The 278,373-nt window shown below is 40.1% G+C and overlaps 10 protein-coding genes and 1 long non-coding RNA gene across 45 annotated transcripts; 6 read left to right on the forward strand and 5 right to left on the reverse strand.

Moving 5' to 3' along the window:
• Nucleotides 1-56,468: 56,468 nt before the first annotated feature.
• Nucleotides 56,469-61,736, forward strand: LOC143347855 (uncharacterized). Its single transcript, XR_013080674.1, has 3 exons — nt 56,469-56,717; nt 60,970-61,053; nt 61,120-61,736. It is a non-coding gene; the product is annotated as an uncharacterized LOC143347855 (long non-coding RNA).
• Nucleotides 61,737-64,233: 2,497 nt separating this feature from the next.
• Nucleotides 64,234-87,464, reverse strand: Ino80 (chromatin-remodeling ATPase INO80). 2 transcript variants are annotated; one of them, XM_076777157.1, is made up of 28 exons: nt 87,002-87,464; nt 86,647-86,859; nt 86,244-86,403; nt 86,062-86,141; nt 85,775-85,986; nt 85,527-85,700; nt 85,166-85,462; nt 84,933-85,091; nt 84,693-84,862; nt 84,391-84,607; nt 84,223-84,310; nt 83,766-84,057; nt 83,495-83,697; nt 82,784-82,924; nt 82,590-82,711; nt 82,209-82,504; nt 81,859-82,138; nt 81,595-81,738; nt 81,269-81,521; nt 81,059-81,186; nt 80,897-80,991; nt 79,171-79,243; nt 77,728-77,886; nt 77,193-77,295; nt 74,787-74,899; nt 74,456-74,638; nt 73,911-74,268; nt 64,234-66,355 (listed from the first exon to the last, which is right to left on the reverse strand). In XM_076777157.1, exons 3-28 carry the CDS (start codon nt 86,375-86,377, stop codon nt 65,946-65,948), a joined length of 4,884 nt encoding a protein of 1,627 aa, XP_076633272.1. In that variant the 5' UTR covers nt 86,378-86,403; nt 86,647-86,859; nt 87,002-87,464; the 3' UTR covers nt 64,234-65,945. The 2 variants fall into 2 exon arrangements, with proteins under 2 accessions (XP_076633272.1, XP_076633273.1); XM_076777158.1 differs by lacking the exon at nt 86,647-86,859.
• A 566-nt stretch (nt 87,465-88,030) lies between these two features.
• B52 (serine and arginine rich splicing factor B52) lies at nt 88,031-104,164 on the forward strand. 21 transcript variants are annotated; one of them, XM_076778919.1, is made up of 12 exons: nt 88,031-88,170; nt 91,954-92,080; nt 92,899-92,969; nt 96,010-96,105; nt 96,858-96,881; nt 97,032-97,088; nt 97,315-97,384; nt 101,513-101,586; nt 101,737-101,925; nt 102,784-102,909; nt 103,301-103,363; nt 103,427-104,164. In XM_076778919.1, exons 2-12 carry the CDS (start codon nt 91,955-91,957, stop codon nt 103,578-103,580), a joined length of 1,050 nt encoding a protein of 349 aa, XP_076635034.1. In that variant the 5' UTR covers nt 88,031-88,170; nt 91,954; the 3' UTR covers nt 103,581-104,164. The 21 variants fall into 21 exon arrangements, with proteins under 21 accessions (XP_076635034.1, XP_076635020.1, XP_076635014.1 ...); XM_076778905.1 differs by lacking the exon at nt 96,010-96,105 and adding an exon at nt 95,900-95,980 and having other exon boundaries at nt 101,737-101,955; nt 103,241-103,363; nt 103,427-103,585; XM_076778899.1 differs by having other exon boundaries at nt 101,737-101,955; nt 103,241-103,363; nt 103,427-103,585.
• Nucleotides 104,165-104,310: 146 nt separating this feature from the next.
• LOC143348472 (uncharacterized) lies at nt 104,311-109,809 on the forward strand. The gene is made up of 8 exons (XM_076778699.1): nt 104,311-104,671; nt 104,928-104,932; nt 107,585-107,674; nt 107,811-107,965; nt 108,041-108,215; nt 108,274-108,400; nt 108,525-108,703; nt 109,704-109,809. The coding sequence occupies exons 1-8, from the start codon at nt 104,460-104,462 to the stop codon at nt 109,784-109,786; spliced, it is 1,026 nt and encodes a 341-aa protein (XP_076634814.1). The 5' UTR covers nt 104,311-104,459; the 3' UTR covers nt 109,787-109,809.
• On the reverse strand, nt 108,411-117,007 carry Swi2 (Protein singed wings 2). The gene is made up of 10 exons (XM_076778898.1): nt 116,760-117,007; nt 114,506-114,673; nt 114,269-114,431; nt 112,180-112,336; nt 111,960-112,108; nt 111,647-111,835; nt 111,391-111,549; nt 110,944-111,054; nt 110,789-110,878; nt 108,411-110,376 (listed from the first exon to the last, which is right to left on the reverse strand). The coding sequence occupies exons 1-10, from the start codon at nt 116,777-116,779 to the stop codon at nt 110,191-110,193; spliced, it is 1,392 nt and encodes a 463-aa protein (XP_076635013.1). The 5' UTR covers nt 116,780-117,007; the 3' UTR covers nt 108,411-110,190.
• A 2,309-nt stretch (nt 117,008-119,316) lies between these two features.
• Lwr (ubiquitin conjugating enzyme lesswright) lies at nt 119,317-120,998 on the forward strand. The gene is made up of 5 exons (XM_076776423.1): nt 119,317-119,479; nt 119,569-119,637; nt 119,926-120,009; nt 120,077-120,339; nt 120,417-120,998. Exons 2-5 carry the CDS (start codon nt 119,572-119,574, stop codon nt 120,481-120,483), a joined length of 480 nt encoding a protein of 159 aa, XP_076632538.1. The 5' UTR covers nt 119,317-119,479; nt 119,569-119,571; the 3' UTR covers nt 120,484-120,998.
• Nucleotides 120,999-121,136: 138 nt separating this feature from the next.
• On the forward strand, nt 121,137-123,073 carry Vkor (Vitamin-K epoxide reductase). The gene is made up of 3 exons (XM_076776422.1): nt 121,137-121,581; nt 122,298-122,395; nt 122,626-123,073. The coding sequence occupies exons 1-3, from the start codon at nt 121,400-121,402 to the stop codon at nt 122,859-122,861; spliced, it is 516 nt and encodes a 171-aa protein (XP_076632537.1). The 5' UTR covers nt 121,137-121,399; the 3' UTR covers nt 122,862-123,073.
• Nucleotides 122,332-144,022, reverse strand: Chas (chascon). Of its 7 annotated transcripts, none has more exons than XM_076776421.1 (13): nt 143,599-143,694; nt 138,500-138,861; nt 133,577-133,766; nt 133,228-133,264; nt 132,686-132,855; nt 131,770-131,949; nt 127,735-127,950; nt 127,175-127,418; nt 126,719-127,072; nt 126,395-126,606; nt 126,075-126,321; nt 125,453-125,918; nt 122,332-123,966 (listed from the first exon to the last, which is right to left on the reverse strand). In XM_076776421.1, exons 3-13 carry the CDS (start codon nt 133,643-133,645, stop codon nt 123,783-123,785), a joined length of 2,379 nt encoding a protein of 792 aa, XP_076632536.1. In that variant the 5' UTR covers nt 133,646-133,766; nt 138,500-138,861; nt 143,599-143,694; the 3' UTR covers nt 122,332-123,782. The 7 variants fall into 7 exon arrangements, with proteins under 7 accessions (XP_076632536.1, XP_076632530.1, XP_076632531.1 ...); XM_076776415.1 differs by having other exon boundaries at nt 122,332-124,326; XM_076776416.1 differs by having other exon boundaries at nt 122,332-124,326; nt 138,485-138,861.
• A 1,229-nt stretch (nt 144,023-145,251) lies between these two features.
• Tay (tay bridge kinase) lies at nt 145,252-184,585 on the forward strand. Of its 5 annotated transcripts, none has more exons than XM_076777118.1 (16): nt 145,252-147,258; nt 177,919-178,104; nt 178,180-178,293; nt 178,390-178,425; nt 178,517-178,543; nt 178,620-178,680; nt 178,755-178,957; nt 179,030-179,404; nt 179,871-180,106; nt 180,184-180,294; nt 180,616-180,836; nt 180,956-181,164; nt 181,242-181,406; nt 181,576-181,855; nt 182,145-182,307; nt 182,638-184,585. In XM_076777118.1, exons 1-16 carry the CDS (start codon nt 146,860-146,862, stop codon nt 183,641-183,643), a joined length of 3,792 nt encoding a protein of 1,263 aa, XP_076633233.1. In that variant the 5' UTR covers nt 145,252-146,859; the 3' UTR covers nt 183,644-184,585. The 5 variants fall into 5 exon arrangements, with proteins under 5 accessions (XP_076633233.1, XP_076633231.1, XP_076633230.1 ...); XM_076777116.1 differs by having other exon boundaries at nt 145,254-147,258; nt 180,181-180,294; XM_076777115.1 differs by having other exon boundaries at nt 145,254-147,258; nt 180,938-181,164.
• A 2,014-nt stretch (nt 184,586-186,599) lies between these two features.
• On the reverse strand, nt 186,600-189,779 carry LOC143347705 (uncharacterized). Of its 3 annotated transcripts, none has more exons than XM_076777139.1 (6): nt 189,700-189,779; nt 189,155-189,201; nt 188,935-189,063; nt 187,766-188,068; nt 187,435-187,682; nt 186,600-186,915 (listed from the first exon to the last, which is right to left on the reverse strand). In XM_076777139.1, coding segments are annotated over exons 2-6 (972 nt in total). In that variant the 5' UTR covers nt 189,157-189,201; nt 189,700-189,779; the 3' UTR covers nt 186,600-186,625. The 3 variants fall into 3 exon arrangements, with proteins under 3 accessions (XP_076633254.1, XP_076633253.1, XP_076633252.1); XM_076777138.1 differs by lacking the exon at nt 189,700-189,779 and adding an exon at nt 189,442-189,591; XM_076777137.1 differs by lacking the exon at nt 189,700-189,779 and having other exon boundaries at nt 189,155-189,589.
• A 3,393-nt stretch (nt 189,780-193,172) lies between these two features.
• On the reverse strand, nt 193,173-204,414 carry Zdhhc8 (zinc finger DHHC-type containing 8). Of its 2 annotated transcripts, none has more exons than XM_076777170.1 (9): nt 204,049-204,414; nt 203,793-203,914; nt 203,551-203,708; nt 203,313-203,485; nt 203,042-203,236; nt 202,820-202,964; nt 201,542-201,756; nt 201,283-201,456; nt 193,173-198,292 (listed from the first exon to the last, which is right to left on the reverse strand). In XM_076777170.1, exons 1-9 carry the CDS (start codon nt 204,138-204,140, stop codon nt 197,590-197,592), a joined length of 1,977 nt encoding a protein of 658 aa, XP_076633285.1. In that variant the 5' UTR covers nt 204,141-204,414; the 3' UTR covers nt 193,173-197,589. The 2 variants fall into 2 exon arrangements, with proteins under 2 accessions (XP_076633285.1, XP_076633284.1); XM_076777169.1 differs by having other exon boundaries at nt 201,283-201,477.
• Nucleotides 204,415-278,373: the final 73,959 nt, after the last annotated feature.

The following is a 278,373-nucleotide window of genomic DNA, read 5'->3' on the forward strand; positions in this document are numbered from 1 at the left end:
TATGGCACACAGGTGTTATTTGTACTGCCCCAATGGAAGTTTGAGGAGCTGTTCGAATCCTATTAAAGCTAGTAAGGACAATATCGGACCTGGTCACGCACGAGGACAGGTTGCACGTTAAAGACAAGTTGAGACTAGCGATTGCAAGGTTCAATACCAATTACGTTTGAGTAGGTTCAACGATCCTATCGCTGCTAGCGTAACAGGCAGCTTCAGGAGAAAATTGTGAAATTGCACGCACGCATCTCGCCGCATCACCTGCCCTTCGGGGAAGCTGAGAATCACCACGAATTCAGCGGTATCGAGGGCCCTATTCGTTTCCATTCTTCCGTAAGCAGCCAGCTTCCAGAAGGAGACGGACGAGCTGGACCACTGGCAGGTAGCCGGTGTATGTGCAGCAGGTGAACAGTAGGTCAACTCGCCTCGCGTGTACGTTTATATGCGTGCGTACGTGACGCCCGATGCGGGAGAGTTCTTTGTTTCGACGGGAAGAGACCGTTCGACGGCGGGCCTTCCCCCTTAAATTAGCAAAACACTGCGAATTCGGGGAACCACGTAGCGCTGCTGTCTGCCGCGAGACCCGACCTCGCGTGGAACAAGATTACACGGGGCAACCAGGCCGCTCGCGAGCAATGGCGGACCTGAAAAACTTTGCGGGTTACAAACGGGTTCGATTTACGTTTTCGGACTGGAACGCCATACATATATTCGACTCTGTGAATGAACAGGGAAAAGGTGAATTTGACGTATTACTTTTAAACGACCTTGAAGTAATTGAAAGTTACGGAAATGGAGAAATTGTTGGAACACGCAAGAGTCGTGTTCTTTCCTACCTGACATACTTTACTTACAGAGAATACGCACAAAATTTGTATCTTCTAACAGTGACCTTGGAATAATCTTCGAAATGCCCTTGAGAGGTATTTTTTTTTATCACCATCCTTTACAAAGGAAGCCTCGCAAGTGACCGTCGCCGATTTCAATGAAAGACTGGATGATGAATCTGTATCTAGAATGGCCAATTTTGAGAAATATAGGTACACAGATTTGGAAAAGCCCCGTGGTCAGATAGATATGGTTGGTCAATAAAACCGTTCAGAGACCCCTAATTACAAGCTTCTTCCAAATCAATATACATATTTCTCTCAAAGTTGGTTGATTATCTGCGGCCAAAATTTTATTTATGCTCATTCTAGACAGAGATCCATCAGTCTGCCAAATTTCATTCAAATCGATGAGGTTCACTTTTGAAGCTCCCCTAGAAAGAGTTTTTTCGATTCAAGTGAGACAACACCACGCGCGGAGCTCGACTTAACCTCAAATATTAGTTCCCCAGTTTTCAGATTTATTTATCGCCAAAAGACATACCCCGTGCCCTGCCAAAGGTTGGGTCGTGCAAAATGGTGTCGCAACCCGCTCCCGAGGGTTCGAGGTTGCTCTTACCAGGGTTGGATGAAAAGATAAAGCCGACCAACGCGTTAAAAAGCGGGGAGATGCAGAAGGAAGTGCAGAAGGTAGGTCGCGGGTGCAACGGGTGCATCAGCCGGATCCTCGAGCGGGGTTCTGGTGCTCCCACGCCCAAACGCTTCACGATAATGTAATTCCTTTTAACCCCACTGAACCCCGAAAACCGTGGGACGTTTCTGGTGCCGGTGCAGCCTGGACCCGCGATCCGCAGCCTGCACCTTTCCTTTCTTAACCTCCTACCCCTTCGTTTCTTTTCTTTATTTTTTTTTTTCATTTCGCCACTACTAGAACTTTTGCAACCCGGTGCATACAGCTGACGGTGGCGTTCACGAATCGAAAAGTACGGAACTTGTCTTTTACATTCCTATTTTACAACGAAACCAAATTTTAAATTATTTGTTATTGGTCTAGACGTGTTTCGATTACAAAATCACGGCCATCGGGCAACGGTTACGTTCCCCGCCGTGGAATTTCGCAAACCCCGACCGCGACGATTCCGTGATTCCCCTAATTCGCCGTTCCCGATCGGAATTTCGTATAGAAGCGAAAGTGTAACGATCTCTATCCGCGAAAGCGGCGCTAATTAGAAACAGTGCTACCAGGTTATCGTAATTAGATTAAGATAAATCGACCGCGGCCGTTTACTTGCAAATCCGACGCATTCCAACTGCCCCCACCATTTTACGTCGGAGAAACAAGCTTTCGCGCGACGGAATGGTCGCTAGACGCGCCAAACGTTATGCATATCTGACCTCCGCTTGAAAACTTCACTCTTGGTTACAGTCACGCCATCTATGATTTGGTGACATTTTAATTTACATCGTTTCATCACTCGCGAACCAAACTTTTGTCGTATTCAAAATTTGAGGTTAGTTTCGTCATCACATTCACAATTTTGAGGTTAGTTTTCTCGCCTTTAACATAAATGCTATATCCATGTGGAACGTTTCATAACAATCGACATAAGTTGAGTTATATTCCTTGCCAGAATATTCTCTATATCATATCTGACCTCCGTTTGAAAACTTTACTCTTGGTTACAGTCACGCCATCTATGATTTGGTGACATTTTAATTTACATCGTTTCATCACTCGCGAACCAAACTTTTGTCGTATTCAAAATTTGAGGTTAGTTTCGTCATCACATTCACAATTTTGAGGTTAGTTTTCTCTCCTTGAACATAAATGCTATATCCGTGTGGAACGTTTCATAACAATCGACATAATTTGAGTTGTATTCCTTGTCAGAATATTCTCTCTGCTGAATTTTATATTGCTTGCTACTGAAAACTAGGTTAGTTTCCATTATTTCATTATGCAGTCACAATGTTAGGTTACCCGTTTCATAATTTGGTGACATTTTAATTTAGATCGTTTTATTATTCGCGAACCAAACTTTTGTCGTATTCAAAATTTGAGGTTAGTTTCGCCATCACATTCACAATTTTGAGGTTAGTTTTCTCTCCTTGAACATAAATGATATATCCGTGTGGAACGTTTCATAACAATCGACATAATTTGAGTTATATTCCTTGCCAGAATATTCTCTCTGCTGAATTTGATATTGCTTGCTATCGAAAACTAGGTTAGTTTCCATTATTTCATTATGCAGTCACAATGTTAGGTTACCCGTTTCATAAAAATCGGCATAAGTTGAGTTATATTCCTTGCCATTCAAAACTAATTTACTTTCCGTTATTTCATTACGTAGTCGTAATTTTAGGTTACCCGGATCGATTATCTGAAAAATCGATCGTTGAAACGAATTGGAATGTTCCACCGAATTTCGTTCCGGCCAAACGAATTAAGGATAACCAGGAAGCAAAGGTGACTAAAATGTAAAATATCTTTCTGGGACACCCTAATGAGTATAACGATCGCGATTACGCGATTCGACGCGGTCACGGCAAGTGACACGATACGTCCAACGTGGATAATTGACGTCGCGACGGCGAACGCTAAAAGCGGCCGGTCGATTATGCAAATAAGTGCAACTTTGTTCGATTATCTCTGTTATGATCTGTTCTCGACTCGATCGGAATTCCGTAATAACGCGCAGCTGAATTTCCGCCCGTGGAATATTTTCACGTTATGCCAATTTGTTCGAGCCGACGATGTGTGTATTACATTCCAAGCAACTTCTGTTGTTCGCGGAACGAACGAACGAACGACGAACTGGAGCATGAAGGGAGAGAAGCGAAGCATACGACGACGCAGCGCGTATGGTAGATGTAGCATGCCAGAGAATCATTTTTCGTTCGTGATTGATCAATTTTCGAAAAGTGCTTACCCGATTACGTGACTCTGCCTCGCCATGGAATATCCAACGAATTTAACTCGAAGGTAGGATGTACTTTTCACCTGAAATATACGAACCGAACGAGTTATTTAGACGTACGTGTCGCTTTGTAAATATCCGTTTCGCGAGACGGTGGACACTGGATCGTAAAGAAAGCTCGTCGCGTGACTAACCTATCATCGGTCCGTCGCGTCGTGTCGGCGCAAGGTGGCGTAAAACGCGAAAAAACTGGTCGAAAATATTACATCATTAAAAAAACTAGTCAAAGGAGTTGCACTCATAATTCATTTATTTAATGAGAATGGCATTATTGAATATACAGGGTGTTCGGTCACCCCTGGGAAACATTGTAATAGGGGATTCTAGGGGCCAAAATAAGACGAGAATCAAGAATATCAATTTCTTGACTGAGGCTTCGTTAAAAAGTTATTAACAATTAAATTCAGAAATTTCAAATCGTTCTCGAAAAATTATTTCCGATTGCAAGAGTCGATTATAATCATTTTTTATGAATAGATAGACCCCCGAAATCCTAACCATTTTCGAGAAAAAAATTCGAGGTGTGAAATTTTTCGACAAAATTAAAAAATTTCAAATCGTTCTAAAAAAATTATTTCCGATTGCAAGGGTCGATTATAATCATTTTTTATGAATAGACATACCCTCGAAATCCTAACCATTTTCGAGAAAAAAATTCCTTTACAAAAATATAATGTGAGGTTATGTATGTTGTCCTGAAAGACCATACGTATGTTTCAAACATCATAACTTCTGATCGGATTGAAGGATTTTAATGTTTCGAAAGGCAAACAACGCGTATTTCGACGAAGAATATGTAGAAATTTCAAAACTATTCGTAAAGTTTTTCGAACGACCATAACTCCTACAATAGTGAGTGTATTTCATTGAAATTTATTTCTAAAGTATGGCTCATGGATACCTACAAAAAAGTATTAAACAACATTTCCGTAGAGTGTCAAACCAATTTATTAAAAATAACAAACAAATTTTTAAGAAAAATCGCCAGAGGGTTGGTGCTTAAATTTTTCGGTGAAATTGAAAAGTTTCAAATCGTTCTGGAAAAATTATTTTCGGTTGCGGGGGTCAATTACAATCATTTTTGGTGAATAGACATAATCCCAAATTCCTACCCAGTTTCGAGAAAAAAATTCAGTACGGACGGAACTTTAAACGTTAATAACTTCTTAACGAAGCCTCCATCAACAAATTGGTATTCTTGATTTTCGTCTTATTTTGGCCTCTAGAATCTCCCATTAAAATTTTTCTCATGGGTAGCCGAACACCCTGTATAATGAATATAAGAAACCTATTTGTGTATATTATATTATCAAACCTTTTTAAATATATAAATTATCTTAGTCAAAATCATTCCTAAACAGGTAAAGAACTGTTCCAGACGCACTATACCGCAGTTCCTTCGCGTTTAATCTGCCCTCACCCTTCTCCCTTGACAAAAACGCCCAGCGAGACGAAAGACAACGGGGAATTCTCATTACTTGGCGCGTAACGCTCGAGTTCGCTTAATTGGTATCGTGGAAACGAAAGTTCGACGCCGGGTTCAGGTTATAAGTATCGCGCGCCTTAGAAAGCACAGGCATAGTCGCAGCCCGCCGGGAGGAATCGATTTCTCGATGCGAGCAACGAAGGCAATTCGCGCCTCGCGATTAATTAGCCACGGTGAGTTTCGCCTGAGCAGCTCTTCGTTCGTTGTTTCACCCACACTACCCACCGTGTATACGGGGCGTCCCTGGAAACATTAGGACCGCGTTCAGACATAACCTGCATAACCTAAATACAACTTGGATCCACAGAAACGTTTAGACTTACTTTAAACGTTTTTAAATACATTTACAGGCAACGAATATACGATATAATATATAATGGGAACGTGTTGCAACTCGATTTATTTATATCAAATCCCCTTAAACTCGAAAGCATTTTCCCCTGCTCGTGCGTTGCAGATTCGCGATGCAATTTATATATAAAAAAAAAAATAATTATCGCGTCGCCCGAGCGATAAGGCAGAAAGTTAAACATCCGAAGTCCATAAACCCGCGACGGCAAAGGGCCCAGGTTCCGTAGGGCCCGATAATCTCAACAGAGAATAACTATGTTCCGATACGGGTGCGCGCGCAATCTCTTCGTTTTCTGCACGGTATCTGGCAAAATGTCTGGCGAAGACGGTGTTGCATCACCTGCGCAAACCGTGCCCGATACACGGCTACTGTTACGAAAGTTGTCCGGGCCGCGTACGAGTTTCCTCGTCTTCTCATCCTCGCTGCGTCCCGTCCGATGATACGTGCATGCGCGCGAAAGTATAAACAACTTTCCAATGGCCACGGGAGAAGCAGCTGTGAAAGCAGAAACTTTTTAACTGGCCTCTCGCAGACATAACAAGGGAGGTTGGCGCTTAATGGGTTGCCTCGACGGAGAGAGAAAAGGGGGAGGGGGGGTGTCGTGTTATTCGTGGGGTGGGTTGTTGCTTCATCGAGTCGACTCTATTTTCCTTGCTCGTTATGCATCGAGCGCGCGAATCGATGATGTCACGCGCTCGGAGCATTTGAGGTTAGATTTAGGGAACAGCTGGTAGTATACAGGGTGTTCGGCCACCTTTGGGAAAAATTTTAATGGGTGATTCTAGAGGCCAAAATAAGACGAAAATCAAGAATATCTATTTCTTGACTGAGGCTTCGTTAAAAAGTTATTAACAATTAAATTCAAAAATTTCAAATCGTTCTGGAAAAATTATTTTCGGTTGCGGGGGTCAATTGCAAGCATTTTTGGTGAATAGGCATACCCTCGAAATTGTAACCATTTTCGAGAAAAAAATTCGAGAAGGTACTGAAATTTTTAGACGAAATTAAAAAATTTCAAATCATACTAAAAAAATTAATTTAGTTGCAGGGGTCAATTACAATCATTTTTGGTCATTAGACATACCCTCGAAATCCTACCCACTTTCAAGAAAAAAAATCGAGAAAGTACTGAAATTTCTAGATGAAATTAAAAAATTTCAAATCATACTAAAAAAATTATATTTAGTTGCAGGGGTCAATTACAAGCATTTTTGGTGAATAGACATACCCTCAAAATTGTAACCATTTTCGAGAAAAAAATTCGAGAAGGTACTGAAATTTTTAGACGAAATTAAAAAATTTCAAATCATACTAAAAAAATTATTTTCGGTTGCGGGGGTCAATTGCAAGCATTTTTGGTGAATAGGCATACCCTCGAAATTGTAACCATTTTCGAGAAAAAAATTCGAGAAGGTACTGAAATTTTTAGACGAAATTAAAAAATTTCAAATCATACTAAAAAAATTATTTTCGGTTGCGGGAGTCAATTGCAAGTATTTTTGGTGAATAGGCATACCCTCGAAATTGTAACCATTTTCGAGAAAAAAATTCGAGAAGGTACTGAAATTTTTAGACGAAATTAAAAAATTTCAAATCATACTAAAAAAATTATATTTAGTTGCAGGGGTCAATTACAAGCATTTTTGGTGAATAGGCATACCCTCGAAATTGTAACCATTTTCGAGAAAAAAATTCGAGAAGGTACTGAAATTTTTAGACGAAATTAAAAAATTTCAAATCATACTAAAAAAATTATATTTAGTTGCAGGGGTCAATTACAAGCATTTTTGGTGAATAGGCATACCCTCGAAATTGTAACCACTTTCGAGAAAAAAATTCGAGTAGGAATTGAAAGTTTTGGGTGAAAAAAAAGAATTTTGAATCGTCTTGAAAAAATTATTTTCAGTTGCAGGGGTCAAAAGCAATCATTTTTGGTCATTAGACATACCCTCGAAATCCTACCCATTTTCGAGAAAAAAATTCGAGAAGGTAATCGGCGATAATTAAAATTAAATACTTGTGAAAAGAAGCAAAGATATAATATAAACCCTGCTATAAAATATGAATTTCAAATTTAACTAAAAATGCTAAAACATTATCGAGGGACGAAAGGTATCCACGTAATGTTATCTATTTTTATAGATTTATGGTGCAAAAATGGGATCCAATGTTGGTAACCTAACCTGAAACTCGTACGTGTTGGAAATGTTTAAGTGTCGAATAGCTTGCCCGGCTACAAAGTCACTCGGGGCTAAATGGGGTCCCCTAATTATTTCTGGCAACATTTATAGGTTATGCAAATTGTTTCATAAAAATTCCAACTTTACGGTTCCCAATTGAATTTTTTACGCTGTGAAAAATTGACCGCCATCGAACCCACGTGGCATTGAGAATTCCCAAGTGCCGGCAACCTGTTTTCGCCAGCCGACAGGTATCACGCAACGTAATTGCGCCGGTACGGGGCCAAGACCAAGGTAATTACACATCTACATACTTAACTACGAACGATTATGTTATCTCGTCGAGTAAATACGCTAGACGGTTTCCACAACGGTAAGCGTTATCGATAAATCGTCTCGTACGATTCCATAACTGTAATTACGGACACAAGATAATACGTACCTATGGTATCTGTCCACTTAACCACGTTTGCATTAACCTTATTACTAAATCATCGCGTAACATCGAACTCGCGATAGTTAAATGCTACATCCGCGTCGGACGCGATCGCTTTACGGTTTTTTGTATCACGTTCGCTGTCATTACGTTCCCTTTCCCGTGCTGGAACCTCGAACGTAGATGGCGCTGGTGTACTTCAGGCTGAGAAACGTCAAGATGTTAACACTAGAACCACCGAACTGGTCCAAATCAGCAATCCGTAATTTCTAATAAAAATTGCTGCAAATTTACCGTAGTTTTCTATAAGAGAATGAATAAACATTTATTTTCATTGCATTATACATTCTTTCGAGCATCTATCGTTATACAGAATGTTCGGCCAATCCTGGGAAAAATTTCAATGGGAGATTCTAGAGGTCAAAATAAGACAAAAATCAAAAATATCAATTTCTTGACTGAGCCCTCGTTAAAAAGTTATTAACAATTAAATTCAACAATTTCAAATCGTTCTGGAAAAATTATTTTCGGTCGCGGGGCTCAATTACAATCATTTTTGGTGAATAGACATACCCCCGAAATCCTGCGCATTTTCGAAAAAAAAATTCAGTACGGGTGAAACTTCAAACGTTAATAACTTTTTAACGGAACCTCCATCGACAAATTAGTATTCTTGATTTTCGTCTTATTTTGGCCTCTAGAATCCCCCATTAAGATTTTTCCCAGGGGTGGCCGAGCACCCTGTAATTTCTGTGGTACAAATAAATACACCATAATTATCGGTAGTTCTAGTGTCTGTTTGAGCTAAAAATCTTTTTGATCCACCCTAAGTTGAAAATAATAATTAAAAAAAAAAAGTGATCCAACGGAAGGGACAGAGTATGAAGTCTAGCGTCGAAATGAAACGCGAACAAAGTGCCGGTGCTTTTTTTCCAGGAAAGGAAGACGAATGCGGTCGGGTCGGTCCGCAGAGTGAACGAACGCACGGAAAGGAGGATCGATACTTCCCGATGGAGTCCTCAAAACATCGCGTGTTCTACGAAGAATACGTTCATCAGGTGTGCCGGTGCGAAGTCGGCGTCGTTCCGCGGAAGAGGGGAATCTGCATACTTGGGTTCAACGGCGGGAACGTAATCACAATGGGGCACATACCTGTACCCGGCTACGAAGAATGCAGGCTGGTGTACCACTCCCTCTTCCTCCCCGGTGGCTATCCCTTGTCGCCTTTTCTTCTCGCGACACAACAGTCCGTCCCATTAACAGGCCTCGCGGTCGGCGAAAACTGGCAACGAAAGAAGAACGGGACCGGTCGACGGTATCCGTTGACAAACACCGGAACGGCAACTTTTCACCCTCGCGGGGACGAGCAGCTCTCGCGATTTTTGCTAATAGGGAAAGACAGGCTTGGACGCCAGGGGAAGCGAATTCCTGACGAGCAGAGCCCAACTGGACGTACCATTGTGGCGTCGTCTCCCGTACTAGCCACCAGAGGGCTGCGCTCTTGTCTCTCTCACAAGCGCTCGACCCCTCGAATCCTCGAGCAGCTACCCAACGTCTCAGCGTCTGAGGCACGGGCTGTGAGGAGTCCTTACTGGACGAGTTCTTTCTCGCTTCCTAAACCTAGCGAAGTGCGCCACAGTAATTGCCCAAAAGGTAATTAAACAAAAGGTGTAGATGACCTGTCGTTATGACGAATAAAGATAAACAAGCGACATGATGTTTACTTGTATCGAGGAAGATGTGCATCGTCATATCGAGGTACTACCGTAGAAGTACAGTGGGAATCGGAGAAACAGCTTCTATTGAAATAGCAGCCGGACGACTATCAATTACAATTGCAGACGGCGATTAGTAGTGTCGCCGTTTCCGCGCTCGGGCCCCAGGCCCCAGGTCCCAATTACTCGGGCACATGTCCCGCATCAGCGTCCGTCACCGACAATCGCTTCGGAACGAGGTACCACCCTATCCTGCGCGCAGCAAAAAGTCATCTCGACTCTGGCCGCGACGGCTTACAATTAGCCTCGTGCTCGGCAGAAGGTGGTTGCCAGAAGTCTCGGTGGACGGTACGAGAGAGACCGAGGGACGAAGATGGCGCTAGTGGGCCGTCGGACACGTCGGAGAGAGAGGGAGCGAAGGGTGGCGCAGAAGACGCAGATGGTGGAAATCTCGGGGAATAAAGGCACCAGAGTGAGTGGAGGGGAGGGAGAACACGAAGAAGGTTTTTTCTGAAGACGACGATGGGGAGACACGGAAGGTGGGTAGCACCTGGTGGTCGTCAGGGGCCGGTGGTAGTGATGGTGCCTTCTGGTGGTGCGGCCGGTGGTGGTGGTGGTGGCGGCGATGTCGATGCACGATGCAACAGATGCTCCGTGGAGAGAGAGGGCTTTCTTTCTCTGCATGTGCCATCTTTTGGGATGTTCCTCCTTCTACCGCGTCCCCTCTATGTGGAGCACGTACAGGTTTTTTGCGCGATGCCTCTGTTCGCGTACCCCCGGAAATAATCTCGGAAGATTATCGAACGAACGATGGGGTGCTCTGGATGCTGTGCATCAGGGGGTCACCGTACCCGTTCAACCCCTTCGTAGAGATATCGCGTTGCGTGGAAACTGGGATCAACGTTAACCCTTTCACTGACTAGGTTAGGTCTGGGTACCTGCGTGCACCCTGTGTTTGATCAATTCTGCATCTTCGGTTGGAAATTATTATTTCGTGTTATAAACAAAAATGTCTAATATAAAAGAATCGTTGATACAGTTTCTGAAATAAATACCAATAGTTGGAAATTCGATTCTTTGTTTGGACCAGCGTCCTCTAAGCCTGCCGCCATGACAGTTCTAAATAACGATCGTGGTATTTAGAAAAGAAATCGCGTTTTCAGCCTGAAATATTCAGTTTACAGAAAAACAGTATAGAACTTTTTCGTTTCTTTTGTCAAGCTTTGTAAGTTACATTATTAAACAATTTACTTAGGTTGACAATTGCAGTGTTTCTAATCCAAACCATGCTTTTAATCAGAGAAACGTGTCGGGAGGGAAAGAAATTCCCCCGGTGACTTTCATTAGACGACGAGTCTTATCCCCAGCAGTCTCGTGTCCGATGAATGGAGATCCGTATCAAGAATGACGTGAATCGGAAGTGTGCATGAAAAAAAGACGGGAAAGAAACCGAGAACACGAGGGCTGGCTGGAATAAAAAATTGTTGGAGTCTATCTCTAACGATACAGACAGTACATATACATCCAATAAGGTTACGCTTGAAATGTCATCAACGACCAGGTTTGAGAATATCGTTAGTGTTTTTTTCTTTTGGGAGATTAGAAATTAGAAACCTTATTTATATATCCATGGCTGATGGCAAATTGAGACCAGCGAAACGCTTCTGCAGGTACAGGGAAAACCGATGCTCGTGGAAAATGTCGAATCAGTTTCATAGGTCTCTGGGGGTTAGGTTTTGTATTACCCTAGCTCAAATACGAACCAGTGGGAAGTTTGGAATCTCTAAATAGACCTATTTGCGGACGACCTTCCGCTTTTGATTCCCTGACCGGAAGGCCACGCAGATGCTGCCACTGTGTTCTCGATCTTCTGTGACTTTTAGACTTTTAAGAACCTGGGAAAATCCGAGGAAAACAGCAAACGGCTTATTTTGACTTCAAATTAAAAAAAAAGGTACAACATTTACGACGAAGAGGGTATAAAATATTTAATAATCGAATTTATATTCTATACAGGGGATAGTCTCCTTTTTCAACAAAATTAAAAAATTTCAAATCGTTCTGGAAAAATTATTTTCGGTTGCGGGGGTTAATTACAATCATTTTTGGTGAATAGACATACCCCTGAAATCCTACCCACTTTTTAGAAAAAAATTCGAAAACAAAAAATATAAATTTTTTATGTAGAAAATATGATCATTCAAATATTTAATGCAACATATTTTCTTTAGTAACTTCGTAACGCCTGTGTAAAACAGAATAATTGCTCTCTCGAACTCGGTGGTTTTGCACCAATCCGTTCGATGTTCGATATCGCTTGATTTATATAACTGAAAACGACTCTAACGTTTCCTTAGCTTCTTACGCGAGTCTTTTACTTTATTCGTGCTCGGTTCCAGCCACGGGAACGCTTCCAAAGAATTCACGAGCGGATCGAACTCCTGGAATTGCTCGGCAAATGAATTGCAATCGATGGAACGCGCAGGGCGAGGCTTCTAAAGGGCAACGCCTGAACATCTTGTAATTTTTCAGACAATAAAAACTACCATTTAAATTTTGACAGGGAAAATAAAAGAATCACTGAAACACAGGCAATAATATATCTTCACTATTCTACTGAAAATTCTATTTCCAATTTTATCTACACTTTTTAATTTTTATATTAAACCTAGAGTCAGTTTCAATATTAGAAATATAATTTCCAACAAGAATATACAGGGTGTTCGGCCATCCCTGGGAAAAATTTTAATGGGGGATTCTAGAGGCCAAAATAAGACGAAAATCAAGAATACCAATTTCTTGATGGAGGCTCCGTTAAAAAGTTATTAACGTTTCAAGTTCCGCCCGTTCTGAATTTTTTTCTCGAAAGTGGGTAGGATTTCCGGAGTATGTCTATTCACCAAAAATGATTGTATTTGACCCCCCTAGCTAAATATAATTTTTTTAGAACGATTTGAAAAATTTTATTTTCGCCGAAAAAATTAGGCACATTTTCGAATTTTTTTTACGAAAGTGGGTAGGATTTCGAGGGTATGTCTAATGACCAAAAATGATTGTAATTGACCCCCGCAATCGAAAATAATTTTTCCAGAACGATTTGAAATTTTTCATTTAATTGTTAATAACTTTTTAACGAAGCCTCCATCAACAAATTGGTATTCTTGATTTTCGTCTTATTTTGGCCTCTAGAATCCCCTATTAAAATTTTTCCTAGGGTTGGCCGAATACCCTGTATTTGAACGAATTTATTTATTTAAGTATAAAGGGAATATTAAAAATAATAATTATGGATTATTTGGTTCTGTCGGAATGCTGGTACGCGGCCAAGGATTTGGTCTCTCTTATGGGCGGCGGGGGAAAACGAAAGTGGAAAGGTCGTAAACTATGCGAGAACGGGCGTCTTCCTGAGGAAAGGGTTGCCAGGACCTCCTCCCCTTTCCTGCAACACGCCGTCTGGCACCGAGAATAAGTCTCCGGAGCTTAATAAAGAAGGTCCCGTAGGGTTGTTCAACCCTCCTGCTTCTGGCATGACGTGAGATTTCTGAAGTTTCTTCTTCGTTCGTAGCGTTTTTTTTCCTTTTCTGTATTTTTTTTTACTCCCTTTATTTTATTTTTTTCCCCCCCATTTCCATCGTCTGCCGCATCCTGTGCTCCTTCTGTGGTAGGAGTGGTCGATACGCGAGAAAGAGGCGGGATGAACGTAACCGGCCGTGGCGTTTTTATTTCGCGCGTCTTCACGGCTCCTGGTAATTAATTGCTCGTGCAAAAAGATTGTTTCCCATGTCGCCAGGTTTCGACCATAAAACGAGCAAATTTCATTCGGGAATTCAGGGACACATTGGTCGAGAGGGTAGTAAATTCTGCATTCGTAAGAATTTTTAAATTCTATTTTTTTAATTCTGTATCGTAAGAATTTTGTATTTGTGGTCAGTGGAGAATTCAAAATTTCGAGGATTTGAAAATCCCACCCCTGGAAATAGAATTTTTAAAGTATCTGATTAAGAAAAAAGACAATGCAACGCACGTAAATCTTTCGGTTATTTGTTTCACACTTTTTGGTACGTTTAACGTCTATTTAAACGCACGAAAGATAATATCCTAACCTAAAATATTTTAACGTCTTCGGGGACGTTTAAAATTTCCTAAAAAATGCTCGCGACGCTCGAGGGTCTTTTCGCTGGATTTCGATGGCCTCTGGCCAAAAAACCGGTCGAAAGATTTCGACGAACCCCAGGATTTCCGCGGACCCCGACGTATCTGCGATCTTCCCTCGCGAGGTTATGTAAGACATCGAGCGGAACGGAAGGTGAAAAAAAAAAGATGGAAGAAACGTACGGAACGCCGAGGAAGGATTTGGCAAAGGTTTCCTCGAGAAAGGTTCCGCGGGAGTGCCGGGGGAGGGCGTAAAAGACGACAGATTGCCGGCTTCGATCGTGGCGGTCGAAGGGTTTGCCAGCCGGTCGACTCGTTTCTTTCGGTGCATTTCGTTTACGCCGCCTCACGACTGACTCCTTTTGCCTGCGAGGATTTCACCCTGGCGGGACCTTCTGGGCGAACAGAAGGCCTTCACCTCCCCCTGCTGACTCCCCCGCCCCCGCTGTCCTGCGTTCCGCGCGCGGTGGTTGCGCATCAGACTCCTTTGAATAAATCCGCCGTCAGCGTTTCGGGATACCGCCCCGCCATTCCCCCGTGTTATCATCACGATCGTGATAACATAAATCGATAATGTTTCATAATGGTCCACCAGTCCCCGAAGTTATTTTAATTCGCGAACTAACGTCCCCAGATTTATCATTACGAGTCCAAAAAGCAAACCCTTTTTTAAGTTAGGAAGACCCCACAGGGAAGATAAAGTTTAGAACTAATTGGTCCAGGTTCGAATAAATCTAATTTTACCTGACAGTGTTCTTTACGATAACCAGAATAATACACATTAACTTTGATTGCACACGTGTAGTTCTGAATTTTTTTCTCGATAATGCGTAGGATTTCGGGGGTATGTCTATTCACCAAAAATGATTGTAATTGACCCCCGCAACTGAAAATAATTTTTCCAGGATGATTTGAAATTTTTGAATGTAATTGTTGATAACTTTTTAACGAAGCCTCCATCAACAAATTGGTATTCTTGATTTTCCTCTTATTTTGGCCTCTAGAACCCCCCATTAATATTTTTCCCTAGGGTGTACCTCTTAGAGATCGAGAACGGAATTGGGATCGCTCGTAACCGCGAAATGCACGTAAGAATAAATTATAGGTTATAATTTGGTAAACTTTAACGAGTTGCAACAGATGTCGCGATTACTCCGCAGGTTCCTACATTAACAACGGAAACAAGGATATTATTCTGTCAATATTATAATTTATTATACAACTTCAAGTTCAACTTGAATAATTGATCGTTGATAATACATCAGGCATAGAGAATATACTACTTATTATCGAGCGAACAGTTTGTCCCGATAAGAGTTCCACGCGTCCGTAATTTTCATTTCAGTCGCGTACAATTGTATTTTCTGTCTGTAATACACATTGTGACTCACAGGCGCGATCGCGTGAATTCAGAATCATGACTAATGAAAAGAATTACCGTAGCACGTATCTTCTCTTACTCGTGTTATCGGTACACCCGGTGTCTGACTGTTGTTTACCTTTCTTAACCTCTTCAAGGATATTGGCACATACCAGTGTTGGGCAAAACGCTACTGCAAATGATTTACAATTCGTCACCGATCGCTACTTGATATTGACAATTGGTAATCGATTGTTACCTGATCGACGATTCATCGCCATTTTCTGTTTCTAATAAACAATTAACGATTAATCGTGAATCGCTAATTGGTAATTGCAATTCAAAGTAAAAGTTTTAATACCAAACGATGTGCCCTTTACGAACGTAATTTTAGTATGAGAAGGACGAAGACACGAATTTCTAAGTTGCATTCGTGTCTCTATGTCGATCCAAACGTTGGAAAAGAATCGACGCCAAAGGGTTAGGTTACTCGCGACGAGATGCTCGAAATCACGAAATTTCGTCGTTCCGCACGGTTCGCAGATAAGAAAGAAGAGGAGCTCGAAGGAACAGACGAGCGGTAGTCGAGCCGGGGAGGTAGAGGGCGAGGAACAGCTGCAAGACACCCCAAAAGTACGGAGAGTCTTTTGAATCACTGCCTGGGTCCGTAGGCCCTCTTGTCTTCCCCTGATCTTCTTCTTCGTCACCGACAGAAACGCCAACGGTCGTTTCTAACAGTCTGGGTTAGGTTTGGTCCGAGAAAACGAGACGGTATACTGTTTCGAATCGATTCGCGTTAGAAATAAACTCCGGGACACCGAAACATCCTTTGTTTGACAACGACATTGAGGTTAGGTTTCAATGACTGGATCTCAAATACGCTTCTATGTTCTACTCTGTACCAGTTCTAGCTTTCCCGGATTTTCTTGCATTTGGGAACAACGAACAGATCATTGTTTGCCAACGATGTTGAGGTTAGGTTTTGGCGACTGTATTTTTCATTTATTTCGACTTCCACATATTGATGCAGTACTTATTTCTATTACGTTGCATCATGGATATATCTGGGAATATGTAATTTGATTGTTTAACAATGGTAAATTGAGGTTAGGTTTCAATAACTGGGTCTTGAATGCGACACCTCGTTATACGTTTATCTAGTATAGTTTTATTGGGTTTTCTTGCATTTGGGAACAACGAACCGATCATTGTTTGCCAACGATATTGAGGTTAGGTTTTGGCGACTGTATTTTTCATTTATTACTACTTCTACATATTCATACAGTACTTATTTCTGTTACGTTGCATCAAGGATATATCAGGAAATATCGAATCTGATTGTTTAACAATGACAAATTGAGGTTAGGTTTCAATGACTGGATCTCAAATACGCTTCTATGTTCTACTCTGAACCAGTTTTAGCTTTCTCGAATTTTCTTGCATTTGGCAACAACAAACTGATCATTGTTTGCCAACGATGTTGAGGTTAGGTTTTGGCGACTGTATTTTTCATTTATTACTACTTCTACATATTCATGCAGTACTTATTTCTGTTACGTTGCATCAAGGATATATCAGGAAATATGTAATTTGATTGTTTAACAATGGTAAATTGAGGTTAGGTTTCAATGACTGAATCTCAAATACGCTTCTATGTTCTACTCAGAACCAGTTTTAGCTTTCTCGGATTTTCTTGCATTTGGGAACAACGAACAGATCATTGTTTGCCAACGATGTTGAGGTTAGGTTTTGGCGACTGTATTTTTCATTTATTTCTACTTCTACATATTCATGCAGTACTTATTTCTGTTACGTTGTATCAAGGATATATCAGGGAATATGTAATTTGATTGTTTAACAATGGTAAATTGAGGTTAGGTTTCAATAACTGGGTCTTGAATGCGATACCTCGTTATACGTTTAACTACTTATAGTTTTATTGGGTTTTCTTTCGTTTCTTGCGTTTATTGAGGTTAGGGTTCGACTGTTATCTATTAATTGAATACAATTTTACAACAGGTTAAGATTGTGCTATTTTGAACCATTCGTCAATTTTGCTTTTCTCGAGACTAACGTAAATCTCGACAGCATTCCACAGAGTCAAAGTTGCCTGGTTTTGTCCTCGACACCTGCCCCTACCTGGACTCCGTCGTTCTCTTGACCCAGTCCTTTTTCTATCGAAACGACCGTTGCGATTTCAGCGGATCGTTTGCGTAAGGAAGACGATCCATAGGGGACGATCACGGAAGGGAGCCAGCAATCGCGAGTGAAAGAACTCTGGCTGTTAGGGATGTTTATGCGCACGGAGAATGAAACCTGGAGACACAAAGGACGATGTACGTCAACGCACCGTAGTCCCTGTCGTTTCTCGTAATTAATCGCCTGGCAGGAATCATCAATCGACTTTGCGTCGAAGTTTGTCATAAATCCGTGATGGAGAAAAAATTGCGCGGGAAAGTTCTTCGAACAGTTAATTTGCACAACGTAAGCTGTACATTTGATATTCTTCACCGATGAATTGTGCCCGGAAAAAACCCCTAGTGACTGCAATTCTTTTTCGTCGACGACCATTTGAGTGTTAAAATCAATTATTCAAGAAACGAACGCCTTTCATTGGCTTAAAAGTATCGAATCGTTAAACACGGTTGCGTGACAATCAATCAGCTTTCGAATAGCTGACAATTATTGGTGGGCCGATCGTTCGCCGTTCAGGCCACCCGTTGCAACACTGAATTTAAATAATAATCGTCGGTGAAACTCGGAATTGTACCGTTGGCGGATAATTCACCAGTTTCGGTTTAATTAGCGGTCACGCGCGAACTTCTTGCCGGGGCTCCACGCCCAATATTCCGCGCCACGGGCAGCTGCGACGCCAAATTCGACGCTGCACCAGCGAACTCTCTTGACGAACAACGTAATTGCGACGCCGAGTTTGCGAACTCGCTATTTCGTTGCGCTTCGCGGCTTTCTACGTCGCAATTCTCGCGAATAAGGTTAATTTTACTTCTTTATTCCCTCTGTACTTAAATATTTTACACAAATTTGTTCGAAAAATACTTCAACGGTTCGGTTTTCGAGCATTCTGTCGTAATTTCTGTCTTTTTAGTCGATACTGTCGTCGCGGTTGTTAGGTTAGATGCAGTCTCCTCGGTGTCGCGGTTATATCCTAGTCATCGTTTCAATCGTTTTAGTCATAGTTATCAACGACCAATCGAGGTTATGTTTCAGCAACTGCATCTTAAATACACCTCTACGCTTCTGTAGTTCCGGTTTTGTGTATGTTATCCTGCGTTTGGGACGAACTAAGGAGTAAGAAAACTGTGGATCAAGAACTGATATTGAGGTTAGTGTACACAATCTGTTAGAATTTCCGTCTCCTTAGGTGTTGTCGTCGTCGTCGTTGTTCTGATTGTTGCCATCAAAACTTCATATTTTTATACGTTCGATCGGAATATTTAATTTTAATTAATTTAAATGCATAAAATCATAGCTGCCGAGAGGTTGAGTTCGCAATAAAATGAAAAAAGATATTGGAACAGCCGTAATTTTACTGTTGCGTCCAGTAACAACAAAAAAAATATTGTTAAGAGTAAATTATAATAATAACTTCATTCTTGGGCGGGATAATTGGCATATTTCAGGGACAATTCCGTCGTTTCTTGTCGCGGTCCAAGGGGTTAATAGGCGTGTTAAACGTCAGGTGACGGAAATTTGTTCGGAGTGTCGTGACGACAACGCGTGTTCACCTGCGGCCGAGGACTATCAACCCGTAATTAGGCGGCAATTGGCGTATTATTAAATTGTAATTACCGTCCGTCCGGACAGCAACATTGTATTAAAAACTGATCCATTAAGTTCGTCGCCCGGGGCCAGGCGAGAAAAAAAATGGTACGACTTGCTTTTTCGGTCACGATTATTGGATATTTGCGTAAAAATACGCGCGTCTTGCATGCCTTTATTAATCACTTCCGCGACGAGTGGATTTTCGTCATCGACGATTGCTCAGAAATACGCGTTTTCTTATTTTACTTATCGAACGTTTCGCGTTAATTACGAAAAATACAAGGTGTTCGGCCACCCCTGGGAAAAATTTTAATGGGAAATTCTAGAGGCCAAAATAAGACGAAAATCAAGAATACCAATTCGTTGATGGAGGCTTCCTTAAAAAGTTATTAACAATTAAATTCAACAATTTCAAATCGTTTTGGAAAAATTATTTTCTGTTGCAGGGGCCAATTACAATCATTTTTGGTCATTCCACATACCTTCGAAATCCTATCCACTTTCGAGAAAAAAAATCGTATAGGTGCTGAAATTTTTCGATGAAAAAGAAAATTTTCAAATCATTCTTAAAAAATTATTTTCGGTTGCGGGAGTCAATTACAATCATTTTTGGTGAATAGACATACCCCCGAAATCCTATCCATTTTCTAGAAAAAAAATTGAGAAGATGTGAAATTTTTCGACGATAAAAAAAAATTTCAAATCGTTTTGGAAAAATTATTTTCTGTTGCGAGGGTCAATTGCAATCATTTTTGGTCATTACACATACCTTCGAAATCCTATCCACTTTCGAGAAAAAAAATCGGGTAGGTGTTGAAATTTTTCGATGAAAAAAAAATTTTCAAATCATTCTTAAAAAATTATTTTCGGTTGCGGGGGTCAATTACAATCATTTTTGGTGAATAGACATACCCCCGAAATCCTACCCATTTTCTAGAAAAAAAATCTAGAATGTGTGAAATTTTTCGACGGAAAAAAAAAATTTCAAATCGTTTTGGAAAAATTATTTTCTGTTGCGGGGGTCAATTGCAATCATTTTTGGTCATTACACATACCTTCGAAATCCTATCCACTTTCGAGAAAAAAAATCGTATAGGTGCTGAAATTTTTCGATGAAAAAAAAAATTTTCAAATTATTCTTAAAAAATTATTTTCGGTTGCGGGGGTCAATTACAATCATTTTTTGTCATTATACGTACCCCCGAAATCCTACCCATTTTCTAGAAAAAAAATTGAGAAGATGTGAAATTTTTCGACGATAAAAAAAAATTTCAAATCGTTTTGGAAAAATTATTTTCTGTTGCAGGGGTCAATTGCAATCATTTTTGGTCATTACACATACCTTCGAAATCCTATCCACTTTCGAGAAAAAAAATCGGGTAGGTGTTGAAATTTTTCGATGAAAAAAAAAATTTTCAAATCATTCTTAAAAAATTATTTTCGGTTGCGGGGGTCAATTACAATCATTTTTGGTGAATAGACATACCCCCGAAATTCTACCCATTTTCTAGAAAAAAAATTGAGAAGATGTGAAATTTTTCGACGATAAATAAAAATTTCAAATCGTTTTGGAAAAATTATTTTCTGTTGCGGGGGTCAATTGCAATCATTTTTGGTCATTACACATACCTTCGAATTCCTATCCATTTTAGAGAAAAAAAATCGGGTAGGTGCTGAAATTTTTCGACAAAATTCAAAAATTTCAAATCATTCTTAAAAAATTATTTTCGGTTGCGGGGGTCAATTACAATCATTTTTGGTGAATAGACATACCCCCGAAATCCTACCCATTTTCTAGAAAAAAAATTGAAAAGATGTGAAATTTTTCGACGATAAAAAAAAATTTCAAATCGTTTTGGAAAAATTATTTTCTGTTGCGGGGGTCAATTGCAATCATTTTTGGTCATTACACATACCTTCGAATTCCTATCCATTTTAGAGAAAAAAAATCGGGTAGGTGCTGAAATTTTTCGACAAAATTCAAAAATTTCAAATCATTCTTAAAAAATTATTTTCGGTTGCGGGGGTCAATTACAATCATTTTTGGTGAATAGACATACCCCCGAAATCCTACCCATTTTCTAGAAAAAAAATTGAGAAGATGTGAAATTTTTCAACGATAAAAAAAAATTTCAAATCGTTTTGGAAAAATTATTTTCTGTTGCGGGAGTTAATTGCAATCATTTTTGGTCATTACACATACCTTCGAAATCCTATCCACTTTCGAGAAAAAAATTCAGTACTGTCGGAACTTTAAATATTAATAACTTTTTAACAAAGCCTCCATCAACAAATTGGTATTCTTTATTTTCGTCTTATTTTGGCCTCTAGAATCCTCTATTATGTTATTTACCATTCGTCTCGGTGTAGAATTTATACAAGAAAAAGATCTTACAATTAGGATACGAAAATGAGTCGAAAGTTCGTGGTATAACTTTTTCATACGAGACTTTGTTCTATGGGGGGTTAAAACGACTTTGAGTATTAGTGAACCTTGTTTTATTTGATTTTTTAACGAAATTTTAACTCTTTGGTAAATGGGTACATTTCATTTTGAAGGTTAAGTGTCACGTTTGCCAGAATGCCTAAAGATCGTTGGCAGTTTTCGTAGGTCAGTGTTGAAGGTTCCAGCGTAGGGCGGGCAAGGGCAAAGGAGGGCCACGAGCGGGGAGGAATTGATCGCAACGATCGATCCAGCGATCTGTTAATCGGCTTAAGGCAGGAGGAAGTGTGGCTCGCTCGGATTTTCGCCGCTCGGGAATACCCTAGGGCTCCGGTGAATCGATTTTTTTTCCAAGCTCTCGCTTGGCCTCCCTTCCGTTTTTTCCACGAGAAGCCGATAGCCCCCGGGATCCACTTCCGCGTCGAGGGTGAACAGCTGCCAGAAAAGAGTCTTCGACGAGGGTTTCCTCGCGGCTGCGTAGGAAATGGCAGGAAAAAAGCTTGCGCGGCCGCTAGGGTACCGTCTAGGGGAAAAAACAAGTCGAGAAAAAGAGGAAATCAGGCCACGCTTCTGGCGTTGCGCATTCGCGTACCAAATTGGAGGGCTACTTTCCTAAACGCTCGAGGGGAACAGTGGCGCGCCCAAACGTCGGCGCGAGGAACTAATTTCCTACGTGCATCCATTTCGTAACCATTAGTGTTTTCTTCGAATCGAAAGATAATCTTTTTTCTTGACTATTTACCCAGCCAATTTGAAATTTAAGAATGACATTGTCTGTCGTACATATTTGGCGGAGACCACGAAGCATCGAAAAATTGTTTGCTAATTTAAGTTTCTGTTAATGAATTCCTAGCAAGAATTTGGACAAAGAACGAACAATGGGAATTAACTATACGCGCATTCGAGAGTCGTTACCCCAAGATGACGCTTAATCGTCGATGATAAATTAATCCGCCGGTTCGCGCAGGGGCCTTTTAATTAGGGTCGTTTCTTCGTTTCGTCGCGGCCCGCTTTCTCAGGAGGGTCTGACGGGCGTCCAGCGATCGGGTGGTTTCATTCAAACGCGTACACGCCGCGAGCAAGAAGTCGAGTATGACGGCCAGCGACACTGGACTCGAGCACGTGGCACCTGCCAGCACCGTTATTGGCCTCGTTAATGCGACAGGCTCCCCCTTCCGACCAATCGAGAACATTTTCCAAAACTGGCAGAACCTCGGTCGACTACCTCCTGCGTTTCGATCCCGCGTTTCCTGCTTCGATAACTTATAAACTTTTCACGGATCTGCACGCGATCGTCGTTTCTCGAGGGTTTTTGCGCGCGTGTCGTCATTTAATAGTAACAGTACTTTCACTCGTTTGGTGACTTCCCTTTTGTTGGTACAGGATTGGATATTTCCGATCGTTCACAGTCTTGTTTTTCAGGTTACTACATACTCGATATATTACAAATTGTAATTATATGTATATAAGAACGGAAGGTCTATCGAACGCTTGTGAGAAACCAATCCCTCTGGTGGCAAGTACGGGAAGCGATGACCCTACACGGTTGTTGCACATCTTGTCCTCTCGAGTTGCTGAAATTGTTGTTCTTCAGGCTGTTAAAAGTTTTGCCCCGCGAGTTGTTAATATATATAATTAATCACTGAAGCATGTGTACATAATAAGCGCGGCGATTAAATTTTTATCGCCTCGAAGTATTTTCTCCGTCGTTACGTTCTTCGGCGACTTGCACAATAAAAGGTATTCATTCGATCACAATGGCTGCGTAGCATAGAATTCTCTTCGTCGATGTGTACGATCGTTCGAAGCATGGACGGAGGAATACCAATTAGCGCGAATAACGAGCGTGCAACTCGACGCGCGCAGGTAATTCATTTCCCCGTGATGGCGTTAATAGAGAGGTGTCCATTTTGGCCCCCACAAAAATGCTACTTGGGGAGCCAGATTACGGCTGATCAAGATTATATTCAGTGATGGTGCAATCGTTCCTTAGTTATAGATGTCTTTACGATAGCTTAATGACAGCTCGTTAGGGTCCTCCTATCAACGAGCCTACATCTAGGGACGTAAAAAAAACACACACAACGCTATTATATAAATAGTAATCAACCTTCGAAGTGAAAATTTTGTAGACTATTATGAAACGAGCCATCCCTTACTGACGTGTCGTATTTTATATTTCACAGCTGCTGGAAGTCCCCCACTGTTACTTTAATGATAGTACTCGTCTACTGTAATCATGCTAGTCATTTTTTTCTCCATATTTTTCCCATTTGATCATCGAAGACAGAATCTAATCATCCATTTATCTATCTGTCTTTTTACGAAATTTGTTCGCTACTTATTTTTGTGTTCTACATCGGAATCCCTGATGCACAATCTAATTGTTTAACGATGACAAATTGAGGTTAGGTTTCAATGACTGGATCTCAAATACGCTTCTATATTCTACTCTGAACCAGTTTTAGCTTTCTCGGATTTTCTTGCATTTGAGAGAAACAAACCGATCATTGTTTACCAACGATGTTGAGGTTAGGTTTTGGCGACTGTATTTTTCATTTATTTCTACTTCTACATATTGATGCAGTACTTATTTCTGTTACGTTGCATCAAGGATATATTAGGGAATATGGAATCTGATTGTTTAACAATGACAAATTGAGGTTAAGTTTCAATAATTGGATCTTGAATGCGCTTCTATGTTCTAATCTGACCCAGTTCTAGCTTTCTCGAATTTTCTTGCATTTGGCAACAACAAACTGATCATTGTTTGCCAACGATGTTGAGGTTAGGTTTTGGCGACACTATTTTTCATTTATTTCTACTTCTACATATTGATGCAGTACTTATTTCTGTTACGTTGCATCATGGATATATCAGGGAATATGTAATTTGATTGTTTAACAATGGTAAATTGAGGTTAGGTTTCAATAACTGGGTCTTGAATGTGACACCTCGTTATACGTTTAACTAGTTATAGTTTTATTGGGTTTTCTTGCATTTGGGAACAACGAACAGATCATTGTTTGCCAACGATGTTGAGGTTAGGTTTTGGCGACACTATTTTTCATTTATTTCTACTTCTACATATTGATGCAGTACTTATTTCTGTTACGTTGCATCATGGATATATCAGGGAATATGGAATCTGATTGTTTAACAATGACAAATTGAGGTTAGGTTTCAATGACTGGATCTCAAATACGCTTCTATGTTCTACTCTGACCCAGTTCTAGCTTTCTCGAATTTTCTTACATTTGGCAACAACAAACTGATCATTGTTTGCCAACGATGTTGAGGTTAGGTTTTGGCGACACTATTTTTCATTTATTTCTACTTCTACATATTGATGCAGTACTTATTTCTGTTACGTTGCATCATGGATATATCAGGGAATATGTAATTTGATTGTTTAACAATGGTAAATTGAGGTTAGGTTTCAATAACTGGGTCTTGAATGTGACACCTCGTTATACGTTTAACTAGTTATAGTTTTATTGGGTTTTCTTGCATTTGGGAACAACGAACAGATCATTGTTTGCCAACGATGTTGAGGTTAGGTTTTGGCGACACTATTTTTCATTTATTTCTACTTCTACATATTGATGCAGTACTTATTTCTATTACGTTGCATCAGGGATATATCAGGGAATATGGGATCTGATTGTTTAACAATGACAAATTGAGGTTAGGTTTCAATGACTGGATCTCAAATACGCTTCTATATTCTACTCTGAACCAGTTTTAGCTTTCTCGAATTTTCTTGCATTTGGCAACAACAAACTGATCATTGTTTTGGCGACACTATTTTTCATTTATTTCTACTTCTACATATTGATGCAGTACTTATTTCTGTTACGTTGCATCAAGGATATATTAGGAAATATCGAATCTGATTGTTTAACAATGACAAATTGAGGTTAGGTTTTAATAATTGGTTCTTGAATACGCCACCACGTTCACCGCTACGTTACAATTTCTGTTTACAGTCGATATTGAGGTTAGGTTTTGCTGCTGCTCAATCGTAAGTCTCTATTCAACCAAACGTCATCAACAATGATCGTACCGAGCGAAACTTAACAGAGAGTTAAGTGGATAAAATTGCATGGGTCGTGAAATATCATCGATAGCCAAGAGAACTCGCGAGGGAGGGCAGGTGTAAACGTAGCCAGGTCCCCGGAAGCAGGCGAAAATATCGGCTCGTCCGCGGGATCGTAGGGCTCGCTAATCTCGAGAGACGGTGAAAGCTGCATAAAGCCAACAACGAATCCTCTCTCTCTGTCTCTGTTTCACCATCCCCGGTGTTTCGCCGTTTCTCGCCTTTCTCCTCTGCAGCATTCTGCATCTGGCGTATCGGCAGTCCAAACACGCTTTTGTCGTAAGTACCTATCCCTGCAAATAAATGCCCTATACCTGCCAAAGCCGGCTGCATCGTACGATATTTGTCACAGATACGTAAGGCGATTGGAATCGAGCATTGGCGCAATCAGGAACTGAAGCAGTGAACCTAGAAACCAGATTCTACTATTTTTTAACTGATGGTGGATTTTGTTGCAGTTTGCTGTACGAAGAAATGGTGAGCGAGATAGAAGAAGTTGGGAAAAGGAAGCTAGTGGACTGAGACAGTGGATGGTCTGTCGAGGAAAGTATATATAGGAACAAGAGAGATGACCAAACACTTGTGAGAGACACAAGAGCGTAGCCCTCTGGTGGTGAGTATGGAAGGTGTTGCCACAATTTTAAAGAACATTCCTAATGATTCCAAAAGTTCATGGAAGTTCAAAATAGTTAAATACATAGATGAATTATGTTTTTCTGGGCGTTGATCATTTTCTAATTGGTTGATAAAGTTATTCGAGTAATTCGGTAGTAACTCAATTTGGCGTTGACGGGGTTTCAGAACTATTAGGGAGTCCTGTGGTAGATTTTCCCGCGCGATTTGCGGCAGCTCGATTTCATAGCGGTAATAAAATCTTTCAAGGCAATCGGGGATAGGGAGGCCGCATTAAGGGAGGAACCTCGATCGGAAATCCGTATTCCTCCCTGCTCACCTTCACTTTACATCTGGCACGATCGTGCCCGTGATCAGGAAGACCCTCTTCGTTTAAGGCGTCTCTCTCTCCTACGGATTCCCGATAGAAACTTGCATTCCCTACCCAGAGATTTTTTAACATCTGATTTACCCTTTTATCGCAGGAATTTTTTAAAACATTAATTACTATATTAAAATTATTACTGTCATAACGAGACTCGTAGAATTTTGATGAAATCCTTGTTCCTTCTCTATTGATAATTCTATTCGTTTATATCGTTAATGGATGATCGACGTAAGCGCCTCTATGGGTCGATATCTACAGCTTAGTTGTATTATAGGTTAGTTCTGTTCCGAACAACGATACTGCAAGGCATACGCGTCGCGTTGTTTATACTATACGTATTTCTTTGTATATATTTATATGTATGCCACATGAACTAATGTTCCAAATTTAGAAATTTAAAAGTGGATGTCCTTTTAAATACGACGTTCCGGGATCAAAACAAACGCGTATGGAGATCATCAAATTCTCCTTTCCACGTAACATAACCTAAAGAAGAATCTTTCGGTGAAACTTCCGCTACGGAAACGTTCGGATTCACGATGGTCCACGAGAAGTCCTCCCCTCCTCTTGAGATTTTTCAACTCGGATCATTATGCTTCCTAACAATGGGGTCACGTCGCGCACGACAAGATCGCGACGGATTTCCTCCTTTCCAAATACAAAGGATCATCGAAGAGGAAGAGAAACTCATGGAGGTGGCACGGGCACGTGCCATCTGCGACGATCGAAAATTGAAAGTCGCTCGATGGCTCCGGCGGGACGACGAGAGGAGGGGGGAGGGATGACTGCTGGCACGAGACCGCGGGTATAATGGAAAAAATGCATCTGCGAAGGAGGAAAATGGGAAGAAAGGAAAATCGAAGGAGAATGGTAGAAGCAGGTCTGCCTTTAAGAAGGATCGTGCCGAAGCTTCGTTGAAAGTATGGAACATTCGCTGCCGGAGATTTTCAAGCCGAAATACGGATCGTGCATCTGCCATCTAACGGTGAAGCGGTTGCACCAAACCAGAAGAAATGCGGAACCATCCGGTTTTAAGGGCTTTGGAATATTTTACATTTTTCATTTAATCCCTACGGATACTTCTGAACTTTTTAAATTCACTGGAAAATTTCTGCACTTACTGAATTTTTTTCTCGAAAGCGGTTAGGATTTCGGGGGTATGTATAATGACCAAAAATGATTGTAATTGACCTCTGCAACCAGAAATAATTTTTTTAGAACGATTTGAAATTTTTGAATTTTGTCGAAAAATTTGTCCTTATACTCGAATTTTTTTCTCGAAAGTGCGTAGGAATTCGGGGGTATGTGTAATGACCAAAAATGATTGTAATTGACCCCTGAAACCAGAACTAATTTTTTTAGAACGATTTGAAATTTTTGAATTTTGTCGAAAAATTTGTCCATATACTCGAATTTTTTTCTCGAAAGTGCGTAGGAATTCGAGGGTATGTGTAATGACCAAAAATGATTGTAATTGACCCCTGCAACCGAAAATAATTTTTTAAGAATGATTTGAAAATTTTTTTTTCATCGAAAAATTTCAGCACCTACCCGATTTTTTTTCTCGAAAGTGGATAGGAATTCGGGGGTATGTGTAATGACCAAAAATGATTGTAATTGACCCCTGCAATCAGAAATAATTTTTTTAGAACGATTTGAAATGTTTGAATTTTGTCGAAAAATTTGTCCATATACTCGAATTTTTTTCTCGAAAGTGCGTAGGAATTCGAGGGTATGTGTAATGACCAAAAATGATTGTAATTGACCCCTGCAACCAGAAATAATTTTTTAAGAATGATTTGAAAATTTTTTTTTTCATCGAAAAATTTCAGCACCTATCCGATTTTTTTTCTCGAAAGTGGATAGGAATTCGGGGGTATGTGTAATGACCAAAAATGATTGTAATTGACCCCTGCAACCAGAAATAATTTTTTTAGAACGATTTGAAATTTTTGAATTTTGTCGAAAAATTTGTCCATATACTCGAATTTTTTTCTCGAAAGTGCGTAGGAATTCGGGGGTATGTGTAATGACCAAAAATGATTGTAATTGACCCCTGCAACCGAAAATAATTTTTTAAGAATGATTTGAAAATTTTTTTTTCATCGAAAAATTTCAGCACCTACCCGATTTTTTTTCTCGAAAGTGAATAGGATTTCGAAGGTATGTGTAATGACCAAAAATGATTGTAATTGTCCCCTGCAACCGAAAATAATTTTTCCCAGTACGATTTGAAATTTTTGAATTTAATTTTGAATTTAATAACTTTTTAACGAAGCCTCCATCGACAAATTGGTATTCTTGATTTTCGTCTTATTTTGGCCTCTAGAATCCCCCCTTAAAATTTTTCCCAGGTGTAGCCGAACACCCTGTATAACTGTGGTAAAACGAAGTACAGAAAATTGTCTTGGATGGGGAAGAAAATTGAGACTATCGTCAACGATGATACTTTACTTTAATGACAGCAATCTCGGGGGGAAAAAAAGAAAAATAAAAAAGGTGCAACGGAGTTGGGATGTATGGGGCTTCTGGTGTTCGTGGGCCCGTCCCGAGATCGTGCAGCATCTGTGAAAACGTCGTCCGGGCTACGGGGTGGGAGAACGTGGAAAAGGTGGTGCCGGTTGATCAGGGAAATGAGAAAAAGGGAGAGGCAGGCGCGTGGTGGCGAAGTAGGTGGTTGCTGAAAAAGGTACGAAGGAGGAAACGACGCGTCGGACCGTCTGACTGCCTGTTAGAAGATGGCCTGTTGCCTGCGAGTCGGTGGTTCTCTTGTACTCCTGGGAAGTAGCGGCAGATGTTCGTATACTCGGTTGGCGCGTGCCCGCTGCCACTTGGCTGCGAAGAAGACGCTACCATCTGCCCCCTTCTTCGTCTTCCCGTTCGACCTCACCCCTCCTCCCCCCACCCCCACCCCTCCGCCCGATACAGCACCGTCCCGTTCCGCGCACGCGCCACCACGCGGCTGCACTGATACGAATTATCTGCCGGACCAGATATCGGCGATTCGCTTCTTTTCTTTGCCCCCCCACCTTTAGAGGGCCCGACTGGCAGATAACCGTGAGTCCGTAGAAGACGATAAGGGCACGCATCGGGGAACTCTGACTGTTTGCTCGAGAAAAGAAGCCCCACGAATTGCTTGCACGGAGTTTGCATAGGTGTTTCGATCGCGTTCGCGAAGTGTGTTGCGATAATATTCTAAGAAAATGAGACGGGGTGGTTGGGATATGTGTACTTTGATTGTTAAACGTTGTTTGGATTACGATTTTGATAGACAAGGAACGCCAGATGGGTAGACTCTAGCGATAGGGAACGTATGGGGGAAAAGTGAGGTTAAGATGTCTTCGAGCTGGTCGCGAGAAGTTTCTCGATCGGCTTGTTCGACGAAAAGCCGCAAGTCGGAGATATCGATCGGCGGTAATCGAAAACGCAAATCCGACACCGTCGGGGGTCATTATCGCCCTGTCATTGTAGTCGGTCACGAGCCCCTCGAATTAAGATCAATCGATTCCGTATTATTCCGCGTCTAATTTTACAGCCGCGGTCGTTTGCTTCGAATTTACGCGAATCCGACATCGAACGTCCTCCGTCGTCTCCCGTTCGCTGTATCGGGTTTTGCTGAATGGCGGTCGTCAATGAAGGGGAAAACGATAGCTTGTTGACATTAAACGGAATAGAAACGATCGCGTGGAAATTGGAGATCTTAAACGCCACGGATACTATTTTTAAACGCACTCGATTACAGGCAACGCGATCTGGCGACGCGATTCCGAAGCTACCGGAGCACCGTTCGAGGCGATCGACGATCCTGTATTTATTCACTCTCGTTCGATCGAACTTAACAGGGAGAAAATCTTGTTCCTTAATTTATAAATAAAACAATGCACCAGTTTCTATCTCCCTTCCCCGCTTTCCTACAGAGACGAACATCTTCCGGTGCAATTTACATCCAGCCCCGCGTTACGGGCTCTAGTATCGTCCTGGCAGCGACATAAGGTCTTCACGAGAGACGTCCAGAGAACGGTCCCGTAATTACTTTCGAATTCGGATCGACAGAAGGCGGAGGGAGCGCGCGAGTCGGATGCAAACGGAGCGGAGCAGGTAAGGATTTCCACGGGGGTTACCCGAGACGGCAATGATCCTCGCGGCGCGCAGATGGCGGCCTTTTTTCATCCCTCTTCAACCCCCCCTACCCTCTCCTATCTTCACGGGTCCCTCGAAACCTAGGGAAAGGAAAATCTTTTCACGGAGAAGCAGGAAAGCCGAGACGCGATCCGGCTTAAAGCGTGGTCTCAATATGGTTCGATCGGCTCCGGTAGGAAACGCCGTGGCACGTGCCACGTTTTACAAAGAAAAACGCGAGCCGTGCGGCGCGCAGCATCCGCAAGGTCGGTGCCATCTGTTGCGCGTGGCCGTCTCCCGGCCTGGAAACCGGCCACGTTGGCCCACTTCGGGCAGATACTTTTCCAGTAATCGACAAATGTCTACAATTTTACGATTTTTAAATACGTTATAAAGAACGTTATTTCTAACAACTTTTTCCTTTGAAAAACAAAATTTCAGATCCATTTTAGTCTACGAAATATTCGTGAAAAACGTTTGGCGCCGTCCACACATTAAAATACCGTGATTATCCGTCATATACCCGTCAGGGAATATGGAATCTGATTGTTTAACAATGGTAAATTGAGGTTAGGTTTCAATGACTGGATCTCAAATACGCTTCTATATTCTACTCTAACCCAGTTCTAGCTTTCTCGGATTTTCTTGCATTTGGGAACAACGAACCGATCATTGTTTGCCAACGATATTGAGGTTAGGTTTTGGCGACTGTATTTTTCATTTATTTCTACTTCTACATATTCATGCAGTACTTATTTCTATTACGTTGTATCAAGGATATGTCAGGGAATATGGAATCTGATTGTTTAACAATGGTAAATTGAGGTTAGGTTTCAGTAACTGGGTCTTGAATGCGATACCTCGTTATACGTTTAACTAGTTATAGTTTTATTGGGTTTTCTTGCATTTGGAAACAACGAACCGATCATTGTTTGCCAACGATATTGAGGTTAGGTTTTGGCGACTGTATTTTTCATTTATTTCTACTTCTACATATTCATGCAGTACTTATTTCTATTACGTTGTATCAAGGATATGTCAGGGAATATGGAATCTGATTGTTTAACAATGGTAAATTGAGGTTAGGTTTCAGTAACTGGGTCTTGAATGCGATACCTCGTTATACGTTTAACTAGTTATAGTTTTATTGGGTTTTCTTGCATTTGGAAACAACGAACCGATCATTGTTTGCCAACGATGTTGAGGTTAGGTTTTGGCGACACTATTTTTCAATTATTTCTACTTCTACATATTGATGCAGTACTTATTTTTATTACGTTGTATCAAGGATATGTCAGGGAATATGGAATCTGATTGTTTAACAATGGTAAATTGAGGTTAGGTTTCAGTAACTGGGTCTTGAATGCGATACCTCGTTATACGTTTAACTAGTTATAGTTTTATTGGGTTTTCTTGCATTTGGAAACAACGAACCGATCATTGTTTGCCAACGATATTGAGGTTAGGTTTTGGCGACTGTATTTTTCATTTATTTCTACTTCTACATATTGATGCAGTACTTATTTCTATTACGTTGTATCAAGGATATGTCAGGGAATATGGAATCTGATTGTTTAACAATGGTAAATTGAGGTTAGGTTTCAATGACTGAATCTCAAATACGCTTCTATGTCCTACTCTGACCCAGTTCTAGCTTTCTCGGATTTTCTTGCATTTGGGAACAACGAACCGATTATTGTTTGCCAACGATATTGAGGTTAGATTTTGGCGACTGTATTTTTCATTTATTTCTACTTCTACATATTGATGCAGTAGTTATTTCTATTACGTTGCATCAAGGATATATCAGGAAATATCGAATCCGATTGTTTAACAATGGTAAATTGAGGTTAGATTACTTTTTCAGTAATGGACAAATGTCTAGATTTTTACGATTTTTAAATACGTTATAAAGAACGTTATTTCTAACAACTTTTTCCTTTGAAAAACAAAATTTCAGATCCATTTTAGTCTACGAAATATTCCTGAAAAACGTTTGGCGTCGTCTACACGTTGAAATACCGTGATGGACTTATCGAAAAAGGAATTTTGCTAGTAACTCGGGGACCCTTTGTGTATTGAAAATCGATATTCAATTCCGATTTAAGAATTTGTTCGATCCGGCAAACGCTTGAAATTCTTGCTCGCAAGAGTGGCAATAAGAGGTCAACTTGAGCCAGTCTGTTTCGCAAATGGCAGCCATCTCTTCTTTCTCGTCTCCTCTCGGTATCACTGTCGTCGCGTCTAACATACGGTGGACGCAAAGGGAAAAGCAAAAAATGACAAAATTGCTCGAATTGTTAGGCGGGTAAGACGAGAACGCGGCATTCGAGCAATTTTTCGCGCATGTGCGATTCGCTAATTCGCACCACGCGTGCCATCGTTTACCAGCATGGGCCGGACCGAGAGAGAAGCAACAACCTGGTGGACGACCCGGTGCTGCCAGGTCGAGCGCCTGTCGTGGAAATTCGAGACTATGTGCGAGAACGAAGGAGCGCGTGCTCGCTATGCGACGGAAAATCGAGCTTTTGTGAAACTTAGCCACCGACTGGACCGGGTAAATAGGTTAGGAACCAGAGCTGCAGACGGCTCTTGTGGGTCTTCTCGGAGGCTGCACATGCGTTGAAGCGTCTCTGCTCACGCAATTGCAATTATAACCTCAAACAGGTCTCTTAACATCTCAATTTAAAGGATAGTTTCACTCTCTAAATGTGAATTTTTGCGATCAAAAAGAGTATACGTTCCATTTCATGCTGACGAGAGTCTTAAAGCAGGGCTGTCGAAGTACATGATTTTATTAAAAATAGAGTACGCGGACGACAGTGGGCATAAAGAAGAGGAAGAAGAACAGGAAGAAACTTATTCGGAACACCTGCCTAAAGCAAAGGAATTGTTGTCGCTGCTGCATATGGCTCTCCCTATAAAAGAGCGATTGTTCGAGGTCAAGAACATTTCAAAGTTACCGCTTCGCGTGCAGTTCCTTTTTCGCCGTGGAAATTTTTAATCCGACAAATATATACTATCTCTGATCTCTAATCGTTCGGATACGTTTATCATAACCTCAATAAATAACGATAAAAAAAAGAGTTTCCCAAAAGAAATTAGCCCGTTACGAGCTACTATATTTCTCATTTCGATTGTCAATGAGCATAAATTTTACTATATGGGGATACGGGTGGTGAGGATTGAGACAAATAATCCCTAGTATGGTTTCGAACGCGCCGAGAGAGGGCAATGATTTCGTCGATGAAGCATTGCGAAACTGCGCGAGCTTCTGGGTCCAGCTGGTGGGTCCTCGATGTCCCATCGCGGGGCACAGAATTCGAGCAGTTTCTGGCAAAGGTGGCCTGACAGGTGTAATACGCGCAACAGGCCCCTTTGCGCGTCGTTAAGCGGTGAGGTAACCTCACGAAACTAGAGGTGCCCGGTCCGAATACATATTTGTGTATGATACCTTCGACGGTGTTGAGTTCGAACGAGTTCACTCTGTGGACACGGCTTGACAGCTGCGCCATCTGTGCAGCATCGTTAAGCCGCATCTACGCTATGCGACAAAATGCATCACGAGCCGTCAGAAAATAAAAAAGAGAAGTTTTAGATAACCATACGTCGCACGCTTGCGTCTATAACTAAATAAATATGTACCTTAAACTGATTCATTTGATATAATATGCCACCTACATACAAGAAGGGATGGGTCCCAAAGCTACATAAGCAAAATTAGAAAATAATTCAACGACATATACCATTTTTACAATATAGTATTTATTACTGACACGTACCAGAAGTGAACAATAATTAAGAATTATATCAATAATGTAACTAGCTAACCTAAGACCAAACAATTATATTTATATTTTAGTTGCTCGAACCACCGCTTGTAGGTATTTTTTAAATAATGCTTCGTAAAGTTTCTTGTCGTTTTTCCTAATCTATACTGTGTAACAATGTTTTCTCGCAAGGCGTAAACGCAGCTTTACGCGTCGCTTGAAAATGATGCAGGACTTAAGAAACTGGCTGCAGCCTCCTCGAATGTTTGCGCACGATATCGTCCGAGCGTGGTATAGATTTCGAGTACGTTGGCAGCTGCAAAGTGTTCCAGCGAACGAACACCAACGATGCGCGATAAGGAATTCAGAATATTTTGAGGTTAGACAGGATCACGGATGAATTGTTCTCGCCCAATGAGTTTTGCCGTAGACTTAATTGCATCCGTACGATATAGATGTGAGAATCTCAGAAATGGATTATCGTGCATTTATGAAAGGGAAGTTTAGAAATAAAAGTTTGGAGATTATAGACCAGGGCTGCACGACTGGCGGCCCAGTAGCCTTGGCTATCGCGTTTATTCCACTTCCACCATTCGTAGCATTATAGCTCGTCTGAAGCTATGGTGGGGCAGCCCTATTTAGTTTTCATTGGCAGACATAAAACGGGATATCGCTGTCATAGATTAGATTCTCAAATATAGGTCATATTTGATATTCATAAAAATATTCATAAAAATGTAGATTAAATATCCACTTCGATATAGGTTAGGTCTAAGTCAGTTACTCGAATATAGACAAAGTTTCAAATATTATAATTCATTAAAAATTAGATTGAGATTTTCATTTTGCTTCAACGAAAGAACTTCGAGTGGACGAATTTCGTAAACACACGTGATCGTGTTTGCGTCCATGGTCCAGCGATCGACACTGGATCCCATGATCGCGTGTTCGATTAATTGGACCGTTGCGTCATCGGCGAAATCGCGGCCCGTCGATCGAACAAATCGGAGTCCTGCAATCAGTGCTGACTTTCCTTTCGTGTGAAATCCTGGTCAGGGATATTCCACGGGCAGCGTGCTCGGGGCCCCGAACAGGTGCTCGCCAGGGATGTCGCGGGCAAAGAAGAATTTCAGGCGACCGCCGTGATTGGTTCGTCGTGTGGGCAGCTGTTCGTGGCCTCCAATTAAGTAAGTGTTGTGTCGTAACAGGTGTCGCGTGATTATCAGGCACCGGAGGACGGGCCAATAAATATCGTTTGCAATATTCTAACCGATGCGTCGCGCGTTCTGGATATCTCTGGAACGACGATGATTCCACGGGGGCTAGTGGCGGTTAATTAAAATTTATCAGCGATCGAAAAATAAGTTATGGTCGTTAGAGGATATTTGGGTATCGGGGTCCCCCGTAGCATCGTTGATTATTTGGACTTTCCAGAGAAAATTTATTATGGACAATCGCCTGGTATCGGGCTTGTGGCGAGCTTTGCTAGCGGAGAAAGTAACGAAGATTGTAAAAAGATAAAAAGACGACAGGATATTGGGTAATAGGCCAAAATAAAATCCTTCGATCGGTCCAGAAGTTATGACTTCTTAAACATACGCATGACATTTCAATGCAACGTTTCTAACCTCACATTATATTTTCTATAAAGAATTTTTTTCTCAAAAGCACGTAGGATTTCGGGGGTATGTGTATTCACCAAAAATGATTGCAATTGACCCCTGCAACCAGAAATAATTTTTTTAGAACGTTTTGGAACTTTTCAATTTTACAGAAAAATTTCTGCACTTACTGAATTTTTTTCTCGAAAGTGGTTTGGATTTCGGGGGTATGTGTAATGACCAAAAATGATTGTAATCGACCCCCTCAATTGTAAATAATTTTTTTAGAACGATTTGAAATTTCTTAAATTTGTCCATATACACGATTTTTTTTCTCGAAAGTGCGTAGGATTTCGTGGGTATTCGTAATGACCGAAAATGATTGTTATTGACCCCTGCAACCAGAAATAACTTTTCCAGAACGATTTGAAATTTTTTAATTTAGTTTTTTAATAACTTTTTAACGAAGGCTCAATCAAGAAATTGATATTCTCGATTTTCGTTTTATTTTGGCCTAGCACCCCGTATATAAGAACGAAGGGTTTAGTCAAACGCTTGCGAGAGAGTGACCCCTCTGGTGGCGAGTACGGGAGATGACGCTACAGTCTGAATGCTTCTACGGACATTCCAAGCCACTTAATTACTTTTTTTTCAACGTCATTCGTAAAATAAAAGGAAACATCAATTACGAAGAAAGTAATGAAATTATTTTTCGTTACAATGTAGTAAAAATATTATTCAATGTATATATATTGCGGCATTCGTCCACAAAGGGCGAACACGCGTAACTCGAGACAGTTAATGCGACGGTTAATTACTATTTCTGACGAGTGGAAATAAAAAGATAATCAACGCGTATCTTTCTAATCTCCAATGTATGTAAGCTTAAATTATTTTTCGGGGGTTCGATCATTTTGCAAAAAAAAAAAGGACGAAGAACTTTCGATTACTTTTCGCCGTAAAAGTGCCGTAACCCTTTATATGTTCCCCCTAATAGGGTGGGCAACATTTTGTGTGGCGGCTCGATAATTAAATCCTCAGCGAATCAAAGAGCCCCTTATCCGATCTTGTGCCCTCATCGTCCCGGCTTATTAATTTACTAGAAATCCGCAGGTGCTTCTGCTGAAATTCGGTATACGAGCTCGGCGATCAAAGACTTCAAAGTAACAATTATACATCTTTGTTCCACGAAGATTGTATTAAATAACAAACGAAGCATAGAATTTTCGAGCGCTCGATCGAGTAGCGTGAAATTTGTATTCAGTATTCAGTAATCAACACGTTAAAAAATTTATGGGATGACTCAGTCCAATGAATTAAAAGAAGAAACAACGACAATAACTTCAAAGGAGGAACCAAATCGTACGAATATTAAAATTACTCGATGTACGTATATCCGGACGCCATTGTTAATTGCTTGACCGAGAAAAGAAAAATTTAATGGCACTCGAATCGATAACATTCCATCGACTTTCTTCGCAACAGGCTAACGACGCGAATCGTTAATCAATTAGCAGCGCCGTTACCATCGCGTGCGATGCGCGAAAAGAAAGGAGCGCCCGTTAAAGTCAGTCGGTGTAAAATTGCAGAATCAAAGATCACCTTGAGAGGGAATTAACAGCTCGAAAAGGAAAACTCGCGTCCGCGTCTGCGCCGTGAGAGGAGACACGCATGCATGCGCGAACGTACCTCCTCCCTTCCTCACCTCAGTTGGGAATACCCGGACCACGAGTGCAACTCGTGTTTCAGGCGGTCGGCGTACAACACCTTCCGATCAACCCGCCAACCTGACGACCTTTGCCTTTGAAATCGCAGCACGCGCTCGTGTCGTGTACAGCTCAACCATAACCTTACAATCTAAAAGTACGTTTGCAGTAGAACTTTATAACGAATTAATTTCCAGCCATATCGACGTCCTCCATTCCTCAAATAGTTGCTAGTTACTAGTGACTGAATGCACAGTCGGTTGCAAGTAAAGCTAATGTACAATATTTGAAAGATTTGAAGGATCCCATTTCTCTAGTGTCCATTTAATATTCAAAATCCATGACGAGGCTAGCAGCGTGACGACCCGGTCCGAAAGATATTTTCGACCGCGGTTCACCGTTAGTCCGGGCCTACGAAAGAGCCTGCGCGGCAAATTTGAATGGGGGAATGAAATAAAATCGCGCACGTGCAAGGATCGCCGGAACACGCACGGAAACGCGCCTCTCCCCGGATACCTGGCTTGTATTCAGTCGCGTAGGGCCGGTGTATAACACCTACCTATCTGCCCGTCAACCCACCTAACCTCGGCTCTATCTAAGACGAGCTCATCGTGCAGCACGGTGGTAGCACGTGCTCAAATCCGAGCAGCTGCCTGTTTGCTGCCCCGGCAGGAAGGATATTCGCTTTCGACCCCCCTCCGCCACCACTTCCTTCCCATCGCCGGCGCTCCTCGCACGAGGGGCCCTCCCCTTCTTCTTATTCTTTGCCTCCTTGTCCCTTTTCGGTTTTCACGCCGGTTCTCCCCGCGCGAAACGTCGGGAAAACCAACGATCCTTGCAGGTTCGTTACTCTGATTTCTTTCTGCGTTTGTGGGTAAAAAAATCGACCCCCCTCCCCCCTCTCCCCAACCTCTGCTACTTGGTTGGTCGGTGAAACGCGGGGGAGGCTCGCAGCGGAAATCGGTGCTTCCTCCTCGAGCAATAGAGTCACGTGAGCGTCTCGGATTATACGGGACACTCCCGGATTCGATGTATCCGTTCCACGCGAATAATTGAGGTTAGATTCAGAGTCCACCAGCATCTCCATCGTCTTTCCCTATTAGTTCGGATAATAGAAATTTTGATATTCGGTAGATGGAGAGGCAGTAGTTTTAAACGCGGTTATCCTACCACTTGATCGCGATATTTGCTACCAGCGCCGCGGCGGATTATTTTCGAGTTAAAAGACTCGAATCGTGCGCATTTTCGAGAAAAAAATTTAGTACGGGCGAAACTTTAAACGTTAATAACTTTTTAACGAAGCCTCCATCGACAAATTGGTATTCTTGATTTTCGTCTTATTTTGGTCTCTAGAATCTCTGTATGTTCATGTTGAGTGACTGTAAATATTACTAATAAAATTGTTCATTTTCTACAATAAAGTCGTCTTTTTGACCCAATATTTCGACAGCGTCACTTTGTGTTTGACGACTTTACCCGTATCGCGACACACACTGGTGGGTGCTTTGCAAAAAGATCGCCACAGTTTACTGGTTAAAATTGTCTATTTAAACACATATCCTGTATAGTCGGTGTTTACATCACGAAGACGAAGTTTGATGTGAAATTACATGTATTTAGTATACCACCACGGATCTCGCGTGATAGAACGAACCGTAAAATATCAGTAGCAACGATTAATTTTCATTCTAACAATAATGTGCGTAACATGCTGCATAAATGTTTGTAACCATGAAAAGGAAACAAGATAAATTTACAAGACTTACGTCAAATTATCGACTACGCGTATAATAACCTAACCTCAATTTTCCCTCTAATTGCATACAACACTGAATATCTTAGCGATGATCGTATTCAGCTGAATCGTTTCAATTTAACTTCGGTTAATTATATTACCATGTACTCTTAATTATAATGCAACAGTGAATAATGTTCTGCTTCATATCGAGAACTTGAACTTTACGAAGAAACCTGCTGCTTAGACTCAATCTAGTAGGAATTTCATAACGTGGGAATCGACTGTTTTCAAATCCGTATAACGACGACGAACTAAAAAGGGCGAGTCGAAGATTATGTTATATTGGTAGCTGCCTTGCGTCGAGAAATTATTATTGCTCTTTCGAACCTGGAACGATAATGATCCCGACTATCAAGATCCTTGACGCGCCGTAAAACGAAAAAGTGGAAACGCGATTTTCTACGCATATCAGCTCGTAATAAATGTCTTGTTACCGGCATTGGAGTCTCAATAATGTCCAAAGTACGTAGCCTGATCACTTTCCGTTCATAAATTGCCATTAACCTGTCGTTAGTGATTCCGAATCGTGAAGCAACGTCGCATTAAAAACTGTTGCCCGTAACTTGCGGGGCATTGAGGACTTCTTCCGTAAATTGCACTTTTCACAAATGTTCGTCCATACTGCGGTACAATTTCCGTTCGCTTCGAAATAGTTTCAGCAGTCTTTACGTACCCTTTTCTCCGCGACGCGATACCAAAGTTCGAGTAAGCCAATACTGTCACGCAACGATTGCCCAATCGAGCTTAACCTCTAAAGCTTGATTGGATCGCGATCGAACACTAACTTGCATCGTGGCGTGGCGCTCGCGTCGGCGTGCCCCGACGAATTCTATTTTTATATCTTTTGATCAAATTTCTAAAACTGTTCGACATTTCCGAGAATATCCGTGATTCCTAAAAGCGTCGTAGTTCCCGAAAACAGTGCAACTTGTAAAATATAAAAGTTATAAAAGTCGGAAGATGGAATGAAAATAAGACATCTATCGTCGCAGTTTCTGCTCGGAGCGACTCCCGGTGGCGTTCGAGGCGAACAAAAAGGCTCGAAACGATTCGCTCGGGCGTCGATCGTGTTAAATATCCGGAGACGCGAAAAATTTCACTGGTCGAGCAGGGGGGGGGGGGATGTGACAGTCGTGATACCACCAGTGAACACAAAGTGTCGGCGTTGCAATGGTCGACGAGTGTAGGTACCTGCTCGGCTCTCGAAAAACCGCGTGGAAAAGCAAAGGAGGGCAAAAGACCGACGGAGGTGCAGCAGCTGGCTTCACCGCAACATCTGGCGGCATCCGATACTTATTCGGCAATGCCACGCGCCACTTCCACTTCCCCGCCTCCCTTTTCTGTCTTTCTTCGCCCGTTTCCTTCGCCCATTTTCGCGCTTTTCCGGCCGCGGTGACACGCCTGTCGCTCGAAACCGTGTCGCCGATGCACCGAACTTTCTCGGTTTCCTACACGTTCGCTTCCTGTCCGATTGAGCAATTCAAAACGTCGCTCCTTCTGTTTATTGCTCCCGGATGCTGGTGTTTACACGAAACCATCGAGTTCCTTCGTCTTCGTTCCACGCGACGAGGTAATCGCAGAACGCTATGCTATCGGTAAGTCCATATTCTTTGGACTAGTTATTGACTCGAATCGAGGAAGGACGATATTTTCCTTGTATTTTATTTGATTACGTTCAATGAGTTTGTATGCCACGTTAGAAGAAATAGAAACATTGAATTCTGTAGAATCAGTGAACGGCGTTTTACAACCTAACCTAAATTCAGTCTTAACTCATTGTCTAACTCAATGGCAGGCAGCTAAATGGTAGGTTCGATGGCTGTGAAACTGCAGTATACAGGGTGTCCGGCCACCCCTGGGAAAAATTTTAATGGGGGATTCTAGGGGCCAAAATAAGACGAAAATTAAGAATATCAATTTTGTGACTGAAGCTTCGTTATAAAATTATCGACAATTAAATTAAAAAATTTCAAATCGTTCTGGAAAAATTATTTTTGATTGCAAGGGTCGATTACGATCATTTTTGTTTATTACACATACCTTCGAATTCCTACGCATTTTCGAGAAAAAAAATTCCTTACCGAAAATCTAATAAGGTGCCTTTTCTTGGCGGAAAAAAAAAATTCCGAATCTTTCTAAAAAAATTATTTTTAGGTTCTGGGGTCAAATACAACCATTTTTGGTGAATATACATACCCCCGAAATCCTATCCACTTTCGAGAAAAAAATTAGGTTATGTGTTGAAATTTTTCGAGGAAAAGAAAATTTTCCAAATCGTTCTAAAAAAATTATTTTCGGATGCAAGAGTCGATTGCAATCATTTTTGGTTATTACACATACCCCCGAAATCCTACGCATTTTCGAGAAAAAAATTAGGTTATGTGTTGAAATTTTTCGAGAAAAAGGAAATTTTCCAAATCGTTCTAAAAAAATTATTTTTGGTTGCAAGGGTCGATTACGATCATTTTTGTTTATTACACATACCCCCGAAATCCTACGCATTTTCGAGAAAAAAATTCCTTACCGAAAGTCTAATTAGACGCCTTTTTTCGACGAAAAAAAAAATTTCAAATCGTTCTGGAAAAATTATTTTCGGTTGCAGGGGTCAATTATAAACATTTTTGGTGAATACACATACCTCCGAAATCCTATCCATTTTCGAGAAAAAAATTCAGTACGAACGGAACTTCAAACGTTAATAACTTTTTAACGAAGCCTTCATGAACTAATTACTATTCTTGATTTTCGCCTTAATTTGTAAAATTTTTCCCAGAGGTGGCCGAACACTGTGTATAACATTTATTTGGGCGTTCACCGTTGAATGCAGAATGTATACGATCGAGATATTGGTTAGCTAAAATATGCCCAATCTGATCATGATTTCCCGCGATTTGTTTTCGGACACCTAGCGGCGACTATTGGTAATTGCCATAGGGAATTCGTAAGATCGTACAAAGAAACGTCGAGTAGCTGTTGGGGAATCGTAACACGGTGCAGTGTCGATGGTAATAACAGTGATATAGAAAGAACGAGCGGCGAATGGGTACCCTCGGGAGAGGTAACAATTAACGAGTTTACCATCGGAGACTTCGTGCGACGGATTCGACCGTGAATCATTAATTCCCGTAACGAAGTATAAGGTTAACTGGACGCTCTCGAAACGACCGGTGCGCTCACACACGCCCAGGAAGCAGGAAGGAGAAGAAGAAGGATGCGACGATAAAATCATTCGAGTCGTTGCCCGAAAACGGGCAGTCGAAAGCACCGGGGAGAGTTCTCGTGTGGTGAATTGTGTGCACATGCAGCCGAGCCGGGGAAAGTCATTATACCAGATCGTTAAGTCCGATTCTTATCTCCTTGATTCGCGGAATTGATCATACGAATTCGTATCCCCGCTCGTTTTCGCGACGATGATAAATTCGATCGCTTTTATCTCCTCGTCACGTTCAATCGTAGCGACACTTCGGGGCCAGAAACGAGTTAAGCGTGTTTTAAAAGGTATTTCGAACGACGAACGATCATTAACTTTCATTCTATTCGTAGTTACGAAACGAAGTGTAAACAAAGTTACCTGTCAGCTTCGTTTCAAAGCCCTTCTGTACGAGAGAGGACTGTTTTTGTTTCAGTATCGCGGACGTACGTTACGGAATAATTTATTGACCCGCATGCAGTGATCTTCGAAGGACTCTTGGCCACAGGTACGCTTTACATTATTCTCGGTTTACATTCGATGCATTTGCAGTCTTCTTTCGTGTTACAAAAAGAAAGATAACCTAACCTGGAACAAGTACATCGAATGAGACTTCTTTCGAGACACCCCGTATATTTAGAATGCAGTAACGAACGGACGGTTCTCCTTCAATAATTTTAATTAGAGCTATAATGATGATTGGCACCAAATTTGTGCACGATAATGCGCTTGCCATTTTGGCGTAATGAGACGAATCAATTTTTGTATTAAAATTACTGGGGCAACGTGGATACAATATCGAGGAAACAAGTTCTTCGAAATTTAAAATTGATCGCGATTTATTCAAAGCATCTTTCGAACGGGATATTATCGCGTTCAGTTGACAGTGTTCACAGTAACAACCTAACCTCAACGCTACTTTGTGAACGACTGGAAATGGAATCTGTTATTTTTAATATCACGTCGTCGCGGAGATATGAAATTAGAAAATAATTTCAAGTTAATGTTTCAGTAATATAATCTTTATTTAAATAATGGTTAGCGTTTCTTCGAGTATTTTAATTCTTTCCCTCGCGTGTTTTTCCACTTGAGACATTTCCGACGGGAAACGAGTATTCTCGTTTTTCGACAAATGTGTTTTTCTAGAAATAAAAAAGTTCTATTATAACTTCTGAAAACTTTAATAAACTATATTGATTACAAAAACACTTATCACATTTTTAGTATACACATGTTGAAGGAATTCTACGTTATTAAAATCATCCTGTAGTAAAGTTTTAATAAAAATGCCCCGTCGTTAATGTGTTAAGGAGTTAGGTAACTCTAAAATTTTGAAAAATTCGATATTTTGTTTCTTGGCTTAAATAATAGTTTGAAGCCTTAAAATTATTATGCGAAAGGTCCCAGTGTCGGAACAATGCTTTTGCTGGAAATTTAGAGCCTCAAACAATGACGTATATCTGCTTCTATCAAACTTTAAATGCATTTTCCTCGAAACTATGTTCTACAAGACGGTGTGCAAAATTACTCCAGTTCTAATTAATTAATTGCTTTGAAAATTTACAGTTATCTTTACTATTCTATTTATTAAGCATTGACGATCCGTTTTTTTAAAAATTGTCCAATAATTCTGCAAAATATTAGTAATAAAAACTCGATTTTTGATGAAATTCGATTTAGGTTTCAAATATCTGCCATATTGTTCATTTTCACACAAATTGAAATGTCTCGTCGTCAACGCTAGGGACTTTTATCATAGTTAATGGAATATTTCGACACCCATTTTACCATAATCCTGCACACCAGTTAGGCATCAAAAAATGAAGTGGCTTAATTATAAATATTTTTGCCAAGGGTTTTTTTCAATATTTGTTATACCTAAATACAGTGCAAAGTCTCAGTCAAAAAAATTGCCTTGTTTTCCATACAACTAGAGTTACCTAACCCCTTAATCACGTCCACGCATCTCGGGCTCGTTCACAGTCTCTGTTTCACGTTATTAGTCGTCGTTTAAAATCGACGATTCGAATCGAACGAAAGACGGTATGGTCGATTCGTGCTCTTATAAAACGCAATACAGGGTGCGCGTATTCCCATGACAGGAAGACTGAAATTAGGTTTCCTGCCGAGTGCACGGACCGAAAGATAATTCCTTGCCGAGCCACGAAGTCGTACGAACGAGAAATTATTCTTATCATATTATCCGTTCCTCCTCCCATTCCCCTTTACAAGTTTCGCCGCTATCAAAGGCCAGAGAAAGTTTTCCTTCGAACGTGGCGACCCATTTCCGTCCGTTTCTACTTAATCCAGCCGATCCCGGGATCGGGAACTTGGACGAGCGACGGAATTTTCTACGGTCCCGGGCGAAAGAAAGTTCGTCCATTTGGGTCTCGAGCGGAGAATCCCTCGTAGAGTTCGGCCATTGTTCCGTCGTTGGACGTTACACGGTTCCCTTTCTTCGTTCGCGGAGAAGAAAAGCAAGGACAATAGAAAAAGTTGTCTCGTTTGCTCATTGTCTCGATCTTAGGAATATTATTCCAGAATCGAGAGAGAACCTTGGTCTCTTTCTGCTTGTTTTGCGGGCCGCCAGAAACCTAACCTCGAAATAGCTAACCTAAAAAATTTGTTGCTTAAAATTTGAGGGTAATAATTGTAAAAACTGAAGCATATTTCCAATAAGGAACATTGGTTTTCGAACGTTTTTGATTATACGATAACTATTATTCCTGATTAAAATTGTGTCTTGTTTTTGATCACCGTTACTAACGAGGAAGATTTTTATCGTTCATTGATAATTATCGAGGAGAAATTCGAACAATATTTAAATAAGGAAGCTTTCTAATACTCGACGAAGAAATGATTCAACGAAACTTTCCTCAGTTCGATGTTCCTAAATAGTAACAGTGTCGAAACCTGGATGAACTTTAATAGCTGCTACCAAGGAAGTTCAGCTTCTCATTTATATCGTCCGGATGTACGGTTGAAGCTCACCTTCGTGGCATTCCCCTTCGTTCTATATTCATGCTCGTAGTAAAGTAACGAGTTCATGTTAACGAGCCCGCCATCAAGACGGAAAATCAAGAGGAACCCGGACGTCGATCGGGTCCAAATGGTTTTTCGTTTTCTCGTCTTCCGTCTGGATGGACACCAGAGGTCGTAAATGCAAGTGTAATCAAGGCTCTGGATAGACGATCGATCATGCTGTACGGACAAAAACTGGATAGAAATATAGCCCTCTGGCGTTCAGCGCCTTCTTCTGTCCATCCTTTCTTTTGCTTATCAACATTCGAGTTACCCTTTAGGATTTCGTTCGAAGGCCTTAGAATGGAACTGGAAGAAAAATGGTGCTCGTATAATTTCTTTCTTTCTGTACAGTGCGTGCCAACAGTTCGGTACTCTTGACAATATTACGATACGTAAATTGCAATTGGGAATACTCGACGAAATTTAAATATTATTGAAAATTAATACGAGTACTCGTAAATTTAAATACTCGATAATTTATGGCAATTGCAAATGTGTAACATTTGAATACCGGGAATCGTTTCTGAAGCCCGTCCACTGGGAAACGAAAGTCTGCGCGTCCGTTCGCGTAAGAATTCGATTTCTTTTCGACGAGTCTTTGATGTTCCGGTGATCAAATTCTCAACATTAATTTGAAACATTTACGAACGTCGTAAGATTGCAAAATATATTGCAATAAAGTGGTCGAAACGTTGGAAAATCGTTGTCCCTATTTGTGGATCGTTATTTGTTGATTTCTCGTTGCATAAATTTTGTTGGAGGTCGTAAAAATAAAATTCGCCCCGCATAGGGTTAAATCGATCGAGATCGCGTGGCTAGGAACGAAATAAATATTTCGTAGCTCGTGGCTAGGTCTGAGGACGCGAAGTCGACGTCGGCGGCGGCGGCGGCGAGGCACCGAGCGTGCTTCCTGCCTGCTTGACCGGAAGTCGCGAGTCAGAGGCTCGGCTCTACGTAGGCGTTACGCTTCCTTACGCGTATCTACACCGTCTCGCTACCCAGTTTCTCTTGCGGCTCGGTCTCTGCTACTCCGGGGACGGCCCTTCGACTGCTCCTCGCTCGAGGAACCTTCCGTCAAGGTCATCCCCCGTGCTATCCGGGTCACCCTTCCTTTTACTCTTGCCCTTTCCTGTCGCTAGCTTTTAGATCCCGATATCACCGATCTATCTTCGAAGCCTCGAGTAGACGAACGCGATACCATCGTCCAGACATCGAAAACTCGGCTCTGACGAGCACCGAGGGGATTGACGAACCTTTCGGATGCGTCTGGTCGAATAATTTAACTCCTCGAGGTTCGAAGCATTTTTAATATTTTATTCTACCAGGTCGAATTGCAATTCAATCATTATAGTGGTGACGAAACTCTAATTTACGGGTAATGTCGGTCACCCCTGGGAAAAACTTTAATGGGAGATTCTAGAGGCCGAAATAAGACGAAAATCAAGAATATCAATTTGTTGATGGAGGCTTCGTTAAAAAGTTCCACCCGTTCTGAATTTTTTTCTCAAAAATGCGCAGGATTTCGGGGGGAAAATAATTTTTTCAGAACAATTTGGAATTTTTGAATTTAATTGTTAATAACTTTTTAACGAAGCCTCCATCAACAAATTGGTATTCTTGATTTTCGTCTTATTTTGGCCTCTAGAATCCTCCATTAGAATTTTTCCCAGGGGTGGCCGAACACCCTGTATATTTAATGTAAGTAGATTAATGATATACAAAAATATAGTTTTCACATTGCACGATTATTGTGTACTCGCGAATGTAGAATAATTATATTCAATTTTCCGTTTAAACATCGTTTCTTTCGAAAAGGTTCTCTTTGAAGATTTCTTATTAACCTTGAAACGAAGTTAGCCAAGTTCCTGTTGGTGAATTTTTTCCTGGACGTTGGCAGCCTATGATCTCTGCATAGTAGCCAGCGCCATCTAGCATGAGAACTAACCTAGAACAAGACCAGTCAGCAAACGTAAACAAATCGCCGCTGAATGCGACTCGTAAGTGTCTTTTGGCTGCCAATACCTGCAGCTGCAGCGTCAACGATTGTTTTTCTTCGCTGACTCGTCTCGTTGGCCCGTGTATAAGTGATAACGACCGACTTTGATATATCTGAAACGACTATGGTCTCGTTCTCCCATATTTGTGCTCGCATTACTGTTTAAATTTAGAACCGATACACGTATAGGAGTTTGGAACGGTTATTTTCGGAACCGTTCCAACCACTGGTGCCAAATTACGAACGACAAGCCTTGCGGCTTCAACAACGTCGTTAATTATCCCCCATGCTCGCGAGACAACGGACCCTACGAGTTTCGTTTCCCGAACGTGACCACGTTTAAGTTAAACCTGTTCCACCTTCCGCCGAAGTAAGTGTAACTGTACTCTCTGAACGCTAGGAAAACGTACGCTCGCCACGGCACGAAAGAACGGTCGGCGGATCAAAGGGCAACAATATTCGCAACCATGACGCCGTCGTTAATTTATTTTACGAAATTACAACGTTGGGAATGGCTCTTTGACCCCGGCGAGGTCCTCCAGTCGTATTTTACCCGTCTCTTCGAACGAAGGACTCTTCCACCCCGTGGAACGTATCATTTTTTGTTTGTTTTAAACAGTTAAATTTTATTCGCGGTATTTATTTATCCCGGATTACGCGAGAATCACGGCCCTTACTTTCATCGTGACTTTCTTTTATAAATTATATCTCCATTCTCATTTTATTTGTAACCTCAAATATTTGTCGGTTTATTTTCGATATACAGGGTGTTCGGCCACCCCTGGGAAAAATTTTAATGGGGGATTCTGGAGGCCAAAATAAGACGAAAATCAAGAGTACCAATTTGTTGATGGAGGCTTCGTTAAAACGTTATTAACAATTAAATTCAAAAATTTCAAATCGTTCTGGAAAAATTATTTTCGGTTGAGGGGGTCAGTTATAATCATTTTAGGTCAATAGACATACCCCCGAAATCCTACCCACTTCCTAGAAAAAAATTTGAGAAGGTGTGAAATTTTTCGACAAAATTAACAAATTTCAAATCGTCCTGGAAAAATTATTTTCGGTTGTGGGGGCCAATTTCAATCAATTTTGGTCATTACACATACCACCGAATTCCTACGCACTTTCGAGAAAAAAATTCCTTACCGAAAATCTAATTATGTAGGTGCCTATATTTTTCGACGAAAAAAAAAAATTCAAATCGTTCTGGAAAAATTATTTTCGGTTGTGGGGGCCAATTTCAATCAATTTTGGTCATTACACATACCACCGAATTCCTACGCACTTTCGAGAAAAAAATTCTTTACCGAAAATCTAATTATGTAGGTGCCTACATTTTTCGATGAAAAAAAAAAATTTCAAATCGTTCTAAAAAAATTATTTTCGGTTGCGGGGACCAATTCCAATCAATTTTGGTCATTACACATACCTCCGAAATCCTACCCACTTTCTAGAAAAAAATTCGAGAAGGTGTGAAATTTTTCGACAAAATTAAAATATTTCAAATCGTTCTGGAAAAATTATTTTCGGTTGCGGGAACCAATTCCAATCAATTTTGGTCATTACACATACCTCCGAAATCCTACCCACTTTCTAGAAAAAAATTCGGGAAGGTGTGAAATTTTTCGACGAAATTAAAAAATTTCTAATCGTTCTGGAAAAATTATTTTCGGTTGTGGGGGCCAATTCCAATCAATTTTGGTCGTTACACATACCTCCGAAATCCTACCCACTTTCTAGAAAAAAATTCGAGAAGGTGTGAAATTTTTCGACAAAATTAAAACATTTCAAATCGTTCTGGAAAAATTATTTTCTATTGAGGGGGTCAATTACAATCATTTTTAGTGAATAGACATACCCCTAAAATCCTACCCATTTTCTAGAAAAAAGTTCACTACGTATGAAACTTTAAACGTTAATAACTTTTTATGAAGCCTCCATCAACAAATTAGTATTCTTGATTTTCGTCTTATTTTGACCTCTAGAATCTCCTATTAAAATTTTTCCCAGGGATGGCCGAACACCCTGTAGATTCACCGTAGTCACCAAAAGATGGCGTCCGTCCGGACAATACGATCGTCCCGATGGCATAAATCAACCGTGAAGTACGAAAGCCCTGCGCGTAATAATTTGAAGATAATCGAGAAAATGTCAGTCACGTCGTATATTTTTGCACGCGATTTTTGGTGAGCGTCGATCGCAAAGTGATATCGCCACGGCCACGGTGTATATCGAGCGATACGCTTCCCGGCTTCTTCGACAGTAATTGGCCGGGTTAAAATCTCGCGTATGTCGTATCAGTAATCTCACGCGATAGCGGAGTACTATAATTACCGAGAGATTAATTATAATTGGGGAACGATAATCCTTTTCGTTATTCGTGCCGGAATATATCTTTCCCTCGTTCCGTTGCACCGACTACCCCCTCCCGTTTTGCCGATCGAACGATTTCGTCGGTCACGGTGCCCGCCATTGTTTCACGAGACAAATACTCGATCCATCGATCGTAAAAAATTAGAAACAAAATCAGAGTAACGATATAAACGGATGAGCGTAATATTGGAACATTATAGAATATTTTTCGAAAACGTGATTATTTTCAAACTTTACAATCGGAAGGTTAGGTCGGAGATTCGAGGGGCGATTTCAACAGGATCACCCTGTAGAATGCAAATATCGGCGAAGGCTTCTAAACGCGCTCGGTACGACTTCCTTCCTCGAATCGTTGTGTCCCGCTGGATCCGTCGTTGGGGGGGGGGGGGGGGGGGGCGGTTAGGTGTACCGTTTCACTCGGCTAAGTTCGTGGCGTCGGTTCCGTTTCGTTCGCACGCCGAAATAAAAGCTCCCGATTCCGCCTGGCCCGCGGCTGCGTAATTGCTGGCGGACAACACGCTGGAACACCACGCCCGACTGCCTCCCGATGCGATCGAGGCCACCAAAACAACGCGCAACATTCGCCGCCTAATTATAATCGGGCTCGCCCGATAAATGCACCCTGAATTCTAATGCGTTCGCCATTTTACGCGTTTTTATTATTTCCGAACAGATTGTCACGATACTCGCCATTTACTACCAACTAAATTCTACTGCTGTTCCTTGCCCTCTGGGTACTCGCAACTGTTAGCTTCTGGGGTCCACAGTGCTTCCCGTACTCGCCGCCAGAGGGACCGTTCCTCTCGCAAGCACTTGACCGACCTTCCGTCTACATATATACGATCCTCGACGTTTAAGACAGAGTCTGCTAGAGTGTCTTATTGCGGTGAGAGTTCGCTAGAAGACCAAAGACCCCCAAAAGTTAATTTCAACTTCCTAAATTCAAATAAATTTGCGTACTCTGTTTGTTTAGAATAATGCAATTTTTAGGTAATCGAAATGATATAACTGTTCGTTATTTTTCGTGTGTATCGTATGGATACCGATGAATCGATTATGAAAATAATAATTCTATGTTCGAAGCAACGAAATATGATAGCAACACGATATCTACCCGGTGTTATACGGTACTTAATTATAATTGGATCCCGCCCGATAAGTGCGCCCGCGACGTCTTATATCTGGAATTAATTCGTCACTGGTCGGTTAGCCCGAAGGGGCAGTTTCGGGATAAATATTGAATTCGAACAGCGACAATATATTTTTACAGGGGAAAAAGGCGCTTGCATATTGAACAGTGGTTTCCAAATTTAAAAATTAAAAATTCCGGTTTAATATAAAAATGTTTTATTACAATTATTACTCGATCGAGGAACAAAGTCGCGACCGACCGTAACACTTGTCCCGCAGCATTTTTTCTCAGGCAAGGAGTCGCTTCCACAAATTTATTAGCGACCGCGTTAACGTCGTTCCGTTTAATAACCGTCGCGTCACGCGCCATCTAATTAATTTACTACGCGATTAAGGCACGCTCGTAACATTACTGTCGTCCCGTGCGTTATAAACATTCCGCGTGGCCGTGTGATTAAATGGAGACAGTGCTTGACCAACACGTGCTGATTATGGCATCCCATTAATGAGTTATTGCTCTGACATACAGGTTGTTCGGCCACCCCTGGGATAAATTTCAATGAGAGATTGAGAGGCCAATATAAGACGAAAATCAAGAATATCAATTTCTTGACCGTGGCCTCGTTAAAAAGTTATTAACAATTAAATTCAAAAATTTCAAATCGTTCTGGAAAAATTATTTTCGTTTGTGGGGGTCAATTACAATCATTTTTGGTGAATAGACATACCTTCGAAATCCTATCCACTTTCGAGAAAAAAATTCGAGAATGTGTGAAATTTTTCGACGGAAAAAAAAAATTTCAAATCGTTATGAAAAAATTATTTTCGGTTGCGGGGGTCAATTACAATCACTTTTAGTGAATAGACATACCCCCGAAATCCTGTGCATTTTCGAGAAAAAAATTCAATAAGGGCGGAACTTTAAACGTTAATAACTTTTTAACGAAGCTTCAATCAACAAATTGGTATTCTTGATTTTCGTCTTATTTTGGCCTCTAGAATCCACCCTGTATAAGGCTACCATATTGTACTGAGAAATTTTTAATTTTCTATTCCTTCTTCCGTGTTTCTTTTTGCTTCTATTTTATTTTATACTTTGAATAATAACGATAACGAATATAAATAGTTGGTTCGCATAAATATCGTCGTTAACGGAACGAAACGTCCAGCAATCGAGCTACCCTAATCTCGCCTAATCGTTTGGCTTGATCGAATGCGACTAGTGCGTGCCAAGATTCCGCTGGGCAGAAATGTAATCGGCCGTCGGATCGTTGTCTCTGTAATTGGCTGAATTTCTGTTGGGCACAACTGGGATATTCCAGCTACGAACGACTCACCTGTTGATTCTAGGGGATCGCTTCCTGTCCGTCAGCGAATACGTGACTTTTTTTTAACCGAAATATTCGGCTAGATCGCGAATCCCTTATTCATCGTCCTGCTGGCCCTAATGATATTAAAATTGCCCAGCGTTTCGTTCGTGTTTAATTAACCCGTTGTAACGGACTGGACTGGTTCTATTTCACAATCTAACAGGCAACGAAGACGAAAAAAGAACAATATATATAATACGAAGAGTAGTAATTACCTTGTGCAGAGGCGATAATATCGAAAGGACGTTCAGACGCAGTCAGCGGACCCATAAAACACGGTACGTGAGAAAAATCTGTGTCAAACAGCCGCGTAGTAGAAAGCACTCGGGACAATGTAACGATCTTGTAAATTAACACCGTGACGAATAGAAACTGGTTCATTAATATGTATGAATGTAACGCGGCTGTTTAATAACCTCTGCGGTATTAAAACGCGCGGCAGTCTGGACGTCGTGGCGATAGAACGGTTCCTTTCTTCGCGAATAAAATTATTTAAGGTTCCCACGAACGTTCTGGTCATCGCGATTCGACTCAACTATTGTCAAGTTGCCTCCAGATTAATAAATATCCGTCAGTCGTAATCGTTATACGTCGTCAGAAGTATCAAGAGTGGTCAGCAGAGGCCAGTAGTAACCGTCATACGTTGTCAGAAATATTAGCAGTGGTCAGCAGAGGCCTGTACGGAACGAAAAATTGTTCCATTCAACTTTTCCATATGATTGCCACGTACGTTACGAGAAGGCAAATGCGAGCCTTGCTCTCTCGACTCCCACGAGTCGGTCCGAAATTACTTCGGGCAGCTTCGGGGAAACGAGAAAGAGGGCACGCGTCAGTCTGTCTTCGTCGACTCTCCGAAACTCCACGAGCTCGCGTACGCGTGATCTGTCGTAGTGTGGGAAAGTGGGATGAGGTGTCCCCGGTGCACCCGGGGCTCCGTCTGGCATCTCTGCACGCGACGGGAGGACAGAGAAGCACATCGATTGTCCCAGTACGGGATCCGATGATCGATCGGTCGTCAAAGTGGGAAGCTCAATTAGTCATATAGTACGTGACGGCATTCTTTCAAATTTCTCCGTCGCTTTTGGTTGGTTAATTAACGCACGATCGTCGAGTGACGCGTTGCGACACCTCGACTGACAAGTATATCGCTCGCTGGTGGACTATCTGTCTTTCCTTTCTCGGAACCAACTGGCTAAATACCCGGGACATTTCCAGCTGATCGAACCGAAGATGTTTCCCCGAAAACGGATACAGGCATCACGGTGAAATTAACTTCGATCGAGCTTCGCGATTGATAGGTGTGCTCGACCTAACCTCTTCTACGTTAATCGGCGTCGATTAACCGATCGTTAACCTGTCCCCGACGGACATCGAGTAACAGTTCCCGCTTCTGAATGTTTACACCGCCGACGATAATCTGCCGCGTCGATCAAAATCTCATACGACGACACACGGTAATGCAGCCGAGGTAATAAGATCGATGTGCAACGATTAACGAACGCGTTCTCGTTCGACGTTCCACAAATATCGATTTGTCGTCGAAAATCAGGAATACCAATTTGTTGATTAAAGATCCGCCTGTACTGAATTTTTTTCTCGAAAATGCGAAATATTTCGGGGGTATGTCTATTCACCAAAAATGATTGTAATTGACCCCCGCAACCAAAAATAATTTTTCCAAAACGACTTGAAATTTTTTTTTTCCCTCGAGAAATTTCACATATTCTCAAATTTTTTTCTCGAAAATGCGTAGAATTTCAGGGGTATGTGTAATGACCAAAAATGATTGTAATCGACCCTTGCAACTCAAAATAATTATTCCAGAACGATTTGAAATTTTTTATTTTTGTCGAAAAATTTCACACCTTCTCGAATTTTTTTCTAGAAAGTGGGTAGGATTTCGGAGGTATGTGTAATGACCAAAATTGATTGGAATTGGCCCCCGCAACCGAAAATAATTTTTCCAGAACGGTTTGAAATTTTTTTTTTTCGTCGAAAAATATAGGCACCTACATAATTAGATTTTCGGTAAGGAATTTTTTTCTCGAAAGTGCGTAGGAATTCGGTGGTATGTGTAATGACCAAAATTGATTGGAATTGACCCCCGCAACCGAAAATAATTTTTCCAGAACGATTTGAAATTTTTTTTTTCGTCGAAAAATATAGGCACCTACATAATTAGATTTTCGGTAAGGAATTTTTTTCTCGAAAGTGCGTAGGAATTCGGTGGTATGTGTAATGACCAAAATTGATTGAAATTGGCCCCCACAATCGAAAATAATTTTTCCAGAACGATTTGAAATTTTTTAATTTTGTCGAAAAATTTCACACCTTCTCGAATTTTTTTCTAGGAAGTGGGTAGGATTTCGGGGGTATGTCTATTGACCTAAAATGATTGTAACTGACCCCCGCAACCGAAAATAATTTTTCCAGAACGATTTGAAATTTTTTAATTTTATCGAAAAATTTCACACCTTCTCGAATTTTTTTCTAGAAAGTGGGTAGGATTTCGGAGGTATGTGTAATGGCCAAAATTGATTGGAATTGGCCCCCGCAACCGAAAATAATTTTTCCAGAACGATTTGAAATTTTTTTTTTTCGTCGAAAAATATAGGCACCTGCATAATTAGATTTTCGGTAAGGAATTTTTTTCTCGAAAGTGCGTAGGAATTCGGTGGTATGTGTAATGACCAAAATTGATTGGAATTGGCCCCCGCAACCGAAAATAATTTTTCCAGAACGATTTGAAATTTTTTTTTTTCGTCGAAAAATATAGGCACCTGCATAATTAGATTTTCGGTAAGGAATTTTTTTCTCGAAAATGCGCAGGATTTCGAGGGTATGTCTATTCACCAAAAATGATTCTAATGGACCCCCGCAATTGAAAATAATTTTTCCAGAGTGATTTGAAATTTTTTTTTTTTGGCGTAAGATTTCACACATTCACGAATTTTTTTCTCGAAAGTGGGTAGGATTTCGGGGGTATGTCTATTCACCAAAAATGCTTGCAATTGACCCCTGCAACTAAAAATAATTTTTCCAAGACGATTCGAAGGTCTTTTTTTTCACCGAAAAATTTCATCACCTACTCGAATTTTTTTCTCGAAACTGAGTAAGATTTCGAATATATGTCTATTCACTAAAAATGCTTCTAATTGACCTCCACACCCGAAAATAATTTTTCCAGAACGATTTGAAAATTTGAATTTAATTGTTAATAACTTTTTAACGAAGCCTCCATCAACAAATTGGTATTCTTGATTTTCGTCTTATTTTGGCCTCTAGAATCCCCCATTAAAATTTTTCCCAGGGGTGGCTGAACACCCTGTATATGAATCTTCTCAGTAACTTGCATATTCTTAATTTCAACGAATTTCCATTGATGCCTTCACGATCATTTTTTAGCAGGCACCACTCACTTAAGAACCCATTAATAACCTTACGAACACACAAGAAATTACATCAAAATTTCGTGTATCTTCGTTTGCTTTTATAACCTGAAACCGCTTCAAAACATCAAGGGGTCATTCTAATGTAAAACTCTCATTTTCCCAAACAGTTTCTATATCTCAAGTTCTGGTCGATCGATCGGCGTAAAATTGGAAAGATTTATGCAGAAAAATTCGAGAACCCAGCCCCAGCCCTGGCCATTGACGCAAAACGTGGAATTCTGCGCCCGGCTCGCACGTTTCCCCGCGAATGTACCGAAGTGAGATTGGGGCCCGAGAAGGAAGACAGAGGCGCTGCAGTGCAGGGAGAAAGGAACGAGGAGAAGAGATGCATTGCACGCGCGGATGGAAGGTGCGGACATACACCTGAGAGCAGGTGCGTCGCAAGGTCTCGGTCCTCTCCTCCTCCCTCGACTCTCTTTCTCGTGCCACCGTCGGACACGATCGTCTGATCCGAGGGACATAAAATTGATCGGGTCTGGTCAGTCGACGCCCCCTCCCCTACCCATCCTCATCCTCACTTCGTCCAGTCTGCCGCCCACCCCTTTTTTCTTCGGCTTTTCTCTGGCCAGTCGATCGGAAAATTAAACGTCGTCGGTGGTTGAATGGTCGATGGCTCCTTCCTCGACTTCAATGGACTCTCGTTTCCATTGTCTTCGTTGATGATCGTTAACCGTGGTTCCGTAGCGTGTTATTGGTTTTCGGGACCACCAGAAGTTTCGTATCGCTGTCACTCGTTGGTTCGATCGAATATTCGAGAAAATCCGCGTCAGTATTTTAGGGGAAACACCGTACAGACGTATGGATGTTGTTTGATAGACGAACACGGTAGGCTGCGGTTGTTTACGAGTCTGCTGGACGCGTGGGTTGCCTGTGAATATTCGTCGATACTTTTTCGAACGACCTTCGAGAGTTTACAGTCCGTGTAACTTATGCGGGCACTTAATTATACGTCTTCCTTTAAAAAATCCGTTTTCAACATTAACAATCGTAAGCAACTCGCAATAAGAGTGCTGATACGGCATTGGGAATTCTTGGAAACGCGCCGCGATTTGCATATCGCTCCCCGAGGAATACTTACCTCTGCATCTGCTCGATATTCCAATCAACCAGTTTCGATGCTTCTGGGGAAGAAACTTAAAGTTTTTGGAAATGAGATACAGAACAATCCCATCGCACCTAAACTAACCTAACCCAAACCTATTTATTCTGCACACAATTACACCTGGCTGACTAACAGTCTACACAAAATTTACTACTACCTAATACCTATAATAGTAAAAGAATATACATTCGTACAATTTATCTTCTGTTTCTGATACATATACATATACGTGTCCTGCAATATAGGTTAGAATTAACCTGAAACGATTTGCGTAAGAAAATCCTCGGTTACTACTAACAATTACTAAATGATGGACAATGTAAAAGTGTTAAAATGTCTTCGAATTATTATGTTAATGATTGGTAGCAGTTTAGTGCCTCTTTCTCGATTCACCGAAACTGTCCAAAGTCAGTTTGGACAGTCTCGTAGGAGTCGAGAGAGAAAGGCACACACTTCCCTTCTCGCTTTTGAACAACTAATATCCGACCTCCCGTCAACAGGTCTCCACTAGCTTCTGCTGACCGCTACTGACCACTCCTCTTACTTCTGACAACGTATAACGATTACGACTGGATACTGTTAGCCTCTCCAAGCCTCTGCTGGCCCCTACTGACCACCGCTTATATTTCTGACAACGTATAACGATTACTACTGACTTCTGTCTGCCTCCGCTGGATTCTGCTGACCACTACTGACCACTACTGACCACTCCTGATACTTCAGACAACGTATAACGATTACTACTTGTTACTGCTTGCCTCTGCTGACCACAGCTGACCACCCCTGATGCTTCCGACAACGTGTAACGATTACTACTTGTTACTGCTTGCCCCTGCTGGACTCTACTTGCCTCTGCATGCCTCTGCTGGCCTTCGTTGGCCTCTGCTGACCGCTGCTGACCACTGCTGACCACCGCTTATATTTCTGGCAACGTACAACGATTACTACTGACTACTGCAGGCCTCTGCTCACCTCTGCCAGCATCTCCCGACCTAAGCTGGCCTCTGCCAACATCTCCCGACGTCAGCTGACCATCGCTGACCACTGCTGACCGTTGCTGACAACTTGTGTCATGATGTAATATAATATAATATGTTTATATGTATCAAAGTTTTGTATAATGTAAATCTATGGCAATAAATGCTATAATTTCAAAGAATTCTATGTATTCTCATCATTTTTTACCCCTCTTTCCCTCTCCAAATTTCCCAAATTAGAAATGACGTCATTTCTAAGAATTCCTGAAAATTCTCGGATCCCTGAAACTTACCGGCGTCCCTGAAACTTCTCGGAATCCCTGAAATTTCCAAGAAGTTTCAGGCAGCGTCTAAAATTCCGGCCTGAATTTTTCGGCAAAAATTTAAAGAGCTATTACGTAATATTACGTAATATTACGTAACATTACGTAATAGCCCTTGAAAATTTTTCGCGGCCGGAATTTTTCGGCAAAAATTACGTAATATTACGTAATGTTACGTAATATTACGTATTAGCTCTTCAAAATTTCTCGCGGCCGGAATTTTTTGGCAAAAATTACGTAATGTTACGTAATATTACGTAACGGCTCTTTAAAATTTTTGCCGAAAAATTCAGGCCGGAATTTTTGCCGGTTCCTGAAGCTTCTTGGAAATTTCAGGGATTCCGAGAAGTTTCAGGGACGCCGGTAAGTTCCAGGGATTCGCAAAAATTCCTGGCGGCGGGAAATTTGAAATCTTTCCGGGGAACTTAGAAAATTTTAAAAGATTCGGAGTGTCTTATAACTAAGGGAATGATTTCAATAGGAAAAGAAGGGTAAAAATGATGAGAACACATAGAATTCTTTGAAATTATATCATTTATTGCCATAGATTTACATTATACAACACTTTAAACACTTAAACATATTATATTATATTATATCGCGTCACAATTTGTCAGCAACGGTCAGCAGTGGTCAGCGATGGTCAGCTGACATCGAGAGATGTTGGCAGAGGTCAGCAGAGGGTGGCAGTAGCCAGTAGTAATCGTTGTACGTTGCCAGAAATATAAACGGTGGTCAGCAGAGGCCAGCTTAGGCCAGGGGACGCTGGCAGAAGTTAACAGAGGAAGGCAGGAGTCGTAGTAATCGTTGTACGTTGCCAGAAATATAAGCGGTGGTCAGCAGAGGCAAGCAGAGATCACCAGGAGCGAATAGTAGCAAGTAGTAAGCGTTATATGTTGTCAGAAGCATCAGAGGTGGTCAGCAGCGGTCAGCAGAGACGAGCAGAGGCATGCAGTGGCAAGCAGAGATCAGCAGGGGCGAACAGTAGCATGTAGTAATTGTTATACGATGTCATAAGCATCAGGGGTGGTCAGCAGTATTCAGCAGAAACCTGCAAAGGCAAGCAGAGACTTGTAGGGGCATGCAGTAGTAAGTATTAATCGTTATAGATTATCAGAAATACCTGCAGTGGTCAGTAGCGTTCGGCAGAGGCCAGGAAAGTTCATCAGAGACAAGCACACGCTGACAGAGATCAGCAAAGACCAACGGAGGTTAGCAGAAGTCAGTAGTAATCGTTATAGGTTGACAGAAATATAAGCGGTGGTCAGCAGAGGCCAGCAGAGGCAAGCAGTAATCAGGAGCAGTCTGTAGCAGTCGCTGTATGGTGTGAAAAGTTGTCGGGAGTTCTGTACTTTTGTCAGCACTGGTCATCAGAGGTCATCAGAGGCAAATAGAAACCAGGAGTAATTTGCAGAGTTCAGTAATGAACTCTAGGAAAGGCAAGTAAAAATACCTGGGCAGTCGAGATTCCGAATCGTATGCCGTAGACGGGAGGTCGGATTTCAGTTGTTAAGAGCGAGAAGGCAAATGTGAGCCTTTCTCTCTCGACTCCCACGAGGCGGACGGAAATTACTTCGGGCAGCTTCGGAATAATCGAGAAAGAGGGCATGTGTCAGTTTGCCTTTGTCGACTTTCCGAAACTCCACGAGCTCACGCACGCGTGATCTTGCATGTATGAGTAGGGCACCGGGTGCTGAATCTGGCATCTCTGATCTGGAGTCTCTAAATCGCCTACCGTTTCCTGCGTCGAAGGAACAATTTATTTCCCCAGCTGCCACTATTAGTTCCACTAGACAGCTTTTAGCTTCTCGCGAAAGGTTCCAAAGGGCGTGGACGCGTCGTCAAGACGCAATACAAATGGCGGTTGCAGTTTCTGCATAGAACATAACGCTATCTACTATGTAACAACGTTAATGACAAGTTGTACTACATAGTTGGGGATCCTCGTATAACCAAATGTTTGGTGAAACTATGTACCATATTTGACAGTAAGAGTAGTTAACAAACTTCCAAATAGAACCTAATGCTGCCATGAACTTAATACCATCAAGTTTCTACAATATATTAAATGTAATGGTCTTCATAGTCTTCATAGAGGCTAAATCAAGAAATGAAGTCCTACACATGTTAATGTGGACATATCTGCCCACAACTCAAGCAATGTTAGAGTCTTACTGAACCCTTGATTACTATTTGTAAAATTAGCTAGAAACGCCTGAATAGGATCCCCCATGAACCACCTCCCATAAAGAAGAGATAAGCAAGTAGCCAGCCCAGAGAATAAACAAAAGAAACGTTCCATCGCGGGTAACTGTGTGGTTCACCAGGTGTGACAATAATTCACTACTTATCGGAATTTTTATTTCTATGCAGTGTGACCGACCAGGGCATACAGAGCCGAAAAGGGACGCTAAACCTTTGAATGACCAACGGTACGTGGGCGGCAGGATCTCGAGGGACGAATGGCGGAGCCGATGCTCTGTGTCTCGAACGACCGGGAATGATCGGCATCGAAACCAATCACGCAGATGATGACGCGGCTACTGGCAGCAGCTGCTTGCCAGCGTCGATGATCGTCGCCCTCAGGTTACAGGCGCGCCTCTCTCGTCTTCTGTCGCCGCGTGCTGGAATCTCGATTCTGAAGAATTCCTTGGTTCTTCTCGAGTACGCGCGAATCGGCGATTCTAACGTAACGACGCTTTCGTTTCATAATGGATCCGCACGGGCATTCTGGAACAATGTTTTTCACAACGACGACAACGGTGAAGGGATTTCTGCGCGATGATGTCAGGTGGGAATTAGATAAATGGGTGGCCAGCCGTTGAGAAACGAGATCCTCGTGTCTCGGAGAACTGATGCAGGACGTGTGAATGAAAGACAGAGCTAATTAGTAACGTCAGTCTGACGCATGTTAGAAGTAGAGGTCTGCCTCATGCACATAATGATTTCAATGTAATGTAGTAGGGTCATGTCATCGTTGGAAGGTTAAAGGATTTGGGAATAAGGCGACAGAGGATTTGAAGGATCGAGAATGATTAGAAATTGTGGAATGTGTTGCTGGTGCTTATGTATGCTACTGTTGGCAACTAGTTTTAATGTTCCCATCTTGTATTGGAAGGTTTTCCTTGTTCACTCATCTGGTCCTCTATTTCCAATTGTTTTATTCCGTTAATTTGCATTGCAAGATTATTGTCTAGGTCATGAAGCAACAATACTCGTATTCTTAACTGTTTTGGAGACTGTCAACCACCATCAGGACATTGTCCACATTGCAAATATTAATTAGGTGCTTCCTAGCTTGGTTCCTTATTTGGGCAACTATTTCTACCTTCTTTAGTTATTTAGTAAAGACTTCAGTCGAAATCATTTCCAGTTTAGTGCCTGATGTATAACACAAATAAGCCTTTTTCTTTCATAGCACGAGGTACATTGCTATGGAGTCTAATTATAAATAATAAAGAATAACAAGAAAAAGACGCGAGACGTAATATTTGTGCATATGTCTGTCATGTATCCATCGTGTAAGTATTCGATTATTCGAGCAGAATGGGGCCAATCGATAAAAACGAAGCTTCGATGCGTTGAACACAGTGAAATTTCTGAATCAATGTCATTTCTTCCCAGTGTATCGCTTGATTATCGACGTTCGAGTTAACAGCATGATTTAAGTAGCAATCACGATGGTAGGGAGAACCGATAATTCAGCAATAATAGTTTCTAGCGAATTATGGGCTTACTTTCATCGCGTGCTATTTTCTCGACACGCGTAAAAAAATGGAGAAAGCGGCGAATACAGGGGGAGCATGTAATTTGCACTCTGTGTTTCGGTGCATGGGTAATTTCGATTTAGAACCATTGCAAACAATTCGTGGGGTTTCCCGTCGCCATTTTATCTCGAGTGCGGACGCATTCTCACGTCTGACTTTATCTCGACATCTTCTACTGGCACCGCCGGCAGAAGTTATAATTTATAGGTTAGGATTCTCTTCTTAAACAGATTAGTAACTGTTTAGGAAGAATTCCATTTTTATTACACAATTCTGGCAAAGTATAAATTAAAATACAGGGTGTTCGACCACCCCTGGGAAAAATTTTAATGGGGGATTCTGGAGGCCAAAATAAGACGAAAATCAAGAATACTAATTTGTTGATTGAGGCTTCGTTAAAGTTCCACCCTTATTGAATTTTTTTCTCGAAAATACGCAAGATTTCGGGGGTATGTCTATTCACCAAAAATGATTGTAATTGACCCCCGCAACCGAAAATAATTTTTCCAAAACGATTTGAAATTTTTTTTTTCCGTCGAAAAATTCCATACCTTCTCGAATTTTTTTCTAGAAAGTGGGTAGGATTTCGGGGGTATGTCTATCCACCAAAAATGATTGTAATTGACCCCCGCAATTGAAAATAATTTTTTCAGAACGATTCGAAATTTTTTTTTTCGCCGAAAAATTTCACACCTTTTCGAATTTTTTTCTAGAAAATGGGTAGGATTTCGGGGGTATGTCTATCCACCAAAAATGATTGTAATTGACCCCCGCGACCGAAAATAATTTTTCCAAAACGATTTGAAATTTTTTTTTTCCGTCGAAAAATTCCATACCTTCTCGAATTTTTTTCTAGAAAGTGGGTAGGAATTCGGGGGTATGTCTATTCACCAAAAATGATTGTAATGGATCCCTGCAACCGAAAATAATTTTTTTCCAATGATTTGAAATTTTTTAATATCGACAAAAAATTGGTCCACTTACCGAATTTTTTTCTCGAAAGTGGATAGGAATTCGGGGGTACGTATAATGACAAAAAATGATTGTAATTGACCCCCGCAACTGAAAATAATTTTTCCAGAACGATTTGAAATGTTTGAATTTAATTGTTAATAACTATTTAACGAAGCCTCTATCAACAAATTGGTATTCTTGATTTTCGTCTTATTTTGGCCTCTGGAATCCCAGGGGTGGCCGAACACCCTGTATAATTATGGAATAAAAAGATTTTCTCAAAGTTTCATAGAATTACGAAATATACGAATAATAAAAGGGTCAAAAACGAAGCAAATGGAGGCTGAATACAACCTCGACCTATCAGTTTCTTCATCCTCGTTCAAGGATGGTAATGAGACATAGTTAACAAGGTCGTGAATGGTGAACGCTGATACCTAGGCAGGAAAAACTAGTATTAGGTTGACGCGTCCATTATTCACAGTTGGTTCATTTACTTCATTTACCTCGTTCGCGTTGACGTGTCGAGGTAAAAACTAGCAACTGGACACTGGTGATTCCCGCGCCGTCATGCCAGGAATGCGAGGTGGAATATAAATGCAACGGCGTAGGAACGTCATAGTCGGGAAAATCTTTTCTTTTTTTATACCACGAGCTAACTTGCTGTGGGATCTAATTTTCTTTTTACCTTGTGGAACAAACCTGTGAATTTTATAGGATTATTTTTAAAAATCTGTGCAAAGTCTGTAGATTTTGTAGCATCATCGTTTAATTGTCTTGTATAATATTACGGATCTAGGACAATGGTAGTAAGAATAAAATTTCATACAATTGAACTGTACATTATTGATTGTACAACTAAAAAAAACTACAAATTTCATAACATCATTTTTTTTAGTCGTCTTGCATACTCTTAATAAACCTATAGTAATCGTAGTACGAATAGAATTCCGTGTAAATGAACTATATACCAGTGACTTTACGACAACTGAAGAACAGTGAATTCAATGGCATCGCAATGCAATCGCTCTATAACCTTATTGTATTCGTTTCAGTTTCTTAAATGTACATGGAAATATTCATTGGTACATACTTCTTAGCGGAGTCATAAAATACACTTACACCAATTTTGTATCGTCCTGTACAACGCTCTATATTCAATGCGGTACCAATAACACAACGCGAACGAATTGCAATATTTTTACGCTGGACAAATTTTCGAAGGCGATCGATGAGATTTGAATAGTTTCGGTGGCCATTTGTATCGTTTATTGCTAATATAAATACCATTCTCTTACGAATCGAATCGGCTTGATGACGCGGCTTCTAACGCGCGTAAAAAATAATATCGTCTAACAGAGCCTAATGACGGAACAGTGCTACAGCGACGACGAATCGTAAATACGTCGTGAGACTTAGAGGGGAAACAGTTTAGAGGAGAGATAGATAGTAACGAGAGCGAAATAACGAACGAAGAACGAGATCAGGGGCAGTTCGCTTCTCGCGATGCTTCGTCTCGTCGAACGATCATCGTCCATCCTCGATAAAAGGCGCCTCCGCTGCCCTGGTCTCGTCGAGTTGCCCCGATGATCGTCCGTGCCTCGCCGCGTCGACCGTCGAAGAGTTAACGGAAATAAAACTAGAAGAAATAAAACTATAGAAAGCTATTTTCACGGCGCTCCTCGCCATTTTGTTCGCATTCGTTCCGGAGGTTTTCGCTTCCACGCGGATCGTTCGACGCCCTTCGGGGATCTTTCTTGCCGGCTACCGTTTCCGTTTCCGTCGAATTCCGCTTCCTCTTCCCGATCCGGCGTGCTCGATCTTCTATTAAGTACCTAACAACGAGTGGCGCGATTCATTTGTACAAATTGCCTAGACGACTCCCGGCGGCGATTCCGCGAAATTGTCCTTAATCGATTAATCGCTTAAATACCGACCTTTGTACATATACTTTACACGCGAGAATCGTACGACGAGGTCTCGGGGGACTGCGGGACGAACCTCGAAACATGTTCGTTGCGACCGATCGAACTCATACGTAATTTTCCTAACGCGAGCCAGCCTCGGCGAACGGTCCGAGCCCTTGAAAAAGATCTGCATTGCACTATTTGAGCGTGAAATCGCCGCGCGCGACACCAACTACTACGATGAATCGAGAGTCCAGAAAGTCCTTCGCTCAGAAGAGTGGAAAACCGATCCGCACGCGCTATCGTCGGGGAAAGAAAGCAGAAAGAAAGTCCTTCCGACGAAGATCCTCGAGCCCGAGTCCATCGTCGGGTCCAGGGACGTGACTCCTCGAGCTTGGTCCTGGCAAGATCCAAAAATAATCATCCTCGAACGGATCCTCCCAGGATCTCGTTGTCGCGCCAAGAACGTCTCTTTAAAAGTCGGCCAACAAAAGTCTCGATCTTGTTAAAAATTTCGGAAGGCTCAGGAGTCGCCTTCGAGGATCACCCGAAGGAATTCCCCCTCCGAAAGCTAGGAGGAGCCCCGTGGTTGCTGTTGTTGCTGTTGCGTGTAGAAGCCAAACGGTCTGGACTCGGCAGAGGTGGGGTAAGAGGTGGTCGTGTTCATGGACGAGGACGAGATCGAGGGACCGGACCCCGAGGGACGTTGGGCCGGGGACTTCTGTTGGTTCATGGTCGCGATCGTCTGCTGGGACCTCAGAGGCACCGGAAGCGGTCGCTGGACTTTCCTGCTATGATGATGGCCGGAAGTACGGTACCCTTGATGCCCCGGACCCGAGGGCCTGAGTCTCGGTCGTCCAGGACCTCTTCGAATCGTCGGTGGGCCTCCTCTGCCGGGCAGAGGCCCCAGGCTCCCCACTGGACCCAGAGGACCCACCGTGCTGGGTCCGTCGCCCTCTGCTGGGCCTGACGTTCCTTGACCTGTAACGCGAAGCGTTGGCTCGTCAATCGCTATCGTCAGATGTTTGCCAACTAGAAGACAGAGATGGGGCGACGACAGTTAAAAAATGTCAAGTATCTTATATCGAATACAGTGGAAAATCATTCGCCAAACAGTAACGAGTATAACATTGTGACAATCCGATCGGGGAGAAATCGCGACAACCCGGACAGTAATTACTGTGCTTATCGTTTGTAATTTGGTTGACACAGTTTGCGTCCAAATGCCTCGGGCGGTATCGCCTATATCCCAAGTTGATTGGCTTTCAACCGATGCTTAAACGTTGCTCGAGATAAATGGAAAATTGCCAAAAGGAGCTTAAACGTATTGGACAGGTTACTGCATTTAATTACATATCAATTCCCCCATCGAAAACCCCAGAGACAAGTTTCTCCTGCATGAACTGCGCCGTAGGTTAAGAACAGTTACGTACCACTACTAAAAAAAGCCACGTGCCAACCTAACCTACAACACATTCCCAGCAACGCGACAACTGATATCTCGTGGAACCATAGCGATACGAAGCGCTATTAAAGACTCTTTAAGCATTCTGTTATTAAGGATGATTTGCGTTAGGCGATTCGATCCACGTTTTCGTCTCCTTTTCTCGGTACGCAGCTGCCGTGAGATCTTTTCGCGCATCGTCGGGGCCAATCGCTACCGGCGCAAGAAAGTCGCCGTTGCATCGCGTCGAGGGGACAATCGCGTGTCGTGAGGACACGAATGACGGGACGTGCCCTAGAGCGTCGAATTTCGCGGGAAAGAGGACGACGTCCACGGGCCCCGTGTGCAACTTTTCGCGATTATAATGGCAGATGCAGGATACCGAAGGCCCTCCATTTAGCGGTGGAGTGGTCTGACCAGTTAATCGGTTATTCACCGGTACGCCGCGCGCCGTGGAACGAAGACAAACTCGAGGATCGTGCCACGGCATCTATTCGACTGATCGTAAGCGCAGGAGCCGGCCGCGAGGACGAGAGCCCGACGGCGGGAAGAGAAGGAGGCGAGGGTGTGTGGGGGGTGGGGGGACGATGGAAGGGGGGAAGAAGAATTTAATGAGATAGCGAGGGAGAAAAATTCTGGGCGGAGGTGGAGGTGGAGGTGGAGGAGGGTGAGTGACAGGGTCGGAGGTCAGTAGCCGAGCAAGGATGTACGAGAGAGGACGTTCTATACCCGTCCTCGTTCGGCTAGTCGTTCCTTCCTTCCTTCGTTTCGTTCGTCCTTTTTCCCCCTTTTTCCCCCGTTCCTTGCGTCGTTCCGAGTCGTCGACATTCCTTGGCACGTTCTCGATCCTTTCAGTAGGCGCTCTTCAGCCACCTCTCGCGCAGGGACTCCTCGAGTGGCCACTCCGCGAACAAAGGCGCTGAAGAGGGTGGGAAAAGCTCGTGGAACGAACTTAACGTTTTTCGGGGGGAGGGGAGGGTGAGTCGTTATGAGCTTTCGAAATTCTACGCGCGATTCCGACGCCCGGGATTCACGAGGAGCCGACGAAGGAGATTCTCGAGGCGTGGAAGAGAGCTACCGGAGGGGATGCCGAGAGGGTCCTTGGAGATCGAGTTGCCAGACGATTCAAAGATTGATCGAATTGCCGTGGTCGACCGCCGATGGCGGATAAGCTTGCTGAACGATCTACTCGAGGCGTGCTTTTCACGTTCTAAACAATTAAGTCACTCTTTTTACAAATAGGAAAACATTACGTCAGATCTGGGTTATCTGCTGTATTTAATGAAAGCATAGTACGAGAAATATGAATATTCGATGATTCGAGGATGTAGGGACTGGTTAATATGTTTTTAATTGCGTGTGGAAAATTAAACCTAGAGAGGTCAGGTGGCGCCACCAGCAAAGGCAATGGTTACCATATGGTGATTTATGGAAAATCATTGTTGAAGTTGATTCATCTGCGTAATTGTCATCATTCCTTACAGAAAAGTACTAAGTCACTTATAACAAATCGTACGGAATGCTATTATCGCAAATTATTAAATTATTAATATTCTTAACTAAACGAGGCAAGGGTAGGATCATTTTCACAATCTTCTAATTTTGTCCACCGGTATACGTTTACCTAATTCACAAATAAAATAATTTCTTATATTAACATTTCTGTTCATTGTACGTAAGTTTCTAAACGGATGAACATTTCGAGATTACGCTCATATGATATTATTTTTATAATTTTTCTCGAAGAATACGTTGGCGAATACGTGGTTCGAAAAAATCGTAAAAATGAATTCTGTACCATGCGTCGATAAATCGAAACTCGGGATACCATCGGTTAAATATCGATAATGTCTTGAGAATATAGACCCCTCTCGACTGTTTACACCCGTCGAATGCCGAAAAGCAAAGCTACTCCGGGCCGAATAATACGCGTGGAGCGTGCACAACCTGTTTCAGCAACGGAACCGTAAAGAGGGAGAGGGGGGGAGGGGGACAACGTCGACGAAGGATCGATCCCTAATTGAATTAATATCCATACGAACGAAACGAAGGGTGAAGATGACAGAGAGGAGGGTCGGTACGAGGGGGAAGAAGGGGGATTTGAAATATTTTCTTATCGAGGGGGCACAGTCGCGATTCCCGTGAAAAGCACGCGTGGGTGAGATCCCCGTCGCGAGATACGAGGCCCGCCGGACGCACAAAGAGGGTCCTCTCGAGCAAAGTTTCGAGGTATATACATATACATATATATATATATATATAGCTGGAAGGGGCGAATGGAACGCGAGGATCCGCGGAATGCCGACCGTCCAGCCAGCAATATCCTTGCCCCGTCCTATCTTCCCGCATTATCCTGCCGTATCTCTGGCCGAGCAACAGCCGAACTCTCCTCCCATCCCCCTGCCGCCTCTCCTTCGCCGCTTCGTACCCCCTCCCGCTGCCCCTTGGCTCACCGGACCGCGGTACTTTCGTTCTTTAGCAGCCTAGCGGCAGCTTTCACGGCGCTCCGAGGCGCTCTCCCGCCTGGGGGCACCCTGGAACCCGAGAAAATTATTGCATTCTAAAGAGCGGGACAATGAAATAGTTTCGGTGGCCCCGAAGGGCCCGTCCCCTTCGGGCGCAGCCTCCAACGATCCGCTAGGTCGACCAGAGTAACGAATCGCCTGATTTGTTATCGTAATAACGGGGATTATGGATCGAGAGCCACGGCCAGAAAGCGAGTCGCGAGCCAGATAACGGATGCTTTTATAAATCGTTAATCGTTCGGTGGTCGCGCGGACGACACATTCAGTCGGTCAGTTTATTTACCGTTTAGATGCAATAAAACGAAAATAGAGGCAACAGACGCGACACAGCGCGACATCTGTAATCGGAATGTCGCGACAATGCAACGTTTAAGCGTTCGCAGTGGCACGTGTGTTGTGATCCTCGATGTCACAACACCGAATGTCGCGACCTTTCGTGTCGCACGGAAACGGACCTTTGGGGTCGTCGCGAGCATAACTTTGCCCTCCGACCACTCGAACTGCTCGGAATTACTTTCCGTTTCGCGACACGGAAATATGACGGAAGGGGGTGAGATGACACGGCGCGGTACGATCAGGCACAGCGTGTATCGACGAAATCCAACCGCCCCCTATTAACCGCTACGTTCATTCCGGGATCACGGAGAAATTATGCAAACAATACGAAAATACACCGCACTGTCTCGACAAGGGAACGTCGCGGGGTGGAGGATTCAGGAAATATCGAAACATCGCGTACGAGTAGAACGATTCTCGTTTCTAACGCAAAACTATTTCTTTTATTCGTTACCAGAGAATAAAATTTGAAGATACCCGCAAGAGTAAAAGAGAACTTGAGTTGCGTTCATCTAGATGGCTAAAATGTTGCACGGTGGCGCGATAACGAAGTGATAGTCGTGAGGAGGAGAGGGGGAGGGGCCAAGTGGAGAAGGGTGAGCGAGTTCCAAAAACCTAAGAAGAGCATCATCGATCGCAGCTGTCGCGTTCGCTCCGCACCTGCTATTGTCCGCTTGCCTTCCAGTCGACGACAAGCACGAGAGAGAGGACGACCCCTTTTTCCTTTCCTTTTCCGTATATGTAGCACGGAGAAGAAGATCGTCGCGCCGCGAGGCGCACGTTTGCCCGCGTAAACCGCCCGGTCCACGCGCCGTTGCGTGAGGCCACCTACTTGTTTTCGTGCGCCACGCTCTCGTCCGGGCGTCGCCCGTGTTTTCCTTCTTTTTTTCTCCGCTCTCCCCCTATCTCGTTACGATTCCACCACGCCTCGTCATTATTCGTCGCGCGTCGCATCTCGCCGCGATACAATATTTTGGTAGCATAGTGGGCCACACGAGACCCCAAAAAACTGGTCAACGATCGCACTTATTTTCTTAAATTACGGATACCGAGTTCCAGACACCCGAAAGTATCTATCTCAAACAACATCGAGCAGTATCGGTAGACGCGTAAGTATTAATTGCCGATATCGCCACTAGCGGGGACACCTTCCACGATAAGCTACAGCGCAACGAACGAAGAAAGCGACTGCTCTCGTCTATTTACACGGTCTCGATGCTAACCTAAAATGAAATTTCGCGCGAGATTCGAACGTTGGCGCGAAAGCGTTCCGAGAATTCCGCCGTTCTCGTTAAAATCAACGTTTCGCGACGCGTTTTACGAGCCGAGGGGAAATACTCGCGATTCGTGAAATTTACTTGACTGCATTTCTCGCGCCCGTAACAAATCGTTTCGTTATCGTCTACAAGTGAAATCCATTAATTCGACGGAGTGGTAATATCCAGCGGTGAAATTGATAGCTGTTGCGAACGTACAAGAGGTTAGGAAAGGCATTTATTTTATCGATCGATAATTTTGAATGTTCCAAGACGACGCGGGTCCTGAAGGATAACGGGCGCCCGCGACGCGCCGAACGGTGACTCACGAGACTTGGACGGGGTGGGCGTACCTCGAAGGGTGAATCCCCGTACCCTCTGGAAGCTGGCCAACTGTTCCCCGTTGGCACTTGCGCGCACATGTGCCCGCGAGGGAATTTCGACGGACTCGCTGTCAGCTTGGGGATCCAAGGACCACGAGGGACATTTTTCCTTTTTGCGCGGCGAAATCCCATGAGAACCCGACCAGTCGGCGCTACACTAACAAAATGGCGGTAACGGAAGGGGGGGGGGGCAGTCTATGAAAGAGTCAGTCAGGGATTAACGGGCGTATCGATTCGAGGGTGCGTCACGAAAAGTCATTTTCATCGTCTAGGGGCATTTTGAGTTCGCCACCCCTCCTTCTTAATGCACCGACCCCCCCTCGAGTAAGTTTCGACTAATCCTCCCTGAGCAGCCCCGTTCGTTTCGCGGCGATTCAAGCGAGAATTTCGAGTGAGAATTTTCGACTACGGCGCAGATGGAGTGCTCGAAACGAAAGCATTTGTAAGATAATAAAAGTAAGGGGGGGAGGGGTTAACGAAATCCTCTTTTCACGATTTAATCGCTGATATCGAAGTTTCGCTTAATCGAATTCTGCTATGTTATTTGCTCGTGCACGTTTCTTTGATCGTGATTAGCGTTGGGGGGGATTTTTTGTATACAGGGTGTTCGACCACCCCTGGGAAAAATTTTAATAGGGGATTCTAGAGGCAAAAATAAGACGAAAATCAAGAATAGCAATTTGTTGATGGAAGCTTCGTTAAAAAGTTATAGAAACATTTCCGGCCAAACAGTATATTTTCAATAAAGAATTTTTTTTCTCGTAAGTGGGTAGGATTTCGGGGATATGTGTATCGACCAAAAATGATTGTAATTGACCCCCGCAACTGAAAATAATTTTTCCAGAACGATTTGAAATTCTTTTTTTCCGTCGAAAAATTTCACACCTTCTCGAATTTTTTTCTAGAAAGTGGATAGGATTTCAAGGATATGTGTATTGACCAAAAATGATTGTAATTGACCCCCGCAACTGAAAATAATTTTTCCAGAACGATTTGAAATTTTTTTTTTCCGTCGAAAAATTTCACACCTTCTCGAATTTTTTTCTAGAAAGTGGGTAGGATTTCGAGGGTATGTGTATTCACCAAAAATGATTGTAATTGACCCCCGCAACTGAAAATAATTTTTCCAGAACGATTTGAAATTCTTTTTTTCCGTCGAAAAATTTCAACACCTACCCGATTTTTTTTCTCGAAAGTGGATAGGATTTCGAGGGTATGTGTATCGACCAAAAATGATTGTAATTGACCCCCGCAACCGAAAATAATTTTTTAAGAATGATTTGAAAATTTTTTTTTTCATCGAAAAATTTCAACACCTACCCGATTTTTTTTCTCGAAAGTGGATAGGATTTCGAGGGTATGTGTAGCGACCAAAAATGATTGTAATTGACCCCTTCGACTAAAAATAATTTTTCCAAGACGATTCAAAATTTTATTTTTTCGGTTGAAAAATTTAGGCACCCAATTAGATTTTCAGTAATGAATTTTTTTCTCGAAAATGCGTAGGATTTCGGGGGTATGTCTATTCACCAAAAATGATTGTAATTGCCCCCTGCAATCGAAAATAATTTTTCCAGAACGATTTGAAATTTCTTAATTTAATTGTTAATAATTTTTGAACGAAGCCTCAGTCAAGAAATTGATATTCTTGATTTTCGTATATTCTGGCCTCTAGAATCTCCCATTAAAAGGGGTGGCCGAACACCCTGTATATTACTAAATATTACGAAATTTTCTCGAGAGTTTCTGTTTAAAGCAGACCAGAATTTTTCATCCTTCCATTTTTTTTAACGGGAAAACTGACTCGGCTTGCTGTCGCGCGAATCGACGAAGCGGAACTTGAAAATGTAGGATTGTGGGCGATAATATTTTCCAAGCACCGCGTGCTGAGTATTACGATCACTTGGAACAGTTATGCAGATCTATTACCACAATAACGCGAGCATAAGCTATTGCCTGTAATCTAAATAATCCATAAAAACTGATGCGGTTAATTATTCATGTTAATCGCGGCAACAACGAATAATAAACGAACGCATGAAATATTTATATCCCCGTTTGCGGCCGAACTCTCGAACGTCACGGTACTGGGCGCGTTCCGTGCAAAACGAACATTGAAATATTCATCGAACGAGCGTTCCTCGATTCTGCACGACAGCTATTCGCGATTCTATATCCGATACAATCTGATCAGATGGATATAATTTATTTATCTCATTCTGATCGTCCTTGCTGCGTTACCGTGGAGTGGCGTGTTGTATCGAACCACCCGGTATGTCTATGTATACTACAACCAAAGTCGACAGTGCCCGGACTCTTCAGCTAATTTTCTTAAATAACAAATTGCCAACATTCTCTTTGGATCGAGTTTGAGTTCTGTTTAATGCAACTATCTATCAGACACTGATTGCTGTTGTATCTAGCTTAGAGAACCAAGCCTGATAGCCTCTGATGACACCTTCAGAGTGTTATTAGATTCAGAACGACCAGTCCTCTTTCTCTAGATGGGGTCTACATTATTAGCACAATTTTCTCTGCACCCCAAACAGCAATGAATACTAATTGTCCAGAAGAAATTAATCCAACACTCACCGTGTTGTTGTGTTTGCTCGCTGGCTGCGCTGCTGTTGTTCGGGGACAAAGATGCTGGGGACTGAGGATCGCTTCCAGCCATACTCTTCGATGGCGGATGGAGTAATAGGAGGCCTCTGCCTTTTCCTCCCACGGGACCTCCTCTGCGGGAGCCGCGAGGCCTACCACGCTTGCTGGTACCACGTATCGTGGGCCTCATTCGAACAGTGGTCCCACTGCCGTAAGGGACGTGGTGATCCAGACGACTGATCTTGCAAGGCTCTCCAAACTGGCCCACGCGTAACTGTCGAGCGTCGACGACGGAACCTCCCACTGGGCCATCCACGTCGACGACCAAGCCATCGTTACTGGTCTCGTCCTGAAAGTATAGTTATTAACAAATTAAATTAACGATTTTTGAAATAAGAAACCAACAGTCTGACGTTTTTTGCTTTCCTTCAACGATACATATTCTTTCCTTAACTTTAATAATATAGTATTTGAAACGCCTCACCACCCACGATATTACAATTGCATCAAGTGCCACTTTGAGTACAAATACAAACCTCAGACTTGGCAGGACTGGTTGGTACGCTATAATCGTCCGCTGTGTCGAGGATCTGCTGATGATTGTTCACAAAATGCGACTGAATGCTGCCACCGATTTGATTGCTATCGTTGGAATTGGATTGAACGTCGCCAATTTTGTCGCCATTTGCGTCGGACAGGCAAGGTCTCTTGGCGTCGCCCTGAGGGGAAAGTGAAAATAAATGGTCGGATAAGTTCTACATAATAGAGAAGTGAAAATAAAGCTGTGAGCCAATAACGGAGAATCCAAAGAGTAAGAAGGAACGAGAGAGACGGGACCGATAGCGGCTCTAAGGGCGTCGGGCTCACCTTGACCGGAAGCGCGGTTAACTTCCTCTTCCGGTCCCTCTCCTTGTGATATAGGTTCGACTCGAGCCGTGCATCCTCCGCGTGCTGCTTTCTCTCCTCGCTCCGTTGGCTATCTGAAATATACGAACACGGGGCTTGTACATACGGGGACGTTCGTTGCTTCTCTTATTATTATTCGTTATTAGGGCATTAGCATAACCTAACGAGCATAATGTAATTGCATCCACGCCCTCCCCTCCCCCTTCTTCGACCCCTCATCGCTGCCAAACCCTTTCGTTCTGTCGCGCTAGAGCGCCAAACGTAATCGCGCCACGCCGAGTGAGAATGGCGAGAACGAAGTTACTTTGCATCTCGTCGTTTATGTTTCAAACTCTCCTCGTGGGATTGAAGGATAGACAAAATTAATTTACGATTTCAAAGCTTCAGAGTGGCTAGTATCGAAGTCGGCTGTGGTTAGACATACTTTTATTACTATAACATTAGTAATGTAGAAGACAAAGTTTGTGGGTTTCTTTGCGAGCGATTTCTTTATGAGTGACGCTTTTGGCGGTAACGCGGCCAAGTTTGTAGCGAGATAGTTCACATTCTTGGCGCCAGACAGCGCCATCAACTTTTGTATAATACAGGGTGCTCGGCCAACCCTGCGAAAAATTTTAATGGGGGATTCTAAAGGCCAAAATAAGACGAAAATCAAGAATACCAATTTCTTGATGGAGGCTTCATTTAAAAGTTAATAACAATTAAATTCAAAAATTTCAACTCGTTCTGGAAAAATTATTTTTGGTTACGGGGGTCGATTACAATTATTTTTAGTCATTACACATACCTTCGAAATCCTATTCACTTTCGAGAAAAAAAATCGGATAGGTGCTGAAATTTTTCGATGAAAAAAAAAATTTTCAAATCATTCTTAAAAAATTATTTTTGGTTGCAGGGGTCAATTACAATCATTTTTGGTCATTACACATACCCTCGAATTCCTACGCACTTTCGAGAAAAAAATTCGAGTATATGGACAAATTTTTCGACAAAATTCAAAAATTTCAAATCGTTCTAAAAAAATTATTTCTGGTTGCAGGGGTCAATTACAATCATTTTTGGTCATTACACATATCCTCGAATTCCTACGCACTTTCGAGAAAAAAATTCGAGTATATGGACAAATTTTTCGACAAAATTCAAAAATTTCAAATCGTTCTAAAAAAATTATTGTTGGTTGCAGGGGTCAATTACAATCATTTTTGGTCATTACACATACCCTCGAATTCCTACGCACTTTCGAGAAAAAAATTCGAGTATATGGACAAATTTTTCGACAAAATTCAAAATTTTCAAATCATTCTTAAAAAATTATTTTTGGTTGCAGGGGTCAATTACAATCATTTTTGGTCATTACACATACCCTCGAATTCCTACGCACTTTCGAGAAAAAAATTCGAGTATATGGACAAATTTTTCGACAAAATTCAAAATTTTCAAATCATTCTTAAAAAATTATTTTTGGTTGCAGGGGTCAATTACAATCATTTTTGGTCATTACACATACCCTCGAATTCCTACGCACTTTCGAGAAAAAAATTCGAGTATGTGGACAAATTTTTCGACAAAATTCAAAAATTTCAAATCGTTCTAAAAAAATTATTTCTGGTTGCAGGGGTCAATTACAATCATTTTTGGTCATTACACATACCCCCGAAATCCTACGCATTTTTGAGAAAAAAATTCGAGAAGGTGTGAGATTTCTCAACAGAAAAAAAAAATTTGAAATCGTTTTGGAAAAATTATTTTCGGTTGCAGGGGTCAATTGCAATCATTTTTGGTGAATAGATATACCCCCGAAATCCTATCCACTTTCGAGAAAAAAATTAGGTTATGTGCTGAAATATTTCGACGAAAAGAAAATTTTCCAAATCGTTCTAAAAAAATTATTTTCAGTTGCAAATGTCGATTACAATCATTTTTGGTGAATAGACATACCCTCGAAATCTTGCGCATTTTCGAGAAAAAAATTCAGTACGGGCGAAACTTTAAACGTTAATAACTTTTTAACGAAGCCCCCATCAAGAAATTGGTATTCTTGATTTTCGTCTTATTTTGGCCCCTAGAATCCTACATCAAAATTTTTCCCAAGGGTGGCCGAACACCCTGAATATGTTGAAATAAATTCGCTATTTAATCACAGTAGAACTTTTTCACATTCGATATATGTCGACTCACGATAAATTTCAAACGAACAAATAAACAAAAATGACCACAAAAATATGTTTCACACCTTAACCGTCTGTCATGCTTAACGCGGGAATATATTGGTTATTAATATCGAATAAAAAATTGGCACGTTCGTGATTTCTTTGCAACTCCTACTAATTCCATGCAATTCAGATAAAAATTTAGTCTTGCACTCACATTTTGCTTCAATCTCCTCGTCATCCAGCAAGAGGGAAACAACTTCTTTGGGCTTCAGAGTGTCCGGCTTAAAGTTTCCACCGCTGATCACCATACGTTGTATCTGGAGAAATGGGCGTTCAAATGCGTTAAGGGAAAATCGCGTGTGCAATTCACACGAACCTTAAGTCAATATATTCGAGAAATGAAATAATATCTATTAACCTTGGTCGTGAGTACGAAAACGAGAATAAGGAACAATTTACAACATGGATCATTTAACAAGAAATTCTGCAATTATCACTTGTTCCATAGAAGTTTGATGACCAATCGTAAACCTAGCTAACATTTATCTCACAGAACTATTATTGTTATATTTTTAATAAGCTTCTGTGGAAGATCTTCACTAAAAGCTGATATACCAAACGAACAAATACTCGTTCCTGCATTGCTCTGAAAACCAATAAGGATCGTCTTTACCTTCCTGAACATATTGGCTCAAGATTCATACATTATTACTTCTTAATTTATTTGAACCTAAATAAAAAAAACGGACCTCGCTTTTTTCACGAGCACGTTGCAATATTCTTTCCTCGATGGTACCCTTGCATATTAGTCTATACACCGTCACCTGTTTCGTTTGTCCCAACCTATGAGCGCGATCCATAGCCTGCTGATCCACGGTAGGATTCCAATCGCTATCGTAGAAGATCACCTGCGAACGACAAAGTTTCGAACATTAAATAATGAAAATTAAATTTTCGGTCGTAATGGATCGTGGAAAACTAGGTTTCCAACGAAAATAAAATCGTTTACTTTGCAAGCTGGGGGCAAATCAACATTCGGGGTTTAGATATCTATCGCGTGACGCTGCAAATAAGGACAGTTCTCTTTCCACTCAATATTCGAACGAGGGCATATGCAAATGCATTCAGCGACGCATACCTGCAGCCCACATTCGTGCACAACAGAATGCAGTTTCGGCAATGCAGGGCGAACGACCCTGGCCAAAAAATCTTATCGATTATGTCATTAATTTCTGATCTCATTCTGTCCGTTTCGCTAACACAATTTCTTTCGAACAACAACAGGCTTGCAAAGTAAGAAGTCTGACTATACAGGGTGTTTCCAGTAATTGGGACATTATTTAACATGTTCTATTATACTAGTGTCAAGTTTTCTTTCCACAGATACACCAGTGCAGTTAACAGTAAATTTTTTACCTTCTAATTAGACTGACCTTTTAGGAAACATTTGAAAATTACGATGGATTGACTCGTTCGATTAGTGTCGCATTGCATCATTGTAAATCAGTTCATGTAATTGTTTTGCCAAGTGATTAATATTAGATAGCAACGTGCTCAATGGTCAGTGAGTAGAAATAAAAGTTCAAATGATGTAGTATTATATACTATAAAGTAAACATTATTTTTTAGTTCTTGTTCTTAAGATCAGAGAACTGGTTTCACGTTACTGTTTCTATTCGAACGTAAATGGGCAGAAAGTGCACGTGGATACAGTCTACTCAGTTCCTTTTTTGTCTCCAAAGTATCGTACAAAACGATACTTTATCAGGCACAAGTTCGGGGCTTGTTAAATCGATGACGATATCGAGACAGATAGAATCTTGATTCCTTGCGCCATGTCTTCCCTAAATTCCTCTTCGTCTCTTCTACATTGACCAAACAAATCTGTTATCTAAACTGTAACCCTTTGAATCCGGGAAATATTGGCAGAAACGAATTCACGAATGAACCTTTTCTGGATTCAAGGGATTAATCGCTTTAATCGGTTTCTTTATTAATCGGCAAACGTTGAAGGATTTCAATATTCGTCAGAATTTTGACATCTCTATTTCTAGATCCACCGTTGTTCCTGATCAACGATGATTATCGCCAGTTTGGGGCATTCGTCCGGGAATATCGGATCCAGTGTGACCGGACAGCTCGTGCCGTGAAATCCTAAGCGAATACGTACAAGCGAGGGTAAGATTACTGACCGTGTCTGCGGCGGTGAGGTTTATTCCCAGTCCTCCGGCTCGGGTGCTCAGCAGAAAGACGAATATGTCCGCCCTGAAACATGAAACAGTCGCTGTAGATTTGACCGGACCCAGCACGCGCGGTGTTTTCTATGTAAATTAATTCGGAATGCTGGCCAGAGCGCACTTAGAGGATTTCCAGTACGAAACGTGGCCCGAATGGACGATATCGCGGGCAAGATTTCGACGATACGGTTACCTCTTCCCTGGGACCTGACAGGTGAGTTTGGTAGGCTATAATCGACAGTGATGGGGCTGATACGATTAACAGTCGATGATACAGTATTGCCTCGCGTATTGCATCTATCTGCGTTAGGGATACTGACGACGGTACAAACCCTACCATGAATGGCTCCAGAAGCCTCGTTTGGAGGGGTCAAAATGTATACATACAGGGTGTTCAGGCAACCGTGGGAAAAATTTTAATGGGGGATTCTAGAGGACAAAATAAGACGAAAATCAAGAATACCAAATTGATGATGGAGGCTTCGTTAAAAAGTTATTAACAATTAAATTCAAAAATTTCAAATCGTTTTGGAAAAATTATTTTTAGTTGCGGGGGTCAATTACAATCATTTTTTATGAATACACATAACCCCGAAATCCTATCCGTTTTCTAGAAAAAAATTCGAGAAGGTACTGAAATTTTTAGACGAAATTAAAAAATTTCAAATCGTTCTGGAAAAAATATTGTTAGCTTTGGGGGTCAATTACAATCATTTTTGGTGAATAAACATATCCTCCAAATCCTACGCATTTTCGAGAAAAAAATTCGAGTAGGTAGACAAATTTTTCAACAAAATTGAAAAGTTTCAAATCGTCCTAAAAAAATTATTTTTAATTGAAGGGGTCAATTACAATCATTTTTGGTGAATAGACATACCCCCGAAATCCTACGCATTTTCGAGAAAAAAATTCATTACTGAAAATCTAATTGGGTGCCTAAATTTTTCGACCAAAAAAATAAAATTTTGAATCGTCTTGGAAAAATTATTTTTAGTCGAAGGGGTCAATTACAATCATTTTTGGTCGTTACACATACCCTCGAAATCCTACCCACTTTCTAGAAAAAAATTCGAGAAGGTGTGAAATTTTAAACGTTAGTAACTTTTTAACGAAACCTCCATTAACAAATTGTTATTCTTGATTTTCGTCTTATTTTGGCCTCTAGAATTCCCCATTAAAATATTTCCCAGGGGTGGCCGAACACCCTGTATACATAGAATGATGTTACAGATAATGGAGTTGTTAGATTTGTTTTAGTGTTTCGCGAATGAAAGGTGGCGGCTAAGGTACGTTGAAATATAATGGCACGGCTAAAAGATGACGGCCGCCCGTTATTAGAATCATGTATTCATGGCGGGTAGCCGGAGCCGCAGCTGTCTATAAGACGGGGACGATTCGCCAATTAATTCGCATGTTAGTTATGCGCGAGCGAGCCAAGGAACGACATGCTAAGAGGCCACGCTTTAGACATGCAACACGATCCGGAGCCGATACATATTCTAAGCAGCGTCGTGAAAGTATTCATTCGGTTTATTAATGATCTATTCTCATTAAAGGAGTAGACGACGCTCGTTTAGATGGGCAGATATTTAAATGTTCAGCCGGTGGACGGTTACCCGGAAAATATCTACACATCACGACGAAACGATCCAAAAATTCGTAACAACATCGTGAGATTTACCTTTTCTGGAAATCCGCGACCATGTCTCGTCGGTCAGAGATTTTGGACGAGCCGTCTAATCTCATGAAAGTGTGTTTCCTATGATACATATATTCCTGTAACAAAAGCAAGATATATAAAATCTTGCAACGATCGTGTCGCGTTTATATAAACTTAGAGTACCTCCAACAGATCGATCATTTTCGTCATTTGAGAATAAATGAGAACACGATGGCCCTGTTCCTTCAAACGGCGCAGAAGACTATCCAGTACCGAAAGTTTCCCAGCGTCTGTCACCAACGTTTGCTTATCTGTAACAATTTCAAAGGAAGAACTTCATAAATTCGAACTATTCGAATATTTCGTAATACGCGATTTTGGGAAACTGCTTGCCTGGTACGATGATGTTCGACCATCCGTTAATGGGCGTGCACGCAGACAGTCCACCCTGGGTTTGGACAGAAAACGTTAAAGGAGACTGTGTTAAGTGAGGGCTACAGTTCTCTTGCAACGAAGTAGAGAGGGCTTGTTCGCAGCCAAGCCAGAGAAGCCTTTGTCCAAATTTTCCACCGCATTCCTCGTGCCTCCTCCACGCGCACGCTGCGGAACTACTACTAACATACAGTTTTCGAGGACTAGCTTGTACCTGAAACGAATCCTTCGTTCATTACATTCCTACAACCATTGTTGCACTATCCTATCGCTGCATATTAAACAACCTTAGGATAAGTATCGCAGATAAAGGATGGAATGGTAGTCTGTTGACAGTGTCTCAATATCGGTGGTCTTGGAAGATGCAGATGTTCTGGTAGCAAGGTCACCTTTGAGTCTTCTTGTTCTGCTTTGGTAGAAGGGAGTATTCTCTGCAAACGGAAACAGAAATATCGTACTTTGACGACTGATCTCTCAAACAATCATAAGAAGAAATGTGTCGATGATTAATTTGGACTTTTTAGGAAAATAGAGGTATAAACGTTCTCGACCTTCATCGATTGAATCGTCTTTTTGCTGCTACGCAGAATTCGATGGGCAACGGTCTCTGGCATCGAGTGAACGATGTGTGTTGTGTGTGTATATACAGGATTGCCCTCGATAATCTTCTTCGTGAATATCAAGTCGCGCATTGACCGCGACGAGGAGTCGATTTTTCTAGGCAAAAGAAGTATCTGATTTCTAGGGATTTCCGTTCTCTCGTCGGCGTTCCAATCCTCCCAATAACGCGTCATTTTTATCCTCCTTTCCATCACGGTTGCAAGACACAACCTGCACAGCCATAAGATAAGTAGTGTCCTGACGGATCACGCGTGATACCTTTAATAATAATAGCTGTTACCTGAATAAAATACCAACGATAAACACTTTATTCATTTCCATCGGGGACAAGTTGATAAATCTACTAAACGAGAAGGGATTTCGGGAGAATCTCCCGCTGCCATCGTGAAGTCTCCGGTGCACGTACTCGGTAGCAAATATGAAGAACTTATTATACAAAAAGTGATCTTTGGATGGCAACGAGAGGTGCAAGAGTCCCTCTGTGTACAATAACGCAGGCATTTCGTAAAGTTCTGTGTGCATGAAGAGTGGGGATCTGGCATCTCTTCGCTCAAAAAGTTCTGGATGATTGCAAACCTGTAATTGACATTACAGGCCATTGTATTATTGGCGTCGTCGTTTATTTAAAACTTATTAAACATTTAGACAGATTGTTCGATACCTTTCGGAATTGCATGACTAGATTCATAAGATTTGACGTGAAATTTTTGTCGTTAGTGGCAGTATCGCCACCACCCACTGTGTAATGTAGTAAGTCTTCTATTCTAATTTTTTTCTTTAATGCTGTACGAAAAAAAAACATCGTATTAGCATCAGAGAAAAAACGTCACGACATTGACGATTAGAGCAACTTACCTGAATAAAGTAACTTTTGTCGTGTTGTAAGAGGGCAGTACACCATAACTTCTATCTTATCGGACAATTCATTCTCCACATCCTTCTTTATTCTCCGCAACATGAAGGGTTTCAAGATCATATGCAATCTCGATAAATGCTCTGAATGGAAAAAGAAATCGCTGTCACGTGTACGTGATTTTCGTATACATAGAAACGTTAAGTATCATTGATAATGTATTGAGAATGTATAAGATCTATTATACTCTTCCGAGTATACGCAGGATACGTCAAAAACTATTATACAAGCGGGTAGGAAATTATTCCTCGTATAAGAATGAATAAAATATTTTCCTTCCACGTTTAGTTCCTGAGGAACTCGAGTTTTTATTTGTCCTAGCATTTTGGACTTTTCATCCAGGAAAAACAACACAAGCAGGACGAAGAACAGCATGCGATCGTTATGTTTGTATACGACGTTTACGGTAGGAAAAAACTCGATTAGTTAGTACACAGAATTAATTATACATCCAACAACTCAAAGAGTCAAAACACATTAGCGAATGTACATGTATCCATAATTACGAGCCAGAAAAAATAGGTCGAAATGTCAAGATTAATATAGAATAATATGTAAGTTTCAATACTATATTTTCCCTGTACAGTCCAATAAATCCGATACATTCTCACTATTGAAAATTGCTCAAGCTGCTGTATCATAAAGATTCTTACTCTCGTCGATCCCCGTTTTATTTTCAGCATGACTCTCGATGTCTTTGGAAAACCATTCGTTGAATTCGTCGTGAGAATCGAACAAAGTGGGCATTATAAAGTGCAACAACGCCCACAATTCTGCCATGCTATTTTGAATAGGTGTCCCGCTAAGTAACAATCTATTGCGACAACTGAATCCAAGCAACAATTTCCACCTCATACTGTAAAGGGGAGGTTTTGAAATATCACACATTCGCAACGAAGTCGAGAGGAACAAGTAATCACCAACCTGCTAGTGCTCTTTATAGCTTGCGCCTCGTCTAAGATCATATACTGCCATTTTATTCTGTTAAAGTACTTGTAATCAGTAATGACTAATTGGTAACTAGTTATCACTACGTGAAAAGAAGCTTCTTTCGTGTGCAAATCTTTAGTATCCCAGAACTGTCTCAATATTTTTCGTTCCTGCGGGTTCCCCCAATACGGAACAACCTTAAACATTGGTACGAATCGTGCCATTTCCTGTTGCCAATTATGCAACGTCGAAGCCGGCGATATGATTAAAAATGGCCCCCACACAGCTTCAAAAAATAAATGGAAACCTCACGTTATATAAAATCACGAGTTTAGCGTACCCGTTAGTGTTGTTACTCGAGTGAATCTTTATTCAACTAATTTCTTATTTATATCATAAATGAACGAACTATCGTTAGATCTAGAAGATTAACTATCGTTAAATAACTTACAGTATCTTTCAGCAACGTGACAGAGAAACGCTATCGATTGTACAGTTTTCCCCAAACCCATTTCATCCGCCAAAATTCCACTAATTCCCTAAACAAAAAATATCAAAAATATTTTATTACACATTTGTTCCGTTTAAATATTTGTGACAATGTTGCATAGAAACGAACCTGATCGTATAAATTTGCTAGCCAATTCATCCCTTTTAATTGATAACCTTTGAGGTTCCCCTTAAATATCGAAGGTTGAGGGTGTTCCAAATTTTCTGGAGTATCGCTGAGGCGTAATTCTTGAGACGCGGCCGCGGTATCGAATTGTTTCGCCCTGGCTCTTTCATTATCAAACGCTTCGGTAGCATTCCTTTTTGCCTTTTGCTTCATAATTTCGCTGCATTTATGTAAATAAGAGGCAACGTACAAATATAAAATTACATTTCATCGCGATGCAAGCGAATTATTGTTAAACGCTTTACCTGTCGTAATCATCGATTCCAACGAGCCTTGGATTTTTTTCTTCGTCTAATTGATTTAAAATTCGCAGTTGTTCTTCGGGAGAAGCTTTCCCTAACTTTCGAGACATAAAGTGAGCATACAGTTCGGTCTGTGTAATAAGAAAGTTCAGTTTCCTCTGTTGTCGTTTCGCCTAAATAATAAAGTAATTTATATAGCGAAGAAACACATTTGTGGCGCTGTAAAGATAGAACATCAATTACCTCGATAAGTTCTACGTCCATCTTTCTTTGTTCTTCGGCTTCTTTCTCTAATCTTCTCCTCGTTTCACGTTCCACGCGATCGTAACGTTTCCAGTAAGATTGCATTTCCCTTGTGAGACGCTTTGCTCGCCATATAGTCTCTTTCATATTCTTTTGCGACTATAAAATCAACGAAAATGCGCAATTCTTTGAATCGTGAATATCGATAGCTATCCATACAGGACGATACTCACTTGCATAGCCTTTTGCCGCCAATATTTCATACAGTGTTGAGCTACTTTTTTACAACTAATTAACATTTCCTTATGATTATTGGTTTTTGCTCTTTGTACTTTTCCCAATTCTTTCTTGGACATCATTACCCAAATTTTTCTTCTTCTCATGGCCATTACTTCTGGACTTTTGTTATTATGCTTTTTTCTGCCACGCTGGCGGGGTTGATGACGCATTATTGCTTCCAATTCAGCTTCGTCCAATTCTTCTTCTCTGGGCATTGTACGGTCCCATTCTTCGTCTGGATATTCCCCTTCCTAAAAAATCGTACATAACATTATCTATAATGAAGAGGATTAAAGCAATCTCCAATTCACGTACAGGGTAATCTTCGGATTGTCTATGACGAGGAATCTTTTCCTTTTTTATCTTCATGACCTTTTTATCTGGTTTCTTTTCCTTCTTCTTTTTATTTCCGACTATTAATTTCTGATGTTCTAAAAATCGATCGTAATTCGACAATAAACCAGCACTATAATACTGGTACTGTATATTCTAAAAATGAGAATATTACGTTACTAATCGATATTTATGCGTGTTACTAATATTACGCGAATCTTTGAACTTACTTCTGGTTTCTGATAGAAACGACCTTGGTACTTTTTCCTAAGTATGTGAAATTTTAACATTTCCTTAAAATCTTCCTCTGTGACGGGACTGTCCGTGTCAGATCCCGACGCTGAGCTATCGGACGAGTCGCTCAATAAAATGTCTTGCAGCCAACGACGTTCCTCTCCCATGCTCGACATATTATAGAGCCTCAATTTGTTAATTCTTTCCTCTGTAACATTAACGATCATTATGCAATTACGTAGCGGCAAATAATACTTTGAAAAAATTTTAATAAATTACGCACCTTCCTTTCGAATCAGCACATTGTCCAGATAATTATCGGACCCTTCGGAAGATTCAGATGACACAGATTTATCATCTTCGCTGAAAAAATTAAGAAAACAGTAGAATCTATATCGACGACTACCTCAAAACGCTATATATAATCAAAGATAATATATAACATATTACATTACATCTACATACCTAGGTGGATCTTGGAACAATTCGTCGACCTGCCTCAAAAAGGGCTGTACATTGAGGCTGCGCTCCAATCTTTGCAGATGCAAAGGAGCAGCCATTTCTGCTTCCAACCTCATTGTGCGTGCTCTATCTGTCATTACCAGGTTATAGAAAATTCAACGACCTACAATAAGAAATATATGCCATAAGTGAGACGAACATGTTGAAACCTTTGTCGACATTAAAAAAACAACCGTTATTGTATCCCTTTACATTGTAACGTACAAAACATGTCTAACGTGTAATGAAGAACTGATTGACTGATGCAAGCTTTATTAACTAAATTGCACGAAGAAATTCGTTTAAAATAACATCGGCTGATCAAGTTGTCAAGGAAACAAATACTTTATCTGCAATGCGTACGAACCTAATAGGACCCTGTGATTATTTGACATTTCATTAAATATGTTAACTGACTCAGATGATACAGGTTACACGTACGACAGGAAATTTTTTACGTAATTCGTACATAGCGTGTAGCAAACTAAAAAACGTCTATCTTGCAGTTTGTACTAGCGAAGCATATAGGATTCTGCTCCTTATTGCATTGTCACAATGCTAGATTGTTTTGTCGTGTTTCCTGTAACGGGCAATACATGTTAAAGGCGTGTAACCGCCGTATGGAATCGTGTGTAACCAATTACATTATATAAGGTGAATGACACGACGGATCGAGCTTGTGCGGTTATAATTTCGCAAAATATTCGATAGTTTTCGATCACCTTCGGTTTGGTTAGAAGTAGCCCCACTTATTTAGCACGTAAAATAGGGTCGACCGCGAGGAAATGATTCCCTTTGTTCACATCGAAAATGGGTATATCAGTCGGAGGGAAATACATAGTAGAAAGAAGCCTAGAGAACGCAGACATTTGGCGTGCCATAAAACCAGGGCAGGGATAGGGCATATTGTTGGCCACCATTTTTGTTTTCAATAGGTGGCGCCAGCGTAGCCGATGTATAGGCGATCCACGGCTTTACCAACGTTTATTGCCGATGAAGTAACTTTATTGTTTGTTTCGATTTCGTGCAATATAATACGATGATTCATAAACATAAGGTCTCGAGCATGTTCGATCTCGAATCAACGTTATGGTACGATTTGCGTATCGAGATGTACCGCTTTATGATTACTAATTCCAGAGTAAATTGTAGAAATAAATAAACCCACACACTTTATTTACACGATAATAAATTTGTAAAATCTTTTACAATTTTGGTTACATAATATCCGAATCGCGTTAAAATGAAGATGGATTATTCAGATGTTAAGATTAAACTTGCAATAACGGTAATGGAGTGTATCGATAGTTGGAACTTAACTACGCTTCAAACTTGCCGCTCGATACCGTAGCGTACACTTATCTCGAACCCAAATAATATAATGCAAGCGTTTACAATTACCCATCAGTACGATCAGAATAAGGAACAATTACGATAAGATTACGTTTTTCGTGAAATAAGTAGAGTCATAAATATTTATAGGGTACGTTGTCTGAAACGTAGTCAATCTTAACTTGATCGTAACGCAACCTTTGAAAGGGTGGGAGCAACGGTTTAGAAAGGAGCAAAATAAAGAATGTATTCTCGTAGAATACATTAGCAGTGTAAATATCGTGTAACTTGGACGCAATAATTTCATTTCGTCGGTTGCAATTGTTTTAATTCGTCACATATTGTCGTCGACTCCCGACGATGGGCGTCTGCCGTCGAGGCGTGGACAGCCAGCGACTTTGTTCTCCGCCGTGTAAACCCCGTTTTGTTTCCGTTATTGCAGCGAGCCATCTTACTTCAGACGCCGATCATTACTTCTTCTAGTAATTTCAGTGGTATCGTATCGCGAAAGAGCATAAGGTTTTGGTGATCGAAGCAGCGTTGTTTTACGTGCATTCAGGTAAGTTTGTAAACATCGTTTTTTCGTTCTCTAGTATTACGTACGATCGTGGAAAAGTGAATTGTTTGGAAATACTTTCGTTTTACGGACGCAACGAGCCACGATTCGCGACGAGTGCTCCCGGGGAGACGTGTCACGATGCATTAACGATAATTCGTCGATTGCGAAACTTTCCCATTCGCGTTTCCAATATTTCGGTTATCGTTCATTGCAAGAATTCGTTTAACCTACGCACGTATTAATAACGTGGCAGTAAACTTTGAATATTCTGCGTCGTATGGCTGGCCGCTCACAAAGGTTCATTTTGCGTACGAAGCAACTTATCGTTTGCTTCGGTTATTATCGCGATAAATAGATTTCTTCGCGACGTTTATCGTCGATGTTAATGTTTTACAATATTTGCGTATCAATTACGTTCGAAAGCATTTCCGCGAGTAGCGGCGATAATATCCGATAAATACGGTCGTATTACCGAAACGTGGTGTATTTTTATTTATTTTTCTTTTTTTTTTTTTTTGATGTTTCTTTACCTTTTTCTTTATTTACGTGTCTCTCAAATACTCGCGTGGTGAAAAAAGGCGGCGATAAACGATCGCACGGACCGCCATTTTATGAAAACGGGTATCCGATAAAAGTACAGTTCGTCGCTCGAGTTCGAAACATATTGTAGTTTTCCGGATCGAGTTTCTTTCGGCCGTGAAACGTGGGGCGGCGGTGCTCGCGAACAGCGAAATATTCATTGAAAAACAAGGTATCGATGGTCTTTAACCTTCAAAGGAGTTACGCGAAAGAAAACAATCTACGCAGCGTGTGGATTTTATTTGGGTTTCAGGAGCAACGTGAATGGGAGCTCACTAAAGCCGCTCTAATTGCATTCCCCGAGTTTTACATTTACGTTTGGAATTATTCGCGGATCCCTTCGAAGGTTAACGCACTACGACAAACGAACTCTAACGAATTATCGAAACTCGACGTTTCATTTACTCGTAAATTAATTTACATGTTTGCTTCTGTTAATTTTTCGCCCCGTGACATTAGGCGAGTTCGGTACGTGGAATTTCGTTTGTTCAGAATTGTAAATGCAGTCGGTGGAAGAGATAAAAATCGCGAACGAAGTTACTCGCGTAAACAGGGTGCCGCGTGAGCGGAAACTGTCTGGGAAAAATGAACAACGCACAAACAATGGGGGTTCCATCTTTCTCTCGTCGTGTTAACCGACAAGCGAATAAGAATTTTGTCCAATTTGCTGCTTCCCGATAACAGAGACACTCGAGGTTTACAAATCTCACTCCAATCGTATCCATTGTATCGCTTCCACCGCTTGTAACTTTGTGTTTTCTTTTGTTTAAAGTAGCAATGTTAATGTACAAGTACCGAACACTACTAATGTTCACGCTCATCTCATTCTTGTGTAAACACGTTTTTGGCTGAGTAAGCATGGAGACATAAACACCTTAGAGCATATACTATAATGATTCATATCATCGTCCATGCGCTAAGTGTTCAAAATTTTTGTTTTTAATGATAATATCGATAACAAGTGTTTGTCGTTACCCACAAGTGCATGAGACGTGCTTAACATAATTCTAAAAAAGAAAAAAAAAATGTTGCACCAAATTACTGGACACTTGATTTTTTTTTTATACTTTTTCCGACATCTTTGAAAATTATACAGTTCGACAAGCTGCTGCAGCTTTTCATTTACGGATATTTATAGAAGGTAGATTATTATAAGCGTAGCACAATATTATCGAAAGTAGTTTAGTCGACCAAAATGTTTAATTTTATTGTTCTCTCGCATATGCAATTAACGAGGTAATGTTAAACTGTCGGACGCTGATTTTTATGAAATCTATAATAAAATTTTTAATAACTACTGTCACTAGGAATACTATTTATACAAGGTGTTTGGCCAACCGTGAGAAAAATTTTAAGAGGGGATTCTAGAGGCCAAAATAAGACGAAAATCAAGAATACAAATTTGTTGATAGAGGCTTCGTTAAAAAGTTATTAACGTTTAAAGTTCCGCCCGTATTGAATTTTTTTCTCGAAAATGCGCAAGATTTCGAGGGTATGTCTATTCACCAAAAATGATTGTAATTGACTCCCGTAACCGAAAATAATTTTTCCAAAACGATTTGAAATTTTTTTTTTCCGTCGAAAAATTTTACAACTTCTCGAATTTTTTTCTAGAAAGTGGGTAGGATTTCGGGGGTATGTCTATTCACCAAAAATGATTGTAATTGACTCCCGCAACCGAAAATAATTTTTTCAGAACGATTTGAAATTTTTTGTTTTTTCGTCGAAAAATTTAGGCGCCTAATTCGATTTTCGGTAAGGAATTTTTTTCTCGGAAGTGCGTAGGATTTCGGGGGTATGTGTAATGACCAAAAATGATTGTAATTGACCCCCCTAACCGCAAATATTTTTTTTAGAATGATTTGAAAAGTTTTTTTTCTCCGAAAAATTCCAGCACCTATTCGATTTTTTTTCTCGAAAATGGATAGGATTACGGAGGTATATGTAATGACTAAAAATGATCGTAATTAGCCCCCTCCATTCGAAAATAATTTTTTTAGAACGATTTGAAATTTTCGAATTTAATTGTTAATAACTTTTTAACGAAGCCTCCATCAACAAATTGACATTCTTGATTTTCGTCTTATTTTGGCCTCTAGAATCCACCATTAAAATTTTTCCCATAGGTGTCCGAACATCAATATTACTAATTTTTTTTTTTAATTTCATTTTAATACCTGTTTTAGCTAAAATTATTCTAATTAAGAATCTTCTTTTCCAGTATTACAGTATAATTTTAATTTTTAATCCTCTATAATATTTGTTATAAAGTCATAGAGTTGGTAACTCTGACATAAGGGGTGGCTCAAAAGTAGCTTTAACGAAATATAGGGTTTACCAATGAACATTCATGCAAAATTTCATAAAAATCAGCGTCCTACAATTCGCAATGTTTCCTTGCAAGCAGTTCAATGTTGCATATTTGTTATTTTTTTCTTTCCTATTAAACAGCATGTTTTCTATTTCTTATCGTAAATGTAGCAGTAAAGTTAAATTTATGTTCGTGTATACATCGATCCTATATATTGTTAACATCATTTAAGGTGCCCTGTAAGTTTTGCCAATATCGATATAGCTGTTCAAATGTGTTGCGTGTGATTAGTAAAGTATGTATGACGAAGTATTTAACACGTGCCTCTTAAATTCATTTTTTTTTCTTTTTTTCAATTTCTTTTATTACAAATGGCACTTCTGTATTGCACTTGTGACTTTTCCCGATCAATTTAGTGTTCCTAGTACGATCTATGTATCTTGCAGAGCCTTCTGTCTATGCAAAAGTTTCCAATATTCGATACCTTGAGTTGTTTCGTTTTTTTTTTTAATTTTTTTCTCTCCCGATCGAAGATCCCTAAAAAACGTGAAATTACAATAGCGCTAGCGTCGATTTCCTAAACGAGTTGCATTGCAATTCTCAGCCAGAATATATTCAAAAAAAATTAACGTAACGGTTCTTATGTTGTCATGTGACTAAAAAAAAAAAATAAAAAAAATGGCAGGTTCTTAAGGAAGCCTGTTATGTATGGTGTTTTTATATTTTCCTTTAAGAATGAGCACCCGAGTATTCGTTGGTGGATTAACATACCGGGTGAGAGAGCGCGACCTTGAGAAGTTCTTCCGGAAATATGGTAGAATCAAGGAGGTCGCTATGAAGAATGGATTTGCCTTTGTGGTAAGTCTAATGTGGTTCAATTGTTTTTTTTACAGTATGGTAGGGACAAGGGTCTATGTCGGTGGGCTTCCATACGGCACCAGGGAAAGAGACCTTGAGAGATTTTTCAGAGGCTACGGTCGATTCCGTGATGTCCTCATCAAGAATGGTTACGGCTTTGTTGTAAGTACCTGTATCAAATTCTAAATACGTACCCAACACTTTGCCACACTCAATTTGGTCCTAATCTTATTTTTACAAATATCTCTCAATAACGCTGTAACATTCTTGATCTTAACTTCACTAAAATAACGATTAAACTAAAAGAAAAAAAGAGATCAGTAAATACTTTGTTAGAAATATTAGTTTGTCTTGACGTTCGATCGTGGACCAAAGCGTGTACAGTGTAAAGTGTTTTCACTTTGAACACAACTCGAACTCGTGAGTTGATCTGACCTACCTTGAGCCCTGAACACATTGGTACTGTGGCTGCTTAATGGAGATGTGTGCTGGTTTTCATCGATTAATCTACAAAATGTTTGTAAGTTATGTTATAATCAAAGGGGAATCTTGTTACTACCGAACCACCTAATCGCCTATCGCTTCCTAGGTTAAAACACCGATTACAAAGTTCCAGAAACAGTATCGTACATGAACATGTCTTGAATGTTAACTCTTGTGACAGAAAATGAGCTCGTGAAACCACGTCTATTAAATTCCATTAGACTCCGGTTCTGGTAATGCTCGATCAAAATTATTTACACCATTGATCGAATTTTTTCTATTTTTTTCCAAATTAATAGACCATCTCATTGCTCTGTTAATAATACATGCATCATACAAGAATTGACGACAGATACTTACGTTACTGATTGCACAAGTGCACCGTATTTGTTAGTAAGAATTTATTGAATAATATGAGTGATACAAGCATGCAAACGCTGGAATTGGAAATATTTTTTATTACATTTCGATTTGTAACGAGACTGTTCTGTTCGCAGGAATTCGACGACTATAGGGACGCGGACGATGCTGTCTACGAGCTCAATGGAAAGGAGCTGTTAGGCGAAAGGTAATGCGTACTATTTTATTGATACATACGTTTCACACGCAATAGACGAAAAAAAAAAAAAATTAAAAAAAGCGTATGTTAGGAGAATGGTGTAGGTAGCATGTTTTGCATGATTAGTTACTTTTCACGATTCATCTGATTTGTGGATCATTCGATCCACTTTTGAAGTTCTTTTATAACATTGTTGGTACCAGACATATATGAAACATGTACCGTTAAAACTTTGTAGTCCTTAATTGCACATTTCTTTTAGGACAATTGAAACAAATGTAATTATTGGCGATCGCAACATTTAATTTTCATGCGTACAATATACAGGGTGTTCGGCCAACCATGGGAAAAATTTTAATGGGATATACTAGAGGCCAAAATAAGACGAAAATCAGGAATATCAATTTTTTGATTGAGGCTTCGTTAAAAAGTTATTAACAATAAAATTCAAAAATTTCAAATCGATCTGGAAAAATTATTTTCAGCTGCGAGGGTCAATTACAATCATTTTTCGTCATTAGACATACCCTCGAAATCCTACCCATTTTCTAGAAAAAAATTCGAGAAGGTAGACAAATTTTTCAACAAAATTGAAAAGTTTCAAATCGTCCTAAAAAAATTATTTTTAGTTGCATGGGTCAATTACAATCATTTTTGGTGAATAGACATACCCCCGAAATCCTACGCATTTTCGAGAAAAAAATTCGAGTAGGTAGACAAATTTTTCAACAAAATTGAAAAGTTTCAAATCGTCCTAAAAAAATTATTTTTAGTTGAAGAGGTCAATTACAATCATTTTTGATGAATAGACATACCCCCGAAATCCTACGCATTTTCGAGAAAAAAATTCGAGAAGATAGACAAATTTTTCAACAAAATTGAAAAGTTTCAAATCGTCCTAAAAAAATTATTTTTAGTTGCATGGGTCAATTACAATCATTTTTGGTGAATAGACATACCCTCGAAATCCTACGCATTTTCGAGAAAAAAATTTGAGAAGGTAGACAAATTTTTCAACAAAATTGAAAAGTTTCAAATCGTCCTAAAAAAATTATTTTTAGTTGCGTGGGTCAATTGCAATCATTTTTGGTGAATAGACATACCCCCGAATTCCTACGCATTTTTGAGAAAAAAATTCGAGTAGGTAGACAAATTTTTCAACAAAATTGAAAAGTTTCAAATCGTCCTAAAAAAATTATTTTTAGTTGCGTGGGTCAATTGCAATCATTTTTGGTGAATAGACATACCCTCGAAATCCTACGCATTTTCGAGAAAAAAATTCGAGTAGGTAGACAAATTTTTCAACAAAATTGAAAAGTTTCAAATCGTCCTAAAAAAATTATTTTTAGTTGAAGGGGTCAATTGCAATCATTTTTGGTGAATAGACATATCCCCGAAATATTGCGCATTTTCGAGAAAAAAATTCAAAATGGGTGGAACTTTAAACGTTAATAACTTTTTAACGAAGCCTCCATCAAGAAATTGGTATTCTTGATTTTCATCTTATTTTGGCCTCTAGAATCCCCCATTAAAATTTTTCCCATGGTTGACCGAACACCCTGTATATTACTATAGCTGTGTTTTAAACATATGTTGAAAATGCAACATTAGCATCACAGCTGATACTGATAATTTCACCTAAAAATTGACAAAATGTTGATTAAACTCGAACAATTTTCACGATACAAAGTTTGCTCAATTTTGTTAATGTTGCACAGACGTAGGATTGTTCATGAGAAGCAATAGCATTGACGATATGTTAATTTTTTATTTAATAACCCTTTTATGTATTATTGAGTGAAGTGCTTTCGTTCTAGACGTTCCCGAGATATTTGCATTTGGAATTAAAGGCATCGTAGAATTTTATCGATCGAAGAAAGAGAAAGATAAAACAGAGAAAATATGTATAATCGTATTTGGTATCTTTGTTTCTGTATAATTTAACGATTAGTATTATTTCTGTGAATAAAGGTCCACTCGTTGATTCGTCTTAACAACACAGTAAAGTAATTTGCTCTTTCAAAATTTTGTTCCCGTTAAAGTCTGTGTTGAAAATAATATAAACACTCTTCTGAGTCTTTCTATAGTTCTGTTTGGATAATGTTCACCATGTACCAGTAATATTAATCTGCTGTTGCTTCTGTATAATTTTAAACGCCGAATATGTACAATACTTTTGGTTTCTATTGCCTTTAAGTCAACGCTTTCGATGAACGGCGTCTGTCCTCCAAATTATCGATTGGATTTGTTCTGGAATAAAAGTGCATCCTACTTAAATAGCCGATGTGACTTGCCGCCATTTTGAACTACTTCCATCAATTCCCCGATCATAAACTGACTATATTGATACTTAGTATAAACGAATGACTCAGCATTTTAAGTAATGTATATTGCTTCTTAAAAAAAAAAAACAACTTATTAAACAAGAAAAACGAAAGGAAAAAAAAAATATATATCAAGACGGGGTGTAGCTTAAGCGTTTTCATAATTTTCTGGCGATCGCGCGAACAAGTTTGTCTGGTCCTTGAGCGTTGGCGATGAACACAACCAACGCAGAAAGATATAAGCGAGTCGAGTATGCGGATCCCAGTCGATTATGAGAATGCCCGCATCGGAACGTTAACCGTGTACACTTAGATTGGTGAATAAGTCGCGCGTTAAGTGGACAACGACTAGAAAATTTAGAGAGGAAAGAGAGGGGATTATGAAGACAAGCGTGAGAGAGAGAGAGAGAAAGGGAGAGAGAGGGGACAGCGCCTCAGTGGCTTGGACTGGTGATAGATATGGCGAGGGGCGGCTGATGATATTTGATGAACGGATTTCGGAGAGGAGGCTGAGGATATGGAAAGAAAAAAGGATGGAAGGAAGGAAGGAAGGAAGCACCTTTAGAGTAAGAATTAGTCGAGGACTTAGGCGGGGTTTTGTTGGGTGTGTTTCAGAGTGGCGGTGGAGATAGCACGGGGTGTTTCAGGGAGGCGAGGCGACCGTGGCTACGGACGCTCACGCTCCTGGAGAGACAAGTAAGCATATCCAATGTGTCTTGTTACAGAATTACTGTAGAGAGGGCCCGGGGGACACCTAGGGGTAGTGACCAGTGGCGCTATGGTGACTCCCGTGGTGGTTATGGGGACTCGAGGCGATCTGCGTAAGACACGCTATCCTTTTTTTTATTTTATCAGAGCGATCATTATCCCCTACTCCCCTGATGGCAGTCCACTCGAGACATGCAAAATCCTTCCAGAATTTCCAATGGGACAGAGACGGGCAGAATTTTATTCGAACGATAAACGAACAGAAACCGTTTTCATTCGTTGTAAACGTAAGAGGTGAACAATGTAAAAGATCTATCGACGGAGAAAATAATTGTTATGGAGTGAATTTTGCCCGTCTCTGCAGCGAATCGAAGCTTCATCGATGGTTTGAAAGAAACATATATGTGTATATATTGGTATAATTTGCTTTAATATCATTGTTATACGTGTGCTTGTATAAGTTGATTTTGTATGAGAATAGAAGGAAGAAAAAATGATTTTGCATGTCGTCTGGTGCAGGGAAGAACGTAACCTTGGATATGATGAGCTCTAGAATAGAGAGCGCGTGATACAAAGCTTTTGACTTTTTCGCAAAAAAAAAAAAGAAGCGAAATAGTTCGTCTTAAGGCGGGTAACCGCCGATTTCTAATTAGTTCGAATTGGTTGTCTTGGATTTGACTGCTCTACCGAGTACGTCGAACTAATGGAATCCAGAATCGCTAGTTGAGAAATCTTTGACCGTTTATAAGCATAATGCCTAGTGATATAACCCTCCCAGACATTATGTTGATATTACTGGTAGACGAGAGAGGTGGAACGAATGTAATTGGCGACTAATAGATGTGTGGTATTGTGTTTGTTACAGCCGAGACGATATGCGGCACGACAGGTACGCTATTGCTGCATTTTGAGTAGATTTGATTCGATTGGAACAGGTGATTGATTGTGTGCCTGAGCAATGAGTGCAGATCTGTAGTTATTTGCTGAAGGTTTAACCAACGATCCGTTATTTCTGTTCACATGACATCCCTTTTTGCAGAGATAGTGTGAACAGAAACACGAGGACCGCATCTAGCTACAAGCAATCATTGCCCAGGTACATACATCCAATGTTACGCTCTAACGATACATCTCTTTTTGTTTTTTTTTTAAATTTATTCAATTTTACTCTTGCAATATTAAATTATTAAAAGATTCAAGTATATTTTGCGTTTCCATTTTAGAGTTTCGCTATATTATATTTAACGTAAAGTCAGGTCCAAGACAAACCTGCAATTGGCGACTAACCGATGAGATAATATCTTCTGTTTTTCATTTTTTAGATACGGACCACCGACACGCACCGAGTACCGCCTCACCGTGGAAAATCTGTCGAGTCGCGTCAGCTGGCAGGTAAGCAATATCTGGTACCCCTTTTGCTTCGTGTTTATACGTCTGACGATAGCTTTTTCTCCGTGAGTTTGATTGCTACTCGAGGCTCCAGAAAAGTCTATACGAACACAAAGAAAAAAAAGAAATAACAGTAACGATAACACAAGCCGTGGCAAATGTTCTGCATTTTGTATCCCCGAGTCGAACCAAACTTACACGCGGCATTTTAGTATTACGTAATATTTTTTATTCGATTTTTCTTTTCGTCATTTTAAGTTCGTTTACTCATCCAAACTCTCTTCTATTCCGAGTAATGAAAAAAAAAAAAATAAAGATGTACATTTTGATCAAGTAAGTCTATGGCATTCGAAATCAAATCTTTTGTCCTGAATTACGAGGCGAGAAAGTAAAAATCAATTAATTAAAGATGAAAAATTTACCGAGACAAAGGCGGAAAGAGCGAAGAGAGACGGAAGAAAGGTGCAAAAACAATGAACGAACCCGGGGGATAAAGAAAATATGTGATCTCCGAGATACGAGGAGTTACAGAACCAGGGCACATGCGTGGAAACCTTTGGAAAAGTGCAACGTTTTACCCTTGAACAAATGCTAAAGATTCGGATGGAAATCGGAAGCGTGTGCTGCTTTTTGGACGAAGAGGCATCGAACAACGAACGAAAGGAGAAGAAGACAAGAGAGACAGATTGACGAAGGGCAATCTTGGGAAAACATTGGGAATGATGTGGGAAATAACCAGGACGCACTCCATCTTTCGAAACTCCTGCTCAAAAGATGCGTACGCATACATGTACACATATACGCTATGCGGCACGTTGCATACGTGTGAGAATCCATGCCAACGAATTATAAAAGTGGGCGGACAGAAATAGATCCGCTCTGTGTGCAAATACGTGGACCAAGTCTTACTTGATCAATATACATTACAATAAATATTATACATATACGTATCGTCTATCGGTGTACTTTTCGAATGATTGGTTGTCTTTTGATGTAAAACGTATATTCTCACTCAGTCGATTATATCTCGATTACTTCGACGTGTTCCTTTTTCAATTTTATTATTTCATTTACGTTCGGCCAACAGTTGAGAAAAACAATAAAATTGATGTTCTTTCCGAAGAGCCGTGTCCTCTTCGCCGAGGAGGGGCGACCGGTAGGGCCAATAGACTGATGATGTGCGATGATAAAGATGACGATGCACGCGATGGGCCCGCCTTGAGGTCAAGTGGCACCAGGTTGGTTTCTGAGGTGTCCCGGGTGAGAGAGATAGCCGCGTGGCACTGGGTACACCTACCACCTACCGCCTACTACTACTTGCGCAGTGATACGTGGTGAAACCCAGTGACAATCCCAGTGACGATAGGTTCTTACGTATCTGCGATCCTCTCATCAATGATCGCCGTGGAGAGAGAAAACGTCCGCCTCTACGAATCATCAAACGACTCTGACCTGTTTCTTTGCCTGGATGCTCTACAACCGGTCACTCTGTGTTCCATCACTGCTCACCAACTCTCTGCTACATCCTCGTCTCGATTCTTTCGATTCTCAATTACATTATCCTCTGTCCAAAAAAAAAAAAAAAAAGAAATCATGTTATCCTTAACGTCACCATATGCTCTCTTGAAACAATCTGTCATCAACTCTCTCAACTCCTTTTTACCCTCCATTAATCAGTGACCACTGTCTCACCATGTAACTCTCTACTATCACATTTATTACTACACCACGACTGTTACTGCTACTGGTACGCCACCAACCTAGCCATCTAGTAAGTCAGGCAGCGGCCACCCATGAGAGGGCATACACGGGGCCGAAACCCGAACCATCCGCGACTACGCCACACAGATCCGTTCGACCCGACCAAGCGCCGATTGTGTCTGGCCTTTCTCTCTGTCCGTAAGCAAGGTGGTGCCTGGGCCCAAGGTAAATGCGTCACCTTAACCGAGTGTACTCTTTAGATATATACATTATATCTATTATATATCTCTATACACTTACACACTTGTATAACTTTGTTCTCATTTACTGTTTATATATTGTCATATATATATATCTGTTAATAACTGTGCACCGTAGTTCAGGTGGTTTTTTACATATATATACATATATAGATCTATCTATCTATTCTCTCTCTCTTTCTCTCTCTTTCTATCTCTCTCTCTATCTATCTATCTCTCTCTATTGAAATCATTCGACGAACTTGAAGAACCGTTGCATACGGAAATAGAACCAGTACCAGAGGCAGGGGACCAGTTTTTTTTAACAACCTACTTGTAACATTTATGTGTTAGAGTTGGGCAATTAGCAGTTCACGCGGCACGATTGAGCGCCCACGACTTTTAATCAAACTTTGCCCAACCCTGATATCTTTCTTTATATAATATGACTGTGCTCGAAATTAGGCATCCATTCGTTTGAAAAAATTGCGATACCGATTCGAATGATATATTTCGCCGTCCTTCGGATATTCCATCACTTTGCAATTGCGAAACGCGCTTAGCAGCAGTAGCCACGACGGTAGTACTTTCGTAAACAAAACGACCTTAACGTTGATTGGCAAAGGAAAACCAACTTTTCTTTATGCAAGACAATTCCATCGTGTCATGTTCAGTTTCTATTGTTTTGGATGTGTATGGGGGAGCAATGACCAAAGGGGACGTTTACGATAACCAAAGCGTTTTGCAGAATTAATCCGTTCGAAGAATTAAAGGTGTGCTCGCACAATTGATTCTGAGATGAATTCTGATCACACTGCCTTTTTCACGCGAATTTTGGATCCTCGAGCACGCGTTGTTGCACGAGTTTTCGAAAAACCCGGTGTCACGGACGATACGAAGAGACCCCTCAAGACGAAACAGAGAGAATATTCTACTGGTATACAAGCCACGCACCTTGACAACAGAGTCCGCAAGATAAAGCCGTACCTGGTTCCCACAAATACAAGAACACAAGTTTCGACGATGAACAAATGAAATGGATGCCAAACAAAGAGACAGATGGATACCAAAGATTTCCACCAAGAGAAGAACGACCCCAGCATAGCGTAGAGGAAACAATAATAAAGGACAAGCGTCAAGAGGAATAAAAAAATCTTCCGGAACAGACGGATCCGCTGTAACAGTAGCGAGGGAACATTCGTGTGGCCCACGTTTTCCCCATAAATGGATCCTCTCGTCTTCTTCGGTCGCTCGGAGGAAGCCAGTGAAAAATATATTTTTCTTTTCTACATCAGTTTACAATGTCTCTTCGGAATTCTTTCTCTCTCTTTTTACTTTCGTTTTTTAGCGTTACATTCGATGTACACGTATTTACATTTACTTTTGTGCCAGCTTTGAAATATAAGTTTTTGCAATAGTAAGCATTATAGGCGGAATTTTTTTCAGCACTCGCGAATACCAATCACCATACAATCCGTTACTTTACGTTGACATCACGAGCAACTGTCTTTTCCCTCTGCCTTATGCAGTTCCATCTTTTCAACGATCGATATAGTTTCTGATCGAACCAGTTTGCGATTTAATTTATAGTTTAAAGAGACTTTCAGAATGACTTGACAAATATATCTTGTTTTCTTTTCGTATTCAAACATTACTTCATACCTGATCGTCGAGCATTTAGTGATATTCTATTGTGAGCTGCTCTGCAGAAACATTACCCTAGGCGTACCGGTTTATTTCAAATAGAAATAACGTATCCTCTTATGACAATTGTTCGACGGTTTTCTGCAGGGTGGAGGTTTGTTTTGTTAAATGACTATACTTGTTTTAAAGATTGAATTGCATAAAAAGAAAGGTTGCATCAATCGCAGATACTAAATTCGAGCACACATTTCCAACATAATATTCAGCACTGAAGATGTGGTCAGAGACAGAACATTACTTGGCATTTTTTCAGTAAGGATAGATTCTCGAGTATACTTTCGCAAAGGAAAAAATGGATTACTATAGGACAATAGTGGATAAAAGTGCACAGGAAACAATTCTTAACCTCTGCGTTACTATTAGTGTAGGAACACAATATATTTAGCATTATTCATAACGTGAATATAATCGTATCTCATGATTAATTATAAGACAAACATACAGCGTCATTGCAATCTATTAATTCTTGTTCTTGTGTGATGCTCAGGATTTGAAGGATTATATGAGACAGGCTGGAGAAGTGACATACGCAGATGCACACAAACAGCGCAGGAACGAAGGGTGAGTTAGCAGTTATTTGAAAAACTACGGTCACGCTAGTGTGGTCCGTAAGTTCTTCGTTTCTTAGATAAGACACAAACTTAACTCACGAACTAACCAAGTAGTAAATTGCTGCTCAGACCATTTAATCGCAATTGTTCAATGTTGCAGAGTTGTAGAATTCGCAACGTATTCAGACCTGAAGAACGCCATCGACAAATTGGACGACACAGAACTGAACGGGCGTAGAATCAGACTCATCGAAGACAAAAGACGCGGTCGTCGCTCAAGATCGTCGAGTTCGAGGTCAAGGTCAAGGTCACGATCTCGATCTCGCCGCCGATCCCGCTCCCGCTCAAGGTATTCCCGTCGTTCTCGAACCCGATCCAGGTACTGTCGGGGGCGATAATGTCTCCAATCATTCTTTTACGTTTACGGTTAACCCATTTATGGCGAAAATGGCGAATTTACCAAGTATTTGGACTATATAAAACGCAAGTTATAAATGGGTTGATTCAACGCTACATAGTTCGTGTATCGTTGCTGGATTTTTTTTTTTATAAATTGCTTTGTTTTTTCGAATATTCGGTCCAAGCCCACTTAAATTTTACGGCACGATTACGATTTCTGCGGCCCCTACTTTGAAGGTTAAATTTGTGTTCTTGGAGTCATTTTAACCCCTTAACGTTCACGCCCGAATCTGACTGCTTTGAAAAACGATATTTCTTTAATCCAATGGTTTAAGGGATGATAATATTTGTTTTCTTTCAAATTATACGTTGGATACAACATTGTAAGTAACAAAAACCGCTTTTTTGGAAACAAATCCAATAAAGAAAACTGATCATTCTTGGTTAACCCGAAAAATATGAGCGTTAAGGGGTTAAGAAAAAGTTGTATATGTTATGGGTACCAAATCGGCCTGGTTTAGCCGGTAAATTGTTTTTTTTTTGTTTTTTATAAATCTGCAAGTATCTCGTTAACTATGCGAAATATGACGAAATATCAGGAGATCTATTTTGTAGGAAATTGAATTTCTTATAAAAAAACATTAAAATGATGTTTTGTGAAATAATATACTAACCCAGACCTAACCCAATACCTCAATAATATTCATTACTAATGGAGTTTTACACTTTGTCGTATTAACTGACGTTTATTTTATTATTCAAGTTGTTGGTAAAATCATCTGACAAAAGGATTTTTCTTTGTACCCAGGAGTCGCCGCAGCTCTCGCAGCCGCAGCCGTCGCAGCAGCCGTTCCAAGTCAAGGGCACATTCTAAATCCAAATCAAAGTCCAAATCCAAATCCCCCGAGCGTAGCCGCTCGCGTTCCAAATCCAAGTAAGTATCCCGATCCTTTGTTACATTTAACTCGTTCGTCTTAAATTCTACTCGTTTTATTGTCAATGTTTTTGGCGTTTATTTATTTGCTTTGTTTCTTGCGCAATTTTATCGGCAATTGAACACACATATTACACGTTTCATCCCCCTCACTTTTGGCATTGTGTTTGGGCTCGTTTACAACGGCCTCTCACCGCTTATTCTTCATTTTTTTTTTTTCTTTTTTTTTGTACACGAACATCATCCATTAACAAGAAAAAGAAAGAAGTTTTCAATTGTATTTGTTATTTGTATTTTCTGTCTCCTTTTCATTTGAACTATAATTTTACAGATCAAGAGACCGCTCAAAGTCGAAATCTAAGTCAAAGTCCAAATCCAGATCTCGTTCTAGGTCCAAGGCCGAGAGGTCAAAGTCCAGGTCGCAGTCCAAATCCAAAGCCAAGTCTCCCTCGAAGTGAGTTTAATGGATATAATTAGCGCAAGAAAAGCAAATCTATAGTCGTCCCTTTTAATCCAGTTCTTCTTACAGAGACAGATCTAGTCGTGAAAGATCAAGAGGCGACAGATCAAGATCCAGATCGGGCAGTAAACATAGCAAAAGCCGCAGCCGCTCCCGTTCGCCAATGAACGGGGACAAATCGCCAGAAAGTAACAAACTGAAAGCTGATTAAGAGGAGGAGAAAAGAAAACAAATGAATGGGGAATGAATGAAAAATGGATTTATGGAGCGAAGCTTTGACGAAAGTTTCTCTTGTGTTTCCTTCTTTTTTCTACATTAAACACATTCAAGAAGCCAATTTCATCATGCCTGGTCTTAAGACGTCAACTTTTCCGACATTACTTGTAATTAACATAATATATACATTGTTTTGATATGCGAAAATTCTCGGAAATCTTTCTCTCCCCGTGGAAACGTGAACTTTGAAAATGTATGTAAACTATCGATCGGCTTATGTATGATTAATTTGTATATGGTTTATTTGCTTGAACCAATCTGGTACGTTGGTTTCACTTAATTTTAATCAATTGTACACATCCTCCTGACACCACTCGCATTTAGAGAAATAAGATGTCTTCATACGTACCTTAAACGGACTCTACACGTTTTCGATGTATCTCCGTATATCGAGGATTCCCTGTAATGGCTTTTTGTATATATTCCTAACAATCACATTACAATGTGGAAATATGTGATGTGTATTAAATTTAGTGGTAAGAGGTATCTTATTGTCAATAAAAATTCATGCCAAGCCTACTGTGTATCTTGTTTTTTTCACATACAAAGGAAATTCACTCTTAGTTCTTTTTACTAGATTAACTTACACAAGATGGCGGATCATAAAAGAAAATTGCAAGCAGCTGGAAATTCAGATGCATCGAATTCAGCTCGCGAACGAACAAAGCCAACTGCGAGATTGTTAAAAATTCTTCAGTCTTTTGTTCGACGACTTGAATGCTCATAAACAGGTTTAGAACACGCGGAACAGCAAGGAATTAGACAGATGCTTGACGCGTCGTAAAGAGGCTATGTTAAGGCCTGTTCTGTTCGAATGTCAGAACACCGGAACTCTACGTGCCAAAAGAATGATCTCCCAAAGTCATTGCAAGGGGCTGAGGATGCTGATATAGTCTGGGGCATGATAACCGAGAGATTTCCGAATGCTGCTCCCCTCCTCTGCGAAATGGAGGCAGTGATCGATCGCGCCGAGGACCTCCTTCAACAACTACGAGCACCCTGCCAACGCGAGATTGGTTGGTTTGCGTTTTAAAATAATGGTCTTGTTAAGCCACGAACATTTCAATCTTTGCCTTAACCCCTTGTCCTACGATTTTAGTAAAAGTAAACTGTCCAACTACTGTATTCTTTATTAATATGTATTTGTAATGATCGTCGAAAAAAAGGAATATTTTAAAGGAAAATGTATCGTTATAGGAGAAATTAGACTTCATTACCATATTCGTGTGAAAAACTTACGATTTTTGCCTTTTTGGCTTAACATCTTGTCCTACGATTTTAGTAAAAGTAAACTGTCCAACTACTTTATTCTTTGTTAATATGTATTTGTAATGATCGTCGAAAAAAAAGGAAATTAAACTTCATTACGATATTCGCGTGAAAAACTTACGATTTTTGCCTTTTTGACTTAACCCCTTGCCCTACGATTTTAGTAAAAGTAAACTGTTCAACTATTTTATTCTTTGTTAATATGTAATTGTAATGATCGTCGAAAAAAAAGGAATATTTTAAAGGAAAATGTATCGTTATAGGAGAAATTAGACTTCATTACGATGTTCGTGTGAAAAACTTACGAGTCAAAAGTTATTAAGGTTATGAATTTTATTTTATCGTTCAAATTAGAAATTATACAGGGTGTTCGGCCACGCCTAGGAAAAACTTTAACGAGAGATTCTAGAAGCCAAAATAAGACAAAAATCAAGAATACCAATTTATTGATGGAGGCTTCGTTAAAAAGTTATTAACAATTAAATTCAAAAATTTCAAATCGTTCTAGAAAAATTATTTTTAGTTGAAGGGGTCAATGGCAATCATTTTTGGTAAATAGACATACCCTCGAAATCCTACCCACTTTCGAGAAAAAAATTCAAAAAGGTGTGACATTTTTCGACGGAAAAAAAAAATTTCAAATCGTTTTGGAAAAATTATTTTCGGTTGCGGGGGACAATTACAATCATTTTTGGTCATTACAGATACCCTCGAAATCCTACCCACTTTCGAGAAAAAAATTCGAAAAGGTGTGAAATTTTTCGACGAAAAAAAAAAATTCCAAATCATTTTGGAAAAATTGTTTTCGGTTGCGGGGGACAATTACAATCATTTTTGGTCATTACAGATATCCCCGAAATCCTACCCATTTTCCAGAAAAAAATTCGAGAAGATACTAAAATTTTTTGACAAAATTAAAAAATTTCAAATCATATTAAAAAAATTATATTTAGTTACAGAGGTCAATTACAAGCATTTTTGGTGAATAGACATACCCCCGAAATCCTACGCACTTTCGAGAAAAAAATTCGAGTAGGTAGACAAATTTTTCAACAAAATTGAAAAGTTTCAAATCGTCCTAAAAAAATTATTTTTAGTTGCGTGAGTCAATTGCAATCATTTTTGGTGAATAGACATACCCCCGAAATCCTACGTATTTTCGAGAAAAAAATTCGAGTAGGTAGACAAATTTTTCAACAAAATTGAAAAGTTTCAAATCGTCCTAAAAAAATTATTTTTAGTTGAAGGGGTCAATTGCAATCATTTTTGGTGAATAGACATACCCCCGAAATCCTACTCAGTTTCGAGAAAAAAATTCAGTACGGGTGAAACTTTAAACGTTAATAACTTTTTAACGAAGCCTCAATCAACAAACTAGTATTCTTGATTTTCGTCTTATTTTGGCCTCTAGAATCTAGGGGTGGTCGATCACCCTGTATTTTGGTTATTCGTACGTTTGCGAATTAACACTTTGAACGTTTCCATATGAGAATATGCGTATTTACGGGGGTTATTTTTATTGAATTCCTGATTAGAAACGTTGCATAATATGGAGTCGATATAACGATTATAATTTGATTTGCTAGAATTATACTGAAATCGAAGTACTCTTATTGATGATTCGAGTTCAATAGGGGCATTGTAATAATGACTAAGAATCAGTATTGATCAAAAGATAATGAAAATCACTGATTTAGTCGACGATAATCGGAACTGACTAGCGATTAACTTAATTGCCAATCACTAGGAATGATAATTTGGGTAACGATTAATTTATTTATTCGAGAGAAATAGATACACAATGCCCGTATATTGCTAATGAAATGTTTCATCATGATTCAGTATCATTCACAATTCCCGTGTCTAGAAACATCCACCTCCTTCTGTACTCCTGATTCGGAGGAATCGACTCTGATGATTTCCGCTAGGGGGTCGTTGAGCACCGAAAATGACGTACGTATCAGAGGTTAATCCGAATGATTCGATCGTCCCAAACGGACTGTGGCCTATTACAGAGCACAGAAAACGATGCCGACAGAAACATCGCGGGGACACAGATTTCTAGGAGCGACGTGTACGAAGAAATCTTCGAATCGAATCACGGCAACCAGAACTCGGTTTTCAGAGACCAGGCCGTTGAAGTTCGATCGAGCGCCTCGTCTAAGACTGATCGTTCCGCGTGCGAAAATTACGCGATCGCCGAGGAATCAGCTTCGTCGAAAGACGCACGTCCGTGGGGTTTAATTATAAAATCGAAATATTCTTTTGTAACGATTGTAAGACTGATCGCCGGTTCCCCGTAGACGTCGACCAAAGAACGAAGGAAGCGCGTAGCCTGGAGGCCTGGGAACAAGTTGTCAACAATGCTATGCGGAAATCGATCGTCGGTTGGGGCAGCGATAGATACGAACGAATCGCGTAAACGGGACACGGGCATATTTCTTTTTGGTTCGAGTAGAAAAATGATGCGAATAGTTGCCGCTAGAGGGCTATTGATTATCCTCTAAAATTCATGAAACGTAACGCAAATCCATTTTCCAATCTATTTCATTTTGTAAGAGCATCGTTAAATTGCTTCTGTCTGGAACCGAAATAGAGATACGACCGTTCCAGGTTTCGCGATCCATCCTGCGACTGTTCCACTTTACCGACTCGATCTTTTTACTTCAGGCAAGTGTCAATCGCACAAGGAGGCGGTCGCTGTCGATAAAAAGCGAAACAAAGACGTGGAGCATAGAATAGAAAGCGACATTGCGGATGGTAATTGTATTTCAACCTTTCAGAGTGCTGGATACTTAATTATGTGTAAAATTAAAGCAACACTGATATAGAAATTAATACTATTGTAATTGTATGGGCAATCGAAGTAGAATCGATATTAGAATATATTTCATAGAGCGCGAGGAGTCTTGCATCGTTCTGCATCGGCAAGGTAGATGCACGGATGTCGGTAATGTCGATGACTCTGCGATCGACATCGATTCGGACCAAAATGAGAGGAGCCAAGTCTCGATTGAAACTAAAGACGATACACTGAACGTTTCGTTTCAGGTACAGTGTTCCTGTTCGTCTGGTACCTTTAATTTATAGTCTACAGTTCGTTGTATTGTTTGAATTTAATTAAAGGGCAGCGGCGACGAAAGTTCAGCGAAATTCACGGGACAAAAGAATCCGTTGAGCATTTTCGAGGCGTATTCGAAACGATGCAAGGTTCCAATAATGTATCAGTATATTACCGAGGGCCCACATCGTCACAAATCAAACGTTTTCGTAATACGCGGCAGTCTGGCTGAATTTGCAAGTAAAACTTTAATATTGGGTGAATCTATTCGATATCTATTCGAATGTTAATTTCATAGCAACTGCTCGTGGCGACAGCGAAGAATCCGCCAAAAACAGCTTGGCTGCAACGATACTGAGGATGATTGCCAACCACCAGATGAACGACGGGGAATTTTCCACGCTGTTGCGTCTCTCGGATGAAGAGTACGTAACTCGTGCAATAACTAGACAATTTTATTTTTTCAAAACAGTGGGGAGAATAATACCGTGACTTGTATTTACATTACTTTACACGACGAAGTTTGTAACTATGGATTTGATTCGACAGAATGCTGGAAATAATTCGTTTCGGTACGACTAGCCCGAGGGAAACTGCCCAGCGAAAACTGTACCAAATCTGTCTCGAGATGAAAGAACCAGTACCGAAGTATTGCGTCGATAAAGCTCAAACTAACGAAGGGTACACTTACGTCGCTACTTGCACCGCTTTGGGATACACTAGCAAAGGTAATTCACGCGTTTGAGGATTAAAAACCTACGATTGCTTCTTAACCCTGTCCCGATTCAACGAGAACTGGCAGGAATTAGAACCAGAGAGGGTCACGTGACCGACGCTGTGGCCGCGGATGATTGGCTGCTGAACTCACTGCTCAGGGTCGCTTTTTAGCGATCCCTGAGAAGGGCCCTCGCGTGACACATTGAATCCAATCGAAGATGATTTAATCACAAATTAAAAATTTATTTTACTAGTCATTAAAACGTCTTGCGGTTGGAGAAAATACATTGAACGTGTAATATTGAGGTTGAGTACTCTTTGCTCAAAAAATTAGCTTCTTTTCTACTACATACGTATTTAGGGATCTGGCCATTACGTTTCAGTCCTGATGCAGCTGTTTATACAGGGTGTTCGGCCACCCCTGGGAAAAATTTTAGTGAGAGATTCTGGAGGCTAAAATAAGACGATTTGTTGATGAAGACTTCGTTAAAAAGTTATTAACAATTAAATTCAACAATTTCAAATCGTTCTGGAAAAATTATTTTCGATTGCGGGGGTCAATTGCAATCATTTTTGGTGAATACACGTACCTCCGAAATCCTATCCACTTTCGAGAAAAAAAATCGAGAAAGTACTGAAATTTTTCGGCGAAAAAAAAAATTTTTAATTAATTCTGAAAAAATTATTTTCAGTTGCGGGGGTCAATTACAATCATTTTTGGTGAATATACATACCCCCGAAATCTTGCGCATTTCCGAGAAAAAAATTCAATACCGGCGGAACTTCAAACGTTAATAACTTTTTAACGATGCCTCCATCAACAAATTGGTATTCTTGATTTTCGTCTTATTTTGGCCTCTAGAATCCCCCATTAAAATTTATCCCAGGGGTGGCCGATCACACTGTATTTCCTGCCAATTCTCGTTGAACAGGGTATCTATCTAACCTATACGGATACGGAGGTTTTACTGTATTCTTGCCATTTTTTCCATTAAGCTTTTGCATTTACAGGTCGCGGTTTCAGGGAATGTGTTGCCAAAAAATCAGCCGCTGACGAGTTGTACCGTCAACTGTATTGTTCAGACAAGAAATGAGGAATAAACGTTCTGGAAAATCCCTCGACTCTAAGAAGGGCTTCTGAAGGGTCTCGATGGCTTCCATACATACTTAGATTCGTTAACTTTGATCCTCATCGACAAATAAAATTTTCTATTATCAAATCGCAAAATGACTTTTCTTTCCGTACTCAATTATGATAAAATTTTAACTTGACAATATCTTCCATCGATGTGACTTTTTAAATTCACGATAACACTGCTTCTTCTTACAATTACTTCTAGTTTTACAAAGACAGAGAGCATATGCCTGCAGAGCTTGTGGATAGCCCCTGAACGGCCCTGAACTGTCCTCAAAAACCATTCGACAGAAATATACTAGGTCTAGCTGAAGAGATTTTGTTTTTAAAGCCATAGTTGAATTGGTTGACAGCAGTGCTCGGCTAAGGTATCTTGGCTACTATCCAAGGTAGCTTGCCGGTTTTCTTGAAAGACCAGTAGTCGTACAATAACTTTCCGATGATCAGGAATATCAGCGACGCAAGTATGATGTTCAGAACGTCCAAAGGATGCAGCAATGGATCCTCATCTGGCGAGGTGCAGATCTCTATGCGCGTCAGGTCGCGTATCTTGAAACGAGCCAAATTTTAAATAACCATGCAGTGTGTTCGGTACCAATACGGCAGAAATTTTAATGAGAGATTCTAGAGGGCAAAATAAGACGAAAATCAAGAATATTAATTTGTTAATCGAGGCTTCGTTTAAAAGTTATTAACGTTTAAAGTTCCGCCTGTAGAACGGCAATCTGCGAGCAGCTGCGCGCGCACGACAGTGGTTCTCACTCAGCACGTTCTACAGACGGATCTTTAAATGTTAATAACTTTCAAACGAAGCCTCAATCGACAAATTAGTATTCTTGATTTTCGTCTTATTTTGGCCTCTAGAATCTCCCTTTAAATTTTTGTCGTATAAATACCGAACACTCTGTATTTGCAAATGCATTAGATGTCTCGTTCCAGCGTTGTATAGCGAATTGCTTACAGTTTTGCCAGAATTCTCGTCGCCGTTCATTGGGGAACACCTGATGTCGTTGACGTCTTTCACGAGACTCGTGTACTTGATCAGCAGATCCTGAAATTAAGTTTTATTCCCCACAAATGGCCTTGCATAAGATTGTGTATATATCATTCGTTCACCTGAAAACCAGGCGTGAAGAGGCAGTCGCACCGCCACGGGTTGTTCGCAAGGTACAAGCTGACAGCGTTTCCGTTGTGCTGCAACACGTTCGCCAGAGCATACGTAGGCAGCTGAAACAATGTCGTGGATAAGCTGATCGTCTCTTAAGCATTTAAACCGTAATTAGCATATTAAACAGTGCAAGTGTATCGGAACGTAAATCCCCTGACTCAACCGGTAGGTAATAAAGATCAATGCTTAATCCCCTTGCCAAAGTGTGCTGTATCAAGGGCGGAGTCAGAATGTTCAAAATTTAATCATCAACTATTTATTTTTTAATATAGTTTTCCTTTCAGCCATTTATTTCCAAAGAAAGCTGAATTCGGAATTGCTAGGAGGGGAGCAAGTGGCCCATTTACTTCACCCTGACTACGCCCTTGTCCTAGATTACGAACAACGACACGAACATCGGTTAGCTTGTTTCCACGGAGGCTGAGCAAACGAAAACGATCCACCCAGCTCGATCCCTCCAGCTGGACGATCGACTCGATGAGATTGTTATCCAGGTACAGGTCTATCACTCCTCTGTAGACAGGGTTCGTCGTGAGCGGCGTCAGATCATTTATCTGCAACAGAACCAATCGGATCCGAGGTATAAGAGCGTTCTTAAATTGTTGAAGTAACATAACAGTTTTATAAATTGAATGTCAAGAATAAATCGACCTTGTTTCCATTCAAACGAAGAGTGGTGGTGTTCGCTGGCAAGAAACCCGGCATTTCCGTCAGGTCACGATGACTGCAGTTCACCGAAGCAAACGCCATCAGTTGCCTCTGTATGTGTTTCCCGCCCTGGCCCACGACGTACACCAGCTCACAGTCGCACACAGTCCTCGTGCACTCCTCTTTCAGCGTCTGCAAGAGGGAAATGTGCCTTTGGTCGCTGCAGAATTTTATAAATATTAGTGTGCAGCGTTTTCCAAACTTGGAGACAAGACTCATGGGGACGCCCTAATAAATGACGACCATTCTCGTTTACTTTGATTATTTCCACGACTTGGACCAGCGGTCTGCCTTCGTAGGGGGCGGTGCAACGAAGGTTGTCCTTGTCAGCGATTTTCCGACTCAAGGAGCCCTTCTCTTGGTTCAGTATCCACGTTGTGTCCTCCGTGCATCTCAAGGGATTACCTTCGGGAACGATCTTGCATTGAGTATGGGGGGGAACATGAACACAGAAGCTGCAAGATCAGGTGTCTTACCGGAAAGATAAACATGACGCAACGAAGGAACGTCGAACGCTGCAACGTCGATCTCCCCAAAGGTGTTGTTCCTCAGATCGAGGACCTTCAATTTCGAGAGATTGGCAAAGATTTGGTCGGGCAGTGTTTGCAGCCTGGTCCCAGTTATGTTCACAACCTGATAACAAATCTTATTCTTTCGATTTTTTTCTTTTAAATTCTAAGTAGGTGCCCAAAATTTTCGACAAAATTAAAAAATTTTAAATCGTCCTAAAAAAATTATATTTAGTTACAGAGGTCAATTACAAGCATTTTTGGTGAATAGACATACCCCCGAAATCCTGCGCACTTTCGAGAAAAAAATTCGAGTAGGTGCCCAAATTTTTCGACAAAATTAAAAAATTTTAAATCGTCCTAAAAAAATTATATTTAGTTACAGAGGTCAATTACAAGCATTTTTGGTGAATAGACATACACCCGAAATCCTGCGCACTTTCGAGAAAAAAATTCGAGTAGGTGCCCAAATTTTTCGACAAAATTAAAAAATTTTAAATCGTCCTAAAAAAATTATATTTAGTTACAGAGGTCAATTACAAGCATTTTTGGTGAATAGACATACACCCGAAATCCTGCGCACTTTCGAGAAAAAAATTCGAGTAGGCGCCCAAATTTTTCGACAAAATTAAAAAATTTTAAATCGTCCTAAAAAAATTATATTTAGTTACAGAGGTCAATTACAAGCATTTTTGGTGAATAGACATACACCCGAAATCCTGCGCACTTTCGAGAAAAAAATTCGAGTAGGTGCCCAAATTTTTCGACAAAATTAAAAAATTTTAAATCGTCCTAAAAAAATTATATTTAGTTACAGAGGTCAATTACAAGCATTTTTGGTGAATAGACATACACCCGAAATCCTGCGCACTTTCGAGAAAAAAAATCGAGTAGGTGGACAAATTTTTCGACAGAATTAAAAAGTTTCAAATCGTTCTGGAAAAATTATATTTAGTTACAGAGGTCAATTACAAGCATTTTTGGTGAATAGACATACCCCCGAAATCCTGCGCACTTTCGAGAAAAAAAATCGAGTAGGTGGACAAATTTTTCGACAGAATTAAAAAGTTTCAAATCGTTCAGGAAAAATTATTTTCAGCTGCACAGACCAATTACAATCATTTTTGGTGAATAGATACACCTCTGAAATCTTACTCACTTTTGAGAAAAAAATTCTTCTCTGAAAACATAACGTGTGGTGAGAAATGTTGCCCTGAAATTTCATGCGTACGTTTAAAACATAATAACTTCTGAACGAAGCTTCAATCGACAAATTGGTATTCTTGATTTTCGTCTTATTTTGGCCTCTAGAATCGCTCATGTAAATTTTTCTCAGGGTTGACCGAACACCCTGTTATAGAAATGAAGGGGTCAGTAAAACGCTTGCGAGAGAGACAAGTGCGTAGCCCTCTAGTTGTGAGTACGGGAGATGACGCTACAACTCTAAGAATAAAACAAGTATCAAGTGCCCCTTAACAAAAGAAAATAAATCTTGTCTACGCCCCCACTCAAAATAACTAATGCTATCATAATACGTTCATTTGTACGCTATGCTACTTTTGTATACAACATTTTTCTCTGCTGTGCCTAAAAATAACATATACAGAATATCTCATAAAACTGGATCAAACCCCAGCGTTCTATTCTTTCAACGTTACGGTTTGGTTTACTTCTCCGGGGCACAAAATGTAAAGAAAAATTTTTATTTATCATTCTCGTTTATAATTCAATGATTATCGTTCGTTCCTAGATTTATTTTTGTATTTCTAAAAGAAATTTTTACACCCAGAAGCTTCACTACCAATGAATTTATTTTTTAAACAGGATACCGCAGAATAAATATACAATATACAGTCTGAAGCACTTAAAATTCCCACGTCGAATAACATATAAATTAGACGTTGTATGCAAACCTATTGTACAGGGTGGGGGGCACGTGAATGTCTTTGTTATTTATGGTCGTGTAAATAAATATTCGTAGGCAGTTTTTCAATGTTAAATACTCAAGAACATGTTTTACGCAATGTAGAAGAAAATTTTAATCTAAATTTCGTACCTCGATCGATCGAGCTTCCGCCGGAAAGGTCGACGTGAACTCAGTCAAATTGCCATTCGCCATTATTAATTTTTGCAAGGAGGGAAACGTTTGCAGAGTGGAGTGCGGATCGAACGTCTCCGCGGGCCAATGGCAGAGAACCAAAGTTCGCACGTGTTCCCCCCTAAAAAACCGTCACGATAAATTTTCGTTTTTAAAACATTTGCTCGCAAACAACGAAACGGACGCGATAATCACCCGGATCTCCATTCGTCGTCGAGACCGTGAAAGCAGACGAGACAATGATCGTGTTTCCTGAAGTCACAATTGGCGCTGGTTGTGTTTGAAGACAGTTGACGCAAATCGCAGTTTACTTCGTTCGTGGACGCAGACGACAATTGCGCGCCCAAGAGCGTAAACATCGTCCTGTTTGATGCACGGATTCATTTGATAATTGTTTTGTTTGCTTCTGTACTTTGCGAAGACGAAATATATCGCTAGTCACATGTTTTTCTTGGACATTTCGATTAATATTAAACATTCAAACATTTGGACACGCGAAGCATTTGGAATACTTAAATTATCGATTAAGTAAACACTTAAAAGGCCATTTTGACCATTTGGATTTTTGGCAATTCGAATTACTTTGATGATCGTTTGGATATTTTCTTTTTTTCTAATATTGACAAACGCATAAATACCAATGCAGTATAGAATAAATAATAAATGTCGAAAACAGTACGTGATTGATTGTTCCCCCAAGCGGTCACCCATCTAAGCATCGACCGCGCCCAACGTTGCTTAACTTTGGTGATCAAACGAGAAGCGATGTTTCGAACGTGCTATGACCGTTATAATTTACTTGAGTATTTAAAATCAAAGATTTGTCCTTTTGCTTGTATACTTGCACGCCCGTGTATCGAAGCACGTGGCCATGTTGTATATTTGCACATTTATCATTTCTATCATCGTGTTCTCACGTAATTTTCGATGCACCATTGAAATACCAATAGAATATTATCTAATCTTTCGGTGGTTAATTCCTCCGCCAACACGGAAGCATTTACAATGCGATCTTGTTACTTATCTAATCACTGTTGTCTCAAGACTTCTGTTATTAGAATGTTTCGCGAAGATCGATCCCGTCTATCGAATCACCGCTACACCTAAGAGGAAATACAAATTTTCCTCCGTGGTCGAATTTTACTACTAATTAGCCAATCGACGCGACGTTTACACGACTGATTTTCAATTTCGTGCAAATATTAGCTTGGGACGCAAATAGATCCAAGACCAAAGAAAACTTTGAATCATTTTTTTTTCACAAATATTTGGATATTTTTTACATTTAGAGACTCTAACAATTTTGATTTTTAGATACTTGTATCGTTCAACGTTCGAATTTTTGAATGTTTAAAATTTTGTTATGTACGGGATGTTCGGCCACACCTGGGAAAAATTTTAATAGGGGATTCCAGAGGCCAAAATAAGACGAAAATCAAGAATACCAATTTGTCAATGAAGGCTTCGTTAAAAAGTTATTAACGTTTAAAGTCCCGACCGTACTGAATTTTTTTTTCGAAAATGCGCAAGATTTCGGGGGTATGTCTATTCACCAAAAATTATTATAATTGACTCCCGCAACCGAAAATAATTTTTCCAAAACGATTTGAAATTTTTTTTTTCCGTCGAAAAATTTTACTTCTCGAATTTTTTTCTAGAAAATGGGTAGGATTTCGGGGGTATGTCTAATGACCAAAAATGATTGTAATTGACTCCCGCAACCGAAAATAATTTTTCCAAAACGATTTGAAATTTTTTTTTCCGTCGAAAAATTTTACTTCTCGAATTTTTTTCTAGAAAATGGGTAGGATTTCGGGGGTATGTCTAATGACCAAAAATGATTGTAATTGACCCCCGCAACCGAGAATAATTTTTCCAGAACGATTCGAAATTTTTGAATTTAATTGTTAATAACTTTTTAAGGAAGTCTCCATCAACAAATTGGTATTCTTGATTTTCGTCTTATTTTGGCCTCTAGAATCCCCCATTAAAGTTTTTCCCACGGGTGACCGAACACCCTGTATATACACGAATACAAAAAATAGTACATATTGTAATGGCGCGACATAATCGAAATAGGCACTCAAGGAGAAGAATACAATCAACGAGAACATCTGGACGATAATCGACAACTGTCCATAATCTGTCCATAATCTGAACTAAAGAAGAATATAATTTTTTAACACACTCGAAATACATCGAATATTCAATAAAATAAAAAGATATCGAGAAACGACGTTCCATTAGTACCGTCACAAAAAATCAAATTACGTGTTGTCATTCTGTCGTTTGAAAATTAGTACAATTAATTACGATAAGTGCAAAGGGTACTTCTAATTTCTTATTATTAGTTTTTTGTAAAGGTACGATGATCTAACAACGAAAAAGCCGCGTGAGAAATTGTTAAAAAAATATTTAAAACGCTACCAGAGAAGAAAAGTTTACTTACAAGACGAGGACACCGAGCATCGTCGATCCTTCGAGTTAAAAACGCTCGCGAAATGAACGAAAAAGACACGAAAGTAACGTTGGTAAGAAAAAACCGCGCGAATCATCCATAAGTGTTGAACTTTTTAACCTCTTAATACCGGCGATCGATCGGTTCGCAGACGAAACGACATGGTTCAAACGATTGCACAAGCGTCGATCGACAATCCGGCGATGCTAATAAGAAAATCGAAGCTGGTCCTCGCTGCTCAGCAGACGATCGACTAAGACTCACGGCAGAAGGGTTTAACTGGAAAAGAACATATTGCAGGATACGGGCGCAGACGCAGAAATTCAATTTACATAGTGCATTAATGCACGCCGCGATAATTAGGTGTTTTCTGATGGACGAGACTGCGATTCGAAACGATCTAGGCCAGACACCGGGGTCTGAAAGTAAAATAACGAGAAACGAGTATTTCGTCGGCAACGATCATTAGAAACGAATATTTTGTTGCATCGATAATCGGAGGTCGAATATTTTGTATTTAGAAAAAGATTTTACGTGCAATTTGTTTCAAATATAAAATTGGCAGCTAATTCGTCATCGTCACAGAGGCGCCATCTGGCGCCGGTGGACCTCCGTCGATGTCATGCTACTCTGATAGAAGAAGCAACTTACGATGGATGGCTCAGTGTGGCGGAGGAAGCGAGCCGTTCTACGCTCGAAACACCTCCGCCCACGTCATGCGACCCTAACGATAGAAGTAGATTTTGAGTCGAGTCTGCGATTATCTTATTTCAAACGACAAATTATGCGGAAGTACAAGTACACGCGACATAATCGAAATCGAGGGAACCGTAAATTCGGCTAATGAAATCGAATAATCGTGTAGGGAAAAGTATAATCGATAACAGGGGGATGGGTCGTACATACGTATCTCGTCGAACCTTGTCGCTTTATTTCTGTTTCCATGCAACATGCATCGATGCGCCGATGTATACCGAACTGAACGTACATTTTGGGAGGCCAAATAATCGATAACATTTATCGCGGGAGTCGCTGCTATTGCAGATCATAGCAACAGATTCGTCTTCTCGCTTTGAGTGCCTTGTTAACTCTGGCATACTCTCACGTTTCATTTTGCACCTTGTCTCAATTTTCTAATCAGAAATCAACTGTTAAATGTAAATGAAAGGGATGTGCCGTATGATTAATATAAATGTAGCGAGTTTAAACAATTAAGGCTAATGCTTCTGTCGTTATGTTTTCCTAAGCATGGACAATTAATATCGCACGTAACAAATCGGAATTAGATATCTTTGTCTACCGTTTTCCTTTCTATTCGGTATAGAAGTGTTTCTCATAATGGGGTCAACAGGCTCCTCACAGTCTTTGAATAGTTAGCAATCTGTTATAATGTAGGGTTAGGTTCTCGAAACAATTATGGAAAACTTTTATTTTGAATGACTGTTACGAAGGACCTAAATTTCGAACTAGTTATTGTTAATTTATGTAATGTAAATGTTTGTCGTTTCTAGACATTCGTAAACTAATAGGGTTATGAATGTAGGGAGAAGTTGTTCAGAATATTGATCTTTACAATTAAAAAACTATCGATTTTTTACTTGTGTTCCAAATTTCCAGGTATATGGTCCTTTAAATATTTCTTCTATTTCAGATTTCTTAGTCGGATATATTTCTTCATCTTTTAATGTATTACTGTTTACTTTCTAATTGTTACAATGTGCAGACGCTGGAACTACTAGTGAATCCCTAACTATGGAACAAACGATCTCTCATTTGTTCCGATGATCTTTTAATACATTCCATTAATTACCAAAATGGATCATTGCAGGTCCAGGGTGTGAAAGTTTACGTAAACTTATACCAACTGGAAAAGTATACTTCCAAACGTATAACTTTCTTTTGTCGTACATTTTCTTTCCAGCTGATATTCTGAGGATGATTTTTAACCAAACGATCGATAAATCAACATAAAAATTTCGTTAAGTCTGGAAAATTGTCCTTATTATGCAAGCCAAAATTTCTACTAATTTAATAATAGTTAAAACACACGTGCAATTGACCGACCAATCATCGAATTGGACAAAACATGCTCTTAGTTTTGATTGGCCAGGCTCTACATTGTTCCAAGCCATTTTCATTTCACTATGAAATTGATAAACATCGAAGTCTATACAAAATTGATCCAGCAATCATAAGTTCATAAATTTGTAAAACCTCTATTATTTATAAATTTAATAATTTAAGAAGAATATTTATAAAATATTCAAAGATATTCTCAAGGATAATTTTTAATTAGATGATGGGAACGTCAATATAAAGGTTTGAAGAATTGTCTTCCTGTTTATTATGCAAACCAGAATGTCTATTAATATTAATTTTATTAAAAGTCACATGTAATTTACCAGCCAATCATGGAATTGGTCAAAACGTGTCCTTAGTTTTCATTGGCGCGACTCTGCAGGATTCGTTCCAGCCTCGTGTTGACTTTTACCGACAGAGATCCTAGTGCAATGGGTTCAGTATTTGCAAAAAAAGTATTCGTATCGAGGATCCGTACAGTCCCCGGAACCCGGTTGCAAATCCATAAGTTTTCCGAACACGCACCCCAAACACGATCGCTTTCACCCTTGTGCCGCCCGAGTGTTTGATGAAATTTCGGCGCAGAAAGTGTCTGAAATTCAAAGTCGAGATCGGTATCGACGAACGCCGTGGTAACGTCACTGATTCGCGTACGCGCGCCGTCACGACTACGTTTCGCGCCTAAATACGTTACGTTAACGCGAACGCATACTTGTTGCAGATTATGTCAGGCATCGCAATTGCCAGGCTCGCCGAAGAGCGAAAAGCATGGAGGAAAGATCATCCTTTCGTAAGATATCCATTATGCCGTTATTCCATTCCCAAACTACGGATCTCCGTTCACTGTTTTCGATTATTCTCGATTCCTAGCACGACACTTCGAAATCGTTCCAACGTCTCAATTGATAATAGAAAAATACGTGTCTTCTTGGTCGAACGCAACTTGATCGCGAACGAGAATTTTTGTTTCCTATCTCGACGGACGTTAACGATCGAATTGCTCGTTCGAGAACCTAACCTAATCGCCACACGCATTATTGCTTCGCTGGCGGTGGGCATTGATATTTTCGTTTTACAGGGATTCGTCGCGCGACCAATTAAAAACCAAGATGGAACCCTCAATCTGATGAGCTGGGAATGCGCAATACCCGGGAAGAAATCTGTAAGTTACAGTTCACAATGATCTAGTTGTTGTTCTAACGGTGCTGTCTGAACATCCAATTTCACAGACACCGTGGGAGGGTGGATTGTACAAGCTACGAATGATCTTCAAAGATGATTATCCATCCAGTCCTCCGAAATGTAAATTTGAACCTCCCTTGTTTCACCCCAACGTTTATCCATCTGGCACTGTGTGTTTGTCGCTCTTAGACGAAGAGAAAGATTGGAGGCCTGCTATTACCATCAAACAGATCTTACTCGGTATACAAGATTTACTGAACGAACCTAACGTAAAAGATCCAGCTCAAGCAGAGGCATATACAATATACTGGTACTATTTACGTTTCGTGTGATCTTAGCTAAAGATTTGGAGCTAAACGAATACTAGTATCGCTTTTGTTGTTTCAGCCAAAATCGTTTGGAATACGAGAAACGCGTGAAAGCCCAGGCTAGGGCAATGGCTCCGCAAGAATAAGTTTACATTAAGTCTCGTTAAATTCAAATATTCCAATTATATAAAAAGTTTATCGTATATATCTATAGTGTATTCTAATATCAATCTTACATTTCTTATCTTTTTTATAAGTAACATTAGTATACGAAGTAGCTAATTTACTATTGTCTGCAGTTTAGTTTACATAAAAATTCTCACATGTAATTGCTAAATTCCCTTTATAAACCACGTGTCACATTAAACACGGAAAACAAGTCCGTCACATGCTGTTGCGTTGCATTATTTTTCTTTCAGCCGCGCGTATCTCAACGATTGCTCTGTTTCTTTATCGAGGATCCGATCTATTTATTTTTAAGTTAAAAATTTTCAATCGTAAGATACAGCGGCAGTTACCGACAAGTCCTCAGAACGAAAGATGGAAACGCGTTTGTTCTTTGACCATTAAACAGCCAACGTACCCGAAATATATGTATTTAAAATTTCTTGTAAAAATTGTACAAATTTTACGAAATAAAATATCCCAATTCATCTGGCTCCTTCAATTGGCAATTATTTCAAAACTACTTAGAAACGTACGTAATTCTCGGCGATGAACACAGTATTTCCGGTTTTCGATTCGTACGTTATCGAATAACGAAAATTAGATGGAGGGAGGGAAACACTAGGTAGTGCATCGCGATCGGTGGATAGTAAAACACTCGAGTGGAATCGTCACCGATTGAGGTTCAATCCTACTCTTTCTTTCATGCTCGCTGATTATCGATCGCTGCATCTGCATTATTCGCGTCTCGTCGCGAGCAACGTGAGTCCGCGTTCGTGAAATTCTCCGGTGAAGAAAAGTTGGTCCGACGACCGACGGGAAATTACACTCGCGACAGAAGTCGACGAATCGGGACGACGTGAAATTTTATATATCGTTTGTGCATTTTACCGAACCATGTCTACGACCAAGAGATCATTGTGGAAAATAGACGCCGGAATCACGTCGGCGTGCGTCCTTGGAATCGCCGCTTCTTACTACGCTTACGCGGTAGAAACCGCGAAGGAGGAGGACGATTCTTACGAGGCAATGTGCGACATTAGCGAGCACATTAGCTGCACCAAAGCATTCTCGTCCGAGTAAGTTCCCCTAATATTGCTGTACGAAGTCTACGCGGACACAGTTGCCGAATTGAGCGGAGTGAAGTTCGTGCGTTACGAGCACGATGAAATTGGCGGAGTAATTTTCCAACACGTGGCTGGATTCGACGCGAAACGATCGATCATTTCGAGCAGTCGAAACTTGTTTCTCGTTTTGTACTTTTAATCACGATATCGTACGTGAACAGAGAATTCTACGGAAGTTATTTTTCAATGTTCGAACAATTAAATCCTTGAATCCGATTAATTCGCATGCGTATCAGCCTTAAGGCTTGTACATCTCGAAGAGTCTTTTTAATAAATACTTTATAGTCCGACCTTGATATTTATCGAATCAAATTAATTTATGCATATGAATATATATATGTGTTTACGGCTTATATGGTTATATATTAGACTGGTTTGGATATGGAAATTTCCCTTAACTCTTCGATGAGTATGGCCATTATGTATGGTTAAAATTAAGCTTAAGTCATTGTTATTGCTATAAAAATGTAATGAAATTCTGTCGTGTTCGAGGAAATCATTCGAAGCATCTTAAAAATGGATATTTTTTTGATGTTTCTACTTTTCACGCTATTGTTTAATCAAATGACAAAGATATGGAAAACTGGCAATCAACGTGTTGGCCAATAGATTTTGTGATATTTGATCTTGAACAGTCGATGTATATTAAACGAAGCGTTTTATTACAGATATGGGAAAGGATTCGGAATAATTCCAGAGTCGTCTCTTCTATACGTACCAAATTCCATATACGGATTAGTATTTTATACTTTAGTCGCGATACTGAGTACGTATTATATTCACGTTTCTGCTATAAAGGTCCGTTCACAGTGACTGTCACTTAAATTCGTACACTTAGGGGCGTGATTGATTACAAAATTAATTGAATTACCTATTTAAAAGAAAACTTTACACATCGATCGATAAATCGATTCGCTTTGCAGGAAACTTGTCCTTTCTTCATAAATATTGCACCTTACTTTTTAATAACATTTTAATAACAGTAGTTTTTTTTAGGTACCATTAATAAATATCCGATTTCGGCTGTCGTCGTAACGTTGGGAATACTATCGAACATCGCTACGTTTTACTTGGCCTATCTTTTGTACGTGCTAAATAACATTTGCGTGATCTGTGTTAGTACTTACATCTTAAACGCTATTATCTTAATACTTGCTGTTAAGAAGCATCGAAAACTATATCGAAATGGCACAAACAGCAATAAGAGAAAGAAGAAGAAGAAGTCTAATTAAATATCGATTCTCACAATAAAAAAAAACAAATTGTCTCGTACCAATTGTATAAAAAAAAACTCCCTAGATATCGATCATTTTATTCTTTTTATATTCTTTACTTATGATTATTACGCTTCGTTTGGTAATACTTTACATATTATATCAACGACGTTTGTATGCACTATTTTGATATACCTCTTGTTTAAATAAAAGCTATAAATGCAAACAAATCTTGGTAAGTCGTGATTTCGATCCTTGTGGAAAACGTTTCAATGAAATATTGCTAAGAACGATTCACGACGTCTTTGTCGACTTGATATGTAATCTCGGAATGTCACCCGACACGCGAAGTAAACTAAATCTCGCGTTGAGTGTTGCGTGAATAAAATAAAATCTATCAATTACGATCAACATAGTGGTTTATAGGCAGCGTCAACGTTATTGCACACTATACAGAATATTCTTTAAAACATTCTAGTAATAATGAATACCCGCGTGACGTTTTCGACTTGAATTAAATTGAATCAGAAATAAAATTCCACCCCTCTCTTTTCTTAACTTACGAATTTGACGAGTTCGAAGTTCCATATCTAACACGTTGACTGCTCCCGTCACCCATGTTTGGGCGGAATGGGACAAGTTTTATTCGCGAATAACGAATAAATGGTTTCAATTCATTCGTAAATTAGAATCTATTTTTTTACCCAGACCTAGACTAGCGAAGCTGCGAATAAAAACTAGTCTACAAGTGAATATAACATTTTTATTCGTTATTCTTCAAGGCCTCGAACGGCGTTGGCGGGAAGAGTGGGGGAAACCAAGGGACTCTAAACGATAACCCCGATGACGATCAGACGACTCGTACTGGAAAGAGTTAATGTCTGAAGGGTCTTACATTCTCCGTGCACTGACCCCTCGTGTCTAAGAATCGACAACGACTCAATAGTCGTGTTTAGCGTCTCTGAGCAAGTCCCTGTTGCTGCGACTGATGCTCGCCAGGATGCCCGGGCTCTTCAAAGGCGGCGTCTCGTCCAACCGATTCAGCTGCAGGCTGGACGTGCACGGTATCCGCGGCGGGGGCGTGTCGACGCCGTTCCTCGCGGCCTCTACGTTGAAGCTCTTGCTGCGCGACAGGGTGGACTTGTAAGTTCGTTCGGGCTTGGCGGGCGCCTGCAGGTTGGTTTGCACGGCGACTTTCGGCGACGTGACCGTATTCTTAATGGAGATGTTGATCATGCTGCCGTACCGACGCGACTGGCTCGACGGCGAGATCGCCGCGCGGTGCACGGCTCCCTGTCTCGCCGCGGCGGACAGAGGGTGCTGGCGTCGCGACGTCGAGCGGGCTTGCGACCTAGCGGACTGCCCGACGGAGTGCAGGTTCCTGGGCAAGGTTTGCGTGCTCCGAAAGTGATCTTCCCTCTCGTGGTCGCTGGCCAGCCGACCGGTGGACTTGCTAAACCTGCCGAGGGAGCTGGACGTGACGCTGAAACCGCGCCGACGTTCGACAATTGACTCTCGTTCTTCCAGACAGGGATGGACACGTTCCAACGATTTTGCAATTGATACGCGTCTACGATACCGAATACAGTCGAAGCTGGACAACCGCAGGAAACAATTTAGGGTATAACTCGGCGACCTCGACTCTTGGATCTCTTTCTCTTTCGATACAAAGACAGTTCCAGTTGTCCAACTTTTACTGTATACTGTAGCCTGCACGATATAGCAAGGACGAAAACTTCTTTAGACAATGGTTCGCTAGAAAACAGAACGTCTTGATGTTTGCGCTGTTTTAATTGGAGCTATGCAGATATATGCTTTGATCGTATTCCGATTATTTAAAATAACGAAGATATCAAGGTGTTCCGTTCTTAGCGGACCACTCTGTGTGTATTCGGTGGTTAGAACAAGCGACGAACAGTCTGACATATATTCTGTCAAATATGGACTTTCATTTGAATTGCACATTTATTCATACTATCGACAGAATATAAATTAGCAATGTATTCGTCGCTTCGAATACATTTCGAAGTACATTTTGCCCATCCCTGTTCCCAGATGGCCAGTGAATCGACTTGGCAACTACATAGCGGTAAGACACATGCCCTCCCCCTCTTTCATGCAGCCTTCACCCATACTCGAAGCGACCGACCTTTCGTCTAGGTATACGATTCGGACAAGCGAAGCACACAATTTTGGGACATGACTTCCGGAAACCTGCGTCGGCTTAACACAACGTCCATCGAAGCTCGCACGTGACTTTGTCTCGCCGCCATTTGCGCTGCAATTAGCTTGCACAACCGCAGAGCCGACGCACGCATTGATTGGCTGTTTAACACGTTCACTGAGGTAGCTTGCTACGTAAACTTCGATACTAGGAAAAATGAGATACAATGGTACCAATAAAACTCTCTAAATTGTGTACTCCCGTGGTGTACACGCCAGGAGAAGCATAGTTAGCTTGACGAAACTGCCAGAGATGCTTTTTAGACAGTAGAACTTGACCTCCTTAAGGCTCAGATATTTTTCAAATTTCCAATATGCCCAACCGGACATATATTTATGTCCCGTACCACAGTGAACGTGCTAACAACTTTAGTGGGGTTGGTTACCTGTACTCCGTCTCAGCGACAGTCCTGCCACGGGGTTTCGACGATCGCCTTGCGTCCCGGTAGCCTTTTTCGCGGCCGTAGATGCTCCCGCCGAAAGGATCCTCGCCTAGGTAATACCTGTGAACGGGTGGCGTGGATTCACTGCGTTGCCATTGCTCTTGGGCCACGTGGTCGCTCGTCCTGACTATTTTCGTCGTCTTGTTCACGTTGTTCATCGCGGCGTTTCTGGGGGATCTAGGCGGTCGTTCGGGTGGCTTGTCCTCGACGTCCCTCTGATGGAGCAGAGGGATGTTTTTATCTATCACGTTGTATTGAAGATAAGTCGGTCCGTTGTCGTCTGTCTGGGTCAGTTGGGAGGTGGAGCTGCTACTCGTCCGTTTGTTCTTCCTCTCGGAGCTCGCGGAGCGTAACTTCCCCACCAGCTTTCTGAACGACTCGCCGATCTTGTACTTCGAGTGCCCCGAACCTGGAGGACACGCGAATTTATTACTGTTCGAACAAATTGCTTATATACTTTCGATCGGGGCTGAGACCAAGGTGTCGAAAAGACATTTTTTGGTTGAAATAGCATCGAATGACTCGAATGGTCCCAGCCCTACTTTCAAACGCCTCTGACACTAACTTTTCGCAGGACGAGCCGGAGTCGAAGTCTCGATGGGCTTTTTATTGTCGCGAGGGGTAGTCTCTGGTCTGGGCGAACTGGACCGAGACCTCGAGATCGATTTCTTGCGATTCTCCCGTTCCACCGGTTGCTCTTGAACGTCTCGATTGCGGGTCTCCCAGGTTCTCTGCACAACGTGAACCGGGCTTGCCGTTCTACCTGGTACCGTGTCGTTCACACTGGTTCTCTCTTCGGACCTCGTGGACCACTGAAACGGACGCCATTAGTGCTATACGGTGTAGCTTGATTTCTAACAGACATTTGCAGGAGTCTCAATGCACCTGTTCCTTGGATCTTCGCCTGACAGGTGGGGATGGCGTACGTTGTCGGTCGTGAATCGATTCCTGGTGTTCGCGTCGAAGAACAGACTCGTAGGTACGCGAGTACGTGGACTCTTGAACCTGATTCCTCTGGTGATCGTGCGCGTGTCCGTTCGTGTGAACTGGTTCGATGTATTGCGATGGGGAGCTCGTTCTACCGTGATTTTGTCTGTCTAAATAAGCATTTCTATTGAATGTGAAGTATTGGAAACAGATACTATGGAAAGTAAAGGAATGCGACCACTGAAATTTGATTTGGACCAGGAGAAACAACTGGTTAAATACCTTTTCCTTGATATCTCTCGGACCATTCGCTTATCCCATGAAAATATCCCGATGGCGACGTCGAGTCTCTACCGGTGCTACGTCGTTGGTGTTTGCTGGAGCTAACGTTCTGATAATCGCGCTCTTTGGGGGCACAGGACTTCATAGTAACGTTGATGTAGCTGGTGTTGGTGCTGGTGTGGAGTGGAGACTCGTCTGCCTCGATGGAACCTTGGGAAGAACGCGACTCGCTGCCGAAGTGACTCTCCAACCACTTGGAGGTCTCGAACTTTCTTGCTTCATCCTCCTCTTCCAAGTCCAGCGGTTTCTTCGTTAACACGTCCTTTCGTCCCGCAAAGCCCTCTGTAGGAAAGCCTGCAACAGTCGGTTCTTTCTCGTGAGTTGTGTGCTCATTTTCTCACGTAGATTCGTCCCTTTTATGGTTTCGTGTAATTTCGTTAATATTTCAGGACCCACCAGGCTTGTGGAAGCGAGTGGTTCGCATGGCCGTTGGCGATGGCGTCCAGTCGCCTATCCGTTCCCCTTCGGTGGTCTCGGCGACGTAGCGCATCTCTCGGGCGACCCTCTCGCCACCCGAGATGTAGTCGACCACGTCCTCGTCCCTCTTCTTGACGAACCTATGGGAGCTTTCCTTCCTCTTCTCCGAAGCGTTGTCCCCGTTGGCGTCGCTTCCGTCGTCGGGAACCTCGTCGTCCTTTATCTGCAACCGTACACACTCTAGGTGCCTTGCAGATTTGTACACTCCACCACAGCACAATAGCCAATCATACTTTTAAAAAACACAATATAAACAGGTACTTTTTATAAAAGGAAAAAAATTAATCTAATGAAATAAAAGGATTAAAAAGACTATGAAATATCATTTACAGTTATTAGAATACATATTCAGCGTTATGCTACTAGGGTTTCCTCGCGCTGATGTTGTTAAACACCCTCCTAGGTCCCATAGACAGACTACGAAAGCCTTTGTTAGCTAACATCGATACATCGTGGATACAGGATTCGAGGTTACCGACCTCCTCGTGCTCGACGGTCCGTTTCCTCTCGGTGACGATCAGCCCGTCAGGTTTCAGTTCCTTCTTCTCCAAGGTCTTCTCGGTGTCGATGACCTTGTTTGACTTGGTCGTGTGCTGCACGACCTTGGGGCCCGTTTGCGGGGTCAATTGTTTGCAGGATTCGGCGAGGGCCACTCTCAGATCGCCGCGGTTGCTCCTCACCGCCTTCTGGTACGCCTGAAACCGGATTAGTCACTGTTGAGCACCGGTCACTGGGGGGAACACCCGAGTCGTCGACGTACGAAAATCACCTGGCGGACGGGACGCGCGTCTCCGAAATCCGGGCGCCGATAAACCGGATCGTCCGGCCTTCGACGGGGCTCCCTTCGCGAACAAGTGGAAAGAAAGGTGTTTCTAACAGCTGAGGTCACGACACCCGACTGGACGGTAAAAATAAAACGAGACCGGCAACGTTGCGAAAGATTGGGCGCAAGTACGAGTCCGGGCACAATACGAATCGCATTCAGCGGTTATGTAACGCGAAATCCTTTCGTAACGAGGGTATAAATGTTCGTTATTCCGTTGCAGTTTATCGGAAGGTGCGAAAGAAGCGGGGAAGTCCAGTCGACAGAGTTGCCAAGAGGTGAACATTTTCAAAATGGCTGATTAGTGTATTACTGATACTTTTAATGATAATATTAATAGGAATTATAACGTGGACATGAACGTGGAAATTGTAATAGGTAGTATGGACCCCTGTGTTTCTTTTCACAATCTCGAAACAGATATTTATGTAATATTTTTTAAAAATAGGAAAGGTTGGAGGAAGTTGAAAACATGGAATTGTCAAAGGCACTATAGGCACCAGAAATCCTTTACTACCATAAATTCGCTTCAAAACGACAAAAAAACATGTTCGATACTCGTGACAATAATTTGTTACAGATTGCCTCCATAATCTCTAAACAAATATTCACCTTGGTCTTGCAATATTCTACCAAACTAATATTAACCTAGAAAACAGTCCTAGACCGTCAGAACGACGATTTTCTTCTCTTCGACGGTCGTATGGCCCTAGCGTCAAGAACATAAAATTACCAAAACCACTAAACTCACCACGAAATCTTCTCATAACACGAGTCCGGTCCTAAAAGCGGGGACAACACTTTTGAGATCGAACCAGAAACGACGAAAGCCACCGTGTCCTTTGAGAATCGCGAATAAAACGTCGGTCATCCCACGGTGTACCGATCGTCGGATAGACACACCGGAATCGTAAAACACAGCATACACCGGGCGTCCATTCGTTAGCCGGAGCGACGAGGATGCGATGTGCCGGCGTCGGTTCCGCGCAGTCATATCCCCCGATGTCGGGGACTATCGCATACCGGCCGTTCTGTCAACGGGCTGGACAGTGACGAGGACGAACGTTATCACCGCAATGGATCGCATAATAGGCCTGGCCAGATGAGAACGTAGACAACGGCCGTGGAATGCACGTTGCGCGCGAGACGCTGCAACCGTCGAAGATTGTTCGACTCGGAACAGCTGCTGTGACTGGAATCTCGCGGCATCTCGGCTGGTTCGTCGCCATTCGGTGAAGGGAGACCGAGAAGTCGAGAGATCATCGACTTCCACTCCTCGACGTACGCTCCGTCTTCGTCTCCCTCCGTCTCTGTTCGTCCCGCGTTCCGACGTGGGACCTCCTTGTCGCTCGTATCCCCACTCCTCGGCACGGGCTATCCTTCTCTCGGTCCTCTTCGACCAGAACGATCGGGCCTCCTCGTTATCCGAACCGTTCGTGCGCGAACCCGGTATACCTGTTGCCCGGTTTTTGCAATCCAGAAGCTAGATGGTTTCCTCTTCTCCGCTTTCCTCGGTAGATATCGTTGCACGAACCCGATCCCAGCGGATACACGTCGGACTTTCGTTTCGAAATATACTTTTGGACCCGTTTGTGGTTTCGGAACGAATCGCAAAGCTGATCTATTTATAACCGAGACTATAATTCATCCAGTCTACGGTGCAGACTGTATCGTATTTTTCAAGCGATGGCGCGCTTTCTGAACGCTAGCTGATGAAACATTTAACTATTATGACATCGAACGTGGATGTGCATGGGTTTTTTTTTGCATCCGTAGAGTCATTATGGTATTACACAAGAATGCAATTGCTTTTGCATCGATGGTAGAAGGCTGTAAATCAGGGGTGACCAAGGTGACGCTTCTAGAGGCACATTGGGTATATGTATAATGGAAGTTAACAACTAACCTACAAATAAATATCAACACTGATAATAAAAATTAATTAACAGTATTATAAATCAATTTCTGTTTCGAAATTATAATTCGATGACCATGATGGCTAGTACCATAAGTGCAGTGTAAATTACAAAATTTAAAGTGATGGATTCGATGGCGGGGTCCAGTTGGACATATTTGCTCAATACAGATCTTTCTTTCTTCCAACAATGCAGGGTTCTTTCACTCCTAGCTGTGACGATCATACGGCTGAAATGTTACTGTGCCACGAGGAAGCGTGCACAACCTTTACAGAGATCCTCCTTACGGTCGTTGGGTCGTCCACGGTTCGTGGAAATCTCGTTAGGCGAGAGGAAGACTGTCTCCCGGGTGCCATTACAGCCGTCGGATCCGTTAACCGCAGATTTATGATAAGCAGCGTGACAAATAGGATCGCACAGGATACACCTGTTGCGTGACTTGGGACCTCCTTCCTTGCACGTCTCCTTCCGTCTGTTAACTCGTCGACGGGGGTTGAAAAATTATGACGCGTAATTTTGGTTACAAAATGGTTACGAGGATCCGAAACGATTGCATATCTTTGTTATTGTATCATGGTAGTTGAGGTTAAAACAAATTCGAGAATTTATACCGTAACCTTCGCGTGACCTTGAGTACGAAACATTAAAAAATTTGACCAGAAGTACTGGAAGATTCCGATTTGGGTCAAAATAGACCCACAGTTTGCCGATCCGGAGGTATGTCAACGAATCTCGTTTTTTCGTGATCGACAGAGGAATCAGGTTGTCGTTAAAAGGGAAAGTGGATTGACACGAACGAACCACGCGCAGATTATGTTTGCAGGTAGAAGGGAACGTGAACCGAATTCCAACGATAGGGGGATACACTGATCAACCGGATTGGATGATCACCTAGGCGAATCAGATGACCTACATCGAAGTTGTTTCCTTCTGTTTAGTAGTTTCGAATGCTACAATATTAGGTAATCCTTGAGTAATATCATTTCTTGATTTACTTTATGCAACATGATGCTATGTACCCCTCTTACAATTCATATTTTATTTTTACTTTTTCACTATGTTGCTGGGGCTCAAATAATATGTAATTATACTTTTCATATTCTACTCAAAAAATAGATCATCTGTTCTTTCATAAATGCACAACTGCATGTAGATTCTATACTATAATAAAAATCTTTATAATGGAAATTCTGTCCTTAATTGTCCAGTTGCTAAAACGTTTATCTTATTGTCCTTTCACAAGTTTTCGATCTTTCGTTAGGATTACGCGATTAACCTTCGAAGATCGCAGCCTCATGTCTGGACAAGTTGACCTTGAACTAAATTAGAGACTGGAGCGTATCGGGAGCAGAGATGGGGAACATTCTTATACACACAAAAATCGCGAATGACAAAACGAAGAATAATGAAATTGAAATAATAATAAGAATTAAAATTCGAATTATAAATTGATAGACAGCGCCACCAAATTCTCTATGTCGATACACTGCGGTGCACACACATCTGTCAAGACTGATACAGGTTTATGAATTGGTACACGGTACGGACGTCGTGTTCGAAGGGTTAATAGGAAACCTTTTTTTCCGCGCATTTGTACCGTCGACGCAGTGCTCGCGGCGACACGTGGGACGATGAGCCTCCGCGAAAGGCGGTCTGACCTTTTCGTGGCGCTTAAAGCCGCGGCGAGATGGGGAAGGGACGCGCATGCGCCGCTCCGTCGCGGCACGCGCAGGTGGAATTTAGGCGTGGGTGTGTCGCGTGGATATTGTAGGTACCTCGTCCGAGATATCTCCCAGCTGTTGACGATCCTCTGTTTCGAGCCTCTCCTCGATCTCTTCGCGGCTCCTCACCACCGTCTCGTTTAATTCCTTTTGGACCACGCTACCGTCGTCCGCGGGCCCTCTGCCACCTGTTGGCCACTCCACCTCTTGTGGCTGGTCACCGGTCGTTCGCCTCTGAAAATTAAACGATTCGTAAAACGATCTCGGTTAACATAAATACCAGTAACATATACATAAATACGGTCAATAAAATTAAACTGGAATATTCAATTGGATAATTATCCGTAATAGGATAGCAACGATTCCAATGTCATTGCAGTATGTGTCAAGGACACCGTTTTGTCTATATAAAAATGGCCACACAGTATATTTTCGGTAAAGAATTTTTTTCTCGAAAGTGCGTAGGATTTCGGGGGAGTGTCTATTTATAAAAAATGATTGTAATTGACCCTCACAACCGAAAATAATTTTTTTACAATGATTTGAAATTATTTAATTTCGACAAAAAATTGGTCCACTTATCGAATTTTTTTCTCGAAAGTGGATAGGAATTCGAGGGTATGTGTAATAACGAAAAATGCTTGTAATTGACCCTTACAACTGAAAATAATTTTTTCAGAACGATTTGAAATTTTTTTTTTTCGACGAAAAATTTAGGCACCTACTCGAATTATTTTCTCAAAAGTACGTAGGATTTTGGGGGTATGTCTATTCACCAAAGATGATTGTAATGGATCCCTGCAACTGGAAATAATTTTTCCGGAATAATTTTGGCCTCTAGAATCTCCCATTAAAATTTTCCTCAGGGCTGGTCGAACACCCTGTATATTACAATATTATTCAAATTGAAAAACGCTACAACTTGTTCCAGTTTCTAGAATCGGCCAGTGTAGCGAAAGAAATTCCGTACCTCTTGAGTGGTGTGTTCCTGTTGCTCGACATCCTCGGTGGTGTTGGTGGTGACAAGGGGCCCCGAGTCGACGACCACCTCGCCATCTTCGAGCACGACCTGCCTCTTCACTCTGGTCTCGATCTGCCTGGTGGTAGTTATTTCCTTCTTCTTGCGAGTCTCCCATTCCTCTGAAACCGGAAGCGGGGCTATTTCTTTCGTCGCGGACCGAAGAACGCCTGGCTATTTGTCGCGCAAGAAAGCAATTCCTTCGATCGTGGAAGAGGGAACGAACGACGGGTTTAATTAATTTTTTCTTCCAGTTAAAATATGTTAATCGAGTAAAATAAATTCTACGGTCGTATAAGATCGCGAATAGTGGAAAAGCTTCGTAGTGGACGCCTAGCGTTATGCCATTTCGCGCCAACACGTAGAACGTTTACGAGATGTCGGTGCGCGCGCGACACGCCTTCCCTCTTATCTGGTATCTAGTTATTCGAATCACGGCTCGAACGTCCGCGTCGCGAGCAAACAACGCGTGACGATCGTGTTCGTGGAATTACCTTCTTTGACCAACGCCACGGAATTCTCAGGGTCGATCTGAAAAAAAAAAGAAGAAAAACCAAGCGGTCAGACGGTGGATTACAGGCGACGGTTTGAGGTAAATGCACCGATAACTGACCGGAACAAAAAGCGTCTCGATATAGTTATCGTCGATGTGAATTATTAATTGCAAAGTAGAAACGATATTTTAATCAATTTATATTACTCAATCGTGTATAGCTCCGCGCGGTTAAAATTACATCGATGAATACTTCCTTTAAGGCGTTTACAAAAATTGTTACGGAGCTCAAGTCGAAACGATCCAATTCTCACGTAAGATGGAGGACGGAGCCGATGAAATCTACTCACAAGAATCGGCGGATGGCTCGCTGGCGGTGGTCGAGCCTCGTATCGACGCGTAGATAGCACCTCCATCATTCGATCATGCCTGCTGGTGGATCCTGATGTTCTCGGCCGGCCTTTGTTACGGGAAGTGGGATTATCGGTTTGCTGACTCTTCCACCGATACCTTTGCCCCGTAGTCCGTTAATCCAGCTCCCTTGGAAATTAAAATTTGTTCCAACTCAATATTGAGCCCAAACGAAACGAAAGATGTCGAAAACTATTTTTTTCTAATTTGAACCATAACAAAGGTATACGTGGCTTGTTACAGTCGCGTGAATCGGCCTGTAGGCGGGGGATAGTAATTCATCGGGACGCTCTTTCTGCTTGGAAGTCGAAGGCCGCGGTGGCACGCGGGGTCTGTGGTCGCGACCACCTCGATACGGACTGCGATACGATATCGAGATGGTTGGACATACGTGCGCCACATTTGCTTCTCGCTTGTAAATATGGGGATATCGGGCCCAAACGTTGTCAATTTCTGGATTATCGTAAGTAAGTCCAAGAAAAGAGGTACGAAGAATTAGACTTGTGTCCATCGCATCCCGTACTCGCCACCAGAGGAACCGTTCTTCTCGCAAGCGCTCGAAACGATCTTCCATTAGTATACAGGGTATTCGGTCAACCCTGGGAAAAATTTTAATAGGGGATTCTAGAGGCCAAAATAAGACGAAAATCAAGAATACTAATTTCTTGATGGAGGTTTCGTTAAAAAGTTATTAACGTTTAAAGTTTCGACTGTACTGAATTTTTTTCTAGAAAGTGGGTAGGATTTCGAGGGTAGGTACATTCACCAAAAATGATTGTAATTGACCCTCACAACTGAAAATAATTTTTTCGGAACGATTTGAAAAATTTTTCTTCCCCCAAAAAATTTCAGCACCTACCCGATTTTTTTTCTCGAAAGTGGATAAGATTTCGAAGGTATGTGTAATGACCAAAAATGATTATAATTAACCTTCACAACCGAAAATAATTTTTCCAAAACGATTTGAAATTTTTTAATTTAATTGTTAATAACTTTTTAACGAAGCCTCAGTCGAGAAATTGATATTCTTGATTTTCGTCTTATTTTGGCCTCTAGAATCTCCCATTAAAATTTTTCCCAGGGGTGGCCAAACACCCTGTATATGCGCTCCTCGACTGACTCCCAATATCTTAATATTATTTATCCTCCCTCTACTTTTCCACAGGACCCCACAGACTATTTAAACTTGACCCAATGTTTTGGATCACATTGTATTATTCACGGATACGAATAAAAAATTAAGAAACTTATGTTATAAACTTGAAGAACGTATTTTAATTAAGTTGTTGCAAAGGGGCAGACATGGGCCCGCGGGCCCGTGGTTTCCCATACGTGGCCTACGCCATTGAGCACTCGTGTCCTTGCGGTTGGAATTACGCACGAGCTATCCCCGTCCTGGTTGGAACAGGTACGCAAGTATCTCGATTTTTCAACTAGGAGAATCTAGGCTTACAACGCACTGTCTTAGAGCGAACGATGACTACCAGAAGAAACAATCGACCAGCATTTCTTAATCATCACATCAATGGTTCCGACGATAGAAAAATGCAGGAAGAACGTTGGTTGTGGCAAATAATATATTACAATTGAAACTAAATCATGTGGTCCAAATATCGCGATAATAAAATTGCGACGATTTTTTAATTCAAGGTCATTCCAAGGTCATAGTGGACATTCGGACGAATGTCTCGACGATCTCCAGAAATATGATTGTCAAGGAAATTTTAAGTGAATTTGATCTTCAAACGGGTAAATTTTATTTCCGAAAAATTTAATTCGCAATACGAAACCTGAACCCTACCCGAATGGTGGCCAGGGAACACAGAATCAACGAAAAAAGCTTATACAAACACGTGCCTTATTTGACCTTGTTTTCGAGTTGTAGCCATTTTTGTGCAGCCGTAACGTGCGGCTGCTTACCTTTATAGGAAGTGCTCGAAATGGCCACCATCGGCCAGAATGCGTGCCAGCAGTCGTGTCATAGAGTTTCTCAATCTTTCAAAAATTCCAGATGTTTATCGGATCGTTAACAGCCTTTATATACACGTTGGCAAAATATTTAAACAGAAATTAACAATCGACGACCGACGATCGATTGTCAACGTCTGAAATTGGCAACTGACAATCGATATTCTTTTGTCAATCTATTGTAACTTACAATTGTATTTATTAACGAGACGCAAACGAACAAAAAATTGTCTGTTTTTTTATTCGCGAATAAAATTTTCCCAACTTTGGGCAGAGTCATGGAAAAGGCTGAGCACCACTGGCCAACTGTAATTCGCCGCGAGTTTCGCGCTGACCGAGTCGAGGCTGGAAAACAGACGCGATTCGTATTGACATCACGCTTCAGCGACAATTCTATATACGACCGTGTCGGACTTATCTCATTGGATATGCGCGTGACGTCAGTGGTGCGTCACGCTTGCGTATAGCTAAACAAGTGAAAACCGTCCCCCGTCCTGGAGGACGTTTTTCTGGTCTGTCGTCGCCGTGCGTGCAGCGATTCCATCGAAAATCTTCATAAATCACAGCTTCGTTTCTTCGTAACTTAACTCCAAGTTGCCCAACTTGACCTCCATAACTTCAATTTATACGGTATGTCCCAGTAACTTTGTTGCAGCACGATATTTTGAAAAAAATCCAAACATTTTTTTCTCGAGGTCGTACCATCTTGAGATTTCAAGGTCATCGATACTCCTTTCAAGGAAACTATTCGTATCGTGTAATAGCTAAGATCAAGATGAGTACAATGATGTACGATATGACCTTTAAGGAGGTATCGCTGTCTAGACTGTCAATTTCACGGCCCCTTTTGTTATTTTTTTTGTTAATGATAGATAGGGTGTTTTGTACTGAGACTTTGTAGATGTATTTATTCATCTTCCAAGCATGTACAATATTTTTTTCATGGAAAAATATTAAAAATCGTGGGAACTATAACTTCTTATTTAATGGCTCTTTTGGAAAAGGTGCTCCAATGGCTTCCAGAATTCCAGATAATTTGAGACAGAGGGGGTTAAAGTATCTTCGTAAGGAAGGTTGTAGTTATAGCAGGAACTAGGGAGAAGTCAAAATCCTGATAAATAAAGAAATGGCGACGCTTCAAGTTTCGATTTTCTATTTGTTAATCGTTCTTTTGTCCTTAGCGTATTAAGAAAAATAGTAAAACTCGATATTTTTTTAAATCTCTAGTTCCAGCTATAAAGGCGCGTCTGCTGAATATTCTCTCCATATTTGAAGAAGCTATAACTCTCGCAATTTTTAATATTTTTTGATGAAAAAAATACTATACATACCTACAAGACGAATAAATATATCTGCAAAATATCACTACAAAACGACCTAGCTGTTGTTAAAAAAAAAATCACAAAAAAAGGTCGAAGAAATGACAGCAATACTCCCTTAACACGTTGACTGCCAGTCTAAAATCCTAAAATTATTTACAAGACCAAAACTTTGATTTCAGGCAATTGCAAACTACGCAACTTAAAAGTTGCAGTAGTTACTTTTGTAACCACATGAAAATTTACAAAGCTTATTAAAATTTATTTTCTTTAACATTTCAAGTTGAAAATTGTTTTAGTTTCACTGTTAAAAGTCTTGTCATCCATACATGGGTGACGTGGCAGTCAAAGTATTAAGCGAAGAGGAAGAAAATCTTGCAATCAATGAAAATAGTGGACATGTTATAGAATAATAATTACATGCGTAACGAAGGACGAAGTTTTCGTCGATCGTTACTTTGTCTTGTTCGTTGCGACGGGACGTTATTTTTAACCAAAGACATTTAACGACGCTGGTGTACACTGAGAGTGCACGCCACGAGGAGCAAATTGTCGTAAATTGCGCGGTGCTCGTCTCGCGGAGCGTTTAAATCACCGCGCGGTACATCGGTCGGCGATTTAAATGCGTGGTCAGGGGACAAAAAGCGACGGAATAAATAGAGCAATCGGAGAGCAGGTGGAACGCTCGTGGGCGGTGTGCGTGCAACGGCGACGGACACGTGACCTCGACAAGGACGTAGCACCAACGAAAATCCAGGTTAATCTCGTATAATCTCAGAAATCGAGATGGAATATTGGCTACGCGTAAAACTTTACGAGTTTCAACGAAGGAGGACACGAGACTTTGACCACGGATTATTTCACACAAAAACGCAAGATCCTCTAACCCTGGTCTACGAGTTGTCATCGACGGTTAAAATAATTCTGAATCGCCACTATCGTTTTGCATAAGCTGTCTATTCTCTAACGTTAATACATTAACGACGGGGCATTTTTATTAAAACTTCCCTATACGACGGGTGACTTTAATGTATTTTTGTAATTGATATATTTCATTGATATTTTCAGGAGTCATATGTAGGTAATATTGGAATTTGTTTTCTTGTGTTATTGGAGAAATTACTAGAAAGACACACACTTGTCATAAAACGAGAATTCTCGTATCCCGTCGGTAATGTGTTAAGAAAAGATTCAATGGTCGACCTTGGGTTCGATTCGATTTCCTCGTTACCGATCGGTTACGACACGAGCAATCAACGAAAAAAAAGGCTCAAGAAGTACGCTGGGACGGAAAGAACGCGTGCTGGGTAAGCGTGTCTTTACACAGCCGATGCACTGGGAAGATTCCCATCGTTTCTCGTGCACGGGCGAATTACGTAAGCCGCTGACAATGCCAGTCTCGTAATATCCTCGCGGAAAAAGGCGGTTCGATAGCGTGGCCAGCCTTCTCCATGCGTCTGTGCACGCTGGATCGCAACTGTGCCGTGGAACGAAAGGGATGAGGTCGCCCGGACACCGCAATGGAGAGAGACCAGACTGGAGAGAAAGGAGAGAAAGAACTGTGTTTACATTCACCTGATTCTGATTCTGATTCTGATTCTGATTCTGTCCGTTGGCTTGGTCGATCGCTATTAAATCCAAATGGTGCGGTCGGGTGGGAAGCGTGTCCGATAATCGATCTGGCGCACACACGCGGTACACTGATAGGTCAGGTGAACCGATCATGCGATAGACGAACGAGATCGTGCAACGTGCGATGCGTAAAACGTAACGTGGAACGAAGTTCCCGCGCATGCTGCCATGGCCGGCGCTCGCGATACTGTCCGTCCATCGAGCGCTGTCTGACGGATCCGCCAGCCGCGGTGCACCTAGTAGGGGACGAAGATCGCCGGAGCGGCACGAAGCGCGCCCGAAGTATCGCTAGTGATGAGATCAAGCTGGAACCAAACGGGGACTGTTACTTTCGTCCGTGGACCAAGTCGGGTATACGGTGCTTCGTTGGCTGTACAATTAGTTCTGGACGTCGAGTTGTGGAATCAATTCGACGTAGGAGTAATGAAATGTAGGCCTCTGGACGCCAGGTAGGATATGGATCGAGGTATTCGTTGTTGATCCCTCGTCTAAGAATAAATAATACATTTGTCGAACGAGGGATGCAAAAGTTTCAAGATACCGAGGCCCCATGGTCATTGTTAACACTAGATTGCCGGATGTTGGTTATACAGGGTGTTCGGCCACCCGTGGGAAATATTTTAATAGGGCATTGTAGAGGCCAAAATAAGACGAAAATCAAGAATATCAATTTCTTGACTGAGGCTTCATTAAAAAGTTATAAAACATTCTGGAAAAAATATTTTCGGTTGCGGGGGTTGATTACAATCATTTTTGGTGAATAGATATACCCTCGAAATCTCAGGCGATTTCGAGAAAAAAAATTCGAGAAGGTGAGAAATTTTTCGACAAAATTAAAACATTTCAAATCGTCCAAAAAAAATTCTTTTTTGTTGCTAGGGTTAATTATAATCATTTTTAGTCATTGAACATACCCTCGAAATCCTACGCATTTTCGAGAAAAAAATTCGAGAAGATGTGAAATTTTTCGACAAAATTAAAAAATCCCAAATCGTTCTGGAAAAAATATTTTCGGTTGCGGGGGTCGATTACAATCATTTTTGGTGAATAGATATACCCTCGAAATCTCAGGCGATTTCGAGAAAAAAATTCGAATAGGTGCCTAAATTTTTCGGCGAAAAAAAAAATTTTTAAATCGTCCTAGAAAAATTATTTTCGGTTTCAGGGGTCAATTACAATCATTTTTGGTCATTAGACATACCTTCGAAATTCTAACCACTTTCGAGAAAAAAATTCGAGAAGGTGAGAAATTTTTCGACAAAATTAAAACATTTCAAATCGTTCAAAAAAAATTCTTTTTTGTTGCTAGAGTCAATTACAATCATTTTTGGTCATTAAACATACCCTCGAAATCCTACGCACTTTCGAGAAAAAAATTCGAGAAGATGTGGAATTTTTCGACAAAATTAAAAAATCCCAAATCGTCCTGGAAAAATTATTTTCGGTTGCGGGGGTCAATTACAATCATTTTTTATGAATAGATGTACCCCCGAATTCCTATCCACTTTCGAGAAAAAAATTCAAAATGGTGTGAAATTTTTTGACGGGAAAAAAAAAATTTCAAATCGTTCTGGAAAAATTATTTTCGGTTGCGGGGGTCAATTATAATAATTTTTGGTGAATAGACCTAACCTCGAAATCTTACCCAGTTCCTAGAAAAAAATTCAGTACAGTCGGAACTTTAAACGTTAATAACTGATTAACGAAGCCTCCATCAACAAATTAGTATTCTTGATTTTCGTCTTATTTTGGCCTCTAGAATCTCCCATTAAAATTTTTCCCAGGGGTGGCCGAACACCCTGTATAACAATAAAATTGTAAATGAGTCAAATTGTCTCGCTCCGGCAATCTAGTGTTAACGACGAATATTGATGCAGAGACAGGTAAAAATTCACGACCCTGTATGAGGCTGAACGATCGAACGAAACATCGAAATTGTTATGAAATAATTAATACGTACAAAAAAAAATTACTAAATAATAAAATAAAAATTATTTGTCCCTTTTGTTGCAGGAAGGACGATAATCCAATCAGGGACGAGAGTAGTAGGGATACATCGTCGCGAAAGACGAGGACGCTCGTGATTCGGCGAAATCGGTCTCGATGCTCGTGGAAGAACGCGCCATATTTATTATAATTTTAGTCTTCGATTCGTGGATAGAACGATCTGCAAATTATTTTAAACGTTATTGACACAAACGATTCGTTACTCGGAACTATGACCTTGATAACGCAAGTGAAAGTCAAGGTCGCTGGAGATGGGAACCTATTTGCTTATGAAAGAATATTTGGGCTAATAAGCGTACACGAAGTCGTGTTTAGTACCAGCATCCATAAATGTCTGGTCGTGGAAAATATATCCGGACAGAAGCGTCGAATACATTCTCAGAGTCACCCTATTCTTAGCGCTCGAGGTCGTTAATATGCAAATGCAACGTTCCGCGTGAATACCTTATATCGCGTGAGCGCCAAGTGATTCATCCGTAGACATAATCGAAATATTGTATCTTAATATCTGTGCCCGCTCAAATCTCATCCGACGCCAAAAAAGGCTGTCCTGAGAAATTGGGGAAACAAAAATCAGATTCTGAAAAAGAAGGGGCAACGATTCCTCTTCGATGAATTAAAAGGGGGATTCCCCATTATTTGCTGACATTCTTTTAGACAGAAAATTTAAACGTTTGCATATACTTAACGAAAAAATTATTTTGGATTTGATGATGTTAAACGCTTTTCCGTTTAAAAGTATCTACAAATTCGCTATCCGCCATTTTACTCATCGAAAGAGTCCCCAATCGTCCCCTCCGCTTTTAGCGATAAGACGCCCCCTAGGGATCGTATTTCCTACTTCTAAAAGCATTCGTCGGAATCGAACGAAGATTCTATCAGAGTTTGTGACTTGAAGAGAATACGAAGAAAAATCGATTGTTCGATTTGAAATTGCAAGACTGCGCCCTTAAGTAACGCTTTCATCATCGTCGAGTGTGTCGTTCTAATTATCGTTAACGTTACCGGCGATCGTTATTCCGTGACTCAATACCGCATCGATGCGCTCTGTTTGCACCGAACAGTGAGGCCATAATAGGCGTTATTGGCGCTGTTGCACAGTTCAAAAGTATGCTCGAAGAGAATTTTGCATTTCTGTTACGTAAGGTGCAACGAAGGGGGAAAAACGTGGCCTAAGTTCACCGGGCAACCTCGTTAAAATTATCCAACACCGCGCGTATCGCGTAACGACTCACGAAGACGTAGTCATTTCAAATTTCATTCACGGATAACGAATAAAAATATTAATCTACGTTTTTTAATAATAAATGGCCCGATGTTTGCACGTTACTTTCAGGAACACCCTGTATGCGTGTGTACACTGAAGAAATAATTGTCGAGTAATTACTACCTGGTAAAGAGGTTAGGATTTTGAAAAGAAACAACGAGGCAAAAGTCCCAGCAGCGTTCGTTCGCATTCCCTTCCAGCGTAATCTCATTATTCCCGGTTTTCCTTGGCGCTAATCTCGTTCTCAGTATAGAGACGGAGATCGTAGTATCCTTGAAGCGAAACACGCATCACCAGTCCCCGTGTCGCGAGAATACCGCGCAATCGAGCCAATGTCAATAGCAGAAATTACTGGGACGACGGTGAAGCAACAGCGCGCTAACCAACGCGAGCAATTAATCCACTATAATCTCACGTGATTCCGAAGTCACACACCAATTATCTGCGTTTTTCAAACCAGATTTAATCAGGTTTAATCTAATTAAATTCGATTTGATCCGATGTAATCCTATTGTCATCGCGCGCTAATCGTCATTTCAACGCAACGGTATTATTCTTACAATCTGTTTACAATTATTTCGCAGTTTATCAGATCACCACTTTGGCTAATACTGTCAAACTTCAGATGTTTGACGAAGATATTTTACATATACACGGTGTTCGGCCACACCAGGGAAAAATTTTAATGGGGGATTCTGGAGGCCAAAATAAGACGAAAATCAAGAATACCAATTTGTTGATGGAGGCTTCGTGGACAAGTTATTAACAATTAAATTCAAAAATTTCAAATCGTTCTGGAAAAATTATTTTCGGTTGCGGGGGTCAATTATAATTATTTTTGGTCATTACACGTACTCCCGAATTCCTACCCACTTTCGAGAAAAAAATTTGAAAAGGTGTGAAATTTTTCGACGAAAAAAAAAAATTTCAAATCGTTTTGGAAAAATTATTTTCGGTTGCGGGGGACAATTACAATCATTTTGGATCATTAGACATACCCTAGAAATCCTACCCACTTTCGAGAAAAAAATTCGAAAAGGTGTGAAATTTTTCCACGAAAAAAAAAAATTTCAAATCGTTTTGGAAAAATTGTTTTCGGCTGCGTGGGTAAATTACAATCATTTTTGGTCATTAGACATACCCCCGAAATCCTACCCACTTTCCAGAAAAAAATTCGAGAAGATACTAAAATTTTTTGACAAAATTAAAAAATTTCAAATCATATTAAAAAAATTATATTTAGTTACAGAGGTCAATTACAAGCATTTTTGGTGAATAGACATACCCCCGAAGTCCTACGTATTTTCGAGAAAAAAATTCGAGTAGGTAGACAAATTTTTGAACAAAATTGAAAAGTTTCAAATCGTCCTAAAAAAATTATTTTTAGTTGAAGGGGTCAATTACAATCATTTTTGGTGAATAGACATACCCCCGAAATCTTACGCATTTTCGAGAAAAAAATTCAGTATGGGTGAAACTTTAAACGTTAATAACTTTTTAACAAAGCCTCAATCGACAAATTAGTATTCTTGATTTTCGTCTTATTTTGGATTATTATTTGGATTATTATAATGGATTTTCCAGTTAATGAATAAAACAGTAATATGTTCGATAAAATTTAGTCCTGTAATTTTTCTCGAAATTTACAAGTTGAATTGTGAGAGGTTAACCTACACACGGAACTTAGCGCGGCGATTGTCGATACAACTATGATGTAATGCTATTGTCAGCGTGTGTTACGATTTCAATGCAACGGAATTGTACTTACAGCGATCTAGTAAAATCCCAAAGCTGGCTCGAAGTTTGTTTAATAAAAAACAGAAAATCCACGGCCTCGATTGTATTCTTCCGGGGCTACACGCGTCGCGATCGTCGCGTAGAATGTAGGTAAGCACAAAGACGGCCCACGGCGGTCGGGGCAAGCTTACCTATATGGATTTCGAAACGTGGCCATCGCCAAAAGCAGACGCACAAAATCAAGCCAAGCGATAAGACGGGACGAGTTTGCACGGCGGGCGTAATTGCTCTCGTGAACTGGTTCAAAAGAGGCACGCCTTCGCAGGTGCGGCCTAACGCTGACTTTTTCCCAGAACGGAAATTCTTGCTGTTTCCTCGATGAAAAGCGTACTATGATATCGCGTAGAAAGAGCCAACGCGGTGGGCTCTTTCTAGAAATTCGAGAATCGTTCGACCGTTCGATCGCAGGAGAGAAAATCGACTGAATCGATTAGCAGCCACGTGTTTTTATACCACGTTCCGTAAGAAGACGAAGTTGGATGTAAACACGGCTCGTCACGTGACCAGATTTCATTGGTTCGTCCACAGAGCGGCTAATCGGGTTCGTAATTGGTTCAAGTATAGATGACGCAGTCGAAGAAAGATGTAAGTCGAGGTAAACATAATGCAACACGGTCCTACTGCAGTCACGTGGTATTGTTTGGATCCACTATATCATCTTATAGAATGTGCTATACTTTCGTGCTTCTGTTCAGCACAGCCTGCCACGATCTGCCACCTAGTTTATTTAGCAGGAAAAGCTATCTGTGATTTACTATTGGTACGAAATAAACAGTGATATTTGAAAGAAGGAAAATATGAATATTCCTGTTATTTTGTATACGATGTTACGAAGAACGTACATAGATTTCAAGTAAAGTTTCGCCAAGTGGAGAAAGTCGACGATATTTCCATGCAAACAATCTTTTCCTAGTAGAATGTTAACGCAATTATCCGTAGATCAATAGAAAACGCGTGAAAGCGAATGACGAATGTTCGACGTTACGCAGTGGCACGAACCAACTTAAAGAAACGACGTTTATCCTTCGCTATCGTAATATTTTCAATCTAGATTGTCGTCGAAAAAAAAATTTCTTTGTTGCTAAATATGTTTCGTGTTTTGTTTAATTATATTTATTTGGTATTCAAGTGACAATGATTGGTATAAATAATTTAGACATTTTGCAATTATTGTCATGTCAGTATTTGTTTATGGAAACAAAATTATACGCCATTTATCATAACATGGAACATGCACAATGTATAATTCGACTTGTTTGATTATAGGTTTCCTGTGCATGGAGGTTTCGCTGAATTCGATATAAAAAAGTTGGATATCGATGCTCGCCTTACCCGTTGATGAGGTCGCGTAGTACGTGGCGCCAACTGGGAAACGAAACTGAAACTACTCGGTAAAGGGCCGTCTTCAATTTGTATAGGTGGCGTTGTAGTCTACAGAAGTTGCTAGTGAGAAAACAAAAGTAACTAAACCGTAGGTGGCAGGAGAGAGGGAAATACAGTGGTGTAAGAGGCACGACCCCAGGCAGGCGAATACATCGAGCGTATCTCTGTTCGTATGTCCGTCTTCGAAGCATAGGTACGCCATGTTCTCGGCGTTGTGTTAAGAGAGAAACAGTGGTTGGAGGGTAAGCGAGACAGACCGAACAGACGGTGGAACAGGAGGAAGGGAGAAGGTGGCGAAAAGGTGGGAGGGTGGAAAAGAAAGAGAGATAGACGGATGACAGAAATGCATAGCCGTGGCTAGCAGCAGCAGCAGCAGCAGCAGCAGCAGCAAGAACAGCAGCAGCGCATAGAGGCGAGATCGCGTCGTACACGCGTAATTCGGGGCGTGTGCTAGGTTGGTCGGTCGGTTTCCCTAGCTGGTGTCCGTGGCTGCGAATCGAGGATGTACCGGTGGCAGTGCGGGATACGCGTCATCGTCCCGTGACGACGACGTTAGGAGAGGTGGTGCGAGGCCGCGAGCACGGTGTAGGCAGGTCGCGGCCATTTTTACCACACGATGCGGCAACCGTGCGTGCCCGTTCGATCCGCCATTCCAAACAATCGGTGTACTTCGTGCCCTCGCAGGGTGCATCCAGCCACGGTAGCTCGTGGAGGTACCTACGTGCGACGATAATACGCGGTAGTTTACGCTCGGTGGGAGCATATTCTTGCGACGAGGGCAACGAGACAGCTCGCGGAAGCCGGCGGTGCTGGTGGTGGTGGTGGTGGTGGTGTTGTCGTACGTCGTCGAGGACGACGTGGAGGAAGAGGAGAAAGAAACGAAGACGAAGACGAAGACGAAGAGAAGGAAGGATGACGACGACAATGACGACGAAGGCGGCTCGAACGACAACGACGACGACTGCGGCGAAAAAGAAACGAGTCGAACGACCGATATATTGGTGTACGAACGGAGCTGCCTGAGCGTGCCTGTGATTCGTGATAATCGCGCGTTCTCGGTGTGTTCGCCGATGGTAGTGCCCTGTTCTATCGTGCCAGTGTCCGTCTCTCCCTCTGTTTCTCTATCCGTGTGTCGCTCACTCTCCGTCTGTCCGCCCTGCGTGCGTGTTTCGCGTGCCTCCTCGCCACGCACCGGACTCTCTCCTCTTCCTTCGGCGGCGCGATCGATGGTGACACCGTGTGACCGCCTGTGAACTGTCTTTTATCCGACCGATAGTTTCCTCGTTGACTCGTCCGCTAGCAGGAAAGAACACCGTTTCGATCCCTTCGAGGAAGAAAATAATACACGGAGGAGACGGTTAATCGAGCCAGTGTTAGCATGCGCGCGTGTGTCCTGTCGGTAAACGTCCCGTGAGAGTGTGTATCCGAAGGCAGTGTGTGCTCTCTTACTCGCGCTCTCCCCACACCTCCCCGTCCCGCCAGCCCTATCCCCCTCTCTCTCTATCTGTCTCTCTCGGTCTTATTCACTTATTCTACTCTTTTCTTCGTCTTTCACCATTTCGTCGTCCTTTTTTCGCTCTCTCGCGCTCTTCGACTCCGTCTCCGTTCCGCTCGGGCTGAAAGAAGCATTAAAGACGACCGCGGTAGAATGCTCGACGATACCGCGACACGACGGTTGTCATCGTTCTCGTCGTCGCGTTCGTGGCCGTCCACGGATCGTCCGCTTCTCACGGCTACGTGTGGCTCGTGGACGTCCAAGTGCTGAGGGCACCTCGATCTCGCGAGGTTGACACCAGGTCAGCGAAGAGGCACGGGGGAGGGGGAGGAAGAGAGGAGGTACTGCCTCGAGATGGAGATCGAGGCGAAACAACGGAACCAGAGGATTCGGAGACGAGAACGAGCCCAGCGTATGTTGGCGCAGAGGGAGAGCCTGGCCACCGCGAAGCAGCAGCACCACCAGCAACAGCAACAGCAACAACAGCAGCAACAGACCAACAGGCAACGGGCCAACGACGAGGAGGACAGCCACAGCGGCGAGGACGAGGAACCCGCCGCTGGTCTCGGCCTCGGGCTCGCCAGGACCGGTCATCCTCGTGACAGCCATTCGCGACCGCCCAGGCCACCGCGACCCCCGAGGCCTCGTAAGAAGTCTTCCCTCGCGGCTGCCAACCAGAAGGAGCCTCCCTTCGAGGAGGACATTATCGACGGCTTCGCCATACTCGCCTTCCGCACCTACGAGGAGCTCGAGGTGAGAAATCAAACGTTTCCTCTCGTCTTTTCTATGCCCCTCTACGTGCGTTTCTCGACTCCATGTTTTACCTCTAGGAACAAACCTACCTTACAGACAGACTCCTACTGGACGAGATTCCGATACGATGCCACGAAAACATTGTGCTCGCGCTATTACGCGTTTCTTTTTTTTCTTTCGCTGTTACAAGGGAATGAAAAAATGTCAAGTTTTGCGGTATTTTACGACGTACGTGACGGTCTACGTCCATTTTTTTTATTTCTCCGATGTTATTCGTGAAACAAAGGTGACCTTCGGTTTGTTAACCTTTCGCGTACGTATCCGTGTATAACGTCAGTGTGGCCGATGAACTCGTGTGTGCTTAGCTCATTTGCAGATTTTGCATATATAAATTCTTAATTAGAATTGTTACTAACTAGTAAATATTATTTAAGAAGCCGTACACAGTCATTTCTGAACTCGCGTACTAATTGATTCCAGAATGACTGACGTAATGGCTCGGTAAACATAATGCACACGTGTGTATACAGATGCACATATTAACATTGTTTTAGATTCAGAGATAGGCGTTCCATGTGTAAATCTTTTTTTCCTCTTCATTCTTTTCTAACGCTTACTATTTACGGAAATAATATTGGTTAGTAATAACGTGCACACTTTGTATAATTTGTGATTTAGTCTACACAATCTCAAACGTTCTCGACCCTGACTTTATTAATATTAGTTTCAATTAAGTTTGAAAGGTTGTGATTGCATAAATTACATTACGAATTTATATTCGTCGATCAAAATTTTTTGAAATCATTAATCTTGTTAATTGCGAATCAGTGCTTCCTAATGTTTACTGCTATAATAATTGGGAATTTTTTGACTACCAATGATTATGTTAATATTTTACAGCGATTCGTATTACGTACGTGAGATTGTAAGCAAATCTTTTATTAAAGACTGATCAAAATAACTATTATCTCTTTTTTCATAGTTACCATCGTTAAAAAATTAATTACAAATGGGCATGAGAATATTTTCCTCGCTGTATTCGAGCAATGAACATTTTTTGCAGATAAAATCTTCTCGTTAATTTATTAAAAAATTTTTCCCCGCACAGCTATGCTCGCGTCACGGCGCACCAGTATGTCGCGTCACACCTGTTGGGAAGCACTGTCATAAACTAATGATTAACAGCATTGCTAACGTGAAAATGCATCTTACGGGCAAAAAGGCGGGATTTCTCTCGCTCTCTAACTACTGCGATCCAATTAATCGTATCACTCACACCGTCGATAATTAAAATAATTTTAATATTATACATAGTTCTGTGCAGTCCTACGAAAGTACATTATAAAAGCTACTGAACAGTTTTCTGAAAACTGAAGCCGTGAAAAATATTTGTATACTACTTTTGAGCCACCCCTTATGTCAGAGTTACCAACTCTATGTCTTTATAACTAATATTATAGAACATACTTATTAATCAAATAAAAATTATACTGTAATACTTGGAAAGAAGATTCTTAATTAGAATAATTTTGGCTAAAACAGGTACTAAAATGAATTTAAAAAAAAAAAAAAATAGTAATACTGGTAATACAGTGCTAGGCCACCCGTGGGAAAAATTTTAATGGGGGGTTCTAGAAGCCAAAATAAGACGAAAATCAAGAATACCAATTTGTTGATGGAGACTTCGTTAAATAGTTATTAACAATTAAATTCAAAAATTTCAAATCATTCTGGAAAAATTATTTTCGGTAGCAGGGGTCAATTACGATCATTTTTGGTGAATATACCTAACCTCAAAATCTTACCCAGTTCATAGAAAAAAATTCAGTACGGTCGGAACTTTAAACGTTAATAACTTTTTAACGAAGCCTCCATCAACAAATTGGTATTCTTGATTTTCGTCTTATTTTGGCCTCTAGAATCCCCCATTAAAATTTTTCCCATGGGTAGCCGAACACCCTGTTTAGTTAAATATTGAATTAAATATTATTTGTATTAAAATTTTACCCATGAATTTAGTTCACCTTCTTATGCTATACATATTCGAAATTATTCGCCGTTTACCCAAATTCTGGTTGCACAGGCCTATATGAATCGACCCTCGGTTGACCCATCGTGGACTGTTGTTCTGTTCCCCCACCCCATAAGCTCGAGCCAACAGTTTTTATACACCGTTGCGAGAACCTAGAGGACGTATTAACGCGTTCGAACGTTTATTACGGTCCTCAGTTTCCGGTGATTTTCTCGTTTTCGCGAATGATCACTAGCAGACTTTTCTGCGTAGAAAACGAACCTTTCGGCGGGGCGAAACGATTTGTAGATCATTCGTTTGCGCGTTTCTCGTTCGATTTTATGGCTTCCGTTCACCACAATTTACATCGTTCACTACGCCATTTCGGAGACGAGCAAAATACATATCTGGATACAAATTTCGAACAACGAATCGAGGATAAACAAAACCAATATTACGTATTTTTTTGCTCGACTATTTAATAAACTACGGGGGGATTTATAATAAACGAGGAAAGGATTTTATCAATGGCGTATTATCGCTATTATCGTTTAGAATAAAATTTAAATTTCTTAGATTGTAAATCCTTTAAATAGGTGCAATATTTATTGCAATGTCGTTGAACGGACGAAAAATTAGTAAAATTTCATTATCATACTGCACAGTGCACTCGTTGCTCAGCGAGTCAGAAACATTACTCGAAGAGAGTAATAAAAACCAATTAGAGTAAATTGCCAGCTCGTGCGATTAAAGGGTTCAGCGTTTAACTTCTGCTGCGTTGATTCGACGAGATTAATTTATTAACTTTTTAACCCCGCGTTACGATGCTTGATTGCCGTGTACGGGGGGGGGGGGGAGGGGGGAGATTGTACGTGGAAAAAATGGCGCGCTGTAAGGAATTATTCCACTTGCAGGGACGGAATGTTTTACTGGCAGTTACGATAAACAAAATTTTTTTTTAATTGAACTAATTATTGACATGATTGCCAAAGTAAACGAGTGCCATACCCAGGTGGTCTGTAGACGATAGTCAACTTTTTTTTCGTCTCGACTTTGTCAACTTATGCATTCTCTGCAATATTTATTTAATTTTGCATATTCTCTGTTCTAATATTCAGTTGCTTTTCCAGTGTTACTCGATTCTATCTGGCTTTGGTAGTGTATGCTCAATGAATTAAAGAAGTCCCCAAATACCGGAATGAGGTAACAAAAATATTTTGAATGGTAGTCGTACAAAATAACAATATGGCAGAAATTAGTATTGAGTATAGTTATTCGATCACCCATGGGAAAAATTGTAATGGGAGATTCTGGAGGCCAAAATAAGACGAAAATCAAGAATACCAATTTGTTAATGGAGGCCTTGTTAAAAAGTTATTAACATTTACAGTTCCGCTCGTACTGATTTTTTTTCTTGAAAATGCGCAGGATTTCGTGGGTATGTCTGTTCACCAAAAATGATTGTAATGGACCCCCGCAACCGAAAATAATTTTTCCAAAACGATTTGAAATTTTTTAATTTCGTCGTAAAATTTCACACCTTCTCGAATTTTTTTCTCAAAAATGGATAGGATTTCGGGGGTATGTCTATTCACAAAAAATGATTGTAATCGACCCCTGCAACGGAAAATAATTTTTCCAAAACGATTTGAAATTTTTTAATTTCGTCGTAAAATTTCACACCTTCTCGAATTTTTTTCTCGAAAATGGATAGGATTTCGGGGGTATGTCTATTCACAAAAAATGATTGTAATCGACCCCTGCAACGGAAAATAATTTTTCCAGAACGATTTGAAATTTTTTAATTTCGTCGTAAAATTTCACACCTTCTCGAATTTTTTTCTCAAAAATGGATAGGATTTCGGGGGTATGTCTATTCACAAAAAATGATTGTAATCGACCCCTGCAACGGAAAATAATTTTTCCAAAACGATTTGAAATTTTTTAATTTCGTCGTAAAATTTCACACCTTCTCGAATTTTTTTCTAGAAAGTGGATAGGATCTCGTAGGTATGTCTATTCACAAAAAATGATTGTAATCGATCCCTGCAACCGAAAATAATTTTTCCAGAACGATTTGAAATTATTGAATTTAATTGTTAATAACTTTTTAACGAAGCCTCAGTCGAGAAATTGATATTCTTGATTTTCGTCTTATTTTGGCCCCCAGAATCTCCCATTAAAATTTTTCCCGGGGTTGTCCGGACACCCTGTATAATACTGTTCTTGGCTCGTTTTACAGAATCTCATATATTGGAACCGTGTTGGAACACGAGATCTAATTGTCGCGAACAGTAATCTGATCTAGCGACGAGCCTTTGTTGATCGAACTCCTGTGGCTTCTGATACGTGCTCGGAAAAATTAAAGGGGCACAAGCCATTTACTCTGAATGGTTGACAACAAAGTGTCTGATCTCTTTCCGCGTTGTTCGTGGGTCATTATTAACTGCTCCAATGATGCAAATGAATTAAACTCAAGGTCCTCTGATCGTTTGGTGTACGATCCAGCAATAGAGTTCTGTCGAAGAGATTCTCGAGTCAGAAGAAGCTAATACCTTTTTAATGTCATGAATGGCTTGTTAGCGACGGCGTGTTTAGTAGTCGTCGATGGCAATTAGCGCGTCGTTATTTTGCTATGGGATGATTTATGAGAGGGTATGGGAGCCGCCATGGTGCCATCCGAATGTTTGTATGAATGGAACCCGAGACGCTCGTCGATGGCGGCTCGAGTCGCGCAACCAATCGGGTGTCGACGGATGTTCGATTTGTTTAAAATGACACAGGTTATGGGAAAGTTCAGGACAGTGAATTTGTAATGGAAATATTAGGTCGCCCTGTAAGTTGATACGAAAACGAAATTTTTAATTCGATGTTTTTTGTTTGGCGCGTCGCAGTAGGCAGAGAACGGTTCGCGAAGGGGTCCGGAGAACGAGAAACGATGCCTCGGACTCGTTGACTGGAACAGAAGTTAAACGAAGTTCACGCCTAGGAGCGATAAGTCGCTCAGGAGTTCGAAGATAATGATATCGTAGAACTTTCGCAAGGCCGTGGCATTTTTGCGCTCGGTATCGACATAAATTTGCATTATAACGATACAAGACCTCGCTGAGGTAACACGAGACCGCGTGTTGTGGTTTAATACGCGATATCGTGTGAGCCGTTGCGATTCCCTTTTCGTAACGATCGCGCGTCGGATACGAGCGCTGCGGCCAACAATTAGCAGATCACGTTTCCCAACAATTCGACCGTACGAGCCAAACATATCGCGAATAGCAGAAACAATCCCCGAAGAACATTGTTATTTATCGTTCGGAAGATACCGACGGCTAAATACTGTCGCGATAAAACAGCAAAATATGACAATTTAATTGTCGAGTCACAATATCTCTGTTACTTTTTAACTTTGTTTTTATTTTTAGTTTTTTCGTAATTACAGCGAGGCTGAACCTTCTCTTTTATACTACTCTATGTACATACGTATTCTTTTTTTGTATAGTATACTAAAGACATTAATAATTATTAAATATAAATATCCTGTAAAATGTATAAATAATATATTCTGGTTATGGAGGATAATTTATTCTTGCCTAATAATGAAAGAAAAAGTTACGTGAACCAAAATGGATATTTATAGTTGTGTATATAAAATAGTGGGAACATTAAAGAAATGCAGAATGTCGTGAAACGAGAAACTGAAATGGTTCGATTCGGAGTTCTGACCGTACTATAAACGTAAATTGGAGTTCTTGTTATCCAACGCGAGAAGAATGCATATCAATATCATCGATTGATAGTATCGGCATAATGAATATTTTATGACATGACAATTTAATTTTATACCTTGCGTTTTGTAATTTCATCGCGGTTCGGTTAATTAATATTAACTGCTCGTCGACTGTAAGTGTCCCGTACTTTTTATGGTCGTAATTTATGTACACCCTCGTCTATACGTCGCCGTCGCTCGCGAGACGCGGAATAAGACAAATTTTTACATTACGACACGATGCAAATTACGAAATGGAGTCGACGTTAATTCTTTTCATCGTAGAAATAAATGCGTGACATAATACGTGTCATTGATTTTATCGATAGGTTCGCGAACGATCTTGAGTTTTATAAACCGGGTGATCCACTTAATTTGGCCACCGTAGATACTAGAATTGTTATTATTGACTTGAGTTTTATATACCGGGTGTTCCACTTAACTTTGTCGCCGTAGATACTATAATTGTTATTATTGACTTGAGTTAGGAAATTAATAATTAAATAATACACCATGATCCCCAAAATGAAAGTTTTTATTTTCCAAGTTAAAAGAAATATACAGGGTATTTGGTCACCCCTGGGAAAAATTTTAATGGGGGATTCTAGAGGCCAAAATAAGACGAAAATCAAGAATATCAATTTCTCGACTGAGGCTTCGTTAAAAAGTTATTAACAATTAAATTCAAAAATTTCAAATCATTCTAAAAAAATTATTTTCGGTTGCGAGGGTCAATTACAATCATTTTTGGTGAATAGATATACCCCCGAAATCCTGCACTTTTTCGAGAAAAAAATTCGAGAAAGTGTGAAATTTTACGACGGAAAAAAAAATTTCGAATTGTTTTCGAAAAATTATTTTCAGTTGCGGGGGTCAGTTACAATCATTTTTTGTGAATACACATATCTTCGAAATCCTATCCACTTTCGAGAAAAAAATTCGAGAAGGTACTGAAATTTTTCGACGAATAAAAAATTTTTCAAATCATTCTAAGAAAATTATTTTCGGTTGCGGGGGTCAATTACAATCACTTTTGGTGAATAGACATACCCCCGAAATCCTGCACATTTTCGAGAAAAAAATTCGAGAAAGTGTGAAATTTTACGACGGAAAAAAAAATTTCGAATCGTTTTCGAAAAATTATTTTCAGTTGCGGGGGTCAGTTACAATCATTTTTTGTAAATACACATACCTTCGAAATCCTATCCATTTTCGAGAAAAAAATTCGAGAAGGTACTGAAATTTTTCGACGAATAAAAAATTTTTCAAATCATTCTAAAAAAATTATTTTCGGTTGCGGGGATCGATTATAATCATTTTTGGTGAATAGACATACCCCCGAAATTCTGCGCATTTTCGAGAAAAAAAATTCAGTACGAGCGAAACTGTAAATGTCAATAACTTTTTAAGGAAGCCTCCATCAACAAATTGGTATTCTTGATTTTCGTCTTATTTTGGCCTCTAGAATCCCCCATTAAAATTTTTCCCATGGGTAGCCGAACACCCTGTATATTGTTATTTTGAATATTTATTTTGATCAAATTAATTGTTAGAATCTCTAAAAATTGGCAGTTTTTGGGTTAATAGTTATTCTAACTACAAGCTGGAGATCCGTCGTGTATCTCGATCGGTTTTCGTCAACGCGCAAATTTCCTCGCGAGTTAAAGAGCAAACGCGGAAAACGGTAAACAGAGGTCGAGATTATTTCACAACCGGCTGCTTTAATTACGGTGGAAACCTTATCGGGCGTACATCGAAGCGAGCATAAATCGAATTTATTATCTCCGTCTCTCTGGAACGAGTCGCGAAAAACGCTGGCGCGCGCGCGCGCGCGAACTCTTTCTCGAGGCACCTTTTATCATGATTTATCGCGGTGCCGACCACCGATCGGTATTTTTACCGTACCAGTAGCGATACGAAGCCAACTGACGAGCTCGTCTTTTGTTAACGAGCACTAATTTTCGTACTTTTATTAAGCTAAATCGTGACGTCAGCATCTTGATTGGGAACTAGCAACTGTAGCTATTATTTTCAAAAAATAAATACCGTATACTTTCCGAGGGAACACAAAGAGCAACGGTACAAAATTTCACCTGAATCGGACAAAAATAGTAGGAGTTATAGGAAAATCACAAACACACAGACTTCGAATTCTATATCAATAATCGATTAACGATAGAATCGAATATAGTAGAACAATAATTTCTCCAATTTCTCCAACCACCCGAGCTCTCTTTCCCCCATTCTGTACGTGTGCAAGATAAAGACGAAAAAGTTATTTCGACAAAAGAAAACTATTAAACACGTGCACACGCATATGTGCAAATCGTGTATAATTTAATATATAAATATACGGTTCCCTACGCAAATATACAGTATCGGTACATATGTGGATGTATTTTGCTTAATAATAATTCTTTCACACCGAACCAATAACTCAATGTGTAATTTACATGCCGGCGGATAAACCCGATATCGCCGAGTACATGTCAGCTGGCTGCTCCCTATCGCGGACGGTTTCTTTCCCTGCAAATTGGAAACAAAGTGCGCCAGCATTTTTATGCCGTACGAACCGATACTGGTTAATTTGCGATGCAGATTATTTTTAAAACGACCACCGCTCGTACGCCGTCTCTGTCCGCCTTGGGGCCGACGGATGTCCTCGAGTTACGTGCCTCCATTACCAGAGATGGCAATGTCGCGCGCGCTCGCCTTCGAACCTGTCGCAGCTGTTCCGAAAATTGTTCAATCGTTGAACCGTCGCAGAAGTCTACAGGCTGGACTGCGCGACCGAGATCGCCCGAATGTCTTCGAAGTTACGTTATTATGAAGGGGCACGTGCAACGATAGAAACAATTTTCTTCCAAGGCCATTTTTTTTTATGTTATTTCAAGATCATCGATACCTTTTTTTTTTAAATTATTTTACAACATACGGAACCTTTATTAGCATACACGACTACTCGGAGTTGAACGATAATCCTTGACCAACGTCATTATTCTCGCTGTATCTCGATTGCCGTGTTATCGTTAAAACAAAATCAAGTGTAGATAGTAAACGTTTATAGAAGTTGCAACTTTTCTTTTTGCAGAACGAATGTAATTAAAAGATTACTTTGTCGATCGATTAGATTACGAGTAAAAGCTTATTGTTTGTTGCGGATAGTTTAGATTCGATAGATTGACATTAATTTGTAAGATAAACACAAAGTGGGTAGGATTTCGAGGGTATGTGTAATCACCAAAAATGATTGCAATTAACCCCCACAACCGAAAATATTTTTTTTAGAATGATCTGAAATTTTTGAATTTAATTGTTAATAACTTTTTAAAGAAGCCTCAGTCAAGAAATTGATATTCTTGATTTTCGTCTTTCTTTTGCCTCTAGAATCCCCCATTAAAATTTTTCCCAATGGTCACCGAACACCCTGTAGAGTCAGATATAGTAGATAAGATAAAGTGGTTAATAAGTTGAGGAAATAGAAACGTAATAAAAAAAGTGAAAAATGTTTGAAAAGAAGAAAAATGCAAAACAGGAAAATAAGTCATTGTATGATAGTTGTAATATACGATGTGCATAGTGCACTTCTTAAAGACTAATTATCATGTATAAAAACTGTAATTACATACAGGTTTGTAAATTATGCTATTTCTTATTCGCAGGAGCCGGTATTAACAATCTTTATTCATTTAAACGTTCCATTATAGTTTGTAGGTGACTTATTAATTTGCCAAACAGGCAACATTAGTTTTATTATTTAATAATGCTATTTTAATAATAGCTGCAGCTACGATGGGATACTTGTTTTCAGTTTAAAAATAAATGAATAAATTATAGAGAATCGCTTATGCTTCGAAGCTTTGTAAATTGCACTTTATTTTCATTTGCAGTAACCGGTAATAGAGATACGATTGTAATTACCACTGTGTATCCATTTGTATAACTCATGAATAATTATTGGTAATTTATGAATTTTTTAAACACGACCGGTACGAAATATTTTTACACAATTTGCAACCGATTTGTAATTAAATTTGTAACGTCACTGTTGCCGAGAGCTTCGAATACGAATTAAATTTAATTGTTATATATTTTAAGTTTGCAAATTTCGTGTCTGTTTTTAGTAATCGTATCGTAGATTAAAAATTGCATCAATCGATGCTGTTTATTCGTTTGCACATGCCAAGTATGTTTATCAATAATTTATTAATGTTTTAAACAGTTGCAGCAAGAAGCCTTGATAGAATATGATATTTTTTACGAGCTTTTGTATGATTTACATCTGATTTACAATTCAATAACTGTGGTAATAATTTTCATCAAATAGCTAGTTTGGCTTGAAGCTTGACATACAAATTAAATTCACCTGCTATTCGACTCGAGAAGTTTGAAAATTTTAATATAAAATATTAATAGAACAGAAAATTGTATTAATTTTATAATTTACCATTTGGAAAAGATAACGCTTTTAAATAAACAATCTTAGCTGTTTCAAAATAAATGTTTAAATTATAGGAAATTACGCCTTTGCTTTGAAAGCAATCGATAATATAGCTAAATTATATTAACATACGGCGTTTGTTTATTGGTACATCGCATAAATGTGTATCATGAATTTAATAATCCTCAAAACAGCAGTAACACAAAATATTAATAACGCATAACATTCTACATGTCATTGGTTTTGTTATTCGCGAGATTTATTATTCGATGTTTGAAAAATGTTCTGAAAATATTTATATTTATTTGAATAACGGAACCCGTGTAATGAAATTCAATTATGCTTTCGTTTCTAGTCAACGTCGAGTAATATATACACCCTATCTGTTCCCATAAATTCAGTTCATTATATTTATGTATCTCAAATTAAAATACAGTTATCGCTAAACTTTTCTTATTTATATGTAGATTTCACGAATGTTTACTTGGTAATTTAACAACTTCCCAGCTGCGAAGTATTTAAAAATAAATTGCTAAACAAAACCGTGTATTATTCTACTCCATTATCTCTGTAATTCATACAATATTTTTGCTGTTCAACGTCAGAGGACGCATCACTGTTGTTACTTTTTTCCTTCAATGTATAATAGCCTGATATATACAGGGTGTTCGGCCATCCGTGGGAAAAATTTTAATGGGGGATTTTAGAAGTCAAAATAACACGAAAATCAAGAACACCAATTTGTTGATAGAGGCTTCGTTAAAAAGTTATTAACAATTAAAGTCAAAAATTTCAAATCGTTCTGGAAAAATTATTTTCGGATGCAGGGGTTAATTGCAAACATTTTTGGTCAACAGACATACCCCCGAAATCCTACCCACTTTCGAGAAAAAAAATCGGATAGGTGCCTAAATTTTTCGACGAAAAAAAAAATTTCAAATCGTTTTAAAAAAATTATTTTCGGTTGCGGGGGTCAATTACAATCATTTTTGGTCATTACACATATCCCCGAAATCTTGCACATTTTCGAGAAAAAAATTCAGTAATGGCGGAACTTTAAACGTTAATAACTTTTTAACGGAGCTTCCATCAACAAATTGGTTTTCTTGATTTTCGTCTTATTTTGGTCTCTAGAATTCCCTATTAAAGTTTTTCCCAGGGGTGGCCGAACACCCTGTATAGTTTTTGTGTCTTTATTTGAAAATTTACTTTTTAGGAATTACAGAACATTTTTAGAAAAACTACAACCGAGAAGATCGTTCGTATTACCAAACAAAGTTGGACGAAGAGTCCTCTTGATACAAATAGAAGGTTTTAGATTAAATTCCTAATTTATTACAAAACCAAAACTTCATAATTCCGAAGGAAATAGTTTGCATCGATTCAAATGTACCCGTAGTCCGCTGAGGTTAATTAAATGCACACAATGGTCGACAAATAAAGTTATTTGTACACGTACTTAACGAGGAACAGTTCCCCTCGATTTATTCATCTATATTCGTAACCTAAAAAAAGACGTGTAACGCCGCGACCAAAAATGGAATATTAAATTACGGAAATAATGGCCCGCCAGATATTGCGCTCCGTTAAAATTTTATAACGCATCAGTGCGGAAGGTAATTAAATTACAAGCAAACATTTGCCAAATAAACAACGAAACGAACGATATTAATATAATTTCAATCCCGTTGTCGATTGCTGGCAAATCGAGAAAATTCGCCTGCCATAATTGGTCGTCTTCGTTAACGAGCACAAATTTCCGTGCAAAGCAAACTTATTAAGTTCTGAGAGGAGATTTCATCTGGATTTTCATTTACAAACTTTTAACGCGAACGAATTATATGCAGCATTAAAAATCGAATTGTAAATCGGTTGGAAACCGCGTAGAAACGCAGAATATCGTGTTATTCCAATTACTCAGAATTTGGTTGTAACGGAGGATGTAATTTGATATCCTGCGTTCGAAACGAGACCGTTGCGAGGCTGTTGTCTTTTTTCTAGGCGAACCAACAGAGGAAGGTTAAAATGGCGAAGCATGCACGAATCACAGAAACAATAACGTCCTCTTCGTCGAGCAAACTCGGTGTCGTTCGGCAGCGAACTATCTAAATCTGTTTTTCAGCGCTATTAAGCGTATTGTTATCGCATAAAGGAGCTCGGGCGCGGACCAGAGGTCGTTCCGTCGGTCATTTCACGACGGACGAGCACAATGGCAGAGGAGCGTCTTAGGAATGGCGCGGACGCAGCTTTTGTGCTTCCCCCTAACCACGGAAATTCTGCTTTCCTACCTGACACGCCGGACGAATGTTACAATCTCGGGCTCGTTATTGCTTTGTAAACGTGAATCACTAATATTTATCGCCATGCGTTTGTCGTTTGTCGTTCCTGACTGTTTCGTAATACAGGGATTCTCAACCTTGCTGAATTTACGTCCTCGTTGACACGACTATTACGACTCGATGATAAAGTAGCGCAGATTTTTATGCGTGGCACGGACGAGTACGTAATAGGGGTATTGTAACTGTAATGTAAACATGCTATCGGTCACTGGTTTGACCTCGAGAGGTCAAACAGGAATCGACGAGAGAAAACTGAGATGGGGAAGAGAGCTTTACCACTTTCCGTTAGCTGTTCAAATTGAAAAACTGAATTTATATTAAGACTATATTAACGCGAGCTATCTATTTGTAATTGATTATTTTTTTAAAGTAATTCTGAAGCTGGAGTTGATTAACAACCGATAGAGATGGGCAAGATTCTTGTCTAGATAAAATACGAAGTAATCGATATAAAAAGAAAATAAACAAAAATTTATCCGATACTCGTTAAATCGAAGCAAGAGTTGAAGCATAAGTGATAACGGTTTATCTATTGAACGATGATTCTAATTAATATAAGACGTAATAGTTTTTTTTTCTTTACATGTTACATAACCTTTAAACTTGGAAGTGTGCAAGTTGCACGCGTAGAGACTGCTATGTATGAATTCCGCATTCGAGGAATGCTTTATATTTTCCTGTTTACGTTTCACATATTTACAAATAGTGCTGATTGTTGAGGATCGCTGGTTATTGCAATTAAAGACATTGTAATTACTGGTTATTTGGTATTGATTGATTGATACTGTCAGGATAGATGGAAATGGTGATCTTTGACACGTAACGCATGAAAGAAACAGGATCTTTCAAATTAGTGTACAACGGCAGTTGACACGCGATCGGTTTATAGTACAGAAAAAGTGTGCGATGCTCGAAACGATTTATAGACGTTATGTCTGGTGAGTCAACTTTTATTGACACGTTCATTAAATGCAACTTGTTCCAAAGTATCAGACACTTGAAACAATAATTGTTACGTAAGAAAAACAGATCGAGACAATAATTTATCTTAAGGATCAAGCGCGATAATTCTTCCTGAAGGTCAACCTCATAATTATCAAGGCCACCGTAAATCCTCCTACGGGAAAAAACATTTTTAACCTTCCCGTATTACGGATGATATTAAAACGAGTTTACCGACGTATTGTTCAACAACAATTTACGATTTTCACTGAATATTTATTCGTTACATAAATACAGGGTGTTCGGCCACTCATGGGAAAAATTTTAATGGGGCATTCTAGAGGCCAAAATAAGAGAAAAATCAAGAATACCAATTTGTTGATGGAGGCTTCGTTAAAAAGTTATTAACAATTAAATTCAACAATTTCAAATCGTTCTGGAAAAATTATTTTCGATTGCGGGGGTCAATTACAATCACTTTTGGTGAATACATATTCCTTCGAAATCCTTCACACTTTCGAGAAAAAAATTCCAGAAGGTAGACAAATTTTTCGACAAAATTCAAAAATTTCAAATCGTTCTCGAAAAATTATTTTTAGTTGCGAGGGTCAATTACAATCATCAAATGACCAAAAATGCTTGCAATTGACCCCTGCAACTAAAAATAATTTTTCCAGGACGATTCGAAAGTCTTTTTTTTCACCCATGACTTTCAGCACCTAACCGAATTTTTTTCTCGAAAGTGGATAGGAATTCGGGGGTACGTGTAATGACCAAAAATGATTGTAATTGACCCCCACAACCGAAAATAATTTTTCCAGAACGATTTGAAATTTTTGAATTTAATTGTTAATAACTTTTTAACAAAGCCTCCATTAACAAATTGCTATTCTTGATTTTCGACTTATTTTGGCCTCCAGAGTCTCCCATTAAAATTTTTCCCAGGGGTGGCCGAACACCCCTACATCTCCGTAGTTTAATTCTTCGTTTTGGAAATTTTACAATTGTCTATAAACCGATTCTAAGATACGAAGCAACGCGCGGTGGTTAGGGTAGGTTTGAGGTTAGGAACGATGTAAAATTTTGTTATGAATGAACAAAATTGTCGAATTGGAGACGTAAAATGTTGATCGATACGGATACTCGCCACCTGTTAATAACCGTCGGGAAAGTAAAAGGAGGAGGAGAGAAATATTCGAGTCATCCTTGTTATTTACCCGTCCGTTTCGTGTATCATCGGGGCACAAAGTGCATTGTTATTGTCACGGAGAAAGTAGCCGACGTAAACCGCTTAAACCGGTCCCCTCCCTTCCTCTCCCTTGTTGCCGAACGGGTTCGCGATCCAACCTGAGCTTCTGGTCAGGCACGCAACAGCTGTAAGCTGGGCACAAGACTTTCAGCAGGAAATGCCAGATCCTCCGCTTATCGTTTCCCTCTACCCTCTTCGTTCAAACGCAATTTTCTTTTTCTCTTTTCCCTGCCCCCCCGTCGGTCTTTTTTCTTCTAATTAAAAACGTCGAGTGCCTCGGCCGCGATCCTTCTCGCTAATTAAACGTGAGAAATCGTTAGGTTCGCGTTAAGCGAATTATCAAACGACCGCTACCAGCGTTACTAGACACCTCGTTATTCTCGCGCGGTAAGACGATTTGAAATGTAAACGCCGCGGATAGAATGTTGATTCGGTGTCAAACAATTAGCGGGCAGCGAGATATGCATCTGTTGGCAAGTGAAAGAGTACGGGGGAGGAGGGAGGGGAGGGGTGGGGGGACGAGTAATTATGAAAAGCCGTGGGAATAAAAACCAAGACTCCCCACCGCCTCTCTTTTTAATGCTCTGACACGGAGACCGCGGGATGAATGAAACGGAATCCCGGATTGGTCGCGACAATTCTTTCCGCCTCTGTGATTACTTATTCTCGGATTTTAACCGAGGAAGTGAAAATTCCCGTGTAACGGGTGTTCCGCAAACACGGATCGCTGAAACGAACGGAGACATTTTTCACGAAATCACTGAATTTTTGATTCTGTATTAGATCGGAGCTTCATAGAACTGTCATTCGGAACATAAAAAGCCACTAAACGAAATTTCACACGAATCGAAGTCGAGCAGTGAAAGTTGTAGGGAAATCACAAACACACAGACTCTGATCGTTTCAAGTGGCATATTTCGACATTCTGACAAAATATTCATCGAATTTTTATTAAACGATGAAACATAGGTTTTGTATGATATGTTGTACCATCCCCAAGTTTTTCTACGATCGAATTTCACGGTCTGGGGGTCGTTTCAGAATTCGGTTGCCAGGTAGCCAAAAATCCCGAGGATCAACGTTTTTACCGAAGAATGCACGCGCCGCTGATTTTCTTTTCCGAATTCCTCCTCCCTTTACCAGCTCCCCCCTCCCTGCTCCCACCAGCCCGCGGGTTGCGGGGAAATCCTTTTGGACTTTTTCGTCGTCCCCGCGACAAGGAACGGTTCGACCTCTGCCGGGTGATTGTCCTTACCACAGATTCTTTCTTATCCGTCGTGTTCTCTCTCCCCTCCCCCCTCCCCCTACCTTCCCTTTCCTCCCTTCCCTTTCTCCCCTGTTCTCGTGTTCTCCCGTCGTGTCCTTACATTCTTCGGCTACACGACGTCGGGTCAAGAAGAGAGTGTCGACATGTGGCGAGATTATTATCACACGCGTAACCGTACTGTAATACTTAATTATCTTGTCCGGGGTGTCCGCGAGTGCGTTTAATTTATCTCGTCCGTGCGCTTGCACGAGCAACAGAGAGAGAGAGAGAGGAAAAAAATGAATGTGTTTATCCACCGCCGGGAGCAATTAGCGACATTCAATGATACGCATTATCCGGCGGGGCGCGAAGTGAAAAATGATTTACCGTACGATGATGATACATTTCACGTTTCATTTGCGAAATGAATATGTAATATGTGTCGTCCGATGAATTACACCCTGGGTCCACGGGATTAATTGCGTGGACCACCTGAAACGAGAGGCGTAGTTAATGCTTTTAAAATTGATCGCGACGCCTCCTTTCGTGTTAAAAAGAAGTACGTTTTTCAGGAGCAGCTGAGAGCTGTTGTCGAGCTTACGAAGAAATTATTTTCTAGGTTCGTTTAATACTAGATTTACAGAACGTATTTAATGTTTACTAGCGACGTATGTCAAATTTGATTTGTGTAACGATACGTGTGTATTCTGATTAAAAGAAAAATCGCATATTCATATCCGAGTGTCAACGTGGCGTGTGCCAATAAAAATACGTGCAATCGATGTCCGTAAATCTAGTGTTAAGCGTTAAGGGCGACACGAGCGCCATCTGGCGGACGAGTTTTGAACTCCGGATCGTAAAATTTTTACGACGAGTAGAGATGTCTGTATGTTACTGGTTTTTGGTCGTAACTCAAAAATCTTATGCCTGTACGAACCTTTTCATTTATTGCGTAATTTTTCATCTTTATATACGCACAAATTATGCTTGTTATCGATTCATTAATACGAATATTACGTCTTGTTATTGGCAGCAGAAATATTCTTTCTCCGTGCATATTTGTTCTGTAGAAACTAAACGAGGCGACCAATATTTCTGGTTAGACATGCAAATTAAATGAATAGAAACGAAATGATACGTGGAATATTTTGACAACACGCTATACTTAACCTGCATCGGTTTAGTTAAAATGTATGTTATTGTATTCCGGTATTTTGTAATTTCTTCTCGAGTGCAATGATTAGATATAATGTTTCTAGCAACATATTTTTAGCAAACATCGGAAAGTGCAGCTTACGTAGATTATCAAAGCTATTAAAGTATTTTATGGCTTATAGAGCGATAGAGTCGTTCGAGTAGGCGATCGTTTAATTATTTCTAGCGTTGTATTCGGTTCACCTAACGGTCACGAGATACTCTAATTATTTTGAACGGTGCACGTAAAGAAGAACGACTTCTATCCGGCGTACGCGTGTTCGCTAACGTTTATGAATGACCTGAAAATACACTTGGCTAAGAATATATTTAACCTTGCACACGACGCTTTGTAAGCTTCCGTAAGTGGACATTGTTTTCCTTTCTCTAATGTAGGGCGATCCTTAATTGTACCATAAAATGCCACAAACTATGGAGGAAATTAAACGAACATAGAACATTGTCTAAAAGAATTATAAAAGCATGGAACATTGTCTGAAAAAATTATACGGACGCATAACATCGTCTAAACGAATTATGTGAACATAGAATATTCGATGGAAGAATTACGCGGACGTGCAACTATTTTCTGAGAATTACGAGTTATCCGACGGCTTCGCCTAATCCGGTATTTAATAATATTACATTTTCTCTGCCACTATCGACAAAGCAAACTACTGTTTGTAATTCTACAGTTGATATCTAGAGCTCTTATCTAAAACGATTAAGGGTAAAAATGACTAACGCTTCTGCTGAAGTGGCGAACATATCTGGACGTATGTCTCCCCGTTTCTCTGAAGTATCGATCTGCAATTATAGATCCACAGTACTGTGCAAACGGATTCAATTTTACGCGAATCGTAAGTAAATTTTGTTTAATAAAAAACATAATATCCGCAGACTTGTACTAAAATTGTTGATCAACAAAAAGTCTATAAACTATACAAATTATTATCATTGCTACATAATCAGATATCACTGATAAAACATCGGGAGCTCGTATTTAACGTGAAAAATGATCCTGTCAGTAATTGGTTAGTTGAGGTTAAAACATTTTCTCACGTTCGATTTATACATATACAGGGTGTTCGGCCACTCATGGGAAAAATTTTAATGGGGGATTCTAGAGGTCAAAATAAGACGAAAATCAAGAATATCAATTTCTCGACTGAGGCTTCGTTAAAAAGTTATTAACAATTAAATTCAACAATTTCAAATCGTTTTGAAAAAATTATTTTCGGTTGCGGAGGTCAATTACAATCACTTTTGGTGAATACATATTCCTTCGAAATCCTTCACACTTTCGAGAAAAGAATTCCGGAAGGTAGACAAATTTTTCGACAAAATTCAAAAATTTCAAATCGTTCTGGAAAAATTATTTTCGGTTGCAAGGGTCAATTACAATCATTTTTGATGAATAGACATACCCCCGAAATCCTACCCACTTTCTAGAAAAAAATTCAGGAAGGTGTGAAATTTTACGACGGAAAAAAAAAATTTCGAATCGTTTTGGAAAAATTATTTTCGGTTGCAAGGGTCAATTACAATCATTTTTGGTCATTACACATATCCCCGAAATCCTACCCACTTTCTAGAAAAAAATTTAGGAAGGTGTGAAATTTTACGATGGAAAAAAAAAATTTCGAATCGTTTTGGAAAAATTATTTTCGGTTGCAAGGGTCAATTACAATCATTTTTGATGAATAGACATACCCCCGAAATCCTGCCCATTTTCGAGAAAAAAATTCATTACTGGCGGAACTTTAAAGGTTAATAACTTTTTAACGAAGCCTTCATCAACAAATTGGTATTCTTGATTTTCGTCTTATTTTGGTCTCTAGAATCCTCCATTAAAGTTTTTCCCATGGTTAGCGGGACACCCTGTATACTCGAGTAACAGAAGTCTTGATCCCACCCCATCGATCTACGGTTAATATTGAATATCGTTCAGCTTTCTGTTTAAAAATCTAATTTTCAATGCGCAAAAATAAAGCAGAATTTCTGCACCGTTAATGCCTTTCTTTCTGTTTCTTTCATTCCACGAATAGTGACGTCGAACGAATTTGTCATTATACGTCACATTGGGCGACGGACATTAATTACGTTAGGGTAAACTCGTCGTGTTTCAGAATCAACCGAGCGTATCCCGCATATTGCGATATCCGACCGGACTGATTAGCTTGGGGCCGTTCTACTGGGTGTCCCTCTAACAGCGGATTATATCAGAGATAAAGCAGACAATCATCTAGGGTCTGAAATAAAAAAAAAAACATAATTATAAATATCACATTCAATCATACAATAATCATGCGTTTTTGGTTAAAATTACTCGGAATTAGAATATCTGTTTCAAATTTTGAATCGCTTATTGTGAAAAAACGTATTACAATGTTAAAATTTTTTACAAAGCCTCGTTTCAAATGACAATTCTTCAGTTGCTACATTTTGAGTATCTTCCGAAACGTCCTACGCATTTTCGAGAAAAAAATTCAGTACCGTAAATATTTATATAAACTTTTTAACGAAGTCTCAATCATCAGTCAACTCAACTAAAAAATCATCAAAAATCTCCCATTAAAATTTTTCCCGTGTGTGGCCAACACACCCTGTATAGGAGACGTGTTGAAATAGTGTAAAGCGGGTAGTTGGTAATAGGACACCCTGTAGAGCGGGTGATGCTTCCCCCGCGCCTCTCCCCTTCTGCCCTTGCCGCGCGATGAAATCGTTGAAATCGTCACCACTTGATAATTAACAGCCACTTACGGGCTTAGAGCGAGGTCAGTGTCACGTTGCGGTGCCGAACTCGCTCGGTTACGTAAGAACCGTCTTCTCACGAGACCGATTCTACACGGTGTGTTACTTGCAACGGAATCGTTTGTATCCGTTCCGCGATGTTTTCATTGTTTACGCCAAGCGTGCTGTTAGCGCGGATCGAATTCACGCACGGAAGCGGTATTTTGTTTCTCGCGACCAGTCCCATTGTCCCGCAGCGCGACGATTTCGTGCGAAGGGAATGAATTCGCCAATCAAGTTCGTGATTGGAAACAGCAAAGCGTTATGCGCGCTGATTACCGGGGGCGTTGATTATCTCGACGCGTGATCGGAAGTTCTCCTGCTCGAGATGTGGAAGTAATTTTTTATTCGACTAATTGGACAATAGACTTATTAGCGGGGGCTCCGTTGAAATAAGATGTTTTCTTTGGGCGATCGAATATACAGGGTGTACAGGATGGTCTTGGATGAATCCTCGTATTTCTAGCTAGGCAAGTACCGTTAACCTTCAGAGGGAGCCACCGTAACGACTGCAGGTTTTCATTCGTACGAATCGTCGATAATCCTTCATTCTTGATGATACTAGAATAACATAAAATTTATAATACCAATAAGGAATAAATACGCGTTTGAATAATAGGTCGATACAATAGGCAAGACGATAACTATGACTGCTTTATAGCAGAATAAAATATTACAACCGCAAGCTGAAATATCGCTTAATATTAACTTGCACAAATATCAATTATTCGCAAGAATAGACCGCTGATTGCACGCAACTTGGGAACAGGGATTTATCGATAGTTTGATCCCTTTCGGGTTCTAAAATCCCGAAACTCTGCTCGCGTGGAAACCGAAGCCTCTCAGGGGAGAACTCTGTGGCCCGTACCCTCGACTTGTTCGTGCTCGAGGAATCTCTTTTTCGCGGCAGCCCGTGCTCGAACGATCCGCGTAACGAAAGAAGCCACGAGGTCGTAATAAATCAAAAAAGGCCTCGCGGCCGGGAGACAGGAGGAGGCGACTCGGAGAGTCTGAATGAGCAAGGTTCGTTGCACGAGCATGTAATTTCGACTCGGAGCTGGATATATCGCCGGATTACCGCGAGAGCTCTCCCGGTGTCGTTAGCCGTACCGAGAGAGTGAGGTCAGCAACGCCGCGCCACTCGATAAATCAGCTCGGCCGCCTCGGTGCCAACCGAGATGCCTGAACTCTGCCACGTGATCCGTCGACACAGACAGTCCGATTCGCAATTACTTCTGGGAGGACTACTTACCGAATTTTTCCGCATTTCGACGGTCCATACATTTGCCAAATATTAGTCAAATATTTTACTATCAAACGCAATACGATTGTTTGAATATCGAACGCTCGACTACGCGAATAACGCTTAACATTCGGTAAGATTAAAAAGCATAACCGAGTGTAACGAGTTCCGACGTAGCCTGAACTTAAATGACCGAACTAACCTAAAAAATGTGATTTAGGTGGGTTTTGTAATACCTATGAAATACTCGAACGATCGTGCAGTCCTATCTGCGATCTGCCAGCCCTTCCAGACTCGCCGTTTCTGTGAAAATCGACCGCAAGTTTCGACGATGGTCGCGCGACAACACATCGCGCGGACGAAACTGACTCGCGACCTATTTCTCTACCGTCCCCTCGTCTTCCCTCCCCCCTCGCCAGTCGCTATCCCCACCACATATGTGCGTCTCTTTCTCCCTGCAACGGTCATAGTTTTTTCTCGCGTTTATAACAGCAACGGGACCGTCGTGAACCTTGACACTCGGCGCGTAACAATTGTTGTTTTTACACTCGTGGCGCGGGCTCGCTGAGTTTCGTTCTCTTTTCACGCCGCGCGACGAACAACGGAGATAATTCTGCGCGCAAAAATGTGTCGAATCACATTTGAATTTTATAAAAACTTCGTAGAATTCATTACATTTTCATAAAAATTTTCACGTACACGCATACGATATAATACAATAACAGAAAATAGGGGGGAAAAATAATAATTGTATTATAGCGAGAGAAATTTGATTTTACTACGCAGAAACACTGTTTCAATTTCGCCAGTAATTATGGGACACTCCGTATCTTTTTTTACGGATTGAAAAACCCCGCAATTGGTGCCCATTGCGTTAGCAGTATCGCCCCGTTCGATCGATCTGATAATCGAATGAGCGACAGCATGGCGGCAAACGAGGATTTTTAATTGAATTACAGGTTCGGGATGAAATATCGACGATCGCGGGAAACTCGATGGACGATTAACCGTCGAATGAAGATGTTAATTGGCTTTAATATTTCGGAGAAAAATGGGGGTGTAAAAAGGGCGGATCTCGTTATCGGCCTCATGGTCGTGTTTCGAACCTGTTCGCAGTACTCGATTCGCGGTAATTAATGGAATATTCGAAGGCAATGCGTAATGCGTACGATTACCGATGAAATAATTACCGGAGGTACATCGCGATATACACTTTATTAACGAACACGAAACGAGACGGCACATGTAAAGAAAAAACTAAACTGGAAAATAACCGACAGTGGTGGACATTGATATTGAATACGGGAATTCCAACCTACGTACAGGGTGTTCGGCCATCCATGGGAAAAATTTTAATGGGGGATTCTAGAGGCAAAAATAAGACGAAAATCAAGAATATCAATTTGCTGATGGAGTTATTAACGTTTAAAAGTTTCGCCTGTAAGAACCACTATCACGCGTCGTTCTACACGCGGAACTTTAAACGTTAATAACTTTTTAACGAAGTCTCCATCAATAAATTGGTATTCTTGATTTTCGTCTTATTTTGGCCGAACATCCTGTATATTTCTTTAAATCTCCAATATTGCAGATTTAAACGAGTCTATGTTCGATCTTGGCTTTGGGTCCGCATAAAAAATTTTATTATTAGCGGTTATCATATTGTTAATGTATTATTTATTGTATTTTACGACTTTATTGCACCGAAACAGAATACAAATAGAACAAAACGTAAAGAAGGAAACTAAAATGTAAACATAGGCCACGCCATGATGAAAAGACGAGGCAGCACCTGCTGCTTTGCAACATAACCTCCACGAATCTTTGGACCGATATACTACGTCTGCGTCTCATCGCCAAGAACGTAAACAAACAGACGGTTTTTCAACGCTGCTTTAGAGTGTATACACCAATAACTGGTGGGCATAAAACACGAGAACAGTACATTACAAATATTATACTAGAAATTTATGTTATTTTAAGTTTTTTTGCATATGACAAGTAGATTGTATTATTTTTGATTACACGAATTTTTTTAGTACATTATTCTTACGTTTATTACATGTAAAACAAATGAGAATTTCAAAGAATACTATTTATACCAGTACGTGGTCAACGAATAGTGACCCAATGATTCAGTACATTGCCATAACATTCGTAATCTGTTAGAAAATATTAAGGTGTTCTGTTGTTAACGGGCCACCCTGTATACACCGTTTCCCGCGAGCCCCCATTTTTCGGTAAATTTAAACATCAATGTAGCAGACATACTTGAGCGATAATACTCGTGATTAAATAAAATGACGGCCGGTGTAACGTGAAAATTTGCATTAAATTTTTATCTCGATTCGGGACTAATTTTCGGATACATGTCGGATAGATTAATTTCGAAACGGTTTGAATCGCTCGTTAACCCGTGTGAAATTTATGTTGCGGTCTATACTACGACGCGAGAGGCGGCATCGTTTCAATTTCAGGCTACGCGAATATTCTCATAATTATCGTACCGTTTATTTCAGCGTGCGAATATTTTTAACCCTCCATTTCATAATGCGTTTAATCAGGAACACAATGAAAACAACCTCTGTAAAGTTAATCGAGGAAATCGCGCAGGATTTATCGCTTATTGTTTCACTCGAACATTCATTAAGTCATGGCTATATTAACAACCAGAAAATAATATTATAAAAATAACAATTATACAGGGTGTTCGGCCACAGTTGGGAAAAATTTTAATGGGGGATTCTAGAGGCCAAAATAAGACGAAAATCAAGAATACCAATTTGTTGATCGAGGCTTCGTTAAAAAGTTACTAACGTTTAAAGTTCCGCCCTTACTGAATTTTTTTCTCGAAAATGCGCAGGATTTCGGGGGTATGTATATTCACCAAAAATGATTGCAATTGACCCCCGCAACCGAAAATAATTTTTCCAAAACGATTTGAAATTTTTTTTTTCATCGAAAAATTTCACATTTTCTCGAATTTTTTTCTCGGAAGTGGATAGGATTTCGGTGGTATGTGTATTCACCAAAAATGATTGTAATTGACTCCCGCAACCGAAAATAATTTTTCCAGAACGATTTGAAACTTTTTCTTTTCGTCGAAAAATTCAGGCACCTAATTAGATTTTCGGTAAGGAATTTTTTTCTCGAAAGTGCGTAAGATTTCGGGGGTATGTGTAATGACCACAAATGATTGTAATTGACCCCCGCAACCGAAAATAATTTTTTTAGAATGATTTGAAAAATTTTTTATTCGTCGAAAAATTTCAGTACCTTCTCGAATTTTTTTCTCGAAAGTAGATAGGATTTCGAAGATATGTGTATTCACAAAAAATGATTGTAATTGAACCCCGCAACTGAAAATAATTTTTTTAGAACGATTTGAAATTTTTGAATTTAATTGTTAATAACTTTTTAACGAAGCTTCAGTCGAGAAATTGATATTCTTGATTTTCGTCTTATTTTGGCCACCAGAATCCCTCGTTAAAATTTTTCCCTGGGGTGGCGAACACTCTGTTAAGCCACGTTTTCGAAAATTTAATGAACAACTGTTCCATACAAAAGTTTGTTCTTTTTTTATGGATCTCGACTCTAGAGATCCAGAGTCTACGCTGACGGACCGTTCATTTTGAGATTGTTTAGATTGCTCGTTGACTTGTGCTTACCTAGCGGCGACCTTGAAAGACGAAATGCGTCATCGTTGCGTTTTCAGACCCGACGAGCAATGTTGTTCCCATAATTATTAGAGTATTTGTCTTGCCTCGCGAGCACCGAAGAAAAAGAAGGCCAGCACTTTTTGTCCGCGTCCGATGCACGTACGCGAATGTTTTCTCCGTACACGGCCGGAAGCCAAAAGAAAAGAAAAAAAAATATGAGAGAAGAATTGTCGAGAGAGTTCGTGCGCCCGCGAATCGATACGGAAAACGACAAAAGGGATGTGTATCGATGATGAACGAACACGCTCGTGCAGGTGCACGACGAGTTGACCCAGTTCTCTTCGTTATAATTTGACACGCAAAAAGGCGAATGCTTTACTTTCAGATCTCGCGGCGTGTCTCGGGATTAATTGGTCTCGTTGATCGCGTCGGTACCGAATTAAAATACCCCGTCACGAAATCGATATCCACGATTTTGTACTTCGTGGAAAAGAAGTACGATCGAGTGGACGCGATTATATGGTTTTAACGTGTGCCACGTTGGCCTAACCTACATCGTCGTCGAGCCGTGATAAGTCTGTTGGAATAGAATTTGCGAAAAACCAACAAAGAAGTACAGTGTCATCCACTTCTTCGTTTTTCGAAAATATATATTTATTAGTTTTGAGTATATACAGGGTGTTCGGGCACCCGTGGGAAAAATTTTAATAGGGGATTCTAGAGGCCAAAATAAGACGAAAATGAAGAATATCAATTTGTTGATGGAGGCTCCGTTAAAAAGTTATTAACAATTAAATTCAACAATTTCAAATCGTTCTGGAAAAATTATTTTCCGTTGCAGGGGTCAATTACAATCATTTTTGGTGAATAGACATACCCCCGAAATCCTGCACATTTTCGAGAAAAAAATTCAGTACGGGCGGAACTTTAAACGTTAATAACTTTTTAACGAATCCTCCATCAAGAAATTGGTATTCTTGATTTTCGTCTTATTTTGGCCTCTAGAATCCCTCATTAAAATTTTTCCCAGGGGTGGCCGAACACCCTGTATATTATCTTTCTGTGTAATTAAAAAGAAACATATGGCTTTGAATTGTTCCGTCCGCAAGGGGTTAACGGGATCAAGGGAGTGAATTAAGACAGACTTAAATCGAGGATTGGGTTACCGCAGTAAACTGCTGAAAAAGCAATAACTCGACCATTTGTTTTTCTGTTCCTTTTGAAAGCCTCGCTAAACTGCAATTATTTTCACGCGGAAGCAATCGCAGCCAGTATTATCCGCAATAAACGTTGCACGTGGAGATAATGGCGGCACTTATTCACAAATCATCGGGATTACGTGCACCTTCGAAACCCGTGCGTAATTGTCTGCCGAACGTGACGAACAGTAAACCATGCAAATCAGTGGAAAATATTTACGTACGAAAATAATCTTCCGGCGCGGACCGTAGATGGTCGCTTTATCGCCGCATTTACACCACTGTAAATCTTCTTACTGCCGCCCGTGACTTTTTCCTTTTCTCTAGCGCCCCGTCCACTGCCCTCTTTCTCTACGCTTCCCGCCACTTTCTCCCTCTGTCTTGTTTTCGCGGAACTAAATTCACTTCGTCGGCCGTTTGGATCAACCAGACCAACTATACATTCTTTTTTCTCTCCGGCTCACGTACAGAGTGTTTCGGATTGAAATGGCCAGACTCGAGACACGAACGTAGGACCATAAAACGAATAAATTTTTACTCGACGAAAAGTTTGTTGTTACAAAGAAGAATTAAAATCAGATAAACGTTTGGACAGCCGGATGGGTCCCGCGGACCGCAGGTCGAGCGTGCCTGAACTAGACGAAACATGAACACCGTCACTCGATACTTGGCTGGCTTTCTTGTTCCTTTTTCTTTCGCCACCGCATTCCGTTCGACGTTCGCGTCATTTACGGCGTTAAAATACATCATCCGCGATAAAGAATCTCTCCTACCGAGAATTAGTCCTGTTTTATCGCCCATTGATCGCGGCCGTTGCTGTTCTCAACATTTGTTTTGTAAACACTTAATAAAACCTAACGGTAAATAGTTTGTCAGACACGAAAAACGAGACATCGCTGTAAATGTTTTCGTATCGACCTCTTCTCGTTGTTCTTCCTTACGTCGTTCGATCGATTAGTTATTAATTATTATTTATACGTAATAATTCTCTACCTAGAAATGTTTTTCGTTCATTGTCAACATCGACGGATCGCGTTGCAGATCTCTTCCTAATCGACAGCAAAATTTACAAATAAACGGAAACGCGAAGACAGTGAACGCAGACTATAAACAATGCCCGCCGCGATACATGTTTACTTTCGGATAATTTTTGGACGACGGCCAACGTCGTTTCACGCTCAGCACGTCAATTTGATACTGGCAAGCAGCCGAAATTTTCGTCAAACAGATGTCCGAATGACTGTTATTATCCGCTTGTTACAAACGAGAACGGAGAATGCAAAATCTCGGCGCTAGCGATGCCCGCCAAATTTAATGGGCGCTGTTGACGTATTCTGATAGGTTAAGAATCGCATTCCCCGTGAAATAACGGTCGGTCGAAATGCACGTAACCGTTTGCTCGATAAGTGATCCGAATTCGCGAAAAAGAATCTGTTTCCGAATCTGTCGACGATCTGTCATTACGAACCCTTTGCGATTAATACGCATAATAATACACATAATTTAGAGTACTTTAATGTTTGAAATATGTAGAACTATAAATTTGGAAAATTTATTTAAATTTGATTGTCTTGATTACTTTAAATTTAAGTTGTTAAAGTTAAAAGTAATTTCAGTGACTGTTTCTAACAATTATGAACTATTTAATAAAGATTGTATGATAGTAATTATTCGTGGCACAGAGTGTGGTAAATTGCGTTTACATATATTACTATAATCTGCCTCGTTATTAACTGTTATTCTTTGTTAATGAAGAATGAAGGAATTTATTAATAAAGTATAATGCAATTAATGACGAGGCAAATTACAGCAGCGTAGACATAATTTGCCACACATACATATAATTGGTATTACACAATTATTTTTTCTCAATAGTTCATGACTGAGCCGCTCTGAGGTAATGCGAGTTGGAAATAAAATGATTTTTAAACTCAACGATTAAAATACTTGTATCGTTTGGTTTTATTAACTAAGAATTCGCGTAATTTTCATTAAAAATAGTAGCGTTCTTATAGAAATTTTATCCGCCGTGTGCGTTTGTCCGCAAAAATGGATGCTCAGTCGTGTATGATACACGGATAAGTTGAAATGACATAATGACTTGAGTAATGCGTAGAAGACAATTCGATGGAATCGTCCGCTCGTTGAAATCGCATGTGCATATGGACGAGCGCATTAACTTCGCGACCGAGTGTACGCGAACTGCGAGTAGTAGCTGAATTAGAGCCTGGTCGTGTCAACACCGAACGGATAGACGTGGCAACGTTGTACGGACGAGTTTAGTAGCCGGCTAGCCAAAGCACGGAGTAGCCGACCGGTGGAACGTCCGCACGTCCGGGAACGACCTTCCTTTACTCGTCCCGTGTCGAGGAACCTCACCTCCCGGATCGTCGAACAGAGTTCTTCGTCTTTCTCGAACCAACAATTTTTCTGTCCCGATACGAATTTAAATCGACCGTGCATTCTTACCATTGGTTGCAACAGCGAAACATCCAAGAACAAATTCTCTCTCATGACTTACACAAATTCGAAGGCGTTCTAACGTGATTATTCTTTTGTTTTACGTGCGACACATTAACCTATTAACAAGCCGTTCTCGAGTATGGCAGAACGCGAGCAACAATATTATTCTAGGCAAGTCGAGTTAAAAAAACAAGGAGCACAAACATAGTTTGGTTCTCGTTCACGATCCTGTAAAAGTATCGTTATTTAGTTTTTCACACATATTTACACGTACGATTATTAAAACGTAAATTTGCGAAATTAAGCCAGCGCATGCAGACTTCCGCTGTCCGCCGATTAATTCAGCGGCGAAAAGTTAACGCCGTGATCAAAAATGTTAACAGTTACGTTAGATACGTAATTTTGAATATTCATGGGATATCGGCGTGAAAATTATTTCGCAGCAGTATCGGCGAACCAACCTCGAAGCAACTTTTCTCGACCGGCGATTAACGAAAGAAAAAGGAACGCCCCGACCATTACGATATATGCGGTTTATGCAGGTTTCGTTTTTTTTTTTTCCGGTGTGCTCCCAAGACGGAGGTTTATTCGATTAATTCGCCTTAGATACGGAGCGTGTAATCCGACCGCGGTACACGTCCTAGGGGGTTTCGCTTCGCAGTTGGCACACGTGCGCAGGTGGAGTATGGCTTTTGCTAGGTGGTAGTTTTTTTACACCGAGAGAGCTCTAGTGGCTTTTTCCCGTCGTTTCTTTGGTAGCCAATCCGTGAGAGGGACGAGGAGAGGAACGGCGAAGGGGTAAGAGCCGTGAACGGGTACGCACGGTTATCGGAAAAGGAAAGTAATACCCAGAGAGTCGAGAAAGAGAAGTCAGGGTTCGGGGCTTCGTTCCTTCCAGCTGGCCTGGCACGGCAAAGGAGGCCTTGTCGCGCGGCTGCTCGTTCGGTCAATGTCTTCTCTTTCTGCCTCGCGCTCCCTCCTCCCTGCCTTCCTCGTCCTCCCCTCTCCACCCTTTTTTCGCACGCCCCTCCCCCCACTTTCTACGTCCTCCCATCCCCTCTCCGGCGCGCTCCCTTCACCTTTACCCCGCTCGTTGCCTCTTTCATTCTCCCCCACCATTCGTGTGCTGCATCGCGCACACGAGACACGGTGCTCGCTTGTGAATCTTGCTGTCATCTTCGCGAACGCCCGTCCGTCTTAAAGCTGGAATCCGAACGTGGAATCGCTCCTGTCCGCGGCCAATCGTATCCGGCTCGCGCGTATTCCTCTCGTCCTTCCCGAAACACGGGAATCGTTTATCGCGATAACGGTATTTAGGTGCACAGAGGGGAAACACCGAGAGAAAAGGAGGAGGCGATGGTGGGGGCAGAGCGCCACCCGTTCGGAAATGTGCACTGACATCGCGGTTTAAAGCCACCCGACGGAAAGGCGTTCTCGTGCGGCTTTTTCTACTGTGCGCGCGACCAGTGTCCAAGTTACGCCGTCTATGCGATTCATCGCGCGCGAATCAGAGATCGTCGACGTTCCGCGGCGACGGTGACACGCAAATATCGCGATCGGCCGATTTTTTTCCACCCGCGCGGCGAGGTTGTGACAGAGATCGGTGGTGGCGTGTTTACCATACGTGTTGAATACACCCGTTTGCTGGTTGGTGGGATTTTATATGCGCGTGAAACCAAGCATCAGGCGAACGGTACACCGTGTATCGTCCGTGCATCGAATGTAACCAACGATCGCAACGAATGCGATTTGATTATTTTAATTCTTGCCCGCAGAGCCAGAGATCGTACTAAGAACCACCGTAAGGATTTATGCTACGTTTATCGCGATACCACTTGCAACAGCATCCTTAGACTCTCGCAAATGACGACAGTTCTCCCAGAATGTAATCTTACGTTCTTAAGAATGTACACCGAGCGTTGAAATCGTTGATCGCGTGTTATGTTTTGGTTAACATTTGCTTTGCTGAACACGAATTAAATTGTTATCGTACCTGTAAATACAATTAATTTTACAATGTATTCTATGAAATTCATTTCCTTTTTTTTTTTGTGTATAAGAAATTTTTATTCCATGTAATGCGAAAATGTAATTTGGATCATTTGTTTCTGATTCCAGAGTGCAATAAAGCTAGCTGGTAAAAATAATGTCAAGAAATTGCACACACTACTGTCAATAGTGGAAGAAAAACCAAAGGTGGATACGGGACAGAATAATAGACACAACGAGCACCACATCAAAAACCATTTCAAGCACAACCATTATACACACAATTCCATACTGACACCTTCGACGCTTAACCAGGTAATTTTTTAATGATACACAAATATTATGCCATCGTGTAACAGAAACATTATCTAACCGTGCATTGCTTTGTAGGGCCTAGATGCAGGTACAAGCGACGATAGTGGTAGAGCATCTGAACAACTGCATGGCCCTGGTATACCTAGGGATTGCCAGGACGCAGACAGTTCCAGGGACCACCTCAGCGATGTAAGCAAAACTACCAACAAATCAATTATTACAACCGTATGAAAAACGATGCTCGATCAAATTCTCATACTTGTGCAATTTCTATCGTGCTTACAGGCTAGCAGTCATTGCAGTTCGGGTAAAGGTTATATCGTAAGTGTCAGAATCCACCAAGTTGGAATGTTACTTATAAATGCAAATTGCTGTAGTAATAATTGTTCGTTATTTCTGTTTCTTGCTATAGTGTGATAGTGAAGGAGAAGACGATAAGGTACATAGGCTTTACATCACTAGTAGCGTACAATGATAAGCAAACAACCTTTTTTGAATGCTACATTTTATTCCAGGGCTCGGATGCTGAATCGATACTCTTTGAATCTTCTACCCCACCACCCCTTGCACGTAAATGTAAGTAGAAAAGACGAATTACCAATATACCTGTTTGCATCATAAATAATTTGATATTATAACTGATTTTCCAGACGAGTTGCCATCGTCTTCACCACACGTATTGCCTCCAGCGAATGGGGCAGGAGGTTCTCCTCCGGACACTGGTGGACAAATTTCTAATCCAGCAACGGATGCTCCGGCACCTATACCGCCTCCTGTGCCTGCGTCTGCGCCAGTTCCAACAGCGCCAAGTCCTCCCAGTCCTACTTTACCCCCTCACATATCCCAGCCACCTGTAAGTAAATTTTTGTAAATCTTCATTACGCTTTCGCGGATGCAACACACATTTGATGAAACGTACTTTCAGATGACTAGTCCGTTGGCAGCAAATCCACGTGCAATAGCTCCGCAACAGCGGCCAGCTTCCCCTGCTCTGCCACCACCTTCCTTGTCCCAGCAGCCTCACACTACGATACCTGCGTTACATACACCTAATGTGCCCCTCGTCTCATCGAGTCATACAACTAGTCCCGCGGTAGCCAGTTTAGGTGTCACCCCAGCAGCACCATCAAACGGAGCGACCACCACCAGCTATCCACCGTCGATACCCATGGCTGCTTATCCACAAACGCAACCGTCTTATCCGCCACTTTATACGCCGTACACTGCTCTAAATCACAGCCCATACCTTCCACCTGCGGTACCGTCTCCTTCCCATTCTGCTTCTTCACGGGCAGAAGTGGTAAGTCACGTATTCTTTTCACCTAACGAGGGAAGGACCCCGACTGACCATCCATTTACCAAGAAAAATTGAGAAACAAAGTATTTTAGGTTATCCGGAAAGTTCGCGTCATTTCCATACGTTCAATCGAGGTTTATATTTTTCACTTTTTATCTTCTTTTATATCGAAACGTAGTGTCTATCTTGTTGGACGATCTTTTCCCGTTTATCTGGTAATTTCATCGTCCCGCGTCATTGGCGTCCTACATGGCGCCACTGTGACATAGTCAAGTGTGCTTTGTTGTATAAAATTCATTGAATATGGCAAGAAGTAAACATTATGACAACAAAAAGTAAATATTTTCTATCGAATGTCGAAATTCAAGTTGCTGTCCTTCCCTTGTAAAAAAACGAAGTTTAAGAGACACTGATCCAAATAATGGATTTCGATTAAACGAGTGTTAACAACGATACTTTCCGTTTTTAGAGAGGAAGTAGAGCATCTCCGTGCACTAACATAAGTAAACAGCCTGTAGGAAATAATACCACAAATCACAATACTCCACTGAGCGCCGCAACTACGACATGCGTATCCACAATAACTAATACAGTTACTACAGCAAACACCATCGCTCACAGGGATATGGTGTCCTGTAGTTTAACTGGAAGAAACAATAACTCACCCCGTGGGCACAGTCCGAGCCGAGAGAGGGATAGTTACAGGTACACTCTTGTAATCATACGTATCTCCAGCGTTCGTTGCAATGAAGATCTTATTGTAATATTATTTGTTACAGCAGTAACGTGAGTAGCCTAAGTCGAGGTAGCATAACGCCCGTAAGTGTGCCAAACACGTCTTCTCCAGCCAATTCTAGTCTACCTGCTTATTCCAAGCCACAAGGATGGATTGGGTATGAGCAATATGAAACTCTTTTTAACACGTATTTCTATATATAGAGTGGCCCGTAGCATACGTAAAATAGTATACGAGAATGTATGAACAATTACACACTGAAGTATTTTAATACACTTCAATGTGTTATACGATCAAAATTACAGACTAATATATCTAACCGTTTTAGAAATATAACTTTTCCCATTTTCTTGGGAGACCCTCTATAAAAATATGAAATACGCCATGTTTATAAACTTGAAAACACAGGAGATGTTTATCGACATCTTCTTAACAAAGTTTTCCTTCGCGACGATTTATATGGTTGTGTAATTTGCAGTAGCAACACAACTTCGCAGTTGTCTCCGGCAACAGCAACGTCAGTTCCAAGGCCAACACCTCCACCCGTACCATTGGGCATGCATACATTTCCACCGCCGATGTTCGCAGCACCGTTACCACCACCTGTGTCCAGTTCGAGTCCACATACGTCACTGCCTTCGTTACCGCCGCCAACGACCAATCCCAACCCGTTCTCCGCCGAGTCGCTTTTTCAAACAAGTAAGTTCATAGACTGCGTTGGAATTTCTCGATTCTGAGCAACAGAAACAAGTGAACACCGTAATAGGGGTACCGATGAACGAGATACTAATTCAAAGTAGGGGTGACTCATGTCGCAGGTCAAGCAGACATGCTAAGGCGAGAGCTAGACAATAGATTCTTGGCTTCTCAAGACAGGAACGTTGGTGTCGGAGTTGGTAATCTGGGACCTTCTCCGTACCTCAGGACAGAGATGCACCATCATCAACATCAGCATACTCACGTACACCAACATACGACGCCTTTGCTTCCGCCATCGGCCGCGACCACCCTCTTTCCACCTCCCATTGTAAGTACCACTTGACAGACACGTGACATTTTAGGCAACCGAGGATAATGTTCATGCATCTATTTATCTCCATTTAGTTCAAGGATATCCCGAAGCTGGGCGGTGTCGAGTCACCGTTTTTTCGTGGCAATTTAAATCTGTCCGGCTACTCTGGTTTTAATGCCGGTCTTCTGCATCCGGGTATTGGACCACCTTCTACTCCTTTCGTACCACCCAACCATCTAACATCGTTTGCACCAAAGGTAGAGCCAATCTTAATTTTTATTCGCGTTTTATACGGTTCGTTCGTACATTGAAAAATAATTACTTTGTTCTCAAACGTTCACTGTTAAAACGATATAATCCAATAATCTATGTACTCGAGAAAGTGTATGAATATGTTGTTCACGATTTGTATATTGTCTATTGCAGAAGACTGGAAAATGGAATGCGATGCATGTACGCATTGCTTGGGAAATTTATCATCATCAACAAAAGCAACAAGCGGAAGCTAAGGCGGGAAACGTCGTTAATACTAAGACGGAACTGCTGAGACCACCTGGCCATCTTTATCCAGGAGGACCAGGAGCCGGTCTTGGAATTGGCGCACCTCCGATGGCACCTCCATTTCCCACCAACATGCCGCAAGCTCATCCAGCGCCACCTCCACCTCATCCTGTTGGCTTTCTGTCTACACCAGCATCGCATTTAGGTAATTTTTCCGCAACTCGTACGAACACAGTAGTAACACATTTTTATTGCAGGTACGTTCTACTTTAAAACCTCTTATCGTAAACTCTAAACATAGAATTGTTTGTTTCAATATTTTGGTCCGTACGGTGAAAACCATTTTCAGGAATTATTCAAAAATGTTCGTGAATAGAAGAGAACTCGATATAAATTGCCAACATAAATTACGAAAGTTACCATAGGGCACCTTCGACGAAACATTGATAATTCCAGACGAAGAATAACTCGAGCGTGTATCAAATTTGTTACAGGAACAGGAATGTCACCGTTTGGAAGGTATCCGTCGACGTTTGGTGCACCAAATCCAAATTTTCCTGGTCTCTCCAGTTTTCCACCATCTAGAGAAATGCCACCATTAGGTGGGTTAGGTTCTGTACACGATCCGTGGCGAGGGTACGTTTCACTTTCAAAAAGGTTCGATAAATTAAATTTACTTACAAGGAGAGTGCATGCCCGTCGGATCGCCGATTTAATCGAAACATTGTGCATTGGTTCGGCGCAATCTTCATGAAAATACATCATTGTCAGAGAGTTAATATTTTTCCGAGTGGCTCAGCGGTGGTCAACCGAGGTTACGCGATAGAACAACTCTGCCTCTGGATTCGAGACTAGGAACACCTAACGGCAACCCTACACGGAGCTTCGGTTGAATCGACGACCCGAAGATCTTGCACTCTCCTTGTTAGCTATCCAATCGACGTACTACGCGAGACAAAGTTAACGATCTCTTCGACAAATTTCTAGATTGCAACGAGCCTCGACCGGGTTTCCTCCGACCACCGTCGCGTGGAGCTTGAAGCCGGAACCGCCGGCGATCGATAGACGGGCAGAGCTCGAGGAACGCGAACGGGAGCGCGAGCGCGAACGTGAACGCGAACGCGAGCGTGAACGGGAACGGGAACGGGAGCGCGAACGTATCAGGCGCGAGAAGGAGAGGGAACGGGAGGAGCAACGGGAGCGCGAGAGACGGGAACGCGAGAAGGAAGAGAAGAGAAAACAACAGGAGGCCGCGGAGAGGGAGAGAGATAGGAGGGACAAGGAACGTCGGGAGATGGAGAGACGGGAGATGGAACGCGAGAGATTGATGCATCAGAATCGTCAGCACGTGGTCGTGGGTCGGGAACGATCGCCGATGAGAAACGGCGCGGCGCCCATGGACGGCGGCGAGGTGCGCGTGAAAGAGGAACCGCGAAGCAAGGACGACGAGGTCGTGATGCTTCCGAGGCCACCGGGTCCCGGACCGGGTGGCACGTCGGCGACGGGGCCCGGACCAAGTCCGTTGCCCGACGCCAGGTACCATCATCCTCATCCTCACTCGTACCTCGCGAGGCATCCTCACGGCATGCCAGCGCCGCACTCCATGCCACGAAGCATGCTCCCCGGGCTGGGCGCGCATCCGATGCAACACTTTCCACCGCCGTCGGGCCCCACCGGTCAACCCGGCGGCCCGTGGCCTGGCGACCCGTTCAGGGACTATCGCTACGATCCGTTGCAACAGCTCCGTTACAATCCGTTGATGGCCGCCGCCGCGTTCCGCGCAGAGGAAGAGGAAAGGGCCAAGCTGTACGCCGGTTATCCACCACCACCTGTGAACGCACTGAGGGGCAAGGACCCGAGCCCCGGGCCGCTCAGCAATTTACACATGCATCACAGAGCGGGACCCGGGCCGGGAGTACCGACGCGGCAATTGGATCCTGCTCTGATGCACGCGGATATACACAAGAAGGAGGACGCGTCCCAATCCCGATGATACATCCTCCCTGCGTCCTCGGCTTCTGCGAGCGAACGCACCAAAGGGTCAGCATTCTGAGCATTTGAGTAAAAAGATCTCCATTATTCCGCCCTCTCCCTCCCCCCCCCTGAACCACGCCCGGTCCTTCCTCTTTCCCTACGGTGCTGATACTTTGCTAACGGAGAAGAGGCGTTATTTAAAAGAAATTGTACATAGATTATATAATATTTATAGTTATCGATGGAAAGTGCGAAGGAAGAACAGGAAACCGTGTAGAACATTCGATGAAAACGCACTCCCGTACGACGATCGTTAACGAAGATGCCTTGTTTGCGATCGGTAGGGTTTTTACCGTCTACGCAACCAAACGGCGTCTGACGGCGGACAAATAACTTTCACATTCACGTTGAATGCCAAACCGCGCAAGGCGTCGATTAAAAAAAAAGATAAAATAATTTGTGTCGCGAAACAAACGAAATAACGACAATGACGTTTATTTGTGATTCTCTGCAAGTTTCGGGGATCTGACTGTTTATAGCGGTATAAACTTTAATCATTACGATAACTATGCGTACAGTTTAAACAAAAAAAAAATAATAAAAAAAGTATCGTGTGTAATATTATAGATATTGTAGAATGCGAGACGATGCTACCGTAACGAGAGAAAAAAAAAACAACACAAACAAGAAATCCAAGTTGAAGAGAAAAAAAAATTATGCGGATCTCTAACCATTACTCGAAAGTTATTTAATTATTTATTTATTGCGAACGTATAAACGAATCTCTACTACTGACGTACGGATACGATCGTAAAAAAACAAAAAAAGTAATAATAATAATAATATGTTGCCCTAATTTAATCGATATAATATAACGAAAGTTACGTATGAATTTTCATTTTCTTCATAGAGATTAATTTGTACCGTAGGGATTTAATAGTGAACCGAGAGGGCAAAAGAACCAGGTACCTTTGGCTTTTGACAGCACAAGCTTGCTTCTCCCCTGATTTGCATGGAGACTAGAATTGCACTCTGGTGCTTTCCTGTGATATAAAAAGTAAGATCGTTCAGAAGCATTGCAATTGTTTTTCACACGTAATTTGTAAGTAACCGAGTATGACGGACGCAAGGCGTAAATCAAATTCTTGGACAAATTATAAAAAAAAAAAAAAAGAAACGGAAACGACTCGCGTTTTCAGTTTTGCAAAATAAGAAAAATGAAGAGAGAGAGAGAGAGAAAAAGAGTATGAAAAGAAAAATGTATATTTATCGGGAAATACGGGATTTGCGAGTGAACAAATACAAAAGCAGTTTGTCCGTGCCAAAGTGCTTTAATCAAAAACATTTAACGCTACGTAGAAAAATTGCAACTTCTGATTTTGTATCTTTATCAAAAATCTAAGAAACAAAATATGGTTTTGCACCCCCCTTGTTTCGTCGTCCTCTCAATTGTCGACCATGTATATACAGGGTGTTTCGGTATTCGCGGGCGTAACTTTCGAGACGAGTTCAGTACGTTTAGATAAAGAAAAAAAGTTTCTATAAACATATTCCCCATATGATCTTGTTCTCGAGTCACAGCTGTTTTTATATTATACGTTTAATTATTTTCATAGGAAATGCATGCTTCCTTTAACCTCATTGTCGTGATTTTTCAACAGTTTACTAGTTGTTGCAAACTAAAAACTTTTATTGTCCTCAAATAAAAATCCAGCGGATTTAGATCAGATGCTCGCGCTGGACGATAGATTGGTTTTTCAACTTTGTTTGCTGATACGTTTCAATTATTCTCACGCATGGAAATCCAACTGATTTAAATCAGATGATCGTGCTAGCCAATCAATCGACCCCCCTGCAATTTTAAATGAAAGGGGTCGTGAGATTTTCTGAAAGACAAAAGCTACTAGCTCAAAAATAAGATCACATCGGCCGTATGTTTACGAATTTAGAAGTTACGCCCATGAATTTTGAAACAGCCTGTATATATACGTATATATACATAATATACGTCTTTACGTTACCAGAGAGCCAATTCGAGATCTCTCTCAAAAAGAATGTTCGTGCCATGGACCAGGCTAGAATTCGAAACACTCTGGTGCCTCTAAAGTAAAAGAAAAAGAAATAATAATACATCTGTCGAGTAATCAGGCTCTTAAACTGTTTCGTTTATACTTGTAAAGTCACCATAAAAGTGTATATTATTATATAATTAACGACCATACGCAATTTAAAAATTGTAGATATTTTTCATCGATGCAAGGTTGCAATGTGATGCAATGGTTCTGTTCTTGTAGATATCGCGAAGTATAAAAGAGGATTTTGTGTGAATAGGTTTTTTCTAAAATTGATTCTTTGTAAAAGGGTCTAATAATCATAGTTTCTATCAAACCTGTCTCTTCTAGTACTTTCACCAAGCCTGAAACATCTTACACAGCTCATAAAGACATCAGAAAAAAGGGCATCGATAATCGGTCGATAAATACTACACACTGGGTACGTGTTACGATAAAAAAAAAAAATGAAAAATATATTAAATTCATCTTTCTACTTTGTTCTCCTTTTTACGAAATAACGCTTACATTACGTACTTAGTAGTAAATAATATTTCTTCTGAAGTCTTCATGTCATATTTAATACTGTCGAGCGACAAAATCTTTAAATACATATTTTTTTTAATTTTTGCTTTTTGTTTATTGCCCGGGGTCAGCGGCCTTCAGGTACCAATTAACTGCAATGTATTTGACACGTGTGAAATTGATATATTTGAAAGAAGCGGTACTTGTGGTAGTCGCGAAACGGTGCTTCGTCCGTCGAGAAACGTGGGTAGCCGCGCGAACACCGTCGCGGACAAGTCTATAAATTGTTTCCGAGTGCATACACTTCCCAGTCATGTTCCAAATGAAGTTCGGTAAAAATTGTTTTGCTTAATATATTAAAACGACCAACCAGGACGAACTGCGTTTGGTCAAGTTCAGTTCTTGATTTATATATACAGAGATTGCTATCGGGAGCTGCTCGAGCTTGATCTCGTGTAGCGACGATGTCGATGCCGTGGATTGTTCGGTGGACTTCGCGATCGTGTCCTCGGTCTGCGTCTCGGCGGCCGGGGGCTTCTCCGACGGTTAATCGGCGGCGAACGTCTACGATAACGCGGAGGTGTGTTCCTGCCACCGCCGCTCCACCTCGGCGGCGCCCTTCTTCCCATCAGAGGAGACATTCGACGCATAGGTAACGGTCGTGGCTTTGGTAATAATACTGGGGCAGCAGTGATTTCCTGACCGTCTATTTGTCCTGCACAGCGCGGTCAAAATGTTCAGATGGTACCGGAGGATCAATGAAATCAGATGTAAACGAGTTGTACGTTAATTGCAGGTCTTACGGAAACCGACTGAAACACGTTTGAGCCACGATCTTTCTTTCTCTCTACGCTACGTTTGATGTAGAATCTTAGTTTTAAAAACTAATCAAATTGAACAGATATACAGGGTGTTCGACCACTCATGGGAAAAATTTTAATGGGGGATTCTAGAGGCCAAAATAAGACGAAAATCAAGAATACGGATTTGTCGATGGAGGCTTCGTTAAAAAGTTATTAACGGAGCCTCCATCGACAAATCCGTATTCTTGATTTTCGTCTTATTTTGGCCTCTAGAATCCCCCATTAAAATTTTCCCCACGGGTGACCGAACACCCTGTATACGTACAGGGAAACGTTAATCGCAACGCATTGTACAACTCGTTTGCACTTGCTCGGATATCAATCGTTAACAAAGATGGAACTGGTAGAGTTGGAGACATTTTGATACTCACCACCATCCATGTGTTTCATTGCATTCTCCGCTTCGTCCGCTGTTTCGAACTCTACGTACGCGAATCCTCGTCCTTGATTGGGATGTAGCTTGTCCATGGTAAAATCGACCATCTTAATTTGCCCATACGTAGAGAAGATTTCCATAATATGTTCTTTAGTGACATTGCGAGTCAGGTGTCCAATATGTATTTTCGTTGGTCTTGGTATGGGTGACCTTTCTCTACGTTTCCTGCGCGGCGACGGTGATCTATAAACCGAATCGAAACAAATGAAAGAAATTACAAGATTCAACGATGTCTGTACTCGTTCCTCGCGCTGATGCATATGTACCTAGATCGTCCTTTGGGTTTTGGTTTGTCGATCACAGAATTGCTACTTTTCTTTTTATCTTTCTCCCTGTCTCTGTCTCTGTCCCTATCCCTCTCCCGTTCTCTTTCCTTCTCCCTTTCCTTCTCTTTATTGTCGTGTCTGCGCGAAGCATCGACGCTTTTGCTCCGACTACGTTTCCTTCCTCTGTCTCTGGAGCTAGCGGAAGAACTTCCAGAGCTGCTGGAGGAGCTGCTGGACGTGGAGCTCGATCTCGAGCTGCTCCCGCTACTCGTGGACGACGATCCGGAGCTGCTATCCGAGGAACTATCCAAATAGCATAAATATATCGGGTCAGCCAACAAGTAATGTCGAATTTCTACGGTACATAGAACTTCAAACTATAAGGAACCATTTTCAAACTGGATTACCGAATCACCTCGCAAAATTGAATCTGGTTTTAGACGCTACTGTAAAATGCCTACTTTTAGGCTTTTTTTTTTATAAATTTTTGGTAAAGAATTATACAACTTTCAGAATTCTTCACACACATTCATTGGTATTTACGGAATATGTCGAAATTTTTTCAAAGTGAAATGAGTAAAAGTTCAAAGTAATTTCATTTGTGTAGTCATACCCTGGACTCACGTACTAATTGCTTCCAGAATGGTTGGTGCAAGGCTGAGTAAACATAATGCATATGTATACATACAGACATATCGATATTGTATTAGATTAAGAAATAGGTTTTCCATTCTTTAACATTAGGTTTACGGACACTCGTTGCGCACATTTTTATTGTAATTTGCTGTGTTAACAGTTACATTAAAATGCAATTTTTCTTTTAATTAGAGTGTATATTCATATCATTACATCAATTAAATTCAACATAAATTGCTAACAAATAATATTTATAAGTTCTGTAATGTTAGGTTTAGAATCTTAATGCCTCAAATTGACGTATTCCATAAACCTAGTGTTAATAACAGCAACGAAGTCTGTGATGTTTAACGTACAGAAAACAAATGAAATGGTACACGTGAACTTGAATTTGATCATCCCAACGAATGTTTATCGTGTAGCTACTAGAATCAAGATGTTATGAGAATGTAAACCAGGGTTTGACTGTACGAAGTTTTGCTCGTTTCTGTTTCCAGTCTGGTAGGTACGGTCCAAAATTTCCAGTATCTCACCTACTGCCACTACTGGACGAGGAAGCGGCGCGTTTCTTTCTTTCTCTTTCTCTGCCTCTTTCCCTCTTGTTCTCTTTGTCCGTAGCTTCAGAGTCGCTTTTACCCGTGCTATCCTTACGGCTGCGTGCCCTGTGCATGCATGAAAACACCCGAGAGCAAGGTTAAAATCGTAACAAGAAAACGGTCAACGAAGAGGAAGGAACTAATTCGTGATACTTACATTATAAGATTATGCGAGCCCCCGGGTTGCAAACGCGAGTATTAACTCTGTAAACGAAAGAAAACCTTCGTTGAACGCTCTGGTAAGCGCCAATAATGGCGGACCGTGCCGCTAAAAAAATCGTTGTTTTTTTCACAGAACACGTTTCGAATTATTGGCGAACCAACGAACGGTGCCTCGTGGAAATTACGCGCGTGTAACGCCGACGATCGAAAACGTTTATTTCATCGTCGAATCCATAATAGAATAAACATGTGAAGTTTACGAACGATACGAAACAAAATTACCAATAGAATGACGCGGCGCTTGCGTCGCTATTCCCGCCTGGTTATGGCCGTATCGCGCGATCGTAAACCTCAGAAAATCTGTTCGCAACCAGGAACGCGTCCATTTTCGAAAACGTTATCGTTATCGGTTCTTCTTTGAATTGAACGTATCTGTAGAGATACCGTACGGTTCAAGGCACGTCGTATGACTTTATTGCAGTCGTTTGGACGTAACGTTGAATATAAAAGCGAACTTTAGGATCGCGAGTATTGCATTACCTTTTAGAAATTTGTGCGAGAATTCAATTCATACGCGACTATTAACTTTTCTCGATTACTATTCGCGCATAACTTAATACGATAGTTGTGACTATAGCACAGGTTCGAAACGAAGCTCGTGAGGATACCGTGCTTCCATGAGAAAAAAGCACAGCGTGTTTACATCCCCACTCCTGTTGCAGTCCACTGACTCACGGGTATTGGTCGAAAACGGTGAAAAAGATCGGTGACAGCCAATCAGCGGACTGCAGCAAGAGTGGGGATCTAAACACGCTGTGCCTTCTTCTCGTGGAAGGATGATACGTTTTCATGCGACGGTATACTCATAGATGCCAGATTCAGCACCCGGTGCTATACTCACACATGGCAGATCACGCGTACGTGAGCTCGTGGAGTTTCGGAAAGTCGACAAAGGCAAATTGACACATGCCCTCTTTCTCGATTATTCCGAAGGTGCCCGAAGTAATTTCCGTCCGCCTCGTGGGAGTCGAGAGAGAAAGGCTGACATTTGCCTTCTCGCTCTTAACAACTGAAAGCCGACTTCCCGTCTACGGCATACGATTTGGAATCTCGACTGCCCAGGTATTTTTACTTGCCTTTCCTATTACTCCTATTATTTCTAATTACTCCTGGTTTCTATTTGCCTCTGATGACCTCTGATGACCAGTGCTGACAAAAGTACAGAACTCCCGACAACTTTTCACACCATACAGCGACTGTTACTGACTGCTCCTGATTGCTGCTTGCGTCTGCTGGACTCTGCTGACCATCGCTTATATTTCTGACAACCTATAACGATTACTACTGACTTCTGCCAGCCTCTGTTGGTCTTTGCTGATCTCTGTCAGCGTGTGCTTATCTCTGCTGAACTTTCCTGGCCTCTGCCGAACGCTACTGACCACTGCAGGTATTTCTGATAATCTATAACGATTAATACTTACTACTGCATGCCCCTACAAGTCTCTGCTTGCTTTTGCAGGTTTCTGCTTGCCTGTGCATGCCTTTGCTGGCCTCTGCTGACCGCTACTGACCACTCCTGATACTTCTGACAACATATAACGATTACAACTTGCTACTGCCTGCCTCTGCTGGACTCTGTTTGCCACTGCTTGCCTCTGCATGCCTCTGCTGGCCTCCGTTGGCCTCTGCTGACCGCTGCTGACCACTGCTGACCACCGTTTATATTTCTGGCAACGTACAACGATTACTACTGACTACTGCCACCCTCTGCTGACCTCTGCCAGCATCTCCCGACCTAAACTGGCCTCTGCCAACATCTCCCGACGTCAGCTGACCATCGCTGACCACTGCTGACCGTTGCTGACAACTTGTGACATGATGTAATATAATATAATATGTTTATATGTATTAAAGTTTTGTATAATGTAAATCTATGGCAATAAACGATATAATTTCAAAGAATTCTATGTATTCTCATCATTTTTTACCCCTATTTCCCTCTCCAAATAGAAATAACGTCATTTCTAAAAATTCCTGAAAATTCTCGGATCCCTGAAACTTACCGGCGTCCCTGAAACTTCTCGGAATCCCTGAAATTTCCAAGAAGTTTCAGGCAGCGGCTAAAATTCCGGCCTGAATTTTTCGGCAAAAATTTTAAAAAGCCGTTACGTAATATTACGTAATATTACGTAACATTACGTAATAGCTCTCTAAAATTTTTCGCGGCCGAAATTTTTCGGCAAAAATTACGTAATATTACGTAACATTATATAATATTACGTAACATTACGTAATAGCTCTTGAAAATTTTTCGCGGTCGGAATTTTTCGGCAAAAATTACGTAATATTACGTAACATTATGTAATATTACGTAACATTACGTAATAGCTCTTGAAAATTTCTCCGGCCGGAATTTTTCGGCAAAAATTATGTAATGTTACGTAATATTACGTAATATTACGTAATGACGTCATTTCCAGGAATTCGCAAAAATTCCTGGCGGCGGGAAATTTGAAATCTTTCCGGGGAACTTAGAAAATTTTAAAAGATTCGGAGTGTCTTATAACTAAGGGAATGATTTCAATAGGAAAAGAAGCGTAAAAATGATGAGAACACATAGAATTCTTTGAAATCATATCATTTATTGCCATAGATTTACATTATACAACACTTTAATACATATAAACATATTATATTATATTACATCGCGTCACAATTTGTCAGCAACGGTCAGCAGTGGTCAGCGATGGTCAGCTGACGTCGGGAGATGTTGGCAGAGGTCAGCTTAGGTCGAGAGATGCTGGTAGAGGTCAGCAGAGGGTGGTAGAGGTCAGCAGCGGTCAGCAGAGGCCAGCTTAGGCCAGGGGACGCTGGCAGAGGTTAACAGAGGAAGGCAGGAGTCGTAGTAATCATTGTACGTTGCCAGAAATTTAAGCGGTGGTCAGCAGAGGCAAGCAGAGATCACCAGGAGCGAATAGTAACAAGTAGTAAGCGTTATATGTTGTCGGAAGCATCAGAGGTGGTCAGCAGCGGTCAGCAGAGACGAGCAGAGGCATGCAGTGGCAAGCAGAGATCAGCAGGGGCGAATAGTAGCATGTAGTAATTGTTATACGATGTCAGAAGCATCAGGGGTGGTCAGCAGTGTTCAGCAGAAACCTGCAAAGGCAAGCAGAGACTTGTAGGGGCATGCAGTAGTAAGTATTAATCGTTATAGATTATCAGAAATACCTGCGGTGGTCAGTAGCGTTCGGCAGAGGCCAGGAAAGTTCAGCAGAGACAAGCACACGCTGACAGAGATCAGCAAAGACCAACAGAGGTTAGCAGAAGTCAGTAGTAATCGTTATAGGTTGTCAGAAATATAAGCGGTGGTCAGCAGAGGCCAGCAGAGGCCAGCAGAGGCTGGGAGAGGCTAACAGTATCCAGTCGTAATCGTTATACGTTGTCAGAAGTAAGAGGAGTGGTCAGTAGCGGTCAGCAGAGGCCAGTGGAGATCTGTTGACGGGAGGTCGGATATTAGTTGTTCAAGAGCGAGAAGGGAAGTGTGAGCCTTTCTCTCTCGACTCCCACGAGGCGGTCCGAAATTACTTCGGGCAGCTTCGGAATAATCGAGAAAGAGGGCATGTGCCAGTTTGCCTTTGTCGACTTTCCGAAACTCCACGAGCTCACATACGCGTGATCTGGTACGTGTGAGTAGGGCACCGGGTGCTGAATCTGGCATCTCTGTCTCTGACTGGCGATGGAGATCATCAAAGAGTGAAAAGTAACCAAAGTAACTAGATAAATATACGTAAAAAAGACTGTCACACTGTCTCCAAATTCCACGACAAAAGTTGTAGTTTCTATCGTCACATGAAAACGAGTCTGTAGGGTTGATGAGGCTGGTTATAATCTGTTTTATGAACGTTCTGAACGTTACCGCGCTTTTCAAGACCGTGGCGTCGAACGAGACTCACAAGTTCATCCAAAGAATCGATTAACGTAACAATATCTCTAGATTCAAATAACCAGTGGAGTTGTATTTCATGGGTTTTATTTCTGTAGATTGCTGCAGCGATACGTAAGTACCGAAATGTATATGTATGTACATTTAAGTGATAATAACGAGCAATATTTATGTACAAGTACACCGAATTATAAACACTAAACATTCGTCACACCTTACACATAATTCCTCTATAAACCAATTCATTTTAATGTTGTACCAGTCCTTTGTTTTATTTTCTCTAAGTACTCTTTTTTATGTAAAACTACACGATCGGAGTGGAATATGGAAAATTGTATGTTTCCCTGTTTTGGCACAGCTCGTTACAAAGGCGAGAACAAAGGAATACGTGTAAAAAAAAAAAAAAAACCCAGAGCGTTGGAAGAAATATTTCTAACGATAGCAGCGTATCTCTTTTGTATACCAAATACCTGTCGAGGATTCTCGCCGAGAAAAATGCTTCCTTTCGGTTTAGCTTGGGAAATATTCGATGTTCGATAAGCCTTCTCTAGCTGAACGATATGTGTACTATTTAACAATAATAATTCGATTATCGATTTGTCGCAAGGTAAAGTGGGCACGCAATTATTTTACGGTTACCTTACGCAATTAGTCATTAAGCCTGCATAAATTGGTAATATTGGTCTCGCATACAAATACATAATACAGAAACCGACATGCAATTTTTTAAAAGCGGGGTATATTACAAACTTAACAATAGCGGTAGATATATCAATAAATTTATGCAATGTATATGTTACAAAATCGTATTCCCCCTTTTCTTTCGTTACCTTTTTTTCTTTTTTTCTTTTTTTAACAAAGTCCATTGTTCTCGTATATGTTTTATTTACTTCTCTTCTATTACCAAGTGGAACATCCGTCGCTGTAAACATTTGAAACACTGGTCTGCTTTATTTTCGTCTCGTCGTCTAATACTCTAAGAATTCTCATGGTATACATTCGTCGCATACGCACTTTCGCTTCATCGTCGCATTCACGCAATCGTCACTTTCGTTTATTCCTTTAACTATACGTTTCTCGTTTCACTTGTAGAAAATCAATCGATCGTTATTAGTGGTCACATCGATAAAATCATCATCCATAACAAACAATTGAAATCATTATAAAGTCTTATATTTATTATTTACGTATAAATATTGTTAAATATATGTATATTAAAAATTTTCTACACATTTCACGATTATTTTACACAGAATTCGTTATTCTATCTTGATAATGACTTAAATCGATTAAGTAACTTTTTTTTTCTTTTTTTCTTGTTAACTAGACACGAACTCTTCTCGCATCAACGAAGATAGGAGACTATACCAAAGCGAGACTCGATTCTGATCCTGTTGGTTCGTTCATTCCCTCACAAAAAAAAAAAAAAGAAAAAAAAGACAAAAAAGAAAAATGGCGGAAACACGAAAACAGAACACTATCGCGATCAGAATCGAGTCTCGAGATTCACGCAAGAATAAACCCCTATGTTCTTTGTTACACGTCAGAATTATGCATTCGATAAAGAAGAGCGGAACGAAAGGAACGGTATTAATGAACCGATGCTGCGCTTCTAGAAATTAAGTCACGACGTCACGGTATAAAAATCTAAACTGACCTTACTGTGTACTAAAAAATAGAATTGTTTTCCGCCAAGCGAGACAAGCTCGATCATCGTCATCGTCGTCAGCAACAACAAGAATGCCGCTCAGCGATTGTATCTCTACGCGTTCGGATTTACTTTCGTTGACAGTTTCGTGACTCGATTACTTCGATCGTCAATCGGTCCGAACGTCTCTGTTACCCCCCCGACACCCTCCCAGCCACCCACAGAAATACATGGACAGGTTTCACGTATGCACTGGGCGAACAAAAACATCATTCTGACATCACGGACGCACCTCTGTTTAATAGCTACTATGTTAACACTTTAATGGCCGTTGTTCGTCACTGACATTGTAAGCCAAAGTGAGACACATGAAGATGCTAGGAATATTACTATAAATGTAACCTGAACAAACGTAATAAGTTGAATGAAATGATGACTGATACGGTAAATCACGCACACGTGACAGTGGCCAACGTCTGCTAGTTAGCGAAGTCACGTATACGTCAAAGTGTTAACAGGGTCAGATTCGAATGATTTTGTAGTCGAAATACATCTATAATACTGAATATTATCTGTTCAATTCTTAGAACAAGCGACGACAACTTGATATATTGTATTCTGTGGAAATCAAATATCGACATTCGTTTGCATTTTGTATTCATTCATGTCTGCTATTAACACTAGGTTTACGGACACTCGTTGCGCATATTTTTATTATAATTCGCTACGTTGACAGTTGCATTAAAATGCAGTTTTTCTTTTAATTAGAGGATACATTCAATTCAATATAAATTGCTAACAAATAATATTTATGAGTCCTATAACGTTAAGTTTCGAATCTGAATGCGTCAAATTGACGCGTACCGTAAACCTAGTGTTAAATGCTAACTCGTGCACGTCGTATCATCAAATACCAAATACGCTATTTTGAGTTTATCAAATTAATAAGAAATACTTATATTCAGTTTTATCGACGAACTGAAAAGGCATCGTTGTTTCGGTCGTGTGTATATGATACCAGTGTGGTATATGTCCAAATAGTTTATGAATTTTTCAGAATTTTTGTAGAATATTTAGAAACGTATGATTTTATTAGATTTTCTTTACAGGTTTATAATAAATTAGCATTTCTTATAAACAAATTTATGAATTTTTATAGAGTTACATTAATTTTTATTCTCAAAAATATTCGATGCTTCCTAGATTCTTTTTATATTCCAACTAAACAATGAATAGATAATTGTATTAGTAAATTTATATATTGTAAAGTATTTATAAGGGTACAAAAATAAAGTGATTTGTTTACATAAAATTTAAAAAGACAAACATCGCATCAATATCATATACACAACTATACTCGTAGACTGTGTATGCATTGTTCGTTACTTAAATTAAAATGTACTTAATACTGAAACTGAATAAAATATTCTCTAGTTTAGTCAACAACTGAATATGAAAGACTGACATATTTGAGATATCTGTGTAGTTTGTATTCGACGATGCAGTTGAATAAAAATATTCTGTACAGCCACAGAATATAGTATGCAAATACTTTCATCCGAGTGGAAACAGAATACAAATTAGTAAGGTAATCGTCATTCGAATACTTTCTAAAATACATTTTGTTCAGTCCCGTGTAACGGTCGACCACGAACAGTCTTTCGCGCACCTACCTTGCGCACACGCGATGTTTGAACGAGGACTGCTTCTCGATTGGGGGCGCTGGTGCATCCGTGACGTCACAAGTCCTTTTGTTCCCGAGTGTACATCGAATCTAAAACGTTTCTCTTTTCGAAAAACGACTAAACGAACAAAATATTCCTAATAACGTGACACGACAGTCTTCCTCCGACAACAGACTCCGACGCTGAACTGAAAACTGCACGTTCCTGTTTCCACACATTCAACGCGAATCGAGTTCTAAGTACACTCTCCGTGTCAGATAACTCGTAATGGAAAATAACTGGACACCGAAATCTCAGTTTCTCGCGAACAATCGCCTATCGTTTACAATTCCACATTGAATACATTCGAACATATCATTGTCTATAACGAGGACAAACTCTCTTACGCGTCAATGTCCCCTTGTTCCTTCGGGGGAACGATCGGCATCGTTCCACGTAATCTCGACAGAGTATATACAGGATGTACAAAAACTAATGATCCAAACTTTGAGTACGTACAGTACTCATAAAAGATAAGTGGATAAACATGGTGGATAAACATGGATCTAGAAGTCGATAGTTTCAGAGCTACAGGACTAATTTGTATCTCATCCCAGTAGATGTTTCTAAGTGTCTTCTGCTTATTTCGTTGAGGTTCGATCAAGAATCCGCGTGATACTAATCGAAGTAAACAAAACCAAAAGAGAAAACTGTCAGCAAACGCTGATCTAGAATTCAATAGTATCCGCGTTACGAGATCACGCAGGGTTAACGTTGTCGTGAAGTAAGAGTTTTCGTTCCGACTCGAATACCGTTAATTTTCTAGGCTCACGTTTACCAACGCGTTCCCCGTTTATTTCGTCAGGTGCCGCGCGTGCCGAAAGTTTGGACCATCGGTTTCAGCAAGCCCAACATGTGCACGTGTACCGTGGGATCAGCACTTGGACCGGAAGAACTTGACGATACCACGGTCGGGTTAATATCGTTTCGACATGGGGAACATCTAGCTGCATCGGGGACGCTCGGTTGCGAAGCGTCGTTGCGTGAATTCAGACGGATATCTCGTAAGCGGCGTACGCTGTTCTGTCCTCTTTGGAACGGGTGACGCGTAGTGTCGGCAATTCTTGTACAATCTCCGTCCAGCCGCAGGATGGCGCGGAGACCGTAAAGCTGGGCTATACGGATATCTCATAGTTCATGTCGTAGACACTGGCCCGATCCGGGGTGGGCGTGGTGGGTCGCTGGGATCTGTTGTCGTTTGGCGCCGACACCATTTCCATGGAGTCCGTCATCTCGAGCGCCCTGACGAAAGACATGGGTCTGCGTCGCGTGTCGCCCGACGTGGGCGTGGTAGGCGTCACCATGGCAGCTTTTCGCTTCACCTGAGGCGACTGGTGAGGCGGGAAGACCGGTACACCGCCTCTCATCGCGGGATGGTACGCTGACCTGGGCGCGTTCGCGTACAGCTGTTGCGTAGGACTCGTGGGATTGGAACGGTAATAGTCGTACGGGGGCGGTGGTCTCTGAGAGGGCGACTGGTGCGTCGCGGTCGTGTTCGTGTTCGTTTGCCCCGGCGGTATCGGATAGCTGCCCGGCGAGTTGTCCTTCCACATGTAGACACCACGCTGTGGCGAGCCAGCCAGCTCGCGGATGTTGTCGACGGTGTTGTTGGTCCTCGAGTACGAGTGGTCGACGCCCTGACGGACCAGCTCGCTCTCCGAGAGGAAACGCCGTTGGGGGCTGTAACCGGCGACGACGGCGCCGCTAGCAGCGCCGACATCGGCATTGTTCCCCTGCTGTACATCGTAATAGGTCGGCGCGTCGTTCACTCCTATAAAATCCGGCCGACGGACCTGCGTCGGCGTTCCTGGGTTCGATCTGCAACAAGCGACCCGTACGATTAGCAACGGAGCTTCTAGCGCGGTCGCATCTTTTGATATCTCAATAACTGACAAATGCACAGTACAGTGAACCAAGATGAATATACAGGGTGCGATGAAACTTCGGAACGTTTTCGGAAAAGGGATTCTTTTTTACAATCAACTTTGTATAAATTGCACGTAAACGTCAAGATGATAACAAAGAAAATAAGGTCATTGTACGCTGTCGATTGCTTGAGCGGAGGAAACGTTATTCGAGATCGATGATACGCGTCTCGCATACCATTTCGAAAAATTCAGATTTAACCAGTTAAGTGTGTTTGACGACTGTATCCGTCATGGGTAAGATTTTATTACAATTTAATATTTAAATTGTAATTCTGGCGAAAACTAAATTATATTCGTAAATTTTAATATGTTTAAAACGTTTAGAAGTCAAGACGAAATGAAACAAACAAATGAAAATTATCATTTGAGTTGGATTCATAACTTCCTGAGAGCTAACTCGTAAGCAGTGCAGTAACACTGCATTTTGATGTATCAAAACCAAAAAAGAAAACAAAGTATATTAGATTCTCCATCTGCGGTGATTTTTAACTTCTGTAAATATTTGATTTTTTTTTTCTAACTTTTCCGTTCATTATGTATAAATATATGTTCGTGTTGAGTGGCTGCGTAAATATTACTAATAAAATTGTTCATTTTCTACAATAAAGTCGTTTGTTTGACCCAATATTTCAACAGCGCCACTTACTCTCTGTTTTACGATTATACCCGTCATCGCTTGATTATCGCGACACACACTGGTGGGCGCTTTGCAAAGAGATCGCCACAGGTAACTGGTTAAAGCTATTGTTCCACAATTTCTGATGTTTCGGATTCCTCGAGACATAAACTTCCTGTTATTTCAGACCTCGTGGATTTGCTCGATACAGATAACATTTTTATCCGTGAAGAAGAATCGATTGTGGTATCGAGAGTACCACGTTCGTGCAGTGCCTTTGACAATGTCAGCGTATCTATGTAAATATTGAATCGTGATAGGAGAACAATACAGAAATGTACGGTGAATCGTTCCATATTGTTCTCCCATCCTCAAAAATATACTCACGTACGTTAACAATTTAATGCTAACTGGGTGAAAAAATAATTACAAATCAAGTATAAAACTTCTCGACAACATTCAACAATCTCAACTCGACGTTTATTCTGCAAACGTGTAACGAAATAATAGAGATCTGAACTTCTCTGCAACTAGCCGACATCTAAAACCAAAAGAGATACATACAATGCGCATACCATTAAACAGACAATCGCATAACGAGTCAAACAACTATGAACATATATACAAAAACTAAACAAAAAAAAAAAAAGAAGGTTTGTTCAGATGATAATCAACATGAAAAACACATTCCAAACTTTTATCGCACCCTGTATATATATATATATATATATATACATATAATATATATATATACATGTATATGCGAGTGCTGAGCATTGTAGCCATACAAATACGGCTCTGGCGAGACATACAGGAGAGAGAGAGAGAACAGCGCATCATTCCTGTTATAAAATTAGCATCTATCCAAGAGTAACGTAAAATGGTATAGCAAAACCTAAGGAAATACATATGTGGACGTTTAATACTTGCGTGTTGGACGACTGATACATGTGTAAAATATATGTATATATGTGTATATATATACATATATATACATTCGAGTATATATGCTTCTCTTTTATATATATATGTATGTAATGTATGCAAGAAAGCGTAACTTTAAACTACGATATGTCCTCGTAGGATGAAGTTCGTGTTTACCTGCAGTAGGTTGCAACATGATGGTAGAAAGCAGCTCCTTGCAGTTACCACCCCCTGCAGTGGGACACAAACTTATCTATATACCACATATCTCGTAATATATACATGCAGAGAAACTAATTCTCTACGATATTAACGTGATCTACATCGCGCAACGATTTTTGTCTCTTTTCCTTTTTTTTTTTTTTGGGACTTTTTACATTTTCCGTCGTACCGTCGTTCCTCCGTCGTTCAGAAGGTGAGATATATATATATATATGTATATATATATACATATATGTATGTATATATATAGTGGTGAGAGTAACAGGAAGAAAAGAATAAGAGCAAGAGTGAGGTGTTCGTAGTGAGGAATACAGGGAGTCCGAAGTAAACAGGCTTCACATCATATCGAAAGGTAGCAAACAGGAACATCGAATAAAGGATATCACAAGTTCACTTTGTATTGGCAGCGTGCTCGATAAATGCAATGTAACTAGTTACTAGTGTGGCGCTTCCCTCTTGCTCTCTACGTAGAAACAAATATTCAGTGCACTGTGAAAAACGTCGCGAGGGTACAATTACAAAAAGAAAAATAAAGAAATGGTACATTCTAAAGAAATTTTATCCTCCAAAATGGCATCTCGAGCGTTGAGTTTTCTCTTTTTTTTTTTTTATCACGCAAGATCGTACATTTCACTATGCTTGCTGACCTTTTCTCGAGATATATAGAGGCGACGCACAAGCATCGACGCAGAGCGATACTTGGAACAGAACTAATTGTACAACTTTGTTCATTTGGTTTTAGTACCGTGAAAACTGCACGTAACTTAAAAACGAATGCGTATTAATGTATCATACGCATACTTTGATTTACCGTACTTGAATTGAATGAACTGTGCCTCATATTTTCGTAACTAGGACCAAACAATTTTTTTCTCTGTTATTTCCGATCCCGACATACATACATAAATGGTGAAATAAATTGTTGGGTTGTAATACCGACAAAATCACATCTCAATTAACCGATATCAAGCAAAAGAAGGGAACACCGATTTTACAAGTAGTTCCGTTTCGAGAATCGCTCTGCGTCGATACTCATGTTCGACACTGTACGTTACGTTTAATATATCCGTTACAATTTGTTCTAATCGTTTTAATAAGGTATGGAAGGCATAGTATACCTGCGCATAGGACTGGGAATGGCGAGCGGAGTCGGTACTCCGATAGCTTTAATCCGTTGTGTTGTTGGACTAGCACCCCCTTGGCTTTGACCTCTCTGGGAAACTGTGGCGGGCGAACCACTTACTTCCGGCGATAACGGGTCGGGCGTGTGGCTTCGAGAGCCGTTCATTCCCCTATAGGTAGTGACAACGTACCTTACGTGTATTAGAAAAGACATTAGCAAACGTAACACCATTTGCTGTTGGTTGTTTCTATTACCTTGGCCTTGGATGAGGACTGCCTCTGGTATACTGCATTGGATGGCGGTGTTGCGACGGCGGAGGATGCCTGGGAGACTCGTTGTTCTCAAAAGGTGGCAGGAAGAAATTGCTTTTGGAGCCGTGTCTTTGCAACGGAGGCGTGGGCTCGCAGTCCGCGGACTGGGATGCGGTGGGCTCCATGTCCGTGTCCGAACCATCTCGTCCAGGGGACAACTAAAACCAACAAAGACCGTGATATTATTTCCGTTGCAAAGATCGCTTAACATACGTTATCCAATTGTTATAACACGCTATTATACGTATCAGTGTTTCTCAAACGTAATCCTCCCGCGTACCCCCTAAAGTGAGATTAAATTATTTTTTTTAACGCGATTCGAAACTTAAAGAGACTACATTTACGTTTTAACCATTCCAATTCGATTAGAACGGTTTAATATCTTTTTAACAGTTTCAATGCCGCGGCGGGCACCATTAATCTTTCCGCTCGGGCCGCATCGATCACCGGTGACCGACACTTCGACGTACGCTTCCTACTAATAAACCCTAATTGCTTGTAAACTTCTGAGTAACGTTTAAACATTCACGACATCGGGAATACCGTGAATCAACGATTACGTTATCGAAATTCGAATGTTTCTAGTTTTTACGCAGTGAACAAACGTTAAGGATAGATCAAAAGGCTTCGAGGGCGCCTAGCATGAATGGAAAGGCACAATACAACTTTGCTATCTTTTTTTTCATTCCACTGTATAATATGGTATGTTTTCTTCCGAGGACCCACGAACACGTAGGAGTTTGTGGACTACGGTTTCAGAATTACTGATATATATAATGCATATTTCTTAAGGATACTGACGTTTAACCAGGATTGGTAAGGGGCGGGGAACTAAACAGATGGTGATTGCGTCTTTCCAGCATTGTGAACAGGGTGTTTACAGATAGGAGGAATCGTTGCTTGATATTGTACTCTAAATAAATGAACTTGGAATTAAGAAACGTAGGCGCGAGAATTGTAATAATCGTGCAAGAAATGTCATTTAAATGTACCAACGTGCACTACGCTTGCAATTTACGATAATACATCTACTGAAAAGCTTCGAAGCATAGGGATGGATATTACGGAAGCCAATGGTATCGCACCGCTACATACAGCTGGTAAATTGTACATCGAAGAAGCATCAAAATTTCATTCCAGAAAGGAAGTGCTATTTACAGTTGTATAAATCTTCTTGTACGTAGTGTCAGAAGTATCAAGCGAAGTTGCACTAGCTCTTACCTTATTGTAAGCATTTGAACTGGCATTTCTAACACCATTGCTGCTATCCATGTAGGTTTTTACCTGGTTCTCACTGCCTATAGTCGATATCTCAGATGTACAAGCTCCGCGACGTTTCCCTGAATACTTTTCAGGCTTAATTAAACTGAAACGACACAGATTGCCTCGATTAGCCGTCGATGCCGCGTACAGTTGAAAGTTTACGATTGACTGGCACATTACCTGGGGTACTGTGGTCCAAATTGCGTGTAACAGCAATTGTGCAAGCAACCACGGGAAAAAGGATTGTAGCCTCCGTTAAATTTACCCGTTACCTGTTCGTTTGTCGTACGTCCTCTGGAAACAAGTATCACATGAAAACCAGTCAGTCCAAATATTGGAATGAACAGAAGTATAACCACTCCCATGAGCACAAGTCTGTTTAGTGATGTAAGGATTGTATCGTTACATCGTTACGTAACAATCGTTTAATTGATTTGGAAGAAAAGGATACGCGATAATCGTGTCCACCTCGCCCAGCTGTTGCTTGTGCTCCAATACAAAATACAGGCAAAGTCCAAATATACTGATCATGTGAAAGCTGAGCGACAGTAGAAAGAAAAAGAAGAATCTGTAGTTCCTCCTACCGATACAGTTGTTCACCCAAGGGCAGTGATGATCGAATGTCTGAAAGCGGACGAACGAAAGCATTGAATTCCATGATCTAAGAATGTTTAAATTACACTACAAACCTCGATGCACTGGTTGCAAACGCTGCAATGCGAACAACGCGGGGGTCTGTAGAACTTGCACGTCATGCACCATTTCATGCGTACCGTAATGCCATTGATTTCTACGCTTTTATATAAGGGTGCATGAAAGTCGTCCTCTCGATCTTCGTCGGATGGTGCTGTGAAAGAAATATGTATGCTTTAACAGATGTTGTGCTCTGTGTATGTGCTGAACGACCTTGCCATTTTACAGACTGATATACCTGTTGGTATAACACCCGGATCCATGAATGTTGCTAACGTAAAGTTTGCCAATACGAAGAAGGTGATGACTCCTTGCAGCACAGGTACCCACGTTCCCCATCGGAACACATAATACTGGCATCTGAAGGGCAGAAAGCAAATTGACACGGTGAGATGATTGCATCGCCGAACTGGAGCAATGTTTGGTGAATGAAAACAGAGGAGCCGTTGCGGCCTCTCACGAGAGAAGAGGACAGACGTGCGTGGAAAACTTACGGGAAACAGAAGAACAGTGTCGTGGTGCTGAGGAGTACTGTCCACGCGAATGTGGCTGGTAGATATCTCGCCTTCACGTCGCATTTCGGCATTCTGCACGCTCCACTTCGTGGTCGACGATTAACGAATTATTAATGGGTAAGATTTCTGCTACCAGAAAACATGGCCGCGTCCATCGGCGCTGCGTATTTGCAAGTCGCGCGGTCCGTATTTAGCACGGACTTCCATTCTCGCCCCGCTCGTACATCCGTGGCATCTCGATAATCGGTACCGACTATTAACCGCGCGTCACTCCGACAAAAACATCCGTAACGTGATTAATATTTAAGCGCTTCTGCACGCACGATCCGCGAACACACTACCTTGCTGACATACATATATGCGTATGCATAACACCATGTGTGTATAATATAAGTATGTATATACAAGCATATATTGTGTGGACGACGGCGAGCCGTGCCCCCTCTAGTTCGCGCGTTCACCAATGCGATACTACGAGACCCTGCGGACGGACGGCTTTCACGCTCGTTCATCCGTCTATGCATTTCAAATCTTTACGTCCCGTCCGCAATGCGAGCTTTTCGACCGGATCGGTCGCTTTACCGAAAGCAGCGTTCGCATAAAATTCAATTTCACGCGGGTTTACGCTTTGCCTCCTTTGTTTATTTGTTCATTCTACTATTCAGGAGCTACTCTTACTTTCCGAGAAGACAAAACAAAAAGAAAAATAGACGTTGACTTTATTAAACAGATTGTGTGGGAATTGTTGTAAAACAAAATGAAGGAAAACAATAACTGTAAACGCGGTATTTTTATTCAATATTTAAAACCGATCATTTGACCGACAGTGTGCCTTAATGTATTCGATTTGAACTTTACCGTAATAGTTACTCGCAAAATTGAACAATTGAGCAGTATTGTACATAATCTATGGTTTAGTGTCTGCTACAGAACTGTATTATCGACCCATCATTTAACAATTGCATATACAGGGTGTTCGGCCACCCATGGGAAAAATTTTAATGGAGGATTCTAGAGGCTAAAATAAGACGAAAATCAAGAATACCAATTTGTTGATGGAGGCTTTGTTAAAAAGTTATTAACGTTTAAGTTCTGTCCGTACTGAATTTTTTTCTCGAAAGTGGATAGGATTTCGGAGGTATGTGTATTCACCAAAAATTATTGTAATTGACTATTTAACGAAGCCTCAGTCAAGAAATTGTTATTCTTGATTTTCGTCTTATTTTGGTCTCTAGAATCCCCCATTAAAATTTTTCCCAGGGATGGCCGAACACCCTGTATAGTGTCACCACAGACGTGGTATACGAGTAGAACTTTCACCCAATGTATTTTTTCGGCCCATTTTTCTGGGGCTCTAGAGCCCCATTACCATTTCCGTGTCACTCGCGACATTACCAACAGATTTGAAAATGAATTTCAATCCCTTCCCCATAGTCAACTCACACACTACAGCTGTCTGCCTATCAATGCTAATTCAGTGAATAGCTACTCAACTGACCGCCAGCCATGAGAAGAGGACGCTAAAATCACCTCCAAATTTTGAGGTCGGTATGGCAGTCAAATTGGGCCACGAAAGTCCATAAGATCTACTCGTATACCTCGTCTGTGGTGCTACTAGACAACAGACTAGTATCATGAGAAAACTGTCCCCCCTCCCCTCACGTACGTACGAAAGATTGCACTGTCATCTACAACGGAACGTCCAAGTTGGTCGAGAAATAGTTCATTGCCTCCGACGCTAGATGTCGACCCCAATCTCGTCGGACCGAAAAATATTTTGTAACGTCTATATTCTGCTACTGCTCATTTTTACGTAAGGTAAATGTCTAACACGGTTTATAATAATATAATAAACTTTATTCAATATTCAATAACAAGACGTGGTTCTTTGATTGGAATCTTTGTAACGAAAGTTTTTCAAATGTCGCTTGCTGTCCATTATAGTTTAATTTCTCTTATAAGTACATTTTTTTCTTAGTATAAATGATTTAAAAAAATTAATTCTACCCCTCAATTTCTTTATTTACGTTGTCTAGTACAGACAACGGGGATTAAAAGACCATAGTTACCTCAGCGTAGGTTTTTAAGATTCTAATATAATTGTTCCCAATTAACTTCGGTGTTGTACACGCAGCAACTGGTTAATGCGAACAGGGAATGCGATATCGACGCCATTCTTGTTAAATCACGTTCGCTGATTGCCCGGACAGAGGGCGTTGGAATGAAGAAAAAATGCGAGGAACAAGAGAAAGCAAGAATGTTAGCAATCTTTATCGGCCCAAAGCACGCGTAACAAGTAACCACACGGTTACACGAAAGCTGATTGGCAAACAATCGTTAGAATCGATCGACTGGTTCTGGTTCGGCGTTAAAGTCCCCCGGCGTCGGTTCGTTTAAATTATAGAGACAGCTTTTAAATCCGTAAACCGTCTGTCGGATACACCGACGCGATTATGTATGGCGAAGAAAGTGAAACGCATTGGAAATCTAACCTAAGAAGGTGAACAAAACGCATACCCCATTAGTCATTAGCAATAGGCGCCAACGTGGCATTAGAAAACGATATTAGGAACGGTTACTAGGAAACCAGACGGAGAATAACGTAATTTTCCCAATAGATTTTAAATCAGTATTTCGATGACAATGGACTAATATATTTTCAACAGATTCCATCGAACGCTATCAACAATCGAAATACACTTTTCCATATTTTCACGTACAACAGTATTAGGAGTAATAACCACGATTTATAACTTATCGTGTTTGACAAATCACTTTGCTCGCAATGGAAATTAATATGCTGTGGGAAAGCAATAGGAGCCGATGAAAGCAATACGCCGCGGGACTGGTATCATTAGCGAAAATTTCATAATTACTCGTTCCCAACGATCATTCTCGAGAATTAAATGTTGTCTAAGTGTTTCAAACGCTTTATTAACTTCGCGTATTTCTTGCTTCGACGTTCATTTCGCAATTCGAAAATTGTTTTTTATTTACGCAATTATATCAGAGTTTCGGAAAACAAAAAAAATTTGTATTTGGACTCGATAAAAATAAATTTGAAGACGAGGGCGTATTCCTTTATTTCTCAGCCCGAAGCAAAGTGAGGTTATGGTCGAAATTCAAGATACAGCGTTTACGGCTTTAGGGCGTGTGTCTCTAACATAACCTCATAATTTAAGCAGGAATATTAATTGTATTAGATTCGATAAAAATAAATTTGAAGACGAGAATGTATTCCTTTATTTCTTAGTTCAAAGCAAAGTGAGGTTATGGATGCAACGCCCACAACTTTAGGGCATACGTCTCTAACATAACCTCATAATTTAAACAGGAATATTAATTGTATTTGGATTCGATAAAAATAAATTTAAAGACGGGAGCGTATTCCTTTATTTCTCAGCCCGAAGCAAAGTGAGGTTATGGTCGAAATTCAAGATACAGCGTTTACGGCTTTAGGGCGTGTGTCTCTAACATAACCTCATAATTTAAGCAGGAATATTAATTGTATTAGATTCGATAAAAATAAATTTGGAGACGAGAACGTATTCCTTTATTTCTTAGTTCGAAGCAAAGTGAGGTTATGGATGCAGCGCCCACAATTTTAGGGCATACGTCTCTAACATAACCTCATAATTTAAGCAAGAATATTAATTGTATTTATATTCAACAAAAATAAATTTGAAGACGAGAGCGTATTCCTTTATTTCTCAGCTCGAAGCAAAGTGAGGTTATGGTCGAAATTCAGGATACAGCGCCCACGATTTTCAGGGCATATGTCTCTAACATAACCTCATAATTTAAGCATGAATATTAATGCTCTCGAATTTACAAACCGATCTGACGAAAAAGAAAGAAAAAAGAAAAGAAATCGAACCGATGCAATTCATTTTTACTTGTCCATTATACGAGGCGAAATTCGTTTGATATTAATTAAGGTCGGGCGCAAAATGGCTGGTGTAGCGGAGAAGTGAAACGTCGAAAGTGGGCAGCCTTGTTCTGTCACGAGCTCCCGAATAAAAGCGAAAAGGAAATGAAATACGTTCGTTATAAAAAGGCACCGTGGCGCGTATTAAGCCGTGTGTGACATAATGATGACATGTACGTCCCCGACGCTAATCACGCCGAGTAAGACGAGACACGGAATCAAAGGACTATTAGAACCCAGTCAACGGACAACCACATATTCGCTAGTGGTCTCTCGTTTCAGAAAAGTCGAACAAGTTTCCACGAGTTTCCCGGACCTCGTTATTTACTTCGATCGACGAGAAATAAGTGCCTGCTTGAAAGTCATGTCTCGCGAACGTGTCTTGTTTTTGTAAATCCTGCGATTCGAAAACACACCGTCACGCCATCTCCATAATATTAATATTTTTCGTAGTTTATTTTACACCAATCTTTGGTTTAGGTTAGGTTAGGTTAGGAAATTCGCGAAGAAACAAAAGAAATTTAAAAATTTCAAAATTACACAGAATAAACTTTTTAACGTTTACCAGAATGCACTATTCTTCCGCGTGTGTTGGTTTTTGTGAAAATAGATTCATCGTGGAATATATTACACTAATTTCGCGATCACGATAACGATGCATTCGATATGTTTCTGAGAGTTAACGCGATTCCTAAATCATACTACCGTATGTTTTCTTAAATAGTAACCGCTCGATCATAAACCTCCATCGTTTCTCTTAATAACGAAGACTGGTTTTGCTTCCTCTGCAACTACGCGCGTATAGAAAACACGATTCAGGGCATAAAATCTGTATTATGGTTTCGTGAAAGTTGCAGAGGAGTGCGAAAAGATCTATTATTGTCCTACCTACTGCTCGTGAAATAAACATATGTTATTTAATTATCGTTAGCACAGGCCGCGCGTTCGTTTTCTTATTATTATATTGAATATTGGAAAATTTTATGCTCGATCACAGTTTTACGAGCTTCCAATGTTTTATAGACGAATCTTTCTCATTAAGAGACACGGTTACGCGGTCGGTAAGTATGTTCTTGTTACACGGTTGGTAAGTATGTACTTGTAACGCATTCCTTTTTGTACAGGCAATGTCCCATAACCAAGCCACTTATAGAGGCCATAGACGTAACGATTTATCGTACAATAACTTATACAATTATGGTTCATACGACTATTCCAATGACAATTGTAAAGTTTGCCGGGTTGTACAACCTACCGTACTGTGTGGTCGTGTTGGACGGCGGTACGTCGCTGCCATAAAATCTGGCATACTGAGAGCTTTGACGAACGACAGATCGAAACGCCTGTGTTCGTTCAACGACCAGTCGGAAAGATTTCGAGACAAAAAGAAACGAATTAATTAAAATTTTAACTCTCTTGTACGAAGCACATTTCTGTTTTCAAACGTAGAATATGATTTGGAAGGTTCGTTTAACAGGTTATGTTTGGATAGTCGTAGGAAAACGTTTAGTTTTCTTTCTTGAAAATGCGTACGAACGTGATAGAGTAAGGTATTATTTTTGAAACGTACAATTAATTGGTAACTAGGTCTGATTCGTAATAAACAAATAAAGGTTATCGATAGAGGTCGGTTGCAATCAGCAATAAAACACGAAATCCGTTTGTCAATATTCTCTTGGATTTCTATTCCGCTGAAAGAAATCAGCGAGTGGTAATACCGTGACGTTTACATGCACGAGGAGAGTTTCTTGAGCGTTGTGTAAAGATTATGTTATCGTCTTGGCAACGATATCGTAACATATTTTGTAACTTGCCGCTCGGCGTGCTGAATATTAAGCCCATCCCACGACGTGAACCAAGATGCAAGCTTGTAAAATTTAAATGGCCACCCTAATGTTTACAAATGCTTTTTAACGAAACTGTACAACGAGGATCTAATAGTTCCACGAATACGAACTATCGACGACGATCCGTAACAAAACAATAGATTTCAAAATTCATAAATTGCAAGAAAATTTAAAATGATCGTTTCAAAATTCAAAATGGACGCTAATACAGTCGATCGAATTCAAGTAGATACTGAGTTTGGATGAAATTTAATAGTGAGGAAGATTAAAGTTAGGTTAGGCGTCACTGACAGTGAAGAGGTTAATGTCAAAGTTGCAACAGAATTATTGTCATTAAATCTGTCACACGACGCGATTTATTGCTAACAGAACCAAGCTTTCAAACACGATTCTCGAAATGTAAAAATATCACTCACGATTTCCGTATACAGGGTGTTCAGCCAACCCTGGGAAAAATTTTAATGGGGGATTCTAGAGGCCAAAATAAGACGAAAATCAAGAATACCAATTTCTTAACTGAGGCTTCGTTAAAAAATTATTAACATTTAAAGTTTCACCAGTTTTGAATTTTTTTCTCGAAAATGCGCAAGATTTCGAGGGTATGTCCATTCACCAAAAATGATTGCAATTAACCCCTGCAACCGAAAATAATTTTTTCTGAATGATTTGAAACTTTTTTTTCGTCGAAAAATTTAGGCGCCAAATTAGATTTTCGGTAAGGAATTTTTTTCTCGAAAGTGCGTAGGAATTCGAGGGTATGTGTAATGACCAAAAATGCTTGCAATTAACCTCCGCAACCGAAAATAATTTTTCCAAAACGATTTGAAATTTTTTTTTTTGGATGAAAAATTTCACACCTCGAATTTTTATCTCGAAAGTGGGTAGGAATTCGAGGGTATATGTAATGACCAAAAATGATTGTAATTAACCCCCACAACCGAAAATAATTTTTTCAGAACGATTTGATATTTTTGAATTTACTTGTTAATAACTTTTTAACGAAGCCTCCATCAACAAATTGGTATTCTTGATTTTCGTCTTATTTTGGCCTCTAGAATCTCTCATTCACACAAACACCCTGTATAATTACACTGGCACTCGTCTAACACTAATAACGTATCAACGTTCTCGTTAAACTCTGCCATTTCAAAGATCTAATACACGAAGAGACTCGGAAATACCGAAACTTGTCTGCTCGATTCTCGAGAAAATGTAAACAGGCGTAAAGTTGTTGATACAATGTTACAAGAAATCATTTTCCCATTACCATGCAAATAGCTAGAAGGGCATGTTTGTAAACAAGATCGAAATAGCTTAGTGCACTTGTAACCAACCGCGCATAAAATCTCTGTAAACGTTCACGATGAATATTCAATTCAATTTTTCTTCTTAACGCTTCGAAATATATCAATGATCCCAGAATTATTAAACGAATTCAATCTGCAAACTTTTTCGTGACGATCTAGGGTTAAATAATTGCATTCTGGAATCATAAAAATCCCTACGAACTGTTTGTCCCTATAAAATATTTCGAATAAATAAGAATTTAATTACTCTTTTACTCTCCAATTCTTCACCGAAATTTGAGGTTCGATACCCGGTAAAAAATTTTGACTGTTCAGTGTCCCCAACTTTTCAACGTTAAAAATTCTATCACGGTTGTCTCTGGCATGCTAGTCAGAACTCGTGATAAATGACACTGTTATGCAACGATACACCGGAAATCGAAAGTTTGCACGTTTAGACTAAACACTCGAGGCTATCAAACGCAGGTTGGAATTTGCTTGGCGTCGTTCGAGAACTTAGTCACGTTGATGGTTACGTTAAAATGTCATTTTTCATTTAATTAGGATATATATTCGTATTTAATTCAACGTAAATTGCTAACAAATAACATTCATGCGTTGTGTAACTTTAAGAATGGAATCTGAAACTTGTCGAACGTTTCGAAACATTGTTGCGCGCGAGGATGTGTTCTCTAGGGACTTTTCTAGGGACTTTCCTTTCCCGTTCGAGTCTACATTGTTCCAAGGACTGTAAAATTCGGCAATTTCGCGCGGATGATCGAACGAAAAGTGTCGTCGGACGTTGGCGATGTGCTCTCGCGTAATACGCGGCTTAATATTCAGCGCGACGAAGCGGCCCGATTACGAAACTGCGCCGCAAGACACCTGGTAATTCGATAATGATGTACGTGGCTGCGTGCAACGCCACGGGACAACGTCAAACAGTTTCGAAATTGGAACCCTGGGTTATGCGACTACGTCCACGCACTCGTTTTCCAGTTGCACCGGAATTCGACGCTTCGTTGCCCCCTTCGTCGCCATAAACAACCGTTTCGCAACAACTCGTCGGTTGTTTACAGATTTTGTTTAACGTTTGGCCAGCGAGAATCGTGGTCGACGTAGCAACGCTGTAGCAACCGCTGTAGCAACGCGCCAAGGATGCATTCTAACCTAAAACCTTCCAAAACGTGATTCGTCTCATTTTCTGTAAGTATATGCGCCCTCGAAAATATTCCTACCTACTATACTAGATTTGGAGTTGCAAAATTAACAATATTTATGACGAGCAATATATTAATGAATGATATCGATGATAATTCACCAGTGGTATTAATTTTAACCTAAAACCTTAACCTAGAAATGCAGGAACTTATTTTCAAGAGAACACACACAAAATGACTACTGTAATGGCTCCTTAAGGGTCATTTAATTTCTTTTGGCGTTCGTTCGGTAATTGAGAGCAAATTAATTGTCGCACGCGCGCGATTTCAGTATAATAATTGCTACAGAAAATAGAAGAGAATAGTATGTGACGATATATCTAATGGAAGAGTCATTGGGGAGGCGTGTATATCTTTTTCATAAACGTGCTCGTACGATGTTTACGTTGTGACATTTCGTAGCAATAAACGTATCCCTGCAAATAATCGTGCGATAACGCGGTGCTCAGGACCGTTTAGCAGGGGGCTGTTTATTTAGTCGAATCCACCTGCGAATAAAGTATTTCATATTTTGAAATCCTGGTCGTAATATACGAGCTAAATATTCAGTAAACACGGTTAAAAATCGAAGTAGCTTGACACGAGTTGCACAACTGCCTCTGATGTGGGCAAATGTGTGCAAGATCCTTTAACTGCCTCGCGGAAAGTGTGATATAATGTTTCTGTAGAAACTATGCACCGACCAGTTCGCGATTCCAAAATGGTCTTCACTTCCCAACGTGTGGCGACGCCACTAGCGCTCGCCACCAGAGGGCTACGCTCAACACCTTTCTCACAAGTGCTCGATCGACAGTCTGTTCGTACATATAGCATGTTCGGCCACCTCTAGGAAAAATTTTAATGGGCGATTCTAGAGGCCAAAATAAGACGAAAATCAAGAATACTAATTTGTTTATGGAGGCTTCGTTAAAAAGTTATTAACAATTAAATTCAAAAATTTCAAATCGTTCTGAAAAAATTATTTTTGGTTGTAGGGGTCAATTATAAGTATTTTTGGTGAATAGACATATTCCTGAAATCCTACCCACTTTCGAGAAAAAAAATCGAGTAGGTATGAAATTTTTCGACGGAAAAAAAAATTTCAAATCGTTTTGGAAAAATTATTTTTGGTTGCGGGGATCAATTGCAATCATTTTTGGTCATTACAGATACCCCCGAAATCCTACTCAGTTTCTAGAAAAAAATTCGAGAAGATGGGAAATTTTTCGACGGAAAAAAAAAATTTCAAATCGGTTTGGAAAAATTATTTTTGGTTGCAGGGGTCAATTATAAGTATTTTTGGTGAATAGACATATTCCTGAAATCCTACCCACTTTCGAGAAAAAAAATCGAGTAGGTATGAAATTTTTCGACGGAAAAAAAAAATTTCAAATCGTTTTGGAAAAATTATTTTTAGTTGCGGGGGTCAATTGCAATCATTTTTGGTCATTACAGATACCCCCGAAATCCTACTCAGTTTCTAGAAAAAAATTCGAGAAGATGGGAAATTTTTCGACGGAAAAAAAAAATTTCAAATCGTTCTAAAAAAATTATTTTTGGTTGTAGGGGTCAATTATAAGTATTTTTGGTGAATAGACATATTCCTGAAATCCTACCCACTTTCGAGAAAAAAAATCGAGTAGGTATGAAATTTTTCGACGGAAAAAAAAAATTTCAAATCGTTTTGGAAAAATTATTTTTGGTTGCGATGGTCAGTTACAATCATTTTTGGTCAATGGACATACCCCCGAAATCCTACGCATTTTCGAGAAAAAAATTCAGTATTGGCGAAACTTTAAACATTAATAACTTTTTAACGAAGCCTCAGTTAAGAAATTGGTATTCTTGATTTTGGTCTTATTTTGGCCTCTAGAATGCCCCATTAAAATATTTCCCATGGTTGGCCGAACACCCTGTATAAGTTCCTTTTTAAAAACTGTCTTTTTATTAAAGGAGAACCTGCTTAATAACATCCTGAACATTTCTAAGTGGAATTATCAGGACGGTGAGAGTGTAAATTGCGGTGCAGAGAATGGGGGGATATAAACTTTCAGAAGAATTATGGGGATTTAGAATTCCCCAGTCCCCTCCAGAGTAAATTTATACAATTACGTATTTGGAAAAGATGGGTTTCTTTCGTGACGCTGGCAGAGAATGTGTGTATTCGCAACGTGCGGTGGACGCGTTTACACGAGCCCGCGGAAGATTTCCAAGATTCTTGGCGATCGGCCAAAGACAATGAGAGGTAAAAGTCTCGCTCTTTCCCTCAATAGCATCATCGTAGAAACTGAGAATTTGCAAATCGGGACCCGTCGCGTCTGCTCGTTTTGTCTTGGCTCCGCTTAGGTCTGGCTACGCTTCGCTCGCATAATTCAGGAGGCGATCGTTTTAAGTAAAATAATTTCTCTAATGAAAACAGGCTTACGGATTTAGACCGGAATGGTGGAAATTTTCGTATCCGCGCGGGAAAATTGGATCCGGAAGAATTCGCGTCGGGGGGAGTATTTGGTACCAAGCGTTAAAATAAATTTTAAATGGTAATATTCTTCGATCGGTCTGGTCAATTTTTATCACCGACACGCGCCATTATTTAAATTCCTATCGAGTTATTACGGCGGTGGGGCACGACTGAGCATTGCAGGGAACGATTTCTCAATCGTAGCTGTCCACGTAGATAAGTGACGCAAAGAGCAAACCCGACGTTAATTAATGAGAGACACGTGCATGTAAAAGATAATAAAAATCACACGCGATAGAAAAATGAATCGCGATATCGTTTGCAAATCTAATGATTGATAATACGTTAAAGTTGGTCTCGTGTCTCTTCGAATCGCGCGTGCGCAGTTTCTGAAACCGAAGGCCGCCATTTTGAGCAGTTACTACGATCGTAAAATCGTAGGGTGTCGAGCTTTCAACAAATTTTCTATTTCTATCGACCGCGTTTGTAGCAATTTTCGAAAACGCAAATGGGTACGACGAGCTATAAAACACGTTTGCAAAGAAAATTAGGCGTAAATACAGTGGAAATGGTCATCGGTCACGTTCGAGCGAAAATTATACGTGTATTAATAAAACATCGATGATGACTCGTTCGTACTTGACAACGAAGGATAATGACTCCGCACTAAATTTATTATTTATAGTATACAGTAACAGAGAAAAATTATTCAAAAAGAATATTATTAAAGGTAAAGGTCGAACGAAGGGGTTTGAGGCCCCAAAAAATTGAATAAGAGAATAAAATGACGCTAGAAATGTTCCAACTTCGTTTTATCCTGGAATCGTGGTCGATTTGATATTTAATAAATTGCTTTCCCCTCGGTGGTTCATTGTTTGTTTAACACGAGATATTGCTGGCCATTAAATACACGATAGTTGCAGGCGATAGGCAGTAAGAAATCGCGTAAACAAAAGTGCTCGTGACAACGAATTAAAAAAAGGGGCATGCACGGTCCGCGAGATCAATAGAAGCGTAAATCCGCTTTGCGAGCGGGGTCAGCCGGACCCCGGAAGAGCGTTCGAGCGGTGGGGATTAAGGCGAGGCCATGGCAGGCGACATAGCGAACATAATAAAAGTCAGTCCCAGCGATCGACGGGGCCGTGGACATTTCTTGATCGTTCTCCAAAAGGTACCGTGCTGACAAGTGGACCTCACAGTCGTGGAAATTGCTTTCGAGAAGATAGCAGGCGCAAGTTATAGTATATATCTAGTATCAAAAAACCCTGATAGGTTTCTTCGTAGTGAGCCTTCGTTTTCGAGATATTTTTAGTTAAAAATTTTAATGAGGGATTCTAGAGGCCAAAATAAGACGAAAATCAAGAATACCAATTTGTTAATGGAGGCTTCGTTAAAAAGTTATTAACGTTTAAAGTTCCGCCTGTAGAACGGCGCGTGATAGTGGTTCTCACAGACGTAACTTTAAACGTTAATAACTTTTTAACGAAGCCTCCATCAAGAAATTGGTATTCTTGATTTTCGTCTTATTTTGGCCTCTAGAATCCCCCATTAAAATTTTGAATACAAAAAACAGTATTAAGTATTATAATCATTATCAAGTAAATTCTGCGTTTGAAATAAGTGTTGATACTGCGATTCGAATGACTAATACAGAATTTTACTATTACTTATTATTTTACTACTAGGTGCCACACACACATAATAAATAAAATATATTTTTGCATTTCAACTTGACGGGGATTCGAACCCACTACCAAAATCCCCGAATCTTGTTCCGTAAAGTGAAAAGTAATACTTTTGCTACATACGTGCAAAACTTTAAATAAAAATACGAAGAAACCTATCAGGGTTTTTTGATACTAGATATATACTATAACTTGCACCTGCTATCTTTTCAAAAGCAATTTCCACGACTGTAAGGTCTCCTTGTGAGGTTAGGTTCCGCAAGCCCGAAGTTCTCCTCTCGTCGTACTAACCTTGGCCAGCCCGCTTCCCTGTTCCGCATTCTAAAAATATTTCCCGTACGAAGATAGTTATCCGCGATAGACACTGGAGCACACCGATCCTCTTCCGTTGTCCTTCGCGACTGGGACCCTCGAGTCTCCAAAGGACAAACGGCTTAGATGCTTCTTCCAGAGTAACGAGCGTGTTCCGAGCAGCGCCACAGTCGCTAAAGACGCGACTCGAACCAGATTACATTACGATAATACACCCAGCGAGGATTTAATAGGATGCCTACGTCGTATTTCGATTTTACCCTGTTAACGCTTCGGGGACGCCCATTATTATCGTAACACGATTATTGTTGGGTTTTCGAAATAAAAAAATAATCTAGGGTGCAACTAAATGCATGGAGATACAATGGACGAACGAGTAATAATCGTATTTCTTGGTATACGCTAAGGTGGAAAATATTTCTTCTCTACAACCGTTTAAAATATTTAATTGTTTAAAATAAAAATTCCCGTTTGCCATTATTTCTACATTTATTAGCTTCCCATAAGCGACGATTCGTAATTTCGCGTTAATAACTTTAACGCTACTTCTCCCCGACGTTTCATCATACCATGATTCACCATGTTACTCTACGTTCGACTTTAAACGCTGACTCTTTTCTAAAATCGTGAGAACACGAGCCATGTGGCGCATCGAACAGTAAATCTTTTTATATCGATAAACGGTTGCTCTTCTCCACTTTTTCAAACATTCGATTCGCACCTTCGTTATTAAATAATCTTTGGGAAAACCTTCATTTAACAGTGCAAATTTAAAAATTATAATCTAAACCTAACCTGGTTAAACGAGAACTGGCAAGAAATATAAACAGCTGCATGCAGGGCCGAAACGTAACGTCGAGATCCCTACATAGTAGAAAAGAAGCTAATTTTCGAACAAAAAAGTACTCATCCACGAAATTTGTGTTCGATAACTTGAATAACGTAATCAACGCATTTCTTCCAGTTTTCAGTCGTAACGTGTTCTAATGACAATAAATTTTTCACATCCGTAAATCTGCACGTTGTATTATTTGTTGCAATATATATTTTTATCTTGCGATCGAATCATCGTGGTTTGGATTTAATGCGTCATACGAGAGCCCTTTTAGGAGCCGTTAGAAAGCGTCCCTGAGCAGCGAGGTTCAGCAGCCACTCGTCCACGGCAGCACCGTCGATCACGTGATCTTTCTGTGTACGTTTCCTGTCAGTTCTCGTCGAATGCGGGCATAAATTTGTAACGTACGACCGGACGTAAATTTCGAAAACACGGGAAGTCGCGTGAGTGTGATTAATCGTCGAAGCTTTTCTGGAAATCAGATTCGATCTGTTTCCTTACGAGGAAAGCGTATCTCATTCTTCGAACGCCGACACCGCGACGCTTCCTCTGAAATTCTCCGGTCGCCGTTTCGGTTATCGCATCCGTCGTTAGAAACGTTTATACGGCCGAGAATTGTAAACACGTTGACCGACGAAAGGGTAAGAGTGCACTGTTTTCTTAAAATTCGATAACTCGAGAGCCACCGCTACGATCCTTGACTCGCACGCGATTCAATTACGCGCCGGAAGTGCAATTACGAACCTTGCAAGGGGTCGAAAAATTTCCGCTCGTTTTCCTGATTTTCAACCGAAATTATTACCCGACGTACGACCACGGGGCGTGCATAATGACGGAGTAATTATATTTGCGTCGCTCGGCCGAGGATAATTTGTAAATTTTAATTTCGCGGTCATCGGTACGGGCGAGAATTAATTCTGCTTAATTTTTAACCGCGCGTCTTTCAATTTCGTTTACGGTCGCTAAATATTGTAATTTCAAGTGCAATTTTCTGCTTCGTTCGTACGTACCGCGCTTCCACGAGAAGAAGGCACAGCGTGTTTACGTGCCCACTCCTATTGCAGTCCGTTGACTGACAGGCATTGGTCGAAAACGGTGACAGCCAATCAGCGGACTGCAACAGGAGTGGGGATGTAAACACGCTGTGTCTTCTTCTCGTGGAAGAACGATACTTGTCGGCCATTTTGGACGCCGGAACTTGTCACGGAAAAATGAACGGTCGACGATTAAAATTTCTACATATATCGAAAGTTAGATTACATTTGTTGTAATTGCATTGTAATAAATATAATTTATATTAGTGTTAAATACATTTGCAAAGTTATCAAAAGGAAACGGAAAGAAAATATCTTCGAAGTCCGCGGCCGGATTTGATCGCAAGGAAACAAACGAAATAAGTTTAAGCGCTGGTTCTCGATCCCGAAATAGAAACTTTATCGATCCTGCGCGATTGTTTTCATTCTGAAGAAAGAAAACTTGCAAACCGAGGCACTCTTCAAATATTTGAACGTACCTGGCCACGCCGAAACGTTTTCACTTTCACGCGAGATACTTGACAAAAATTGTTCACCTTTTCCAAAACAGAAGTAAAATTTTATTTGAAATTTAATTTGGATTTAATTGTTCGCGAAGTTTGATCATATATCTCAGTCAGTATCGATCCTATCGAAAATTTGTATAGAACAAAAAAGTTTCTAAATTCGATTTGCTAAAACTTTAGTTATATGCAGTTTTGCCCTCGAAGTAACGGTATAGGAGATCTCGTATATCTGATTGTTGGCGCCCCGCGCTTTCTTCACTTTTACCGATTCTCTTGGCCTTTTCTGTCGAGTCAGGATGAATGGTGGAAAGTGGAGCTTACAGATTAATAGTTGACCGAATTTATATTTAGCAGACAGACGAAATCGAACGCTAATAGCCGTTGGAGGATTTACGATTAGACGCGATTATTTTGTACCTTGCGCGAAATACGATCTCGTTGGGGGGCTGGTATGCCTACTGGAATTAGCTCCATGAAATTCTCCATCGCGTAGGTAATCCCCTCGCGCTGCATACGGTGCGCTGCTGTTGTTTGCCCACGCATGTTACGTCTTTTTCTGCCGTGACGTCAAGCTGCACCATAAGTCTCGGCCCTGCCCGCACAAAGGGCTCTTTACTAACTGCTACAAGTCGTATTTATGAAACGAAACACGGGCTAGGCTCAATGGTTATCGCGTGTGAAGCACTGGGAACTATCGAATCGTCCTAGAAACACCGTCCACTGGCTCTTATCGAACACTAACCTGATTATCCGACGTTGTACACACTGGGGTATTCGCACCGAAAAAGCGGAAAAAAGTAATTTCATGAAAACATCCGTATAACGAAACATTTATTCACAAATATCTAAATGAACGCATGGGACGTTATTTAATGTGATTTTTTAAATCATTTCTTCATTTTTGACACGATTATACGGGTTTAGTCGACATCAAAATAACCTCAAAATTAAGCGACGAGCGATACAATTAAGTGTACCTAGTATGTATTTAAATTATATGAAAGGATGATTTTACTTGACTTGGATGGAGTTTAGTATTTTTTTTTAGTCGTATTGTAAAAAATGAAAACATCGCGTTGCTTCGCGGTCACGCTTGGTATCGGGTTACGCTTACCGTGTTGTGACGCTGAAGTCGAGCATTTCTTCGTTTTCTTCGAAGTCCATCGCAACATTGAATAAGAAAAAAACGGACTTCTGGATTTAGAACATCTTGTGGATGTGTTCGGTAGTACTAAGAGCCTTTTTCTGCGCACCGTAACTGTTAAATCATCCGTAAACTGGATTATCTTAACCGGTATTGTAAGGACCGCCATTGATGGACAAACGAGAAAATATTACGTCGTCGATAAAAAAGAAAACTACAGAACGAAGCAAGAGTTAAGAAATTGGGTTTTAGAGAAAATTAGGGAATTAGGATTTTGTTTAATCGTTCCGTGGCGCCATAAAATAATTCATAAACAGTTGCAAAGTGCAATTAAACTTTTTTTTTTTACACAAATTCACTCGTCGAGTAGAATACTTAGTTTAGGAGATGGAGAATTTTTTTCTGTCTTCGATAGACCCCGGACTCCGTTCCGAATAAATTAATTAAAGCGTAATCCGTTCCGTCTCTTTCGCTCGAACCGTTAAATCGACAAGTCTCGTGGAATTCCTTTACCATTCGGGGACCTGCCACGATTTCTGCTTTTAGCGGAACATTACCAGTAACGACGACCCGTTTTATGCTGCAATCGAGTAAACACGAGTAGCTATCCCTGTTGTCGACATAAACGTCGCTTGACTTTCGCGAACTACAAACGTGTCTTCTGCTACGCGAGCCAGATTACATTGAAAGTCGCTTCGTAAGCGGTAAGTGGCCACTTTCAATTGTAACGGCAGAAATCTCGTGCAACTTTCCATTTCGATCTGGCATATTGTTTGGAAGTAGTTTCTTGCGCGCCTTTCATCTCGTCTCGAATAACGTCGGCGCCCCAGTGGTTCCCAAATTCCCAACGCTCGAGAGGGCTGAGGGGAGGGGGGTGAAAAAAACCCACTTAGGATAATTGTTTAAGCAGTTCGTCAGAGTCCAAACCTATCTAGTATAAACTATTTAAATGATTCATTGAAATCCTTTAATTTCAATTTTAATCTTAATCTTAATCTTAGGTAGCAATATGGCGTCCAACATGGCGGCCAATATGGCTTCCAATATGGCGTGTAATAAAATGTAATGAGCAATGATGGATGGATGTAACCGCTCTTGTACGGTTAATAAAATGTAGATAAAAATTAATTCCTGTTATACTTTTTACTTTCTTGGAGAATGAATAATCTGGACGAAACTAGTTCTGTTCAAACAAAAAAATCTCGATAAATAATGTAGCCAGCCAGTGAGGGTAGAGCAAATATCAGTGTTCGAGATAAAAGTTTATCGAAACTGTTGCAATTAATGGGAAATACGTGAATCAGTGCGCAACTAAGACCGCCAGTCGATTTTCCAACGGGCACAATGATAAAGTCGACCGTTTAGAAGAAGTAGTGGCCGTTGCGATGATAATTGCTTAATTACCTCCTCGTTACCACGCTTCTGCTTCTTCCGACTGACCAATTAAACTCTATTCCGAACTTTAATCGCCTTGATGCTCGGCGTTGTATACAAAGGCTAGCGAACGCATACTCTAAAAAACTGGTAACCGTCCAGTTAAGCTTGTAAACGTTCAGCGACAATAGTTGAACCGAACAGCGTAGGGAACGCGAGTTTCCGTTTCGATGCACGACCCTAATTGTTCCTTATAATCGCGTGCTGAATTTAATGGTTTAATTATTTCGTTGTCGTCGCGTCACCGACTCCGTGCAACCGCCATTTTCCATTCTAGCATCGATCTATATTTTAAATTATAGAAATTACACGAGGAAACTATTTTCTTAATATTACACCTAAATTGCACATTTGGGTTTCTTCGTTGTGACGGTCACCGGTGACCACCGCGACCAGTCGTGTCAACACCAAAATCGACGAATAATACAGGGTGTTCGGACACCCATGGGAAAAATTTTAATGAGGATTAAGACGAAAATCAAGAATATCAATTTGTTGATGAAGGCTCCGTTAAAAAGTTATTAACAATTGAATTCAAAAATTTCAAATCGTTCTGGAAAAATTATTTTCAGTTGTGTGGGTCAATTACAATCATTTTTGGTGAATAGACATACCTTCGAAATCCTATCCACTTTCGAGAAAAAAAATCTAGGTGTGAAATTTTTCGACGGAAAAAAAAAATTTCAAATCGTTTTGGAAAAATTATTTTCAGTTGCGTGGGTCAATTACAATCACTTTTGGTGAATAGACATACCTCCGAAATCCTACGCAATTTCGAGAAAAAAATTCCTTACCGAAAATCTAATTAGGTGCCTAAATTTTTCGACGAAAAAATAAAATTTCAAATCGTTCTGGAAAAATTATTTTCAGTTGTGTGGGTCAATTACAATTATTTTTGGTGAATAGACATACCTTCGAAATCCTATCCACTTTCGAGAAAAAAAATCTAGGTGTGAAATTTTTCGACGGAAAAAAAAAATTTCAAATCGTTTTGGAAAAATTATTTTCAGTTGCGTGGGTCAATTACAATCACTTTTGGTGAATAGACATACCCCCGAAATCCTACGCAATTTCGAGAAAAAAATTCCTTACCGAAAATCTAATTAGGTGCCTAAATTTTTCGACGAAAAAATAAAATTTCAAATCGTGTTTCCCAGGTGTGGCCGAACACCCTGTAAAATTCAAACTAAACATTAAAGGATAGTCCGTCAAAGATGCTTTAAACTTATTTCTTTCAAATTCTTCACGAATAACTTAACCTCAAATCCATCGAAACTTGTCATTTATTCATGGTTCAAAATTTTTCATTTTTCGTATCTGTTCACAGTACATTCAATGGACAAACATATCTATCCCGAATACTAAAAATTCTAGAGTCCTAACCAGTAGTGTGTCGAATGATAAATAATAATAATTGAATTTTCGATCGCACAAAACGAACGTTTCGTCTATTTATTTGTATGCACAGTTGTGCTGTGGTCCCACGGTCTAATGAAGAAAGGTTAGGTTATCGAAATAAACAGAAACACGAATAAACGATAGAGGTTAAGTCAACGACCCGACGCACGGTGGCGCGCGAGGCACAATGGCGCCATTGTGAACGCTGACCGTCAAAACCGGGCCGTTAATTTGAGCTGCGATAAATGTCGTAGACCCTGTGACGTCAAACGGAATCGTCCGCGTTGAAGTGTCTGAAAGAGGTTGGACGCGTTTCGAAGCAATTTCCCGTATCGACGAGTTCGCTGGCGCGTAGAGGTTGACCAGCGAGGCTCGGCAATGGGCACATTTGAAAATAGAACCGAGTGCTCGAAACTCCTCAAGGCCTCGGGCAGGAGGCCGAGAAGAGACGGATTTTCGTGGCCAGAGAGCTACGGCATCCGGCATCCGGTTGCTCAATGTTTTTATCGCGACGAGAACGACCGTACGTACGGGGTGTTCTCGAAACTCGTGGCTGCAAACATCGTCGACGGTCGCAGAATGATTAGCTCGATCGAGAAATTAAAAAATTAAAAAAAAAACTGAAGTTTTATTTGGAGATTAGAAATACTTCCATGTACATGTAGAATTAAATTTAGACAGACATAATAAAAATTTTGCAGGCCAAAAATAACTAGTATCTAGTTCTTTTTTGTTTTAACAAAAAGTTTTGTCAACAAAGTTTTATTTGGAGATTAGAAATACTTCCATGTACATGTAGAATAAAATTTGGACAAAGACGTAATAAAAATTTTGCAGGCCAAAAATAACTAGTATCTAGTTCTTTTTTGTTTTAACAAAAAGTTTTGTCAACAAAGTTTTATTTGGAGATTAGAAATACTTCCATGTACATGTAGAATTAAATTTAGACAGACATAATAAAAATTTTGCAGGCCAAAAATAACTAGTATCTAGTTCTTTTTTGTTTTAACAAAAAGTTTTGTCAACAAAGTTTTATTTGAAGATTAGAAATACTTCCATGTACATGTAGAATAAAATTTGGACAAAGACGTAATAAAAATTTTGCAGGCCAAAAATAACTAGTATCTAGTTCTTTTTTGTTTCAACAAAAAGTTTTGTCAACAAAGTTTTATTTGGAGATTAGAAATACTTCCATGTACATGTAGAATTAAATTTGGACAAAGACGTAATAAAAATTTTGCAGGCCAAAAATAACTAGTATCTAGTTCTTTTTTATTTTAACAAAAAGTTTTGTCAACAAAGTTTTATTTGGAGATTAGAAATACTTCCATGTACATGTAGAATAAAATTTGGACAAAGACGTAATAAAAATTTTGCAGGTCAAAAATAACTAGTAACTAGTTCTTTTTTGCTTTAACAGTTACGATTCAAGTTTTAAAGGGTGAAAAATTTATCTAGGGAAATCTACAAAATGACGACGCTCGTTCGGGGAAGAGATAGCGCGATTAACTGGATCGCAGGAACCATAAATTGATAAACGTGATTACGAAGTGTCATCGCGAACAATTGTGACGCGCGAAATTCGATTAATTCCAGAAGGAACCGGCGCATAGCACGACCGTTAACGATTTTAAATATAAACGCAAGGCCACGAATCTACGTTCTACCGATAGGAGACATATGAAATCTTTCGTATGTTACGATCCTCGAGAATTCTTGTTGCACTTTAGATACTGATATTCCAAAAATACTATCTTATTTTCGTGAGATCTGTACTTTAGAACGCAAGGTTTTTAACGTTTAAAAAAGCCTAATTTAAGAAAAAGAATTTACGTAATTTTCTGCTTGTTTTGTTCTTTATATATAAATTTATTAAAATTGCCCGAAAATTAATCGATTCGAAGATAACGATTTGTTGAGGTTAAGAATATCCTTTGAATTCAAAGTTTACGTAATATTTCCTTGGAAGGGCGATTAGGTGAATGCTTCTGGCAAAATTTGGCGATGCTAAAAAGATTTTTAGGAACACCTTGTATGCACGCACAAGCAGCGAGGACTTTCGCTTTCGAAAGCTGTGCCACTTATCGATTGACTTTCTTCTCTTCCGCCATCGTTCATTTTCTGTCCAGTTCTGTCCCAGACTATACTCGCGGATGTTTACTGTATTTCACTTTTATACTGGCGAATTACGACACGCTTTGCCTCTCCTTTCTCTAGGATGCTTCGTGTCCGGCACACGGAAACCGGAAACTGCTTTCGTTCGACACGATTTCAGGACCATGCGCGAAAATTCTTTTAAAATTTCCATACACTTCGATCTACGGAACGTGCAAAAATATGTGAATAATTTTGAAGGGAAATTTTATTAGGTAATGCACCTTTTATTTTCAACTTACACAGGGTGTTCGACCAACCCTGGGAAAAATTTTAATGGGAGATTCTAGAGGCCAAAATAAGACGAAAATCAAGAACACCAATTTGTTGATTGGGGCTTCGTTAAAAAGTTATTAACGTTTAAAGTTCCATAATGACCAGAAAATTTTAGACGAAATTGAAAAATTTCAAATCATTCTGAAAAAATTATTTTCAGTTGCAAGGGTCAATTGCAAGCATTTTTGGTGAATAGACATACCCCCGAAATCCTATGCAGTTTCGAGAAAAAAATTCGAGTAGATACTGAAATTTTTGGACGAAATTAAAAAATTTCAAATCATACTAAAAAAATTATCTTTAGTTGGAGGGGTCAATTACAAGTATTTTTGGTGAATAGACATACCCTCGAAATCCTACGCAGTTTCGAGAAAAAAATTCGACTAGATACTGAAATTTTTGGACGAAATTAAAAAATTTCAAATCATACTAAAAAAATTATTTTTAGTTGGAGGGGTCAATTACAAGCATTTTTGGTGAATAGACATACCCCCGAAATCCTACGCAGTTTCGAGAAAAAAATTCGACTAGATACTGAAATTTTTGGACGAAATTAAAAAATTTCAAATCATTCTGAAAAAATTATTTTCAGTTGCAAGGGTCAATTGCAAGCATTTTTGGTGAATAGACATACCCACGAAATCCTACGCAGTTTCGAGAAAAAAATTCGACTAGATACTGAAATTTTTGGACGAAATTAAAAAATTTCAAATCATACTAAAAAAATTATTTTTAGTTGGAGGGGTCAATTACAAGTATTTTTGGTGAATAGACATACCCCCGAAATCCTACGCAGTTTCGAGAAAAAAATTCGAGTAGATACTGAAATTTATGGACGAAATTAAAAAATTTCAAATCATACTAAAAAAATTATTTTTAGTTGGAGGGGTCAATTACAAGCATTTTTGGTGAATAGACATACCCTCGAAATCCTACGCAGTTTCGAGAAAAAAATTCGACTAGATACTGAAATTTTTGGACGAAATTAAAAAATTTCAAATCATACTAAAAAAATTATTTTTAGTTGGAGGGGTCAATTACAAGCATTTTTGGTGAATAGACATACCCCCAAAATCCTACGCACTTGTGAGAAAAAAATTCGTGTAGGTGGACAAATTTTATTAATACTTTTGTTAATAACTTTTTAACGAAGCCTCAATCAAGAAATTGATATTCTTGATTTTCGTCTTATTTTGGTCTCTAGAATCGCTAGAAATATTCTCTATTCTTTTAGGTTCTAAATTGTCTCACAGTGAATTGTGGGTATTTTTAGATTTGAATAATTTTGATTCGAAAATTTATTTTTACTTGTAAAATCATCTTTTGCTAACTCTATAGTGAAATATTCTGTATTTTATTAGTTTGAAAACGACCTCATAAACAGAACTCTACACTGTTACAGTTTCAGATTATTTTTCTAGGGGTTTCACTAGTTTATCTGCAGTTTCGCAATGCTTGTACCTCGGTCTGTTACTATTTATACTATTCGTAAATGGTAAATAAAATCCTAGGAATCTAGTTTATACAAATATACTATTCTTTCACAGATACGGAGTGTATAACGAAGTTTCGGATTTCTAGATAATATTCCATGAAGTAGAAACTCATTTCAACGTATACGTGTATTTTAATCAAAAACAGAAAGTTACAAAAATTTTACAGACGCCAGGAAAATTAGAAAAACTGAACAAAATTTCTAAATATATAGCAAAAAAAGTAAAATTGCCACAAATGACAATTTCATATTTAGGTTTGCGTGATTTCATAAATGGTGCTCTAAGGATCGAACCTAAATATAGTTTGCCAGGCACTGATCTAACTAGGCCGCCTACAATTAACCGATAAACGCAGACCAAACACGTGCAGTTGACTAACGTTTATTTTACTTTTTATTGGGTCGTATTTGCAAACAAAAATAAAAAAATTTTTAAAAAAATATCTGAAGAATCAAAACCGAAAACCAGAAACCAAAAACCAAAATGCTTGTAAAATAAGAAATTTTCAAAACCTTTTCAACCAAAACCAACGCACGACAGTTCGAAACGGTTATTTTCGTAATGATTAAAAATAAAAAAAATGTTCGTAATCGTTCGAACCAAAGCCAATACTCACTCGAGGTCTGGTAAAGCGACGGTCAATTACAGGGAATCGGAGACGAAAAACCGACGCATTCCCGAAGTCCTCGGGGCCGTAAACGTGAATCCCATCGCAAATTCATTTTCTTAATTACGCACTCCATCCACGAGCACGGTTCTTGCGGCGTCCTAGGGTACCTGTTCGTTTCGTTCGTCCTCTCGTTGCGTTTTCCACCTTCGGCTGAGTCGTCGTTTCGCGACTCGCGAGAAGGTATCCCGTACGGCTACACGATCCTGCTTTCGCAGAGAAAACGCCTCGTCCCGATATAAATCACGGACACGGCGTGGCCGACTCGTAATAATGAAACGTTATAGAGAGCTAGCTGGGAAATGGTAGAGAACGGTCGAACCAGCGAGAAGCTAGGATGAAATACGGCCGGGAACGTCCGCCATTTAGACTCCGAGCTCGACCTTAGCTACCAACCTGCCTCCCGGTACAATGTCTGCTTGCCTTTTTGACGTCCCGGACAGATTACACGGTTGTTCCGCTTTATTTTCAATCACTTTCGTTCAACCAGCCCGACCGTTTGTCAGATTTCGTATGGAATCTCGCAATTTCACGGTCAGGCGAGCCGCGCGTGCGTCAAATTTAAATTTCGCGCCATTTTTCCCCGCTGGAAGCTCCGAGAAGAAGATCGAGGAGAGAAACATTCAAGGGAAGCTAATAATATCGCACTTTCTCGAACGGTAAAAACTATTTTAATAGTAGAAGCGCGAGGAGATTATTTTCGATCGCTAGAAAGAAAGAATTAATATAAAACTGAAGTCAGCGTCTAAGAAATGGATAATATCGAACAAGATGGCCACCAAAGATGGCGAACAAAGTCACATATACTTTAAAAAAGTCGTTTAGACTGACCTATAATGCACAAGACGCGAGTACAATATTAACCAATGTTGCGTTACATCCTCCCCCACTACTGTGATACGAGAGTCGTGAGTTTCATATTCATGTCGTTATATTTGAGTAATTGGGCCGCGATCGCAATACCACACGCCATGTATAACACGATCGTGCAGCAACAAACAAATAATAGAAATAACTAATATTACACATGATTCTCAAATTTTATTTAGTCAAAGATATTTTCCCGGATACCTCCGATCGAAAAAATCGAATTTTCTATTCCGTAAAAGTTCTTCGAGACTTTTCGACCGACACTTCCATTTTGTCCAGAGATTCTGGAGTGGAAATGTTTCTTGGAAAAATTGTTTGCTAGAATGACCGAGTAGGTGCATACGCTAGCAGAGAATAGAAGCCCTCAACTTCCATTCGCCTTATCCACGCGGCCGCCATGGTACACACGACTCCGCGAAGGTCCTTTTACTGCCGCTTTTAAACCTCCGTTATGGCAAACGTTTCTGTCCGTCACAAACGCTCCGCAACATCAAATCGGTCTTAAAAAAGGCCCCACGTGCTACGCCGTACCGGCTGGAAATGCAATTTTTAAACCAACGCAGCGGTGGCAGCTGCAGCTCTGCCCCGGGAGCACGCATATAAGTTCTACATCGGTTATTAAATGGCTGCTCCACAGCACGGCCCCTTAACGCCTCCCACGGCAAATGTACAAACTAAAAAAGGGGGACTGACACGAACAACTTCTGTTTTCTTTTCTATTCGATCTTTAAAAATTTCGATATAATACTTTTGATCTGTTTACAATTATTTTACGGTTTCCCTAGCTCTAGGGAAGTTCATTGAAATTTATCTTTCGATTTGTATTCCATTATTACGATTCGTGTAATTCTTTTTTGGGGGGTGTCAATTTTAATTATGTTTCTCTTCTACTCGCTGTTTAAAAATTTCGATATTTTATTTTTGATCTGTTTATAATTATTTTACGGTTTCCCTAGTTCTAGGGAAGTTCATTAAAATTCACCTCTCGATTTGTATTCCATTATTACGATTCGTGTAATTCTTTTTTGCGGGGTGTCAATTTTAATTATATTTCTCTTCTACTCGATTTATAAATATTTCGATATTTTATTTTTGATCTGTTTATAATTATTTTACGGTTTCCCTAGTTCTAGGGAAGTTCATTAAAATTCACCTCTCGATTTGTATTCCATTATTACGATTCGTGTAATTCTTTTTTGCGGGGTGTCAATTTTAATTATATTTCTCTTCTACTCGATTTATAAATATTTCGATATTTTATTTTTGATCTGTTTATAATTATTTTACGATTACCCTAGCTCTAGGGAAGTTCATTAAAATTTATCTTTCGATTTGTATTCCATTATTACGATTCGTGTAATTCTTTTTTGGGGGGGTGTCAATTTTAATTATATTTCTCTTCTACTCGATTTATAAATATTTCGATATTTTATTTTTGATCTGTTTATAATTATTTTACGATTACCCTAGCTCTAGGGAAGTTCATTAAAATTTATCTTTCGATTTGTATTCCATTATTACGATTCGTGTAATTCTTTTTTGCGGGGTGTCAATTTTAATTATATTTCTCTTCTACTCGATTTATAAATATTTCGATATTTTATTTTTGATCTGTTTATAATTATTTTACGATTACCCTAGCTCTAGGGAAGTTCATTAAAATTTATCTTTCGATTTGTATTTCATTATTACGATTCCTGTAATTTTTTTTTCGGAGTGTCAAATACAATTCGAGTCGATTTTAATTATTTGTATAGTTTCTCTTCGTAATCAAAATTCTACGTGTACAATTTGTTGAAAATAGAACATTTTTAATATTTTGTATATATTTAAATTTACTTTCATTTGAATTTTTTCCCGAATTTTGAATAATTATTAAAAAAATTCCGTAGAGTTTCCAAAAGGTAAAAAATGGCGGCGTTCAGAATCCCAGTATAAGTCACTAGATAGTTTCTCTTCGTAATCAAAATCCTACGTGTACAATTTGTTGAAAATAGAACATTTTTAATATTTTGTATATATTTAAATTTATTTTCATTTGAATTTTTTCCCGAATTTTGAATAATTATTAAAAAAATTCCGTAGAGTTTCCAAAAGGTAAAAAATGGCGGCGTTCAGAATCCCAGTATAAGTCACTAGATAGTTTCTCTTCGTAATCAAAATCCTACGTGTACAATTTGTTGAAAATAGAATATTTCTAATATTTTGTATATATTTCAATTTATTTTCATTTGAATTTTTTCCCGAATTTTGAATAATTATTAAAAAAATTCCGTAGAGTTTCCAAAAGGTAAAAAATGGCGGCGTTCAGAATCCCAGTATAAGTCACTAGATAGTTTCTCTTCGTAATCAAAATCCTACATGTACGATTTGTTGAAAATAGAATATTTTTAATATTTTGTATATATTTCAATTTATTTTCATTTGAATTTTGTCCCGAATTTTGAATAATTATTAAAAAAATTCCGTAGAGTTTCCAAAAGGTAAAAAATGGCGGCGTTCAGAATCCCAGTATAAGTCACTAGATAGTTTCTCTTCGTAATCAAAATCCTACGTGTACGATTTGTTGAAAATAGAATATTTTTAATATTTTGTATATATTTCAATTTATTTTCATTTGAATTTTTTCCCGAATTTTGAATAATTATTAAAAAAGTTATGTAGAGTTTCCAAGATTTTTACCGTTGGTTCTCTTCGTCCCGAACTCTCGGTTTCAGATGCTGTCGCGGGCTTCGCTTTCTCGTATTTCAACCGAATTAACAGTTACACCTGTACACACGTACACCCGCGCGTTTCAATTAGTTCTTTCACCTGCGCCCGCGATGGGTGTAAATGCCAGAAAATATGCTGAACGCGTCGCAGGTGTGGACGGCGCTGTGTATTTGACAGGTAATCGACGAGCAGATATTGTGAAACAAAACTTACTACATGCCTACAGTACGTCGCAAAAGTATACACGGTGCATTTAGAATACCGGACAAACACAATTACAATTTCAGTTTTCTAACTTAGTTTCTAATTATACGAATTATGGCGTACGTTACAGTTTATGAGACACAGGGTATATAAACTATGCAAAAACAATCAGAAAATAAAACCTCGACATTTTTAAGGGCATTAAAAATTTGTGCTTTTCACATTTCTCAATTTAATGAAATCTTTTTATAAGCAATCTTTTTATAGAGGGTGTTCACGAAGTAAAGTATCAATATATTCTACGAGCAGAGACAAGGTACATAACAGTTATATAAACGTTTTCCATTTCAAAGTACCGGCCTCTCTTGTCAACGCAAACACTGTCGGAATATTAACTTTAGCACCACCATGAATTTTGTACCGATAGTTATTTCTGCCAACGCAAGTTATGTATATTGATCAGTCGCGTTGACTTCAAATACGGGGACACACCGCTGGAATGAATATTAAGATTACATAAATATCGCTGACCTATTCTTCGACGTTACGACGACGTTGAATATTTTTTTTTTTTGTTACAACTTTCTAGAAAAAATGAAAAAATTATTTATTTATGCGCACGCGATCGTTTTTACGTCTGCTCGTAGAACGGATTGGCACACTATGATCGCTTATAGGACGTATTGGCAAACTTTTGCGATTACCTGTATCCGCGATTGCCGCTTAAATGTGTCGAGGGCACAAAGTTTATTAATAAAATCATCGTAATTGCACGGTAGCGATGCTATTCGCGATGAAAGGGTATTTATCTCCAGACACACTTCCTCTATGCGATACGCGGCGCAACCTTATTCGAAAGCGATCGTTTTTTTTTCTCGAGACGCGTCCATGTACACCGAAATACAGGGTGTTCGGCCACCCCCTGGGAAAAATTTTAATGGGACATTCTAGAGGACAAAATAACACGAAAATCAAGAATATCAATTTCTCGACTGAAGCTTCGTTAACAAGTTATTAACAATTAAATTCAAAAATTTCAAATCGTTCTGGAAAAATTATTTTCGGGTGCGGGGGTCAATTACGATTATTTTTGGTCATTACACATATCTCCGAAATCCTACCCACTTTCGAGAAAAAAATTTGAGAAGGTATTGAAATTTTTAGACGAAATTAAAAAATTTCAAATCATACTAAAAAAATTATTTTCGGTTACGGGAGTCAATTTCAATCATTTTTGGTGAATACACATACCTTCGAAATCCTATTCACTTTCGAGAAAAAAATTCGAGAAGGTACTGAAATTTTTAGTCGAAATTAAAAAATTTCAAATCATACTAAAAAAATTATTTTCGGTTGCGGGGGTCAATTACGATCATTTTTGGTCGTTACACATATCTCCGAAATCCTACCCACTTTCGAGAAAAAAATTTGAGAAGGTATTGAAATTTTTAGACGAAATTAAAAAATTTCAAATCATACTAAAAAAATTATTTTCGGTTACGGGAGTCAATTTCAATCATTTTTGGTGAATACACATACCTTCGAAATCCTATTCACTTTCGAGAAAAAAATTCGAAAAGGTACTGAAATTTTTAGACGAAATTAAAAAATTTCAAATCATACTAAAAAATTATTTTCGGTTGCGGGGGACAATTGCAATCATTTTTGGTCATTACACATACCTTCGAAATCCTATCCACTTTCGAGAAAAAAATTCGAGAAGATGGGAAATTTTTCAACGGAAACAAAAAAATTTCAGATCGTTCTAGAAAAATTATTTTCGGGTGCGGGGGTCAATTACGATCATTTTTGGTCGTTACACATATCTCCGAAATCCTACCCACTTTCGAGAAAAAAATTTGAGAAGGTATTGAAATTTTTAGACGAAATTAAAAAATTTCAAATCATACTAAAAAAATTATTTTCGGTTACGGGAGTCAATTTCAATCATTTTTGGTGAATACACATACCTTCGAAATCCTATTCACTTTCGAGAAAAAAATTCGAGAAGGTACTGAAATTTTTAGTCGAAATTAAAAAATTTCAAATCATACTAAAAAAATTATTTTCGGTTGCGGGGGTCAATTACGATCATTTTTGGTCGTTACACATATCTCCGAAATCCTACCCACTTTCGAGAAAAAAATTTGAGAAGGTATTGAAATTTTTAGACGAAATTAAAAAATTTCAAATCATACTAAAAAAATTATTTTCGGTTACGGGAGTCAATTTCAATCATTTTTGGTGAATACACATACCTTCGAAATCCTATTCACTTTCGAGAAAAAAATTCGAAAAGGTACTGAAATTTTTAGACGAAATTAAAAAATTTCAAATCATACTAAAAAATTATTTTCGGTTGCGGGGGACAATTGCAATCATTTTTGGTCATTACACATACCTTCGAAATCCTATCCACTTTCGAGAAAAAAATTCGAGAAGATGGGAAATTTTTCAACGGAAACAAAAAAATTTCAGATCGTTCTAGAAAAATTATTTTCGGGTGCGGGGGTCAATTACGATCATTTTTGGTCGTTACACATATCTCCGAAATCCTACCCACTTTCGAGAAAAAAATTTGAGAAGGTATTGAAATTTTTAGACAAAATTAAAAAATTTCAAATCATACTAAAAAAATTATTTTCGGTTACGGGAGTCAATTTCAATCATTTTTGGTGAATACACATACCTTCGAAATCCTATTCACTTTCGAGAAAAAAATTCGAGAAGGTACTGAAATTTTTAGTCGAAATTAAAAAATTTCAAATCATACTAAAAAATTATTTTCGGTTGCGGGGGACAATTGCAATCATTTTTGGTCGTTACACATACCTTCGAAATCCTATCCATTTTCGAGAAAAAAATTCGAGAAGATGGGAAATTTTTCAACGGAAACAAAAAAATTTCAAATCGTTCTAGAAAAATTATTTTCGGTTGCGGGGGTCAATTACGATCATTTTTGGTCATTACACATATCTCCGAAATCCTACCCACTTTCGAGAAAAAAATTTGAGAAGGTATTGAAATTTTTAGACGAAATTCAAAAATTTCAAATCATACTAAAAAAATTATTTTCGGTTACGGGAGTCAATTTCAATCATTTTTGGTGAATACACATACCTTCGAAATCCTATTCACTTTCGAGAAAAAAATTCGAGAAGGTACTGAAATTTTTAGACGAAATTAAAAAATTTCAAATCTTACTAAAAAATTATTTTCGGTTGCGGGGGACAATTGCAATCATTTTTGGTGAATAGACATACCCTCGAAATCCTACCCACTTTCGAGAAAAAAATTTGAGAAGATGGGAAATTTTTCAACGGAAACAAAAAAATTTCAAATCGTTCTAGAAAAATTATTTTCGGTTGCGGGGGTCAATTACGATCATTTTTGGTCAACAGACATACCCCCGAAATCCTACTCAGTTTCGAGAAAAAAAATTCAGTACAGACGGAACTTTAAACGTTAATAACTTTTTAACAAAGCCTCCATCAACAAATTGGTATTCTTGATTTTCATCTTATTTTGGCCTCTAGAATCTCTCATTAAAATTTTTCCCATGGATGACCGAACAGCTTGTATAGTGACTTATATAGGGATTTTGAACGCCGCCATTTTTTACCTTTTGGTAACTCTACGGAATTTTTTTAACAATTATTCAAAATCCGGGGAAAAAATTCAAATGAAAATAAATTGAAATATTTATAGAATGTAAAAAATATTTAATTTTCAACAAATTTTGTATCACATAGGATTTTGGTTACGAAGAGATATCTAGTGACTTATACGGTGGATTCTGAATGTCGCCATTTTTTACGCGAACTAGCCACCGCGTCGCGAACAGTTGGACGGCGCAAAAAATGGAGGAACGATGACTGGAAAAATGTCCCGCTGAGAGAAACGCGAGCGAGAAGCGGCTCGGCGTGTGGGGGAGTGGCGGAGACGTCTCTTTGTGTCTCCGTTTCATATTCCCCGGTTCTTGCTCGTTAATTTACATACAACAAAAGTAAAGTACCGAACGAGTCCTTGGCGGGTCAATGAAAGCCACGGTCGAAGGTGGGGCGTCGTATTTTGAGCGCGATACCGCGTCTGATTCAACCGTGTTTTCCGCTCACATCAGGCCTGACTTAATTCTATAATTGCCCGGTTGATTTATTTCGGGAGCCTTTGTGCCGCGACGCGTTGCTCCGCTCTGTTAACGTTACGATCTGTGGCACGATATCGATACATCGCGATCTATATCGTTACGATCGAACCGTGCCCCCGATAAAAAACTTTATTTATCCGTAAACTGGCACAACACCCATCAGCAACGGCGACAAGTGCAATGCAAATTACTATACATATATTACAAACAAGATTCACTTTTACATGGACTTTGTATCGATTCCAAAAAAAAAGAATGACTAAAGATTTCTAAGATACGTGTAAACAAAAATTCTCAAGCGGTATATTAAATTTTTCTAGTCACGTGTACTCGTATAGTAGCATAGGCAATACCTGTGCCCATCGTCCGCCATTTTGCCATAAATTGCTCGACCGCGTTTTCAAGCGCGATAAATTTTTCCCCATTAATTAGCTCGGCTACGTTTCCAGGTCGAAAAATCGCGGGAAGAGAAAAAAGGACGAGCGTGAGTCAACCGTCGAGGAATGGCGCCTGGCGTAAGAAAGAATCTTCATCGTGGCTCGAATCAGTCCGCCAAGGACTTCATTCTGCCTGGAGTTGGCACATAAATTATACGCGGGCACGTGTGCGTGCGCGAGAGCAAGGTTCCTCAAGGTGCGATCCGGGCGAAATGTGCGAATCGCGCGCGCTGACGCCTCGCGCGTCCTTGCCGGTTTTCGCACGTTTTTGCATCGCGCCTTTCCGCCGTTCATCGGTCGCGCGAAAAGGTCAAACTGCGAAATTTCGTCGCCATTGTCGCTGTCCAGTTCGATATTAAACGCACGACGAGCAACGGAGACAATCAAACGGTGTCAAACAACATCAAACAGTATCAAATGGTATCAGACACTATCAAATATGCACTTCTCATACTGTTGGAAATAAAGCAGCATTTACTGCGCCATCTAGAGTCCTTTGGACTTACTACTACTCCTATGTACCTTTTACGTCTGTAACGAAAACTTGTGAACGTTAAAACTATTACTAACACACTGCATTGTGCTCAATTGAACTTCCAAATTCACACACATACAATTAACCAAGACTCGGAGGCCCGAATATTTCTGTTCCTCGTTTAATATTAATGGGGAATTTGTACACGTAAATTCGGGGTGCCATCGATCCTATACAGGGTGTTCCGCCACCCGTGGGAAAAATTTTAATAGGGGATTCTACAGGCCAAAATAAGACGAAAATCAAGAATACCAATTTGTTGATGGAGGCTTTGTTACAAAGTTATTAACGTTTAAAGTTCCGCCAGTTCCGAATTTTTTTCTCGAAAATGCGCAGGATTTCGGGGGTATGTCTATTTACCAAAAATTATTGCAATTGACCCCCGCAACCGAAAATAATTTTTCCAGAACGATTTGAAAATTTTTTCCCCGTCGAAAAATTTCACACCTTCTCGAATTTTTTTCTAGAAAGTGGGTAGAATTTCGAGGGTATGTCTATTCACCAAAAATGATTGCAATTGACCCCCGCAACCGAAAATAATTTTTCGAAAATGATTTGAAATTCTTTTTTTTCGTAGTCATCGAATTAGACTTTCGGTAAGGAATTTTTTTCTCGAAAGTGCGTAGGAATTCGGGGATATGTGTAATGACCAAAAATGCTTGTAATTGACCCCTGTAATTAAATATAATTTTTTTAGAACGATATGAAAATTTTTTCCCCCGTCGAAAAATTTCACACTTTCTCGAATTTTTTTCTAGAAAGTGGGTAGAATTTCGAGGGTATGCCTATTCACCAAAAATGATTGTAATTGACCCCCGTAACCGAAAATAATTTTTCGAAAATGATTTGAAATTCTTTTTTTTCGTAGTCATCTAATTAGATTTTCGGTAAGGAATTTTTTTCTCGAAAGTGCGTAGGAACTCGGGGGTATGTGTAATGACCAAAAATGCTTGTAATTGACCCGTGTAATTAAATATAATTTTTTTAGAACGATATGAAAATTTTTTCCCCCGTCGAAAAATTTCACACCTTCTCGAATTTTTTTCTAGAAAGTGGGTAGAATTTCGAGGGTATGTCTATTCACCAAAAATGATTGTAATTGACCCCCGTAACCGAAAATAATTTTTCGAAAATGATTTGAAATTCTTTTTTTTCGTAGTCATCTAATTAGATTTTCGGTAAGGAATTTTTTTCTCGAAAGTGCGTAGGAATTCGGAGGTATGTGTAATGACCAAAAATGCTTGTAATTGACCTCTGTAATTAAATATAATTTTTTTAGAACGATATGAAAATTTTTTCCCCCGTCGAAAAATTTCACTTTCTCGAATTTTTTTCTAGAAAGTGGGTAGAATTTCGAGGGTATGCCTATTCACCAGAAATGATCGTAATTGACCCCCGCAACCGAAAATAATTTTTCCAGGACGATTTGAAATTTTTTAATGTAATTGTTAATAACTTTTTAACGAAGCCTTCATCAAGAAATTGGTATTCTTGATTTTCGTCTTATTTTGGCCTCTAGAATCACCCATTAAAATTTTTCCCACGGATGGTCGAACATCCTGTATATACCTATAATAGTTTTGTCAGCGATAACAGCATGATTTTTGAACCGATGAATCACCGGTTCGAGTCAGGCGACGCGCGTAACCGCGTTGCTTTCTGAACTTTTTTTTTATCGTAAATATTAACACGTTATCGTACACGGTTTGCCATGTATGACGCATATCGGTTTCGTGCCTTATTTTTAACCTCGAGTGGCTTCTCGCTTCCAACCGGTCACGTCAAACTCATTTTGCACCTTCCTGTCGCGTAATTATTTTACGACAGTCGATGATACGTCGAAAACGATCGGTATAACCGTAAGAAAAATAAACATCGAAGGATCGAAAGTACAAAATGGCTACCATGTCAGCGAAGAATTTGATAGGGTTAAAAAATTCCTTCACTTTTATTTACCTCAAGTTCTCGAGATAGTTGCTATTATTTTTCTATGTAATACTATTTCCTTCGATAATTGGATATGTGAAAGAATTTTGTTTCAACGGTGAATATTAAATGTGCATCGTTCAAAATTCGAACGTCGAGTTTTCGAGTCTCGTAATTTCTTCGTAATTTTTTTATTGCGTTTAACGTTGAAAAATCTGTTATTGGTGACCCTTAGGAGGATCATGAAAATACTGTACGAATGCCCATCTGGGCCATCCATAGAAAACCTGTTCTCATCGCAGAAGATAACGCACTCCTCCGCTCTAAAGTCTCCAGCTTCTATGGACGCGAGCAAACCTCCACTCGTGCTTCACGATATCGTTTTGTCAAAACGGGTTTCTTCTTCGTCCGTTTTAACGTTGATGGCCCTTTCGAGATTCTTTGAATTGTTCTTACGTTCGCAAAGACACCGACAGTGGCACCGCTCGGTAGCCGTATCGATTTCTCGCCGCAGCTGTTTTCATCGAGCTACAGTTTTTACATAACCTTCAAACTTTCGTCGGCGCGTTTCGCCAGCGTTGCAGTCGTCTTCAACAGGGGTCTGATAACAGACTGATTGTACGACTCGTACCAGATAGCTTTAATATCAACTATGAGAAATCTAAACCTTGTCTATCGCGAGATAACCGTCTTGCTCTTGAAAGAAACACTCGACTCTCGTTACACGGATCATTTTTCAAGAAATCTTCGTGCAAAGATACTCTTCGTCGAGCAACAAAAAGAAACAAACATTCGTGGCTTCTGTGCTCCATAAAAGGCAGTAGTAATCGAATCTTAAAATTCAGAAATTAAGATCAATAACAGGGTTTTCGATAATCCGAGAATTAACAATTAGTAACTTTTTAACGCGTTCACTGCCGGATCAAAACTGTATAATATTTTGCAAAAGTAAAAGTTTTGTTTTAGACCATTGTAAGCTACATAACCTAAAATTTGTTTCAGTACTAATTTTTGTAACCTTGTTAAAAGTCACGAATTCTATCCATATTTATTTCTCTCAACGTCTTAACTTGAGAATTAATTTTTCTAGTATCATAGTGGTAAATCCTGTCAAAACGTTAAAAAACACTAAAATTAAAAAAGCAATTCTCTCGAAGGATTCTGTTATCGACCCTCTTATCGCGTATTGTTTAATATGGTAAATTTCATTATCGCGTTGTTGCGTCACTGTCACGTGTTTTTCGAGTCCCCGGAGTGGGTCGAACACGACCCACGCGACGCGTAACGTTCGAACAGATTTTTCTAGTCGACGAGAAGGCGACAGTTTCTCGATCGTCTCGCGAACTTTACAACGCGTCTACGGCTCGCGCATCGTCGCCAGAGTGGAGGGGGAGACCACTGGGGAGGCCGGGGAAACATTTTACGCGCATGTGTTTCATTAACGGAGTTTATGAAAACACGCCTTGTCCTTGTCGAGTGCGTCGCACCCGCTCCTCGGCTGCGTCCTCGTTGCGCACGCTCAGCTTTGTTTTTTCTAAAAGAATGCACACGCTTCAATGTTACACAAAGAAGTGAATTATGGCGAGCCATAAAAAGACGCTGCTTGTCCTACGATTAATTTTAATAAATTAACCTGCCGGTCCCCGCCGACGGAAACGCAACACGATCATCGCCAGCGATATTCACGACCAGTCGTTCTCTTTTTATTTCGGTCGTTTCGCTCGGAGTCATCGACTATTGTTCAATATGGATCTTAAAAGATCATTATGGATCTTTTAAATAAATTTAAAATTTTTATACCTAAAAATTTGCTTCGAGCGATTTGAATTTACTCAAATTTGAAATTTGAACTTATAAACTTACGAAGTAGGAATTCTGGTAGATTTTACAAGTTGTGAATTGTTTCAAATTAATTTAAAACTTTTATACTTAAAAATTCACTTCTATCGATTTGAATGTACTTAAATTTGAAATTTGAACTTATAAAGTTACGAAGTAGGAATTCTGGTAGATTTTACAAGTTGTGAATTGTTTCAAATTAATTTAAAATTTTTATACTTAAAAATTTGCTTCGATCGATTTGAATTTACTTATTAAATTTGAAATTTGGACTTATAAAGTTACGAAGTAGGAATTCTGGTAGATTTTACAAGTTGTGAATCGTTTCAAATTAATTTAAAATTTTTATACTTAAAAATTTGCTTCGAGCGATTTGAATTTACTCAAATTTGAAATTTGGACTTATAAAGTTACGAAGTAGGAATTCTGGTAGATTTTACAAGTTGTGAATTGTTTCAAATTAATTTAAAATTTTTATACTTAAAAATTTGCTTCGATCGATTTGAATTTACTTATTAAATTTGAAATTTGAACTTATAAACTTACGAAGTAGGAATTCTGGTAGATTTTACAAGTTGTGAATTGTTTCAAATTAATTAAAAATTTTTATACTTAAAAATTTGTTTCGAGCGATTTGAATTTACTCAAATTTGAAATTTGAACTTATAAAGTTACGAAGTAGGAATTCTGGTAGATTTTACAAGTTGTGAATTGTTTCAAATTAATTTAAAATTTTTATACTTAAAAATTTGCTTCGAGCGATTTGAATTTACTCAAATTTGAAATTTGAACTTATAAAGTTACGAAGTAGGAATTCTGGCAGATTTTACAAGTTGTGAATTGTTTCAAATTAATTTAAAATTTTTATACTTAAAAATTTGCTTCGATCGATTTGAATGTACTTATTAAATTTGAGAATAGAATTTATAAAGTTGTGAAATAAGAATTCTGATAGATTTTACAAGCTGCAAATTCTTTTAAATAAATTTAAAATATTTGTACTTAAAAATTTGCTTCGATCGATTTGAATTTACTTATTAAATTTGAAATTTGGACTTATAAAGTTACGAAGTAGGAATTCTGGTAGATTTTACAAGTTGTGAATCGTTTCAAATTAATTTAAAATTTTTATACTTAAAAATTTGCTTCGAGCGATTTGAATTTACTCAAATTTGAAATTTGGACTTATAAAGTTACGAAGTAGGAATTCTGGTAGATTTTACAAGTTGTGAATTGTTTCAAATTAATTTAAAATTTTTATACTTAAAAATTTGCTTCGATCGATTTGAATTTACTTATTAAATTTGAAATTTGAACTTATAAACTTACGAAGTAGGAATTCTGGTAGATTTTACAAGTTGTGAATTGTTTCAAATTAATTAAAAATTTTTATACTTAAAAATTTGTTTCGAGCGATTTGAATTTACTCAAATTTGAAATTTGAACTTATAAAGTTACGAAGTAGGAATTCTGGTAGATTTTACAAGTTGTGAATTGTTTCAAATTAATTTAAAATTTTTATACTTAAAAATTTGCTTCGAGCGATTTGAATTTACTCAAATTTGAAATTTGAACTTATAAAGTTACGAAGTAGGAATTCTGGCAGATTTTACAAGTTGTGAATTGTTTCAAATTAATTTAAAATTTTTATACTTAAAAATTTGCTTCGATCGATTTGAATGTACTTATTAAATTTGAGAATAGAATTTATAAAGTTGTGAAATAAGAATTCTGATAGATTTTACAAGCTGCAAATTCTTTTAAATAAATTTAAAATATTTGTACTTAAAAATTCACTTCTATCGATTTGAATGTACTTAAACTTGAAATTTGCACTTATAAAGTTATGAAATAAGAATTCTGTTAGGTTTTACAAGTTTGCACATTCTTTCAAAAATAACTATAAAATTGCAACGCTGAAAAATTAGCTTTCATTCGAATGTACGTAAAGTCGAGCCTCGAGCGTATAAAGTTATACATCGTCCGAAGAAAAAAGTCGACCGAGCAACGATGAACTTAATAAACGCCTTAATTTTATTGTAAAATTACGTTCGCGTCCATCAGTGGATGAGCCTGATTATTTCGTTTGCGAAAAAAATACGTTAACGCGATATAATATTTTTCTTTTTTTGAAGGAAAGCAAATTGCACGTCTGACCCTGACGGAGAAAAAGTTGATGAAGAAGTAACGCACAATGATTTCATCCGAGGCGATTTGTGTAACCTTGCGGGCTCATCGAGTCGTAAAAGCTTTTAATCATTTACAGCTCGAATCGTTTTCTTATTCCGTTCATTTTTATAGACGACTTCGAAGAAGAAAACGAGCCGAAGATATGGTTTAACAGACACGGCCGTATTAATGCGAGAGATTACGTTTGTGTGCGTGTGTCGAAGGCCGGAGAAAGTATCGGGTAACGAACGCACCAGGGAGTAGATTAGCGTAGATAACACTTCCACGGATGGGAAAACCGTTGGTTAAGCTTTTCCAGCCGCCAGACAGTTTTTCGTCGTCGAAAATATCGCGTTTGTTTTCGAACGTCTCGCGCGCGAAATTTTACACAACCGAGATACCGCTTTGGAAAAAAAAAAGAAACGTTAAATATAGTTTTCTGGGATCGTTGAACGGGCGGTTTTCGCGTTACTTTAATAAATCAACACCAGGGGGCAACGCATTCGACCGGCCACGAATAGTTTTAAACAAATGTGCGCGACCTCGACCTTGCGTTTCCTTCCACCGTGAGATTCTAATCTTGGGTTAGGCTGTAAAATAGTCTTCGGTGAACCCGGGACCCCCGATATTCTTCTATTTTTATTTTTAACCCGGCGAACGAGCTTCCTCGATCGAAAATGAAATTTCAAATAAGTTGGACTCGCGTATCTGGAATAATTTTACCGGGAGAATCGTTGGCAAAAATAAAATAAAATTTAATAATGAAAATTCGACTGTGAGTTTATATACGAGTTACGATAATTTATTTTATCGTCCATTCGATAATTATACGGGCATAGGAATTACTTTGGATAGAAGGTTCAAGGTGCGCGAATTATTTAGTGACTCGATTATTTAAACGGAACTATTTATCGTTGGAATAGCGGAATGCCAGACAAGCCAGTGACGTTTAATCGATACCCTGCAACAAAGCTAATTATCAGCGTTCGTTGGGTTATCGGAGCCATATGCAAAACGCAACTCTGTCCAAGCGTCTCGCACATAGCCGTAAACCAGTCGTTTTAGCATCGCCCGTGGCCGTGGCATGCGCTTCCTCCGATTTTTCACGCGCCATCTTGACTTCTTCCACGTTTCTATCGGGTTCTTAATAACTTTTAGCATTCAGGATTTATCGTCTGGCCCCAACAGGCTCCGTTACGTCGATTGTTTCGATCCTCCGCGACGCGAAGATTGCTTGAGTACTTAGCGCGTCGATCGCGGCTCGTAAAATTAACGATTCTATATTATGGGTGAACGTTAATTAGAGAACGTGCCCGGCGTACAAAACAGTATCGAATAAAAAAGTAAAAATACACGGAGACATTGAAAATACTTCGTGTCACCATGGTTTATACGTAAACGATTCATGTAAGAGATTCCACTTGAAACAATTATTCGATACTACGAATTTAAATACGTAATATGTTATATGTATTATTGTAAATTGTGTTAAAAAAAAATTTACTTTTCAAGATGACGAAATCACTGTTTACAAAAATATGGTTCGCCATTTTTAAAATTCAAAATTAGTTGTACAGTACCTTAAAAATTATTGACCAAACTTTAAATTAAAATACTTCGAAAATAAAGGATCATTGTGACGAAACCTATCAGGGTTTTTTTATATTAGACCTATAGTATGACTTGCACCTGCTATCTTTTCACAAGCAATTTCCACAACCGTAAGTTCTCCTTGTAAGTATTATTATTGAAATACGCGAGTGTTTCGCAGTCATCGCCGAGAACGGTCGACGACAGCGCGACATTGCTTTTGGAAGCATACCAAGAAGCCGGCCATTTTGGTATCAGAAACGAAAACGTTTTTCTCGCGTACCATCCTCGGTATGCTCGAGTTTTACGCGACATAGACAGTTCACTTTCTGCCTCTCTGCCATTTCTAACGTCACACTTTCTATCGTACTTTTCTTTTCGACTCGTTTTCTCGTTTCTTCGATTTCGATTTCATCTTCCGCCACCCGTTTCTCCGATCTATCTCGCCGCTTTACCATCGAAACAAAATTTAAACGGGTTAATACAGATAAAATAAACACATTCTGTTTCCCGATATTATAGACAAATCAAATATTTTCAGTGACTCTTAAATAAAATAGTACGATAAATCCAATTATCTGATAATTTTTATTTATTCCGTTCCCTATTAATTTAAATCCGATTGGCCATTATCTTCTCGGTTTTTTCCCTCATTCCACCGTCAGTATTTCTTTCCCCCACCCTTCGTTCCCTCTGCCCCCTCTATTTGTTCCTTTTAACCCATGCTACCCTCATTTTTCTCCTTTTCGTGACACTCCCTCTTTCTTTCCACGATTCCTTCCTCCTTCCTTTCTGCTTCCTACATCCTTTCGTTTCTTCCTGCTACTTTCATTTCTATTTTCTTTCGTTCAATCTCCCTCCCCGTGCCTCGATGCCCCCCACTCCTCCTACCTTTCCTTTTTTTTTTCTCGTGCCTCGTTTACCCTTTCATTTCTTCCTTTTATTTCCTCTCGTTTTTCTCCTTCTTGATCATCTCGTTATCCCCCTCCCTCCTTCGACCGTCCTCACCGCCCTCTCTCTTCCCTCCATTTTGTGCCCTCGCTCCTTTCTCGTTTATCTCCTGTCAATGGAACCGACTCCCTCTATTTTCTTTCCTTTCCACGGCTTACCAACTTATCCTCCCGACTGACTGTCAATTCGATCGCGAACCAATAAAAATACGAACAGTACAAACGACTAAAATATTCTTACCTAACCTCTAACCTTTGTTAATTCGAATTATCGTTTTCCAATAGATTCCAATTTTAAGTAAACTCGTTTACGAACGAAACGTACATAGAAGCTGACGAATCTAACGTTTCTGATTGGCGTCCCACAGTCACGTGACTCGCCAGCAACAAACATGGCAGCCGAAGTGCCCGGATTCCTCGTATCGAGAAACTAATCGACTCGATTATTTTCCTGACCAGGGGACGAGTGAAAATTTTTCTCGTCCCGGATGATACGATTTTGAACGTCCTTGGAAATAAATTTTCAAGGTCATCAAATTTTTTTTTTTGCTCAAACGTCTGCAATTAAAATTTTGATTCGGTTGAGAAAATAGTCCCCACCCTGTTCGAGCCTTGTATTCGCGAACCCATCGCTCGTTTCCCCTCGACTCTTCGCGCTTCTTCATTCAACCTCCGGCATGTGCTCTTTTTACATCGTGTGCCTTCATCCTCGTCGATTTTTCTTCGTTCCCCGCCCCTCTTGCACCCCCCTCCTCCCCCCCTCGATGGCTCGTAGCACCCGGCTCGCGTGTTCCATGTACGGAGGCAACGTATGCGCGCGTAAAATCCACGTGGGTGTAAGTCGACGTACCGGTCTACACGTGTACGTCCAAGTTTATGGGTATGTTTTCCATACAGGAGATAGAGTCCGCCTACCGTAACCTTGCGCCGGGGAGTCAAGTGTTGCCAACCACAGTAACTTACCCCGTAACCTAGAGCGATGAAAAATATCACGCAGAGGGATCGGCGCCGTGGCTCGCGGGTATATCTCATTTGAGGACTGGCGGGGAGGATTGGCGCTGAAAGTGTCTGCCAGAAACGGGCCCGGGATGTACAGAGCGTTTCGTAAGAAACGGACGATATTTCAGGGCCGAACAGAGTCCGTTCGAGGCGTTCAAAAACTCCAAGGGCCGATCGCAACAAAGATGCCGTCGGAGAAAAACCACGTTTTGAGTTTGTAGAAATGAAAATATTTTTAGCGCGTGTAAGTAAATGTTTCTGCAACCGTAACTATGTATCAAGCTTGAGATATATTTGGAAAAAATTTATTTTAGGGGGAGTTGAGAGGAGTAGTCTTAAAACCACGTTTTAAGTTTGCAAGAATAAAAATTAATTTTTGATGTTCAAAAATCAATCTTTTCTGTTTCAAATTTTTCTAAAGAATTTTGATCGAAGGTCTGATAGAAAAGGTTGTACAGTTTTTTTGATAAAAAAGACCCAAAAATAGGAATTTTTTAACCCTTACGTGGCCAACGAGAAACCCCAGTAATTTCTGTTGATATTCAGATTCTATTCGATACATTATTTCCGGAGGAAAATTTTCCTTCTTTCGGGGCCCTACGGTCCCATTTCGAGTTTGTCTATGTAGCGCCCTGTCCAACACGGCTGGATCACAAGGTCTGACAAAAAAGGTTGTATGTATAGTTTCTTTTGATAAAAAAGGCCCAAAAATTGGAATTTTTAACCCTTACGTGGCCAATGAGAAACCCCAGTAATTTCTGTTGATATTCAGATTCTATTCGATCCATTATTTCCGAAAGAAAATTTTCCTTCTTTCGGGGTCCTACGGTCCCATTTCGAGTTTGTCTATGTAGCGCCCTGTCCAACACGGCTGGATCACGAGGTCTGACAAAAAAGGTTGTATGTATAGTTTTTTTGAAAAAAGAGGCCCAAAAATTTGAATTTTCAACCTTTACGTGGCCAACGAGAAACCCTAGTAATTTCTGTTGATATTCAGATTCTATTCGATACATTATTTCCGGAGGAAAATTTTCCTTCTTTCGGGGCCCTACGGTCCCATTTCGAGTTTGACTATGTAGCGCCATGTCCAACACGGCTGGATCACAAGGTCTGACAAAAAAGGTTGTATGTATAGTTTTTTTGATAAAAGAGGCCCAAAAATTTGAATTTTCAACCTTTACGTGGCCAATGAGAAACGCCAGTAATTTCTGTTGATATTCGGATTCTATTAAATCCATTATTTCCGGAGGAAAATTTTCCTCCTTTCGGGGCCCTACGGTCCCATTTCGAGTTTGTCTATGTAGCGCCCTGTCCAACACGGCTGGATCACAAGGTCTGACAAAAAAGGTTGTATGTATAGTTTTTTTGATAAAAGAGGCCCAAAAATTTGAATTTTCAACCTTTACGTGGCCAATGAGAAACGCCAGTAATTTCTGTTGATATTCGGATTCTATTCGATCCATTATTTCCGGAGGAAAATTTTCCTCTTTTCGGGGCCCTACAGTCCCATTTCGAGTTTGACTATGTAGCGCCCTGTTCAACACGATTCGATTACGTTGCGTAACGTTTTCCCCTTCAGTCAGGAATAATTATACTCAATCTTCCATCTAAATGTTGTCGATCGAATAAAGACAGTGTAATATAAAAGCAACTGGGCCCTATCTTAATTATACTATGTTACGCACACCGATGAAATAATTATCAGATCGAATCACAGTATTGCGGAAAGATAGATAAAAAAAAGTAGTCGGAAAATTATACCAGCTGGAACGAAATACGATGTCGGGTCCGGGCCCGACATAGGACCGCAGAGGGTTAAAATATTGAAGCTTTAATCTTATTTATAAGCTCGTTGGATAACCGGAATAGCCGGGGTAACCATATAAGACAGGCTGTAGTTACATGAGTTATGAATCGGAATTATACATCGAAACGACGCGTAACGTAAAATTCTTAATCAATATTGATCATTTACTAATGTGTAAAAATATGAATTACGGTTATTAACCGACGTGGAAACAGTTTTTACGCGTCATAATCGTATTTACACCCTCAGAAATAAATTACCGATCTCGCCAAATTTTTCCCTGCAACTTTTGATTATTTCAAACAAATAGAATAAATATCCTTTTCACAAAATTATTTCAATCCTAACGAATGCAAGGATCGTTAATATTAAGAATTTTCAAAAAAAGAAAAAAGACTATTCGTGGATCACTTTCCTCCACGTGAATATTAAAAAAATCATTAAATATTTTCCAACCCCGTGACTCTCGTCGAAATCGTTTCTTTTATTGCCATGAACGAATCCTGGCGTATCGTGCGTCATGCTGCTCCAGCGGACTGCATTAGTATGTCGTGTCGGTCCGCGTCTCTGAGATAACTTTTAATTGGACGTGCGTGCGAATGCGAGCTGGACCAGTAGACACGGATGTTATTTTATTGGTCGCCGAAAAGAGTACGCGATTCCAATAAAAGGAACACTGAAACTGCCATAAATATACATCCCACCAGAAACGGGTTACCTAATTATCTTGCTTATCAGAGAATACACAAAGTATCGTTCGACGTTGTACGGTATTATCCACGAAATAAATATGACGCAAAGCGTAACGACTTTTTAAAATTAATCTCGTCTGGTGTGCCTCTCCTCGAGGCGTTAGTAGCATTTTTATTAGCATTTCGAGCGCGATACGTTCGAACCCATCGCTACTTTCATTGAATGCTGCTGAACTCTGAGCATCCAAGACGTCGACCACGGCAGAGAGAGGGGGAACGGTTCCCCTCCACCGAGTGGCTGGCGGGAGGTCTGCCAAGTCGATTCTTTCGTCGACTCCGCCATAGAATTACAGCCTGATCGACGAAAGAATCGACTTAATTGGTGGGGGAAAGTTCCAGGAACGGGAGCTCCCACTCTTTGCCTTACTCCTGCCCCCCGCCTCCCCCCTGGACACGCGTAGCGAAGTGCTCGACGCAACTTCCAATTTCCCTTGGTAGCATTCGTTAGTCGATAAAATATTAAAGTGGACAAGTACGACTGCACATCATGCTCGTGCAGTAAAAAAAATAACGAGATTCATTTTTAAAGAAAGAAGAAGTACGTAATTGTACGATAGAGACGATTAATAAAAATACAGGGTGTTCGGCCACAGGGGGTAGGTGCCTAAATTTTACGGCGAAATTAAAAAGTTTCGAATTGTTCTGGAAAAATTATTTTCGGTTGCAGAGATCAATTACAACCATTTTTGGTGAATAGACATACCCTCGAAATCCTACGCAGTTTCGAGAAAAAAATTCGAGTAGATGGACAAATTTTCGGCGAAATTCAAAAATTTCAAATCGTTCTGGAAAAATTATTTTCGGTTGCAGGGGTCAATTACAATCATTTTTGGTGAATAGACATACCCTCGAAATCCTACGCAGTTTCGAGAAAAAAATTCGAGTAGATGGACAAATTTTCGGCGAAATTCAAAAATTTCAAATCGTTCTGGAAAAATTATTTTCGGTTGCGGGGGTCAATTATAATCATTTTTGGTGAATAGACATACCCTCGAAATCCTACGCAGTTTCGAGAAAAAAATTCGAGTAGATGGACAAATTTTCAGCGAAATTGAAAAATTTCAAATCGTTCTGGAAAAATTATTTTCGGTTGCGGGGGTCAATTACAATCATTTTTGGTGAATAGACATACCCTCGAAATCCTACGCAGTTTCGAGAAAAAAATTCGAGTAGATGGACAAATTTTCGGCGAAATTCAAAAATTTCAAATCGTTCTGGAAAAATTATTTTCGGTTGCAGGGGTCAATTATAATCATTTTCGGTGAATAGACATACCCTCGAAATCCTACGCAGTTTCGAGAAAAAAATTCGAGTAGATGGACAAATTTTCGGCGAAATTCAAAAATTTCAAATCGTTCTGGAAAAATTATTTTCGGTTGCAGGGGTCAATTACAATCATTTTTGGTGAATAGACATACCCTCGAAATCCTACGCAGTTTCGAGAAAAAAATTCGAGTAGATGAACAAATTTTCAGCGAAATTGAAAAATTTCAAATCGTTCTGGAAAAATTATTTTCGGTTGCGGGGGTCAATTATAATCATTTTCGGTGAATAGACATACCCCCGAAATTTTACCCACTTTCGAGAAAAAAATTCGAGAAGGTGTGAAATTTTTCAACAAAATTAAAATATTTCAAATCGTTCTGAAAAAAATATTGTTAGCTGTGGGGGTCAATTACAATCATTTTTGGTCATTAGACATACCCTCGAAATCCTACCCATTTTCTAGAAAAAAATTCGAGTAGGTAGACAAATTTCTCAACAAAATTGAAAAGTTTCAAATCGTCCTAAAAAAATTATTTTTAGTTGAAGGGGTCAATTACAATCATTTTTGGTGAATATACCTAACCTCAAAATCTTACCCAGTTCCTAGAAAAAAATTAAGTACGGTCGGAACTTTAAACGTTAATAACTTCTTAACGAAGTTACCATCAACAAATTGGTATTCTTGATTTTCGTCTTATTTTGGCCTCTAGAAACTCCCATTAAAATTTTTCCCAGGAACACCCTGTATATTCCGAAAATGTGCCACCTTTTGAAACGAATATTTCTGACCATTATCGCGAGATCCTCCAGACTATTGCAAAAGATACTTGTGGATCGAAACGTATTTTTCAGTAAAAAAATATTTCAACAGTCAAGCTTGTTGACTTATAGGTTATAAATTGACCCGGCTGAACTATCGTCGCGGTTTAATGGCTGAAAACTGGTACGTTCGTTTTCTAACAATAATAACGATTATCTGGACGCGACGCCGACGAAAGTCACAATAATCTCGCGGAACAGCCGCTTGGAAAATGTCTCTGATGCAAGTGCGATCGAGTGATGCAAACGTCAAGACACGTTTTATTATATCACGCGTTCATTCACCTTACTCAATCTCCTTCCTAACTTCGTCTTTCCCGCTCTTGCCAGTGATCTTCACGCGAATTCAAAGCGAACTTCTTTCGTACGCCACCGACCGGACGAGTTATTCGAAAAAAAAACTTTATTAACACTGTCGTTACTTTCGAGATCGACTGTTTCCAATACCGTCCACGCGTGTCGCGTCGATCGCGCGTAAACATGACGAATACGGAACGTCGGATATGGACTATGCAATTTTCTCACATTTATCTAATAAAAGGTTAAGATCAAAATTAAAAACTGACGGTCGATGCGAATATGTTCATAGAAAGTTTATAATGTTTGTAGAGAGAATTTTAATAAGATAGAAGGAACATACTTACTATAAGTGAAAGATTTATTGTACAATATTCAATTCGTTGGTTTCTATTTTCAAGTTCTTCGATGTATTCCACTAAAATATATACCACGAAAAGCACACTCTAACCTCAAAATGCATCACAGAAAGAGTCGTAATTAGAGGTTAAGAAACAATTGTCACGTTCCAAGTTTCGTTGTGAACGAACAAAAATAATAAATTTGCATCGTGTTCGACGTTAATAATAGAATTTTAGAGGGATATAAATCGACGAACGCAAACGGTATCGAGTCGTTTGTCTCGAGTGATATTCGAGGTTAGAATATTACCGTCGTCTCTCGATATCCGTGGTGCAAAAATCGATCGATCTATCGGCGCCCGTTAGCTCTCAATTCCACGGAGTATCGCAATGATGGTCGCGATGTGTCTCCGCGGCGAAAAAGAAGAAAGGGTGACTCGTGGAGGAAGAAATAAAAATGAGAAATAAAACGTACGACGGGACGGGGCGCGTTTGGAAACGTGGCTGACTCGCGAGAGTTGAGATCCGTTGGCGAGGAAACGAGAGAAAGGGAAGAAATAAGATGAAAGAGGAGGGAGAAGAGGAGCAGAGGAGAAGAGGTCGAAGATAAAGGAACAGAGAGAGCCATTGATGGGAGAAAGAGACGGGCAGCATTGTGGTGGAAAAAGAAACGAAAATAACAGAAAGGATAAGAGCCAGAGAAAATGGAAGGAGAAGAGGTTATGTATTATGTGCTCTCAGGCGAATAGAAAAAGATAGAAACGCTCCGAAAGAAAGAGAAATTGCTTATTATACGTTTCGCGGATGGGAGAGAGAGACGTGCGTATGGCTCGGAGTGGGGACGGAGTGTCTTTCTCTGTCTGGCTCCGGCGAAACAGACATTAAGATGAAAGGCTATTCGGTGTACGTTTCGTAAACGGAAGAAAGATAAAGCGTAGATAACGCGAATGAAAATGAATTATTTAAAGTATGTTTCGCGAACGGAAGCATAATGAGAGATAAACACCCAACCAGCTCGGAATAAAGAACCTCGACGGGGTTAAATAGCGAAGAAAATTGGGAATAAAGGAACGAGAATTTTGAGAAAATTCACCATTGCATATGGCGGTCTGCCATTTCAGTGTTTATTTATTATAATATGTATTAGAATTGGTGATTCGATGACAACGTTAAACAATGTGAACTAAAACTCTTTTCTGTGTTTTATTTATACTCGTATTCGAGTTGCACGCGTCCTTCGAGGAGGATAAACTAAGATGGCGGACGATTTTCAGGAACGATCGCGCGTTAGAGTTAAAAAGGGTGGAATTGGGAAAGGAAATTAGTAAAAATGATCGCAGAAACCGCGAGTTGTGAAATTGTTGGAGGTTTTCGGTCGAGGGTAAGAAGAAGAAGAAGAAAACGGGAAAGCGGGAAGGGAGAGGCTGTTTGCGAGGGAAAAATTATTAACTATACGGTCCGTAGCGGGGAAAGAAGGAGAAAACGGAAAAGCGAGACGGACAAAGAGGGGAACGGATAGAGAAAAGGAGAGAAACGAGAGGCTCGAAAGAGAGAAAGAAGAAACTGGAGGGAGGCAGAGGCGAAGGCAAGTCAAATGTTAGCGAGTGCATGGCGATGGAACGTCTTTAAGACCAAGGAGGGACTTATATAAGAAAGCAAGATGGCAACCGGTTGTCCCTGAGCCACGACCGGCGTTTATTTGCACATTTTTATCTATTTTTCGAGTCGACCAAAAAACGCGCAACCAGTTCGCCCGATGGCGCACATGGGTCGTGCCTTGCGCACCGCCAAGATTTTTCTTTTCCACGGACGGATACGTTTTTATTGTTACCAAGGGTGTCACACCGTGCCCTGTGTAATATTCTTGGTTACACGGTAGGTCTTGTTACTTCTCCACCGAATGATATTCTTTATTTTCATCGGTAACGATACACTACGGTATAAGGTGACACCGCGCCTCGAGAATAATTATTTTGCTAAACATTATTAACGACGTCCCAACGGCGATTCTGATCGAGATTTATTTAACGAATTTCCATTACCGTTCCTCCCAAATACAATTTTTAAAGCGTTTTTATTTTTAAATCGGATCCCCGACGACCGATCAAATTTGTTTTTGCGATCTCGAGAATCGAGAAAATTGTAAAAAATTATTTAGAGAATAAATAAAAATCTATAGTAATTTCGTTGTGGATCTATTTGTTTATGACAATTTGGAATTTGGAAAATTATTTTAAACGAGAATAAATGGAATTCTTTCTAAAGAAAATATTTAGAATCTACGAAGTCTGTTCGTTCTTCAAATATTTAATTACTGTAATTATACATATAAGAGATATTTAGTGATATTTAATTTTAATTTCAGTTTGGGTATTACAATAAATTCTTAAAAAGTTGTCAAAAAATAATAAATCGGTTCGAGCTTGACACGAAGCCAAATTTAATTTAGCGTCTTTTTATTAATCTTTAATTTTTAACAAAGAATCTCAATTTCCATTTCGTTTCATTCGTCTTGAAGTAAATCGATTCGATTTTATAACAATTTATTATCTTCGAAATTTATGAATCTATAAATTTCGAAATTTTCGAGACTTGGTGTAAGATTGAAAACCGAACTTTGTATCAAAAAGAAAAGTTTCACCAGATTCAGATTCGTTCGCAGAATCGACAGATCGGATCGAAAAATTGCAAAATAATAACGTGAAACTTTAAGTCACGAAACTCTCGTGTCATTGGAAACTGCGTCGTTCCGGGGCGTTACGCAATCACGAAAACCATAAATTTCAAGAGCAACGAGTGCTTAAGCGAGTCGATTTAATACGTCAGCTTATCGTATCATTAAACTCTCCCCATCGTGCACTGAATGAGTCCGCGTCCGTTTCGAAGGAAATAAAATTTAATTAACAAAGTAGCAAACCAGATCACCGAAGATAAACTCAATTTCAAACGCCACGTCTTCGAACAGCTGCTCGAAAATAGCAAATAAATTTTCAAAAACCACCAAAAATTTCATCGATCCGATGATCAGTCTGTACAAATTAAATTTTTTATTTTATTGCAATTATTTTGACCGTAATTAAACGATTTCCACTCGGACACATTTTTCGAATTTTTTTCATTTCGAGTCTCAATATTTGAGTTTAATACGTCGCTTATTTTATTTTGCATTTATCAGGGAGTAGCATAAGCTATTCATCATCGACTCTTTATTCGAGAGAGGATAAATGTTAAAAAAAAATGGAGGTATTTTCCAGATGAAAAAATCTCCAGTCCCACACAAAGTCGAGCAAATTTTATTCGCGATTGACGAATAAAAATGTTACGTTAGAAGTCAGTAGATTCTAATTTACAAATGGATTTATAAAGAAAACGTAAAGTTCACCGAACGAATTTTGGATCACCAGATTCCCAAAATTTTGGATCACCAAAGTGCTGGTTCTAACCGCAGCCTAAGGAATCACAGTGGCGCGGGGCTCTTTCCCTTTAAGTTTGTTTGCTTGTACTGCCAAGGAATTTTAATATGCTTCTGTTCAGGACGGAATACGGACCACAATGTTACAAGGTGCAGGAATGGACGCTGCATTGCGAGAGCCACACGGTGGCGCGACGTGCACTCCTATTCCCCCCTCCATTGTTAAGTTTAGAAGAAAAATATCGAATCTACCACTCGGAAATTAAAATAATACATATTACTTAGCTCGCCAGAAAAGTATTTCGTTCCCGAGAAAATAGTTCTATTTTTAATAGTTTATTAAATTTCAAAATAATGACGTCAATTCGAACGAGTACCAGGCAAGAATTTCGAAACGTACGTAATTGAAAATCGATTTGATATTCGGAAATTCGTAAGCTTCCAAAACAGTTCTCGTTCTGGATCCACGGGGAAAGTTCGACAGGGCGGCCATTGCTCGTTTCTGACAGATGTCCTCCGGTATCATTTGTCCGGGCATCTGTGAAAGTATCGAATGCCACGGAGCAATTTTCATTCAAACAGAAATCACTCGTCGCTCGCGTGACGTATTATTGAAATAAGCAGCCCGTCCCCGTCCATCTTTTTTTCTCCATCGTTTAAACCGAGGACCATACGCCCAATCATTTGCTCCTCTTATTTGCTCACATGTGACCGCGTCGTCGAGCAACATACTTGCCCCGTCCGTGCAACGTCCACGAAGCAAGAAACACCAGCTGAAGTGACTCCCTCTAGACGTAATAATACAATAGTTTCTTGATTCTCGTTAATTTTACCAATCCTCGATTTTGCTGACGTTAAACTTGCCCCTTCGACTCCGTCTGCAAAAAATTTCACTTTAAACGAAAATAAAAAATACGTACACTGTTTCAAATAATGTTTCTTCGATCTCTCGATAAGTAATTCAATATTTTTTTTTTTTTATTCCATTTGATATACGTCGATCGAATTTTTCTTTTATAATAGTATTCTATCCGTAATTAATTTAGGAATATTTAAATGGGAAAGAAAGTTCGGGCCATAGAACGTTAACTGGATCTCTAAAACGAGCCTTTCTTCTGAAAAGTATGTCAGTCTGATACACTTGACTGTATTCGTCGATTACGTTAATTGATACTGGGTCGTTTGCGACCCAATTGCTGCAACACTTGTATACATTTTAAATCTAACATTACACGTTTTGATTTTCACTGTTGATTAAATTTTTTATTTCTACTTTAAATAAATTTGGTCAAGATTGGTTTGCAGGGGGGTGGAGGGGGAGTAACAGCGTTGGCTGTCGAAACTAGAACGATTCCGCGCCGACACGTTACTTTCTGTTAAACGTAACGAAACAAGTGAAATTACAAACGTTCACTTTTGCATCGACCGTGAAAATTGAAAGATAATTTTATTTCTTGCGATGCTTAGAAAGTCCAAGCGAAATCCTCTTAGAATTACTCGTTAACTTAATCATTATATTTAAAAATGGCTATTAAAATCGATAAAATACAAGAATGCCAGGAATGTTAAATAATAAAAATAGTAAACCTCGATCGACAGTTTGAAAACATAACCTTCAATTTTCTTGCGCGTACGCTATTAAATGTAGTGCGATCTGAAACGATTATTGAGACTGTTCACGAACGATCGAAATAAATTAATTTAACCAAGAGCCCGTTCCGTTTATACGACGAAAAACTGATGGCGTAAAAGCAACAAAACATTACTGCGCGCGCAATCACTTCTAGCGCCATCGAAGATGCAAAAAAGTTGTTCGACTTGACTTTGGACGGAAAAATACAATATACAGGGTGTTCGGCAACCCATGGGAAAAATTTTAATGGGAGATTCTAGAGGCCAAAATAAGACGAAAATCAAGAATACCAATTTCTTGATGGAGGCTTCGTTAAAAAGTTATTAACGTTTAAAGTTCCGCCAATACTGAATTTTTTTCTCGAAAATGGCTAAGATTTCGGGAGTATGTCTATTCACCAAAAATGATTGTAATTGACCCCCACAGCTAACAATATTTTTTTCAGAACGATTTGAAATATTTTAATTTTGTCGAAAAATTTGTCCACCTATTGGAATTTTTTTCTCGAAAGTGCGTAGGATTTCGAGGGTATGTGTAATGACCAAAAATGCTTGTAAATAGCCCCTGTAATTGAATATAATTTTTTCAGAATGATTTGAAAATTTTTTTTTCCGTCGAAAAATTTCACACCTTCTCGAATTTTTTTCTCGGAAGTGGATAGAATTCCGGAGGTATGTGTAATGACCAAAAATGCTTGTAATTGCCCCCTGTAATTGAATATAATTTTTTCAGAATGATTTGAAAATTTTTTTTTCCGTCGAAAAATTTCACACCTTCTCGAATTTTTTTCTCGGAAGTGGATAGAATTCCGTAGGTATGTGTAATGACCAAAAATGCTTGTAATTGATCCCTGTAATTGAATATAATTTTTTCAGAATGATTTGAAAATTTTTTTTTCCGTCGAAAAATTTCACACCTTCTCGAATTTTTTTCTCGGAAGTGGATAGGATTCCGGAGGTATGTGTAATGACCAAAAATGCTTGTAATTGACCCCTGTAATTGAATATAATTTTTTTAGAACGATTTGAAAATTTTTTTTTTCGTCGAAAATTTTCACACCTCGAATTTTTTTCTCGGAAGTGGATAGAATTCCAGAGGTATGTGTAATGACCAAAAATGCTTGTAATTGACCCCTGTAATTGAATATAATTTTTTTAGAACGATATGAAAATTTTTTTTTCCGTCGAAAAATTTCACACCTTCTCGAATTTTTTCCTCGGAAGTGGATAGAATTCCGGAGGTATGTGTAATGACCAAAAATGCTTGTAATTGACCCCTGTAATTGAATGTAATTTTTTTAGAACGATTTGAAAATTTTTTTTTTGTCGAAAATTTTCACACCTCGAATTTTTTTCTCGGAAGTGGATAGAATTCCGGAGGTATGTGTAATGACCAAAAATGCTTGTAATTGACCCTTGTAATTGAATATAATTTTTTTAGAACGATTTGAAAATTTTTTTTTTTGTCGAAAATTTTCACACCTCGAATTTTTTTCTCGGAAGTGGATAGAATTCCGGAGGTATGTGTAATGACCAAAAATGCTTGTAATTGACCCCTGTAATTGAATATAATTTTTTTAGAACGATTTGGAAATTTTTTTTTTGGTCGAAAATTTTCACACCTCGAATTTTTTTCTCGGAAGTGGATAGAATTCCGGAGGTATGTGTAATGACCAAAAATGCTTGTAATTGACCCCTGTAATTGAATATAATTTTTTTAGAACGATTTGGAAATTTTTTTTTTGGTCGAAAATTTTCACACCTCGAATTTTTTTCTCGGAAGTGGATAGAATTCCGGAGGTATGTGTAATGACCAAAAATGCTTGTAATTGACCCCTGTAATTGAATGTAATTTTTTTAGAACGATTTGAAAATTTTTTTTTTTGTCGAAAATTTTCACACCTCGAATTTTTTTCTCGGAAGTGGATAGAATTCCGGAGGTATGTGTAATGACCAAAAATGCTTGTAATTGACCCCTGTAATTGAATATAATTTTTTTAAAACGATTTGAAATTTTTGACTTTAATTGTTAATAACTTCTTAACGAAACCTCCATCAAGAAATTGGTATTCTTGATTTTCGTCTTATTTTGGGCTTTAGAATTAAAATTTTTTCTATGGTTGACCGAACAGCCTGTAGATACTTGAATCTCTTGTAAAAGAAATGAAAATAAAAAATCATATTTCTATAAATTTTAAACATTTGCAATTTAAATCTGCAATTAAAACGTTCCAAAAATGTCAAATTACTTTCGAAGAAAAAAGTAAAGTAAAATATACAAGTAAAATATTCCCACGAATATTAAATTTAGAGTATGGTAAGGACATTGTCACATCGCGGAGAAGTCGAGGAACAATGGACGCGCGAGCTCTTAAATCAGCGTGTTTCTATTTTCGTTTACCACCCACGCGAATGGCAACGAATCAAAATATTATTACGTTCGCCGACTTCGATAGTTACGCCGCTCGTTAATTGCTATTGCATTCACCGGACGAAACAAAGCGAACGTTTCTACGTCTGCCCGTCGAAGGGAACACCACGCGAGATCCTGAACGAAGATACTGTCTCGTTTGCTTATCCTTAAAGTTACGCGAAGTGGCAAAAACATCCAAACGAAGCAAAAGGACATTGATCCGGAACGGTGTACGCGGTTCTCGATTTTTCCTTTTCGGATCGCATAAATCAGTGTCCCTCAAAACTTTTACCGCTGCAAATTGTTTTGGCGAAAAAAAAAAAGTTAATCGATTTCGCTTGCAAAAGGAGAAACGTGCTCGACAAAAGGAACGCGAAACTAATGAATATTAAATGTTAAATTAAATTATAACTCCAGAAGCACAAACGCACGAAAAAGAAAAGGAAAGTTTATTATATCATGGATTCCGTGATAATTCGGGCGAAATTGTACTTTCACATCCGAGGATTCATATTTCTTTCCGTAAATAATTCTTTTTTTAATTTTGAAAATTTTTTCGGGACTCGTTCATAGAGGAACATCTCCCCTTTCCAACGACCCCTTAAAACTCGATATACGATTTTTTTTCGCGACTTTATCGCACTTTCAAGCGAATAACGAGGCACGGAACGTGTTTTAAAAAATTTGTTCGTACGAGAAATAGTCCGCGAGAAAATTATGGTGCATTAAGATTTCCGTCTAAGAGAGAATTTTATGGAAACGAAGTCATGTTTTTTAAATCAAACCTCGAGCAGGATATCGTTCTTCTTAAGCTGCCCAGTTTCCTTCGATCCATTTTCCATGGAATTATCGTTCCACGATACTAATTTCTGCCGTACCAAGATCCTCTCGCGTGGAATTTTAATCCTCTAATTTGACGCGATAAAATTTTATCGTCCTTTTCCTCCGAACCAACACGTTTATTAAGAGGTCTCGTGTTTCGACGGTTCCCCGAAAGAAACGGGCGACGGTTGGGCATTATATCGCAGAGGCGACTCCTCGTCGTTCTTTGTTCGTCCTAGGCGCAGTGTAAACACGAAACGGCGATAAGACGCCGAAACCGAGCCTTCGGTGTGAATGCATGCGTGTCGTGTGTGTGGCGCGAGGCAGAACAAATGCTAAGAAGTCAGTCGAGCCGAGGCATTCAAACCGATATAACCGAGCGACGTTCTAGTGCACGAGTTCATTTCACATATATTTAGACCAATGTCTTTTCGAAAAACTTAACAGTGCCCGAGACTGTCATGGCCGCCGTAATTTACACCTTCGTTCACGCTGGAACCATTTTCACACTCCATATTTGAAGTTACAGAGCTATAAATAAAAATATAATAACGCGTATTACTATATTTTTATTTATGCAATTGCATCGATCAAATTCACCACAAATTGCTGACAAATAATATATCTACGAGCTCCTGTGACTTCAAATGTGCTCCAGCGTAAACAAAGATGGGAATCACGGCGGCCATGACAGTTTGATGTTGTTGAAAACGCCTGTCGAAAAGGATTCCCGAAATGGTGTGATGTTCAGCGTTGCAAAGAGGGAATCCTTTCTTTAATCGTTAATTACACGAAAACCGTCGAAGAACCGAGCGTCTATTGGCTGTTCGAAGTCGGCGAGCGTCGAGAGTCGACTCGTAAAACGAGGTACGGAGCCTGAAGGGTTAACGAGCGTCTCTTTGATCGTTCCTCGTCGAAAGGGGCGGCAATAAAAACAGTAGGATAGCGTCGCGAAAAGGAGACGCCGTCGTTTAGTTTTGCCGGAGATCCGGCGAGGAACCGGGGGTTCTTCCCCCCCCCCCGACACCTCGGTAACCGAGTAACCAAGTAACCAAGCGACCAAGTAACCGTCCTATACGTGAGGAGAAACACGAGGCAGGCGCCATAGTACTCTCCCAGGGAAGACAGAGCCAGCTAGATGAACGAGGAGGCACGAGGCGGAGGGAGAGGTGGCACCAGAGGAAGAAGAAAAGGAATGGAAGAGGTTAATGGTCTCTGACACAGTGGTGATAAAGAGCCAAAACAGCGGAGACAAAACCGCTGAGAATTCGAACCCGGGATGAATAGAAAGGAGGGGAAAGGAGGGTCGAGCAGACAGGAAGACGAAGGATAAATAGTCGCGGGCCACCTGAGAAGCGATCGCCTCCATTTTGAACGATAGAAAAGTACCAAGATCGATACTTTTCTCTTTGAATTTTTCTCCTCGAATTGAATTCGATTCATGGAAATTGCTGTCAGGAATGTTGGAAAATTAAATTTTCGTTTTCAGAACTGTTTTCTTGTCGTTTGTGAAATATACGTATATGTTGGGACATGTAAACACCGATGATTGTGAATCCTTGTATTAATAGATCTGGGATGGGCACATCCGAATAATTTTGTAATCGAAATGCATCTAAAATTCCGAATGCTCGCGTTGAATGCTTAAAACGAACGTCGAACACTACATTTGTATTCCGTGTTCGAATATCGATATTCGTTCGTAGTTTGTATTCAAACATGCTGTCGGATAATTAATATCCTTGTAACTTGTATTCGACGCTCGAATACGCTATTTCGTGTTCGGTATCTGGTTAGTAAAAATACTTGTATTCGCCATAATATTTATTACAGTAGATAGTTTATATCTTTGATTTGAATTATAGATATAAAATTCGTTTTCGTTTTCGTCGAGACCGAAGTAAACAGTCAAAAATATTTGGTTTGCTTAAAATGCTTCCGACGTTGGAATAAATCAGCAGGAAAACTACGATGTATCGCATAGAAACCGCCTTCAGGCCTTGCAACGTTTGATAATAGAAACCATTCAAGCCATTACAATTTAAATGCCACTCTAACTAGAGTTAACATCATCCAGAACGAAGTTTCTCGCTCTGAAGGCGAATCCTAAGATCTAAATTATATAATTTGTCAGTGTCCAGAATTCAAAGACCAGCGATAAGTCTTTGATGGAATCTCTCCTCGGTTCTATCTCGCTAATTCCTTTCTAACGACTATCAACTATCCCTATCAATATTCGCTATCTTGTTACGGTATTCGAAATAATTAAACTTCCATATATGGGGGGCAGAACGTTTCGCTACGGAACTGAAAAAATTCATTCTCAAGTGGAGACGTTAAAAAAAAAAAATTCATACGAAATTAAAAATTTCACGATTTCGAAAACGAACGCGTCTAATTTTGCGCCGCGATTTCCTCGCTGACATAGCGAACGCGAGCGAGTCAAAAATTGAAGAGAAAACGAGAAACGGTTCCCGTGGTTTAGGATCGGTCCGATCGCAGTTGCCAAATTTCTTTACGCCATATACTCCCTCGCTAATTTTAGGTGCCTCCCTGAATGATGCTCGAAGGTACACATACGTAGCCCACGTGACGAGGTGGAACGAGACGGCTGGCGGGAGTAGGAAAAGGAGAGAAAGAAGAGAGGAGCCTCTCTCGCTTCGTCTCTGCCGTTGGCTCTCGCCCTCGCCAATCTTGCCTGTTGCCTTTTCGAATGTCCACAATCGGCCTCTGCCGGCAGGTCACCGACCTCCGTGCGATGCACGCGAGAGAGGGACACATGGGAAATGATAGGAAAACGGCATCCCACTCGTCAACGTTTACCTCGAACCACTCGGAAAACTAACCTCTCGATGTGGGAACTATTCGTTTCGCGCTCGATCCTAACCAGAACTGTCGCCACGTTCGAATATTTCAGGTTAAATCCACCGATTATCTCAGAATCTTCGACTATTAATATTAAATCTGATTTAATCCTATTGTCAATATGTATTGAATAAACTATCGAAGTCAACAACTATTTTTTAATATTTGACACCAAGGTTCGACAAACTAACCTCTCGATGTAGCAATTCACTGCTTCGTGCTTGATCGTAACCAGAAATGTCGCCATGTTAAATATTTGAGGTTAAATCTACCAATTATTTCAGAGTCTTTGACTATTAATATTCACATTACATAACCCTAGCATTACATACCTATTAAATGCATTTTTTAAATTTGATTTAATCCTTTGTTAATATGTATTGATTACACTATCGAAGTCAACAACTATTTTTCAATATTTGATACTAAAGTTCGAAAAACTAACCTCTCAATGTAGCAATTCACCGCTTCATGCTTGATCGTAACCAGAACTGTCGCCACGTTCGAATATTTGAGGTTAAATCTACCAATTATTTCAGAATCTTTGTCTATGAATATGAAACTTACATAACCTAGCATTAAACACACATTAACTACGTTTTTAAAATCAGATTTAATCCTATTGACAATATGTGTTGATAAAACTATCGATGTACGCAACTATTTTTCAATATCTTACGCTAAAGTTCGAAAAACTAACCTCTCGATGTAGCAACTCACAGCTTCATGCTCGATCCTAACTAGAACTGTCGCCACGTTCGAATATTTCAGGTTAAATCCACCGATTATCTCAGAATCTTCGACTATTAATATTAAATCTGATTTAATCCTATTGTCAATATGTATTGAATAAACTATCGAAGTCAACAACTATTTTTCAATATTTGACACTAAGGTTCGTCAAACTAACCTCTCGATGTAGCAACTCACCGCTTCATGCTTGATCGTAACCAGAACTGTCGCCACGTTCGAATATTTGAGGTTAAATCTACCAATTATTTCAGAATCTTTGTCTATGAATATTAAACTTACATAACCTAGCATTAAACACCCATTAACTACGTTTTTAAAATCAGATTTAATCCTATTGACAATATGTGTTGTTAAAACTATCGATGTACGCAACTATTTTTCAATATCTTACGCTAAAGTTCGAAAAACTAACCTCTCGATGTAGCAACTCACAGCTTCATGCTCGATCCTAACTAGAACTGTCGCCACGTTCGAATATTTCAGGTTAAATCCACCGATTATCTCAGAATCTTCGACTATTAATATTAAATCTGATTTAATCCTATTGTCAATATGTATTGAATAAACTATCGAAGTCAACAACTATTTTTTAATATTTGACACCAAGGTTCGACAAACTAACCTCTCGATGTAGCAATTCACTGCTTCGTGCTTGATCGTAACCAGAAATGTCGCCATGTTAAATATTTGAGGTTAAATCTACCAATTATTTCAGAGTCTTTGACTATTAATATTCACATTACATAACCCTAGCATTACATACCTATTAAATGCATTTTTTAAATTTGATTTAATCTTTTGTTAATATGTATTGATTACACTATCGAAGTCAACAACTATTTTTCAATATTTGACACTAAGGTTCGTCAAACTAACCTCTCGATGTAGCAACTCACCGCTTCATGCTTGATCGTAACCAGAACTGTCGCCACGTTCGAATATTTGAGGTTAAATCCACCGATTAACTTAGAATCTTTATCTATTAATGTTCACTCTACATAACCTAGTATCATATACCTCTTAGCTATCTTTTAAAATCTGATATAATCCTATTGTCAATATTTATTGATAAAACTATCGAAGCAAACAACTATTTTTCAATATTTCACACTAAAGTTCGACAAACTAACCTCTCGATCGTAACCAGAACTGTCACCATGTTTGGTTTAATATATTAATATTAAACCTACATAATATAGCGTTATATATTCATTAACTATCTTCTTGAAATCTGATTTAATCCTATTGTTAATATGTATTGATTAAACTATAGAAGCCAACAACTATTTTTCAATATTTGACACTAAAGTTCGAAAAACTAACCTCTCGATGTAGCAACTCACAGCTTCATGCTTGATCGTAACCAGAACTGTCGCCACGTTCGATTATTTGAGGTTAAATCCACCGATTAACTTAGAATCTTTATCTATTAATGTTCACACTACATAACCTAGTATCATATACCTCTTAGCTATCTTTTAAAATCTGATATAATCCTATTGTCAATATGTATTGATAAAACTATCGAAGCCAACAACTATTTCTCAATATTTGATACTAAAGTTCGACAAACTAACCTCTCGATCGTAACCAGAATTGTCACCATGTTTGGTTTAATATTAATATATTAATATATTAAACCTACATAATATAGCGTCACACATCCATTAGCTACATTTTTTTAAATCTGATTTAATCTTATTTGTTAATATCTCTCACTAAACTTCGAAAAACTAACCTCTCGATGTATTAACACACCGTGGCATCCATAATGCAGCATTCGTAACGTAGGAAACAAGACCTTAGAAAAAATAGAGGAATTTGAAAATACAAAGGTAACGTGCAGGAAGTGTTCTTGTCTCGTAACCTACAAAAAGCTTTCTGCGGCTAAAAAATACGGATATTCCAGGCAAAGAATGGAGGACTCGGGTGCACCTGACTGATTGGGACTGTTGGCTCGCGTTCCGCTAGGTTCTAACCACTTCCCTTCGTAGTTTTTCTCGTAGTATCGAAGTAACCAAATAAATGGATGTCTCGCAAGTAATGCACCACTAGAAACCACATCGATTAAGAAAATAATGACAATTGAAACGATTACGTTGGATATACCCGTTCGCACAACAAAATTATTTCCATGATTAGGAACATCGAATGTAAAAGATTTAGAAAAATAAAAATTGCGTAACGTTTAACCACTAAGTTTGAGAATAAACCTGTTCTGGATCGAAGCTGTTGCAGCTTCCCGTTGTCCGAGTGTGGCGTTGCTGTGGCGAACGCGCTGGACGTTTAGTCGGCCATTGTTGGTCTCTTGCTCGTTCATCGTGCGCAGTAAATAGCGAAATACTTGTCAAAGCACTGTTGTGAGATGATACGTCCCCGTCCGATTACTAAATGTAATTTCGGCGTATCAGCGAGACCCTAAACGTAGAGGTTAATGGTGGGGACAGGTAGGCAAACGGGAAACCTCTCTTCCCCCTCTATCGTCACGCTAGCGAACTTACCAGCTCCCTACATATATTTAATCGTAATTAAGCAGTGTCTTTAATACCGATTTTAATTCAGCCTCAACGAAACCTGCAATGAAAAAACGATTATCCAAGTTACAATTATAATCATGTTACTTTTACTTTTACTTTTTGTATGTCGTTGATTATGGAAAACAGTGGTTTGTATTGCACAAACCAGTTCGAAAAGGAAAAAAATTACGATTATCCAAGTTATAATTATAATAATGTTACTTTTACTTTTTCTATATCGTTGATTATGGAAAACAGTGGTTTGTATTGCACAAACCTGTTCGAAAAGGGAAAAATTACGAGAAAAATTAAATTAAATAATTATATTGCATATATAATTGATATTTTCGGTAGTGAGATAATATTGAAAAAAAAGAATTACAAGTGCAAAATTGTTATTCCCAGAGTCGGTGAATTCGAATTCTGATTTTTAAATACCCTTCCAAGAATCCTCCGAGAACGAGTGGGAGGAACGACCACGAAAATACATAACTGGCGAGCCGTAAAGAAAAAATATTATGGCATACGTTATTTTCACGCACGAAAATAAACCTCTTCCTGGAAAAATGCTTCGATTCGCCGAAGCTGGATCGACGATCTCTTCGATGCAAAAGTGTGGTAGGTTGTGGAAGAGTCTCGAAAAGCCAGACAGCAATAAACTTTTGTTCGAAACGTTTTTTTTAAACTATCGTTACAAAGATAACAACGATCCCCAAAAATTCTTATGAAAAAGGTCATTAACAAAAAGTTGTTTGTTATTTAAATCGTAAATTTGTCAAAAGAATATTAATTTCAAAAATTTTTCTTTCGATCGCCGATGATCGTCAAGGATAATTGTTTATACTCGTTAATAATCGTTATTTGTAACCGAAGACATTTCAGTCGATGTAATAATTGTTAACCCGTGACTGTTCTTTATTTTGATTGCAACAATTGTGCAGGATGAAGACTTAATTATATTATTATTATTTGACATAGAATGTCTCTACATACCTGGGAAAAATTTTAATGAAGGATTCTAGAGGCCAAAATAAGACGAAAATCAAGAATACCAATTTGTTGATGGAGGCTTCAGTAAAAAGTTATTAACAATTAAATTCAAAAATTTCAAATCGTTCTGGAAAAATTATTTTCGGTTGCGGGGGTTAATTACAATCATTTTTGGTCATTACACATACCTTCGAAATCCTATCCACTTTCGAGAAAAAAATTCGAAAAGGTGTGAAATTTTTCGACGGAAAAAAAAAATTTCAAATCGTTTTGGAAAAATTATTTTCGGTTGCGGGAGTCAATTACAATCATTTTTCGTCGTTACACATACCCTCGAAATCCTACGCACTTTCTAGAAAAAAATTCGAGAAGGTGTGAAATTTTTCGACGGAAAAAAAAAATTTCAAATCGTTTTGGAAAAATTATTTTCGGTTGCGGGGGTCAATTACAATACTTTTTGGTGAATAGACATACCCCCGAAATCCTGCGCATTTTCGAGAAAAAAATTCAGTATGAGTAGAACTTTAAATGTTAATAACTTTTTAACGAAGCCTCCATCAAAGAATTGGTGTTCTTGATTTTCGTTTTGTTTTGGCCTCTAGAATTCCCCATTAAAATTTTTCCCACGGGTGGCCGAATACCCTGTATAAACATCGCCGCGAATACATTGATTAATTACTTTGCAACAAAATGCAACGATATTTCAAGCCATTGTCGCGTGTCTCATTATTAACACGCCGGTGGTGTACCGTCGTCGTCGATATCCGCCGGCCATTTTTCAAATCCTATAAATAGAATCGAACACCGCCGGCCAGGGAGTAAGCAACAACGACAAATCTCTCGACGATGACACAATAATCGAGGCTTTCAACGATTCTAAAACAGTAACAAAATGACCACAGCGGGGCAGAATCCAATAAGCCAAAATATAAATATCGTGGGACTAATAATCACGTCGCGTAAATATCCGAAGATTTTAGGTTAGAAACACAGATAGACTCTACGGAAATCCATACGTGCAAAGTATCGAATTTATTCGACGTTTTAAAAGTGCGTGTTGCAATGTATTTCTAACAGATATTTAATTCGAGTTTAAACAGAATGTGTACTTTAACCATTCGCCGGCAAAGAAAAGAAGCTTCACTGGAAGTAAACGTACGAAAGGTTGTAATTACAGTTATCACACCGGTCTTTCCAGGCCAGTAATTCTTATGTAATTATGATTCTACCTTCTTTCGTACGCAGATAAAATTTCCTCGCAATTTCGTTCGCGAATTACTGACAAAGGAACGCAGGAAAAATTAGTCCCGGGAAATCGCAGTAAAAACGGCAGAAACTGAACGAAGTTGTAAAACGACACCTTTTATCGACCCGCGTTAGTGCAAAGCAAACAACGTTTGGAAACAGCACTCCTTGAATCGCATAGGACGTCGGAGACTGAACGAACGGACGTGAGTGTTACTCAACCCGACACTGTTAATTCGTTTCGATGGTGACAGAGCGCGCTGCACAGTCGTTTCGGGTAGTTTTCGATCGCCCTCGATAAAAGTTTACCGCGATTCTGCCACACTCTAATTCGTTCTACACCGGTGCACGGCCCGTCCTGTCGGCTACTGCGCCCACGTTCGCTTGCAACCGGATGTGTAAAGAGCACCGAGCAGTCGCGGAACGTGACTTGTTCGCGACATGTCAGAAAGTCCGTGAGCGTCGATCTAAAGCACCTTTTCCCTCGCGTCGTCGTCGTCGCGATCGTGGCTTCCTACCGTAACGCAAAATACCGGTAGTTTTTTAAACACCATGTTTATTTCTACCAGCGATGTTTTCTGCTTTTCGAGATTTTTCTTATCGTTACTTTGGTCCTCTATACAGGGTGTTCGGCCACCCCTGGGAAAAATTTTAATGGGAAATTCTAGAGACCAAAATAAGACGAAAATCGAAAATACCAATTTGTTGATGGTGACTTCGTTAAGAAGTTATTAACGTTTAAAGTTCCGCCAATACTGAATTTTTTTCTCGAAAGCGGATAGGATTTCGAGGGTATGTCTATTGACCAAGAATGATTGTAATTGACCCCCCTATCTAAAAATAATTTTTCCAGAACGATTTGAAATTGTTGAATTTAATTGTTAATAACTTTTTAACGAAGCCTCCATCAAGAAATTGGTATTCTTGATTTTCGTCTTATTTTGGCCTCTAGAATCCCCCATTAAAATTTGTACTCTTACCAAAGTGCAATACCCAAATATAACTAATTTTCATTCGTTATATGAACGCTGTTGTATTTCGATATATGATCCCAGTGATCCACCTGAATCAACCAGTGAACAAAATTAGCATATGACGATATGATAAACTGAAGAGTGGGGGAGTGAAACCATGAGCCTTTTCTCTGTCAGTTATTATACCGAGTGCGTTCGATTTTCATTCAGAGTATGTTGTTTTCCCGAACTGTTTGTATCGTTTCCTGAATATTTATAAGGCACAGATTACTGATCACCCTGAAAGAAAACCTGCCCGATCGCGCGATAAGACCACGAATTAGATTGTCCTCCGCATAATCGTCACCAGGAGGAACAATGAGACCGGAACGGTCAGGGACGGTGAACAAGGATTCGATACAGTCGAGGATAACTCGTTGTTGATCCGAACCATCGACATAACTCGTGGAAAATGCATCGATGCATACGCGAGTGGCAACAATCTTGACGGGCCATTCGGATGGAAATACGAAAACATCATTCAGTCGCTTCTTTTTCATCGTTATGCAAAATTCCTGCATACCGGGTGTCCATACCAAAACTTCGTCACTATACGAGCCAAATTTCTCTTTTCGAATTTTTTTTAAATTAAAAATTTTTTTTCAATTTTTCTCATATTCTGCACAACCAAATCGGAGAAAAAAAATGTTACGAACATAGACCGTGTGAAACTTCATCACTATACGAGCCAAATTTCTCTTCGAATTTTTTTTCAATTTTTCTCATATTCTGCACAACTAAATCGACGAACAGAAATGTTACATAGACCGTTTAAAACTTCGTCGAACAATTATAATAAAAATACGAAATACTAAGAATACAATATTTACATTTAGTCCGTTACACCTGAGATTGTTATACACTTTCAAATCAATTTTTGACGATTTCTTTGATCGATAAATTCCAGAAATAGTAAGTTTCTGACCCCGTGGCGGTAATTTTGAATTTTCGAATTTTTTGAATTTGAAAGATGAAGGCGCCGGTCACCGGTGACCGCTCGTTGGAAATAGAAATAAATCATCGTCGTCGGTGAAAACGAAGGGGAAAATGGGCGTAATCCGCGATGTACTTTATTACAATGGGAGTTATGTCGACGAAACGGAGCCATTGCTCCCGTTCGAGTTCCGTTTCGCTCGCAATCTTATCGGTTTGAGCGAGGTTGGTCCAATCGGTCGATGAATAGGCTTCAATGACCACGCACGACATCGTTAACTGTTAATTGCCGTTCGTGTTTTTGCCCACGGTCGTTTTTGTCCCTCCTTGTCTAGCCGTTACGACCGATTAACGACGTCTGTCCGTGACAATACGAAAATGAGTCCTTTAATAGCCTTGAACGTTAATCGATTTCCCGCCAAAATTCAATTTTTGATCTTTGACGCGAATTTGACGGTTTGATCATGGATATCAATTTAACTGCATCGATGGACTTGTTTTTGCTTCTTTTCTCAACGATACAGGGTGTTCTAATAACCGTGGACAGATCCAAAAATGCTTTATGCGAAAAAAAAATCCAAAATGTGAGAATTAAATTAGTTTGGAGAAAATTGATTTTGAAGATTCATCGGGTGTAGATTTTGATTTAACGATAAATTTACGAATTAAAAATTTTGTTATTTATATGGAACACGATGTATCGATTGCAAAATTTTAAAATAAAATCCAAAATGTGGAATTAAATTAGTTTGAAGAAAATTGATTTTGAAAATTCATCGGGTATAGATTTAACGATAAATTTACGAATTAAAAATTTGTATTATTTATATCGAACACGATGTATCGATTGCAAAATTTTAAAAACGTCGCTAATGTCGTCAAGAATACATACGCTTCACGCGCGGGACGAAATTATGAAAATAAATTCCGTCGTCGAAAGAACAACATCCGGTGTATATTATTCAACGTTCAACAAAGTGTCGCAAGCGTAAACATTTTATAAAAAAAACAAAGTACGAATGTTTATTTTTACGCCGTGAAAATACGTTTTGCAATAGAGAAGATAAAATGTTGAACAATCGTATAATTCTTTACTTACTTTATTTTATTTTTCTCAGCTTCGTCGACGTTATTATAAATTATTTCCTTTTGTTCATTCTTGCTTCTTACGTTATCGCTTTTCGTTATTATTAAGTATGTCATACGTCTGCAAAGGATTACTATGTTTATTAAAAATATTACTCGCAATCTGGATAAAAAAAAACACCAAAAGTTACCTTAAATATGTTTTCCAACAACGTAAACAGGAAGCTAGGAGTGCGGATGGGTCGGTAGAAATGAAATCAGTCGAACAAACTCCATTATTTTGTAATAATAAAATGTATTATAAATATATAGTTGTATTGTTGGCAATACTTATCAAACTATAATTTTTTCATTCGTGGTACATGAGACTTGCGTGTATGTGTATTCGGTAAATGAAAGTCGCCGCGAAGGGGTGAGATTCGCCCTAACCGCGGGGAGAGCAGTGTCCCGTAAAGAAACCATAAGAAACCGGAAACAGAATCGAACAGAAAAAATTCAACCGTTGTTAACACCTCTTCAACGCTAACAAAAAAAAATTTTGTTTCCCGACGAAAATATACTCGAAAATTGCAAATAAAACTCTGCTCTCGACCGCGATCGAACCGACCCACGCCCCTTTGGCGGCGCGCATCGCTTTTTTTTCTTTTATTTTTCAAGGCTCGCCATTCCTCTGATTCACGAAACTCTGTATCCATTTATCACCTTTGTGGTCCCATTGTGGATTGGACCGAAATCGTTCGAGCCCTCTGCCACCTCGTTTGTCCTCGATTTTCCATCGAAACGCCAAAAAAAAAAGAATTTACAAATCGCGCGTCGCTCGCGAAACCTCCGTGTAATCTCGTTTTTTCCGGGGTGGTTACGGTCCAAACAAAAAAAAAAAGAAAAGTCTCCGTTAAAAACTAGTCCTAAAACGCTGAATCGCCAACCGGAACGACGAACGAGAATACAGCGGCCGAACATGGCGGCCGGCCGACGATACACGAACGTTCCCGAGCGACGACGGTTCTCGGGCGCCATCTGGCGTCGAACGACTTCCGTCAACCTATCAATTGGCTCCCAAATCGCGACTTCGCATTATCATTCTCTTAGTACGTATCGCTACTGTCACTCACACACGCACACCGTACACACACGCGCGCAAACACTCTCCTTTCTCTCTTACTTTTTTCGTCGAGCATGATCTCCCGCGCAAAATCTCTCGAACGACCGTCGCGGTCGCGTATCACAAGGAGAAATTAAGTATACACACTTTTTTCTTGTTGTTGCTGTTTTGCATTTAGACCTTTCAGCGATGGGAATCGCCGCGCGGGCAAACCGACGGGCACGCCCGACGGCCCCGCGGGGCAAAGGATACCGGGTGGGGGGTGGAGGAGGGGCAGAGAAAATAATATTTCAGGAGGGAGGTGGCTGGTCTCGGAGAAACGGAAGAAAAATACAAAAAGAAAAAAAAATATATATATAATATATATATAACGTATATATTATATATATATATACATATATATTAAAGAAAAAATCGGGGTTGCGAGGGTTGCTAGAATGATCGGTTTCCTCTGAGAGCCAAGAGATCGACCTGCCGCGTTACGGCGGTTGACCGTAACGCGCCGTTTTACATTATAGCGTGTATCTGTGAAGAACGTTTTGTATAAAATATTGTATAAATATATAAATACTTGGTTGAAAAAATAAATATATTAAATTAAAAAAAGAGACGTAACGTAAAGTATATTATTTATTATTAATATTATATTTATATGTATAAGTTGTCAAGTCTATAACACGAGGGTATGAAATTCTGCGTCGTTCAGTGCTGCGACCGAGTAATCCCCCGCGCGTATCGATCGGGAGTGCTTGTTTTTGTTGCTTTTTTTTTGTTTTTTTATTTTTTTTTTTGTTTGTTTGTTTTGCTACTACATATTCTTTCGGACGTGTGAAGAACCTAACCGCATGTGGGGACTATGGAAATGCTCGACGAACGATTCCCTGGACTTTCGGGGGTACAAGTTCGAGGATGAACCGTGCGCGCTCCTTTGGCCGTTGGAAATAAACAATCGAGGAAACTAAGAAACATGCATGCTTTTGACACCCTGCTAAAGAAAAAAAAATTGATTCGAATAAATACGTAGTAATATTAATTGCACTAAATTAACTAAAACTCTCGCTCGCACTCGCTCTACTTTTCCCGCTGAATGTACAAAATTAAATATGCTAAGTGCCCAAAGAAGCGTGCGAGGCCTCTCGACCGTTCGAATTTAACCCTCCATTGGCACGACGACTTGTATAGTTCATCGGGGAAAACATTTTACAAAAATTACACACGATTTCATACCGGGGTTTAATAGATCTACAAATTGCGTTGCTTGTTTAGCTGGAAAATTAATCGATTCGTGAATATGTAAATAACTGAGAAATCATTTCTTTCTCGAAATAGAAAATGAAGCGTATGGCAGTAGAAGCCTAAAGCGATTTTATAGCGTATAGAAAAAATTGTCTTTCCACGTTCTCTGCTTCGATGATCCTCTATAACCCAAATTATATTTCGTTTCTAGTAGAAATTATAGATCGGAAGATAAGTTTCATTGTACTAAATGATTTTTAGTCAACAAAATTCTCGACGAATAAAATTCACCCCTTCTCTGTTTTTCAACTATTATAATGGCCACGTGACAGTGTTAAATATAATTTCATCCAACAAACGAGCAACAAGCGTACAAAAATTTCGCAAAGATCGAACTCGAAACTTTCCGGGACCGGCAGCGTACGCAAAAACGAAAAAGTTAATAAGAGGAAAAGAACGTCGATATAGCGGGTGTGCGTTTACACGCGTAAGAACCGACCGAAGAGCCACGAAAGCCAAGAAACCATCCTCGAACTCGTCCCAGCCCCGTGCGTCGGAGGGGAGGAAGAAAACGGACGGGGGGAAAAAACCCGTGGGACTGGAGAATGCAGAAACATGGTAAGCATAACGAGAGAGGAACCCCGTGCGGCAGCATCGCGAGACACTTTCGAAACGTTTGCGCCGTCGTCGCTACCTTCTTTCGTCGTTCGTACGATTAGTCGCGAGTCGAGAGAGAAAACGGTCTCTTTTCCAGTTTCACTTCGACCGCGACAAAGAGGAGAAGCGTACAAGAGGCGGCTTCGTTTTGGAGAACGCGCGTGGAACAATCCCCCCCCCCGTCCCCCTCCCTCCCTCCCCCCGCCGCCGCTTGCCCTCGCGGAGCCCGCCCTGCCCACCCGTGCCCACGCATCTTTTTATTTCTCTTCCGAGCGAGAAGAAACTTCTCCGGGACTTTCACTCTCTGCGCCCGGGTAAACGCGCTCTTCTATCATTCTTTCTCCGTCTGCCCTCTCTGTCCCTGCCTCTGTGCGCGACTTGGTATGTACCATGTGGGTCCGTGTCTCGTTCCGATTGACCCTCCATCGCGCGTCACACGAGAGATTTTCTAACCGAGCTGCGCGCGCACCGCGCCTGCCTTCGCGCTAGCTCGACGCACGAGAGTTCGCGACGAATCGAACTAAAAATTACGTCGGCTACCGTATCGCGTATACTTTTCGCTGTCAACGACGAGAAAAGGATTAGTTATCGAAACGAGACGCGACAGACAATAAATCTTTGCAGGAAACACATCACGGCACTCCGAGCGCGTGTTACCCACTTATTTTCTGTTTCGGTCGAACGTTGGTTTCTCGAGACGGCCATGTTCCGCTGGAAATCTCGATTTTCGAACGTCAATATTATAGTGACTATATCAAACGTAAGAAATAATATCTAATCGGTACCGATTAGAGACTTTTTCTTATTCTTGATACGTTTTACGACGGTACCGACGCCCGCGCGATTTATACGGTGTTAATATCGTTGTAAAAGTATCGAAAATTGATACGATGTACACAAAACGATACTGTGTTATCCGACATCGATACGGTACACGGGACTTCGAGAAACCAACGTGCGTTCGACGAGTAGCGGAGCAGCGTTTAAAAAAAAAAAGAGAAATAATCGGTAAAATAATTTAAGAGCAGGCAAAGGGTGTCCCTGCAGTTTCTCGAACGTGATCTGCACGGAATAAAATTTCCCCTGCTCGTGTCGAGACACTTCGTGGCGTAAAAACGAAGGAAACGCGTTTCACCGTCGTAGAGATGAGCAAAAAGAAAATGGAAGCCCGTAATTGATAAACGTGACGCGGAGGCACAAGAGAAATGGAAATGCTTACGAAATAACGGAGGAGGAATTAAATAATGTTAAATAATGGGGGATGATGTACAAAGTTGAACGCAACGCGACGAAACCCAGCACGAGGGGGAGGGAGGCGGGTTGTTTTCTCTTGTTTCGTTTCCTGGCACGGAATTACGATAATAAACGATGATATGATCGATGACAACGATCCGTGGAGATGCTAGGCTAGTGCTAACGATAGTAGTAGCGGTGATGGTAGTGATAGGAGTAGTATAAAGTAGTAGTAATAGCAGCAGTAGTAGTAATAGCAATAGTTATAACATTAATAATAATAGCGTAATATATATATATCTATATATATATATATAGAGCCGCAAAAAAGTATCGGCGATAATAGATGAGACACGGGGCTAATTGACCATATAGTTCGGAGTTTTGAACGACGATATCGTCGGAGCAACCGACGACTGTGTGCGAGCACTCGCAAATAATTTCATCCGTTACAAGTGGGAGGAGACACAAAAAAATGAGAGAAAAAAAAAATCAAGAAGAAAAGAAACGATTGACCAGATAAATAATAATGGAGAAAAATATTAAATGGATTGCCGTGCTGTTCGTCGAAGCGTAGAGGCTCCTCTGACGCGTACAGCGTTGCGAATACGATTGTTAATAATAATAATAATAAAAATAATAGTTAATAATTAATAATAAAATAATTATATTAATAATATTATAATAATATTAATAAAACTAAAACTATAATAACATTTGCTTTCAAGTATAAATTAAACGAAAACATTTTTTTTTTCTTTTGTTTACCATAAGAAGTGTGCTGTGTGCATATGTACAAAATGTATTCGATTTTCAGAAACCACGTCATTTAGGCACTTTCGTTTTATTTTGTTCTCTCTCTCTCTACCTCCCTTTCTCTCTTTCGTTCAAAATCGTCAAGGGAACGGCGCCCACCGGAAGCAAAGCGTTTTCCAACAGGAACACATTCGATCTCGAATGTCTAAATAAAAATGTCGTTGTTTTTCTTTTTTTCTGTTTTTCGAACGTCCCCGAGCCACGGAAAAACGCTTTCTTCCGCGAATCCGACGCGCTCTCGAAATAATAACGCCGCCCCCCGTTGGCTTTTGTTCACTCTCGCTTTCTCTCTATTCAAACTCTCTCGTTCCTCATTCTCTCTATCTCTCTTGCTCATTTACCTTTCGCTCCCTATAATAGAATATTCTTTTAATAATAGTTTATATTTCTATTGCAATAGTTACATATCACATTTTTTTTTTTTAACGGGAGAGAACTATTGTGTATATACATATATATAAATATGCATATATTTATGTATATGTATATACCACGATATTGTTGATATTTCTTTCTTTCTCTCCCTCTCACTCTCACATCTTTCTTGCTACGCACACACATTCGTATCGCTTAATTTCATAATCAAGGCCTGCTTTAAGGCACCGCGAGGAAGCCATCGATATCCTTAAACGTACAATATACTCTAAGTTCCTGTTGATTCATTAAAAAAACTTCCGGCGAATCACTGAGATTTCTTCTTTTTTTTTCTCCTGTTTTTCTTTTTTCCTTCGGTAAAAAAAATCCCCCAGCGGGATTCGTTGGCTTTTTTGGACCCATATCGATTCTCGGATTTTCTTAAACTTATTTCGCTCCTAAGAATTCTCTCTTTCGCGATAAAACCAAGGAAGCGTCTGTATAAAAAAAAAGCCAAAATCTGCTAGCCAAGGACGAAGAAAAAAAAAAGAAAAAAAAATCTCTAAATGGGGAAAAAACTGATAAAAAGGATCCTAAGTGAAGGTAACTTAAAGCTGGTCGGAAATTTCTGCGCCTATTGGTCCTCTCGTAAAAAAAGAATTGCTTCGAAGGGCAAATGTATCGTCGAAAAACCGATCGCGGAAAATGGGCGTGAAAATTGAAATCGTCGTCAAGGAAACGTGTCCGCCCGCCTTCGAAGCGAATAAATTTTCTCGAAAGCCCTCAAACAGACTCCTCGCCTATAAAATATAACCTCACTCTCTCGACACACAAAACACGTTTCGTGTAACTTACGTACGAAGGACAGATTCACTCGGAGAACACGTCGTTTCCCATGCGTAATGCTACACACACGCGCAGGCAGGCACACAAGGCACACACACACACACACACACACACACACGCAAAACACGAAACAAACGCGCACCACTTTCTCTTATTATCCCCCCTTTTGCTCGTCGCCGCGGCGCTTGGCTCGCACCGCGGCGCCATCTTCCTCTCGCGCCTGGTACGCACGCACACAAACACACTTTCACTCGCTCAAACATTGGAAGACAATCGGAGTTCTTAAGCCACTTAATTTGCATAGCATGGTTTGATTGTTGATCTGTTCGCGCGATTCGTCACACCGCCCCAATACCGACAGAGCGCGCCACGCTCTCTCTCTCTCTCTTTCTCTCTTTCTCTGTCTCTGTTCGCTCTACTCGGCTTCGTTCGTAGCGCGTGCGCGGCGCTGCTGCTGTAGCTCTCTCTCTCTCTTTCGTCATTTCCTTTCACTCTCGACGCAACTTTCCTTTCCCTTGCTCGCGGACGAAGGGACATCGAAGGATTTAAAAGTTACAAAATGAAAGAAATAAGAAAAAAAGAAAAGGACGTTACGAATCGAAGAAAAGAAACGTAACGTACTAAGTGTTTTGGAATATTGCAACGTTTCACCTGCCCCGGATCGAACACGACGACTCTCTCGTAGGCGAGTCCGAGGATCGGAGATCAAGGGCGAGGAGCCGGAGGAACGAGAAGAGGCACTGTACCGGGGGTCCAAGAGAGATCAAAGAACAACTTGCTCGAGGAAAGTTACGATTCGGAAGAAACTTGGGGCCAGTTCCTCTCGTTCCAGCGACTCCCCCCCTCCTCCGATCCTGAGTCTTGTTTCGTTTTCGTTCGCGTGCATCCGGGCTGATTACGATCTCGACTTTTCCACTAAATAAACCGTAAACCTAAGTTAAAGAAAAAAAGAGAAGAAAACGGCCCTGGTGGTCGGAGTCAGAAAGTGACTGACGCTACTAATGCAGTTAAGAGTAATGACGTTATTCAGTATATATTCGATAGTGATATTACTGACAACG

Source organism: Colletes latitarsis, chromosome 11 (assembly GCF_051014445.1).
Source record: "Colletes latitarsis isolate SP2378_abdomen chromosome 11, iyColLati1, whole genome shotgun sequence".
NCBI lineage: Eukaryota > Metazoa > Arthropoda > Insecta > Hymenoptera > Colletidae > Colletes > Colletes latitarsis.

What these genes read in the sequence shown, in the direction of transcription:
- Lwr (XM_076776423.1), top strand. Translation starts at nt 119,572, where the DNA reads ATGTCAGGCATCGCAATTGCCAGGCTCGCCGAAGAGCGAAAAGCATGG. An exon ending in GGAGGAAAGATCATCCTTTC is followed by an intron (nt 119,638 to 119,925) that starts GTAAGATATCCA and finishes TTCGTTTTACAG; the next exon opens with GGATTCGTCGCGCGACCAAT. An exon ending in CAATACCCGGGAAGAAATCT is followed by an intron (nt 120,010 to 120,076) that starts GTAAGTTACAGT and finishes CCAATTTCACAG; the next exon opens with ACACCGTGGGAGGGTGGATT.
- LOC143348472 (XM_076778699.1), top strand. Translation starts at nt 104,460, where the DNA reads ATGTCAGAACACCGGAACTCTACGTGCCAAAAGAATGATCTCCCAAAG. An exon ending in CAGTCTGGCTGAATTTGCAA is followed by an intron (nt 108,216 to 108,273) that starts GTAAAACTTTAA and finishes TTAATTTCATAG; the next exon opens with CAACTGCTCGTGGCGACAGC. An exon ending in TTTGGGATACACTAGCAAAG is followed by an intron (nt 108,704 to 109,703) that starts GTAATTCACGCG and finishes TTGCATTTACAG; the next exon opens with GTCGCGGTTTCAGGGAATGT.
- Ino80 (XM_076777158.1), bottom strand. Translation starts at nt 86,377, where the DNA reads ATGACAGATAGAGCACGCACAATGAGGTTGGAAGCAGAAATGGCTGCT. An exon ending in TGGACGTAGAACTTATCGAG is followed by an intron (nt 84,863 to 84,932) that starts GTAATTGATGTT and finishes TTTATTATTTAG; the next exon opens with GCGAAACGACAACAGAGGAA. An exon ending in GTCGCGGATTTCCAGAAAAG is followed by an intron (nt 79,244 to 80,896) that starts GTAAATCTCACG and finishes TTCATGTTTCAG; the next exon opens with GGCGGACATATTCGTCTTTC.
- LOC143347705 (XM_076777139.1), bottom strand. An exon ending in TCGTCCAGTAGTGGCAGTAG is followed by an intron (nt 188,069 to 188,934) that starts GTGAGATACTGG and finishes CTATTTGGATAG; the next exon opens with TTCCTCGGATAGCAGCTCCG. An exon ending in AATGAAACACATGGATGGTG is followed by an intron (nt 186,916 to 187,434) that starts GTGAGTATCAAA and finishes CGCGCTGTGCAG; the next exon opens with GACAAATAGACGGTCAGGAA.
- Swi2 (XM_076778898.1), bottom strand. Translation starts at nt 116,779, where the DNA reads ATGCTCGGTGTCCTCGTCTT. An exon ending in GACGACGAATGGAGATCCGG is followed by an intron (nt 114,432 to 114,505) that starts GTGATTATCGCG and finishes ACGGTTTTTTAG; the next exon opens with GGGGGAACACGTGCGAACTT. An exon ending in GTGGAAACAAGCTAACCGAT is followed by an intron (nt 111,055 to 111,390) that starts GTTCGTGTCGTT and finishes ACATTGTTTCAG; the next exon opens with CTGCCTACGTATGCTCTGGC.
- Chas (XM_076776417.1), bottom strand. Translation starts at nt 133,645, where the DNA reads ATGATGGAGGTGCTATCTACGCGTCGATACGAGGCTCGACCACCGCCA. An exon ending in CGTGGCGTTGGTCAAAGAAG is followed by an intron (nt 132,856 to 133,227) that starts GTAATTCCACGA and finishes TTCCGGTTTCAG; the next exon opens with AGGAATGGGAGACTCGCAAG. An exon ending in AGGAACACACCACTCAAGAG is followed by an intron (nt 131,950 to 132,685) that starts GTACGGAATTTC and finishes TTTAATTTTCAG; the next exon opens with AGGCGAACGACCGGTGACCA.
- Tay (XM_076777114.1), top strand. Translation starts at nt 146,860, where the DNA reads ATGGAGATCGAGGCGAAACAACGGAACCAGAGGATTCGGAGACGAGAA. An exon ending in CGAGAGAGGGATAGTTACAG is followed by an intron (nt 180,107 to 180,180) that starts GTACACTCTTGT and finishes TATTTGTTACAG; the next exon opens with CAGTAACGTGAGTAGCCTAA. An exon ending in CCCTCTTTCCACCTCCCATT is followed by an intron (nt 181,165 to 181,241) that starts GTAAGTACCACT and finishes ATCTCCATTTAG; the next exon opens with TTCAAGGATATCCCGAAGCT.
- Zdhhc8 (XM_076777169.1), bottom strand. Translation starts at nt 204,140, where the DNA reads ATGCCGAAATGCGACGTGAAGGCGAGATATCTACCAGCCACATTCGCG. An exon ending in ACACTGTTCTTCTGTTTCCC is followed by an intron (nt 203,915 to 204,048) that starts GTAAGTTTTCCA and finishes TCTGCCCTTCAG; the next exon opens with ATGCCAGTATTATGTGTTCC. An exon ending in ATTCCCAGTCCTATGCGCAG is followed by an intron (nt 198,293 to 201,282) that starts GTATACTATGCC and finishes CGCTTGTTGCAG; the next exon opens with ATCGAACCCAGGAACGCCGA.
- Vkor (XM_076776422.1), top strand. Translation starts at nt 121,400, where the DNA reads ATGTCTACGACCAAGAGATCATTGTGGAAAATAGACGCCGGAATCACG. An exon ending in ACCAAAGCATTCTCGTCCGA is followed by an intron (nt 121,582 to 122,297) that starts GTAAGTTCCCCT and finishes GTTTTATTACAG; the next exon opens with ATATGGGAAAGGATTCGGAA. An exon ending in TACTTTAGTCGCGATACTGA is followed by an intron (nt 122,396 to 122,625) that starts GTACGTATTATA and finishes AGTTTTTTTTAG; the next exon opens with GTACCATTAATAAATATCCG.
- B52 (XM_076778899.1), top strand. Translation starts at nt 91,955, where the DNA reads ATGGTAGGGACAAGGGTCTATGTCGGTGGGCTTCCATACGGCACCAGG. An exon ending in TACAAGCAATCATTGCCCAG is followed by an intron (nt 97,089 to 97,314) that starts GTACATACATCC and finishes TTCATTTTTTAG; the next exon opens with ATACGGACCACCGACACGCA. An exon ending in CGTTCTCGAACCCGATCCAG is followed by an intron (nt 101,956 to 102,783) that starts GTACTGTCGGGG and finishes CTTTGTACCCAG; the next exon opens with GAGTCGCCGCAGCTCTCGCA.